The 284,240-nt window shown below is 36.1% G+C and overlaps 13 protein-coding genes, 2 long non-coding RNA genes and 1 pseudogene across 21 annotated transcripts; 9 read left to right on the forward strand and 7 right to left on the reverse strand.

Annotated features, from left to right (window-relative positions):
• Nucleotides 1-21,174: 21,174 nt before the first annotated feature.
• Nucleotides 21,175-36,294, reverse strand: LOC129922245 (uncharacterized). Its single transcript, XR_008774182.1, has 3 exons — nucleotides 36,254-36,294; nucleotides 25,024-25,209; nucleotides 21,175-21,665 (listed from the first exon to the last, which is right to left on the reverse strand). It is a non-coding gene; the product is annotated as an uncharacterized LOC129922245 (long non-coding RNA).
• A 3,097-nt stretch (nucleotides 36,295-39,391) lies between these two features.
• Nucleotides 39,392-75,942, forward strand: LOC106066119 (uncharacterized). The gene is made up of 9 exons (XM_056007347.1): nucleotides 39,392-39,484; nucleotides 40,171-40,280; nucleotides 42,783-42,952; nucleotides 49,028-49,243; nucleotides 50,031-50,063; nucleotides 52,724-52,973; nucleotides 56,245-56,427; nucleotides 68,524-68,620; nucleotides 71,497-75,942. Exons 2-9 carry the CDS (start codon nucleotides 40,217-40,219, stop codon nucleotides 71,924-71,926), a joined length of 1,443 nt encoding a protein of 480 aa, XP_055863322.1. The 5' UTR covers nucleotides 39,392-39,484; nucleotides 40,171-40,216; the 3' UTR covers nucleotides 71,927-75,942.
• Nucleotides 75,943-78,525: 2,583 nt separating this feature from the next.
• On the forward strand, nucleotides 78,526-92,162 carry LOC106062440 (uncharacterized). Of its 3 annotated transcripts, XM_056008734.1 has the most exons (4): nucleotides 78,759-79,172; nucleotides 80,423-81,875; nucleotides 82,980-87,751; nucleotides 89,965-92,162. In XM_056008734.1, the coding sequence occupies exons 3-4, from the start codon at nucleotides 87,746-87,748 to the stop codon at nucleotides 91,219-91,221; spliced, it is 1,263 nt and encodes a 420-aa protein (XP_055864709.1). In that variant the 5' UTR covers nucleotides 78,759-79,172; nucleotides 80,423-81,875; nucleotides 82,980-87,745; the 3' UTR covers nucleotides 91,222-92,162. The 3 variants fall into 3 exon arrangements, with proteins under 3 accessions (XP_055864707.1, XP_055864708.1, XP_055864709.1); XM_056008732.1 differs by lacking the exons at nucleotides 78,759-79,172; nucleotides 89,965-92,162 and adding an exon at nucleotides 78,526-78,706 and having other exon boundaries at nucleotides 82,980-86,882; XM_056008733.1 differs by lacking the exon at nucleotides 89,965-92,162 and having other exon boundaries at nucleotides 78,754-79,172; nucleotides 82,980-86,882.
• A 1,158-nt stretch (nucleotides 92,163-93,320) lies between these two features.
• LOC129922457 (uncharacterized) lies at nucleotides 93,321-97,575 on the forward strand. The gene is made up of 3 exons (XM_056008576.1): nucleotides 93,321-93,685; nucleotides 93,929-93,975; nucleotides 95,725-97,575. The coding sequence occupies exons 2-3, from the start codon at nucleotides 93,952-93,954 to the stop codon at nucleotides 97,318-97,320; spliced, it is 1,620 nt and encodes a 539-aa protein (XP_055864551.1). The 5' UTR covers nucleotides 93,321-93,685; nucleotides 93,929-93,951; the 3' UTR covers nucleotides 97,321-97,575.
• A 3,851-nt stretch (nucleotides 97,576-101,426) lies between these two features.
• LOC106062439 (uncharacterized) lies at nucleotides 101,427-108,343 on the forward strand. Of its 2 annotated transcripts, XR_008774445.1 has the most exons (4): nucleotides 101,427-101,441; nucleotides 102,087-102,307; nucleotides 104,784-104,940; nucleotides 107,114-108,343. It is a non-coding gene; the product is annotated as an uncharacterized LOC106062439 (long non-coding RNA). The 2 variants fall into 2 exon arrangements; XR_008774444.1 differs by lacking the exon at nucleotides 101,427-101,441 and having other exon boundaries at nucleotides 101,975-102,307.
• A 6,931-nt stretch (nucleotides 108,344-115,274) lies between these two features.
• On the forward strand, nucleotides 115,275-117,517 carry LOC129922563 (uncharacterized). The gene is made up of 2 exons (XM_056009207.1): nucleotides 115,275-115,688; nucleotides 115,997-117,517. Exons 1-2 carry the CDS (start codon nucleotides 115,275-115,277, stop codon nucleotides 117,515-117,517), a joined length of 1,935 nt encoding a protein of 644 aa, XP_055865182.1.
• A 356-nt stretch (nucleotides 117,518-117,873) lies between these two features.
• LOC106062441 (uncharacterized) lies at nucleotides 117,874-132,275 on the reverse strand. The gene is made up of 4 exons (XM_056009063.1): nucleotides 132,110-132,275; nucleotides 128,732-129,118; nucleotides 125,344-128,403; nucleotides 117,874-120,549 (listed from the first exon to the last, which is right to left on the reverse strand). Exons 1-3 carry the CDS (start codon nucleotides 132,168-132,170, stop codon nucleotides 127,853-127,855), a joined length of 999 nt encoding a protein of 332 aa, XP_055865038.1. The 5' UTR covers nucleotides 132,171-132,275; the 3' UTR covers nucleotides 117,874-120,549; nucleotides 125,344-127,852.
• A 2,965-nt stretch (nucleotides 132,276-135,240) lies between these two features.
• Nucleotides 135,241-146,081, reverse strand: LOC106061041 (fibrinogen-like protein A). 3 transcript variants are annotated; one of them, XM_056008481.1, is made up of 5 exons: nucleotides 145,795-146,081; nucleotides 144,225-144,304; nucleotides 143,033-143,090; nucleotides 141,411-141,752; nucleotides 135,241-136,775 (listed from the first exon to the last, which is right to left on the reverse strand). In XM_056008481.1, the coding sequence occupies exons 1-5, from the start codon at nucleotides 145,853-145,855 to the stop codon at nucleotides 136,165-136,167; spliced, it is 1,152 nt and encodes a 383-aa protein (XP_055864456.1). In that variant the 5' UTR covers nucleotides 145,856-146,081; the 3' UTR covers nucleotides 135,241-136,164. The 3 variants fall into 3 exon arrangements, with proteins under 3 accessions (XP_055864456.1, XP_055864458.1, XP_055864457.1); XM_056008483.1 differs by having other exon boundaries at nucleotides 145,784-146,079; XM_056008482.1 differs by lacking the exon at nucleotides 145,795-146,081 and adding an exon at nucleotides 145,349-145,728.
• A 5,813-nt stretch (nucleotides 146,082-151,894) lies between these two features.
• LOC129922446 (uncharacterized) lies at nucleotides 151,895-155,218 on the reverse strand. Its single transcript, XM_056008488.1, has 3 exons — nucleotides 155,046-155,218; nucleotides 152,562-152,948; nucleotides 151,895-152,384 (listed from the first exon to the last, which is right to left on the reverse strand). The coding sequence occupies exons 1-3, from the start codon at nucleotides 155,104-155,106 to the stop codon at nucleotides 151,954-151,956; spliced, it is 879 nt and encodes a 292-aa protein (XP_055864463.1). The 5' UTR covers nucleotides 155,107-155,218; the 3' UTR covers nucleotides 151,895-151,953.
• Nucleotides 155,219-159,051: 3,833 nt separating this feature from the next.
• On the reverse strand, nucleotides 159,052-182,405 carry LOC106062443 (C-type lectin domain family 4 member K-like). Its single transcript, XM_056008487.1, has 7 exons — nucleotides 182,279-182,405; nucleotides 176,862-176,941; nucleotides 176,678-176,735; nucleotides 173,604-173,945; nucleotides 167,364-167,489; nucleotides 163,571-163,750; nucleotides 159,052-159,498 (listed from the first exon to the last, which is right to left on the reverse strand). The coding sequence occupies exons 1-7, from the start codon at nucleotides 182,337-182,339 to the stop codon at nucleotides 159,383-159,385; spliced, it is 963 nt and encodes a 320-aa protein (XP_055864462.1). The 5' UTR covers nucleotides 182,340-182,405; the 3' UTR covers nucleotides 159,052-159,382.
• Nucleotides 182,406-188,864: 6,459 nt separating this feature from the next.
• Nucleotides 188,865-196,449, forward strand: LOC129922445 (fibrinogen-like protein A). Its single transcript, XM_056008479.1, has 5 exons — nucleotides 188,865-189,204; nucleotides 191,557-191,636; nucleotides 192,775-192,832; nucleotides 194,032-194,373; nucleotides 195,504-196,449. The coding sequence occupies exons 1-5, from the start codon at nucleotides 189,144-189,146 to the stop codon at nucleotides 196,130-196,132; spliced, it is 1,170 nt and encodes a 389-aa protein (XP_055864454.1). The 5' UTR covers nucleotides 188,865-189,143; the 3' UTR covers nucleotides 196,133-196,449.
• A 5,008-nt stretch (nucleotides 196,450-201,457) lies between these two features.
• LOC106076531 (ficolin-1-like) lies at nucleotides 201,458-202,172 on the forward strand. Its single transcript, XM_056008489.1, has one exon. The coding sequence runs from the start codon at nucleotides 201,469-201,471 to the stop codon at nucleotides 201,922-201,924; it is 456 nt and encodes a 151-aa protein (XP_055864464.1). The 5' UTR covers nucleotides 201,458-201,468; the 3' UTR covers nucleotides 201,925-202,172.
• A 1,588-nt stretch (nucleotides 202,173-203,760) lies between these two features.
• On the reverse strand, nucleotides 203,761-218,459 carry LOC106058741 (angiopoietin-1-like). The gene is made up of 6 exons (XM_056008477.1): nucleotides 218,319-218,459; nucleotides 214,228-214,686; nucleotides 211,380-211,459; nucleotides 208,570-208,627; nucleotides 206,237-206,644; nucleotides 203,761-204,591 (listed from the first exon to the last, which is right to left on the reverse strand). Exons 1-6 carry the CDS (start codon nucleotides 218,446-218,448, stop codon nucleotides 203,933-203,935), a joined length of 1,794 nt encoding a protein of 597 aa, XP_055864452.1. The 5' UTR covers nucleotides 218,449-218,459; the 3' UTR covers nucleotides 203,761-203,932.
• Nucleotides 218,460-221,813: 3,354 nt separating this feature from the next.
• On the reverse strand, nucleotides 221,814-231,282 carry LOC106061038 (angiopoietin-4-like; annotated as a pseudogene).
• Nucleotides 231,283-255,403: 24,121 nt separating this feature from the next.
• Nucleotides 255,404-260,991, forward strand: LOC106059455 (fibrinogen-like protein A). Its single transcript, XM_056008480.1, has 5 exons — nucleotides 255,404-255,567; nucleotides 256,578-256,657; nucleotides 257,850-257,907; nucleotides 259,107-259,409; nucleotides 260,208-260,991. The coding sequence occupies exons 1-5, from the start codon at nucleotides 255,507-255,509 to the stop codon at nucleotides 260,861-260,863; spliced, it is 1,158 nt and encodes a 385-aa protein (XP_055864455.1). The 5' UTR covers nucleotides 255,404-255,506; the 3' UTR covers nucleotides 260,864-260,991.
• A 3,999-nt stretch (nucleotides 260,992-264,990) lies between these two features.
• LOC106077580 (uncharacterized) lies at nucleotides 264,991-280,656 on the forward strand. 2 transcript variants are annotated; one of them, XM_056008485.1, is made up of 7 exons: nucleotides 264,991-265,321; nucleotides 266,536-266,615; nucleotides 267,435-267,498; nucleotides 270,015-270,425; nucleotides 271,694-271,846; nucleotides 273,368-273,547; nucleotides 279,936-280,656. In XM_056008485.1, the coding sequence occupies exons 1-7, from the start codon at nucleotides 265,261-265,263 to the stop codon at nucleotides 280,049-280,051; spliced, it is 1,065 nt and encodes a 354-aa protein (XP_055864460.1). In that variant the 5' UTR covers nucleotides 264,991-265,260; the 3' UTR covers nucleotides 280,052-280,656. The 2 variants fall into 2 exon arrangements, with proteins under 2 accessions (XP_055864460.1, XP_055864461.1); XM_056008486.1 differs by lacking the exon at nucleotides 273,368-273,547.
• The last annotated feature ends 3,584 nt before the right edge of the window (nucleotides 280,657-284,240 follow it).

Raw genomic sequence — 284,240 nt, forward strand, 5'->3', positions numbered from 1 at the left:
AACTTGGTGTGTCATGTCTTGGTGTGTCATAACTTGGTGTGTCATAAATTGGTGTGTCATGTCTTGGTGTCACGCCTTGTTGTGTCATGTCCTGGTGTGTCATGAGTTGGTGTGTCATGACTTGGTGTGCCACGTCTCTGGTATGTCAGGTCTTGGTGTGTCACGACTAATTGTGTCGCAAGACAAGTCTTAGTGTGTCATGTTTGGGTGTCATGTAAAAGTGTGTTGTTTTTGTGTGTGTCATGTCTAACTGTGTCAAGTCTAAGTATTTCATGTCTAACTGTGTCATGTCTTTTGTGTGTCAATACTGATACAATTCCAAGTGTGTAATGATGCTTCTGTTTTTCATGTCTAGGTGTGTCACATCTGTATGTATCATATCTAAGTGTGTCATATTTGTGCCATGTCTATGTGTAGCAAGCATTCAAGCTAATGATAGATCCCTTGAGGAGCTGGCTAAAAAAAAAGGGGGGGGGAAGGGGCGACGAGTGGCGTACGATGCGGGGGACCAGGCCAAGGAAGGACAATGGGATAACAACATTCTTGGTGTCCTATTAAGGTGTCGGGGCGACCCGCATTCCAGGGATGACTGTCAATTTATATTCATAAGGCATTTTTGTGTATTATAAACAACAGGGTTACGAATATTGATATGTAACAGGACAAGCAAATGTTTACTTAACCATGATACACGTTTTTGTTGTTAGTTAACTGTGAACTGAATCTCAAACAAAATCCCATATGCAACATACATCTCACGGAAACATGTTCTTGTCAGTGTTTATGTGGAGTTGTATATGTGTTGCAATACACAAAAGAAAATAGAATCTAAATAGATTACAGGCGGACAGTGATTATGTAGGCGCTGAATGTGGCAAAATATGTAGGTCGAAGCATGGGGCTGCATTGACACGTGAAGTACTGTACTCCTCATAACTCTTCAGACTCGTAGTCAAACCTTATATAAGTGTTGATTATTGTGTATTCTTTACAACCTTGTATACACACAACATGGGGGGTTTGAAACAACCGTTTTATACTTTCGAGATGTGAATTCTGGGATAGCAGTTAGAATGAATAGTATATTCCGAGGCTATTCGTCTAATGAAATTTACTGCATACCTAAAACTACGTAACACATACAAGCAAAATAAAAGATTTAAAAAAAAAAAAGAAAAGAAAAATCTTTCCAAAAAAAAAATAAAAATATAAAAAATAACGAAAGGCTTGCCCTAAAGAAAAAGCCCAATAAATCACTATTAAAGATGCCAATAATGTGGTTATACGCTCCCTTTTCCCATACAAAGCAAAATTAATTAATGAATCGACTATGAATAATTATGCGAAATATCAACTTGATCCATGAATGAGAAGTTGGAGAAACAAAAAGTCCACAAAACGTAATAAAGGAAATAACTCCTCATACACAACTACATCTGTCAATAAGTAGCATTTATTTCCTTTGTTTCGATACCGAACAAAATAATTAATACGGAACAACACATAACTGTGTGAAGTTTCAAAGTATGGGTGTGGGAAAAAATTGTACGAGACAGCTGTAAACTTCCACAGAGGGAATAGGCTGAACTAAAATTAGTAGGTAATCGAAAAAAACCTAGATTTCAATGTTAAATAGGTTAAAAAAAAACAATATTGAAATTAGGGTTATCTGGTGAAACAAACCCTCCTTGAATATAAACAAAACATGGATTAGTACAGCTGTTAGATACACTATTACACCTCTTTCAATGAAGACTTACATTTTCATGCATTATACAAATCACAAAGATGCAAGTCAGATAAGAGAGTGTCTCTTATGCAAAATATAGGATGACCCCCCCCCCTCCCTTTTCGATTCCTAGAAATTTCATTCCCCTATTCCACGCGCGAGTTTGGGTCCAAGTCACGTGACCTTGTGGTATCAGTAGCCAGGAGTCAACCTCTGTATGATTAGTACCTGTCAAGGGGAGGTAATTCAAGGGGAGGCAAACTGTATGCGTGGAAACCACTGGGTTGTTTCGTTCAGCGGGGATAACTCAATAGTTGGATGACCTGAGTTGATTGATTTAACAATTCTATTTATGCCAGGTGAGTGGAAAAAAATTTGAAGAATTAAAAATTTTTAATCCTTTATCTAATAGGTCATCGCTTATTAAGTAACAAAAGAGATGCATCGATAACTTAATCTTTTATGTTAATCAAACATTTAAAATGTACAAATTCATTGGTAGGCATATTGTATTCCAATACAATCCGGTTCCACACTCTAATGGCTCTTGTGCAATAATTTTTATATGACTTGGCATATTGAATACACAGTGTAATTTCACCTTTGTGACTTTATTCGCATTTTTTTTTAAAGCTATGATTAAGTGTTTTATGGATTATTGCATCCTTACTTTTTAGTGTAGTTTCTTCGAAGTAAAACGCACTTTTCCAATGGTCTTACTCAGTGGCGTCACTAGGGGGGTGCGGTCCGCACCGGGTGACACCCGTTAAGGGGGTGACACCCAAAGAAAAAAAATGCACTTTGGGAATAACTGTGAATTAAAAAAAATAAACGACATTGGATAACTATTGGAACATGTTATTCAAAATTAATCAGTAGATCTATAGAAGCCAAGATGAAGGAGATGTTACAAAGTGTCAGTCGAATGATATACTTGAATATTTTAGGAGATTTTTCTTCTTGGCGTGTGCCAATTTCACATGATTTACGAAGGGCATTATGCAGAGCAAAAGGAAAAGTACGCTAGTTGTCAAAAGAATGGTTCTTATGGGAACAATTTAGTTTCTTAATAGCAAAAAAAAAAAAAAAAATTAACAACATCAATATTCTTTTGTTGTGGACTATTTTCAACTAATTGTATAGAAATTTGTGACTTAATTTCTCGAAATTGGTATGGGTCCCAGACTTGCTGATCTCCGTCTCGACAGGTCTGGGAAACCCAAAATTCTAGACCTGTATGGCGACATTTATGCACTACGCAAGACGGCAGGGTTTCTGTCCAGGGCTTTTGCAAGAGAGGATTTGAGCCTCTCAAGCCCTCACTCAAATGGAGTTTGATGATGATGATGATTTGACTTAATTTTACGTGTGGCTGTAACAAAGTTCGAAATTGGAATATTAAAAGAGGTATGAAGATTTGATCTGGATTGGAAAATTGTAAAACAAGGGCATCCAGATAGAAATACAATTGATAAGGAAGTCGTTGCTAAAAGTGATGTAAAAAATATTACACGGGCTGTTTCTGAGTATTTGATTAGGTTTTGTTTTTGTGTGTGTTTGATAATGTGTACTTTCACCATTAAGTAAAGGGAAAAGCTTCTTCCGTGTACTGTGATATCACGTTGTCAGTCGGCTTAACAATACAATAGTATCGGCAACACTGTTATTACGTACGTTTTGTATTGGTGGCGTCATGGCTTATATCTAGAGATAGTTTGTAGTTCTTAGCTTCTTCTTCCTCGTTCTCATTTTTATGTTGGGGTGTTCAGATGACTAGACCAGTATATGAGATGAACTGCTGGAGCGTTCTTATGACTAGACCAATATAGGAGATGAACTGTAAACTGCTGGAGTGTTCAGATGACTAGACCAATATATGAGATAAACAGCTGGAGTGTTCAGATGACTAGACCAATATATGGGATGAACTGCTGGAGCGTTTAAATGACTAGACCAATATATGAGATGAACTGCTGGAGCGTTCAGATGACTAGACCAATATATGAGATGAACTGCTGGAGTGTTCAGATGACTAGACCAATATATGAGATGAACTGTTGGAGTGTTCAGATGACTAGACCAATATATGAAATGAACTGTTGGAGTGTTCAGATGACTAGACCAATATATGAAATGAACTGTTGGAGTGTTCAGATGACTAGACCAATATATGAAATGAACTGCTGGAGCGTTCATATGACTAGACCAATATAGGAGATGAACTGCTGGAGCGTTCAGATGACTAGATAAGTATATGAGATGAACTGTTGGAGTGTTCAGATGACTAGACCAATATAGGAGATGAACTGCGCACTGGTTTTCAAATCTCCATATAGTTTTCTTTTTATTAGCGGCCCCCGTAAGGGGAAAAAGCCGCTATTAGGTTTGTGCAAAATGTCCGTCTGTCCGTCTGTCCGTCTGTCCGTCTGTCCGTCTGTCACACTCAGATCTCGAAAACTAGAAGAGATATGAAAAATATTATTTCATCATTAAATCCGGCTTGAAAAGTTTAGGTGCAACGGCTACTTTTGGTTTTCTAAAAGCAAACCGTTTAATTTATAAAATTAATTATGCAAGCGATTTTTTCATAAAAATACACCAATTCTAAAACAATTACGTAAATGTAAGGGAGGCAATGTTACAATATGCTAACAAAGATGGACAATTTTTGTGTATTTTCAGTATCACTAAGTCAAATATATTTTTGAAATGTACAGGAAATGCTTACAACAAATACAAATAATAGTTAAAGACGTTTTTTCTGGTCAACTAGCTGCTAAAATTAAAAGAAAACATTTCTGTTTGTTTATAAAGGCTAATAATGCACTTTGTATGTAAATATCACGCACATTTTTTTAAATGGACTTTTTATGCAGCGATTTTCGTGCAGTAGCGTAACGTCGCAACATGACCAGGTGCTAAACCAATTCCTTAAACTTTTTTTAAAAATCAGATTTTATTTATTTTTTGTTTAGTGCCCCCATCCGAATAAAAGAAGCTTATTTTTATGCGTTTTGTCTGTTGGTCGGTCTGTCCGTCACGATTAGATTTAAAAAACTAGAACTCTAAAAGCTATTGAAAATCTGATTTACCCTTTAATGTTCCTCCCATAACATCTCAATAGTTTTAAGTATCTAAAATTGATTGTTCCGGATTTTTTTGTGCAAAACTAATCAACGCCAACAAATGTTTGTTTGCTCTTCTAACTTATATTACATTCAATTTCCATGCTTAAACGTTGCAAAAACACATTATCAATAATATGTTGTTCCGTTTTTTATGTAAATAGCATATTAATGCTAAATCATAATCTCTATACTGACTTATATTTCATTAAGTGTAAAAATGTTCCGGATATTGTTTTATAAAACATGAATTATGCCTAATGATTGTTTGAAATCGCATAAGGCTTTTAAAAAAGTAATTTACTAGAATTGATTACTGAAAATTACTTTTTAGACATTTAATTTTCTTGTAAAACATAACATAGAAGTTTTGTAATCGATAAAGAAAGTTCCGGATTTTGTTTCTTACAAATCGTCGCCAGAAATTTTCGAATTTATTTAAAAATCTACTAACGCCAAATAAATGTTTGAACTCCCTCTTCTAATTAATAAACAAATAATCTTCTCATTTACGAAATAATGTTTTTACGGATTTTTATGAAAAATATTTTAACTCACTACTCTCTTACAGTACATTTAACTTTCTACCTAAAACATTAAAAAATCTAATTATCGTTAATATTATGTTCCGATTTTTAAGGAAAACAGAATCCAAACACCAAAGTAAGGTATGAAAATCTCTCCACGTGGCTGTAGTACATCTAATTTTTATACGAGACCATCCAAAAAATTTAATTAACGGTATTACATTTATCTGAAATGCTCTTTTTCTTTTACTATTTATACAAACATCCTGAACAATCTATTATATAAACTTTTTAATTGTGTTCATACCTAAAAATTATTGCGATGTTTTCAAACGTAAAATAAAGGTTAATCAATTTTTAATAACTTTTTAGTTGTTTTTTTTATATCAAGATAACGGACAGACCGACTGACAGACAAAACGCAAAAACAATGTGGCTTTGATCCTTTTTAAATAATATCTATTAGAACTCAGTGCACCAATGTCTATGAACCCTCGTTAAATATCTCGTGTAAATAAAGACATTTTTTTTATGGTACCGGTACTAGCCTATTGTGAGGTAATGGAATTTTTTTTCTTTGACGTCATATGAATGGACTCTTTAAATGTAATGTTAAAAGAACGCACTCGGTGCACCAATGTCTATTAACCCTCGAAAAAATTGCTTGTATTAATGAAAACATATTTTAGTCTAACTAAGCCGTGTGACGTAGTGTTTTTTTTTCCTTTGACGTCACATGGAATGAATTCTTTAAATGAAATGCTAAAAGAACGCACTCGGTGCACCAATGTCTATGAACACTCGAGAAATGGCTCGTGTTGATAAAGGTGATTTTTAGTCTAGCTAGGCCTTGTGACGTAGTGTTTTTTTTCCTTTGACGTCATATGGAATGAATTCTTTAAATGAAATGCTAAAAGAACGCACTCGGTGCACCAATGTCTATGAACACTCGATAAAAGGCTCGTAATGATGAAGGCGATTTTTATTCTAGCTAGGCCGTGTGACGTAGTGTTTTTTTTTCCTTTGACGTCATATGGAATGAATTCTTTAAATGAAATGCTTAAAGAACGCACTCGGTGCACCAAAGTCTATGAACACTCGGATAAATGGCTCGTATCGATGAAGGCGATTTTTAGTCTAGCTAGGCCGTGTGACGTAGTGTTTTTTTTTCCTCTGACGTTATATGGAATTAATTCTTCAAATGAAATGAAAAAAGAACTCGGTATAGTAATGTTTATTAAGCCTCGTTATGTGACTCGCGTTTAAAAAAGGAATGATATCTTGATTTAGATCTAATCTAGATTTTTTAAACTAGATCTAGATTTTTATTACAGTAGGCCTATATCTAGATCTGGATTTATATTCTAATTAAAATTATTTTAGAGTCTAGATCTAGAATTTCTAGATCTAGTTTAGACTAAAATAGACTAGATTAAGATGTAGAATTTCAATTTCTAAACTTAAAGTGTAAAAAAAAAAGTGTAGATTTTCATTTCCAAACGTTTTGATCAATATTGTAATGTTTTAATATACTAAAACTAATCTACTATTTTTTTTATTAAATTTAAATTTACGGCAAATGAATCTTTGAAACATTATTACTTTTGACCATCGGATGGCTGCCTGGTCGTGCGGTTTGCGCGCTGGACTGTCGTTCAGATTTATGGATGGCCCAGGGTTCAAACCCTGCCCGCTCCCATCCCCCGTCGTCCTGCGGGAGGTTTGGACTAGGAAGTAATTATCTTCAACTCTGAAGGAACATCCGAAACGTGTAAAACATTTTACATCAAAATTAAATCACCTCTTGAATATTATTTGCGAATATGCAGATCCGACAGGGATCCGACTTCGACGGGGGCCGCCTCTGAGTTTGTGTAACACAAACTCTCTTTGTAATCTTGTTCTTTCTTAATTTCTGATATGCTTTCTAAAAATTTTGAAACCAACCTGAGTGAACCATATCTTGGGGTTGATTTTGAGTTTGTGCACCTGGCTGCATGCGGCCACGGAACGAGACAGCTGGAAGTCACTCACAAAGACCGCGGGATACACATTTGAGACCAAAAGAAAATCCGCCGCCGAGGACTGACGTAGACGGCGAAAAGAAAATCTTAATCGACCACTGGCGGACAATGGTTATGCTTGCCCTGGATGTGGCAAAATATGTTGGAAATATATCTGCCAATGTTTCGACATATATATGGTATACACTACGATAAATTACAATCACATATGTAAAAGCATAATCAAACTCGTCGTTCGTAAAATGTTTATGTAAATAATTGTTTAGTCGTCGGAGGGGCGATAGCTGAGTGGTCAAGCGCTTAAATTCCGAACCAAGAGGATACCAATTTGAATCTCGGTGAAGACTGGGATTTTAAATTTTGGAATCTGTAGTTCACCCAGTTATAATCAAGAACCTGACGTTAGTTGGAGAAAAGTAAAGGAGGTTGGTAGTTGTGCTGGCCACAGAAACATGATCTTTACATTCTCTGCCCTATTGATCGTAAGGTCCAAAAAGGGTAACTTTACTTTTCAGTAGTCATCGCATCAGCGTAATAAATACAATTTAGTAACATGTTAACTATTTGTTTCGTCATGTGGAAGAGCTACTCGTGGACCTCCATTGTCGTGCGCTCAAGTTTTTTTTTCATAAACATAAGTTGTTTTTCTCCAAACAACATAAAAGAGGAAGTGCGTGTTAGTCTGCAAACCTTTTTAAAATGTACGTGTTTCTGTAAAAGTAACGTAATGTGTCAGTACGTCTGACCCTCAAGGGCAACAAACGAGTTTGTGTGCGTAACACCAACTCATTTTATTATTATCTTTGTTGTTGTTGCAATTGTAATTAAGCCTAGTAAACCACAACAAGGCCATACACAATTAAATACAGCCTTCACTGGCAATTATCTCAGACCAGACTAATTAAGGACATGTAAGGGAGATAATTTCATGATAGTAGATACAAAATCTTACTGATAAACATTATCAATCCAAATGCAGATGTTGGATGCAATAGCATGAATTGGAGGGGCGATCAAATAGATATCCCGTTACTTACGGCTGATGGGACTGTGGCTTCAGACCAGTGGCTTAGCTAGGGATTTGGGGGCCTCAAGGCTTGACAGATGGTGGATGCAATAGCATGAATTGGAGGGGCGATCAAATAGATATCCCGTTACTTACGGCTAATGGGGCTGTGGCTTCAGACCAGTGGCTTAGCTAGGGATTTGGGGGCCTCAAGGCTTGACAGATGGTGGATGCAATAGCATGAATTGGAGGGGCGATCAAATAGATATCCCGTTACTTACGGCTGATGGGGCTGTAGCTTCAGACCAGTGGCGTAGTTAGGGATTTGGGGGCCTCGAGGCTTGATCTCTTTGGGGGCCCCTGCATTTTGACATTAGACATTATAGCATAAGATAATGGCGTAATATTTGATGTAAAAAAACATTTACGGACACTCAATTGTTTGCTCGGGCGTCTCCCCTTCCCCCCATCCCGACTACACCACTGCTCCAGACAGCCAATACAACTTACATTTGTAATTTCAATACTTGATTTGATTCGACTGCTTGATGTCTTGACTTGATTACTTGACTTAATTCCTTGACAACTTCATTACTTGACTTGATTCAAATCATGAATAAAGCTTAATTTTTTTTTCCACAAAGCTTAATTTAGTTACATCAAATCACTCCGTCTGTCTGTCTTGCACAAATAATGTTCACGTTACAACTGTCACTTCCCATTCTCGATTCAAGTTGATACTTTGCACAAAATAAGAGACCCTTTCAAAAGCTATTATTCACATTTTCTAATAACACATGATATATTAAAAAAATATTATCAATTAATTAGCTAATTAGTGAAAATTTATATTTTTTTTGGTATAAAAATGGTAATAAATCTTACAGTATTGAGACCGATGGCAACAAATGTGCAGTTCTTCTCCTTATACAAGCTTTGTTGTGTTAAAAACGTATTTGCAAAAAAATAGTTTTGCTTGTTTTATTTAAAGATGATATATATAACTACCGATTTCAACATTTTGTAAAATGTTTTTCATGCTTCTGATGTTATTTGAGAGTTGAAGATAATTTACTTCTTAGTCCGAAGATAATTTACTTCTTAGTCCGAACCTCCCGCAGGACGACGGGGGATGTCAGCGAGCAGGGTATGAACCCGGGACTACGATAAGTCCGACAAAAGTCCAGCGCGCATACCGCACGACCAGGCAGCCACAATATGAGAAGACAACTGAGCTAACAATTGATTGCACAAATGATTGAAAACTACATTTCAGCACACTTTCCTCGTATTGGTCTCCTTGTCACCGCAACTCTTGGTATGCGTAATTCATTTTGTCGGAGAACATGTCCCGCAAGCCTCATGCGAGGCTCTGTCATAAGTGTCCGACTCCCACTTCCCTGTTCGGCATAGGATTTCCTTCTTAGAGACCCGATCTCTACAACTGACTCTATAACATATAAATATGTAAATCAGGATATCAATAAACGACACGACTTCCGGGTCACACACGGGAGAATGTTAGCAAGATATATCTGCCTTATTTGTCTATTCTAGACAGATCTATGTTTATTCACTAGATAACAAACCAGAAAAAAAAATTGACAATGAGGATAGGATTTGAATTCACACGTGGAAATCCCAATCTGTTTCTTCTAGACTAAAATCTAGGTTTATTTTAAAAGTCACTACACTACAGAAAGCTTTTGCAGAAGTTTGCTTTGAACAGTGTAGACCTAGACCCATCTGACTGATCGCTATCCTGAGTGGAGAATTCGTCCTTAGATTTACATACGAAAAGTATCATTTATTAGAGACTAGAGTGCACGGCGGGAATGTATGATAACCACAAGATATTTTTCCTAAGGTTTCCAATGGCGAAATGGTATCTTTGAATATTTATCTGACCAGTTGTTGATGTCATTTAAATTTTAAATGCAAGAAACACAAAATGTGTGAAATAGTATTTCTTAAATGATAAAATTCTGAGAATTATCTGAGAATTATATCCAACATATATAATTAAATGTAAAGTGTACGTATGTATGGGTGTAGGTCCCGAATAAAAATCAAAACCGTTAGACCAATTTTGATAAAACTTGGAATAAATGTTCCTTAGGTCGTGGCGGAGACCGTAGTGTAGGCCTATGTTTAATGTCCCACCCACGACCAGATGGCCCTAAGTAATATATATATATATATATATATATATATATATATATATATATATATATATATATATATATATAACAACCCTAAATTTATCTCTATTGATGAACGAAACTTTTTTTACTAATCGGGTAAACCCATTTTCACACTCTACTTTTATTTTCGTGGCAAAATTAAAAAAAAACAACTTAAAGGGAACATTCTACAGTAAATAAGTGATGCATAAACTAAGGCCCGAAGGCCGCGGATCATATCCGGTTAGTAAATATAAAGAAGAATGTAAGTTGTATGTTAGTCTTTCATAGAAATTAAAACCGTTTGATCAATGAACTTGGCGTGAACGTTCCTTAGATAATAGCGGTGATCTTAGGATATGTAAAGTTGCCCTACCACAAGAGAGTTTATTAGATTTAGTTCAATCAGTCATCTAGACATAGATTTTACACTACGGTCGACAACCTGCATTTTGCAAAATAAAAACAGAACAAAAAACCCCGAGCAAAGCCGGATGAGAATAGAGTACAGTCAGTTATCACAGAGCTCATTACTGCAACAACACAATTTAGCTCCAATCCAATTTATCTCATAAAGTGGCAAGGCTCAAACCCTAGACCTCCAAATCAGTATTAGTGAGCCAAGCCACTACACTCACGATACTTAGGCTGGCTAGTGCCCAGCTTTCTTGTAATGTATCCCCGCAATGACGTCACGGAGTACAGAGACACCCTATTATTACACTCACGTGATTCCATTACGGGACAACGGACAGGTTTTGTAATAACAGCCTTCTCCGTAACACAGCGGACTATCATTAAAACGTTAAACTCGTAGTCTAGTGACATCGTTGAGAAAACTATTTACGTAACAGACCTTGCGATGCAATGGGAAGAACTAATATGGGAAGTCTGTTGAACAAAGTTGATTATCCTACTCTTCATCAATCTTTTCAAATAATTTATAACAGGACAAGCCCCCCCCCCCTTGAAGCTAATCTATAACCGGACAAGCCCCCCCCCCCCTTGAAGCTAATCTATAACCGGACAAGCCCCCCTCCCCCCAATGAAGCTAATTTATAACAGGACAAGCCCCTCTTGAAGCTAATCTATAACAAGGCAAGCCCCTCCCCCCAATGAAGCTAATTTATAACAGGACACGCCCCCCATGAAGCTAATTTATAACAGGACAAGCCCCTCTTGAAGCTAATCTATAACAAGGCAAGCCCCTCCCCCCTAATGAAGCTAATTTATAACAGGACACGCCCCCCATGAAGCTAATTTATAACAGGAAAGGCCCCTCTTGAAGCTAATCTATAACAAGGCAAGCCCCTCCCCCCCCAATGAAGCTAATTTATAACAGGACACGCCCCCCATGAAGCTAATTTATAACAGGACAAGCCCCTCTTGAAGCTAATCTATAACAAGGCAAGCCCCTCCCCCCCCAATGAAGCTAATTTATAACAGGACACGCCCCCCATAAAGCTAATTTATAACAGGACAAGCCCCTCTTGAAGCTAATCTATTTCATTGTTGATTTCGGGTGTCCAGAAAATTATAATGAACATCATAAGACTTAATTTTGTGAAAAAAAGGTTTTCGATGGAAATGTGATGTACAAACTGCGGCCTGCGGCCCTATTTCCGGCCGTGACGCGGTGCTATCTGGTCCCTCGAAACTATCTTTCCGAAACGCAAAATAATGCCGCAGATTCTATTGGGCTTGATGATGCGGTTAGGGTTAGGGTTAAAATTTTCCTGCCCTTAGAGCAAAAAATATGGTACAACTTGAAGTACTATTTCAGCAGCCCGAAGCGCAATTGTAACAGCAACTTAGCCAAAGCTATATATTTATTTTTTATTTTTGTCACCCATGGATCTAAATCTAAATACGCACTCTATAACCCGTTGTATCTTAAATGCAGCGACTGTCCTCGATTTTAAGTTGAGCATAAAACTGCCAGCTTTATAACGTTACCCCTCCTTCAGAGCGTTTTTCTACCCTCAAAATCTATGTCCTTTATTTTGTCTATTTTATCTTTCAATCGAAAGGCCGGAAAACTCATATTATGGAGTATGCACAAACATTTCTTAGGCCCATCAGGCAGTTGTAGCCTTTCATCTCCCTGCATTATAATTCCCACCACCCCCACCCCACAGATATACACCTTAAAAAATAGAGAAAACTTAGAAATTGTTGTGGAAGGGGGGATAACAAGATCGATATTTAAGACTTGGGATTAAAAAATAACCCTTATTACTTCCCCTGTTATTAATTGCGTTCTGAGTTAGTTTCGAATATAAAAGTGGCTTTTTAATAAAATAAAATTCGTTCCAGTAGTTCTGTCAAGTAGTTTACCACGTCTTGATGAATCCAGTGTGATAGGATGTTCAAGCTTCGAATCTGTCTATTAACACGACCGACAAGGACGCACACGCCTGCACAAACACAACAAATCACACACACACACACATTCACGCACACACGCGCACACACAGACAGACACACACACACACCTGAGAAGACAACATTCTTTCTGCTGACATGTCAGTCCGCCCTGTCACTCTTGTAGTTCACACTCCAGGTTTCTGTTAATTGTTTGAGTGACAAGACGTTTAGGTGCAAATTGCGATCCACTTCGAGCTATGGACTGAAAAGGGGAGGGTGCTCGTTTTTAAACAAATGTCATTCACCTAGTTTGTGTTTATTATTTATATTACTTATCTCATTATACCTAATATTCTATATTCGCTGACCAGCTTTCCAATAAACAATAAAAGTTTGTGATAGTGTTGCCAATGGTTAACCAGGGGGTGTCATGTGTCTCGGAGTCTACCTGACATTAGATTCTGAAAAGAAGAGGCGGTCGGTGGTTGTGCTGGCTACATGACACCCTCGTCAACCGTAGGACAAAGAAACGGATGATCTTTACATCATCTGCCCTATAGATCACCAGGTCTGAAAGGGGAACTTCACCTTTTTTTTTTTTTACTATGCGGACGGGAATGTCTCTTCAGAATAGGGCTCCGTAGTCACGTGAACAGGTGACCTACGTGTACGAGACGAACCATAGTCATACTACGTCTGAAGAAGCCAACGTTGTTTTCAGATTAAAAATAGTCCTTTTGTGTGAGTGTTTGTGCACCTAGTTGTGTGCGTGTGAGTTTCCCTGTGTGATTGTGAGTGTGTGTGACAGTGTGTCAGTGCGTATCACCAAATAAGTCTCTCTTTTACCGTCATATATAAAAATGTGTTTGTCCCTGTGTGAGTGTATGTCCTTATATGCTTATGTGTATGTCAATGTTTGAGCTTATATGTGTGTTCCTGTGTAAGTGTGTGCGAATAGAAAGTGTGTAGGTGTAAAAACGCGAAGCTAGCAGTAGAAGAGAAATAAGTATTCCCACCCTTTCATCCACAATACATGAACTCACTTGTACCACATTAATTGCCTTTGTTAGAAGAAACTGGAAAATAAGCTTCAGGCATCAGGAACTCTAAAAATTATCTCCCTTTGCCTTCTTGAATTCAATTCAATAGAATCCTAATACCAACAAAGAGTTATAAAGATTGAATAATGCTATAAAAATAAGCTAGCTCTAGCAAAACTACAAACAGTACAATGTCTTCTGAATGGTCGACATAACAGAGGCGCCCCACGCAGAAGCTCTAAAGACAAGCTTAGATGCCAACTTGTTTTAGCTGACATAGAAGAGTTACTTTAGCATATGTGTAAGATGTAAAGGTCTGATAAATTTCAAATATCTAAACAAATGTCACGCAATAAAAGTATGCGAGGGTTTTAAAAAAAAAGTTATCTTTATTTTCAACTTGTTTTAAAACCTTGATGATCTCTTAAAATTAGTTTGTTCGATATACAAAATTGGAACGTTCCGCTTAATCATGCTTTTTATAAGGAGGCGTGGTGGCTGAGCCGTAAAGCGCTTGGCTTCCTAACCGGGGGTCCCGCGTGCGAATCCTGGTGAAGACTAGGTCCACCCAGCTCTAATGGATACTTTACATTAGTTGGAAAAAGTGAAAGCGGTTGGTCATTGTGCTCAGTGGCGCATATCTTGCAAGCTTGTCCACAGCTCCGAGAGCTGCGGGATAGTTTGACTGCAGAGTCACTTGACCTGTATGGGAGCTTAAAGGCACTACGCCTAATAGCAGAGTTTCTTGCCAAGGCTCTACGGGAGGACTAATCCTTCCAGTCTTGCTACTAAATCTCATCTCAGGTCATTGTGCTGGCCACGTGAAACCCTCATTAACCGTGGGCCACAGAAACAAGTCTGAAAGGGGGGGTGGGGACAATACGTTTCACTAGTTTAAAGCAAAGCAAATCATTGGTAAAAGGAAAATGTGATTTAGACTAAAAAGGTGAAAGTGTTTTTTTTTTTTAAATCACGTTTTTTAGGCAAAAATCTGACGATTATAATCGGATTTACCCTATAGGCAACGCAAGCTATAGGCCTACTAAGGTTCCAAGTAATATTTATCACTAATATTTTATATATGGACCATAGACTTATATCTATATACTACTAGACTGGAAACCGGAAATAAATTCTTATCCGCGACTGATCGATCGTGAACATTTTGTAGACAGTTGGATCAAGGCGTTGTTTTGTCAAGTAGTTCAAAGAAGTCAAGTTGTTTTCTTTCCAACCCTAACCTATGTAACATATAATTTTATTTTTTAGATCTAGATCTAGTAATTGATTATCAAAATACACAAAAAAATCACAATTTAGTGTTCCATTCAGTCTTTTGATAAAGAAGATGATGTATCTGAAAATTCCAAAATAATAATTATGAGACGAGAGTACTCTTATTTTTGATGTTCATTTACTAGATCTAGATCTAAAAATTAAATTGTATATTACATAGGTTAGGGTTGAAAAAAATACCTTTACTTCTTTTAACTACGTTACAAGACAACGCCTTGATCCAACTTTCTACAAAATTTTCACTACATTTTTTGTAGTGTTAAAAAGTCTCCATGTCCAGTCTAGATATAGTATGTATAAGTCGATGATCTGGACTTACAAGGAGCTCATAATTGGGCCCTATACCCCAAAAAGCTTAGGGCCTTCTCAAATCTAAATTTGACTTTGCTTAGAAGCTGGAAAACAAAATATGTAATTTAGAGAAAGTTATAACAACCTTCGTTTAACGAGCAGTCTTTTTTAAAAACATTTTGAGGAAAGGGGGGGGGGAGTAAAGAAATGGGTTTGGAAAAGGAAATGGGGGTGAGGGCGTGTAAAGGGAGAGAAAAAGTCCCCACTTGCTTCATGTTTGAAGTTGTGGCGACCGTCACCTAAGCGGCGTGTTGGTGTTGGGATTAGCGGTCGCCGCCCATAATTTACCAGAAGTGAAACTGTTGGTTCGCTTGCTGGTTTTCGTGGAATGTCTGACCTTTACATCCAGAGGTCAGTAATTGACGCTGGTCTTAATTGGTACAAATTATTTTCTTACACTTGAACGTGTTAATTTGTAGTGGACAGCTGACAGAAACAGTAGTTACAATGAGTTAGGTGATGGATGGTTGATAAGGATGTTAACACGCGGGGATGCTATAAATGTTAACTCTTTCTCTCTTAATTGACGCTACCATCGTTGATTTGAACCCATAGACCCCTACTCTAGACTAAACATGGAGATTTTTTTAAACTACAAAAATTGTCGTGAAAAGTTTTTAGAAAGTTTGATCGAGGCGTTGTTTTGTAAAGTAGTTAAAAGAAGTAAAGTTGTTTTTTTTTCAACCCTAACCTATATAACATAAAACTTAATTTTTAGGTCTATATCTAGTAATTGAACATTAAAAATGAGAGTACTCTTGTCTAGGTAATCAATCTATTTCAATGTACATAAGATGATTTAAATCAACTTGAATTATTTTGATCTAACATTTTTGAAATATTATCTCCATGGAAACAAACAGGAAACGGCTTTGTTTAATATATTTTCTTGAATATCCGAGAAATGATTTTGCATTATTTCTAAACTTTGAAAACTAAAGATCATTACTTTTCTAAGACAAAAAAGATTGATGGGGGCGACTTCCCTTAGAGCCTGAAAAAAGAGTTTACGTACACAAAAATCTATATAGATCTATATATATACATAGGTCTGTGAATCGATCAGTCGCAGATAAGAATTTATTTCCGGTTTCCAGTTTAGATATAATATATGTCTATGATTTGAACTCATTAAGTTAAAATAAGGTTAGATTTTATAAACGTTACTTTGTCTTGTATAAAAAGAGCCTACATTCCCCTTCAAGTCTATTCCAAATAAAACATTTTCTGATAACTAAAGAAAACGTTATTGAAGCTTAATAAAAAAAAAAGGGTAGTGAAATACTACTGAGAAAAATGAAGAATTCTGTCAAAGCGTGGAAAATAATTACAGAGGTAAAGAGTTAATTTGAATCAATGCGTGTAGTAGATCTAGTGGAGATTTTCACGAACAACTAAACAAGGTCTATAACTGTAAATTGAACCTAAAAATGTACAATAATAACAGCTTGAAAAAATAGTGCACAAAAATTATCATTTAACTTCCTCAAAATACAGATCAACCCCGCCTTTATTTTTGTTCATCGTATGATAGTCTCTAAGATACAATTGGGCGTAACAAGGGTCGCATCACGTGGGCAGGGTCTGCTTGGCCGCTCAAAAAGATTTTTTTTTGGGTGGGGGATGGAATCTTGTGTTGTTGTTGTTGTTTTTTTTGCATCATCTTGCATTTGAAATAGTCGTTAGAGAGGAACATAGGGCTCTTTGAAACTCTAGGCCGGCAAAATAAGAATCTAGAGCTCCATACCTGCCTGAACTGTTCGTTCTGTTTGGAAGAGATCAAAGTTGGTGTCTATGTGTCACACCACTACTTCCAGTGATTCTGAAGCTCCGGGTGTACGTACTCGAAACGTGGCCGAAGGCCGTGCACACAGAGGACCCCGGCATTTTCCTTCTCTTTAGCACACTAACCGTGCTGGACTTGCCATTTCTGACACGGTCCTTTGATGAACGGAGTGTGGATGGAGGGCATTGTCATGGGAGCTCTCTTAACAACCCCCTCCTAAATGTCTCGCCTTCATAAGGCACTCCTACGGGAATCTTTTTTTTTGCAAGTACGTTTTCTCCTATGACCGCTTTCACCCGGGCGCCAGTTGAGGCAAGGTATTGTCGCCCAGATCCTCCTCCGACTGACTTAAAATTGTTGGAATATTTGTGTTTCGTGCTCTTGTTAGTCACATCCCTGACTTTCTCTCATTAAAGATATTGTACGTAGCGCTGCCATAATGTATGTGTATGTAATATCCATGCATTATTATCGTGTTTTTTAAAATCGAAACAATGAATTGTCAAGTTCAAAATCCATGTAAATCATCCAGATCAAATGAGGTTCTTCAGAAAATGAAAGAGACAAGGAATTAAAAGATTTTATGTTCTTCAAAGCTCAAATACCAAAGTATTTAAGACGGTGCAAGAACAAAATTTGCGTCTACTAAGCAAGAGAGATGGGCTTACTAAGCCATACGAAATAGCGTGCAATTTCTTTAGGTAAAACTTTATTTATGTGTCTTATATGTGTAAGCTAAATAAATAGTATTTAAGTTTATTGAACTTTCGTTTAATTTATTAATTTTATTTATATAGCTATGCGAATAAACATGAACTTGGTCAAAGTTATATACATGGCTGCCTGATTGTGTCCTCTTGGTGATCCTAGACTTGAAACTTATACCCCAGAGCTGACTTGTGTACCATCAGAACACTCGGTTAAGTCAATAAATACTCTAGGTCTACAGGCTGAATAGACAAAAGAAAACTGACATTTCGTGATGATAAGTTTCAAACATTCTCCTTGTAAAAGAAGCCTATTTGAATCCTCAGTTGACAAGTGACCATGCAGATAGCGAGTCATCCACTACATTTTGTTGTTAGATCAAAGAGGGAAACAAAGGACTCATATGACTAGAGTCTTCAGTCAACAAGTGGTAGCAGAAAGAGAGAGAGAGAGTAACACGAATTATTGAGAACACCAATATATTACATTTTATGCTGGCAGTGAATCCCAATCCAACGAATCCAAGATTCATATAACACCGGATTTTCCCGAAAACAAATTCTCGGTAGTTTGAAATAATATTGTTGACCATAGTGCAGCGGTTCTCAACCTTTACAGCTCGGCGACCCCTCTTTACAATCCCACACTCTGCCGCAACCCCCTCCCCCCCCCCCCGCTCAGACACACAGCAATAGAAGAATAGACAAAACTATTCATTTTTTCGATGGTCTCTGCCGACCCCTGGCAAATCGTCAATCGACCCCCAAGGGGGGTCGCGACCCACAGGTTGAGAACCCCTGCCATAGTGTGTCCCTAACGCTAGATAGGTTACTTGTTATCTGATTCGAGTTACAAGGATATTTGGGTGCATTTTATTTTTCTAAGATGTTTTCGCTAACATTTCGCTGAATAAAGAACACAAAATCAACCAAGCGTTACATCTCACTGTTTATGAGATATTTAGCCACCAATGAGCGGGTACATGAGATTTTAAAGATTGCTTTCATCGTAAAGTGTAACGATTGGAGTAAAAAAACAAAACAAAACAAAAAAAAAAACCCAGAAAAAAACAAAACAAATCAGCAGTCAGACTTAAAACAGATGCTACGAACAGTCTATTTTTAAATCGTCGAATGTTTGAAAAGTTGCGAGCGCCCTAACTAAGCCAAAAAAGGGGCGGACCCCCGTCGTGGATTAGACGTCGGGAAAGAAACGCGGCGCGTGCTGAAGAAATACAGGTCGGAGGTTTACAAACACACACACATACAAACACAGATCACAGACACATACAAACATTTTTTTATTTCACAAACTTTTGGCTAGCTCATTAGAGTCATTTGGTGCAAATCGGTATTGTTGTTTTCCTCAATTCTAAACAATTGTTCATTGTTCACAGGAAATAATTTCGTTTTTATTCATCTATTATGTTACTCATTTTAGTGCATTTACTTAGGAAATAATATTTTAAACAGTTGCATATTTTTTGGCGATTCTAGGACACGTTTTCTAAATTGTTTTTTACGATAGCAGCTTTTGAAATGATTAAAAATGCTGTAAATGAAATGTAATACTAGTTATATATCTGGATGTAAATTATTTTTTTTACGGATTAATTAATCGGCGAAGTAAGGGCTATTGATATGCTTGACTAACTTCCATCTATGTTGATAGATAGCTTTGTTAGTCTACTTAAATAAAACCCATTTTATGAGAAGATAACCCGTGCTGATACTTGGTGTCTAGCAGCACTTCTATTTCAATAGTTGTGTGTATTAGTTGACAGTGCTTGGTGGCTGAGCGGTTAAGCGCTTGGCTTTCGAACCTGGGGGTCCTGGGTTCGAATCTCGGGGAAGACTGGGTTTTTGAATTTCGGCATTTTTAGGGTACCCCCGAGTCCAAGTTGTGTTGGCCACGTGACATCCTGCTCGTTAACTGTTAACCAAAGAAACAGATAGCCCTGGAGATCGTAAGGTCCGAAAGGGGAACTATTAGTTATTACTTGTTAGTTGTTATTTGGTGTTAATGCTCTACGTATTATTATTTAAACACTAGGAGACTTATAAAATATAATAGATATTTACTTCTTCGCATTGATTGGTTGCCTGGTAACCATTGATCTACCTGTGTTCTATATGACATGTTATTATGATGACGTGGTATACTTCTTACTTGGATTACAAATACATTCTGAGATTTTTCTTTTTTTCAGATCGTGGAGAGTGTTTTGTTTGAAGCCAATAATATGTGAGTACAAAGTGGACATCTTAAAGTGAGTGCGTTTATTAGTTTGAGATTCGCTGGAAGTGACTCTTATATTCAGTGATAATACCGCAGTGATGAAAACCTTATAAAAAAAAGAATTCAAGGTTATATTTATGACCTAGCCCAAACAAAGGCAACCCAAAAACCTTGAGACATCACCTAGTTTTTGTTCAATTTGTGCTTAATATTCGAAGCCGGATCTTTATTTTGAAAACAACTACCTGCTTATCAACAAATTAGTGAAAACTAACAGCAATACCTAAGTTTAAGGTAAGCTTCCATTTTTAATACTCTCGTTATTTAAAACAACAACAGCAACATATGTTCAGTTTTGTACCAGGCTGTTACAAAGTTATTTTTACAAAACTTATGTCAAGTCTGTCTCTCTGTCTGGTAAAAGGTTTGTATTGGTTATTTCTCCCACACCTATTCTCAGATCACGTTGACACTGTAACAATTATTTATCGTACCTGGCAAAACATGAAACAATGAAAAAAAAACAACAACCAAATTTGTTAATCAATTATTTAAAATTAATTAGTATGTTTGATATCGAATAAGGGAAACAGCTTCTACATTATAGAGAAATATAGTTGTATGGGTGGAGCTCTTCCCCTTAGATATTTGTTGTACATTTTAATTCTATTCTATGTTCGCCTTTTTTCTGACGACGGATGTTTGTAAAACAATGGATTCTATGCTCTCTTAATAATTACTAAAATGTATATATCTCGATGCTAGAGTGGTTTCCCTTCTGACCTTATTATACTTATTAATGTATTTAATTTGCAAGATTTATATCTTCTTTTCTATATAAAATAAAATTAATCAATTACCTCTAAATAATGAACTAGTTTTTTAAATATTTCTTTTTATTCATTCATGTATTGTCTTTGGCAATGAATAATTTTGCAAAGTTTCAACTTGATCGGAGAATGGGAAGTGGAAGAAATTATAGTATACTGCGACGCCATGTTCTTTTTGGTCTTCCTCTACGTCTTGTGCCCTTGGGATTCTACTCTAGAACCTGTGTACCTCTGTTGTATACATCTTTTCTAAGGTATAACCAATCCATCCCAACTTTCTCTCTAAGATCTGCACCTATATATTGTTCTGTCCACTCATCTCCCACAGTTTGGTGTTTTCTAGTTTGTCATACCAAGTGTATTGTATTTAAAAATTAGGAATTATTAAAAGTTATAAAAGTTGTTTTTTCTGAAATTTCACCATGTCTCTGAAACACCAAAAAGTGACAATAAATCTGAAATAAATAAAAAAAAAGATTAACAAGTTAAACGCATGAGAACAAAACTGACTAAATAATACTAATACTAATATTAAAGCCAAAGAATAAGAGAAATACATCTTTGAAAATCACATATGAGACTATATCATACTAGATTACTAGAACAATACATAACAAAATGTATAGACTAAAGGTTAAGCTCCTATTATCCAAGGTCTTAATTATGCATGCAGCTTTTATTTGTAACTTGATTTAAATAACATTTTCTAGAAAAGACTTATAATACACTTACGAGAATATTTTAATATAATCATATGTCCATGGCGACACCAACATCCTGTTACAACAAAAGGTATATCAGTGATACATTCTCTCCCCTTATCCCCATATTAGTCGCAGCCTTGAGATAGTATATAGAATGAGGAAATTAAAAAAGACAAAGAATGATACTATTACGGATGTAAATAGTGACGTTGCTTACAATCTAAGACCTGGATGTAGTCTAGCGAAACCTTGTCAACACGTTCATTCATGAACTTATTTTTTTTTTTAAAACGTCGACTTGAATCTTTCATGACAAATTAGTTGTTTTTTTTTCCCCAAGGGAAACAACCAAAGTAATATTTGTATTATTTGTGTGCAAATGAAAGCGGCTATAGTGTTTTACGGAAACATCAATTGTAATAATAATATTAATGTTCCTTAGTAAAACAAAATGGTTGGAAATTAATTGTCCTAGAGTTAACGTTTGAAAAACAGGATAGTATGTTATGTATGTATCTTTCTCCTCGTCAAGGTGCAGTGGTATTATTTGTCTTTACTTTCGGTTTTGCATATAACTTATCATTGTCAGCCGAAGTGTTTATCTGGATCCATCTGGAGTACTTCTTGACCCAGTATCACAGTCGCCGGGCCAATATCCTACACTAATGTTATTCAAGGTTCAACTTCTGACACCTAAGTATGCTTCTTACATTCTGAAGTTCTTAGAGATGAAGATAATTACGACCTAGTCCTAACCATTCCCTGTAGGACTGCGGGGATGATTACGGGCAGGATTCGAACTGGCGACCATAGTGAGGTCAGCCTGAGGCGCAAACCACGTGACCCGGACACAGTGGCTTAGCTATTGATTTGGGGGCCCTCTTTAGGGGCCCCTGCATTTTGATATTCGACAACATGGCTTGAGATAATGGCTTAGTATGTAATGTAAAACAACAAATTTCGGAACTCATTTCGGGGACCCCTCGTGTGGGGGGCCCGGTTTTTTTTTTTTTCAAATCTGGACACCCACCCCCCCCCACGACGAAATCTACGCGACTGCCCGGACAACATCCTGTTCAGATTCGTTGGGCGAATTGGATGAGAACAAGCCATACTAATTATGATACTACTAATACTATCAATATAGTTTAATATACCAATTCAATCTGATACTTTATCGGAATCAAATCAGCCGGTTGGTATACTCCAGGCCTCAGTGTGGCGCCCCGTAGAAATGTCTGTAACGGAATACGGATGGGCAAACTGGGATAGAACACTGCCTCCATTGGGATTCCACAGCATGCTTTAGGCAATTTACATTGCATTTTGTTGAGGATGTAAAAAGGTTCTAACCAGTGCCATCCGCCACGTCGTTCCCCACTATGGTCGTATGAGTGGTGCTGGCTCTCCCACGACTAGTGGAGGTACATTATAGGAACACAAAGGAACCCCCTAGTGTGCTCGGCTTCCGGTTTTGCATGAGAGGAGGAACTCATGACATTGGCTGAAGGAATCATGTCTCATAAAAACGGATGTGATTAAATGACCATCTAGTAGATGGGAGACCTCCGGACAGAGCGGTCAGTTAAGAGTCTTGTTCTCTGGATTAAATCCTTCCCGTTGGTCAAAGGGTCATATATGATCATATACACTCGACGAGGATCAAAACACCGGGCGTAACCAGAAGGCAAAGGCTAGTACTTGTAAGACGTTTAGATCCAAGACGTGCTTCAAGTAAAAGCGAATACACAATAAAAAATATTTCTGACCTAAGAGGTAATACCTGGCAGTGCATATATTTCTAGCAGCCCTTCCGGTCTTGGGGGCATGTTAATGTCAGGCACGTGTGTCATGTGACGTATCGCCTCAGAAGAGGGTCCAATGGAATCAAGCTTTTGTGGATTCAGCATTATGGTAGACGTTTAGAAGAGATCCAGAGATCACCGAGACTATTGGGTGGGATATAGCCTGCGGGCCGAGGGTAAGGTCCTTTACTATCACCTGTCTGTTGAACCGTTGGGGCATCGTACATGACCTGTTGACTGTCTTTTGCCTTGGGTAGAATATCTTTCAAAGTCAGGCGCTTTCTCTTTGCCTCTTTTTATTTTCCTAATACTGTTCCCTGAAGGAAGGTATTTGCGAGCCCTGAAGACCTTGTTATATGGCCATAAAGCTTTAGTCGACGTTTTTAGACGGTATTAGCAGGTCATCGTGTGGCCCAAATCCTGTTTCTAATGTCTTCCTTAGTGATGCGGTTTTTGTATGTGATACCTTGAATCTTTCTGTAACATCTCAATTCTATTGGTAGGATACTCCTTTGTACAAATGTTTTACATATTTTGGATGTTCTTTCAGCGTTGAAGATAGTTTACTTCCTAGTCCAAACCTCCCGCAGGACGACGGGGGATGGGAGCGGGCAGGGTTTGAACCCGGGACCATCGATAAATCCAAATGACAGTCCAGCGCGCAAACCGCACGACCAGGCAGCCATCTAGTTCTGCAGTCAGCGTCCTACATTCGCAAGCATATAAGAATGAGGCCATGACCAAAGAGCGCATCTGTCTAAAGGTAAGGGTATCACTGATTTATAAAGTTAAAGGTTTTCAATGGTTCTGTAACTCAAGAACAACCTGCAAATCCTTTTTTTTTTTTTACTTTCACAAACTATCTCCAGTTACCCCAGAGAGTTGGGTGAACATAACGCCTCAAACCTCCGAGAAGATATTCAGTTTTCTGATAAGACTCAAACCCTAGGCTTCTCTCACAGCCGTCAACCAATCTTCTTCCTCGACCACGACATTCTGTCTCTCAAAAACACTTATAGCGCTAACTACAGAAATGTTGTTTTCGAATGCTCGCTGTCCACAGTGTAACACCAAAGTCCGCCTTCAGGAAAGGTCACTTAGTCTTAGAGCGGCTCGCCCTCACCTCAACCACTTGGTGACATTCAAATCACCCCCCTTCTCACCCATCGCTGCCCCAAAATAGCCCAACCCTGGACACATATTTACCCTTTCGTTCGCCTGGGGATCACTTGTATTTTGTTTCTTGCGCTCCGTTAAAAAACTACTTTGTCACGCGGTAGCCAGTTCATGATCAACAAGTTTACCTTTGTGACCAATTGTTAAGAGCGCCAGGGGCAGCCAACTCTGTTAACTTTGTCCAGTAACGTCCCCTTTATGTACATAACAGAGAAAACTATTGAAACTTTAAAGTTTCTTTCAATGTGTTGATTAAGCGATTATCTGCGCTTGTATTTAATGAGCCATTGACGTCATGTTTATAGTCACCAATCCTGTAAAAAATATGGAAAAAATGTTTACTTATTGTTATTTTTAAATCGCACAGGGCTAGATCTCACTGGTTCTATAGTTCTAGCACTCCAGATTTCTTCTCTTGTACAAAGCTCATGTGCTACACTTTTAAAGAAAAAAAATATTAGCACAATAAAAAAAAAAAGAAGGGAAATAGTCCACATTTATAGCACATATATCAATACTGTAAGATTTATTTCCTTTTTTTCTCGATATCAAACACATTTAGCGAATAACCACTTATTACATAATTTGTTGACTTTTTAAATATTAATTTTTTATTTGTTTGTATAAACACAAAAATTCTGCAAAGTTTCAACTTGATCCGAGGATGAAAAGAGGGAGAAAAGAAAGTGTTATGTGTGTACCACTTAGATACACAGAGTGAGCTAATATAAGCTTTGTATAAATATTTGATCAAAGGGACTTTTTGTGAACAGTATTTCATTTCTTATACATTAGAGACGTTACTTCATAAAAGAAGATTACGTTCTAAGCGTACCCATAGGGAGATTTAATTATTATTATTATTATTGTTATTATTATTATATACGCCTCCTTTAAGACCCCAAACGAAAGCTAATGCTGAATAAAGGCTCAGGTGACGCTAATGTGATAGGCCCTCAGCAGACATTTATTTATTACAAAGCTTATATCAACTCATTCTGTCTGTCTGTCTGTCTGTCTATCTGTCCGTCTTGTCTGGTAAAAAGATTGTACACCTGATTTCTCCCAAATCCATATTCGGATCTAGCTGAGATTTTGCAGAAATATTTATCTTACCTGACAACACAAGGATCAATAAAAAATTCACCAATTACTTAATAAACTATAGGCAATAAATTATTTTGTTTGTTATCTCGAACAAGGGAAAAAATAGTACTTGACTGAGGTGGTGAAATAAGCTAAATTTGTACCCTTTATAGGTCATCGTCTGAATCTTAGTGAACACAGACCTGAAAAATAGGACGAGACTATAAAAACAATAGATAACTATACAATCTTCCATGTTTGTAAACTCTCCACTAGTAGAATAGTTACCGTGTTGGCTTGAGAAGCCTGACAAGGCTTGAGTCATGATTTCGAAATCAGGTCGTTCCCCTTTTTATTTTTTATAAATGCTTCTTTTTTTAATTTTTAGTCTAGATCTATTACGTATTTAATTATATGACTGATCCAAACTAATTGATATCAGTATGCATAGTATAAGCTTTGCTTTCTAAAAAGAATTTTTAATGTTATGTTTTGTTGTTATAAGCTTCGGATTTTCTTTAATAAATGAACTTAAAGGTTATAGATACTGTGACCTCATTCTAGAAAAAAAAAGGGTCAGGTCATAAGAAAGACACAGAGAAAGCACGTGTTCATTATAATTAACCAATCAGAGAAAGCGGTCAGGAAAACTGTCGCGAACAAAAAAAAAAGATATAAATTGGGAGAAAGTGAGGCAGTTGTGGCCCTTGAGTTTTTTAGATTCAAGTTAAGGAAAGACAGTTCAGTTGTATCCTCGTCACAATTACTTCCTAGTCTAAACCTGATACAGAAGCGATGGGGGATGGATGCGGGCAGGAGTCGAACTAAAGACAATCGCGACAGCCCTAAATGCATACCACCTAGACCAATCGGTATAGAAGTCCTGAAAACTGAACTGTGACGTGGCAACGAGCTATTGGTCTAAACTGCCCAGAGGCTGCTACGTTGCAGGTCAGTGTTCAGGCTGCCTGGTCGTGCGGTTTGCGCGCTGGACTGTCGTTTGGATTTATTGATGGTCCCAGGTTCAAACCCTGCCCGCACCCATCCCCCATCGTCCTGCGGGAGGTTTGGACTAGGAAGTAAACTATCTTCAACTCTGAAGGAACATCCGAAACATGTAAAACAAACAAACAAACAAACAAACAAACAAACGATTGGTCTCGATACCACACGACCTTCTAACTCATCTGTGTCAAAATATAATGGCCGAGGTTGGGCCTTTGTGGTCATTTGGTCTCTTTCTCCCCACCCTTTATATACATTTTAAAAGTTATAATGGAAAAAAACAAATAAATTGTATTGTTTGTTTCGTCTCTGGAAACAAGTCTCTGGAAACAAGTCTCTGGAAACAAGTCTCTGGAAACAAGTCTTTCTTGTGAAGTCTAGAATTTACTTTCGTATAGAAAAAAGATGCATAGCCCCTGGCAATGTAGGTTGAGCATTCTTGCAAAAGGGTATCAAAACTTGGCTGTGTTCTTATCTAACTTGTGATTAATGCTCTGTTTTGCTAATGTCTTTAAAATTATACATTTCTTCATACACCCCCCGTCAAACTTTTCAGTCATTTCATTTTTCAGTCATTTCATTTTTCAGTCATTTCATTCATCCGTCAGCCCATCACACTGACAGCTACATTCAAGAAACGCGTTGCCTGCACATTTTATGGGCTCTGAATGCCATTAAGTGACACGACATGGTTGCCGCTAACAACCAGCTGGATGTCATTTTTTAGCTGTACCGTGATCTGACTGGGCTTCACCCTTTTATTCTCTTTGCCATCGGCGGAGGAAAATAAAAAAAAATAAGTGGAGTGGAGTAACGCGCACAACAAACAAACAAACAACTACAAAAACAATTAAAATACTAGCAAGGTAAATTCCAAAGAAAAGCAGATATAAGTGAGATTATTGTGAGATAATCCTAACATTTCATCTTGAAGACTAGCTGATTGAAAGGCCAGCATAATTACAATAGATACCGACTATCATCATCATCACTCCTTTGAGTTCCTCATGGAACACAGGGCCTCGACAAAAACACGCCACTCTCCACGGTCTCTTGCTAGTTTTTTTGATGGTTTCCCAGCTCTTTCCAGTCATCTCGGCTTCTTCAAGTACACTGCGTCGCCATGTTCTTTTTGGTCTTCCTCTGCGTCTTGTTCCCTGGGGGTTCCACTTTAAGGCCTGCCTAGCTCTGTTGCTGGTATCTTTACTAAGGGTGTGACCTATCCATCTCCACTTCCTCTCTAAGATCTACACCTCTATATTTTTCTGTCCACTAATCTCCCACAGTTTGGTATTTTCTACTTTGTCATACCAGTGTATTTTTAGGATATTTCTCAGGCATCTGTTGATGAAGGTCTGTATTTTTTTTGTTGTCGCTTCAGTTTTTCTCCATGTTTCAGAACCATACAGTAACAGCCTTGACGTTAGAGTTAAAGATTCTTAGTTTAGTCTTGTTTGAGATGTGAGGAGATTTCCAGTTTGGTTTTAGCTGTGTAAATGTCTGACGGGCTAGATTTATACGGCGTTTAATGTCTTCATCTGTTCCACCTGATATACTGACTACACTCCCAAGGTATATACAATTTTCTACTTGGTCTAAGGTCTGAGAATCCAGATATCGACTATAATGATTCAATATCTTGCAGTGGAGAGCCAATCATTCTGGTATAAATTAAACTAAGCGTCATATACATATATATATATATATATATATATATAAGGGAACTGTGACTTTCCCCTTAATATAGCTAAAACAATGAACTTCAAGCACAAGGAATAGTTGTACCTTGATGCAAGCACAGCCACGTCTAAGACATTCTTTAAAAACTTTTTTTTTTAATTGATAAAATGTATTCAATACAAAATGGCAACAATCTGAAATGTATCTTCATCTCCACCGTTATCCGTGCTTCAAGTCTTTTTCCGCCTAAATGTATCACACCTGAGTAAGCACCAACAGGGCAGTGCTTCTGCATCCAAATCTTTGCACCGTGTACTTATGGACTGTCTTTTCTTCCTCTTTACTTAGGGGCTTCAGGCGAGGGCCTTTTTTTGTGTGTCATATTGGATGAATATTTCTGAAGATTCTTATATTACGCTGGTCAGACAATACCATAACTAAGGAACTGTAACAAAGTAGGACTGATACTGTCTTACCAAGACCAATCGTTGAAAAAACCAAAACACACAACTGCAACGTCACAGCCTGTGGGCTGTTTAAACCAATAGCTCGTTACCACGTTATACAGACCTCTGACGTGACTATGAGCTTTAGGTCTAAACTGCCCACAGGTTGTGACGTTGTAGGTCAGCGTTGAGGCCTTTTAAAACGAATGGTCTTGGTCTTACTAGGCCTTGCTTATTTTCTCTTTACAGTAAAGTAGGCCTATATATAAGTAAATATGAGTCGTTTTAATGTCACACGTATTGCTATGTATGCTTCTAAAATGTACTTTTCACATGCAAGATTAATGATGTCTTATGGCTGTGTATAACGAAATGTAAAAACCAAACAAATATCTCGGCTACAATGTAAGTAAAACATTATTAATCACATAATTTAGAAAGCTTTCTTTACTCACAATCTCACTGTTGTACACACGCAGTTTCTCACCTAGGTACCATCTACAATCGCAACTATTTTAGATGCCATGATCGTACCTCATGGGTAGGAGTCCTTAATGTAGGAGGCAAGTCAAGCCAAGCATAGAATAGAACCCTGACAGACTACATATTTGTTATTAAATTTTTTATTTTGAAATTATATGCATGATCTTACCTCATGACGAGGATCCCTCAATGTAGATCTCAGGCTACAGGGCAAAGAGAATAGCCAAAAGAAAATAAGAGTAGCCAAAAATGCAGACAAGACTGAATTTATTTTCTAACCTACCCATTTTAATGCTTAGGCATTAGGCATAAAAAAAGTAACCTTTCAGAAAAAATAAATGAATTAACGGTTGTATATATAGCGAGTACTCTAATGCGACTTGGCAGTGAGATCTTCCATAAGCTTTTAGTTTTATAATATCAGACAGACGGACAGTGGACAAACGGACTACACTAACAAAAATTAGGGCATTTCCTCAAAGGAGTCGCTGTAAATAATTAAAGAGAAACCAATCAATCAAGGGACTTCATTCAAGATATGTGTTTCGTTTGTTGCTTGTTTATTGGTCTAATTGTGCTAAGTCATTAATGGACTTTTAAGAAACCTATTAGTCAGCACTGATAAACGGAGGAAAAAATGAAAAGCAAAAATTACCCTTTCTAAAAATAGAAATAATATCTCTCCCCCCCCCCCACTTTGCTATTTCTGCAGCCTTATGAAGTGTTGTTTTCGTTGAATATTTACACTTACCATCACCCCTCCCTAAACTGATGTCCATTATGCCCTCTAGTGTAGCCCATAAAACCACAGCGCCCTCCCTTCCCCCCACGCCCAACATCGCGCCCGCCAATTATGAGGTTTCCGGCTATTACTTACCCAGTTTGTCCTGACCTGGACCCCCCTTATTGACGTCAGCGTTGCTAGGCGACACATAAAAAGTGACATATTTCTAAATCCTGAGTTTCTTTAATTAAAACAGCATATCCTCTTCTTGGTAAGTGTAATATTTTTTCAATGTCATCTCCTGGAGAGTTGCGGCGGTTGACTTCATAGGTGAGGGACAAGGGAGGATCAAAACGACAGAATTTGGACTGAATTCTATACACAGGTATAGACGGGCCGCCCTTAGGCACTTGCAAGCAAAGAAGCCGCCTAGGGCCTCCAGTTACCTAACGCCGGCCCTGGTATAGATTCTAAAAATTGAAATTTTTGAAAACAAACGTAGATCCTTTATTACTCTGGTTCGAGCCTTGGTCGGCGCAGCCCCTTATTTTCGTCGCATTTAATTCACTACTTTCTCTCATTTAAAAACGTGGTCCCTGGTGCTGCTGTTTATTTATGTTTAATATATGTATGTATCATCATTTGTTTCAGCACCTAGCTTCACTTCTATATTTATTACTCAGCACAGATTTTGTGTTCATATTTCCTTTTCGCGGGTTGGATTTAAACCCCCCAGGAACACTTTGAGTTTGTAAGTGCTACCATCGCTTTGGTTCTTTACAACCTTTAGACCAAACCACAGGGTCGGGTCTTGAAGGGAAGGTGTGTGTGTGTGTGGTCAAGGACTTTTGGCGAAGAAGTACTTAAGTTGTGAATTAACGCCCGAAAATTCCATGTGAAACTATTACAGTATAGTATAGTATACGGACTATTATAGTTGTTTTATAGTTGGTAAGTTTTCATCCCCCCCTCTTTTTCAGACCTTGCGATGTAAAGATCATCTGTTTCTGTGGCCCACATTTAACGAGGATGTCATCTAGCCAGCACAACGACCAATTTTTACTTTTTCCAAACTAATGTAACGAGAGGCGCCCCAAAGATCATCATTATCTTTCATTTTGCGTTCCTCATGGAACAAAGGGCCACAGTAAAACACGCCACTCTCCACGGTCTCTTGTTAGATTTTTATGGTTTCCCAGCTCTTCCAGGTCCTCTCGGCTTCTTTAAGTACACTGTGTCGCCATGTTTTTTTGGTCTTCCTCTGCGTTCCTGGGGGTTCCACTCTAAGGCCTGCCTAGCTCTGTTGCTGGTATCTTTTCTAAGGGTGTGACCAACCCATCTCCATTTCCTCTCTAAGATCTGCACCTCTATATTTCTCTGTTCACCCATCTCCCACAGTTTGGTGTTTTCTAGTTTGTCATACTAGTGTCTTTTTAGAATATTTCTCAGGCATCTGTTGATGATGGTCCGTACCTTTTTGTTGAAGCTTCAATTGTTCTCCATGTTTCAGAACCATACAGTAGGACAGCCTTGACATTAGAGTTAAAGATTCTTATTTTTGTCTTGTTTGAGATGTGGGGAGATTCCCAGGTTGGTTTTAGCTGTGTAAATGTCTGACGTGCTAGATTTATACGTTTGATACCTTCATCTGTTCCACCTGATATACTGACTACACTCCCAAGGTATATAAAATTATCTACTTGTTCTATTGTCTGAGAATCCAGTACTATGTCTCCAATTTGTTTATTGTTTATTTTAAGTATTTTAGTTTTTTTTGGTGGTTTATTTTGAGGCCTACTCTTTTTCCTACTTCGCTTAAAGCTGTGACCTTTTATTGCATATCCTGTAGTTTGTGTGATAATAAAGCTATGTCATCTTCCTATTCTGGATCATACAGATTTTGTGTGAAAGTCCATTGGATTCCTTTACCTGAATTAGAGTAAGCTTTTTTTGTGACCTAATACAATACTAGAAGGAACAGGAGTGGTGAAAGAGGACATCCATGTTTGACTCCTGTTTTGACTGGAAATTTCTCTGTCAGTTTACCCTTGTGGGTTACTTGGCAGGTGATACCATCATAAAGTTTTTTTTATTATTGTTATTACTTTATTTGGGATCCCGTAAAGTCTCATTACTGTACAAGTATATTTTCTAAAGAAACTATCAAGGACCTTTTCAAATGTCGCATAAAGAGGAGATTGCCATTCGACGCATTGTTCTATAATTATTCTGAATCCAGCCTGTTCTTCCTTTATGTGTTCGTCACATGCTCCCTTTATTCTGTTAAGCAAGATTCTGCTGAGGATCTTGCTGGTACTTACAACACAGTGACGCCATTTCTTATCTCAATAATGTCAAAGTTATTTCTCCTATTCGATAACAAACAAAATAATTAATTGAAGAACTGTTTCCTTTTATTGCCGATAGTATTTATAATAACTGTCATCAGCTGCTTTATATAGGATGTATTAGAGTTTTATTCCAGGTGAGTTGCTTTGTGCCTAAAGGAGGCGCGACAACCGTTTCCATCCCCTCCATCCCACAAATGGCTACAGAAGCGATTAGACCAGATCTAGACCAGATCGCAATGATTATTACTTGGCATGAAAGGCATCCTACACAAACTCAAATAAATGAAGAAGAACAATTGCGTTTTCCTTTTCAAATTTATTTTTAAAGTACCTCTATTCAAGTCAGAACTTCATGGAACCTGGCGGTCGGAGGGTGGAATCTGGACGCAGATCTCAAAAATGGCTCTAACGATTTTCTTAGAAATTTAAATGTTGATGGATATCGCTGACAAAAGAATTACTACCTAGTTGGCCACACGAGGATGACTCTGGTTTAACCGTTATAAGTTTTCAAGTAAAAAAAGAAATACATTTAAATTTAGCAAGAGAATAGATCTAGGTCTAGATCCAACATCTGTTTTGAAAGTACTATTGCGTACTTTAAAGAACTATCGCGTTCGGGAATTAGCGAATGTAATGCATTATTGATACAAGAGTTTAATAATTTTAGGAAAATTGTTCGCATCGTCTTCTAAGCCTTAATACCTATTATTGGAATATTACAAAGTGTAGTATATTTATAAATTCGTTTAACCAAGGCTCTTTCTTCTCATGTGGGGGCAAGAGGGGGGTGGGGAAACAATGTTCCATTTTCTTTTAATCTAGCATTCATTAGTTATTAAGAGAAAAACAATCTTTTTACTTTTCTTTGAGATCCTACAAGTGATGAACAAACTCCGGACCGCGGGCAACATTCGGTCATCTATCCTCGGAAAGTTCAACCCACTGTGTAAAATAAAGCCAACGAGGCTCCTCAGTTCAGTTAATCAGTATTGAAGAGTTTTGAAGGGGGCTGCGGCCGTGAATAGCGTGTTGGAAAATAATGTGGTCCACAGGCTACAAATGGTTGGCCGCCACTGCTTTAAGCAACTAAACAAACAAACAAACGACCTATGTTATGTAGGTCAGGATAGGTAAAGGTGGCGGACCATTCCATTTCCGGTTATCACGTACATAAAAAAGGGACAGCGGAGGCAACGAAAAAAAAAAAAGCACAACAAACTATGGCACTGGCCCACCTCATGAATGCAGACAAGACACCTGACGGCTCGCGCAAGGTCGGGGGGACAATCTTTTGTTAATTAACACTTTCGCTAAAAATACTATCATCCTCATTCATTAGTCGAAGCTAGATCTGAAACCTGTACGCTAGCTCGCTTCTATAGCCAGGTGTACTTTAAGTGAATCAGGTTTAATAGATGCACTGAGTCGCCTTGGTATACAGTATTGTCTGCCATCATATATGACATATATAGACATATATTTTAAATGAAAGACATGTTATAAAACTTATTGAGACGTCTTCTTAGATATATAAAAGGATACTATATATTTTAGTAAGTACAACACATATTATATATATATATATATATATATATATATATATATATATATATATATATATATATATATATATATATATATATATATATATATATATATATATATATATATATATATATATATATATATATATATATATATATATATATATTAATTTTTCTAATGTCTTTATAGTGAAACCTGTCCTGTAAGGCTTATGGCTGGTTTCGACCTGTTGGCTAGATTTCAGAATTCACTGAACTGAATCATTAATTTTTGTACGAAAGAAATTTGCTGGCTACCTGGTCGTATGGTGTGTACTCACGAAGTGTACTCACGATTGTCCAGAGTTCGAACTCTGCTCCTAGCTATTTCCACTGCCGTCCTTCAATTGGGGGGTCTGGGCTAGAATGGAATAATTATCCTTTTTGAGAAACACTTGAACGAATAAACTATTACTTGTTTGCATTGTAGATCTCACCTAGACCTAGGGAATTGACATTTTTTATTTAGAATTATTTTCTGCTTTTAAATTATTTTTTTTTTGCGTACAAATAGCCTCGTTTCCAAAAAGTAACTTATTTACGAATTTTATTACCAATGAAATTACTACATATCAATATCTTATATCATTGTTTTATAAACACAAATTCATGTTTTAGTGAGCTCTAAAAATGTAGGCGTATTCTTCCTCTTTTTCTCTTTTTTTCTTTCACTTTTTTTTTTTTTAATATATCACTTTCTGTATTATTTTTACTACAAAGCTTATATCAACTCACTCTGTCTGTCTGGTAAAAAGTGTATACCCGTTATTTCTTCCACACCCGATTTTGGATGAAACTAAAACTTTTGTTCAATTACTCGATGACATAGACAAGGCATGAATCAATTAGAAAATTAATAAATTCGACAATTAATTACTAGTAATTCATTATTTTGAATTTTTTTAATTATTTATTCATTATATTCATTAATAAGAACATAAAACTAAAATGTTATTTAACCTTGGTTAGGCCAATAATAGAATATGCATCCTCCGTTTGGGACCCCTCAACTCAAGAAAACATTAAGTAACTGGAACACACACAAAATAGAGCAGTGAGATTCATAACAAACGAATATTCACATTTGACTAGAGTAACACCTTTAGTAAAATCACTAAATTTAGAAAGCCTTCAGGACAGAAGACTCAAAAGTAAAGTAGCAATAATACATAAAACACTGAACCATAATCTTCAAATACAAAAACAAAATTTAATAAAAAAACTCTGACAGTCACAAAGATAAGGGCACATTCCTCGTTCCATACGTTCCATACTAGGACAAATTTGTACAAATACTCCTGCTTCCCTAGTGCTAGTAGAGCATGGAATGGGTTGCCTGAGCTAGCCAGGAAAACCATCGACTTGGCAGAATTTAAGTCATTGGTTAATATGCATGACTAAATGCATGACGCGTAGGACGTAATCATCTTCTTTCCCTTAGATAAGCTTTGTTTGTTTTTTAAGGATTTTTTATATTTCGCTTGTTTTATATATAAATATGTATGGCCTCCATTAGTTGCGAAGCAACTATGGGTTATCTCATGTAAATAAGTGGAATGCCTGGGCATTAGCTTTTGTCAGAACGATGTCGCTGATGTAGCTAGTGCCGATACAGTTTGCCGTCAGCGGCGTCAAGGCTCTGCCAGGGTGTAGCACTGTTTGATGCTAACTGCTTACCTGTGGCCGGCTCCTGATTTTTCCTCAGTGTTGACTCACGAAGCCTTTCCCATGTTTGGGTGTAGCTGCAAAGCCGATACTCCTATTTTTTAGGATGAGATCAAGGCCATAATGGAATCAGATTTAGAAAGCACCTTTTTCAACGAGATTGACAGGCAAGTGAACAAATGCTGAGACAAACATAACAATAGTGAAATCTCCTTATCGTGGAGCATCACAAATATATAATTAAATGCTTTATAATTGTGTCCTCAGCACGTGCAAAGTCTTAATACATTTACTGTTTAATACTTTTTAAAAAAATACACTTACATTTTTACATTTATAGTCCAGAAGTTAGCCTTAGCCTGTCTTTGTTTGTTTCAGAGTAAAAGATTTGATTATCATTTAGCCTGTGCAGTAGTTGGCCTTAGCCTGTCTTGTTTGATCACGCTAGAACTAATTCATACAAGTGCTCCTTCTTTCCTAGTGTCGTTAGAGAATGGAATGGGTTGCCTGAATCAGCCAGGAAAACCAACAACTTAGCAGAGTTTTACTCATTAATTAACATGCATGACTAGATTGACTCATGAAATGCCCAGGACGTAATTATCTTCTTTTTTTTTGAAGTAACGTCTGTAATTTATAAGATAAGAAGAAAAAAAAAAGGTTTAAATATCCGAAGGCAGCAATAGGTACGAACCATTGACATCAGCATTTGCATGATAAAAAAAAACGTGAGACTATGTTTAAACTCCTTCTGCACAATACTTACTATTAGCTCACGCTTTCTTCATACTTTAAACTCTTAAGGTGAAGAGTGGTCAGAAACATGAGTCCAAACCTCAAGTGAAAAATGTATTAATTTATTTCACACATAGCAGTATAGCTGGCTAGCTAAATAGATATAGTGTCGAGCTAATGTCGTAGGTTCGATCCTCACACTGGTAAATTTTCGTCTTTTCAATGATAATAAAATATGAGTGTTTGGTTTACTAGATTATTTAAATATAAAGCAATGATTTATTGTTATTATTTTTAATTTTACAATACTCGTTGGAGTTCTAATAGATATTCATAAGCAGTATGTGGCCATTTTTAGCGTTAATAAATAAAAGTGTTTTTTTTTTTAATATTATTATTATTATTATTAAATGGGTAACCTAAATTAATTGCTATGTTTTTTAATTTTATTGTTTAATTGGTCACCTAAATTAATTGTTCCGCAAAAAAAAAAAACAACAACATAGCTACAGTTTCACAAACATTAATTAAAACTGTTTACGTAAAAAAATAGATGTCAGTGAAATATTTCCCTTATGCGGTGGTATTTACTGTGGCAAAGGTATTTCATTTGGTTCTCAAACTTCTACAACACTGGTTCTCATCCTTTTTTTTTTTAGCATGGGAGACTAATAAACTTCGACTCTTTTGTCACGGACCATGTCGTAACAACAAAATGTCCAATCAAATTTCTTCTTTTTCGTTCTCATCTGTTCATAGGAGTTGTCTTATGTCTGAGTAGAACCGCACATTGGTTGCTAGATCTGGCAGCTCTCCATAGAGTTTTTTTATTTTCTATTAGGACAGTGGTTCTCAACCTTTTAAGCTCGGCGACCCCTTTTTACAATCCCCCACTCTACCGCGCCCCCCCCATCACACATACACATACAGCAATAGAAGAATAGACAAAAACAATCCATAATTTTGATGGTCTTAGGCGACCCCTGGCAAATTCTCAATCGACCCCCAGGTCGAGAACCCCTGTATTCGGGGGAGGCCAGCATCTTGATCGGGCCTCTCGATAAAGTATGCAGCTTTGATGGACATGGCATTCTCTGGTGATGCTCCACAAGATCTTATCTCACTAGTCCTTATTTTAGTTTCGGAATAATGTGTTGTCTCATTCTTGTTTCACCTTTCTCTTCTTCTTCGTTCTAATTTCTCATGTCGTAGGGTTCAAATCAGTAATCCTATATCTGAGTTGAACCGCGCAGTGGTTTCCAGGCAGTTCTCCGTATAGTTTTGGTTCCATAGGAAGGTTTTGGGGCCAGAGTCTTGTTCGGGCCTCTTAATATAGAATTCAGCTTTTTTCCCTTTGCTGCTGCTTTATGCGTTTTGAGCGGAATGTGCCAAGTACAGCCCGCAAGACATTGGTTGGGTAGAGCTGCTTTACCTCATGTTTTTTATTATCTTAAAGATATATGATACTTTATTGCACAATTGAGAACTGTTAAAATACAATTTCTAAGCACAAAGTAGTTTTCTAAATTAATTTAGTTGGCAACGGTGATGCCAAAATTGATCTTTAAATAGGATACCTTTTTTTTTCTTTTTTGTTTATCTTCAGTTTGTCTATTTCCAATCTCTCTAAAACCATTACAACATTTTCCCCTTTGAATTCTTTCGAATACCCTATTAGTACTATGATATTGAAGTCCTTCAAAGAGCGGGCCAACAATTCTTCCACACAATCCTGATGCAGTCCCAGCTGCGATGGGCAGGCCGCATCTGCAGAATGGAATACCGCCGCATCCCTAAACGACTCCTGTATGGCCTATTAAGGGATGGAAAGCGCTCACATGGTGGACAAAGAAAACGCCTCGGGGATACCCTCAAAACTTCTCTAAAAGCCTTCAGCATTGACCCAGCCATCTGGGAGACAGAAGAACATGACAGAGCATCATGGCGTCGCGCTGTGAAAATTGGTGCACACATTTTAGAGGAAATGAGGAAAGCGCTGGCAGAAGAAAAGCGTCAGAGAAAAAAAAAGCAAGGCCAGCTGGAATAACCTGCCCAGTGTGCAGCCGAACATTCCGGACTCACATATGTCTCACCATCCACATGAGGAGGCACATATCGCCAGTGAAAGCCCTCAGCCCCCTGGATGACAAAAGTGGTCATCATCGAACCACTATAGGCGAACTATGTATATACAGTGTACATATAGTACTGTGAACGATTGAATCGCCAAAGGTTTTTATTGTATTTAATAAAAGAGAAGATATATCTATGAGTCTACTGAATACGACTTTTGTACTGTTAACTGTCTTGACAGACATGCAAATAAAGGGAATAAAAATAAATGTCTCTATGTCTGTAGTGTATTTACTTTTGTCACTGCACACTTCCTGGATTAATTATCCGCGTGGACGTAATGTAAGTAATTAGGTCAAATCCTGGTGCAAAACAAAGTTCATTGACTAACTTAAAGATGTTGGTCATTACGCTTTGCCCCTGGTGTTAAATATGCATATCGTGAAAAGCGAGGTTCTTTGATAGTAGTTGGTCAAACAGAAACTCCATGGCGTCATCACTTCCTGTTTAGATAGGCTTCGATACACGATGATACAGGATTCTATATACTGTCACTGACTAAATGTACCCTTACGGCAGGAAGTTCTATATGGGGAAAATCCGTTACTTAATCCCACCACCCAATTTTTTTTTATCTTATAAATTACATACTTCAATTCATCAACATGCATTTGTAGAAAATCGTTGACAACTGAAAAATCTGAAATCGCTCTTCTGGTCTATATTACATTTAGATCTAGTTTTCTTGCCAAAAGGTTTACAAATATCGATCATAGGTTTTTAGTTTGTTTTCAAGTGAAAAACAACCACAACGCCAAAATGAATCTGTGAACTTTTAGTAATTTAGACACTCAAAAGGTTTGAATTTCCGGTGGAGGCGGCCTCTGAGTTTGAGTAGTAACACAAACTCCTTTTTAAATTTGTTAAGTTAAAAATAAGTATAGAGAGTTATCTATTTCTAAGTATTTCTTCTTTGGTTTTTGTGCCAAATGATTTCTTGAACAACTCTTTTTGTAACCTTGTCCTGCCATATCCTATTTTTCTTCTATCGAATTCACTTCTTCGGAAATTCCCTTTGATTTTAATTTTAATTAATTTCCTTAAAAAAAAGCTAATGGGCGTGTAATATAAGTTGTTAGTTTATCTATCTTAGGTGGCTCCAGCAGTTTGAATCTTTGAATGTATAACACGAGATGGAAATCCTTACGAGATATCCTCACCCCACACGTTCAAAGAGAAAAGACTAGCCCAGAGCGCACAGAGCAAGAAGCTCGAAGACGGGCTTTAAAAAGTCATACTAACAGTGAATCAATAGTTTAATGTAAAAAAAAAAAGATTATGTTTGTATGTTAATAATGTTGATTCCAAATATTATTGTTATCTGTGTTATTATTTTGTCACTAGACAGTTGATATTTTATTAACATTTATTCATTCTGCAGATTGATTTTCTCATTACGAGAATCTTCATCGACAAGCCGCACCGCCATGATTCATTATTTGACGTCATCAGTTCTTGTGTTGATACAAATTACAACAATTGGATGTCATGGTAAGAGGGTGTTAAAAACAAATAATATCACAGATGGAAAAGCGTTCCGAGGTAAACAAAATGTTGCCCATATTAGTGAGAAAATGAACTGTCCGTCCAGAGATAACATCTCTTCACAAAGCTTATATCAACTCACTTCGTCCGTCCGTCCGTCTGTCTGTCTGGTACAAATTTTGTACGTTTTTTCTCCCGCTTCCCATTCGTGGATCAAGTTCAAATGTTGCACAACTATTTATTGTCCCTAATAAAACATGAATCAATCAACAAATTAACCAATTATAGAAATAATTAATGGTGATTAATAAATTTTGTTATATTTAGAAAAGATAAATAAATATTACAGTATTAAGAGAAATGATTCTGCATGTTTTGTCCTTTTCCTCATGAAAGTTTTTTTTAAAATTATTTTTTATATTTTGTTTGTGCCTAAAGGAATCCATACTAAATTAAGAATAAACAAAAGAAAGTGCATGAAATATTTTGTTATTTTTACAAAGCTTATATCAACTGACTCTCTCTGTCTGTCAGGTAAAATGTTTGTAAATGTTATTTCTCCGACACCCAATCTCGGATCAAGCTGAAACTTTGCACAATTATTTCTTTTAACTGACAACAGAAGAATCAATAAAAAAAAATTAAGAATTAGTTAATTAACTATTAGTAATTAATTATTTTCTTAGGTATCTCGAATAAGGGAAAGAAGCTTTACTTGACGGGAGTGGTGGTATAAGCTGAGTTTAAGGTCGCCGCTCCAAATTGTATTAAACATTATACACATATACAATCTTTTCTATTCATAGCGTGTTGAGAAAGAGGATGAAATAACGCTAAACAAAAAACAATGGACCTCATTCACCAATCTTAAACAAACTACATTTAGCCACATAATTTAAAACAACAATTAAAAGGTAGTTTTTCATATTCTCGCGTGAACTACAGAGCTGCGCAATTGTCATGGATCATTAAACTAAAGGAATTTTTTTAACGGGAATTTTTTTTCTTGAGGTTTTGAATTAGAGATTGACTCTTTACAAAACAATTAGATCAGTTAGATACTCATTATAAGACATCAGTTAGATAAGGTTCACATCTAACTTCACATTCACTTTCACCTATCCCTTGGTCTGCTGGACCGTTGGGGCACCACACATGATCTGTCAACCTTCTTTCTTCATTCTTCTCTGTAATTAGCCGTTGATAGAATTTCATTCTGATGTTCTTTCTGAAAATATTGAAACCTGCCTTTTTACCTACCTGGGTGGACCACTTCGTGGGCCGATTTTGAGTTTGTGTTTCCACACAAACTATCTTTGTAACCTTGTTTAAATATTTCTTGTTCTCTATCCTTCTGTTTCTGTCTTTCTCTATTAGGGTTTTTCTCTCTGTCTTTCTGTCTGCTTTCCTTTCTGTCTTTCTGTCTGCTATTTCATCTGTCTTTATGTCTGCTTTCCTGTCTGTCTTTCTGTCTGCTTTTCCATCTGTCTTTATGTCTGCTTTCCTGTCTGTCTTGCTGTTTGTCTTTCTCTGTCACTATGGGCGATCATGGGTTCCCATTTTTTGTATCTGCGTGTGTCTCTCTATCTCAGTCTCTTTCACTCTTCTTTTCCCTCCCTCTGTCTCTTTGTTTCTCTTTTTCTTTCTAATTGTATCTTAATATCTCTATCACTTCTCTGTCGGTATCTTTTTTAAAATATTATCTTCTTTGCTTCAGTCCTTATTTCAATCGAGTGACGACACACAAAACAACAACAACAACAACATATCATCCTGACTCTACGCCTTTCATTTCTTCAGTATGAATGAAATTGTACACTAACTGACATTCAAGTGGATTATAGGTAGATTAACACTTCAGAGACACCAACCAAGTGACCATTAAAATACACATAAAAGAAAAAAAGAAATAACACATTTTCAACTGTCGTTTGAAACCTTCTGAAAGATAACTCCATTCAAGACCAGACCCGGATATAAAAAGCATTCGATTTGGCCTCGAAATTCTGTAGTTGGGGGGTCTGATTCAGTGATTACACTAAACGTGTAGTAAAGTTCCCCTCTCAGACCTTGCGTTCTGTAGGGCAGATGATGTTAATGTCATCTGTTTCTATGGCCGAGGTTTAAGAGGGTCTTATTTGTCCAGATCACTGACCAACAGCCTTTACTTTTACAAATTACAAACTTCATTATATAACTGATCCAAGCTAATTGACACAAGTAGGCTTACTATAAGCTTTTTAAAAAAACGTATTTTTTAAAAATATATTATCTAGATCTAGTTTGTTACTTAATTCTAATGTTAACAAATCTATGAAATGAAAGAAAAAAATGTCGTCTTCTTTATACGTTTTTTTCGGACAGCCTAAATATCACGTGATACTGTAGATACTCTTTTTCAATGCATAAATTTGAGACAGTAGTTACCTACTTAAACTTTTAAATAATGTTTCTAAAAAAAAATATTTAATGATTGCAAAATTGTATTTGTTAATATTTATTTTCTAGTGCATCAGTTTCCGGTTCATATCGGTGCCGAAGGTCACATAGTTCAAGGCCGGATCTCAGCAGACTCTCCGCCAGGTAGTTTAGTTCCGTCTAATGTGATCGTGGAAGGAGAGAATGACGCAGACACCAGGATACACCTCAGAGTGGAGATTAGAGACAGCACATACACGGTAATGTCTTTGTCTTGCTTCATTTAGAGACAGCACATACACGGTAATGTCTTTGTCTCGCTTCATTTAGAGACAGCACATACACGGTAATGTCTTTGTCTTGCTTCATTTAGAGACAGCACATACACGGTAATGTCTTTGTCTTGCTTCATTTAGAGACAGCACATACACGGTAATGTCTTTGTCTGGCTTCATTTAGAGACAGCACATACACGGTAATGTCTTTGTCCTGCTTCATCTAAAGCAGTGGTCTTCAATCTTTTTTGGCCCATTGCCACCTCATTCTACACCGCCCTTTGGCTCCCAGCAACCCCCATTTTCTCCTTGGGGGGGGGGTGGAAGTTATCTCCCCTAAATCAAGACCATTGCTCTCAAGCAAATGCGTGTGTTCTGTAACATGCTGTATTATCATTGTCTTTTTTTTCACCTGTTCGTCTGACATCCTGTTAGTCAACATGTCTTACTGTGAAGCTGTCGCTTGGTCAGTCAACATGTCTTACTGTGAAGCTGTCTCTTGGTCAGTCAACATGTCTTACTGTGAAGCTGTCTCTTGGTCAGTCAACATGTCTTACTGTGAAGCCGTCTCTTGGTCAGTCAACATGTCTTACTGTGAAGCTGTCTCTTGGTCAGTCAACATGTCTTACTGTGAAGCTGTCTCTTGGTTAGTCAACATGTCTTACTGTGAACTGTCTCTTGGTTAGTCAACATGTCTCACTGTGAAGCTGTCTCTTGGTTAGTCAACATGTCTGTCGTGAATTTGCTTATTTGGATTGTCACCCCTTAGTGTTTGTTACACTTGTTAACCTGTGTACTGACCGTATTTCGTAGTCCGTGTTGTGAACTCTACTATGTGTGTAGTTGTTTGTCATTCAGTGAAATAAAGCTTTGAATGTAACATGGTATTGTTATTATTAAGTACAACAATTTATTTCACTGAATCTGTCTAAACATGGATAGACTACTTCGGCCTGAAAGGTTCGATGTGGAACCTACCGCACCTCAAGCACAAGAAAAGTGGCTGCACTGGTACGAAACATTTAAAAACTTTCTGTCTGTAGTTACTATAGAAAATGTAGATAACAAGAAACTACTAATTAACTACATTTCGCCATCGGTGTACCAGATGATTAGTGACAAGGAAACATATGAGGAAGCGATCCAGTCACTAAACAACATCTACGTGCAACCCAATAACGAGGTCTTCGCAAGGCACAAGTTAGCCACGTGCAGACAAGAACAGGGTCAAAGCGTTGACGCCTTTCTTCAAAAACTCCGCAGTCTATCCAAGGATTGCAATTTCAAAGCCGTGACAGCTGAGCAACATCGTGACGAGTCCATACGCGATGCATTCATCACAGGGATTGCCTCCAACAGCATTAGAAAACGTCTCCTTGAGAAAACAGATTTAAAGTTAAAGGATGCATTTGAGGAAGCCAGAGTACTTGAACACGCCTATCAACATTCGTTATTGTACGAGTCACAGTCAGAAACCACTAGTGGGGCTACTACAAATGCTGTAAGAGAACACCCTGCTGATCCTGTCGCTCCCCAGTTGCCTGATCTACGAGCCTCGATTAATTCGACTCAAACAAAACAAGAGGTAAGCGCTATATCTATCAAGTGTTACTTCTGTGGCAGAGGAAGACATCCTCGTAATGAGTGCCCCGCACGTGAAGCCACATGTAATCAGTGTGGCAAGAAGGGACATTTTCAGAGATCTTGCAAATCAAGAAAATCTACAGCATTTGCCCTCGCTACATTGCACTCTTTAGGACTAGGCAAATCAACCTCCTTGATTCTTCTCAATGGGGTGCCACTTAAAGCCTTGATAGACACTGGAAGCTGTGAGAGTTACGTGTCAGCTCGAGTTGCCAGGAATCACAAATGGCCGATAAAAACCTCCGTGGACAGAATATTTATGGCTTCTACTCGCCTGTCTCGAGTTACTGAAGGCCATATCTTTGCTACCATTCAACTCAAAGATGAAAAATATGAAAATATTAAACTGTCACTCTTAGATGGATTGTGTTCAGATGTTATTCTAGGTTTGGATTTCATAAGCCTACACGAGAATCTACAGATTCCCTTTAGTGGGAAGAGACCACCTCTGTGCGTAAGTACCCTTAGACCAGCCAAAGTAGAGGCGCCTAGTCTTTTTGGTAACTTATCTCCAAACTGCACCCCAGTGGCAACTAAGTCACGCAGACACTCACTACTGGACTCTAAGTTTATTAATGCTGAGATTCAGAGACTACTCAAAGAAGAAGTAATAGAACCCTCAAAGTCCCCCTGGCGGGCACAGGTTCTAATAACATCCAATGAGAGGCACAAAAGACGTATGGTTATTGACTATAGCCAGACGATCAACAGATATACGCTGCTAGACGCCTATCCCATGCCAAGAATGGATGAATTGGCGGAGAAGATATCACAGTTTTCTGTCTTCAGCACTCTGGACCTCAAAAATGCTTATCATCAGATCCCGATTAAAGAAGAAGAAAGGCCATATACAGCTTTCGAGGCTGGGGGTAGACTTTACCAGTTTCGAAGAATTCCATTTGGAGTTACAAATGGAGTGGCTTGTTTCCAGCGAACCATAGATAAAATAATCGAAGATGAGCAACTAGAAAATACATTCGCTTATGTGGACAATGTGACCATCTGTGGACATGATAATGAATCTCATGATAGAAACCTGCAGAGATTCTTCAAAGTAGCTCAGAAGTATGGCATTACCTTCAACGAAGCTAAAAGTGAGATAGGAACACATAGCGTCAGACTGCTGGGATACGAAATATCTAAAGGTCAGCTCAAGCCTGACCCTGAAAGATTCACAGCCTTGCGGGAATTAAATGCTCCGTCGAACCTGCGAGAACAGAAACGAATAGTGGGCCTGCTGGCTTATTATTCTCTATGGATTCCTAACTTCTCAGACAAAATCAGCCTCTTAGCTAGAAATAAACGATTTCCTGTCCCTGAGGAAGTCAAACAAGCATTCCAGAACCTAAAGGACGAGCTCGAGGAATCCGCCGTGTACACCATTGATTACACTCGCCCGCTAACAGTGGAGACAGATGCGTCTGACATAGCTATAGCAGCTACACTTAATCAAGATGGCCGGCCTGTGGCTTTCTTTTCCCGGACACTATCGCAAAGCGAAAGAAGGCACTCATCAGTGGAAAAAGAAGCGTATGCAATAGTAGAATCTTTGAGGAAATGGAAACACTTTCTTATTGGAAGACCATTTACCCTTGTCACAGACCAGCGATCCGTGTCGTTTATGTATTGTAGACAAAATAAAGGCAAGATCAAGAATGAGAAGATCCAAAGGTGGAGGTTAGAGCTATCCTGCTTTCACTATGACGTCGTTTACAGACCAGGTACACAGAACACTGCTGCTGACACTTTCAGCAGAAATCGCTACTTATCCGCAATGTCACGTAACGACCTAAAATTACTCCACAATAGTTTGTGTCACCCTGGTGTAACAAGAATGCTACATTTTGTGAGATCAAAAAATCTACCTTTTTCCACCGATGACGTCAGAACAGTGATCGACCAGTGCCAGTCATGTGCTGAACTTAAACCTCGATTCTTCAGGCCGCCAATAGGACAATTAATCAAAGCCACTCAGCCATTCGAAAGAATAAGCATGGACTTTAAGGGACCTCTCCCTTCCAACTCACGCAATAAATATCTGCTTACCATGATCGACGAATTCTCTAGGTTTCCTTTTGCCTTTGCATGCCCAGATATGTCATCTGCTACTGTTATTAAATGCCTAAATGAGTTGTTCGCCTTATTCGGGCTACCTTCCTATGTCCATACCGACAGAGGTACTTCCTTTATGTCTGCTGAAGTACAGAAGTACCTTAACGAAAGAGGAGTTGCTACGAGCAGGACCACGGCTTACAATCCTAGAGGAAATGGTCAAATAGAGAAACTGAACAGTACCCTTTGGAAAGCTATAACCTTAGCTTTACACTCCCAGGACTTGAGTACGTCTCAGTGGGAACTAGTATTGCAAGACGCGTTGCACTCAATTCGGTCACTTCTGTGTACGGCGACGAATAAAACTCCACATGAGAGACTCTTTGGATACTATCGCAGAAGTACTTCTGGAACCTCCCTACCAACGTGGTTAACATCTCCTGGCCCCGTGTTGTTAAAAAGAAATAATAGATCCTCTAAGTATGACCCTTTAACAGAGGAGGTAGAGCTGGTGAACAGCAACCCTCAATACGCTCTTATCAAAACATCTACGGGCCGAGAAGAAACAGTTTCTTTAAGATTGTTGGCGCCCAAAGAAAAAGACTGTTTCACAGAGAATGTGAGACCCCCTGTGCTGAGAGACGGTTCCCCCAGGAATGCGACACCCTCACTTCAAAGCGAAACAGAAAGCAACACAGAGAACTCTTCTCTGAACCCTCCTGTTAACCGAACAACCAAACCACCCCTTTCGGGGGAAGTGGACCCGGTTGAAGCCCCTACCATCGAGTCACCAAGTAATGTTGTTAGTACTGATACTGATTGTACTGATACTGCCGATCCAAACTGCCGATACAACCTAAGAGAACGAAAATCAAGACCCAACTACAGGGTTTAACAGACTGATGTGTTCGATAAACAGTTGCTGTATAATAGACTAATGTGTTTGATAAACAGTTTGCTATTAACCAGTATTGCAGATGTGTTTAGATGCTTATGTTTTATTAATCATTGTATTTGCTTTGACTACTTAATGTTGTGTTATATGTATAAAATTTAAACGTGGGGTGAATGTCGTGAATTTGCTTATTTGGATTGTCACCCCTTAGTGTTTGTTACACTTGTTAACCTGTGTACTGACCGTATTTCGTAGTCCGTGTTGTGAACTCTACTATGTGTGTAGTTGTTTGTCATTCAGTGAAATAAAGCTTTGAATGTAACATGGTATTGTTATTATTAAGTACAACATTGTTATTATTAAGTACAACAATGTCTTACCGTGAAGCTGTTTCTTTAGTCAACATGTCTTACTGTGAAGCTGTCTCTTGGTTAGTCAACATGTCTCACTGTGAAGCTGTCTCTTGGTTAGTCAACATGTCCTACCGTGAAGCTGTTTCTTTAGTCAACATGTCTTACTGTGAAGCTGTCTCTTGGTCAGTCAACATCTTACTGTGAAGCTGTCTCTTCGTTAGTCAACATGTCTTACTGTGAAGCTGTCTCTTTAGTCAACATGTCTTACTGTGAAGCTGTCTCTTGGTTATTCAACATGTCTTACTTTGAAGCTGAATTTTCGTTCAGCCAATCTGCAGCTGTCTGTCCGTCTAGCAGTCTTTCTGTCCATCCAGATGTTTCACTGACATTTCTCACTCACCCTCGCTTTCTATCCATCTTTCCCTCTATCTGTCTCACACTTTTTTCTCTCTTCCTCTTTCCTCATTTCTCTCTCCGCCTCTCTGTCTCTCTCTGTCTCTCAGGATGGCTGCCTAGTCGTTTGGTATGCACGCTGAACTGTCGTTCGGTAGTCTCGATGGTTTTTGGTTCATACCCTGTTAGCTGCCATTCCCGTCGTCCTGCGGGAGGTTTGGAATAGTATGTTCATTATCTTCTATCTATCTATCTATCTATCTATCTATCTATCTATCTATCTATCTATCTATCTATCTATCTATCTATCTATCTATCTATCTATCTATCTATCTATCTATCTATCTATCTATCTATCTATCTATCTATCTATCTATCTATCTATCTATCTATCTATCTATCTATCTATCTATCTATCCATCTATCTACCCATCCATTTATCTATCTATCTATCTATCTATCTATCTATCTATCTATCTATCTATCTATCTATCTATCTATCTATCTATCTATCTATCTATCTATCTATCTATCTATCTATCTATCTATATCAACCAATTAATCAATGGATTTTACGTCTCGAGAGACGATCTTTTCCCTTTGCAACTTCTTGTATGACTACAGAGGCCGATCCTTAATACACATCTGATATCCCCCCTCTCTCTATCTATCTATCGATCTATCTATCTATCTAATCTACGATCTCTTTCTAATTTACAACAGAGACCCCATGTGTACCATCCTGACATTAAGATCAACACAAGTGACCCTGCCAACCCCCAGTTCCAGCATCCTGTCATTCAGTTCGTCAACGGCACTCTGCCGTACGGCATGGAGTTTGTCGTCATCCACACGAAAGCCTTTTACGTCAATGAAGACAGATACATCTGCGTCAACGACCTGTCCAACCTAGGGGGAGAGAGTAGAATTCATTTTGATGTGAGTGATCTCCTCTTGTTTAATTAGTATGCATGTAACTCTATTTACTCTCTTCAGAGATGAATATTAATATATGAATAGTTCATTATTGCTATTTCTTAAAAAAATTATCGTTCACCACTGTATTTCTTCATTACCAAATTAAAATGATTGCATAACGTTTTCTTTTAAACATTACTAGTCTAGGACAAATTTGTACAAACTCTCCTTTTTCCCTAGTGCTATTAGAGCAAGGAATGGGTTGCCTGAGCTAGCCAGGATAACCATTGGCATAATTAAAGTCATTGGTTAACATGCATGACTAGATGCATGACGCGTAGGATGTAATCATCTTCTTTATTGAAGTAACGTATTATATAAGATAAGAACTGTCGATAATGATGCTAAGACATCTGAAAATTTAATCACGATGGCTAACTTGTCGTGTAAGTATGCACATTGAAAATTCGTCTCGACGGTCTCGGGTTCAACCATGCCCTTCACCATCCCCCCCCACCGTTCTGCGAAGGTTTGGACTACGATGTAATAATGCCTAATTCTGAAGGAGCATTAAAAAAACATGTCCAATTAAACGAAACGAAGCAAGTCATCAATGAAATATTCTGAACAGTTTATATAACGCGGTTTAGATCTGTCTTTTTATTGGATTTCTATCTTCGGATTCCAAGACATTTTCTTATATGTTTATGATTATTATTAGCATATATTGTTGTTGCTTGTTTGATATGTGATGATTCTCTATCAGATTGTTTACTTTTGAATTATTTACAAATGGCGCTCCTTTCAGGTAACAAACCAAACGACAAGAGTTTTATTTGAAGTAAGATGGACACTACTAAAATATGATTTTAAAGCTCACCTAACGCACTGCGCTAAAAGCGAGGAGAATTGTCGCACTAACGCGCACCCACATTGCTTGCCTTTTTTTTTTTTTACTACAGCTTCCGCTAACAGGAACAAGAAAAAAGATTTTTATATTGCCATCATGTTTGTTTCGGTGTATATGTGTGTGTGTGTGTGTGTTTGAGAGAGAGATAGAGATAAAGAGAAAAAGAGAGAAGGAGAGAGAAAGAGTGAGAGCGAGAGAGAGAGAGAGAGAAAGAGAGCAAGAGAAATAGAGAGAGAGAGAAAGAGAGAATGAGAGAGAAAGAGAGTGAAAGAGAGAGTGAAGGAGAGAGAGAGAAAGAGAGTGAAAGAGAGAGAGAAAGAGAGCAAGAGAAATAGAGAGAGAGAAAGAGAATGAGAGTGAAAGAGAGAGAGAGAATGAGAGTGAAAGAGAGAGTGAAAGAGAGAGAGAAAGAGAGTGAAAGAGAGAGTGAGAAAGAGAGAATGAGAGAGAAAGAGAGAATGAGAGAGAAAGAGAGAATGAGAGAGAAAGAGAGTGAAAGAGAGAGAAAGAGAGTGAAAGAGAGAGAGAGATAAAGAGAGAAAGAGAAAGAGAGAGAGAGAAACTAGATATTAAAGAAGAGAAACAAAGAGGGAGAAAATAAATGGATTAGATAAAGAGTGATAGAGAGTCAAATACTATAAGACTGAAAGAGAATCTAGAAAAAGAATAGAAAAAAAAATGAATAGAAAAAGAATAGAAAGTAAAAGATGTACAGAAAGAGATACAGTGAAAGCTTGGGGTAAAAAAAGTGAACGATCATAAAAAGAGAGAAAAAAAAAGAGAAAAACTTGAGAGAGAAAGAAAGAAAATAACAAATTGAGAAAAGAACACACAAAAAAAAGTGCGGAAGTGTTTTGTAAGCAAAATTTTTTTTACTGCTCTATTAATTACTGTAACATTGCACTTCGCATAATTTACTAAAATTAACTCAACTCCTCTTTTTTCTTCTGGTTATTTTCGGAAGTAGCATTACGCCGTTTGCGTCATACGCGTCTCACCTGTCTTGTCGTACCGCTAAGACATACCTGTCTCACTTCTGCTACAGAATGTTTATCACATTCGTCTGTCACTTTTCACTTGTCACAACCTGTGACAACTTCAGTCGCACCCCACCCCCTTCTCATTCCTTATCCCACACCAAAGTTACACTTTCCCTTGTCACATAGTATCGGGGGGGGGGGGAGGAGTTTAATTTTACAATATATCTGCCCTTAGTAACTATTATAATCTTTTGCCATTCTCGGATCAACTTGATATATGTCACAATTACTCGTCACGGCCTTAAGCACAGGCAAACTAGGCAGCTGCCTAGGGCCTCCTATTGTTTTTTAGAGGAAAATAAAGGCTCAATTGAATTAAATCCCAAGTATGTGAGGACTCTCTCTCTCATGCCTACTGGCCTAGCTCTAAGTCTCTACTATACTCAAGATGCCATACAGAACTCAACGGGTATCGTATTATATGAATTGATTTTAGTTGTTGATTTAGATCTAGATACTGGAAGGCTTTTTAATTCACTGAATAATTGTATTTTTCAGTTGTTTTATTTATTTTTAAAATTTCATTTGGGGGGGGGGGGGAGGCACCGAATTCTTATAGCCTAGGTGCTTCAATTACCTAAGACCGGCCCTGCATTCATAATCGATGACAATACTCGAATCAAAAAAAAAAATCACCAATTAGTTTATCAATTAGTCGTAATTAATCTTGTTTTATATGGAAAAAATTGAGATGAACCTTCCAGAAAAAGCAGAGATTTAGAGGCTTCCTTGAAATTAGCTTTGTTTTTTAAAAAATGATCTTTATGTTTTGCTTGTTTTAAAATATTACTTTCAACTGAAGCTCTTATGTACCAACATTTTTAAATAGCACAAAGTAAACTATATCTATTTCCTTTCTTGATATTCAATCAAGAAATGAATTCACAATGATGATACATGATACTTGCAATAGATTTGTACATTTAATTCTAATGATAGTATAACCTACACACTTTTTAAAAATACACCTTAACATGAAGCTGGTTCGGCACCGACAGATCTTATTAACATCTCACATTTTTTAATGAAAAGTTAGCAAAGTAAAGGATAAAGTAATTCAAATCATTCGCTCACCTTAAAAGATACATACATTTATGTATACAATTAGCTAAGAAAACTAAATAATTTATTGCCATCGGAACAAAGATCATAATGTAACATATATAATCTTAATTATTGACCATATGTAAATTATATTGAGATGTATAGAATATCTTCTTACACTTATAAATATGTGTTACCGATATGATCTACAGTCTACACTTATAATGTTCTTTAAACGTGATTTTTTTTTAAAACATCTACATTAAAAATATGAAAGAAAGCTTATTTCTTAATGTGTTTCTCTTCATGAAGTCCTAATAGCTACTTAAGACTTTAATGTTGCTACTTAGATAGTGTTTCATAATCTTATTTGACTTATCCAAAACATTTGACTTATTAGACCTATCTGACATATCCAACTTATTTGACTTATCCAAGTTATTTGACTTTTCAGGCTTTTTGAATTATCTGATGACCTTTCTGACTTATCTGACTTATCTCTATCAGGTCATACTCAAAGATAAGCTGGCCGAAACACACTACGTCAGCAACCAGCTTCCGTTTGTGGTGGAAATCGAGTACCCGGTGAGGGAGTCACACCCCAAGGCAGCCCTCTTCGCCGGGGTGCTTGTTCTCATTATCTTAGCCGTCTCCCTGCTCATCCCATTTGTAGTCCGCTCCAAGAGGCGTTGGAAGGCCGGAAAGCCCATCTGCGCCTGCGGGTCTGCCGAGGAAGGATGTGATAACGACAGTAGTGGTAAGTCTCCTTTCACTGTTAGTCTGACATTTGGTAATTGGGTACAACCTAACCGTGTAGTCTGACAACTTCAACTGAATTACCTTTAAATTGTAAAACTCTGAAATGGCGATATTGCTAAAATTGCGAACATGAAACTTTCAGAGAAGGAGTTAAACAAGCAAATTGAAAACGCTAAGTTACCAAGGGGGATACATTGGGAGGCAAATTGAAAACGCTAAGTTACCAAGGGGGATAAATTGGAAGGCAAATTGAAAACGCTAAGTTACCAAGGGGGATAAATTGGGAGGCAAATTGAAAACGCTAAGTTACCAAGGGGGATAAATTGGGAGGCAAATTGAAAACGCTAAGTTACCAAGGGGATAAATTGGGAGGCAAATTGAAAACGCTAAGTTACCAAGGGGGATAAATTGGGAGATGGCTGAAAAAGAATTGACTAATGTTTAGCGAGGCCTGAATAGGTATTGCACAAAATAATAGAATAACTAACTAGTAGACATAACCTCTCTAAAAAAATATAAGCATAGCGTTTCAGTAAATACTCAAAATGTCCGAAGTGTTCCCTTTAGGAAAAGGTTAGAACCACTGACTTAGAGGAAGACTAAAGTAAACACGAATAACAGTCAGGTGTGGAGAGGCAAAAGGTTAGGCCAAGTTACACAAAGTTATCCATTTATTTAGTTCATCTATTCAAAGTTTATATCTCACGCATAATCCGTAAGCAATAAACTGAGATAATGCATACGTCACATTCACATTACAAGATAATGGCCTATCTGGTGCGAACCACGGACGTCTCGTTAAAGCAGGCAAAGCTCAACCTCAGTTCGTATATCATTTAAGTGACAGATGAATGTCTAATTATGTTTAAAATTCTAATTGATTAAAATTGATAAAGTTCATTTAAGCATGCATGACTTTACAAAGAAGTGAAGTACTTATCCTCATTAACCGCATACTTCTGTGTGAAAAGCCTTGCTCTAAATACTGTGCAGTACTGCATCTAGTGCTAGAGTGTTTACAAGACTAAAACATTTCTATGTTCAATTTTTTCATTGTGTTCCTCGAGTTTTTTTGTGGCTTTTGTTATGCTTCGTATGTTCCATGTGAATACTTGCGTTTCGCATGTTCCTTGTCTTACGTAAGTTCCGCGTGTTCCATGATATATAAATGTTCCTTAAGTTCCACGTGTTCCATGTGTTTCATATGTTCTCTGTGTTTCATTAGTTCCATGAATTACAGGTGTTCCTTGTGTACCTGTGTTCCATAAGCTTCACCTGTAACTTGTCTATCACATGTTACTTTGTGTTCCTTAGTTTCATGTGTTCCACGTGTTCCTTGAGTGTTCCGTAAGTTCTGCTTGTTATTTAAGTATCCCATAACCCACATGTTCCTCGTATTTCTTGTCTTTCATGTGTTCCTTGTGTCTCACGTGTAACTTAGTTGTCTTGTACGTGTTCCTTAAGTTCTATTTGTTTTTTTACGTTTCACGTAGTTCCACATGTTCCTTATCTTTCTTGTGTTCCATACGTACCACGCTCTTTATTCGTTCTTGCTCTCCATAAGTTCCACGTGTTCCTTGAGTTTCTAAAATGTTCCCTGTGCTCAGAATATTCAAAGTGTATAATAAGTTCTATGTATTGCCCTTGTTCCTTGTCTGCCATATGTCTTATGCTTTCCATTTGTTCCATTTGTTCCATGTGTTCCTTGTGTGCCTTGTGTTCTATACGTTTTACGTCTTCATGTTCTTTGCACATCGCGTGTTTCATTTTTTTCGACCAATAAAATCATCATATATTATCTGTTCTTGTCTTATCTTACAATGTTTTAGAAACACTACCCACATGCGCGTTAACATTCTGTCTTTTATTGTGGCAAAGAGTCATTGGCATTGTTGTGTCTACATGTGTCGTTTCCCCCAACAGAAAGTAGACAGTTTAGCTTGCAACTAGGGACCCCCACGCCCTAGGTATCAATGCCTTGCCTGTTTCATTGTAGAAGTGAAAACAGACTTATGAAAAGTATTTAGAATTGTCTGTACTCTAAATGGAACACAAAAGTCTATTATTAATAAGAATCACTCGCTAACCTCATTGGGAATGATACAACAACATAAAGTACATATTTAACCATTTGGGGTCACATTTATTATGCATAAACTTTAACTATTCTATGTGTACTAACTTAACATGATTAACAGTTTTATATAACCAAGAGACGCTGTATGCAATGGGTTAAATAGTAACCAATACTCTCAAAAGTTGTGAGAGGCATTAACAGTTCTAAATCGCAGTGTTGCCAAAGTACCCACAACTATAACTCATAGAATTTAGAGATATATTTAGGCGTACGTTCCCTGAGCTGGTCAAGTCTCATATTTAGAATTCATCATCCTATGCAGTGATGGATTTCCGGCTAGTGTAGTCTCATATAGACCAATGAATCCGGTCATTATCTGCAATTCCGAGACCAATGTTAGCTATAATGGCACGATACGCGAGATACACGTAGCGCCTTATCTCTATCATTCGCTGTTATCAAGAGTTAACGTAACATCTTTTCATGTGCCCTCTTCCCTTTTTTCTACACGGTATAGCGGCCAGTAGAGGCTGGATGGCTGAGCGGTACAGCGCTTCTCTTCTGTACTAGAGAATCGTGGGGTTTGAATCTCTGTGAAGACTGGGATTTTTTTTTAAATTCTGGATTGTTAGGGCGCACCCAAGTCCACCCAGCTTTAAGGAGAATCTGGCATCAGTTGTGGAGAAGTAAAATTAAGTAAAGTTAACAGTGGGCCACAGAAACAGATGACCTTTACACTATCTACCCTATTGACGGCATGGCCTGAATGGGGAACGTCCCTTTTTATAGCGACCTGTAGGATACTCTTTGAAAGACTAGTTAATCTTGTATCGTGTTTAATTGTTCCTAACTTTATGCAGAGGTGTAGCTGGGGTGGGGGATGGAGGGGAGAATTTGAAAATCATCCCGGGCCCCCCTCAAGTCCAAATGAGTGTTATTTTGACATTAAATATATAAAATATTACGCAAAATGCAAGGCCCCCCAACAAGGAGGTCAAGCCCCCCCCCCGGGCCCCCAAATTTTCTAGCTACGCCACTGGCTATATGACTTTAAAAAAAAAAGATGATCGTTTTGCTTAGGAATAATTAAATTTGGCAACACTGCGAACTTACAACTATAACTTAAGAAACTGCATCGTGTTGTTTTAAATTGCACACTAATTGACTTACTAACTTAAAAACACACGACTAGCTGAACAGCCCATGAAGACCGAGCACCACAGTGAACACAGCCAACAGGAGCCCATCGCCCAGAAGAGGTTCCTCGAAAAGCTGGAGGCCCCCCACCCCGCACATCCGACTCCCATGTCGGACATGGAGACGTTGCGCCAGGGCCTGAACAACGTCACGCTGATCCATCCAAAGAAGCAAAGAGGTACAGAGAGGCCTACTTGAGCTCACTCTACGCTCCTGCGCCCTTCTTTATCAGGAACGCACGGGAGCGGAGCGGGCGGTCATGTGTTCGGCCTCAGTACCGACGCCATGGCGCAGAGCATGTTAAGACTCGAACCTATACTATAGTAACGTAGATTGTACATTCTTTGGCTCTACCATCTGCGCAAGTAGCTGCTGCAGCACGCATTTCACAGCTGTTTCTGCACTATCTTATATGCTTGCTTTCGAATATGTAGCCTAACACTTCTAAACCATATATATATATATATATACCATTATATATACAACTTGATACATATCTATGTCATTGCAATATATATTTTTATGTACACATATAGCGCACAGCTGCTTTTATTCTTAGCATATTTTATTATTTGTTTTATAATCAGTTAACATTTTTCGTAAATTAGGGCCTACAGAGCGAGTAAACCCATTAGTGCTTTAATGATGACTGAATTAATCTGTTCCAAATAAATGTTTTATGATTATAAATTCTTTAGGGAAGATTGAGTTAAATGACGATGGCCAATAGTCTAGCCTAAAAGCATGGTATAAAATTGTTTTGATTTCATCTTTGCTAATTTTATGTAATATTTCGGCTTTAAAGTCGTGCCTGTATTTACTGAGTAGAGGGAAGAAGTTCTAAAACACTATGGGCATTACATCGGATGCGTAGCTAGCAATCTGCTGGTGGTGCGGGCCGCACAGTTTTTTATAGCCTTTTCTGAAATATTAGGGGTCAGACACAGGGACACTTGTAGGAAGTAATCATCTTCTCGTTTGAAGTAACGTCTGGATGCAACAATAATATCAAGTGTACTTAGTGTAACCTTCTATAATATAATACTATTAGTATTATACTAACAATCTCATAAATAATCATATTGTACATATATAATGTGGTGTTGATGGTCTATTTTGTTGATGAGTATATATATGTTACTGGTGCATGCGAGTCCATATGACACAACAACAGAATGAATCAAGAATATACTTAATAACGCAGGCTGATAACTTCAACAGTTTAATAAACAATAAAAAGGGCACAGTCCTCTGTCGTCGCTAGCCTAGCGTCGTCCTCTTAGGCGTCTTGTCCGTTATTCTTCTTGTTCATTATCCTACTCTGTTCTTACTCGTCACATTACTTAGGAAAAACCCGATTCACATCAACTTCTACGCATCTTGTGTCATTACATATTTCCTCCCCCCTTTATCAAAAAAAAATTTTGTCAATTTTTTTTTTTTTTCAGTCTAAAACACTATCCCTACTGTCATGTCTGTACAATATATATGGCCAAAATTTTGGGGAAAGACAAAACAAACATATATCTTGATCTTGATGGACATCATCATGTTTCCCATCTTCATCAGTTCCCTGGTGAAATTGTCCATGTTCCTATGTCACAAAGTTCACACTGTAGTTGAATGTTGACACCAAGAAAACAATACAGTTCCAATACAGTTATTAGTAAGAAAATATCTGGTATGCGGTGTTCTAATCATCACTCATTGACGATAAAATAGTATAGTACAGTGTAATAGTTTCACCAACCAATAGTACTAAGTCCATCAAGACATGTATACAGTCCCCATACGACGATGCCTTTGTCGATTCCACAGACATAAAACAGTTTTTCAGAGTAAATACACATGTATATAGTCCACATACGAAGATGCCTTTGCTGACTCCATAGGCATAAAACAGAGTTTTTCAGAGTAAATACTGTTATTGGCTATATGTACGTTGGTGGTTGCCTCATATCACACCAAACCCCTCCTGTCAGACAAAATGTAATATTTGTGTCAAAACAACTTTCCAAATTATTCTACCTAACTTTTTTTTGTTGGGTACCAATAAGTATATTTTCTCTCCACTTACCATTTCCAAACTGACCTAGCCTTTTACTAATGGATGATAATGATTATATAAAAAAATAATGACTGTAGATGATCATACTTACTTTAATTTACACCTTTGACTTCAATTATTGAAATTTTATAATTATCTCCCTTGATTTAATAAAATTCCCAATTTATATTTTACTGAGTTATCTTCCTTTAAAGGAAATAAAATATATATAGTCCATATATAAACAACTTATTCATACCCATTGACTAGAACATATACATATATATACATGCATAAACAAATCAAAATGAATAATCATTATTTACAACAGTTTATCTCACTGTAACTCTTGACAACATGTCAGCTACAATATTAATTTCTCCCCTAATAGCCTCCAATTGAAAATTATATTCTTGTAAAATTAGAAACCACCTGTATAATCTACCATTTTTAATACTTTTTTCTTGCATAAACTTAAGAGGCCTGTGATCAGATAACAATATGAATTTGTTTCCCAGTAAATAGCTTTCCAACTTAGTTACAACCCAACAGCTAAAGCCTCCTTCTCTATGACACTGTATCTCTTCTCAGTATCAGATAATTTCCTACTTACATAAATTATTGGGTGTAATTTATCATACTGTTGCATCAAACAACCTCCTATAGCACTACCAGAAGCATCAGTAGTGACATAGAATATTTTAGAAACATCCGATAATCTCAATATCAAATTTGTAGAAAAAATATGCTTAACTTTCTCTATAGCTTCTACACACTTTCTATTACAAGTCACTTTTCTAGGCTGTCCTTTCTTTAATAACTGGTTTAATGGATCAACTATCTCTGCTAAATTTGGTATGTATTTTCTATAATAGTTTATCATCCCTAGTATTGATTTAATCTGTTTTTGTGTTGTTGGTATTTCTATTTCTAATATCTTCTTTACATTATCTTCAATGGGACTGATAGTATTATTTTTAACTCTATGTCCTAAAAATGTGATTTCTTCTAAGCCTATCTCTACCTTTTCTGCTTGAACTGTTAGACCATTTTGTTTAATTAACTCAAAAATCTCCCTAATTCCTTTTAAATGTTCTTTCCAATCCTCATGAAAAATGCATATATCATCTAAGTAACAAATTACATTTTTTCTATGACCTATAACCGACATCATCATCCTATTAAAGGTAGCTGGAGCATTTATAAGCCCAAAGCTCATAAAGTTCCATTGGAATATTCCATAAGGAGTGATAAATGCAGTATAAGGTTTAGCTCTATTGGTTAAAGGAATTTGCCAATATCCTTTTGTCAGATCCAATTTTGTAAATACTTTAGCATTGGACAATTTGTGTAATATGTCATCAATGTTAGGCATAGGGTAAGGATCAAATTCAGTTATTTTATTTAACTGTCTATAATCTATGCATAACCTTATATCCCCATTCTTTTTCTTTGCTATAACTATTGGTGAAGCATAAGCTGAATTGGATGGTTCTATTATTCCTAGTTTTAATAAGTTGTCTATTTCATCTTTAACTTTTCCCTGTAAGTGTAATGGAATCCTATAAGGCTTCATGAAAATAGGTTTGTCACTATTTAACTTTATGTCATGCTTTATGATATTTGTTTTTCCTGGCAAACTGGAAAAAATTTCTTTAAAATCACTGATTACATTTATTATGTCTTTTGTTTTTTCTGGAGATAAATTTTCTAAATTCAGTTTTTCCCATGTTTGGTTATCTTTAGTTTCTAGTATAGGAATATTTTTAATATCATTTTCATTAGTTTCCTCATTGATTAAAACAATTAAACATTCATCTACTTGATTTTCATTTTCCACAGTTTCTGTATCTAACTTTTGAGTTTGATTTTCATTGTTTACTTCTGTATCCAAATTTTGAAATTGATTTTCATTTCTCTCATTGTATAACTTCAAATTATTTATATGATATGTTTTTATTTTTCCATTCATATTAACCTTATAGTTTACTTCACTTGTTTTATTTGTAACAACAAATGGACCCTTCCACTGTTTTCCTAATTTGTTTTTTAAGTCAATTACCAAAAGTAATACCTTGTCTCCTACCTCCAATGTTCTTAATTTTCTTTTTTCATTTAAGTTCTCATGTACTGTTTCTTTATATTTCATGTTATTCTCAAAAGCTTCCGCCCATATTTGTTTTAAATCTAATGCTGTTTCATTGTCATTTTCCTTTTCTATTTTATTTAAGATCAAACTTTCTTTAAAAATTTGTATTTCATCCCTAGGTTTCCTTCCATGTACTAACTCATATGGTGAAAATTGAGTTGCCTCATGAATATTATTTCTAATAGAAAATAGAACAAAATTAATATATTGATCCCAGTTTTTCTGATTATTTTCTACAATTTTAGCTAAGGATCTTTTTATAACACCGTTTAGGCGTTCACAAAGCCCGTTGGCTTCCGGGTGGAATGGCGATGATTTAATGTGTTCTATACCATATTTTAATATCCATCTTTTAAATAACTCAGATGTAAACATAGAAGCATTGTCTGATAGTAATGTTTTTGGTATCCCATGTCTGACTATGAACTTTTGATCTAAAGCATTAATAATATTTTCTGTGTCTATATTGGATAATACCACTGCTTCAGGATATCTACTGAACATGTCTACTATTGTCAATATGTACTTATTATTATGTTCTGTTTTAGTTAAAGGTCCTATGATGTCTATTGCTATTTTTTGAAATGGTTTATTTGGTTCATCCATTGACTGTAATGGAGCTTTACCTAATTTACCCTTAAGTCCCCTTCTTTGACACATATCACATGATCTTATGTATTTTGATATGGTTCCTTTCATTTTAGGCCAAAATACTTGAGTTGCTAAATTTCTAAAACATTTCTTTATACCCCTATGTCCACTTAAATTACTGTCATGTGACAAAATCATGACATCCTTCCAATACTTTTGTGGTAAGACTAATTGTTTTATTTCTCTATCATTTATTTTTGTTTTCCTAAATAGTATTCCTTCTTCTATGACATATTTCTCCATTGGGTTATTATTTCTCCTGTCACTAATTCTGTCATATGTTTTCCCAATGATGTTATCTTGTTTTTGTTCTTGAGCCAATTTGTTTATTCCTTTCAATTCTTCTGTTTTCATTTCTTCAGTTCCATCTTTCTGTTTTTCTGCTTGCGTTTCGTCTTGTTTTTGACCTTGTATTTCAACCTCTTTCTCTTTATCTTCTTCACCATTAACTATTTCATCATTCATATCAATAAGTTCCTGAGTTTCTTGTTTTGGCTTGTTCTTAGATCTGGTTATTACCATATTACTAATGTAATTTTCTGTTTCAGTATTCCTATTCTGCTGTAACCTTTCATATTTCTTTTCCCATGCTTCAATTTCCTGTCTTGAACATTCCTTCAAACCTGTTAAGTTTCCAATTAACATATCATGTCTCATGTTAGGCATGGCTACTCCCTCACAATGGCCAGTGTAAAAAGGTGTCTCAATAAACACTTTAAATACTTTAAATTCCTTTATACTGCCATCTGCCAACTCCACTTTCCTTGTATATCCCCTATAATATTGCGCCTCAATGAGATCAGCCCGAACCACGAGTGTGTTACAGCCACTATCTCGGATTGCCTTTATTGGAACATTGTTAATAAAAGCTGGGTAGAAAGCAAAATTGTTTTTATTTTCCCTAACAAAAAACACTCTGTCAGAATCTCTATTTTTATATTCCCTGCTTTTACTCCTATTGTGTGTGTTATTATTGTAATTGTTGTTGTAATTGCTGTACCTATTCCTACTGTCTGCTCTGTAATTATTTCTACTATCTGTCCTATTGTAATTATGTGTACTACTTGATCTATTATAATTATTCCTACTGTTTGACCTGTTTTGTGTTCCCCTGCATCTTATAGCCATATGTCCTTTTTTCCCACATCTATAACATGTAACCTCCCTGTTGTTTGACCTATCTCTACTATTGCTATATCTAAAATGTTGGCTATCCCTACTTCTATTTCTACTTCTTTCATTGTTTTCCTGTGTATATCCCACTAGATCAATATTCTTTTTATCTTTACATGAAAAAAGGTTGTTGGGATAGGCATTTTTATATGTTCTTATTATCTCAGTAACATCATCCAAAATTTTGGGATTCCTTTCTTTGATAAATGATTGTAATTGCGGGTCACACTTAGCTACAAAATTATCAAGTAATATAAAATTTTTTAATCCCTCAAAGGTACTGTCAATCTTCTCAAATCCCAGCCATTTATTAAAATAGTCTTTTTCCAAATTTATAGTGGTTTGTGGTTCTATCTGATTGGAAGGTGTGTTTTCAAAATATTTTTTTCTGAATGTGCTGGCATTGTGTCCATATGCATTCAGCAATTCCTTTTTTAAAATTTGGTAGCTATTTTGTACAGTATGATTATGGTTTTGACAAATTGTAAGAGCTTGCCCTTGTACAAAGTCTAACAAAATTTGAGACCACTCTTCCTCCCTTATATTGCAATTAACCATTTTAATTTCATATCTCTTTAGGTAGTCTGAAATGCAATCTCTAGCCTCCTGAAAGGGTTGTAGTTTTTTCCTCAACCAATGGTTGTTATCACTTGAAATATTAGTGTTGTTTGTGTGATTATTACAATTATTGGTTTCAATGTGATTGTCTGGGGCATTGGTAGTATTAGTATTAGATCTATCATTAGTATTAGTGCTATTAACTTTTTGTTTATTTTGTTCAGCTTCAATTCTCAATTTCTCAAGATCATATTGTAATTTCCTATCTGCTTCTTCTTTTATTAATTGTGCTTCCCTATCCTTTTCTTTCTCTCTACGCTCTGTTTCTTCTCTTCTTTCTTTATCTATTCTATCTCTCTCTATTGTCACCATTTGCTGCACATAGCTAGTTAGGTCCTTCCCTTTAAGTTCTAGCTGTTTAGCCTCAGTAATAATTTGCTGGCGAAAAGTCTCCATATAATCAAAGTTTGGAGCTGTTGCCATTATGCTTATTTTATTTTAAACAATGTCTCAATATAGTTTTGATATGGCCTCCCTATTGGCCTAAATATCACAATTTAGTTTTCACAAAAACTCACTTTCAAATACTTCTTGTAATATATATATATTTAAATACCTTTGCTCAATGTTATATTAACAAATATTACCTCAGTGGACTTACTCACAGCCACAATACTTGAATACAACTCAAAATTTTATATCACCTTAATTCAGTGAACTTACTTTAGGCCACATAAACAAATATCATATATACTTTTATCAATACCTCAATACTTAATTCAATGGACTTACTTCTTGCCAATAAATACCCCTAGGACTATTCTAGTCACTAGTCTAGATTCAATACAACTTCAATACAACTTCAAATAGATAAATCAATATTATACCTCCAACAGTAAATCACAATCCAGTGATACTGACAAAAAATTTTATTCTGACCAATTAGACTGTGTTTAAACACATCTATAAAATAATGTCAACCGATTAATCGGGACAAAAGATCTATATATAAATAATTACTCCTTAGACTCAGTTGTCCTCAGGATAAAATAGATCTAAAGCTCTCATAGGTATAACAATTTAGTTAATACCTGGAAACAATCTAGAATTTATAATCTAGATTAAACGTGGCTTACCTTATCTACTTAAGATAAAATTACTAATATATAATAAGAATAGTGTAAAATAAACGTAATAAGACACAAAAAAAATAAATCTATTCTAATGAGATGAGACTTTTTAGAGGAAGTATACACTGAAAGAGACAAATAAAGATAACTTCACTTGACTTCTAAAAAAAATAAAATGTACGTGGATACGAACAAAACAAGACAATCTAAACAATCATCGAGACTTTATTAAATGGAGCAGGTCCACTTTCTAATGTGTCCTATAATGACGCCCTTATCAGGCAACCTGCTCTTAACAAAGATCTACTGTCCCTAATAGACTTAATTTAATAATAATGGAGAGAAAAAATAAACTTATCTTTAGTTAGATCCCCTTTGTTCAGTCCACGGAGCTACAACGGTCAGTTCCACACAAGTTCCCCACTGTCTTAGTCTTAGGCAAGGCAAGGTGTGCTCCCACAAAGGCTATTCGACAGGCAGTACTGAGTTAGGCCAATCTCTCCTGGTGCTGCCACAGTATGGTACGAATCTCAGATAAAGTCCTCTGGTCAGGTTCCAAGGTTCCGGTTCCACTTGATGATCTGTTGGTGCTGGCTTCTGTCTTCAGGTCAGGAACATAAGTCAATACTGAGACAAGCTGGTGGTGCTGTCTCAAGAGAGGTAAAAAAAATGACTAAGTCCAACTCTCTCTTTTGATGAATATAAATGAGTCAACTTTACAAGTTGATTAGATGGTCACGCAGTGTGGTAGTAGGGTATACCATCACTCGTGTGTAGATTAGATTGCAAGCTCAGCAACACTGCAACAGTCAATTAATAGCTTGAAAAACAAACCTGACAAGGTGACTCGATCCAACGGTCAGCTTGTAGATACTAGATATGTAGACTCCGATGACTTCCCGTACTCACAATAAACAAATAAACCTGACAAAATGAGGTATCTTCACTCTTGAGGTATAGCCTATAGATAGAGGTATACTGACGACGGACTGCCCTAAATCACTTCAACGGACGAAATAGTTCTGGATTCAGACACAATAGATATAGATCTAGTCAATATAGATCCAAGTTCAATCTAAAAATATCCAACATGGCTGACAAAGCTAGACGCTGGTAACGGTTTCGAATTTTCTCTAATAGAAAGTCTAGATCCACTGGAACAAAGATGCCAAAATCCAGCTGCAGTCCAGATAATTAGCACAGACGTAGGGTAGATCTAGTAGAAATAAACGAATGTTAATCCAGTACTTCTCCAGTGTACTTCGCCAAGTGTAGAATTGTAGATAGATATATCCAGAACACGAAGTTAACTAGATTGTAGATCAAAATGACGCCCTGGCCGTCGTGGGTCGCCACATCTGTTGATGGTCTATTTTGTTGATGAGTATATATATGTTACTGGTGCATGCGAGTCCATATGACACAACAACAGAATGAATCAAGAATATACTTAATAACGCAGGCTGATAACTTCAACAATTTAATAAACAATAAAAAGGGCACAGTCCTCTGTCGTCGCTAGCCTAGCGTCGTCCTCTTAGGCGTCTTGTCCGTTATTCTTCTTGTTCATCAACCTACTCTGTTCTTACTAGTCACATTACTTAGGAAAAACCCGATTCACATCAACTTCTACGCATCTTGTGTCATTACAGTGGTATAATATATCCTAATAATTACTAATGTATTGGCATGTAGAATTCATCTTTCATATAGTCTTTACATATTTAATGTAGAATGTTACGTATAGGTGTGGCTTGTATTGTTTCGCATGTAAATTAATAATGTATGATTGACATTGAGCATTATTTTTTTTTTAAATTCTTACATTCCGCCCCTTTTTGGACACAGTGGAAAAAAGGAAATGTGCATATTTTGAAAGTGGATTATATTTGAAGCAAGCCGGTTCCATAGAAATGAAAACTATTTTCCATACTTTTTAAATGTTTTTTTTTTTAATAGGTGGTGGGTATAGAAATTTAGCTTTTTTTAAAAGATAAGATAAGATAAGATAATTTTTATTAATCCAATCAAATGGAAATTCAGTTTGACAACAATTGACAACCTCAGCGTAACTACGGTACAATAACATTATAGATGCCAACATTCACACACGAAACGCATACAGACTCACAACCAGCGCTTTATAAATTTGACTTCTATGTACTTCTCGGTGACGACAGATGATCTTGTAACACTCTGTCCGACAGTGGGATAAAGGAGTTTTTAAATTTTTCAGTTTTAGTCCAAATGGAAAGGAGACGAACACTTCGTTCAGATCTTATGTAACGGTGGTTTAATGGGTGCAGGTTGTCTTTAAGAATCGTGAGTGTTTTGGAAAGTTAACAAAGTTTATATCAACTCACTGTCTGGTTACAAATGTTCCACGTTCCATTCTTAGCTGAAGTTGAAACTTTAAACACGGGTCAATAAAAAAGTAAACCAATTAGACGCGTGTGATAATTCCATTTCGTATGCACTCACTGTAAAAAAGCTCAGCACTTTAAGGGTTAATTAATTAGTGGTAATTAAGTGGGGTTTTTTTAGAAATGGGAGATAAATCTGAACTATCTGACAGTAACTGTGCAGTACTTTCCCTTATATAAGCTTTCCGATTTTTAAAAGTATTTTTTTAATATTTTGATTTTTCAAATGCTTCCTCATTCCCCAAAAATTTTACACTAGTATAAGAATATCTCTACTCGCCTGTAATCTTAAAACTACTAACTGGCCTATATATTCTGCGTTTGTATGTGTATATATGAATGATTGAGTTTGTCATTATGTGTATAACAATGTGTATAATAAACATCATACATTTTCCTTAAAGATGAAGTCTAGACTATTAGGCTACCTACTATTACTAAACTATTCTATTTTACAGACACAATATTTACTATACTTGAGCATGCAGAAATCTATTATCATTTCTTCTGGATGGGTGTCAGAACAAAATCATATACACATTTAAAAAGTCATAAACATCACACATTTTCCTTAAAGATGAAGTCTAGACTATAACCTACTATTACTAAACTATTCTGCTTTACAGACACAATATTTACTATATACTTGAGCATGCAGAAATCTATTATCATTTCTTCTGGACTGGTGTCAGAACAAAATCATATACACATTTAAAAAGTCATTATATATGTATATATATAGATATGGAATGTAAACTATGTAGCTACAGCATTCATTTACTCTAAACTTACAAGATTAGTTAATTAGAATAATTAATGATTGGATATATTTTTTTTTCTTTTTTTCCCCATTCAAGCATACTGATTGTCATATTTCTTTGTTTTTCTACCACTTTTTGATCTGTCCATAAGTAAGTCTATTGTCCATATGTAGGTCTAATGTCCATAAGTAGTGTCCATTTGTAGGTCTGCTGTCCATAAGTAGTGTCCATAAGTAGGTCTGCTGTCCATAAGTAGTGTCCATAAGTAAGTCTGCTGTCCATATGTAGGTCTAATGTCCATAAGTAGTGTCCATTTGTAGGTCTGCTGTCCATAAGTAGTGTCCATAAGTAGGTCTGCAGTCCATAAGTAGTGTCCATAAGTAAGTCTGCTGTCCATATGTAGGTCTAATGTCCGTAAGTAGTGTCCATAAGTAGTGTCCATAAGTAGGTCTGCTGTCCATAAGTAGTGTACATAATTAGGTCTGCTGTCCATAAGTAGATCTAATGTCCATAAGTAGTGTCCAAAAATAGGTCTGCTGTCCATAAGTAGTGTCCATAAGTAGGTCTAATGTCCATAAGTAGTATCCTTAAGTAGGTCTCCTGTCCATAAGTAGGTCTAATGTCCATAGGTAGTGTCAATAAGTAGGTCTGCTGTCCATAAGTAGGTCTGCTGTTCATATGTAGGTCTAATGTCCATAAGTAGGTCTGCTGTCCATAAGTAGGTCTGCTGTCCATAAGTAGGTCTGCTGTCCATATGTAGGTCTGCTGTCCATAAGTAGGTCTGCTGTTCATATGTAGGTCTAATGTCCATAAGTAGGTCTGCTGTCCATATGTAGGTCTAATGTCCATAAGTAGGTCTGCTGTCCATAAGTAGGTCTACTGTCCATAAGTAGGTCTGCTGTCCATAAGTAGGTCTACTGTCCATAAGTAAGTCTATCGCCTGAAACTGTAGACCTACACCAAATTTAGAAATCATTGCTATTTATAGTATTCGATAATTAATTAGACATGCTAACTTTACACGCTAAATAGCTTTAGTGCCGTATTTCTGCTTCTATAACCATACAATGCTTTATAAAACACACGCTTGACATATATATATATATATATATATCTTGATATGCAATCTTAGTTTAAAAATGAAGAGAAACAAATTAAATTATAACTTAAATAGAATGGGATCATATTATTGAATGTAAAAATAGTATAGACAAAGTAGTTTGATATCCTTTTACTAAAATTTCTAACAGTAATAGTCTAGGAACAAATAACATCAATCAAACTATTTTTCTATAACAATGGCAATATAAAGTTGTATTAACAGAGGACACATGTGTTGATACAAATGGTTGTGACATTGAGTTATTTTGTTAACATTGCAGGCATTATGCCAGAACCAAGAACCCAGCGCATGATGTCCATTGGAGGAAAAGAGAACCTGGCTATGATCTTGGATAATGGGAGGATACTAGGTCACAGGTCAGTAATCAAGTCCAGTGCAGCCAGGGCAGGCCCTAACAATTGCGGGGCCCTATGCGAAACGGATTGCGCGGGGCCCAGTCTGGGTAGAGACAACGACAATAAGTGAAAATTAAGATTTTGTATTAAAAAATAAATTCGTGTTTGCAATTTATCCAATCTTTACTAAGTACAAGATAACGATGAAATTAACTTTACGAGCCTTGCGTGTAGCAAAGTCATACGGCGTATCATTAAAATTCAGTATTCTACATAGATCACGTTCAGCCTAATTGTTCAATCTATTTTCGTGAATTCGGACCTCAAGTAATTCCTTGTTAGACTGAGGCGCGAGAACCTTCTTTCACCAGATGCCACAACTACGGATATTGTTAAAAATATTCTGAGTGCAACAAAGTAGTTTGGGAAAGCAGTCTACCTTTCATTAGTGGACAGATAAGCTAATATTTCTACCGGGGTTTTGTTGGTATTTGGTAGAATATGCCTTAAAGATGCCATTTCATCTGCCCACATATATATGCTGACCGGTCTGTTGATGACGTCAATGATTGCTCGAAGATCTCTGTGACATTTCATAAATCATCACGCTGAAAGGCTCTTCTGATAACAAGAAACTCTTATAGATTGTGGTTTAGTCTAAAAGGATTGAACTGCTGTATCCACAATTATATTGAAGCAATTTATAAGCTATAAAGGTTTAGTTTAATAATTTACACCTATAACTAGCGCGGGGCCTATGAAAGTGCGGGCCTACTGCGGCCGCATAGGTTGCAGTGGGCTAATGCCGGCCCTGAGTGCAGCTTTCATACTTTTCTAGTCCCCATGTAGAAGGGAAGTTAATTTAAATGTAGTCCTTTGTTGTATTTTGTACAATACCACTATTTAATTCTTACCTCCGTGGAAACTTCTAAATGGGTCAGCTTAAAAACTTTGACTCTGATCACTGCCGATTTTCCTAAAAAAATTGACAGTTGATGTATATCAGGGGTTCTCAACCTGTGGGTCGCGACCCCCATGGGGGTCGATTGACGATTTGCCAGGGGTCGCCAAAGACCATTGAAAAAATGGATTGTTTTTGTCTACCTTTCAATTGCTGTGTGTGTATGCGAGGGGGGGGGGGGGTCGCGGTAGACTGGAGGATTGTAAAAAGGGGTCGCCGAGAACAAAAGGTTGAAAACCGCTGATGTATATCGTTGGTAATATAATTAGTAGCTAATTAGCTAATTTTTAACCCTTAAGACGCGTGTGGTAGTTTAGCCTCTGAGAATTATCATCCTATGCACTCATGGTAAAAAAGATCAGCACTTTAAGGGTTAAGAAATACACTTAAATTTGGCTAGAGAACTACAAAATATTTATCTTGAACGGATTATATGTTTTCGGGGTATTTCCGTAGTCATTCAAGAGTTGAAGTAATTACATATCCAGGAACATTGTGCGCATCGTCTTCTACGTCTAGATTTAAAGGTCAATGAAATGTTAGAAAGTCCAGTAGATCTTTACATTCGCTTAACCAGGATTCTTTCTAGGGGGAAAGCGGGAGAAGGGTGGGGGGGGGGGGGGAAACGGGGCGTGTTCAAAATGTTCCATTTTCTAATTTTAACATTCATTAGTTATTAAGAGCGAAATAATCGCTTTATAAATTGTGAGATACATCGCCAGTTACCTTATAAAGAAAAGAAAATTCTTGTCTTTACTTCTTTCTCGTTCTTAAAATAAGTCAGAGGGTTCAGGCATAAAATCCCTTAGATCTACTTCTTAGATGAACTGCGCAGTGGTTTCCAGACCATGCAGCTGTCATTACAGTTAGCCCACTGTAGTGATGCGCTGGGGCCAGTATCTCGCTTGGACCTCATGAACAAGCTTTGAGGAACGACCTTGTCATCTCTCTCTCTGCTGACACTCAAGGGCATGTTTCGCTAGATCCAATTTTCCTCTACCGTAACAGCTTCTTGTGTGCTCTGAGTTGTATGAGTTGATCTAGTGGTCGGCAACAGCTTAGTTTAAAGTGATGGTTAGAATGGCGGCTCGAGGAGACTTTAAGTCATGATCTTTTTTTTTTAACTCTTTACCTCCGTAATTATTTTCCACGTTCTGACAGAATGTTCTTTTTTCACATTTGTATGTTATGATCAAACTTCAATAACATCTTTATTTAATCAGTAAACGTTTCTTTTGGTATAGATTTATAGGAGAATGCATGCTCTTTTTATAAAACACAAAATTAAAGTTTATGAAATAAAAAAAAATTAATTGAATTTAATGGGGTCAAATCAACGATGGTAACGTTAATGTGGAGGGAAAAAGTTAAAAAACGATGACTGTAAAATTCACCCAGAAACCCTTTCTCTCTCTCTTTCCTCCCCATTTTCCCAACTGGTCCAGACAAGTGATAGGATCATAGCACATCAAAAAGCTAAAAGCATGAAATAGCGCTAAACAAAAACAATTGGTCAAAATATTTCTAAGGACACAGATTTATTCTTGTAGGTCTAAAATAGTCTAAGCGTGGTCGAGAGGCCAAGTGCGCTTGAACTTGGCTTGTCTTGGCTACCTAGAAGGGGGCTCGAGTTTCGACACCCGACTCGGGCAGAGTTGCGTTTACTGAGCGCCTAAAGGCGGCATGGAAAACTAACTCCTAGATAAACCCCCCCCCCCCCACTTGTTTTACAAATGAGATTGGACCAAAGCGCTCTGAGCATGCTCTAAGCATGAAAGTAGCGCTATATAAAAGCTATAATAATATAATAATAATAAATCAATTACAAACTTAATTACATGATTAATCTAAACTAATTAATACAATTACATCATATAAGCTTTTTTTTTTAATGAAGATATTTTTTTTTTAAATGTTGTTCTTGTTATATTAACAGACCTAGCGTAGACCAGAGTATGACCATACAGAATCGAATGCTGAGGTCGACATCAAGCATGCTGTTCCAGCCACACTGGATGGACCCCCACTACAACGACGTCTACGACCGCCCAGACTTCCAGCGGGTCCTCGCTGCCCAGATGAGACCACCCGGGTCCCCGCAGGACAGCGACGCCCCTAGCACGGCCAACAGCACCACTTACCTGTACCCGCCTAAATTCAACCAGACCCCTGCGTCCAGGACAATGAGCGGTGAGTCCCAAAACGCCAAGCCCGCCGTCTCCCCGCTGTCAGCCAATGGCGTGGTGAGGTCAGCCAACGGCGACGTACACGCAACGAAGACGGCGACAAACGAAGGCGACGCCGCTGGAGACGAGGCTTCAGGGGGTACACCCGAGTCAAACATTATCAGCGATGAAAAATTATGATCCCTAAATAGAGTTATCCTTTCTTAATTTTAAGAAAAAAACATTATTTAAGTGAGATTTTTAAATCAAACATTTGATGCGGTCAATGCGACTGCCTTTACATTTTGATACATTATGTGATAACAGGAAAAAACAAATGTCATTACATTCCCGACATTTATCAGAGAAAAAAAATCGCGCTATATTATACATTCCTTACTTGCATTGGCCATACATTGGCTATACTTTCCAACATGTATTAGTGGCAAGGTGGTGAAGTAGCTCGGTGGCGAATCGGCAAAGTGGTGAAAAGGGCTATCGTGGGGAAGGAAGGGAAGTTACTCTTACTCTTCCACCCACAAAAATATGTGTGAAATCTTAATTGACAAGAACTGAGCACATCAAAAATGAGATTGTGAGAGTACATAGATAGATAGATAGATAGATAGATAAAAAGTTAGATGGATAGATAGATATTTAGTTAGATAGATAGATAGATAGATAGATAGACAGATAGATAGATAGATAGATAGATAAAAAGTTAGATGGATAGATAGATATTTAGTTAGATAGATAGATAGATAGATACTGATAGATAGATAGATAGATAGATAGATAGATAGATACTGATAGATAGATAGATAGATAGTTAGATAGATAGATAGATACTGATAGATAGATAGATAGATAGATAGATAGATAGATAGATAGATAGATAGATAGATAGATAGATAGATAGATAGATAGATAGTTAGATAGATAGTTAGATAGATAGATACTGATAGATAGATAGATAGATACTGATAGATATATATTTAGTTAGATAGATAGATAGATAGATACTGATAGATAGATATTTAGTTAGATAGATAGATAGATAGATAGATAGATAGATAGATAGATAGATAGATAGATAGATAGATAGATAGATAGATAGATAGATAGATAGATAGATAGTTAGACAGATAGATAGATAGATAGGTACAGATAGATAGATAGATACAGATAGATAGATAGATAGATACAGATAGATAGATAGATAGATAGATAGATACAGATAGATAGATAGATAGATAGATAGTTAGATAGATAGATATAGATAGATAGATAAAAATCGATTATTTGAGAAGAGAAAGAGAATGCAAAATTGGTACAAAGAGAAATAGAGGAAGAGAGACAGGGAAGAGAAAGAGTACAATAAAGAAGACGAATGTAGAAATGAGAATCGAATGGAGGAAGAACATTTTGTTTCAACTGTATCCACTTCCTCTGGACCTTACAACGACGTCTGTCTAAACAAGACTACTCTTGACGTCGTTGCTGTGTGTTTGATGATGTGTACATTGTTAGCAGACACATGCTTCCTTTTTTTCTATGCTGTGTGTGTTTGTAATTTGTTTATTTGGATGATAAAACATCAAGATATATTCCTGATTTTTTTCTTTCTTTTTGTAACCAACAAAGATGCTTGTAAAAATCTAACGTAATCTCATTCAGCAATACATTAGGCCATATTAACAATTAAAAAACTTCTTTTTTTCACCCTATTTTTTCATGCATTTTTTTTAGCAAATAACCAATGTCAGTATATAAGATAAGATAAGAAATAAATGTTAACATGATAAACTTTGTACTAACTTATTTAGAGAAATTCTTTTCAAGTGACACCATCATTCTATGGTTCCTGCTCAAGCACATTGAAATTAGCACCAATAAGCATTGTCCTGTCCTAAAAAAAATAGTAACCATTTAATTATTTGTGATGCTGTATTATCTCAAAAGTAAAAATTCTTTCTGCTAATCAGGGGCGGACTGGGTGTCAAAATTGGCCCGGACATTTCTAAAGCATCCGGCCCATAAATTGTATATTATATGATGGGCATACATTTCTAATCTACTGTGCTCAAAATCATTATGTTAAGTTTGATAATGTATCGATAATTGTATACATCCACACAGTGAACACTATATCTTTATAAGGAATATAGGCAGTAGCCTAGCTATGGTGGGGGATGAGGGGGCCCCCTAATGAATGTCTTTACATTAAATATTACGCAAAATGCAGGGGCCCCAAAGAGGTCAATCCCCCGGGCCCCCAAATGATGGAAAATTCTTAGCTACGCCCCTGAATACAGGCCTTATGTTGCTTTTTAATCACAAAGTGTGTAGGACCTAAAGGGATGGCGCCTGCTAGCAGCACTGTCAACGGATGTAGGCTATTGCATTATTTCGAAAAATATGTGAGATTCAATTAGTAGCGTCTGTAAAAGATTTTTTTAACATACTTCGCTCCGAGGGCCTTCATTAAAAGGAAGACTAAAAAATATTTAACAATTTAATACGTGCCATGGTGGCAGTGGCATTCATGCTGCCCTTATCTTATAAAATACAGACGTGATGTCAAAAAAAAAAATAAAGATGATTTTTTTGGTCCTTCCGGCCCATTAGGATATCGGCCCACCGGGCATTAGCCCGAATGCCTATATAGCCAGTCCACCCCTGCTGCTAATAACAACAGAATGTTGGTGTGAATGAAACGAGATGATATGACTAAATACCTGTAGAGGCGGTAAGACTGATAACATTACCTCGAAGATTTGTGATTCCTAACATATAAAATACCTAATAAAACATTTAAATATAATTATATATATATATTGCAGTATTCGGATAAAAATAACGACAGGGTACAACTTCCTTGTAGTAATGGTTGACTCATGACAACCCAAACATGGATCTCTGTCTTGTAATGAAACAGATAACTCAAAGCTGGCCGTTTTGGCGCCGCCGTTTTGGCGCCGCCGTTTTGGCGCCAATGTCGTTTTGGTGCCGCCGTTTTGGCGCGAGGGTCGTTTTGGCGCCGCCGTTTTGGCGCAAGGGACGTTTTGGCACCCTGGTCACATTCACGGCTCGTTGACTTGCAAAAACGACCTGAATCGACATAAAAATTCCCTTTCAGAAAATCCCATCTTATGTCACTGATACTGTTTATATAGTAATCAGAAATATGTAAATTATTCTTTATATTCTCCTCATTGTTAAAGTCAGTCATTAGTAAAGGCTTTGGAAGTCTGGTATATGAAATTTTCTAATCCTTGGCTATCTACAGTATATATCTGAACATTAAAAATAAAAATAAACTTTATAAAATCCTAAAAGCTGCTGGTAAAATCATTTGAAAAAAAAAACCCATCTGGGCAGCTGTTTGAGACAAACATTTATAAAAAAAAACTAAAAAAATTATAGAAATAAAAAAAAACACTCTTTGGGTCAGAATTCTGTGATTTTACCATCCCAAAAGAGATATAAGACACCGATAGCAAAGAATAACAGACACAAAACCTCTCTTATTTCCCCGGCAATCAAATCATTAAATAGAAACTATCTGATATAAACTTTTCGCATATAAATTATGAGTGAGTCTGGCATGAATGTATATTTTGGTTTTCTATAATTATAATGCTTTGTTTGGTGTAATGCACAAATTGTAAGACAAATTTCTTTATGGATAATAAAGATTATTATTATTATTATTATTATTATTAGAGAGAAAGAGAGAAAGATAATATTGTTCTCTGCCATCATGTTTTATTACGTTGGATGTAAACGGCGCACTATTATCTATTATTGGTATTGACGTCAAATGATAACTATCAAAAGGTATAACCCGCGTGAAAGTGACGCAGCAATAATTTACACTAAACATATTTTAATGTATATAGTTAGTGTAATATAACTGTAATAGAGACAGATGGTGTAGATGTTTGTATTTTTTAAAGTAGAATTATCTTCTGCACTATGTATTTTTAACACTGTTTACTGATTATAAAGAATGATAACACTATATGGCAGTTTTTCATAAATCATTTGTATCTGTTATTATTATATATCATTTATAAAGGACATATTCTTGGAAATATTGTCTCCCGAAAGGACCTCATTCACCAAAACGAAGGGTCACGTGATAATATTGATAAAAGAACGGGAAAAAACTGTCACGTGATAACCATTGTTGATTAAAATTAGATCGTAATCTAAGGGACTGACAATGTATCAAGTGACAAAACAAAATATTAAAAAAAATAAACTTTTAAAATAATATTTTGTAAGATACTGTTTTGTGTAACTTATAAAATTAATTTAAACTAAATTTTTATGTGCCTTAAATTGTATTACTTTTGCCCTATTTACCTTTCTATTTTATAATAAATGTAAATTTCTATTATATATTTATGAAATGTGTACATATTGCACAAAGTATACAAAAATTACTTTTCAAAGAAAATTAACAGTTGACTGATTAAAAAATTAAAAATCATTTTTTTCTTATTTCATGTTCAAGTTATATATTTAATTATAAACATAACGTACACTTAACAGAGGTCCAACAAAGTAATAAAAATGATATAAACAATATATAAAATATACAAAGACTTTAAAAAAGAGGGTGTGGTGTCTCAAACACGAAAATCCTAGGCGGAACTGGGAGTCGAACACTTAGTGAGGTTGTGACAGAGCATCGCATGAGGTTTGCGGGACATGTTCTCCGACAAAATGAATTACGCATACCAAGAGTTGCGATGACATGGAGGCCAATACGAGGAACGCGCAAACAGGGACGTCCTCGTATTACCTGGCGACACACCTTCATGGAGGACCTCAGAACAGTGGACACCAGGTGGGAGGAGGCTTCAGACATTTCCAATGACATATGGAGAAAGCTTGCCGCCCAAGTCTAAGTAAGTCTAAGTGGTGGCTGAGTGATAAAGCGCTTGGCTTCTGATCCGAGGGGTAGTATGTTCGAATCCCGTATAAGGCGCCTTTAACTCCATTAAACCCTAATCGTTACCCTACATTACTCAGGGAGAAGAAATGGCTGTTCTTCGTTGTGCTAGCCACATGACACCCTCGTTACCCTTGAGCCACAAAAACAGATGACCTTAACAAAATATGCCCCATAGATCGCATGTTCTGAAAAAGGCAAAAAAAAAAAAAAACCTCCAATTAAAAGACGCAAAGTTTATATCTATAATAATAAAAACACTACATTTTTTTTAGAAAGTAGCGCTACAAATGTAGGCATACAGTATTTAAAAATATTAATGGGGAAAAAAAAAAAGCAAGCAAAAAACCGCTAACGGAAGGAATACAAAATATGGTGTCTGTATTGACGTCACAGATGTCAGACAACCACTACGGAAAAGCATAAATTTGTCAGCGTGACAATTAGTCATGTCAGTCAAAGGCATCACTGCGTAGGAATGAGCCTAAGAAAGAAAAAGGGCAAGAGAAAAAAAATCTGTGTTTGTGTGTTATAAAAAAAAAAGTTCGAATGTATTAATATAACAATTTCCATATTCAGTCGAGTTAAAATGAAAGAACAAGGGGGAAGCAATGGACATTTGAAAATTCCCCAAATTCTCTTTGTTTATAGTTGTTATTGCCCCTTTTGTAACACTTTAGTCTAGAACTGTGGTCCTCAACGGGGGCGCTTGCCGGGGGGCGATTCGTGAAATAGGGGGGCACTTGGAGCCAAAGGCTCCAAGAGCACGGAAAACCAACTCCTAGATACCCCCTCCCCCCACTGGTCCACAAATGAGATTGGACCAAAGCGCTCTGAGCATGCTATAAGCATGAAAGTAGCGCTATATAAAAACCATGATTTATTTTAATTTATTTATTTATTAATCCAGATCTATCCAATATTCATCTTGTAAGCTCTTTTTAAATATTTTAGCCCACAATTTCATTCCTATTTGAATCTAATTATAAAAATAAAATACAAACCCATGCCGAAAATACGCTAATCTTTAAACAGTTTTGTGAAGCAAATGATGAGCATCATGTTAAACTCTTATTGTAAACTGAGGTTCGCTAGATTTCGAAAGGAAGTTGTATTGCTCATAGTGTAAAGCTCTTAAATACATTTTTTTTTTGAGAAACAGAAAATTGCATCGGCTGGTGATGAATTAAAGCAGGCTAAATTGATTTGTTTTACATGGTAGGCAACTAACGCAAATGAATGAAATCAACCTCCGACTGAAAGGAACGTAATTGACTGTCATTGATGAAATCATTTTCACTTTTATTAAGATAATACATCTATTTAAAAGAGTTTTACAATTCCACATAAGTTGTTTGTTGACAGATGAATTACTGCCTAAGGACATCGATGTCTATGCAATTCACCTAACAATGTTACATAAAGATATAGCGATTCGATTCCACAATGTAAATAAATTACAAATTTAAATATTAGTGACAATTTGTAAACATCTGTTACTGGTGTTCATTATTTCTCTGAAATACTCATTTACGTCTGAGCTCTCTGGTAAGCAGAGTAAGATTATTTTTGACGTTTAGGTTTTACTTTCATTGATGAATGGCACATTCAATATATTTACCTTTTTTCAAGCTGTTAAAGACTTCTTTTCTGTGCATATTTATCGAATCCAGAGTATAACTTAATATCGTTAAAAACAATGTTAGTCAATTGGTCTAAACAAATTTGGACTATAATCGTTCAAAAGGTAAAGTAACCCTTGCAATCTTACAGAGTTAATATTTAGCAGTTGCCTAGTTGTCTGAACACCACCTGTTCAACTAGCACTATTAAATCTGTCAATCATTCAAGGTGTTACACGCTGTCTAAAAAGCGCGAATATACTAAGACTCTAACAAAAAACCTTGGAAAGCATTTAAAGAGGTCCTGTAGTAATGACCGTGGATAAATCGATATCCTGCCTTCTTCAACACGTTCTCTGTAGTTCTCCAATAGAAACGTACATGGTTCTAAATCGAGTAAGCCAAAACTGTATTACTCTATTCTTCTTTTCAATACTTTTGGAAGTAAAACAGCCAAATTTAAAGACACTACATTCCAAGAAACGAAGCCTTTAGTTTCACTTTCAGATAGTCCCCTGTTTTGGTTTCTTACTTTGCCGTGCAATGATTTACATTTTTGCTGTGGTTATCATTGGTCATATGGACAATGTCATCTTCTAATATGTTTATGTTTATTCGACATTTTTGGAATAGTAACTTTAGTGTTTAATAACACTACACGGATTGGGTGCTTAGAAACAGGTTTTAGATGGATTCCTAAGACTACAGTATAAAGCGTGTACAGAACGATAAGTTCTGTGGTTATATTTTAAAGATAATAACATATGCATATTCTTATACACTAGGCCTATATTACTCGCGGATCGGCTGTTCCAGAATGATTACTTTTCCAGTTAAATATCTCAAAGTGGTTAAAAAACAGGTAGGCCTTAAATCTTTATTTAAAGCAATTTACATTAAAAATGTTATGACTTCATAGTAAAACTAGACTCCAAATTTCAACTTTGTGACATGAATACAGAAAAAGGGATCTTAGTTTTTGCTCTATGCTTCACACGCTTCACATTAGCTATTATCACACTTGGTATTGACTCTTTTGTTGAAATACAGTATGTTGTATGTTTTTAACCCCATATATATACATATATATATGTGTGTGTGGAGGAGTGGCGATAATAATTAAAATATATCTTATCTTATATAATACAGACGTTACTTCAAAAAAGAAGATGATTACGTCCGACGCGTCATGCATTCAGTCATGCATATTAACCAATGACTTAAATTCTGCCAAGTCACTGGTTTTCCTGGCTAGCTCAGGCAACCCTTTCCATGCTCTAATAGCACTAGGGAAGAAGGAGTATTTGTACAAATTTGTCCTAGCATATGGAACGAGGAGTGTGCCTTTATCGTTGTGTCTTTCAGAGTATTTTTATTAAATTTTGTTTTTGTATTTAAAGATTATGGTTCAGTGTTCTATGTATAATTGCTACTTTACTTTTGAGTCTTCTGTCCTGAAGGCTTTCTAAATTTAGTGATTTTACTAAAGGTGTTACTCTAGTCAAATGTCTTTCAGAGTATTTTTATTACATTTTGTTACTAGAATTCTCTGGCTAAATGTCATAGAGTACATCCCTGATAATAGAGTCGAGAATCATGTCTGTAGAGTATGGCTTTAATACACTGAATGACTACACAACACACATTTCGTGAACACATTCTTACAGACGAGTTACAAGCACATGTAAACATAAGAACGATAACCGGTACAGAGTATAATTTTCCATAACATTCCCGATAAGAAAAAACAACAACAACATAAAGGGGTCCCCAGAGAGATAGAGAGAAGGAATTCTAGAAAAGAGGAAAGAAAAAAAGAGCGGACATTTTCATGTCATTGTACTGATACAAGAATTCACGGTCTAAAAGAAAGGTATGTTGAGGGGGGAGGATGCGTTAAAATATGTCCAGGTTGACGGAAGTTCAAAGAGCGGAGTGTTCTATCAATAATCAACAATAAACATGGGAACAAATACATGGGCGAAGCTGGTGTGTAATGCTAATTTTCTAATAATCTAATAACATTTTTCTGAAAGTTTTAATGTTTTTTTTTTATTTTGAACAATGCATGTAGTATAATACTTTTTTTTTAAAACCTTACTATTATTTTAGACGGAAGGAATTTCACTGACCAGAATTTGCTGGATCCTTATCTTGGCATTATGTGTCTGGATGCCAACCAGCAACGATTATTTCAGTGAGAGACGGATTGACTCGGAACCTTTTTTCAATGTTCTGAACCCAGAGGGAACAATTGATTTATTCGTCTCTACCAGTGTTATTGACAACAGCAACAGAAATCCAATGGTGTGTACTAGTGTTTCGGAACAACATCTTGCCCAAGAGATAAGTAGAATCGGTTGCACGTTCACAGATAACCTGGTCGACACAGCACTTCCTGAGAAGTGCGCAATAGCGCTCGATGAATCAGGACTATTCGGTTCTGTGGTTTGCAACGCAATTCATAAAACAGCTAAACAAACTGGCTCAGTTCTTTGTACCAGTGTATATAGTCAACACAGTCTTGTTGTATTTGTTGAGTGCACTAAGATTGGGATGACCTTACAACACATCGGACTCACATTTTGTGAAAGTGTCTACGACGAGGCGGGTCAGAAAATGATTGCGGTTTGTACTAGTATTGCGAAAGTTTTCAGACTTGCTAATTCTTTTATTTGCATCACTGTATTTGACCACGATCTCCAGAAAAGTTACAAACTTTGCAGACTTGTGGGAGATAGCATACAAGAAGCTAAGTCTGTGACTTGTGCAGTAGTCAGTAAAATTAACGTAAACGGCATTGGAATAGTGTGTCAATTAATCTTGCAATTAAAGGCCAAAGTTCAAGAATTGTCCTGTTTCATCTTATACGACCCAGTTCATAATACTGGTTCATTACACTGCTCTGATTTCACACCAGGGTTTATTCCAACGGATTTGCTAAACTGTATCATCTTAGAAGAAAATATACACAAAACCGGTTCTATAGTTTGCATTAACACGTATTTGTCGAGTAAAGGTGTAGGAACCTCCGTATGCTTACACGCCTTTCACCAGGATTCTATAACCGGTTCACAAGTCTGTACAGAAATTATCAACATAATAAAGCAATCAGAGGCAATCGAGTGTAAGCGCCAAGGGAGAGGCTTTCAAGAATCTGTGTCTTGCAAAACTCTTTATGACCTAAAAGACGCGCCTGAAAAAATGGAATGTAATTTTCTTCTCAGCATTAAAAGTCTGAAAGGTTCAGTGTCATGTGAAATGCAGAAGAGAGAATTGGAGAAACCCGTTGAACATGCTAAAGCTGATGAAAGTCCAAAACCTGAAGATAATGTTATAGCAATATACAGAGAAGAAGAAGAACAGACAGGTTTTTTTGGACTTTTTAGCTTCATAGGCTCGATAATCGAAAAAGGTTTCTCTTCCTTCGTCAAGGACCAATTATATGACCTAGTACGAAATCGTCTTGGTATGTCTGATAAAGTAATACAGTGCATTCATTCAGTCTGGAAGGTAGTTTCCACTTTCAATGTGTTCGCGTTATACGAACTTGTTGAGAAATGTGGTAAGTAAATACTAAATACTATTTGTATCGTTCATTAGAGTAAAAATTTACTTCGAGAATTTTGCTTGAGAAATGTAAAAGAAGAAATTCCATTTCTCGAAGATAGAAAGCTCTTTGAGAGAAGGAATTTCATAAGTCACATGAGCACGAAACCGTTATTCCTGACCCAAATAGCCTCTTGACGTTTTCTTTTTTCACATAGCTCAGCTTTTGTCTGTCTGGCACACATTTCGAACAAGTTATTTCTTCCACTTCACATTCTCCGATCAAGCTATAGCTTTACACAATCATTCATTGCTCCAAACAAAACATGCGTTTGCTACAATATCAACCAATTAGTTAAATAAATTGTTGCTATTAGTTTTGTTTGATATCGAAAAGGTGGAGATATCTTACATAATTGTGATATAATAATTATAGCTTTTAAATAGCTCTATTTTGATGCTTGTAGCATGCTCAGATGGTTATGGTCCAATTTCGTTTGTGAACCTGTGGAAGGGGGGGTGGATATCTGGGAGGAGGTTTTCCGTGCTGCCTTTAAGCGCTCAGTAAATACAATCTGCTCGAGTCGGGTGTTGAACCTCGAGCCACCTTCAATGGGTAGCCATGCCAAGCACATAACATTACAGCGTTGCTGTAAAGGGCAATAATTATATACAAAGAAAAAAATAATAGCTGAGAAGTCGCATATAAACTGGTGATGTGTCACAACACATTTCGTTTAAATTTCCCAAACTTTTACTTCGCTCACAATGGTGAACTAGTCCAAGGATATATATTGTTTATTTTGCGATGGGATTTTTTTTTCATACTCATAGAAATGCAATAGAACCTCTCCCCTTTTTTAGAACTCTTTATAATGTAATGATGTAGAGTTAAAACTCTACACCATATTCCTATATCATAGTGATTATTACTTTTCTTTTTTTTTCTTTGATTTACACTTTACAATAAAGTCCTTCTCTTTTAAAATTTATTTTACATTGGCAAGTAATAAATACGATTTTTAAAGAATATAATTTAAGCATAAAGTAGAGATTTAGATTTTATAATTTATATTACTTGTTTTAAATTATAATTCATTTTTTTTTGTTTCTATTGCAGTGCTCAACTTATCGCACAACCTTTTAACATAGCTACATACCCGGCAGTAGCTCGTTGAATACTATATGTGTATTTCAAGTTCCATCAAGATGGGTGCAATATAAATAATAACGCTTCTGCTTGACGGAATACATTTTACTACTTTACTGGAAGTTTAGGCTTTCTAAGATTAGGGCATTGATGCCTAATCATTTTCTGACTTGTGTCTTGTATAATTTCATGCTATATAATAATTAGGATAATAGAATCGAAAGGTTGTTATTGCCGACACTGGTAATGGACTTAAGCACTTTGGTTAGGGGTTAGGGTTAAGCACTTCACTACTTCTTTAAAAGGCTTCCAATGTCATGACCTCAATAAGCCTCTGACAACCATCAAAACTCTCGTGTGACTCAGATATTGGACCATGTTGAATAGCCATAATTAACAGGAGAAGGTGTCAAAGGCGAGTAACTTGAGACCAAACCAGTAAGTTTTGGGCAGAAGGGGCTCGATAGCGTTGCCTGGCCACTCACATAAAAGAAGGAGAACTCTAAATTGAAGCCTCAGCGGCTTCGGGAGCTAACCCTTATAAACATTCATGAGCCGGAGCCAGGCAGCTTGCAGCACAATGAGTTACATCCTTGCGGAGCCGTTTCATTGTCAAAAAAGCTTAGCCGAAGGCTCTTCAAGATCTAGGCTTGTAAGCCTGCCTGAACAAACGTTCTGTCTGGAAGAGATCCAAGTTAATGCCTATGTAAAGCATTGCTATTTCCGATATATCTGGCACTCCGGGCTCATAGACTAGAATGCATGGCCGAAGGCCGAGTACACCGGGAACGTCCACCAGTATCCTATGGTGTACCAAGTTAACCGTGCAGGACTCGCCATTAGTGTAACGGTCCCTTGAGGAACGGCGCATGGATTATCGACAGGGACGTGGAAGCTCTCTTTAAGCTATGCTCCGTCAAATGGGAAAGCTCTCGCATTCCCTTGGACACTCCCACAGGCGTTTTTGTTTTGCTATTCATTTAGCCTAATCAGTTCCTCAAAGGATCGTTTCCATCCGAGTGCCACCTTAAGGCAGAATAGCGTACTCGGGCCTAGCAGAGCCTGCGCAGCCGCTGTTCCCAAACTGTATCGGCACTTGCCGTTGCTATGGATAGAATCTCTTTCAATAGATAGATCTGCTGCCAGAGCTGGGGGACTGCAGGGTGGGCGACACCATTCCAACGATACCTAATGCCCAGAAACTCATTTTCATGTTATCATCCATAATCGTTTTGCGACTGAAGCAGGCCATACTACATTGTTAGTGTTTTGCATAACAGTGAAGGCGCCGTGGCTGAGTGATAATGCACTTGGCTTCGTAAGCGGAGTGCTCCGGGTTCGATTCCTGGTAAAAACTGATATTTTTAATTTCGGGTTTTTTGGGGCGTCTTTGAGTCCACCCAACTGTAATGGGTAGCGGTTGGCCGTTATGCCGGACACGTGATACCCTATAAACCGTGGACCACAGAAACAGATGGCCTTTTCATCATCCGCCCTATATATCACAAGGTCTAAAAGGAGTACTTTGCTTTATTTTTCCCCGTGGGTTATGCGTCACCGTTGTTATGTATAATTTGCTAACTCTTTTAACGCATTTTTTAATGTGACTAGACTATAGATCAAGATGAAAACAATGATATACTGAACAATCAAGTAAGAAAATGTACCATAACTTGAGTCCCTCATATAAAACCAATGCATTGATCAATGAAGTAACAACATTTGTCTCAGAAACAAAAATTAGTCATGTAAAAGTGCTTTGTCTTAAGAAATTTAAACAAATTTAGTAAATTTGATTGAAGCTGGTCTACAGCTTACACTTTCTTTAAGAAAGAACATAGTCGATAAACAACAAAGTAAAAAAACAAAAAAACAAACTCATTTTCAGCTAACATTTCAAATGCAGTAGCTTGTGTTTGTTCATGGATGTACAAGGTGTTGTTTTTAATGAGGAAATGTGATTTGTCCTCATTACTTGAGAGAGAGAGAGAGAGAGAGAGAGAGAGAGAGAGGGACAGAGAGAGAGAGAGAGAGAGAGAAAGAGAGAGATAAATTATGTCATGAAAAAAAATACTGCTTCGATAGTTCAATCATGGAACTGGTTCAATTAAAGACCTTTATTTTTAACGTTGAAAGGATCATCCTTCAATGACGTCTGTACATTAGGCGTTAGAAGAACTAGAACCTATGTATTTTTTCTAAGACAGGAAAACAATTTTCGTTTTTTTTTTCAAATTAAGAAGAAAATTATATCAGCCCACTGTGTCTGTCTGTCTGTCTGTCTGTCCTGTTAAACGTTTTTATTTCTCCGACACCCAAACTCGGATCAAGCTAACGTTCTGCTCAATTATTTCTTTTACCTGACAAAAGAAGAATTAACCCATTTGTTATTTAAATATCGTTAATTAATTAGTTTGTTTGGTATAGAACAAAGGAAAGAAATTGTACTTGACTAATGTGGCAGTATAACTTTAATTAGTCCCCTTTATTCTCTGTAGAGGAAGTGCGGTGCCTTATTGGTTAAGCGCTAGGCTTTCAAACCGAGGGTCCCGGGTCGAATCCCAAGTCCACCAAGCTTTATTGGATACCTGACATTAGTTAGGGAAACGTAAAGCCGGTCGGTCGTTGTGCTGACCATACGACGCCCTCGTTAACTATAGGCCACAGAAACAGATGACCTTTACATCGTCAGCCTTATCGACAAAATGGTCTAAAAGGGAAACGTTACTTTATTTTGTACTCTGCAGAGAGAAAGCTTCAAAGTTTGAGACTAACAATAGATAATTATAAAACCTTCTATTTTCATAAGTACATCTCTGGCACAGTGGTTAGTGTGTTGGCTTGAGTAGGATTGAGTCCTTGAGTTGGAATTCAGGTCGTTAACTTTTTTGATCTTTTTTTTTGGCTTTTAAAAAAATGACCACAGTAGCATTCACGCAGATACCCCCTTCTTTCACCCCGACCTAGTCATCAACTGATCCAGACAAGTGATGGAATCATAGCTAAAAGCTTGAAATTACGTTAAACAAAAAAACAAATCAAAATTTGAATGTTTTTTTTTTTGTTCTTGTTCATATTAAATAGACAGAGGACGCCAGGAAAAGAGTGTAACAAAAGTGACCATAGTAAAAATGTAAACTTATAAAAAGAATTCACTAAAGCAGACTTTATGGAATATCATAACTGAATGTGCCCATAGAGAAGCCTAATTAACTATCACCCCAGCTTATTGGCTTTTACGCGTATATGGGTTTTCCGGTAATTCAGCCACAGTATTCAATATTATTGAAGAAATTCGACTGTTTTTTTTTTGTAAAAGTAAAAAGAGTCGCAGTGTTTGGCACTCGGTCAATCTACACAACATAGGCTTCTTTAAATATATTTTACAAATGATTATTTTATAGTATGAAATATCACAGCATAAATAGAGCACAGTAGTTATTTGAATGGCGATATAGTGAAACAGGCTAGCCCTTACAAGTCATCAACACTCAGTGTTACTATATACTAGGTTATTTAATATGAAGTTCCAATTTAGTTATGCTAAATCTGATGACCAATTTTATGCCGTAGATTCTTATTTACAAGACCTTGCGATCTACGTGGCATACGGTAGTGTGGATTGTACATCGTGGCACCTAGGGAAAAAGGACTATTTGTAAAAATGTGTCCTAGTGTATGGGGCAAGGAATGTACCTTACCTTTGTATCTTTCTGAATATTTTATTAGGTTTTGTTGTTTTTTTATTTGAAGATTATTGTTCAATGTTTTATGTATAATTGCTACTTTACTTTTAAGTCTTCTATCCTAAAGGCTTTCTAAATTTAGTGATTTTACTAAAGGTGTTACTCTAATAAAATGTGAATAATTGTTTGTTATGAATCTCACTGCTCTATTTTGTGTCTGTTCCAGTTTCTTAATGTTTTCTTGAGTTGAGGAGTCTTAAACAGAGGATGCATATTCTATTTTTGGCCTAACCAAGGTTAAATAACATTTTAGTTTTATTTTCTTATCTAATTTACAAAAATATCGTTTATTAAACCCTAATGCTTGGCTAAGATTTTTAATAGTTTCATCAATATGGAGATTCCATGACATTTTTTTTTATTTACTATAATGATAATGATAAGGCTTGTCGTCGAGTCCGAAGATTAGTGAGGAATGTAGTATTTTCCATGACTGCACAGTCCCTGCTGTGACCTACATATTTTGCCATATCCAAGGCATTTAATATAACACCAAGGTATTTTGCATTTTTAGTCTGTGTTACTGAATTTCCATGAATATGATAAGTGATATTTCTTTCTTTTAGTTTTCTCGTTACACTTAATAACTGACATTTTGTCAGGGTGGAAAGACATGTTTTAATTTGATTACCATTTCTGTAATTTATCTAATTCTAAAAATTTAGAAATGAACTAACTTTCTTTCTTTGTTCAAAGTTTCAATTTTATCCGAGAAATAAAAAATGGAAGAAAAAACATGTACAATAATTGTGTGACAGACAGACAGACAGACAGACAGACAAGAGTGAGTTGATATAAGCTGTGTAAGAATAGGCTTATTTAAAAAAAAAAATCTAGAATCAGAATATCTAGCTTGGCAACAGTTAAACACATGTGAGATTAAAACTTCCTGGACGTGATCAATTCTGGTATCCTTGTTTCGCTTCAGTGTCTTTGGTATTTACACTTAATCTAACACGCTGCAAGAAGTGAATTTCTACCTGCTTTAATATGAAGGTAATCTATTCACTAGTTATTTCACAATACTTCATAATTACATTCCTGTCTATGTGTATGTATATACTGGAAAAGGGGGGGGGGTTCTAACCTTTCTAATAAAAACATCAAGATAAAAAACCAATTACAAACCATTACTTTTCCTTTGTAGCACAGTGGGCAACTTGTTAACACAAGAGGCTCTAAATTACTAAGTAAACGCAGACCTGTGAAATTGTGTTTTATAAGCGCTTTAATCTTGTTGTAAACAACGTTACTACTATGTTACCACTTTACAGTCAAAGCGCTTTACATTCAAACCAGTTTACATTCAAGCCACCTTACATCCACTTCGACCGTGGCACACACCAAAAGACAGTTTACTGATCTTAAAGACGATATTTTCATATTAACAGTCTTTTGGCCGTGTCTCAAGAAGTAGGTCAAGGATGAAAATGTTGTATGTCAAGTTCAGAGCTAATATTGATATTTTTTATACATAGATGTCACATAGTTTTATATATATATTACAACTTTTAAAATGTACAATCAGGGGCGTAGCTAGGGATTTGCCATCGCTTTGGGGCCGAGAGGATTGACCTCTTTGGGGGCCCCTGCATTTTGCGTAATACTTATTTTTCAATGCAAAAAAAGAATCATTTGTGGCCCCCCCCCCATGAAGTGTGAACCCGGGGGGAGAATTTCATATTTCCCCCTCCTTTCCCCACCTTAGCTACGCCGCTGTGTACAATATTTATTTTAAATGTAAATTTTTAAGATATCTCGTAGCTTTGTGGCAGAGGCGTAGCGAGCGTAACTGACGCACGTTTAACAGTTTAGCTTGAATCGATTTTTTTTTAAAATTCAGTCTTAAATCTATTGCAAGAAATATTAATCTGCCTAACGTATTTGATTTAATCAACTCTTTCTATAAATAGAAATGTTCAAAATGTTTAACCTCAAGATGGTAGGCCTACATATGTCGAACAACTTACCACCTTCAATTAAATCTGTAGCCCAGTTTGACCCATTGCAATCAAATCTTTTTTTTTTTTAATCTCTTCGAAACGCTAATAACTGTCTTAAACATTCTTTAAGGAATTTGAAAAATCAACAAATAAGTGACATCAAAACATAAAAATACTTAAAAAGAAAAACACATTTACAGCCACATATCACAATACTGTAAGATTTTTTTCTAATTTAAAAAAAAAACAAAGTCTCCACGTCTGTGCAAAAGAGCCAGAACCATAAACGTTTTCATTCAAATCCCGTAGCAGCATAACTGAACATTGCGTCTTTTAACACCTTCCATCAATTTAATAAAGTCCGTGGTGTCAAAATAATTATGTATAGCAGTGATGCCCAAAATACGGCCCGCGGGCCATATCCGGCCCGCGACGTGGTCCAATCCGGCCGCCAATAAGTCTGCACAAAGCGTAGAACCCCCCCCCCCCTCCTTTTTTTTTTTCCAAAGAAAAATTACGCTAAGGCCCTCACATTTTCTCTGATGGATTGGTCAATGACCTTTAAAATTTGTGCGTTTATGAAATGGACTCTGAATGTAGAATCTAAGAATCTAACAGGAATCTAACAGGAAGGGTGTACTCATTATACTTTTTTTTTTGTGTGGATATTAAGCCAACATATTTTATTTATAAAACGAATCTGACGACTTTCTTGGTTTGAGTCGGGAATAAAAGATTGTTAAATTTTTTAAAGCCTAGATGGTGGGGATTGATGAGGATATTTACCAAATAGCGACAGACAAATGAGTCGGTTGTAAAGCTGGCTACAACGCTGTTCATTGATCTATTTGAAGTATAGAAATGAAGCCATTTTCTGACAACTTTAAATATCTCATTAATTAGTGTATTAGATCCACGGATTTATAGTAAAATAATTTCAGGTCAATGTCAATTCTTTTTTGTACCTTTTCGTTCATGTGGCCCGTGATATGAGTGTCGGAAATTAAAATGGCCCGCAAGTCGAATTAGGTTGGGCATCACTGCTGAATGTATAGCATTAAAACGATTCTAAATTTCAAAGACCGTAAAACAAAACAACCTACCAGAGTTGATTCTTTCGAACATGAAATCGCCCTGGTTAGGCTGTGTAATTTTATTTTGTTCATTGTTCCTATTTTACTTTCATTGATGAATGGTCCTTTTGTATATCGTTACCTATTTTTGTGTCTACTTGTTTAAGACTGTCTTTTTATTTACATTTTTAAGGTCAATGAATATGGCATGAAATCGACATTATGGATGCTCGTATCCACCATCAGTTTATGTTTAGCTGAGAATTCTAGAGATGCCAGCAACAGAGGTAGCAACACTTCAGCTGTATGCACGAAGCAATTTTACGAGGCCTTATCAGAAACTATCTTAGTGTGTACTAGCGTCCATAACATAAGTGGAACGCATAATGTGGTGTGTGCCAGCCTTCGACCCAAACCAGCTAGTAAAATTGGTTGCTACGTAACAAGCAAAGCCATTCTTAAGGCTTCATCGGTTGATTGCAGCCCTGAGAGTGCTCTGCGCAAAGCATTGGTTTGCACCAGTCTCCACCAGTCAAAGGATGACTCTGGATCCGTGGTTTGTTCTATCGTGGATAACTATCAAAGTCAATCCATTTTGGTCAACTGTTTTAGTGTCGGTGGTGCTGTAGGTCAGCTCGGGACAAACTTTTGTACTACTGTCTACAAAGAAAATGGTCAGTCAGGATTTACAATCTGTGCACACATTAAACATTTTGAAGGAGTGACTAGAACATCGGTCTGTGCTAACATATTTAATCATGTTAAAATAAATAATAGGGACTTGTGTTATTTAGTAGATCATCGCGTACAATCAATTAAGTCAATCAGTTGTTCGTTTTCCAACGGCGGTGCTTTGATTATGACTTGTCCAATCATAGCTGAGCTGGAAGCCCAGAATACATCCTCAGTTTGCATTGTGATCTATACTACTATTAGTGGTAGCTATCGCATACGCTCAATACAATGTACGAAACTTCCGAACACTCTCAGACAAACGGGTTCTGCAATTTGCAATTTGTATAACCAATATTCAGAGCAAATCAGTTTCGTAGTTTGCATTAGCGTCTACTTACTGGACTCACAAGACTCAGCTATGTGTATCACTTTCTTAAAGCTACGTGATCCAGAAAAGGCTTTTACTGTTTGCAGTCAGTTAAGTTATCGAGCTCTACAGACTGATTCGTTAGTGTGCAATAGCAACAGCCCAGTAGATCTTGTACCTTGCACCAGCCTGCATGGCTTAGAAGACGGACGTGGCTACGTCGTTTGTAATATTTTATTGCGCGTAAAGGTGTCGACTGCTTCCTTTGTTTGCAGCTCAAACCTCGAAGAAGAGAGACTCAATCATTCCGAGGATGAGATACAACCAGAAGATGAGTTACTTTCAGAAGATGAGATTAAAACTAAAACATCAAATAAGTCTCCAACGTTATATCAGGACGAGCTTTAGTCTCTAGATTCTAAGATAGACTCTGGTGTAGACAGGGCCGGTCCTAACAATAGCGGGGCCCTATGCTAAATTGATTGCGCGGGGCCTAGTCTGAGTGGGAATAAGGATAATAAGTGAAAATTAAGATTTTGTATTCAAAAAAAAAATTCGACTTTACTAAGTACAAAATTGCGATCAAATTAACTTTACTTTACAAACTTGCAACCTATGGCATATTTATATGCCAGTGACTATAAAAGTAAATAAAGTATTGTAGCTTTCGATTAAGGTGAGAATTCGCCCGATTATTACATTTTATTACATGAAAGCTGACAATGCCTTTTTTCTTTTATCGCGCGTAGGATTGGCGTTTACCGCAATGAATGACTCCCACTAATGACAATTTTGTCTATTTTTCAGGAGATTTTTATGAGTTTTCAAGAGATTTTAATAAATTCAGGAGATTTCCAGGAATTCTTCGTATATATTTTGCAATTTAATAATTACACCTAGAATTAGCGCGGGGCCTATGAAAGCGTGGGGCCCACTGCGACCGCATAGGTTGCGGTGGCCTAAGACCGGCCCTGGGTGTAGACTCATGGAATGGATTCTCAGGAGTGTAGGTAGACCCAGTTATAGGTGTCGCAGACAAAAATATAGCCACGATAGTGTCACTAAGGCAAGTTAGTCTAAAGAAGAGAGTGTAGATGGAGATAGAGATGCAGATTAGATATAGATGAAAATAAGCTAGAGAGAGAGAGAGAGAGTCAGAAAGTCCCCCTGGCACTTCACCATCAGAAGTCAAAGAGAGGCTTCTGAACGGCTACCACCAGAAGTCAGAAAGAGGATCCTTCTGCTCCATTACGACCTTCGCATTTATTCTTTGCATTCAAATTAGTCTATTGATTTTTTTTTTAAATTAACTCTTTTATTTCAATTATATATATATATATATATATATATATATATATATATATATATATATATATATATATATATATATATATATATATATATATATATATATATATATATATATATAACTTAATTTGTCTACGTGTAAATACTTTAAATATTGTTTCTTACTAATAAACATAAACGGAAGCAGTTTGAGTCTGTTGCAAATAACATATGCTTTGATACACATCTGTTTTCTTTGTGTTCTATAATTGTAGAAATTCAATTTGTTAAAAACCTTCTTTGGCTAAATATATGCAAGAAAAACGAAACCAAAAAAAAAAAAAAATCCTTCTTAAAAAAATCTTGAATTAAGTGTGATTATGTCAATTACTCTGGATCCACCATGTAATTAAATCTGTAATAGATCTAGACTAACAATAATTAGTCTGTGCGATTAGAAATTTTTTACCAGTTGTTTTCATGCTATTAGCTTTCTCAACACGCTATGATCCTATCTCTTGTCTGGACCAGTTGGGGGAAGTGGTGGGGAGAGAAGGGGAAGTAGATGGGTGAATGGAGTGGCGTAGCTAGGCTGGGGGGAGGAGGGGGGAGAATTTGAAAATCCTCCTGGGCCACCACTCGAGGGGGTCCCCAAAGGAGTGTTTTTTAACTTAAAAATTTACTTTTAGCTACGCCCCAGAGTGAATGTCACCTTGATCGCATTTTTAAATGCTTAAAAAACGTTGTACGACTTCAATTCTAAGTCAAGGGATAAATCCTTCTCTAGGGGAACTAATTCAACTTAAAACACCACTTCTATCAAGCACGATTTCTTGATTTATCAGGTGAAAGAAATAATTGAAAATAACTTGATCCCAGATTACGTGTGGAAAGAAATAGCGTGTGCAAACTTTTTATTAGACCAGGGGTTCTCAACCTGTGGGTCACGACCCCCTTGGGGGTCGATTGACGATTTGCCAGGGGTCGCCTAAGACCATTGAAAAATGGATTGTTATTCTCTATTCTTCAATTGCTGTGTGTGTATGGAGGGGGGGGGGTCGCGGCTAAGTGGGGGATTGTAAAAAGAGGTCGCCGAGCATAAAAGGTTGAGAACCGCTGTATTAGACAGACGGAAATAAGCTTTGCAATATAAATGAGCTCCTATGTACTTCTTACGATAATAAATCTTTATAAAAGGTAATATATCCAGGTATTCTTATTACCCAACGGCTGCCTAGATATCTGACTGGAGAACTAACAATCTCAAAATCTGTCAATCATTCAACGTGTTACACATAAAAAAAAATTGCAAAAATACCAAGAATAATGACAACAAAGGAAAGCTGTTGGTTAGGTCACATAAGGCCAGCCATCTGAGGATTAATCAATAGTGTTTATTGAATAGAAACTTACTCATATTTCAATCAAGAAAGCCAAGATTGTAGTGCTCTATTGATCCTTCACAGTTACATTTCGAAAGTAGCCAAATTCTAAGAAATAACATACAAGAACTAAAGCCAATACTTTTTACTCTCAAATCCTCTACTGTTTAGCCTTTATCCATAGCTGTGCAATGGAGTAACAAGTAAGTTTGAGTTGTCATTGAATATTCGGACCATATTTATGCATATATTTCCTTATAATATACTCATGTGAAATAAATTTTTCTTCTGTTTAATATGTGATTATATGATTAGAAAAAGGTTTAAAATGTTCTTATTGATTTCCTAAAAAGTAGGTATAGAGAACCACTGAAAACAAAATATTTTAAAGATAGTAATATATGAATATGATATGAATATTAACGATAGTGTAACGACTTTTCCAGAATGATTTCATTTCAATTAAAGTATGACAAAGTGTGTAAAAAAACAGGTAAGACGTAGTCGTTCTTTAAAGTAATTTACAATAAAATTTTAGTTTTGATACTACTTTCTAAAACTAGTCTACAAATGGTCGAGTTTGTGACATAAATACAGTGCCGTAGTTATTGTAAAAAAAATTCCCATTTCAGACCTTGCGATCTCTAGGGTAGGCGATGTAAAGGTTATTCGTTTCTGTTGACCCAATGTTAATGAGGGAGTCATGTGACCAGCACGAAGACCAATCGACTTTACTTTTCCTCCACTAATGTTAGGTTGAAAATCCCAGTCTTTACCAGGATTCGATCCCGGGATCTGTAGGTACGGAAATCAATTTTGTACTGTCTAGAATCAATAATGATTATATGTACTGCTGACGCATTTATGTTGGGATTAATTAAGGTATACGGGCACGACCTGGCCTAAATTGTGCCGATGTGCCACAAAAACTCAAACTCATTAAGGTATACAGGTTAAGAAGCACTGTGTATTTGATTCATATTGTTATAACCCTATTGGCGGCGCGATAAGGTTAACTATAGGTTCAGGTCAGCGGGGCCATGGACAAGGGACAGTACTGCGATTACATGCAAATATGACCATTGTTATGGTCATGTAATCGAACGCTGGGTGTATAAGAAAGCGGCAGTTCCAGACCGGAGAGCGTTGAGACCTGGACTGTTAGTCTGGCCATGAAGTCGGTCCTGATTGAGTCCTGAAGTGTTATGTACGAGTCCAAGAAGAGATAGAGACAGTAGAGTTGTGTACGGTGATGTACAATGTAACAGTTTAGTTGTTGATGTGTTGCCAATAGTCAAGGATTGGCTGTTATCTACTTATTCACTCATTTTTAAAGTACCAGATTATTTAGAGCTCTTGTTGTCAGGTTCTTGATGTGTTAGATGTGCTGTGTTGTGTTTAGCAGTGTTTACAGAAGGCCTGATTAGGAGAGAATGTAACAATATGATGCAAGCGGAAAAATTGAGTTTCACTTATAATTTTGAGTGTAACCAGATAATTTGTTCATTCAACATGTGGCATTGGCTATATGCTTTGTATCATCTTTATGAGGTATTGTTTCTCATGCTAACTGTAGTCAACATTTGCTCTGTTTTTATCAATTTATTATATCGAATATCGACTCACTCTGTCTGTCTGTTTGGGTGTCTGACTGTTTGTCTGTCTGTCTGCCCAAACATTTGTACACGTTATTTCTCCGACAACAAATCTCGATCAAGCTGAAATTTCGCACAATTATTTCTTTTACTTGACAACAATCAATAACAAAAATTAGTTAATTCATATTGGTAATAAATTACGTTGTTCGGTATCTTAAACAAGGGGAAGAAATAGTACTTGACTGTATTGGTGGTATAACTAGTCCCGTTTATATATAGAAAGAAAGGATAGCTATACAATCCTCCATTCTGATAGGCTCGTCGCTAGCAAGGTGGCTACCGCGTTAGCTTGAGAACGCTATATCCAACAGGTTCCCCTTTAAAATTTTTTTTTTATTAACGCATTTTGAAATTGTTAGTTTAAATCTATTACAAATCTATTTATAAAACTATTATATCCTTTCTGGTATTAGTACGCTTATATAAGCTTTGTTTTTAAAAATGTTTTTCTTGTTATTTTCTTGGTTTTCATAAAGTTTGCATTATTTTCTAAAATGCTGCACAAGGTGTTAGTTAATGAAACAATATATTAAATCCAATATAAAATATATTGTATTATCTGTTTTACTATATTATTATTTTAGACGGAGGGAAACTCCCTGTCAAGAATTTGCAGGATTCTTATCTCAGCATTATGTGCAGGGATATCAACGAGTAACGATTATTTCAGTGAGAGAAGAATAGACTCGGATCCTTTTTTCAACGTGCTGAACCCAGAGGGAACGGTCAATTTGTTCGTCTCTACCAGTGTAGTTGACAACAGCAACAAAACTCCAATGGTGTGCACTCGTATCTCGGAACAACATCGTACTCAAAAGTTAAGTAGAATCGGTTGCACGTTCACAGATAGCCTGGTCGGCCCAGCACTTCCTGAGAAGTGCGCAATAGCGTACGATGAATCAGGACTTTTCGGTTCTGTGGTCTGCTACGCACTTCATCAACAAGCTCAACAAACAGGTTCAGTTCTTTGCAGCAGTGTGTATAGTCAACACAGTCTTGTTGTCCTTGTAGATTGCGTTAACGTCGGGATGACTTTAGAACAAGTCGGACCCACATTTTGTGAACGTGTCTACGACCTGGCAGGTCAGAAAATGATTGCGGTTTGTACTACTGTTGTGGAAGTTTTCAGGATTGCTAGTTCTTATATCTGCGTGACTGTATTCGACCACGATCTTCAGAAATGCTACAAACTTTGCAAACTTGAGAGATATAATGTACAAGAAGCGAAGTCTTTGACTTGCACAGTGGCCAGTAGAATTAATGGAAAAGGTATTGGAATAGTATGTCAATTAATTTCGAAATTAGAGGCCAAAGTTGACGAATTGTCCTGTTTCATCTCATACGATCTAGTTCATAATACCGGCTATTTACACTGCACTGACGTCACGCCAGGGCTTGTTTCAACGGGTTTTCTCAACTGTACCATCTTAGAAGAAAAAATACTTAAAACCGCTTTCACAATTTGCATTAACGCTTACTCTTTGGGTAAAAGCTTAGGTACCTCCGTATGCTTACACGCTTTTAACCAGGACTCAGGAACCAGTTCAAATTTCTGTACAGAAATCATCAATGTAATAAAACAATTAGTGGCGATAGATTGTAAACGCCAACATAGCGGCTTTCAAAAATCTGTGACTTGCAAAACACTTTATGTCGTCAAAGACGCATCTGAAAAAATGGAATGTAATAGTTTTTTCAGCATTAACAGTTTAAAAGGTTGGGTGTCATGCGAACTGCAGAAGAAAGAGATCAAGAAACCTGTTGAACCTGATAAGCCTCCGAAACCTGAACAGAAGATTGTAGCCGTACACAGAAAACAAGAAAAACAGGAGGAAGGTTTTTTTAGCTCAATATTTTCCTACTTCAAAAACAAATTATATGACCTTGCAATAAATCGTTTTGGTATGTCGGAGAAAGTTATACAGTGCATTCATGCAGTCTGGAATCTAGTTTCCACCCTCAATGTGTTCGCTTTATATGATCTCGTGGAAAAATGCTATAAGTTCATACTGAGTAATTTTTACAAAGCTTCTATCAACTCACTCTGTCAGTCTGTCTGTCAAAAAGTTTGTACACATTACTTCTCCCACACCCAATCTCGGATCAATCTGAAACTTGTGCACAATCATCTCTTTTTCCTGACAAAACTAGAACCAATTGAAAAAAATATAATTAATTAGTTAATAAACTATTATTAATAAATTATTTTGTTTAGTATCTCAAAAAAGGAACAGAAATTGTAATTGACTCAAGCTGAATTAGTTCCCTGTAAAGGTCGACGCTCTAAATTGAGACAAACTATATATAACCATACAATTTTCTCTAGTCATAAGTACCGTTTAGTTTAGTATATTGTTTGAACATAAAGTAGGTTTGATTACAAATTTTTGTGTGTGTTTATTTTTTCAATTTTAAATTCATATTTTTTCTCTCTATTGCAGTGTTAAATTTGTTGAACCCCCGTTTGACATAGAAGATGTGCTTATCCGGAACTAACACAATGTTGTTAAAGTGAATGTGTTCTATATGTGTATTACGATTGCCATTAAGAGGTCTGCAATGCACCTAGTCACGCCTCTGCTTGCCACAATAAAAACATTCAAGTATAGCAAGTTTAAACCTTGTGGCAGAGGTACTCAAGTTTGTTTAACCTGGTGTCATAAAACATTGTGACACTCGTGTCACCCCCCCCCCTTTCCCAAACACTGAAAATGTATCCAAGTTTTACAAGCTTTTACATGGACAGTGGGCAGAAGTTTTGAGGGGGTCCGGATATCATCTCACTACGGGTTGAATCTTGCCCGCGGGCCGTAGATTGTTCCCAACTACTTCGGAAACAAACAAAAAATACTGTTTTAGTATGGCAGAATGTGAGTAGGTTGAGACGTTATTTAGAAAATGGTTGAGCTTTCAAAAACTAAAGTGTTGGGCATAAACTATTAAAATAGTTCCTGCGTAGTGACTTTTCTGATATCTTTTGTGTAGGACCAAGCAATCCCCTAGCAGGGCCGGCCTTAGATGATTGGAGGCCCATGGGAAAGTGAAATTGGTGGCCCCGAATGAAATAGAAAAATAAAATAAAAACAGTGAAAAAATAAAATTACGCAACTTTTTTTTAAAACTAGTTTTTGCATTGGGAACCAGTTTCACTATTTGTTCTCTGAAAATGAAACCTATTCGAGGCACCCACTAATCGGATGCCCTAGGCGGCTGCCTACTTTGCCTATGCCAGATATCCCATTCTTTCTTACCCCCCCCCCCACCCCCCATTTTCCTAACTAGCCCAGACAAGTGATTGTATCATAGCGTATTGAGAAAGCTAAAAGCATGAAATAGCACTAAACAAAAACAATCAGTAAAAATATTATTAATCGCGCAGATTTATTGCTGCGGGTCTAGATCTATTAAAAATTTCATTAAATGACTGATCTAAACTAATTGATACAACTACACTTTACTTTTGTTGTTTTTTTTAAAGTATGTTTTAGTTTTTTTTTTTTTTCTTGTTAAGTTTTATTAATTTTGAGGTTGGTCTTTTTTTTTTTCAAACAAGATCCATTTTGTGTGCTTGTGTTGACGAGCGTGTATGTGTGTGTGTGAGTGTGTGTGTGTTTCTTTGCAAAGCCTTGCCATTTTTGTGTCAGTGTTGCCGGAGAGCTTGTAGAAATAGGTTACTGCTCATTTGATTCTAGATGCTTCGTGTTTCTATTTAGAGGACCTAATATATCAAGGGAGGTAATTCACAAAAAAGTTTTAATCTATATTACTTTTTCAGTTTTATATTAAATTTGAGAAATCATAAATAACGCGGATCCAAGCTTATTCGGGTGGTCCATGTCGCTTAGGCATTGTCTGTTTCCATTGTTGGTTTTTTTATTCAGACGCAAGTGTTCAAAATAGTGCGTCTAGAAGGGAGCTCCCAGAAGTCTTGAGTTTGTTTGTTGTCATGTTTATTGTGTACACGTCACTTCCTAGTTTCGATGACGCGTTCTCTGGGAAATGATAGCTTGTTGTTCAAGTTCTGACGTTATTTTTTTCCCTGCTAAGGAGTTAGTTCACATATAGTCCTAACTAGACTCGCTAGGGTAGGAGGCGCGACATTGTTAGACTTTTTGGATTAGCGACATCGCTAGATCTCTGATGTTTGTTTTACTGGGGGCTACGTTCTGGTTTAAGTGTTAAGCCGTGTTAAGCTTAAGGACTTTGTACCAAGTTTTGGGCTTTGACTAGGTTTTGGACTTTGTACCTGGTTTTGGACTTTGTACCAGGTTTTGGGCTTTGTATCAGGTTTTGGGCTTTGTAGTAGGTATTGGGCTTTGTAGTAGGTTTTGGGCTTTGTACCAGGTTTTGAGCTTTGTACCAGGATTTGAGCTTTGTACCAGGTTTTGGGCTTTGTACCAGGTTTTGTGGTACGCCAGACATTGAGCCGTGATAAAATCATCTCTCCGCTGTGTTGGTTCAGACCTTGGTTAAAGCAGAGCCATGGTTCTGATGGAATGGTTATTGGTACTCCTGGTCAGTTGGCCGTACTTAGTCTGAGCGAGGTGTGTGAACTATTTCTGTTATACGGCTTGATACTTTAACGGTTATAATTGTTATGATATATTAATTATCATCCATCTATCCAATATGTTAAATTAAATATTCTTTTGGTATAAAAGTGTTGACCATTTATTCAACGATTTTTCTGTTGACTGTTCACATTTAAAGTTGTGTTGTTGCTGTTGTTTAGTCACTGCATCAACCTGCGGAGGTGGGAAACTAGTGGTTTCCAAATCATCCTCCAGTAAAACTTGTTAAACCCACCTTGACTGTCCGTACATTTTTTTTTTCGATTGTTTAAAACTTCTGTTAATTCAATTTGAAATATTATAATATTTGTTGTTTTAAAGAGAGATTCTGACAGTGTACACTTTCCCCGCTATATTTGGATACTGAGTTAATAAACCCAGTATTTAGAAAGCAGACTTGTATGCACCACGCAACTATGGCAATACCCAGTCCACATGTAATATCTATTTACGTATTTTTCGATCGAGTCTGTAATGCCTGTAAACTTATACTTTAGTGTCTTGAAATTTTACCCGTTACTCCCCCCCTCTTTTTTGTTTGTTTCATCATTCAAACAGGAGGTTCAAGGGAGACAAGGACAGATTCTGGTTATTACTAGTTTATGTTCTGTACAATAATTTCCAAAACATCCATACACTTTTAATGGTGTTATGTTGGTATAAGACAGCGATGCCCTAATTACGGCCCACGGGCCACATCCGGCCCCGCGACGTGGTTCTATCCGGCCCGCCAAAATGTCAGAACAAAATATACAGCCGCACTCCAACTTTTCATAAAAAAAAGGTTAAAAAATGCATCTTTTTCTACTTAAGGGGCCCTCACTATTAACCTTTAACACTTGTGTATTTCTGAAATGGGACTCTGAATGTTGAATCTACCTGGAAAAGAGAACCGCGGAACACGATAATAATCCGACATACTTATTTCGTAAAGAAAGTGTGGTTGTTAAAAAACAACAACCTATGTATATAACGGCCTTACAAAACAAAGCCTTTGGAGGATTGATGAGAATATTTACCAATAAAAAAAAAAGTAAATGAGTTGGTGGTAAAACTAGCTACAATATTTCTCACATTTTAATTAGAGAAATGAAACCACTTTCCGACGCGTAAAAAAAAAAAAGATAAAACTTCAAATGTCTCATTAATTAATGTAAGTTTCTAATCAATTAGTTTCAGGCCGATTTCATTTCGTTTTTGAACCATTTCGATCATATGGCCCGCGACACGTGTGTTGGAAATGAAAATTGCCCGCGGGTCGAATTAGGTTGGGCATCACTGGTATAAGATAAACATGTTTAGCCAAGCCTACCAAGGCTGAAGAAGGGGGGAGGAATAAAGGTCGAGGTACATGAAACCAGTAATTGAAGCGTACACTCCTCATGCATGCTACCTTGACCTTGCCTATTGTCCTAAAAGCAGAAATGAAAGACATCACATCTGTCTATATTTCTATAATGAAAATGGAACATGGTCATTGACTGCACAAGTCACAAGTGTCAAACATCCCAGTAGTGAAAAATCGGAGAAAAATTTGCCAGCTATACTTTCATCACATACACCGTAATGCTATCATTTCTTTTACGATACTCTGACACTAGAAATAACATTTTGGTACGTGGCCGGTGTGTACACATTATTTCTCCCACACCCATTCTCGGTTCAAGTTGAAACTTTACACAATTATTCATTGGATAAGATAAGACATGACTCATTAAAAAACGTAACCAGTTAGTCAATAAATTACTGGTAATTAATTATTTTATTGGATACCAACATGGAAAGTAATCCTGCAGATATGGCTAAATTTGTTGGGTTTCGTCCCCTTAAATAACTTGATCGCTATTTCTCTCTCATGCATTCTCCGATCAACTTGATACTTTAAACAATTATTTATTGTAGCTGACAAAACATAAATCAATACTAAAAAACAGGAATCAATAAAAACAATAAACCAATTAGTTAATGAACTATTGGTAATTAATTATTTTAATGTATACATTGAATTAGTCCCCTTTATACTCTATAGAGAGAAAGCTTTAAAGTTTGAAACTAATAATAGATAACTATAAAACCTTCCATTTTGATAAGCAATTCATTGGCACACTAATGAGTGCGTTAGCTTGGGGAGGTTTGACCCCTCGAGTTCGAACTCAGGTCGTTCAACCTTTTGTTTTTAAAAGCGATCACAGCAACATTCACTCAGAACCCACCATTCCCCCCTCCAACCCCTTTTTCAACTGGTTAAGACAAGCGAAAGGATCATAAAATAAAAATGAGAAAACTAAAAGCATGAAAAAACATTTAATGACATGACTGATCCTAACTAATTTAAACAATTACGCTTAAGCTTTTTTTTAAATGGATGTTATCAGGAATCCACTAAACCAGCTTTTATGAAACGTCATAACTGAATGTACCCGTTAGAGAAGCCTACTTATTGATCATCCCATTATATCAGTCCCTTACGTGTTAATGGGTTTTCCCATAATTCAGTCACCGTTTTCAGTAGTATTAAAGAAATTCGGTGTATTTTTTTGTGAAATTAAAAATCAGAAGCAGTGTTTTGTTTGGCGTTCGGTCATTCTACAAAAAGGTAGGCTTGCTTTAATATATTTTCCTAGTAATTCTTTTATAATATGACATATCATTGCACAAATAGAGCTTAACTGTTTTTGAAAGATCAAGGTTTAAAGATATAGTAAAACAGGCTAACACCTAACATGGCAACACCACTTAGTGTTGTTATAGATTAGGTTATGTAAAATGACGTTCTGATTTAGTTATGCTAAATCTGATGACCATATTTATACCGTAGATTTTTTATTACAAAAGTTCCCCGTTCAAACCTTTTGATGTGTATAGTACATTAAGTAATTGGTCATGTGTCCATGTGGCCTGCACCAACTTCTTTACTTCTCCTCAACGAATATCAGGTACCCAAAAATAGCTGGAAAGGGGGACTCATAGGCACCCTAATGATCCCGAAATAAAAACAAAAATTACACTCTTTACCTTGATTAGAACCCGCGGAGCTTTACTTCGTTAGCAAACTGCCTTGCCATTCACCCACCGCGCCTTAGAATTTTTTTTTAAAGTGAAGAATTGCTAGAGATCATGTTTACGAAATGATGCAATTAAATTCTTGAAATAGAGATCCTATAAAGAGTTGCACACTATTAAGATGCCATTCAGCTTAACTTCAATGAAAGATTCAAACAGGAAGATTGGAAACGAAGATTAAAACCTATTGACTGGCCTTGCCTATTGTCTTCCCTTGTATTTTATACCCTCCAATAGGCAGGAATAAGCCAGGATGTCCCACTGATACAATCTCGTGCTTACTTTAACTACAATAAACAAATACATATATGTGACCCTGTCGGACAAAGTAAAAAATAAGGACGTTTGGGCTACGAGGCCTTCACCAGAAACAAACAAACAAACGAACAAACAAAAATACAAACGATTAACTCAAAATAGGCGTATCGGCCCTATGCTGTCTATTGAGGGAGAAAAAAAAAACGTTACAAAGACAGTTTGTGTGGAAACACAAACTCAAAATCGGCCCCCGAAGCGGTCCACTCAGGCAGTTAAAAGGCAGGTTTTAATATTTTCAGAAAGAATGTCAAAATGAAATTCTATCAAAGGCAAATGACAGTAAAATTTAGAAAAAAGGTTGACAGATATTGTGTGGTAACGGTCCAGCTGACCAAGGGATAGGCGAAAGTGAATGTAAAGGTAAATGTGAACCTGGCCCTAACTGATGTCTGATAATGATTACCTAATTGATGTAATTGTTTTGTAAAGGGTCGATCTCTTATTGAAATCCTAAAGAATATTGGACGTCCTGAGGACTACAGCGTACCACGTACCAATTGTTGCTCTAAATTATGTTCCTTTTATATGGTTTCTAAATAGATTTTTTCTCTTTAAAAAAAGGTATTTTTTTTTTGTAAATGTAGTAGTTAGTATGACAAAACTTACATAACTTATTATTACAATTGTAAAATTATTTTTTTTTGACAAAGAATCTAAAACTAATTGCATAATTGTGTTAAAATATGGTAAATAGTTATCTCCCTTACTAAATAGCCTCCCGTGTTTGTTACTAATAGTGAATAGTTTTAAAATGGTGTATTTTTATGAAAAAAACTGCATGCATATTTGATTTTAAAAAGTAGACGTAGACCTAGGTCTAATTTAGTTTTAAGACGATTTAAACATTATAACGGTTAAACCAGAGTATTCATTGAGTGGCCTTTTAAGTAGTTCTCTTTTTCCTAATATGTACACTAGCTTTCAAAGTTCTAGTAAAATACTCGTCAACTCAGTTTCTAACGTTTTAATTTTTCAACCCTTAAAGACAATGCATGTTAAAAAGGTCTACTCGAGTACCACTTAGTTTAAAGTACTGCTAATGGTACAAGTAACACAGCTAGAAAACCATGTGATTAAGAGCGTTAATTAATTAACTATCTTTCAGTTTTGAAATGTTTTACCTTTCCAAGAAAAACTATCTTTGGAAATTTTTTTTTTTCAAAATACTCGTGCATGGTTGGAACAATTGGAAACGAGACTTCTGTAATGGAGATGTCAAAGAATATGCGATTTGATTTTTTTTGTAATGCTGTCTGTTCCACTAAATATACAAGGGCCAAAAATGCGTAGGCCTATTGCTAAGGGAGAGGCGCTTCATTTAAAAGTAGTGTGTGTATTGTGTGTGTGTTAGGAGGTCGGCTTTATAATGCTGACAGATGAGAAGGCTACACCTGATGAGCCTAAGAATAATTTTTTGCGAACTCTGTATTAGGGGTTTTTAACCGTACCGCAGCACTGGTATCTGCAATGTATTTGAGTGTCTGTTTGTGTATATGGGTTTGTAAAGAGATAAATAGAGAGATAGATAGACAGAAAGACAGCCAGCCAGTCCGATATCTATTTATCTATCTATCTATCTATCTATCTATCTATCTATCTATCTATCTATCTATCTATCTATCTTTATAGTTTATACATTTATAAATGCGTTTTAGAGCCGATATTTGCTTCATCTCCTCCGTTGTTTTCAGTGAGGCGTCATAAAGATAATGGCTTATTTAGGACTTCTGTGCACTGGAACTGTCGCGGTTAACTGCAATTGGCGTGAGTTAGCGGCCGCAGCTTTGATAGCGGGAATGGTGAATGCGACAGTGATTGGCACTGTAGTTTTTGGATACATCGCCATTAGTAAGTTTATCTTTATGTTTTCTAAGTATGTAGTCTAATTACTATCGTTGTTATTGTGTATTACATTTATCTTCATCATCATAAGTTAATATTAATTATCTCTACCGTGAGGGTAACATATTTTAGCGCATACACATTAACGCAAAATTATGAATTTAGAGTACTAAAACACTCTTTACTCAGAATACCTAGTAAATCGAATTTGCCCTAGCGGCACTTGTGACTTTGTCTCAGATTAAAAGCAGACTTTGTATTTGATAGAATTAGAGCGAAGCAGGACGTTTTGGCGCGGCCGTTTTGACGCGGCCGTTCGGTCGCAGCTGTTTGGTCGCGAAGGTCGTTTTGGCGCAGCCGTTTGGGCGCAAGGAACGTTTTGGCGCGAACAGTTTTGTTCATATTACTTAAGTTCATTGTATTATTTCTTTATCAAAGAATGAGACATATCTATGTTTCGTGTGAGTGTTTTTGTTGAGACGTATTTATCTTGAGATATTTTTGTCCGCTATTTTCGGTAAGTTTGTTAATTATTATTAAATGTGCCCAGACCAGAGGGGGCGGCATAGGTGTCACAGGTAATGACCAGTCAGAAGGAGATGATCGCCAGACGCATGACGCAAATGACCGGTGCTCGGTGCTGGTCTTGTCTTCATTTGTTTGACTTGACTTGTGTCAAGGGGAGATGTGTCACCCAAATCACCCCTACCCCATTTCTCAAAATATATCTTTTCAAAGTATCTTAGCTAGTTCTGATATTAAACTGATGTCAATTCGTTTTTTTTTAATTTCTTCGAAATCGAAGAATGCCATCCAATGCGCTTAGGGAAGGGGGAGCATGTCATTACTATTCAGGAATCTCACTTATTATTTATTCATGAAATAAGCAAAACATTTATGAAAAAAAATTCGCTGGATGGTGTTAGAATTCTTACTATACATTCTTCTTCTTCTTGAAACTGTCAGGTAGAGTTGAGCCTTCTGCTCTTGGAACTCTAGGCCAGCAAAAGTGAACAAGAGCTCTCTTTCACCGGCCTGAATGAGAACAGTATACACTGTTGTGTCTGGCGGGTGGGTCAGACATGTAGCAAGAGGCCGCGTACATTAAGACCCCCGCCATTTTCCTTTTCTATACCAGGCTGACCGTGCGGGACACGCCATTTATGTAACGGCCCCTTGAGGAACAGCGCCTGGATTGTGACAAGGTTGTGGGAGCTTTTTTACAACTCCGCGCAGTGCAATGAGGATGCTCTCGTACCCCCTTAGGCACCCCCACAGGAGTCTTGTTTTGCTACCCTTTAGCCTTATCGTTTCCTCCTACGATCGTTTCCACCCGGGCGCCACTATGAGGCAGGGTAGCATGCCCGGGTTACTATACATACAATACTATACTAGAATTAAAAATAAACATTGTGATAAAAGCTACGCGTTATAAAATTATCGTCAAGTTATATATCGCGCCAAAACACCCCCTGCGCTAAAACGCCTCGCGCCTAAACGGCTGCGTCAAAAAGGCTGCGCCAAAACGTCACGTACCGAAATAGAGATAGCCCCAAGGTACTTGGAGACTGGAAAAGATTGTACAGAACTGATCTATCTATCTATCTATCTATCTATCTATCTATCTATCTATCTATCTATCTATCTATCTATCTATCTATCTATCTATCTATCTATCTATCTAACTAATTATCTATCTATCTATCTATCTATCTATCTATCTATCTATCTATCTATCTATCTATCTATCTATCTATCTATCTATCTATCTATCTAACTAATTAATTATCTATCTATCTATCTATCTATCTATCTATCTATCTATCTATCTATCTATCTATCTATCTATCTATCTATCTATCTATCTATCTATCTAACTATCTATCTATCTATCTATCTATCTATTTATTTATCTATCTATCTATCTAATTATCTATCATCCATCCATCCATTCATCTACTTATCAATCAATTAATCAATGTCTGAATATTATTGGTCTTTTTTTTCTCTATAAAATAAGAACAAGACAAAAAGAACGTTTGTATAATGGCTGTTAAGGAAATGTTCTATTTTAAAAAATAAATATATAACATATCAAGACTTGCTTTTCTTCATCAAGCTATTTTCAGACTTCTCTGTTTAAATATTTTGTCTTAAAGTGTGTGCTTTTTCTTTTCAGAAGTGTGTGTCATTGTCGTTGGAGCCATAGCCGGGGCAAACAAATAATCAAGAAATTGTTAAGGGGCAGTTCATAAATGTATATACAATTTATGTCATCTACACATCTGGTATCATGGAATAGAGACAATAAAATGATGAGGCACATCTCATGAGTATTTAGAAGAGAAAAAAAAAGTGTTTAGCCCAATAGAGAAAGGTCATTTATAATATTAATACTTAATACTTAATAAAATTAATGTTCAGAGTTGTAACTGTGTAAGGCACTAAATTCTTTCTATTACATAAAAAACAGATAATGCATTATGAGAGAGAGAGAGAGAGAGAGAGAGAGAAAGAGAGAGAGAAGTGAAAGATATATATGGCTATGAAAATATTTTATATAATCTTATCTTTGATATTATTAGTTTTAGTTTTAACTTTCATTTTTTTTTTATAAATGTTATTTTATAAAAGTTAAATAACTGTTTTTTTTTTTTTTGTTATTTAGAAATTTCTAATAAGAATATGCTTACGGGATTTCAAGTAATAAGGTGCTTAAGTTGTAGATGTAGACTGCTTATTCAATCTAACCTGTATTGAAAATCGTATTTATAGTATATATCAACATAATAATAATATAATAAATAAAGGTATTAGACTGTAAATTGTAAACCACCTTTTTCAGTTACTTTACATCTGATTTTGAGACTATATGCCTTGATTTCATTTATGGGATGATATTTGTTTTTACATGAACGTATGAATATATATAGTTTTGTACATTTAATACGTTAATTCGTAGAGCTATATATATAGACTGGACCAAATTATACATTATTCAAGCACAAAGCTTTTTATTATACATCAATTACCAGCAGTATAAAAATAGCCATAGCCTTTAATGATATAAGTGCATTAATTGATACACTTTTTTCTGTATTGTGAATCAAAGTGTTGCTGTTATGGCAGGCCATTATGATCATTTTTGTTTAAAATTTTATTTTTCTAAGTTTAGCTTATTTGGACGTTCTGATGAAAACAAGTCTAAAAAACAAATTGTATTAATTTAAAGCGATGAAACATCGGCCATCGATCTAAATGTAGATCGAGTGCAAAAATATAATTTCAAAATTGAAGATCATATTTTTTGTACGCATTAAAATGTGTTTTTCAGCAAACGAGAACTCTTCCTGTTGTCCAGTCTATTTATTTCTTTGCCTATAAATAAAACATTTTATAAAATGTAAAATATATTTTCAGTTTGTTTTTTACGCCAAAAGTAAGAATTGCATGTTTAGAGGCGCATGCTTGTTTGCTATCGAAGGATAGAAAGGAATGTTATATGAAGTTTTGTGATTGTAGAAAGGTGCTTTTGTATCTTTATATAAAGGGGATAGAGGGGTTAAGATTAGTCAAGAAGGGGCCATAACTTTTGTTTTTTTAATGGGCCACAACTGATGGTTAAAAAAATGTGAGAGGGCGTTGATAAGAAATCAATCGTTATGACGTTTGGTCTCGGCTGGTGATCAGTTTTGTAAATCTAGAACTGTTGAATGACCAACGACAAAGCAGTATTTTATTCTAACTAGCTGGCCCGCGGAGTAGCATACGCAGCTATTTAGTGACGGGTGAACACGTTCGGAAAGACACAGTTGCCTGGAGAGCGAGGAAGGCGTGGGTGCGGGTGGGAGGGAGTGGGAGGAGGGTTAGAGAGTCCGCATGCGTGCGTAGTGTGTGCATGGTTGGGCGACGTAGAGAATTATATATAGAGATAGTCAACAACTGTGACGGGCCAATAAAGAATGTGAAAGAGGGTAGGAACAGAGTAAAGAGCGGCGTTTTATTGTAAATAAGAAAAATTGCATTTTTGTGTATGCAAACAAAAAGTTCACATTTCAGACCTTGTGTTCTACAGGGCAGATGACGTAAAGGTTATCTGTTTCTGTGTCACACGGTTATCAAGGGTGTCATGTGGCCAGCACAACGACCAACCGCCTTTACTTTTCCAACTATTGTCAGAGCTGGGTGGACTCAGAGGCGTCTTAAAGATCACGAAAGTAATGATCCCAGTCTTCACCAGTCCGCAGGTGGTCGATTTAGGTGAAGCAAAATATGTAGGTCACAGCTAAGGCTGCGGATCCATGGGGAATACTTCTCTAGTTGTACTCGGTTTTGCCCTTATAACTTACGTTTTGCGGGCCTTTTATGTCTTCCTATCACTTTCTCTGTCTGCTTCTTCATTTCTGTCCTGGTACTGTTCCCGGTAGGAAAGTTCTTTGTAAACCGTGTGAGCCTTGTGATATGGCCATTCTCAAGTGCGCTGGAATGCTTTTCTTGTACTTCCTCTTGTGAAATACATGGCTGTTCTAACTGTTCTTTCTGTTTCACTGTGTTTGTTGTTTCCCTGTTGTAACTGTTACGTATGTCTACAAGTGTTCTTAATCATGGTCGATAGTTCGGTATGCGCGTCACTGCTGAAGTTTCTTGGTTTTGGGGCTTCGCTTGATCACTGCTTCTATGTTACAGGGTGCAATGTCTGGGGTTCCATATTGAGCCAGACTTTGAATCGTGATTGAGCCAGGTGTTGGGCAGGCTTAGCCTGAACTTGATTAGAGCCTGTGTGGCATTGAAGTTCCTGGGTCGTGCTTGACGGAATTAAGTGTGTGGGTAAGGTGTGCTTTACATATTTATAGTTATTATTATATAAATTGCCAAATATCATTTGTAAAGTAACATTATGCATCTTAATATTAATCATCCATTCATATTTCGTTATTAAATGTTAGATTGTTGAACGGTCGCTGACCATTTATTTAAGGTTCAAAGCTAATATGTTTAAATTGTACTTAGTCTGCCGAGGTGGGTAATCCAGTTAATTTAAATCATCCCCCAACTAAACCTGTACAACCCAGCTTGACAACAACCTAGTTTTACTTCGTTGTTTTTTTTTTGACAACGTTCAACGGGTCAACGTGGGCCACATTACCATTTTGATCCTCTTTGGAATCTCATCATTTGTGATGTGGTCTTTGAAAGTGATATCGAGTATTCTACTAAAGCAGTGATGCTCGGCCTAATTCGGCTCGCGAGCCATTTTAATTTCCAGCACTCGTGTCGCGTGCCATATCAATAATAAGGTACTAAAATGAAGTGAAATTGACCTGAAACTATTTGACTAGAAATTTAGTACCAGGTTACCGAGCCTCGCTGGGATGAATAATTTGTTAATTAAGGATACATATCGGAAGTCATTTTGGGAATATTTTTTGTAATTACGAAAAGTCCTTCTACATGCTAGACAAACCATAACTCACGTCGTGTCGTTTTACAATGCATCTTTTGCGTAAAACTATTGGGTTATTATTGACTTGGAAGAAAGTCTTTGCAGTGTAAATTCTAAAATGGTTATGTTTTAACATTTAATATTGCAATTAGTATATTCATTATGGCTTTAGTTCGAAGCATCAAGTGATGCAAAATCTCTACGTTATAGGGTAAAACGTGCAGCTTGTAACAAAGTAAAATAGCGCATTTTTTTCCTAAGAGACTTAAAAATATCGAGTTAGTATTCCAAAAGAAGCGTTATTGTGTTACGCCGACCACATTTCAGCTTACTAAAAAAAGTGCCCAGCCCAGCGTGACTGTCGGACTATAAGAGGTTCTTACCATTTCGCAAGAATATCGCTGTTATAGTGCGGTCTTGTCACCGTATGTCCATGATGGTGTGCATATATATTTGGTGAAGGCGTTCAAGGAGTCTTAGTTGCTTTCTACAAATTACTAACGTCTCAGATCCACAAAGAGGAGTTGAGAGAACTACTGCTTGGTAGACACTGATTTTTATAGACAGGCGGAGCTATTTATTTCGCCACACTCTCGCTTGGAGGCGTCCAAAAGCACGACTATCACATATCAACCTCCCTTTAAAGCAATGCGTCATTTGATACTATGCTTTCCAGTTATGTGAAGTTATCTACCACGTTCAGTGATGTCTATGCGCGGTGCTCTTTGGGTTGAGTCGGTTTTATTGGATGAATTCTGGAACATGACTTCTGGAAAATGAATTCCTTAAACTACCATAACAGACTAAGACTAAGAATGCTTTATTGATCCTTACGGAAATTTGTTGATACAACAGACAACATAAAGAGTTCATTCAGCGACTACACACGGGTATCTTGGTGCTTTTCATGTTTCCTGATCAATGAGTGGCGGTGATAGAGTCTGACCGAATGAGGTACGAACGAGTTTTTTGTACCGCTCCGTTCTTGTTTTGATTGACAGCAGTCGCCCACTTCGCGACGACCTGGCGTAGTTCTGATGGAGCGGGTGGCCGTTGTCTTCCAAGATTTTTTCAATTTTTCTTAGGCACGTTTGTTCAAAAAGCTCCTTTAAATGTGGTAATGTTGTGAGTGTAATTTTTGATGCTTTTTTTATGATGTTTTCAAGACGTTGCAATAGATTAGATCAGGCGTTGCCTCATAACCCCCGTGCTAATTCTAGGTGTAAACCATTTTAACTTATAATAGGGTTCCCGTGGTCTGCTTGTTTTTAAGGAGCTCCTGGAAATCTCCTGAAACCCATACAAATGTCCTTAAAATAGAAAAAAATTGTCATTTTGGGGCGTCAATCAATAAGGTAAACGCGAATCCTACGCGTGATAAAAAACAGCACCGTCAGCTTTCATTTAATGAAAATGTAATGCAAAGACGAATTTATTTTCTAATATAAAATCTTTATTTTCACTTATTATCCTTATCCGTACCCTGATTGGGCCGCGCGCAATCCATTTCACATAGATAGTGTAAACAATTTATAAAGCCATTAATATACAATAACTAATCCTACATCAACAAATTCCACTTCATTATTTTTCTTCTATAGTTTCATAACAGTTCAATCCATAATAAGATGGTGCCTATTGATTCATTAAAACGTGTTCTTGTTTGCGAAGAAATGTCTTAGTAAACTGCTGTGAGCCTAGTGACGTAAGCGGTGTTAATTTTTTTTTCCCTTTGACGTCATGGAAAATTTTTTATTCATAAAACATTCTAGCCAAAATAAATTTTTCGATAATGAGACATTTTCAAACTGATATAACGGTCGATCTCGAGTTTCCCTGATGTGGCCAACGATTTGATTTTTTTTTCTCACTAATATGCACATACCTTGAAATTTTAAAGAAAATCGTTACAGCCGTTTTCGAAATAAAATTTATATATAAACATACATACATACATACATACATACATACATACATACATACATACATACTTACATACATACATACATACATACATACATACATACATGCATACATACATACATACATACATACATACATACATACATACATACATACTTACATACATACATACATACATACATGCATACATACATACATACATACATACATACATACATACATACATACATACATACATACAAACATACATACATACATACATGCATAGCATACATATATACATACATACATACATACATACATACATACATACATACATACATACATACATACATACAAGAATTGCTCGCTTAAGAGTATAGGATAGAAACGTACATTAATGAATGGAATATTGGAAATTTAATATTTTCCTAACGCGTCGGAATATGGCCTCATTTCTCTGCTTAAAATGTGAGCAACATTGTAGCTACCCTTACCACCGACTCATTTTCTTGACGTCTCGAAACTCCTCCAATCTCTAGGCTTTGTTTTACAATATTTTATTAGCGGCCCAAAACAAGAATGCGCCACATTTCGTTCATAATGCCATTTATATGTTGATGTTTTTTTAAAAATAAATATGTTGGCTTATTATCATGTTCCACGAAACAAAATAAAATAAAAAAAAGATCCGTGGTGGATACTACATTCAGAGTCCCATTTCGTAAAAGCACAAATGTTAAAGGTCATAATACTAATTCATCAGAGAAAAAGTGAGGGGCCTTAACCTTTCGATGGGCCTGATAGAACCACGTCGCGGGCCGGATCTGGCCAGCGGCCTGTATTTTGAGCATCACTGTACTAAAGCATCTCAATTCCATTGCTGTGATCATTCTCTTTAGTTATGCAGTTTGCTTCCAAGATTCGCAATCATGCAAGAACGTGCCGGTAACCAAAAAGCACATTTTTTTTTTAAATTTCTAGATCTAGTAAGAAACCTTACTATAATAGTACTTTTTTAAATATGTGGTTTATTCAGATTATACTTTAACTTACAATAAGACAAGACAAACAGGTTAACGCATCCACGTCAAGACCATATAGTACGGTTGAGCAGTCAAGGTTATTGAGAAATTGTATATAGTTCAGGATTATTTACACTGTTCACTGTAATATACCCGCTGGAGTTCATCAATTATTAAGTCATAGTCGCAAATATAGGAGTATAAGCGAGTGGTCAAAACAAGATCAATTTTTTTACCATTATATAGCAAGTGGATTTCCCGAATGTCTGAATCAGAGTACGGAAAGTCAGGGACAGGAAAATTGATCAAGCTACCCATTATCTTGTGTTGTGCGATAGGTAGCAATATGTAACATTATTTGATATGATCAAAAAATAATAATAATAAATAATACATAACAACAACACTACCTTGTTCTATATGCGCGTCCTATTCCTTTTTTTTTCATATTTGGTCTATTTATTTTTCTATTTACAGAATTAAATATAACAATGACAAAGTGGAATTCCGTAGTTTTTATTTCACTTTGCTTGAGTTGCCTGCTAGTCCAGTCAGATGCGGGTTTGCTTAAGTCAGCTGCGGCTTGGGTTGTTGACGTCTGCTCTATAAGGAAATTTGGTAAGTACTTCCAAAATAAAAATAAACTTTATAGAATCCTAAATGCTGCTGGCAAAATCATTGTCAAAAAACAAACCCCATTTGGACATCTATAAAAAATCTAACAAGATCCTCGAAATAAAGAATCACCGTTTGTGTCAGGATTTTGTGATTTTACCTTTACAAAAGAGATACAAGACACCGATAGCAAAGACAAACAGACACAAAGACTCTTTTGTTCCCCTGGCAATCAAATCATTAAATAAGAACAATCTGGTATAAACTTTGTCACATGTAAATTAGGAGTGAGTCTGGTGTGAATGTACACTTTGGTTTCTTATAGTTATAATGTTTTTTGTTTGGTGTAATGCACAAATTGTAAGACAAATTTCCTTACGGATAATAAAGAGAATGAGAAATATAAGTTCACCTTGAATACAGATTATATGTGTTTCTGTGTATTTAAATTAACACTACCAATGTATGTTTATGGTTTACTCTTACAGGTTTCAACACTTTGGCGGAGCATCTATTTGAGGTCTGCTCGAAGAAATTTAAATAAATATCAAGAAATGTTATGTTCCACCACTTTTGTACACAAAGGAGAACAACATTCTGGATAAAAAAAAAGTTAAAATGAATAAAAAATGAAAAATAAAAAAGCTTTCAAACTTTAGTAAAAAAACAAAAAAACAACAACAACAACAAAAAAACTATACTCAAAAGATATCATGTTGTGTGTCTTTTTTATGTGATAATAAATTAGATTCAATAAGTTAACGCATTATGAGCCATTATGTTTTAATTAATGTTCCTTCATTAGAAGTTCTGTTCTGTGTTTTAGAGTGGAAAGCAGAAAACTATATTTACATATATCATTTTTTTAAATAATATAAAACTATTCTCATTGTAGTCTGTTTTAGTGTTACAGACTACATTTGTTTAAAAAAAGAAACTTTTGATAGAACTCTGAAACAATCTCAGTCGACAAAAAGAGATATTATATTGATTAGCAGAGTGTTGGTGTGCGTTACTTAAACAGTTGAACTAAAAATATGTAGATCATTGTTAGATCGTCGTAATGTTCTGCAATAATCCTTACTTTTCAGACGGAAAAACATCTATCTCCTTTTCATTAAATATATTCAGCAGTACATAGAAGATGATAACCTTTCTTTACTTGGTTAAAAAGGCTGCGAAATATCTGAACTGCCACCCTTTGATTATATACAACCTTTTTAAAACGCTGTTCTCGGCCTAAGTCAAAGATAATAATTAATTAATAAATGTATTTGAAAATAAATGCTGAGAAAAATTCTGTTATAATATAGTTTATAAAAAAAAAAGGAGGCTAGCCACTTTCTCCTGCTACTATGCTCCAGTCTCTCCTGCTACTGTGCTACAGTCTCTTCTGCTACTGTGCTATAGTCTCTTCTGCTACTGTGCTACAGTCTCTCCTGCTACTGTGCTATAGTCTCTTCTGCTACTGTGCTACAGTCTCTCCTGCTACTGTGCTACAGTCTCTCCTGCTACTGTGCTACAGTCTCTCCTGCTACTGTGCTATAGTCTCTTCTGCTACTGTGCTACAGTCTCTCCTGCTACTGTGCTACAGTCTCTTCTGCTACTGTGCTATAGTCTCTCCTGCTACTGTGCCACAGTCTCTTCTGCTACTGTGCTACAGTCTCTCCTGCTACTGTGCTACAGTCTCTCCTGCTACTGTGCTACAGTCTCTCCTGCTACTGTGCTACAGTCTCTTCTGCTACTGTGCTACAGTCTCTCCTGCTACTGTGCTATAGTCTCTCCTGCTACTGTGCTATAGTCTCTTCTGCTACTGTGCTACAGTCTCTTCTGCTACTGTGCTATAGTCTCTCCTGCTACTGTGCTACAGTCTCTCCTGCTACTGTGCTACAGTCTCTCCTGCTACTGTGCTATAGTCTCTCCTGCTACTGTGCTACATTCTCTTCTGCTACTGTGCTACAGTCTCTCCTGCTACTGTGCTATAGTCTCTCCTGCTACTGTGCTATAGTCTCTTCTGCTACTGTGCTATAGTCTCTCCTGCTACTGTGCTACAGTCTCTTCTGCTACTGTGCTACAGTCTCTCCTGCTACTGTGCTACAGTCTCTCCTGCTACTGTGCTACAGTCTCTCCTGCTACTGTGCTACAGTCTCTCCTGCTACTGTGCTATAGTCTCTCCTGCTACTGTGCTACAGTCTCTTCTGCTACTGTGCTACAGTCTCTCCTGCTACTGTGCTACAGTCTCTCCTGCTACTGTGCTATAGTCTCTCCTGCTACTGTGCTACAGTCTCTCCTGCTACTGTGCTATAGTCTCTCCTGCTACTGTGCTATAGTCTCTTCTGCTACTGTGCTACAGTCTCTTCTGCTACTGTGCTATAGTCTCTTCTGCTGCTGTGCTACAGTCTCTCCTGCTACTGTGCTACAGTCTCTTCTGCTACTGTGCTATAGTCTCTTCTGCTGCTGTGCTACAGTCTCTTCTGCTACTGTGCTACAGTCTCTCCTGTTATTGTGCTACAGTCTCTTCTGCTACTGTGTCACAGCCTCTCCTGCTACTGTGCTACAGCCTCTTCTGCTACTGTGCTATAGTCTCTTCTGCTGCTCTGCTACAGTCTCTTCTGCTACTGAGCTACAGTCTCTCCTGCTACAGTGCTACAGTCTCTCCTGCTACTGTGTCACAGCCTCTCCTGCTACTGTGCTACAGCCTCTTCTGCTACTGTGCTATAGTCTCTTCTGCTGCTGTGCTACAGTCTCTCCTGTTACTGTGCTACAGCCTCTCCTGCTACTATGCTCCAGTCTCTCCTGCTACTGTGTCACAGCCTCTCCTGCTACTGTGCTACAGTCTCTTCTGCTGCTCTGCTACAGTCTCTTCTGCTACTGTGCTACAGCCTCTCCTGCTACTATGCTCCAGTCTCTCCTGCTACTGTGCTCCAGTCTCTCCTGCTACTGTGCTACAGTCTCTCCTGCTACTATGCTCCAGTCTTTCCTGCTACTGTGCTACAGCCTCTCCTGCTACTGTGCTACAGTCTCTCCTGCTACTGTGCTACAGCCTGTCCTGCTACTGTGCTACAGTCTCTCCTGCTACTGTGTCACAGCCTCTCCTGCTACTGTGTCACAGCCTCTCCTGCTACTGTGCTACAGCCTCTTCTGCTACTGTGCTATAGTCTCTTCTGCTGCTCTGCTACAGTCTCTTCTGCTACTGTGCTACAGTCTCTTCTGCTGCTCTGCTACAGTCTCTTCTGCTACTGTGCTACAGCCTCTCCTGCTACTATGCTCCAGTCTCTCCTGCTACTGTGCTCCAGTCTCTCCTGCTACTGTGCTACATTCTCTCCTGCTACTATGCTCCAGTCTCTCCTGCTACTGTGCTACAGCCTCTCCTGCTACTGTGCTACAGTCTCTCCTGCTACTGTGCTACAGCCTGTCCTGCTACTGTGCTACAGTCTCTCCTGCTACTGTGCTACAGTCTGTCCAGGTATTGTGCTACAACCACTCCAGCTACTATGCTACAACCTCTCCTTCTACAGTATCTCCTGCTACTGTGCTACAGCCTCTCCTGCTACTGTGTTACAGCCTCTCCTGCTACTGTGCTACAGAGACAAGATAAACTCTAAAATAATGCAAGGCTACAAAACTTACATTTGCAAATTGATCGACAAAATTTAATGTTCAAGAGCTAAAGATCATTCTACAGTCTGCTGTGGATGGAAGACAAAGACGCGAGATATTCTCACCCCCCGCCCCCAATCCTCCCTATTTTTTTTTTGTTTTATAACACCGGACTACACTACCAGTCCGGGTGAAAACGGTTATAAGTAGAAACGATTAGGCTAATTGCAAAAATAAGACTCCTGTTAAAGTACCTGAGTACTATTGTTACGTCTTCATATTGGATGAGACTCTTTAGACATGAAAACGACAAATCACAGTTTACAAATACTTTAATCTTTATTAATACTGAAAACACTTTCTTGTTCATATTCCTCCATTTTGGTTCCACTCTCCTTTCAACACGCATTCGCACCATTTCACATGTACACTAAGATGCGCACGTAACAACTATGTTCATTGCACGTGTCAGGTATAATTAGCGCGGGCACGTTGCCCTGCCTCATCGTGGCGCCCGCGTGGAAACGGCCATTTGAGGAATTGGCTAGGCTAAATGGGTAGCAACACAAGACTACCGTGGGGATGCCCACGGGTAGACGAGAGTCCACCCATTGCACGGGCGGGGTTGTAATAAAGTCCCCACAAACACGTCACCAATCCATGCGCTGTTCCTCAAAGGGACCGTTACATAAATGGCGGACCCCGCACAGTTAGCTTGGTACATTGAAGGAAAATGGCAGAAGTCCCCGGTGCATTCTCGGCCTTCGGCCGTGTCTCTAGTCCACGTGTCGGGGGCCGAACGCATCGGTCAACAGCAATGCCTCACATAGGCATTGTCTAGGGTCTCTCCCAAACAGAACTGTGTGTTCACACAGGGTTTTTTTTTTTTTACTGTTTGGCGTCCAAACAGGTTTTTTTTCAAACTTAGAGCTCGAAGAGCCTTCGGCTCAGCTCTTAGACATCAACAAGGTATAATTAGTGAAAGTGTTGCAACAACAGTTTTCACTAGGTTCCTCAATGGCAAGCCCCGCACTATTAGTGTGGTATAAAAAAAAAAGTTCCCCCTTTCAGACCTTGTGGTCTATAGGGCAGATGATGTAAAGGTCATCTGTTTTTGTGGCCTACGGTTAACAAGGGTGTCATGTGGCCAGCACAACGACCAACCGCCTTTACCGCCCTAACTAATGTAAGGTACCCATTAGAGCTGGGTGGACTCAGAGGCGCCCGAAGACGAAATTAAAAATCCCAGTCTTCACCAGGTTTCGAACCCCGGTCCCAGGTTGGGAAGTCAAGCGCTTTACCGCTCAGCCACCGCGCCTTAGTGTGGAAAAGTGATGGGGTCCTCGGTGTACACGCCCTTTGGCCTAGTCCTTCTGAGTTTCGAATTGAAGTTTAGATTAGATACATAGACATCAGCTTGGACCACTCAAAAACAGAAAAATTGTTCAGTCATATCGGCAGGACTTAGATTTGCTTTTTCTTTTGATGGCGTAGAGTTTCGAGATCCTCAGCTACTCTTTCTCTACAATTTTGCAAATTCTGGTTACAAACACGGAGATGCAACATATCAAGGAGGAGGATTAAACGTTTTTTTTTGCTCCATTTTTTTGAACCAAATACAATTATATGATGCAATAGAGATTAGTCAATTAAGTTAATGACCTTAACCTTATAAATAAAGTTAAAGAGGTTAACTTGTACACAATAAACTATACTTCTAAAGCTTCCATTATAATACTATATTTTTGGGCCCCGGAAGATTGTCTGACATACGGTAATTAACGGAATTTATTTAAAATTACAATGAGAGGTTAAAAAAAAATCATTCTTAATAACTAAATTCTCCGAAACCTTATCTTTTAAAATACATATATGGATATAATCAGCGTATTTATCCACGACAAATGCGAATGTATATTGTATAATAAATGATATCCTATTCTCTCCACTTACTCTCCAGTTAGAATAACTATATCAGGTTCTTGTATTTCTTGTGAAAATCCGTGTCGGAGATGGGAAATAACCAAAGATAACCTATTCGCTCTAAGCTTTACTTAGCTGCCTCCCTTGTTAAAATAATTTATTATACCTATCCTTAACGTGTAGGTCTGACACGAATTGTCATATGAACTATTGCACTGTATTATAATCTATAGACGCGAAGACAAAGTGTTATTATTATTATGGACGGACACACAGACCACATAAAACTAATAGTGGCCATTACCTTTTCGGGGTTTGCTAAAAAACACTAAATCTATCTTCTATTTCCAAGCTAATTGTAATATTTTTTTTATTAAAGCAATTTTATTTTTAAATACAAGAATCCTTATTTTTTATACATTATATTAGAATGCGGCCTTTTGGAAATTGCGGAGTTCAGGTCGCAAATCTCTGAAAACCGTGTCTAGGAGGTAAAAGGAACATATCTAAAAATCTCAAGCGAATCTGTACGACAGTTTAAGAGACCTCTTGATCAATAGATTAGTCAGTGGTAACGTATGAATATAATATAAATTAAAATTAGAGATCTAACAGTCATAAAATGAAACAATATTTAAACAAAATCTAACCAACAACAAAAACACGTCCTTACTTTCTGGCGTCTCTCGTCAGTCTCCCATCTACTATCATTTGAATTTCGCCAAACCCTTTTGTGTTTTCATCATTCTGCACTTCCTCGGCGAAAAACCAATCGCCTAACCTCTCTTTACCGTCACCTAGGAAACACACACACTTCGTAACAACAATCAAAACACAACTATGGTTTAAATATTACATTCTCTGTTCAGCTGGGGGCCGCCTCTGAGTTAAGGTGATAACACAAACACTCTTTGTATTCTTGTATTTTTTGTTGTTAAGATCGACGTTTCAAGCTAAAACTGAGCAGTAGTGTTTGACGAAAGGAACAATTCAATAGCTAGATCCGGTTCTTTCTTAGAGGATGTCTTAGAAGCGTCACTCTCTGTGCAACGGCCACAGATATAAGCACTTTGAAATCCGACAATGAATATGTTGTCCTCTTGACCTCTGTATATAGATAAGTGAAAAAAAATTAATATATTCATATTAAAAATTACATTAAAATCTAAAAATGATAGGATCTATCTATCTATCTATCTATCTATCTATCTATCTATCTATCTATCTATCTATCTATCTATCTATCTGTCTGTCTGTCTGTCTGCCTATCTATCTATCTATCTATCTATCTATCTATCTATCTATTAATGTATCTATCTATCTGTCTGTCTGTCTATCTATCTATCCATCCATCCATCCATCCATCTATTTATCTATCTATCTATCTATCTATCTATCTATCTATCTATCTATCTATCTATCTATCTATCTATCTATCTATCTATCTATCTGTCTGTCTGTCTGTCTGTCTGTCTATCTATCTATCTATCTATCTTTCTATCTATCTATCTATCTATCTATCTATCTATCTATCTATCTATCTATCTATCTATCTATCTATCTATCTATCTATCTATCTATTTATCTATCTATCTATCTATCTATCTATCTATCTATCTATCTATCTATCTATCTATTTATTTTTTATCTATCTATCTATCTATCTATCTATCTATCTATCTATCTATCTATCTATCTATCTATCTATCTATCTATCTATCTATCTATCTTAGTGGCGTAGCTAGATTATATGATGCCTGGTGCGGTACCTCATCTTGATGCCCCTCCCCCCCCAAAAAAAAAAAAAAAAAAAAAGCTAACTAAATAATAACATTGCACAACCTTACTTTTTTGTTTAAAATAATATATATTCATAAATCAAATATTGTTAATTCAAAAAAATCACTTTTACATAAACATACTACAAGTGAATTTTACGCGCTTTCTTGCTGGCAAAAGTATTGTTGTAAACTTGTTCCCCCCCCCCCCACCCCCGACTGACCAATTTTTCCTACATGAGAAGGTTTTAAATTTTGTTTATGTTTGGAGGTGAAACTGGCCTGAGCGAGTGTGTTGATGTGTAAAGTAACTGGAGTTATGATCGCGGATTTTTCAACGGAGGTTTGTTTTTCTTAAATCGGTTTTTGTGAATAGTTGTGTGTACATTTGATTAGGAGAACTGTGAAATTATTTCTATTACTTGGATTATTGACTGTTCGTAGCGGATTGTGCTTCTGCAACCAGAAGGATATTGGCTACCTGACAATCGGTGAGTTTACTTTCTTTAGCCTACTCCCAAGTCGTAACAATATCAATAATTTTATCGAAATCAATTTATTCCACCAGGTCTTGTTCTATGGCAAAATTAGTGAGTCGTAAATTTGTCATCGTTGATCGCAAGTAATCAGTTTAAGTTTGGAAAAACTTCTCTCGCATGTAGCGACGCTTACCGCAATAGTAAAAAATGTAAATATGGGAATCATGATGACGAAATTCGGGACTGAATCATCTAGCTGATATTTTTTTTATAAATTTCAAGAGCTCAACAAGTCCTTGTTTTGGAAGTTCGGAGGCTTCTGATGAAACTGTGACAAACCGTTGAAGCCTCTTTCGCTCCAGCAGAAATTCGTTTTTATCAATGTCGCTAGGAGTGCCATCGAGATTGATTTCAACCTGAGGATTTAATAGCTGGGAAGGCGACAAAAATTCATATCTATCTGCTACACCAGTGATGCCCAACCTAATTCAATCTGCGGGCCATTTTAATTTCTAACACTAGTGTCGCGGGCCACATGATGGAAAAGATACAACCTTACATTGAATTATTGGGATATTTGAATTTTCTCTTCACACTTTAAAAAAATGGCTGAAATTCTGTTTTTTTTATTTTTTATATATATATATATATATATATAAACAGCCACACTTTCTTTATAAAATCAAACAGGTATCATGTTCTACAAAAATAAAAGTAAAGATCCGTTCACTTTTCTTAGTAGATTCTATATAGTCTTATTTCATGAAGACACAAATGTTAAAAGAAAAAAGTGAGGGCTCTAATGTAGGTAAAGATAGATTTTAAACATTTTTTTTGGGGGGTGGGGGAGAGGGCGATTTTCTTTATTTTGTGCCGATATTTCGTCGGGCCGGGTGGAAGCACGTAGCGGACCGGAACTGGCCCGCGGGCCGTATTTTGGGCATCACTGTGCTACACCATGAAGTTGCTCTAATCGGGTGATTATTTCTTGAACAATCCTGTCCAAGGTAGAATAAATTTCACTTTGTAGCTCTTCTTTTTGTGTAAGTACAGAGTCGTCACTTTTCTCACCAGGCATCTTTTTCTTATGGCCGATACGTTTTTGAGGTTCTGTACTGATTCTCAGATCTGAGCACACGCTTTCGGCAAAGGTAATGCTGGCTTCAGCGATGTCCTCTTGATTACTACTTTAAAAAGTCTCTAATGTTTTTAGTTTGAGTGAGCAGTCTCGAATAGACAATCCTTGTTTTTGAAGGTAGACTTGCGCATCATTAATTTCAGTTAACACAGGAGCCCAAAATCCAAGATAGGTGAGAAAATTAAAAGAATGAAGAGCAACCAATAATCCACCTGCTTCAGATCTAGTCGATGAATTTTCATCTCTGCTAGTTAATGTCTCCAGAGTTTCTATAATTTTAGAAAATTTATCCCTAACCATCTTGACGGCTTCTCCTCTGGCGCTCCAGCGGGTCTCAACTAAACGTTTAAGGCTAGTTCCGCTTATTTTGATGAGGATATCCCAGCGGTGTGTTGAAGTTGAGAAAAAGGCGTGTAAAAGGTCCAGTGTACCAAAAAATGTTACCGATTTGACTTCAGCTTCAGCAGCTCGAATTCCTGCTAAATTAAGAGAATGGTTTGAGCAGGCAATGAGTAGTGCTTTGGGATTGACTTCCAGAATACGTTTTTAGACACCGTAGTTTTGACCTTTCATGACCGCAGCATTATCATAGCCTTGACCATTATGTCTAAGCCATCCGAACGCAGTTTCTCTAGAATCATCTCAGCGATTCTAGCAGCATGCTTGTCCTTTGTGTCGATGAAGTCAATAAAAGACTCACGAACCTGCACCCCGTCATTATCCATGACAACGTACCGTAAAATTTGGGAAGTTTGATCCAGCTTTGAGATGTCAGGTGTACTGTCAAAAATAATAGAGAAATATTTGGCTTGTTTTACTTGCTGTATGATTTGTTTTTTAACGTGATCCCCCAATATTGTAATAAATTCATTTAGTATTTGTGGAGACATGTATGTATTCGGTCTGGAACAAAGCTTAGTTCGAAGCACATGCTCCCTCAAGAGTGGATCGTACTTTGATAGTAATTTTACTAACTCCAAGAAATTGCCTTGATTTTGCCCTTCTAACACTTCTTCAGCTCGCTCGCGATGCCCACGTAGTGCCAGATTTTGCTTTGAGAGAAAACGATGACCAAGATTATCTTCAGGTAGTCTCTCCAGATTTTCGTCTCTTGTATAGGCCTAATCAAATCTTGGACCTTGTTGTCAATACCGTTCCCTATTCTCAGGCGAACTTCCCTCCACGCAAGCGATGACTAAATGTGAGCTCTACTAGTCTCATGTTTTTCTATTTTTAGTTAGTTTAAAAAAAACTCGTAGAAAACGAAGGTTAGCTTATTGAAAAATATTGACATTACAATAGAATTATTTCCAAAATTAAACTATAAAGAATCATAAAGAAATGAATAAACTAAGACAATTGTTTAGAGCTAGAGTTTAGTAATATATTTGTAAACTCTATATCTAGATTAAACCAGTGGACTAAACAATGAAGTAAAAAAAAAGATTGACCTATCTTCTTCTTCTTCTTTATATTACAGAGCATTGATCAGTGTAGTAACAACATGTACCGTGTGTCCGAAATAAATCTAGTAAATCAGATTAAAAACTGTTCTATAGCTTACATTGTATGGAAGAAATAGTCAAGGCGATGAAACAAAATAGCGACATGACTAGTTTATAAATCGTTAGTTCATGTTTAAAATACAGTTTATGTTTGTTCGTGTCCATACAATTAGTCGTTTTAACTGAAACGCTCAGGGAAATAGGAAATTAATACACAGTGGGGGAAGTTTGGTGCCCCTCTCCACTTGGTGCCCTGTGCGGCCCGCACCACCCGCACATTGGTAGCTACGCCACATTCTATCTATCTATCTATCTATCTATCTATCTATCTATCTATCTATCTATCTATCTATCTATCTGTCTGTCTGTCTGTCTATCTGTCTGTCTGTCTGTCTGTCTGTCTGTCTGTCTATCTATCTATCTCTCTATCTATCTATCTATCTATCTATCTATCTATCTATCTATCTATCTATCTATCTATCTATCTATCTATCTATCTATCTTTCTATCTATCTATCTATCTGTCTGCCTGTCTTTCTTCTGTCTGTCTGTATTTATTTACTAGAATGGACGTATTTATCGCAATTAGTACAAGTTAGATACTAGCTTTCTTTATGCAATGTACTCAACGCCAATGGACCTCATTCACCAATCGTAAACAAAACAACATTCAGCCACGTGATTCTCTATCTCTTCTATACAAATTACGATCTAATTTTAATAAACAGTGGCTATCACGTGACAGTTTTTTTTCTTTGTTTTATCAATATTATCACGTGACTAAATGTTGTTTGTTTAAGATTGGTCAATGAGGTCCATTGCGCACGGCAACATAAGAAAATGGTCTTAGCTAGTATTCCCAACTTAAATGGGTTTATCACAATGGACGCCTTGAAATCAAACCCAAATTAAAAAATAAAATAAATTAAAACCATATTTTTTTTTTACAATTAACTATATTATGTTGTAAGTCCTAAGAAGCATATACTAATGGCACTTACTACGATTCCCAAGAGTGAAGTGTTTCAACATTAACTATTCAAACCAAGTTGCGACCTTCATATTTTTCCACAACTGATTCTGATAAATTCGTAGTCCGCTGGGGGCAGGTCTATTTAAACAGCAATCGTATCTTCAATTGTAGTACAGGAGAGCAAGCGCCCTATGTTAAATATGCTGCCATCGGCGCGGAACTTGATGTAGATGCCATGACACAAGCTTCGCCTCATTTTATTTAGCATTGCTCCAAAGAATACCGCAAAGTTTTTCTTTAAATAATTTTTATAATAAGATAAGATAGGATAACTGCGACTAATTTATGCCAGAGAATAAACATTGAAGGACCCAGAGCAGTGGTTCTTAACCTTTTAAGTTCGGTGACCCCTTTTTACAATCCCACACTCTGCCGTGACCCCCCCCCCCCTCAGACACACAGCAATAGAAGAATAGACAAAACTATTCATTTTTTCGATGGTCTCTGGCGACCCCTGGCAAATCGTCAATCGACCCCCAAGGGGGTCGCGACCCACAGGTTGAGATGCCCTGACCTAGAGAATTACATAAAATCTGTCGCCGTATTTGATTATCCTTTTGTTTGTTGAAAAGGGGATGGGGGTTGTAGAATAAAAATCCCATTCTCTTTATTTCCTATTTATTACCAATGATAGTATAGAAGTTACCCACCCTTTTTCCTTATTGGAACATTTCGACCATTCGGAATATTTATCGGAACACTTTGCTTATTTTTTTAGAGAGATTTATTCACGTGGTGACCTACTAGCTAATTATTCCAGTGTAGTTCGTGGAACAACTATTCAGGCCACGCGGGTTCCTCGGAACACATTTTTAGTAAAACACTGGTTAGCTCTATAAGAATGTAATATATAACATATATAAAACATATCTACTAATATATAGGGAAACATAAACAAATAAAAGAACTTGTATTAGTGCATATAATGAGCACTCAAATTACCTGAAAATAGAACTGCATCAATGGAATGATTCGAAAAAAAGTTCTTCGGTAAAGTTAAGAAATGCACGGTGAAGACCGATGAACTGCATTACAATATTATTATTATAGCTTTTATATAGCGCTACTTTCATGCTTGTAGCATGCTCAGAGCGCTTTTGGTCCAATCTTATTTGTGGACCAGTGGGAGGAAAGGGGTATCTAGGAGTTGGATTTCCGTGCTGCCTTAAGGCCCGAGTCGGGTGTCGAACCTCGAGCCCCCTTCTAGGTAGCCAAGCCAAGCCAAGTTCAAGCGCCTCCCGACCACGCTTCCCACCATATTAGTTAATGTGAGTGTGGGTCTGTCGTGTTTTGTTAAAAAAGGCTCACGATAAAATCTCACACATATTAGTTTGACTTGTTAGCTTAGTTATGATAGAGCGTCACACTCATAGCGCGAATGTCGTGGGTTCTATAGTCTCATTACTCGTTTTCATTTTCTAATGACAAACAGAAGTGGGATATTTACTTAATATATTATTTTAGCGTGGATTGATTACGAATAACACTTGTCACAGAGCTCATATCAACTCACTCTATCGGGTACAAAGTTTGTACACGTCATTTTTTTCACTCCCTTTCTTGAAAAAAAACTTTGCACAATTATTTATTAGCATAGACAAGATACGACATGAATCCAGGGGCGTAGCTAGGAAATTTCCATTATTTGGGGGACCAGGGGGGGCTTGATCTCTTTAGGGCCCCCAGCATTTTGGTTAATATTTAATATTTTATATAAAAAAGACTCATTTGAGGGCCCCAATCAAGTAAGGGCCCGGGGGGATTTTCAAGTTCTTCCCCCTCCTCTCCCCCCCCACCCTAGCTACGCCACTGCATGAATCAATAAACAAAAATTATTAAATTAGTCAATTAATTATTTAAAATTATTTTTTTGTGTGTTTTACCAACAATGGAAATTAATTCTTTAGTATTCACAGATAGGACTAAATATGTAGGGTTTGGTCCCTTAGATAGTTATACTCGTTATCCCCACACACACTCATTCTCAGATCAAGTTGAACTTTGTATTATTATTTATTGTATTTAACAAAACATGAATCAGTTAAAAATTAACCACTTAGTCAATGAAGTAAAAAAAAAAAATTAAAATTGATATTTCAGACTTTGCTATCAATAGGATAAATGAAGGAAAGTTTATCAGCTTCTGTGGCCCAACGTTAACGAGGGTGTCATGTGGTCGGCACAACGACCAACCGCCATTCCTTTTCCGCAACTATTGTCATGTAATTAATTAATAGCTTTTATAAGGCGAGACTTTCATGCTTTTAGAATGCTCAAAGCACTATGGTTCAATCTAATTTGTGGATCAGTGGTGGGAGGGTGTATCTGGGAGGTTTTCCATGCTGCCTTTAGGCGCTCAGTAAACACAACTCTGCCCGTGTCGGGTGTTGAACCTCGAGCCCCCCTTCATAGGTAGCCAAGCCAAACCACGTTCAACCGTACTTAGCCTCTCGGCCACGCTTCCCATTTATTGATAATTAACTATTGGTTTGATATCGAATAAGGAAAATCGTTTGTACATGATTGATAGATATAGTTGTAAATGTAGAGTTATTTCCCTTAGATGAGCTTTGTTTCCATGTAAAACAAAAGGGTATTATATTGCGCTTACTTTTATCATTGAATAATGTATCTTTTGTACTTTTATTCATGTGCTGAGTTTTATTAAGCTTTATTGTTGGAAAATACTTCGCAAGCTTCTTTTCCAAAAATATGAATCCTTCTCCACCTACAAGACACTTGTACACTTGTGCGTCAGACTGGGTAGGGTTCACTTTGATCAAGGCTGCAAACATACTTCCTGAAGAGATGTGTACATCTTTATGTTCCACAGTTTGTTTTACATTCATTGTCTTTGTATCCATTGTAAGTAGTAGATCGAATTCTTTCTGTGTGACATTATAACGGTATAGGGATATAGTACTGTACACACGTTCCAAGACTGTGTTTATTGTTAAAGAACAATTGACCACAAGTTGAGGGGTGAATCCGAAATTAATGATGCTTGGCTTGACATCCATAACAAGGTCTAAAAAGAAAATTTTATTGATAAAATATTGATTAAACGAAAAAACAAAAAAAAAGTTAATATAAACATATTTAACAAAATGAGTTTGTGTTTTCACACCAACTCGTACTTCGCCGTAGTGGGTTTCTCATATACTAACTTTATTTTATGTAAATGCATTCACCAGCTTTAGTTCTAAAAAGAAAATGTATTTTAAAATATTTACTAAACAACAATACAAAAAAAAAATAAGTTGATATAGACAATTTAACAAAATGAGTTTTTGTTTTCATATAAACTCCTAGTTCGGTCAAGTGGGTCTCTCATATGCTATATTTATTTTAAATACCTGCATTTCCTAGATTTGTTTTATTAAGCTTTATCATTGCATTGTATTTTACGACCTTTTTTTCCGAAATAATAAATGTTTCTCCAACAACAAGACACTTGTACACTTGTGCGTCAGACTGAGTAGGAATCTTTTTGATCAAAGCTGCAAAGAATTTCCCCGAAGAGATGTGTACATCTTCAAGTTCTACGAATTTACTAGTATTGAAGTTTTTTGTCTCCATTGCGAGAAGAAGATCATATCCTTTATTTGTATTATTATAACGGTATAGAGATAAAGAACTGTAGACATGTCCTTCAGCGTCATGGTTTTTCATAGAACAGTTGATCACTAGTTGTGCTGTTTCTCCAGGAATTATGACGCCTGGCTCTACAACTAAGACAAGTTCTGAAAATAAAAAAATATAAAAACTTTTATTAATAAACAACAAACAAAAATAAAGTAAAATATTTATAAGATAACAAGAGAGTTCATGTTAGCATACAAACTCGTAGGTGGCCGCAGTGGATATGTCACGAAAATGATGATAGAAGGTTCCATTACAATAGAGCATTAGGTTTTTATGTCATTCATGACATGTTATAGAAGTAGTCGTTAATAGAAAGAACTAACCTAAAGTCATTGGAGATCTTCATTGGTGAATATTGGAAATAATTACAAAACGGGAATATCTTCTTCAATACAAATAATAATTATAACCTTGGCTTGGAAATTAAGCGTTTATGGAAATTATCTAAAATAACAATATACCCCATTGTCATATCAACCGAGGGAATAATAACAACTGACCTCACAGATACCTTCAAGGCCCTTGTCATTCCTAGGAACATTCTCGTTGCCTGTCAGAGGGCGGTACTTCTGCAGACCTGCCACATCACCAGAAAATTCCTCGGTGGAAACTGTTAAAGGGACTACGATGAATTTTTGTTTCCCTTTAACGAAACTCGATCCTGGCTTCGCCAGAGAATGAATACTCGCTCTTTTATAATAATAATAATAATAATAAAGGCAATGTATTCGATTTCGAAGATTAAGGATGAGTAAAGTGTTTCACATGACAACGCAAACCCAGTTGCGACCTGCATATTTTTTTCCGCAGGTGATCTATTAAGTTTTGTTTTTTGAGCCTGTCTCTGTGACGATTTCTGTTTATTTATTACTGTGTGTTTCTTATGATATTAGTAATGGTTAAAACAGAGTCATCACGCCGGAGATTATATAAATGACTTGATAACACACTAAACAAACATCTGTGTATTCTTGTAACTTCTTCAATTAGCTTCTTCAAATTACACATATAAGTACATTCTCAATTCAATAACAACTTGACTTAAATATCTTCATAAAATGAAACTTTCTAATACTACAACTTTAACTGATCTAACAAATCAATACTGCAACCTGAAGATACAGCAACAAATTCAACTAGAATAACTTCAACTAATGGACCCACAAAAGATTAAACTCATTCTAACACAAGACCGTTAACCTCTATCTCTGATTGAATGACTATAATTAACGTGTTTACTCTGGTCATCTCATCTTTGACCTAACCCGGGCTTCTAGAAACTGGTAGAATTAGGTCACAGTATCGACTCGTGGCAGTCTTCACCATACAAATAGTACATTTAAAACAAGATTGCTGCGTTTAAATCCGTTGTAAGTTTATGACTGAATCAATGCATTCAAAAAGACTTTTACAATTATTTTTCAGATTGAAACAATGGTTGTTACAAATTTTGGACGAAATTTAAATTAGGACATATTAAGAAAATAAATTCACAAAAGTAGAAATTATTTTAAAGTTTACATCACCGTATGAATATATACATCTCTGTATCAATAAACTGAACTATTATATGAAATAAATCCACCTATAATTACATTACAGTACAAAGTAGATAAATCGCAAAACAGCCAAAAAGTTAATCATAGTGTGCATTGTTAACATGTTCTCTCTCTCTATAATAATAATAATAATAATGATAATAATAATAATAATAATAATAATACCGACAAAACGGTAGATTTCAATCGCCCGGATCTGCTGTTCATCGATAAAAAAGAAAAAACCGCTACCATTATCGATATCGCCGTACCACTGTCTCATAATTTAAGAAAAACTGAGATAGAAAAACAAAGAAAATATGGGAACCTAGGCTTGGAGATTAAGCGTCTTAGAAATTGTCCAAAATAACAATATACCCCATTGTTATATCAACCGAGTGGACAATAACAACTGACCTCACAGACACCTTCAAGGCCCTTAACATTCCTAGGAACATCTTCGTTGCCTGTCAGAGGGCGGTACTGCTGCAGACCTGCCACATCACCAGAAAATTCCTCAGTGAAAACTGTTAAAGGGACTACGATGAATGTTGTTTCTCTTTAGCGAAACTCGACCCTGGCAGCGCCAGAGAATGACTACTCGTTCATTTCTAACATAATAATAGTCTATAAGCTGTGGTATTTTCCCTTTGCAACTTCTTGTGTGACTAAAGAGGCCAATCCTTGATACACAGCTGAGGTCAAAGCTTGGGCATATGTAATCACCAGGCGCCGTTGCATTTGCACCCTTCATTCTGCTTCTGTTGTGTATGGCATCTGCAATGCGGGACCTTTCCTTTATGCTCGCTCTATTCAGTGCCACTTTTCCCCAGCTGCTAGTGTCAATTTTGAAGAGCTTCATGTTAAGTTTCTATAACATCCGTATAGTATAAAAGTCTATAATATTCACATGTTAAACTACCAATTCGTTTGTTAACATTAACACATATGTCCGATTACTGAGTTTTCTCCCTTAGCATCCCATCCGACACTGTGCCGTTTATCCATCTTGTACGCTATATAATAATGAGATTTAATTTAAGATGCAATGGTATTGTTTTTTTTTAAATGTAAAATGTTTTACATGATTCGGATGTTCATTCAGAGATCAACAGAATCGACATCCTTATCTTATCTTATCTTATCTAATATAATACAGACGTTACTTCCTACGCGTCATGCCTATTAACCAATGACTTATATTCTCTAAAGAGGCGCGGTGGCCGAGAGGTAATGCGCTTGGCTTCTAAACCTGGGGTCCCGGGTTCGAATCCCGGTGAAGACTGGGATTTTTATTTTCTGGATCGTTGGGCGCCTCTGAGTCAACGCAACTCTAATGGGTACCTGTTGGTCGTTGTGCTGGCCACATGACACCCTCGTTAACCGTAGGCCATAGAAACAGATGACCTTTACATCATCTGCCCTATAGACCACACAGTCTGAAAGGGGGAACTTTTCTTATATTCTCTAAGTCTATAGTTTTCCTTTATCTTTGTGTCTTTCTGGAGTAATAAAGTAATAAATGAAACAGCAAACGAACATTGATCTTACCTGAAGTTCTCAATGAAACAGATAACAAACATGAAGCGAACACTACAAGTAAAGCTTTCATTGCCAACTTGACTCTAAGTAAGTAAGATAAACCATTTTTAGTGTAGAGATTTTATGAAGGGAATTTAACTACACTTAACCCATAAAATGCTGAGCTGTTTCTACAATGAGCTTATACAAAATGGAATCAAACACTTAGAATTACATGTATGATTTTTTTAAGAGGCCAATAAATGTAAGTGCTATTCGGTTGGGGTAAGTGGCAGATGCCAATGGACTTTGACCTCAGTTTTTATTTTCACACGCCCTTAGTTGAAATTTTTAATTCTGGCTTTATTAGAAAAAAGGTGTCAAATCACTAAAACATTGATCCTTTTCTTTGTTTAATGAGGTATAGATGCTGACAACAACGTTTCTCGCTAGTATTACTATATTATATTTAACAAGTCACGATCAGAAGCCATTATCTTCAAGCACTGAGATTACAATTATGTATAAAAAAAAAAAATTCCTAGGTATCACATTTAAAGACCGCATCACAAACCAAGACTTTAGACCAGAGTAACACCTTTAGTAAAATCACTAAATTTAGAAAGCCTTCAGGACAGAAGACTCAAAAGTAAAGTAGCAATTATACATAAAAAAAAACACTGAACCATAATCTTCAAATACAAAAACAAAATTTAATAAAATACTCTGAAAGACACAAAGATAAAGGCACATTCCTCGTCCCATATGCTAGGACAAATTTGTACAAATACTCCTTCTTTCCTAGTGCTATTAGAGCATGGAATGGGTTGCCTGAGCTAGCCAGGATAACCAGTGACTTGGCAGAATTCAAGTCATTGGTTAATATGCATGATTGAATGCATGACGCGTAGGACGTAATCATCTTCTTTTTTGAAGTAACGTCTGTATTATATAAGATAGGATAAGTGTTACTGCAGCGATTGGACTCCACGATGTGACCTGCTAGCTATCGTTAAAAAAAACGCAAATTAAAAATCTATGGCCATATTACAAGGTCTTCGGGGCTTTCAAAGACCTTCCTCCAGGGAACAGTACCTGGAAAAAGAAGAAGAGGCAGACAGAGAAAGCGATGGGAAGACACCATAAAAGAATGGACGGGCCTACCATTGAAAGAGGTTGTATCCAAGGCAAAAGACAGAGAGGAATGGAGAAAGATTGTCGACAAATCTTGCTTGGTGCCTCAACGGTCCAACAGACTAAGGGATAGGTAAAGGTAAACATGATTTTTTTGTTAAATATCACGCACACAATACTGTTTGTTTAATGCGCCGTTTTGGGCCTGTCTAATTGATATGAATCAAGCTTTCTACATTCCAATATATGTTTACATGTCCCCTTCCTCATATAGCATTAAACAACTTGAACAAGCTTTTCCTATTAGGCTCATTTCAGCTCACTCTGTCTGTCTGTGTTGTAAAAAGTTTTTTTTTTCTCATTTCCCATTCTTGAATTAAGTTGAAATTTTGCATAATTAATTATAATCAATAGCAGTTCATAAATTAATAAAAAAGTAACATTATAGTTAATCAATTAGTACTAATTAAAATTTGTTTTATATTGCAGAAAAAGCGATTTTTTAGATAAATGACAGCAATTACCGGTTCTTTCCCTGAGATAAGATTTGATTTTTTTTTAAAAAGTATCATTTTTTTCTATTCTTTGTTCCGACGAGAAAGTCAAGTGACATGAGATGAGACAGAGGCACAAATGTTTAGGTTCAGAGTTTGTAATGAAGTCGTAGTGTGAAGTATAGAAGCTGAAATGTTTATTAAATAGACTGTATAGTATAGAGGTTTTAATGTACATCAGATAGGCTGTATACTATAGAGGTTTTAATGTACATCAGATAGGCTGTAAAGTATAGAGGTTTTAATGTACATCAGATAGTCTGTAAAGTATAGAGGTTTTAATGTACATAAGATAGGCTGTAAAGTATAGAGGTTTTAATGTACATCAGATAGGCTGTAAAGTATAGAGGTTTTAATGTACATCAGATAGGCTGTAAAGTATAGAGTTTTTAATGTACATCAGATAGGCTGTAAAGTATAGAGTTTTTAATGTACATCAGATAGGCTGTAAAGTATAGAGGTTTTAATGTACGTCAGATAGGCTGTAAAGTATAGAGGTTCTAATGTACGTCAGATAGGCTGTAAAGTATAGAGGTTTTAATGTACGTCAGATAGGCTGTAAAGTATAGAGGTTCTAATGTACGTCAGATAGGCTGTAAAGTATAGAGGTTTTAATGTACGTCAGATAGGCTGTAAAGTATAGAGGTTTTAATGTACATCAGATAGGCTATAAAGTATAGAGATTTTAATGTACGTCAAATAGGCTGTAAAGTATAGAGGTTTTAATGTACGTCAGATAGGCTGTAAAGTATAGAGGTTTTAATGTACGTCAGATATGCTGTAAAGTATAGAGTTTCTAATGTACGTCAGATAGGCTGTAAAGTATAGAGGTTTTAATGTACGTCAGATAGGCTGTAAAGTATAGAGGTTCTAATGTACGTCAGATAGGCTGTAAAGTATAGAGGTTTTAATGTACGTCAGATAGGCTGTAAAATATAGAGGTTTTAATGTACATCAGATACGCTGTAAAGTATAGAGGTTTTAATGTACGTCCGATAGGCTGTAAAGTATAGAGGTTCTAATGTACATCAGATAGGCTGTAAAGTATAGAGGTTTTAATGTACATCAGATAGGCTGTAAAGTATAGAGGTTCTAATGTACGTCAGATAGGCTGTAAAGTATAGAGGTTTTAATGTACATCAGATAGGCTGTAAAGTATAGAGGTTTTAATGTACGTCAGATAGGCTGTAAAGTATAGAGGTTTTAATGTACATCAGATAGGCTGTAAAGTATAGCGGTTTTAATGTATAGATATTGGATTGTAAAGTATAGATGCTTTTATAAAAAAAAAATAAAGTAAAGAAGATGTAATGCATATAGCAATTTGGATATGTGGTAAAGTAAAGAGTTAGATGTATTAATGTAAAGATGTAGGACTATGTGCATTATTTAAAATAGAAATGCCTTAGTGTAGAGTATAAAGACTGTAAAGACTGTCATGATTATCGATAAAAATGCTAAAAAAAGCCAAAGTTACTTTGAAATCAAACTATTTCTTTTATTAATTTTGCATCCTTATATATATATAGAAAGTAAAGCTTTAAAAAAAAATCAAACAATGCATAAATGTAAAAGAGAATTATGTACAATTAGAATCATTGTCTGGTGGCATTTATGTATACAGTGTTGTTTATTGTCTAAATACAGTTAGAAAAATTATATGTCCCGAATTTAACAGAAACAATTACTTTTATTGAAAAAAATTCACCGAAATCCATAAACATTTTTACAAAGCTTATATCAACTCACTCTTTAGGTCTCTCTGGTAAAAAAAATTGTACACGTTTTTTCTCCGAAACCCAATCTAGAATCAAGCTGAAATTTCTCACAATTATTTCTTTTACCTAACAACACAAGAATCAACAAAAAAAAAAACAACACCAAACAACCAAAATTTAAATTAACTATTGGTAATAAATTACTTTGTTTGGTATCTCAAACAATGGAATGAAATAGTACTTGACTGAAGTGGTGACATAACCTTAATTAGACCTCTTTATATTAGACACAAACATGAAACAGAAATAATAGATAACTATACAATGGTCCATCTTCTGAGACTCTACGCTAGCAGAGTGGTTACCGCGTTGGCTTGAGAAGCCTAAGATGGCTTTAGCCCACAAGATCGAATTCAAGTAGTTCTCTTTAATTATTTATATTATAAATGCTTTTTTATTGATAGTCTAGATTAAAAATTGAATTACATGACTGATCCATACTAATTGATACAAGAACACTTAATATAAGCCTTGTTTTTTTTTTAAACTATTTTTAAAATGATGTTGTCCCTCATTTCGTGCTGCGCTACTGTCATTGTCTTAGAGGAACCGTCTTATGTAATGCCACTAAATTGTAGGATCTATAATGAATAATATATTATAAATCAAAATGCAAGTGTCATTCCCTTTCTCTTATTTTCATCTCGGTGAAGGAGACACTCTTCGAATCTCTGGTTACACCATGCCAGAATACTGACATGAAATATGGTTTACTTCCCCATTGACCGTTTAGATTGGTATAAGAACACCAGTCGTACCACCAGGCACCTGAACTCTCTACTGCACAGTTTCCAGTGCTCCTGTCGTTATCTCTATCAAAAGTGCTAAAGAACATGTTGTTTTGACGGGACAAATCATCAGAAACATTTCCTGTGAAGTTTCCAATCTGCAGTTTATAATTGTCAGTCTCACTCAATACTTTAAAGTCTTTGTATTCAGCAAAATATTTTTTTTTATTGATTTCTAAATCAATTCTTAAATCATATTGTCCAGTAGAAGTTAACTTAAAAATATTTTCATTCCCCAGATAAAATTCACCAATGTTGTAATCTCCAAAACCGTCACGATACTCCTTCCAGCCTCTATAGAAATCTACTTTTCCGTTGATTCTTCTCTGAAAGATGATCCATCCACCGCCGTCTGTCTTGGTGTCACACATGACCTCTAACCCGGAAGCTAATATCACAAATACTCTGGCCTTGATGCTTCTAACGTTGGAACAGGATTGACCTACAAGAATATGATGTAAAGAATACGAAGAAACAAACATTTATTTTTTTAAGAAAAACAAAAATAAGAATATGTAACTGTAGCTGTCGCAGGGAGGGAGGGATCGAATCCCGTTTATCAGACAAGAACGCGATAGTTTTGGTGATAATAACAGTCTGTTCCGATTTAGCAAATTAAATTGTATAGATTTTTTTATATAACTTATTTTAGAATTTCGTTCGATAAATGGGCAGATCCGTTTAACCTGCGGTTCGATTAACCGGATTCGAGTGTATTTTAGAATGTATGCCAACTTAATGAAAAATATTACGGACATTTACATTTCTAAGGTATAAGAATGTGTCAGCATTATCGTGACTTTCTATTATGGAGATTGAGGGTAAATACTTCTTAATAAATTAAATAGTATGCATAGAATAAAATGCATCATTAAATGAAAATCTCTGTATTGAAAGGCGCAACATTTAGTATCTTATCTTATCTTATATAATACAGACGATACTTCAAAAAAGAAGATGATTACGTCCTACGCGTCATGCATTCAGTCATGCATATTAACCAATGAATAAAATTCTGCCAAGTCACTGGTTTTCCTGGCTAGCTCAGGCAACCCATTCCATGCTCTAATAGCACTAGAGAAGAAGGAGTATTTGTACAAATTTGTCCTAGCATATGGAACGAGGAACATGTCTTTATCTTTGTTTCTTTCAGAGTATTTATTAAATTTTATTTTTGTATTTGAAGATTATGGTTCAGTGTTTTATGTATAATTGCTTCTTTACTTTGAGTCTTCTGTCCTGAAGGCTTTTTAAATTTAGTGATTTTACTAAAGATGTTACTCTAGTTAAAGGTAAATATTCGTTTGTTATGAATCTCACTGCTCTATTTTGTGTCTGTTCCAGTTTCTTAATGTTTTCTTGAGTTGAGGGGTCCCAAACAGAGGATTCATATTCTATTACTGGCCTAACCAAGGTTAAATAACATTTAGTTTTATGTTCTAATTTGATTGATAGAAATTTCTTTAATAAACCCTAATGCTTTGTTTGATTTTTTGATAGTTTCATAAATATGGGGATTCCATGACAGTTTTCCATTTATTATAACACCTAGGTATTTTTTCGTTTTTAGTCTGTGGTCCACTTAGTAAGGTAAAAAGGAACGTTTCAATATTTTCAGCACGAATTTCAGTTGGGATGGTCTGCTAATTATTAACAACTACAACCATGACTCAGCCAATGCAAAAAGAAAAGATGTGTACATAGTGAAGTAAAAAATGAATACTAGTCTGCACCTGCATTCGAACCCAGGACCCCATTACGGAAGCCATGCGCTTTCCAAATTTACGTAATAACAAATGTGATTCGTACAGTGAAGTCTGCCCAGCATTTTACAATTAATATTGAATAGTTGTAAAAATGGTAGTTTTTTAAACTTGCATATTTATTTAAAAAAACCAGCGTTTCGTTTTCCGAAAAATGAAAAAGTAGCCGTTACATCAGATCTTTGAAAAATATTAAATATTGACATATTGGATTTTTAATATATTTTATAGTTTTTTGGTATCTATACGTAACTCAACTGACTGACGGACGGTCAGACTGACCAGACCACTTTAAGCTAAAAGCGACTATTCCACGTTTGAGGCGGCTAAAAAGCTATATCCTTCCATGTCATATTGGATTTTTATATTTTTTGGTATCTTTACGTAACAGATCTGACGTACGGACGGTCAGACAGACAGACCACATAAAACTAAAAGCAACTATTCCGCTTTTGGGGGCCCGTTAAAAAACTACACCCTTCATCCACTACAACATAATGTGAATATCTTCGGTTGTCTTTCTTGTAATTATGACAGATGTCAAGCAGTGAGTCATTGGATCTCCGTATCACTGAATCAATTTCCAAGCCACATTAATATGATGACACTTAAACACAATGATACTCTTTAAGTATAGGACAATTGACTAAATCATCACTAACTCTTGAGTTGGACGAAATATTAAACTTGTTACTTAGAATCAATTTAAAAAACTTTTTGTAAAAGGCGTGAGAAAACCTGAGGCTTTAATCTAATAGACATTCATTTTTAATTGTAAACAGAATGTACAACCAATCTGTTCAGGGAATAAAAGTAATAGAGTTACATTCGTGAAACTAAATATTATCTTGAACAATTTTCCAAACCTCTTTAGGTCTTCTTACTTACTTAGACTTAAATCCACCAGCACCGTTTGCGCATTGGGAGGCAAGCTTTGTCCACAAAGATCTGTCAAAGTCTGAAGCCTCTTCCAACTTGGTGTCCATTGCTCTGAGGTTCTTCATGAAACTGTGGCGCCAAGGTATACGAGAACGACCGTGTCTTCGCTTTCCATGTATCGGCCTCCATGTCATTGCAAACTCTATCAGGGGACATGTCCCGCAAACCTCATGCAACGCTCGTTCACAACATGATTAAGTGGTCGACTCCCTGCTCGGCATAGGATTTCCTTTTTTGAGACGCGATCTCTATAATTGACTCTTAAAATCCGTCTAAGCAATTTTTGTTTAGCAACATTTAGTTACACTACTGAAAGAAGGTATGCTTGATTACAGATTTAGACTACTGAAAGAAGGTATTTTTGATTACAGATTTACACTACTGAAAGAAGGTATGCTTGATTACAGATTTACACTACTGAAAAAATGTATGCTTGATTACAGATTTACACTACTGAAAGAAGGTATGCTTGATTACAGATTTACACTACTGAAAAAATGTATGCTTGATTACAGATTTACACTACTGAAAGAAGGTATGCTTGATTACAGATTTACACTACTGAAAAAATGTATGCTTGATTACAGATTTACACTACTGAAAGAAGGTATGCTTGATTACAGATTTACACTACTGAAAGAAGGTATGCTTGATTACAGATTTACACTACTGAAAGAAGGTATGCTTGATTACAGATTTACACTACTGAATGAAGGTATGCTTGATTACAGATTTACACTACTGAAAGAAGGTATGCTTGATTATAGATTTACACTACTGAAAGAATGTATGCTTGATTACAGATTTACACTACTGAAAGAATGTATGCTTGATTACAGATTTACACTACTGAAAGAATGTATGCTTGATTACAGATTTACACTACTGAAAGAATGTATGCTTGATTACAGATTTACACTACTGAAAAAAGGTATGCTTGATTACAGATTGACACCACTGAAAGAAGGTATGCTTGATTACAGATTTACACTGCTGAAAGAGGGTATGCTTGATTACAAATTTACACTACTGAATGTATGCTTGATTACAGATTTTCACTACTGAAAGAATGAATGCTTGATAACAGATTATCAAAATAAGGTAGTCACTTTTCTCAAAACGCTAGCTCCCATATGCCTAGATTTATAAGAGTCATAGACTCAAATCTTATGACAAAAAAAAAAAAAAGAGAAGCCTTCGGCTCCTAAATTTAGAATTGTTAGCTTGAACTATTAAGGCTAGGAATGTGGGTTGGGTTTGGGTGGGAGTATAATCGATCACGTGGTCCCGGGTTGTGATACTGGACCAAATAACTATACTCGTCTGAACACTCTTGTTCTAGAAAGTGGGACGGGGAGGTTTTTAAGTTTGGTACCTGGTCGCTACAACTTGATAGCGTCGGTTTGGGGTCAGTGGTCTGCGTCCTCGCGTATGTTTCACCGTATTTTATTCCCTTTCTTCTCTTAAAAACATTGGTACCTTAGTGCTGCTGTTGTTATAATCTACCTCTGTGGCCTTTGACGTCTCCGGAGAGCAGGGCCGGTCCTACAGATTGCGAAGCCCTATGCGAAACGGATTGCGCGGGGCCTAATTTGGGTTGTGATAAGGATTTAAGAATTAAAAATTCTTAAATTAAGATTTTGTATTAGAAAATAAATTCGTCTTTGCATTTTATTTATAGTTTGCTAAGGACAAAATCAGTGTCATATTAACTTTACGAGCCATCTACAGAAAATAGTAGTTTTCCAACAAAAAGCCGATAAACATTCAGATCTGCCTTTTAGATTTAAAATCGACTAGCAAAATATCGCTTTTGATGTTTTTTTTTTCTAAGAGATCGAGATAGATTTAGTTTTGTATGCCAGTGACTATTAATGTATATTAAGTATTTGAACTTCTTCTTTTGGTTAAAATTAGGCTTATTATTACATTTTTATTTAATGAAAGCTGACAATGACTTTTTTTTTAATTGCGAGTAGGATTGGCGTTTTCCATATTGAATGAAATCCTGAAATAACAATTTTCAGAAGATTTTAATAATTTCATGAGATTTTCATGACTTTTCTTATAATTTTTAATTTTAGGAGAATTCCTGAAAATGTTTTATTAATAAGTTAAATGGTTTAATTTAATAATTTACATCTAGAATTCGCATCGCGAGGGGCCTATGAAAGTGCGGGGCCCACTGCGGCCGCATAGGTTGCAGTGGCCTAAGCCCGGCTCTGCCGGGGAGAAATCCTTCTCTTTGCAACTTCTTATGGAACTAAAGAGCCATATTCCTTGATACATAAATGCGGTCACAAATTTTCGTAAAACTGCACACATGAATAAAATGACACATATACGTGAATAATCTGCAGTACACACAGTAATACCTTTATCAACCTTCTGTTGTAACATCTTCACTTTTGTCTTTTCATCTTCCACATTTTCCAACACGTCGATGACAACATCCACTAAATCATCGAAACTTGTTTTCTTCACCTCAATAGAAAGAGCGGCTTCCAACTTCTCCACAATTCCTACATAGTTTATAGTATGAGCCACGCAGGTGTATTTCCCCGTCTGTAAAGGTGTTGGATGCGTCCATGTGATTTGAAGGTAAGATTCTCTTGACCCTTGATTCGAGAGATATCCTTGAACTTTATTTAAACTGACGTCTGGACTGGCGTCATATTGTTGAATTTTTGAAACGGTGGCCAGACTTCCAATGGTCTCTGAAACGTAATGTTTTATTTACTTCGTAACATTTTTATATAATGTGATATATATATATATATATATATATATATATATATATATATATATATATATATATATATATATATATATATATATATATATATATATATATATATATATAAAGAAAGAGAGAGATAGAAAGAGAGAGATCTGATGTCCTTACCGGCGACGTACTGTTGGTCTGCCCATAGTTACCGCTAAGAAAGAAAATGCTTACTTTTATAAATAAAAAGCTTTCGTTGGAGAAAAATTTTTTGTTTACATTTAATAAACAGGAATTTAATTAATTCAATAGATTATAACGCAATTGTTTTCAAAAACTCTTTTCAAGCAAAATACTTAATGCGTGATCGTCAATGAGATACTAAAGCAGTGATGACAAAACTACGGCCTGCGGGCTAACTCCGGCCCCAGAAAGTTTGAATTGGTCCCGCCCAATGTATTAAAATAAAAACAAAAGATACAAATTTTCGCTAGCCATGTAAGAATTAAAGTTTTCAATTTCTGATGAAACATTGGAGTAATATTGCGACTTTTAATTTCTCCGCTTCAATCAAAGTTGTATTAGGTTTCATAAGTATTCTAAACTAAATGTTTTAAGTTTTTTAGGCTCCACTGACTTTAACTCTAAAGTATAATGGGTACCTGACATTAGTTGGGAAAAAGTAACGGCAGTTGGTAGTTGTGTTGAGCAAATGACACCCTTGTCAACTGTTGACCCAAAAAAAAAAACAAAAAAAAACAAACAAAAAAAAAAAAAAACATAGACGACTACATCTCTACATTTCCTTTATGAAAAAATGTGACCCGCCAAAATTGTTCCTTCAATTTTTTGTCGCGCTCCTCGTATATCCGACTTCCTTACAACAAAAGGATCACAATGTTTTTTCGAGGGACGTTACGTTCATCCGTTGACGTGCTCTGAGTAAACATGTCCGCTACAAGTCATCTTTGAAGTCATATCCGCTACAAGTCATTACTTTGAACACACTTAGGATATTACGAGGATCAGGCCAAGTACAAGCGTACATACTCAGATGCCTTGAATGTTTTTCACTCTTTTATAATAATCCGTCTCATCCCTTCTTACATGTGCACTTCTAAATAGAAGTAATGCGTTACCTGAAGAATGAACCTCTGCTAGAAAACGCCTGGAGCCGGGGCTCTGTCATGTACCTCGCTGACCACTAAGTTTCTAAGGGACGACACGTTTAGGACAGTTTTAGAAACACTGTATTTAAATTGTCAACTTTACCGTGAATTATATTCATAAATGTAACTGTAACACTTCTGTTTCTTTCACTGTAAAATGTCTGAGGATAAATTTAAAACAACAACAACACGTTATCAACTATTGAATAAAACAATATTATGTTTTAAAGAAGAGTTTTGTATTTCACAAACTTATATGTGGCCCCAACAGGCCCACTCATGGTAAACCTAATAGAAAGTAGATATTGCGATCAAATATTGCACAGATGATGAAAAGGCCTCTTGTTTATGTTACCCACGGTTAACAATGGTGTCATGTGGTCAGCGACCGACCGACTTTACCATTAGAGCTGGATGGACTTCTAAAGGACCTGCAATAAAAAATCCTAGTCCTCTTTAGTATTCGAACCCGCGACCGCTTGGTTTGGAAGCCAAGCCCTTCACCACTCAGCCACTGCGTCTCCTACTCATAGTAAGCTTGATAAAAGGAAGAACTAGCACATTCAAGTGGGCAAAACTTTGAGTGGACACGCTTATCGAAAACGGCTCTAACGGATTTCCTAGAAATTTCACTGTTGATATAGATATAGATCTTTGAGGGAAAGAATTGCTAGCTCGTTTGCCACTCTGGGAAACTCTGGTTGTACCATTATAATTATGCGCACCGTTTTCTAAATATAGATCTAAAGACCAATCATTATATTATACATTTACTTAATCAGCATTTTTTCTCGAAGATGGTGGGAGAGGGGGAATGGGGCTGGGTAAACAATGTTCCACTTTTAAAAAATCTAACATTCATTAGGTAATAATCGCTTTATAAGTTTTACAGAGGAGGAATTGTCTTTAAATATAATTATAAATATCTTTCTTGTTATAATATAATATTTCATGTTATCCAAACAGTAAAAATTTTACTTAATAATTCAAATCTATAGTAAAACATTGAGTGATTGCGGCTAAAAAAAAATGACTCATTTCAGTCCTCCGTTACTGTGGCCGCAGTTTGACGTGGAGGATGAAGCTGCTTCCAACTCTTCACCATTGTGATGACAGTTTTAATCGTACACCACATGACCAGGCAGTCACCCTTGTATTTATATTCGTTTCTTCTTAACCAGAAATAAAGAAACTCTTCAACCATCAAACCCTGTTCCTGAAAACTGTTTATTCAATCAACCTAATAAGCATTATATTATTGATAATTTTCTTTGCAATTAAAAACGATATTATACCTGTGCAGAACATCTTATCACTAGCGGCTGAATGAGTTCCTTAATTACATCAGAGTTGGCAATAAAATTAAGTCTTGGTTCTAAAAATTAAAAAAAAAGCAAATATTTTACAATTTATTTTATACATTTACAATCATTTCCAAACAGTTTTTATATTGGTGTAAATGCTACTCTATTTTACAAAAACCCTGAAATGACTCACTCATCACTGATGATAATAAGCTTTTATTACTTACCTCGCGCCTAGAAAAACTAAGTATCTTCTTCTATCAAAATGGCCAAGCTTAGTTCTCACAATAAAGGCTTTTATAAGCAGTTTCGTCTCTATACGTTTTTATAAGGAAGACATACTTCTTTTTTAATAGCTAAAAAATTCTACTTTTTTTCGCTCCATTTTTATTCCTACATATTTCTGCTTTTTTTTTTAAAACGTATACACCGTCAGAGGGAAGAAAAAATGGTAACTCTTTCTCTCCGTAATTATTTCCACGTTCTGATGGAATTATTCATTTTGCTTATTTGTTTCACTACCTTATTATGATTAAACTTCAGTAAATTTTGTATGCTCTCAGGAAATGTTATATTAGGTATATAATTATAGAAAAATGCATGCTCTTTTTATATAACACAAGTTAAAGTTTAGAAAACTAAAAATTAATTAAATTTACTGGGGTCAAATCAACGTTGATATCGTCAGTTATGAGAGAAAGAGTTAATAAAAGCAAACTGATTTTGTTTTCGAGGTCGCTTATTATCTGTATGAGATCTTTGTAATTTATCTTATTACAGTAATTTTCTGTTAAATAATAAATTCAGTAATTTGTAACAAATCAATGTGTAACTCAAGATGTGTTGTAAATCTATAACTAAAAGATCAAAAAAATTCTTACCAAAGTCAACATTAGGGCCTATGAATTTATATTATTATTAAAAAAAAATGATTTTTTTATGATGCTGCTCTTAAGAAAGGGGGTATTTTATTTTTGTCTAAAAATGTTGTAATTTCACCCTGTTATTTCTTAATATAGGTAAACACTTTGAATAACTCTCATCTTATCACCTGAAAACATAATAACTAAGCACAAGTGCTTATAATTGAATATAATAACTGTCATTTTCTGTACCTTGACATTCGTCGTAGAGGTGCTGTGACATTTCGTGTAATTTTTGCGGTCAGCAGCTGCTCTTAGCAGCGTATCAAGAGAGAGGCATTGTCCAGCCAAATTTGCTTTGCACGACCATTTCTTCATGCCTCTTCCACTGGACTTTGAAGAATGGCTTCAGGCAGTGAGTCATGTCTTACAAGCTCAGCTTTCGTCTCTTCACAGTAGAGTGTGGGGCTCTGCTGTGCGATCCAGACTGTTGACATGTGCAAGTACAAACTCATTTGCTTTCTTTTCTTGGTATCTGATCCCCTGCATTTTTTCTGTAGAATTTACTCTAAAAAAAGCTTGAATTCTTTTTTTCAGCCTCAGCGTTCAAGTGTCCAACTTTTACAACCATATAGGAAAACAGAGGCAAATTTATGAACTAAATAATATTTAGAAGCTAAAACATACCTAACGCTTACCTGATGCAGCCAATGACACACAAAAAGCGCAAACAGCAAGACAGACAAAAGACAAAGTCATTTTTAAAAAAATAGTGCAAGGAAAGGAAATTAACTTCTTATAAGAAAGACTCCAGCGTGGAAAATATATACATATTTGACTCTCCAGAAAGAAATGAATGATTTTTTTTTTTATTTCCTGCTTTTTGTTGTACTAGAGCCAGTGTGGTAATATCTAATGATTCATATTAGTAGGCTGCATGTTTTACCGAAGTTCCATACTAGTTACACTAGAGTTAATGGGAAGCAATCAGAAACCCACAATTTTTTTTTTTAGTTACAACGTTGGCATCAATTTATTGCCTAACTTTTATTTCCAATTATCTCCCTCCCACCACTACGGCTAAGACTGCTCTATTGATCATTATCGGAAATTTCTTGTTACTAGTCGACACACGGCGTAGCATGCGCCGTTATTTTGCAGGGCCGGCCTAAGGAAATGCAACCTATGCGACCGCAGTGGGCCATCGCACTTTCATAGGACCCGCACATTCATAGGACCCACACTAAGTCTAGGTGTATAAATTATTAAATTAAGCCTTCGTATAACTTGTAACAGATTTCCAGCGGCCTCCTGTGGAATTACCAGGAGCTCCTGGACATCTCCTGAAATTGCAAAATATACGAAAAAGTCATGGAAATATCAGGAATCTATATTTTGATAATTTTACTACGCCCCTGACTCCTCCCGACTCTATTTACTTGACATTTGTTGGGAGGAGTAAAGGCGGTTGCACGTTGTGCTGGTCACATGACACTCTTAATTAACCGTCATCCATAGCAAAAGATGACTTTTACATCATGTGCCCTGTAGTATGAATCTTATCTAATTTATCTTATCTTAACTTTTCTGGCTGATTCAAGCAATCCGTTCCATGCTTTAAACTAGATACACCACAACCAATACACACAATTATTGAAATCATGGAAGGCTGAGTGGAAAATAAAATTTGTCTGACTACCAAGAGTCGTCGTTCAAATCCCGACTCAAGCTGGGTTGTGTTTGCATAGCGCGTAATGACAAACTCCCTCACGGACCCCTCACGGATCCATAATAGATATTAGACCAGAGCACAATAAGTTTGCTTAAAGCAAGACATTGTGCTATACAAATAATAATTTAAAAAAAAAAACAAACACACACTTAGCACGCTATTGTAGTAAGTATAAGTTTCATAAAAAAGCAAAATATTAAAAAATCCTTTAAAAAAAAACAATGCCAAACCAAAGCGGAAGAACTCCGCCCTTAAAACTATATCTATCGATAGTTTAAAAATATTTAATTACCAATAATCAATTATATAATTAAGTATTTTGTTATTGATTCATGTTTTATTAGGGACAATAAATATCTGTTAAAGTATTAACTTGGTCAGAGAAAATAAAAGTGTTAACAATTATGTAAGGGGACTAAACCCAACAAATTTATCAATATCTGTGAATACTGAAATATTAGTTTCCCTTGTTGGTATTAACGACAATAGCAAATTACTAGCACTTAATTGTCGAATTCGTTACATTTTTTTTTATTGATTCATGTCTTGTGTATGCCAATAAATAATTGTGCAAAGTTTCAACTTGTTCTGAGAATGTGAACAGTATAAACAACGTATACACTTTTTAGCAGACCACACATAAAGTCTTAGAAAGAAATGGTTTAGAGTTTAGAGCTTAGCAGTCATGTCATCGCAACTTTAATTTGAATAACTGAAGTAAACACTGTGGAAAAAAAAAAAGAAATTTGATAAAAACAGTTATCAATAAAAATAATTAGGTACAGAAACGTTTTTACCAGAGGCGTAGCTTGGGATTTGGGGGGGGGGGCCTGTCCTGTTTAGATTTCTCTGCCTTTTCATATTCGACATCATAACATGAGGTAATGGCGTGAAATTTAATGTGAAACAAATTTCGGACACTCCTTCCCCCTCCCCTTTTTCATGTGGATCCGGATGAATTTTCAAATTTGAAACCCCCTCCTCCACTTTAGCTACGCCGCTGCTTATTACATGTAAATGAATGGCCCAGCGTTTATATAAAAAAGGGCTTTAATTTGAGGTGCTGCGTCTGAGTGGCAAAAAGTTAAGCTTTTGAGGGTTCCGAAGCTGGAATCAGAAAAAAAAATATTTTAATTTTCGTTTTAGTCGCACCTGAATCCACCAAATTATAAACATAGATTTACTACATTAATTAGTCGATATATTCTAGTCGCGCACGGTTGTGCAGCTCTAACAACGATACAGGCTCTTATGTTTTAAAACTTCTTTTAAGAAGTATATTAAAACGATAACACAAAGTACTGCCTATCATGTGACGACGCCTATAAGCAAACGACAACAATAGGGTTATAAATAAAAAAATTAGGGACAAAACCAGGTTTGTAAGGTAGATACACTAGAACCCTTCTGTTGTACGCAATTTCACAAGTACTATAGAATGTCTTTTGCACCACTGACATATATATTGCAATAATTATATATCGGACTATGTCTTTCCTTATACAATGTGCTACCCAATGGTAAACGCTCGGCCAAATTGGAGAACGCATTTTCCACAATGGTCGCCCCTGAATCTATGTCAAATGCTGTTACTAAAAATATAATGAAATAATAATACATAATCTTACACTAATCCTAACCTACATAATATAAAAAGGATTAATAAAACTGAGTTACCTGTAAATAAAGCTGCAGCAATTGACTGATTGGAAAACGAAATAGGTATTCGATGGAGCTCTATAGCTATAAAAAAAAAGCACGATGAGTAGCCGATGTACTAGGAAGGACCATAGTAGTTACTGGGAGCGTGTGTGCAGTGTTTGGACAAAGAGATGTTTCACTGTTATCATTAACCAATTACTTTTGTAAAAGTGGGACTTAAACACAAATTGACTTGTGTTATTTATTACTTAAATTGATTTTGTTTTATTTATTAATTCTTGTGCATAAAACAATTAACACATATTTAGGTTTGGACCTCATTATCGTGAACAAACACCCCATAAGTCACCTGCATTTTTCATCCTTTCCTATACAACCTAAGACCCAATTCCCCGGGCATGCTACCCTGCCTCATAGTGGCGCCAAGGTGGAAACGATCGTAGGAGGAAACAATTAGGCTAAAGGGTAGCAAAACAAGACTCCCGTGGGAGTGTCCAAGGGGGTGCGAGAGCATCCTCATTGCACTGCGCGGAGTTGTAAAAAAGCTCCCACAACCTTGTCACAATCCAGGCGCTGTTCCTCAAGGGGCCGTTACATAATAAATGGCGTGTCCCGCACGGTTAGCCTGGTATAGATAAGGAAAATGGCGGGGTTCTTAGTAGATCTATACGCGGCCCTTTGCCGCGAGTCTGACCCACCCGCCAGACAAAACAGCGTACACTGTTTACATACAGGCCGGTGAGAGGGAGCTCTAGTTCACTTTTGCTGGCCTAGAGTTCCAAGAGCCGAAGGCTCAACTCTACCTGACAGTTTAAGAAGAAGAGGAAGACCTAATTCAAATCAAATATTATTATCACGTGACCGTATCTTTTGGTGTTTTATATATGGTACATAGCCGATTGGTTTTGTTGAATGAGTTTCATTGCTTTAAGAGGAAGAAGTCTCTTGTGACCCAAAGTTTTTTTTTGGTGAGCAACTGATAAACAAAGTTCAACCCCCCCCCCCCGAAATGAAATCCCCCCCCCCTTGGGGGGAATCGGAATTTGGTGAATGATTTTTTGCTTTGATTTTTTTTATTTTAGGTGAGATTTTAATACTAAACCATCAATTGCCTCAGCAAAACCAATGCAGTTTTGAGTTTAAAACCCCTTACCAGGGGGTTTTGAGTTTAAAACCCCCTACCAGGGGTGTTCGAGTTTAAAAACCCCTACCAGGGTAGCGCTCCCCCAGACCCTCTTGCTAGTATTGGCGGGGAATCTACAATTTTTCCACTAACTCATGGAAGAACCTATTCTAGGTCACAATAAACGTCTTCCGAAAGAATGAAGGGTCAGAATGCAATAAAGATCATGTACACACACACACATAAATACATATAAAAAAAAAATTCGCGGGGGGGTCGGGGGGGGGGGGGGAAATCCCCCCCAACCCCCCCCCCCACGAAAAAAAATCCTGGCTACGCCCATGATGATAAATACATGTTATGCCCATGTGTTTGTGTTTCAGATGCCATGAGATCTAGATGGAATGAATTAGGAAACAGAGTTGTCGTATAATTTTCATCCGTTTCATACAGAAATGTACAATGGATCTCATTCACCAATCGTAAACAAACAACATTCAGCCACGTGGTGCTCTATCTCTTCTATATCATTTACGATCCAATGTTTAATTCATGATGGTTGTCACGTGACAGTTTTTTTTTTCGTTGTTTTTTCAATAAGATCACGTGACTAAATGTTGTTTGTTTACGATTGGTGAATGAGGTCCATTCAAAACAACAACAAAAAAAAACTTAAAAAAAAACATAAAAAAAACATTAAAAAAAATATTTAGAAAAAAAAAAGATAAACAAAGATGAATTCATTTGTTTGGATCATTCCAACCTTTTGGTTCAATGCGCCAAATTTTTTCACTTACGATTAAGATGTACCATTTTAATTTTTACAAGTTTCAGTCCTTGAAAGATGTCATTTGTAATTGTTTTTATTTGTACCTTTGTGTATAATAGATACTGGGATTTAAAAAAACAAACAAACATTTTATTTATTTCGTCTGTCCTTTTAATTTTTTTTTTATTTATTATAGACTAATAGACTAATTCTAAATTGTGAGCAATTTTAAATTAAAAAAAATAAAAACATTCAGACAATATATTTTTCAATTTGCACCATTTTAGCTGAATCCGTATATTAAGAGTAAAATTTTGCGACCTCAGTTTGTCTTTGATCATTTTCATGAATGAAAGTGCTCGCATCAGTACATGACTGATTTTGTCCGTCACCTCAGCGTGGCGCCTCCGTGGAAACGTCCGCCAAGGAGTCGGATAGGCTAAGTACGGTAGCACACATAGCTCTCAGTGGGCTACCACAGATACGGTCGAGAGATTGTACATTGCACGTGGGAGGGATGTAACAAAGGCTCGCTAACCTGTCCAACCCCCCATCGATTCATTCCCTAACGGGGGCCATACGCGCTGTGATGGACATTATAGGCATGAGAAGGGCCCCAACGCAGCTCGGGCTCCGGCCTCGCACAGGAGAGGGAACTCGTGCTTGGCTCAAGCTGGCCGTGTCCTGCCACACACTGGGTGTGAATACATGATCACTTCGGATAAGGCGGGACTTCGGACAGAGGGATTGGTGAAGAGCCGATGCCTCATCCTGGCCATGGATAAAAGCCTTTCCTGGGTCAAGAGGTCCATAATAGGGAACGGGACGTTCTCGGACCTTAAGGACATCTGAATCATGACTGAAACAAGCAGTCTTAGGGCCGATAAGGTCTTTTTTTTTGAAAATGAATTTTTTTTTTCTAAAAACGAAAAGTTTAAATAGGTAGTATAAAAAAATGACTAAGACTAACGTACTTGCAATGGCGATCCAATGACAACAAAATCTATTCTTTGTTGTTGTTTTTTGGTGTGATTACGTTTTATAAACATTTCGGTCAATTTGGGCGTCTTAATAGCCAGTGAATTACATTTCTGTAAAACTTTTTTTTTTCTAATAAAAATTTTTTAAATTTATTTTGCGAACAGGCATGATCTTTTTTTATGTTTTAGATATGAGATCAAAGCAGCTATATTATACACTATTAAACGTCTTAGAGTTATTGCAGAGTATCAACCCAAAGTAAACTACTATTTATAATAATAAACATTACATATTTAGTTACCGGCAATCGGATTTGCTGTTATATTAGAGAATAATTATTTAATTTAGTTATTATTTCCTCATCTGTTTCGAACAATATTTTGTAAAAAAATGGCCACTATTGACTAAAACCACATATTTGTATGGCTTCTGTAGTAAGTTGATAAGTTGATAAGAGCTTAGTGTTAATAATGCGAATGCCGTGGGTTCGAATCCTTTTTCTGGCGATAAAAAAAAGACACATAAATATGAAGTGTTAGTTAACTATATTATATGAGCATAATCTAGACTTGATTTATTTTTGTATATTACTAGTTTATCTCATAAAAGTTTATAACTAATATTTCTTTCGTACCTTTATTCCTGTGTTGTGTTTTATTTAGTATTATTGCTGGGTGGTGTTTCGCAACCTTCTTCTCTAAAATAATAAATCCTTCGCCACCCACAATGCACTTGTACACTTGTGCGTCAAGATCTGTAGGATTCTCTTTGATCAAAGAGGCAAACAAATTACCTGAAGAGATGTGTACATCTTTATGTTCCACGGTTTGTTTTACATTCATTGTCTTTGTATCCATTGTAAGTAGTAGATCGAATTCTTTTTGTGTGACATTAAAACGGTATAGGGATATAGAGCTGTACACACGTTCCAAGACAGTGTTTATTGTTATAGAGCAATTGACTACAAGTTGTGATGTGAATCCGAAAATGACCACTTGTGGTTCGACATTCATCACAAGTTCTAGAAAAATAAATAATTACAATGTTATTAATTTAATAGTAACACAAAAACCAAACAAACTTGTGCGTCAGCAAAAACCAAAAAACTAGGTGCCGTTTTAACAAAAAATGAGTTGTGTTTTAGCACAAACTCGTCGTTCACCCAAGTGGGTATATCATATATTATTCTACTTTTTACCTTCAAACTCTTGCTTTATTGGAGTAAGCTTTATTATTGGATTGTTTTTAACGAGCTTTTTCTCTAAAATAATAAATCCTTCTCCGACCACAACACACTTATACACTTGTGCGTCAGACTCGGTAGGATTCTCTTTGATCAAAGTTGAAAACATATTTCCTGAAGAGATGTGTACATCTTTATGCTTCACAATATGTGTAACATTTAGTGTCTTTGTGTCCATTAAAAGAAGAAGATCATATTCTTTTTTTGTATCATTATAACGGTATAGTGATAGTGAAAAGTAGTCAAGTTCTGCATGTTCATTGTTTGTTAATGAACAGTTGACCACTAGTTGTGGTGTTAGACCAGGAATTAAGACGTCAGGCTTAAGATCGAAGACAAGTTCTGGAAATATAAACAGTTAATTAATGTACTAATTCAAATATAAAAAACAAAAAAAAAATGTAAAATGTGCAAGATAACAAAAAAACCTTTGTGTTTTCACACAAACTCGCAAGCGGCCGCAGTGGGTCTATCGTATGGTAAGCAATAAAAGTAAAGATGACAGATAAAAAAGCACATTGGTTTCTCAAGAAATGAATGTCTGTAGTGGCTTATTATCACAGTAATTGTTATTATAAAGTACTAGCCGAGCGTCACGGGAAAATAACTTCATTTGTCGATATTTGATTTTTTAAAAATCACCAGATATAATTGGTTTTTAAGAATAATTTACAATACAACTTTTCAATTGATTACCTCCAATGTTTAACACTGGATTTTTTGTGGACCCCGTAAGGGGAAAAGCCGCTGTTAGGTATTTACGAAATGTCAGTCTGTCCGTCTGTCTCACTCAGATTTAAAAAAAACTAGAAGATAAATGACAAATATTATTTCACCATGCAATGTGGCTTGCAAAGTTTAGGTGCAACGGCTACTTTTTGTTTTCTAAAAGCAAACTGTTTAGGTTATACAATTAATTATGAAAGAAATTTTTTTTTCAGAAAAAAATACAGCAATTCTAAAACCAGTGGCGTAGCTAGGGTGGGGGATGAGGGGGGGGGGGAATTTGAATATCCGAAATTGGTTTCTAAATAAATTAAATATTACGTCACTGACATGTTAATTACCCTGTTGCATGTATTCCACACAGATTATTAACACAATCCGTGGGGGTAGCTCTCAATTTCAAGGAGTAAATTCCATAGCGCTGACTAGTGCCGAGTTACTCTCTGGAAGTTGCTTGGTATATAGGGTAGTTTATTTCATCATCCTAATTATATAACAAGAAACCTGATAAGAGCACTGAAAACAAAGAAGACCATGAACGTGTCGAAGAAAAGTGTCACTATTTAGATGATTCAAACGAAGATACAGCAGTCGAAGGAGTGAAAATGTCTCTTGATGAGAGAAGTAGTGCTCAAGAGAATCCAGGGGAATATCTTATACCACAGTCAGAGAAAACATCTGAATTAAGTGATGAAGAGTCAAGTGATGGTCTTCCAAAATCACTTTCACCAGATGTTGAAGAAAAAGTATTTAAGTACAAAGACTTCGGATAGATCCAGCCTGGAATTTTTATTTGAGGAACTGCGAGCAAAGATTGTGTTAAAAGGTAGCTTATTTGTCCAAAACAAAGATGTACTGTATTTGTTTCCAAATAGAGTTTACCCAAAATAAATCACGAAGTGTGACATCACGGTTCAATAGAAAGCTTGCAACAGGAAAAACTTGCAACCGATCTTGACTCCTCTTCTCTCCACACTTGGGATGTCTATTTTGTTTTGCGTGTGTACTGTTTTCTAAGGCATCAGAAAAGACATCTAGAGAAGACTGCAAACCTGGAGTTGATTTCACCAAATGAAAGAAACTTCAGAGGCTGCAAGGACATGAACAAGGAGTCCACCACAAACAAGCTCTTTGGCAGAGAAAATTAGAACAAGAAAAGCTTAAGGCAGAACCAGATGAACTGTCACATGTTTCATGCGCAAATTTTCAAAAATTTGCAGTATTGGAGAAATATTCTGGAGAGTGTAGCAGCAGCTATTAAGTGGCTGCCTGGTCGTGCTGTTTGCGCGCTGGGCTGTCGTTCGGATTTATCGACGATCGAGGGTTCAAACCCTGCCCGCTCCCATCCCCCGTCGTCCTGCGGGAGGTTTGTACTAGGAAGTAATCTTCAACTCTAAAGGAGCATCCGAAACATGTAAAACATTTTACAAACATTTTTTACTTAGCAAAAAGAAACTCAAGCTTACGTGGTCACAACAAAAAATGAATTCACCCAATCAAATCCTAGGAACTTCCTAGCATCTTTGTAATTTCTTGCAGATTGCAAGATTACAATATGAAAGGGGGGGGGGGAGTGGAAGGTAGGAGAAATTTGGATTCCGAGTATTTCTTTTTCTAGATATACACGTTTACTTAACGTAACACATATCAGCCTAAACATGAATGAAGAAATGGAGAAAAAAAAAGGAATACGCGTCTCTTAACAAGTCTTACCTGAAATAATAAATAACACAGCAACAGAATCTAGAACAATGATTGCAAGTAACGCTTTCATTGTTAACTTAACTGAAATTAAGGGAGAGAAACCAATTATCGTGCATGTCGTGTGTACTAACTAAATCTCGATTAAACCACTTAAAAGAAGATGCTTCCGTTTTTTTTAAGAGGTAAACATGCTTAGCTTCATCTGGTCGAACGAAATGACAGAGGCATATTAAGTTTCATTGCACTATTTTTTTTTTGTACATTTTTTTGTGTTTTTTTTTTATAAGTGGGAAGCGTGGTCGAGAGGCTTGGCTGCCTAGAAGGGGGCTCGAGGTTCGACACCCGACTCGGGCAGAGTTGTGTTTACTGAGCGGCACGGAAAATCAAGTTATCAAAATCAAATCCTAGTTACCCCCTCCCCCAAATGAGATTGGACCAAAAGCGCTCTGAGCATGCTATAAGCATGAAAGTAGCGATATATAAATTCCATAAATTCTTAATTTCGGAATTACTAAAAGTTACACAGCATCACTAAAACATATCCCGGATATTTCAGCTTGGCCCAACCATGTGGGACACCACGAGGAAAATGTCATGGAAAGATAACTCTTTTATTTCTACAAGTCCGACGAGAGTTACCCCACGTAACCTTCACGGTGACAAGAGAGCGAGGCTCAGAAAAAAAAAGAAAGGGGGGAGGCGTATGCTAAGCAAAAAAGCTTTCCGGAAAAACATCCTGTCTCTTCTCATATATATAAATACTAGTTTGATATTAGCCGCGGCCTGCGCGCCTTAATTTGTGTATTACTAATCTAGTAAATTGGATAAATATCTATGTCAAACCTAGCTAACGTCATCGAAATTTGGTTAGTAATTTTCTAGTGAGTCTGTCAATGTCATGTAGGTCGGTGTCAGTCCATTTGATCACACCGAACGTGTAAAGGAGCACTGGGACGGCCCTGCTGTTTATTGCAGTGATGAGATTACTGCCAGGCAGTTTGGTGTTGAGGATTTTATTAACTCTTTGCTTATATTTACCAAGAAAGTCCTCTTTTAATTTCTTATGGTTTATCTTGGCATTCTGGTTTATTCCAAGATATTTATAAAGAGAGGCAGAGTTCAACTCCTCGATTCCTTCAAATGCAATGTTGGTGTTGGCTGCCTTGACCTTTTTAATGCTTATGATGCCACACTTATCCAAGCCAAAATACATAGATATGGTCACTAAAGCATTTTACCGTTTTGATTAAGGTGTGTAATTTTTGCTCGGTTTCTGCATATAGCTTTAGATCATCCATGTATAATAGTGGAACACACATTTTGTACATTTAGTGTCAGCCCTAAAACCGTTTGTAGAGTCCTGGAGTAATGTAGATAGAGGGTTAATCGCTAGGCAGAATCAGAGTGGAGATAGTGAGTCAACCTGGTATATACCTCTTCTTATATGCACAGAACCTAGTTTATCACGATTAAGGTGCAGATTATTATTATTATTATTATGGGGGCAAAAGCTACACATGATTTAACTCTTTCTCTCCCAACTGACGATACCAGCGTTGATTCCACCAGAATGTGGTAATTAATTACGGAGAGAAAGAGTTAACAAAACGTATATCTTTTTTGTTATATTTTTCGTTACGTCGATGTAATAAAACGGGACATCAAAACAGTAAACATTGATACTGACCATTGGGAAGACATAGCCCTAGACCTCACTAGTTGGAGACGGTGACCAAGAAAGCTATAGACAGGGGGAAAACATGGGCCTCAGCTCTGAAAGAAAAGCGTGCCATACAAAAAAAACAACAAAAAAAGGCCGGCTCCTCTACCACCAAAGCGAAAGTCACCTTAACCTGCCATGTATGTGGATTGGAGTGTCTCTCTAAATTAGTGCTCTACAGATACATAAAAAAAAGCGCTCGAGATGAACCATAGGGGTTCCAAAGAAAGAAGGGATAGTGCGTCAAACGATCAACGTTTAGCATTATTTATTAGTATAATATGTTTCCCTAATTCATAACCTAGAGAGAGTCGAGCGATGTGACCGTAGCAAAAGTTTTCTTCCAGAGACCTGGAATTGGTTATTCGCATTTACCTAGTTTAATGACCCAATATTTCCCATTAACTAGGTGACTACCTCTAATTTGTGTTGCAGAATCACGATGACTCGTGGAATCACCTGGCTAACCCTTACGATAGCGATCGCGGAGGAGAACCCAAGCAAGGGGATTTATGATCATTCAATTTAGTATCGTTAACCTTGAAAAGTCAGCTAACAATTTATATATCGCCCTTGAGAAAGGTTTTGACGGATGCACCAGAGCCAGACAACTTTAGTTCTTACTCGCGCTGGTGCTGGTCGCCCACTTTTACGTTATACGGATGTATGCAAACGCGACATGAAGCTCTTCAAAATCGACACTGGCATCTGGGAAGAGGTGGCGCTGGACAGATCCACATGGAGAGAGAGCATAAAGGAAGGGTCACAGATTGTTGATGTTATACACAACAGAAGCTGAAAAAATCGTGAAAATGCAACGGCGCATGGTGATTATATATGCCCAAACTGCGATCGCAGCTGTGTATCAAGGATTGGCCTCTTTAGTCACACAAGAAGTTGCAAAGGGAAAAGATCGTCTCTTGAGTCGTAAAATGCCACAGAGTGCTGTGAACACGGTACTTTGGAAGCTCACTGAAGCCTAGAATTCCTTTTATTCGTTCTTCTATCCATTGACATTTCTAGCGTGTCAATAAGAGTGCAATGATATGGACGGCGAAAATATGACACTGACCAGACACTGACTTAACGCTTAACGCGTTGCATACATATATAATATCAAACAGTATTTATGCTGGCTTTATTTGGGCAGAAGAAAAACATTACCTCGTGCATCGGAAGTGAGAGATCGCTGGAAGCTTTTAATGATTATTGTCAGGGGTTCTATTTACATATATGCTACTTGTCTCTTGTTCTTGTTGTGTTTCTTAACTTGGTTCCTGTGGCTCACTAGCGGGTTTCTTGAATATTAAATAATACTTGCTTGGTACTTTCTTGGTTACTCAATTATAATTCAATACTTGCTTAACTCAAATACGAACACTTAATATACATCAACTCTAACTCCTTTTATTCATGAATATCGATAATACTTTAATACCTAATAAAGCACACAATCATATCACTCTTATGAAATAGTAATACACAAAACACCAGTCCATCAACTTATAAATATATAAATGCATAAATACCAGTCCAGGAAGTAAACGTCCAACCTTCCTGGACCGGGAGGAAGACCTTACTGGGGATATAACAATCATACCAAAATATCAAACTAACATTCATTCTCGCCATACCTCTCCCTGACAATTATCTTTATTCGAGGGATGTTAGTAATTTGTAGCTCATATCATCTGATAATCGTTTTTACAAATCCGAACTCTGATATTTACCTTCATTTCTTACCTAACGGCTCACATATGGAGGGTACTATCTGAGGCTCGTCTAGGACTTGTGTAACAAGTTAACTCAAATGGTAATTATGTTCTATAATAAAAATAATACCACTATCCCATATTATAAAGGAAAACCGAAATGGAAAAACAAAGAAAATATGAGAACCTAACCTTGGTGATTAATTAAGTGATTATGGAAGTTGTCTAAAGTAAAAGTATATCCAGTTATTTTATCAACTCTGGGGGTTATGGCAACTGACTTCACAGACACTTTCAAGGCCTTTAACATTCCTAAAATTCTGGTTGTCTGTCAGAGGGTGGCAACGCTAAAGACATTCCAAAACATGAAAATTTCTCAGTAGACTTAAACGGACTACAATTTTTTTTCTCTTTATAACAAAGCTCAACCGTAGCAGTACCAAAGAATGAATATTGGTCAAAACGTTATAATATTAATAATAATAATAATAATAATAATAAATAATAATAATAGCATTGATAATTATTATTGTTTTAATAATAATAATAATTTTATTATACTTTATGATATTTACTTTACAATTGTATTTTACTCATAAACTTTACATTATAAGAGCAAGCGATTAATATGATAGCTCGAATAGCACACAAAATATATTTCTGTATTCCTCAAACATTACATGTAAAGTAGATACTAGAAAGATGCATTTGATTTAGTAATTAAATTCATAAGAGAAAAAATAGTTATTCTGTGCTGTTGTTGCGATCGTGTCTTGTATCTTCTCCGTGATAGCTAAAAATCAAAATCGTGATTTTTTTTGGTAAACATCTTTTTGAATTTCTGTAATTACGTTCCAGTCTTGTAACTTTAAAATATATAACCGCAAAATAAATGAAATAGGCCTTAGAATTATTTAGAGTGGATGTTCACACATGTAGTAGTTTAATGATTCACAATCATTGTCGTTCACTATGTGTCTTGTGGGATAATAAGCCGCACAGTCCTCGTTGTTGATATTGTTGGGTTCACCTGTATTTAGAAATCAAATATAGATATCAAATTTAGAGATCAATTATAGAATAGCATTGTTACACCATATTGATAAAAAAATAATAATTGTAAATCAAAATAAAAGAAAATGCAAGAAGTCTTTAAATATTTTCTTTTTAAGTTCATATTTAATTACAATTTTTTTTTGCTAAATCGACCAATTCAATTGTTGACATTTCGACATATTTTCATACATGGAGAAAAAAATAAACAATATTTTCTTTTTAGTGTGTCCGGAGTATAAAATATAAATAGCAATTTTTCTTTTTTAAAACTAAGCGATAAATTTAATGCGCTTAATAGCAACAAGGAATCAAATTTTCCTAGCTCTTCCAGTTCTGGCACAAAATAAACTCGTAATGGAGGAAGCATTAGACTCTCACTTATAGTAGTGATAGTGGCGCAGCTCAAAATTTATTTAAAAAAAAACAACAACAAATGAGCAACTTACTAGCGGTAATAATTAAGCAGAGTTCAAAAGAATTACTCCGCACCTTGCGGTTTGACGAGCCAGTCACCTCGCAAGTAATATTCACTCTCATGTATATTCTGCCAGCCACAACACTGGCCCACCACACGTATCAGATTTCGAAATGGCAGTAACTAAAGGTACAGCACTAGCCCCCAACAAGATCCCCTATAAACATAAATAATACACGCTCTCTTACACTAACATTTAGCACAAGGAACGCCAATACCAAAACCATTAAACTATGAAACAGATTAATTTCAAAAAATTCTCTCTTACCCCCCCCCCCCCAAAAAAAAAAGAGGAGAAAACCTAACTCTAATAACAAATCAAATAATAAAGAGCAAGAAGTTAGAACGTCTCACTCCAGAGTCTCTTCTGACAACAAGAACAAAGAGAAATGTATTCGCACCAACACAATTAACTCTTTCTCTCCGTAATTATTTACCACATTCTGGTGGAATCAGCGCTGGTATCGTCAGTTAGGAGAGAAAGAGTCAAGTGCAATGCTATTCCCAATGCTGCGTTTTACACGACGCGAAATTTAAGACACCGTCCCTCGTCTTGAGACTTAACGTTGACAGTCGTAAAAACGAAATGGATGGGCAACGGCAGAGACAAAAATTTCAGCCTGTAAAGTACCATTATCTTATCTTATCTTATATAATACAGACGTTACTTCAAAAAAAGAAGATGATTACGTCCTACGCGTCATGCATTTAGTCATGCATATTAACCAATGACTTAAATTCTGCTAAGTCACTGGTTTTCCTGGCTAGCTCAGGCAACCCATTCCATGCTCTAATAGCGCTAGGGAAGAAGGAGTACTTGTACAAATTTGTCCTAGCATATGGGACGAGGAATGTGCCTTTATCTTTGTGTCTTTCTTTTTTTTTTTGACCTTTTACCTTTACATATCCCTTAGTCTGTTGGACCATTGGGGTACCATGCAGGATTTGTTGTCCGTTTTTTTCCATACCTCTCTGTCTTTTTGCCTTGGAACAGAGGCCAAAAATAAAAAGTACCGTAAAAATTGGAAATATTTGTCTCACCCACTTCGTAGATTATAACAGGCGTCATAGGTTCAACTCCTTGCTTTCACGTGTGGCTCAGATATTGAGTCCGGCGGAACTGTTCTCACTAACAGGAGATGGGGCAAAGGCGAGTAACTGGCGCCTTAACCAGTTAGCTTCGGGGCAGGAGGAGCTCGTTAGCCATGGCTGGCTACCCACCTAAGAGAAGGAAAACTCTGAATTCAAACCTCTGTTGCCTTGCAGCTATACCCAATCATGGGAAAGGCTTCGGGGGTACACCCTGAAGAAAAATAAGGAGCAGGCGACCCTAAGTCAGTTTGAAGTACCCAGTGCTACACTCTGGCAGAACCTGCGATGCCACTGACCCCAAACTGTATCGGCACTGCCATTCCTTTGGATACATCAGCTGCGTGGAGAGGGGGGGAACTGATGTGTGGGCGACATCGTTCCGACCACAGCTAATGCCAAGGCATTCATCTCATTTCCATGAAATGATCCAAAGTCGCTTCGCGACTGAAGGAGGCCATAGAATAGGTAATGGAACCTGCCTTTTCTGGGCTAGCATTGGTACACTTCGGGCTCACTCGAGAAGACGTCCATAGGGAAAACGTCAGAATAAGCCAAGACTACGCAAAATTACTATTAGTGTAAAAAAAAATGTTTATTAATTATTTATTACGGATTTGTCATAGATAAAATAGTGAATATATTGTTGTTATGCTCTTCCGCGCTGTGTATTATGCGGCTAAGTCAAACGGAGGTAACTCTCAAATAACGAAATCCATTAACACAGGGGAAAGGCCGAGAAGATAAGTTAGTCGACGATGATAGATAATGTCGAAAAAAGTTTAATAAGTGAACCGTCGAATGTCGTCACGCTAAATCTCTACATTCATACTAAGCTGCCTCTCTGTGACGATCACACTTGCCGGGGATTATATTATCAAACTTGACAATTCAATGAAATGAAGAAAGAAACATCTCTCTGTTTTTTCTTAAAACTTCTTTAATAATACTTCTTCAACTTTCATATCAAATTAACTTCTCGATTCAATAACAACTTGACTTAATACTTCATAAATAAAACTTAAAGATACATAAAACTTCACTTAGTATAACTTCAACTTCAACTAATAAAACTTTAACTAATGGACCCGCTAATATCACAAAACGTATAACCATTACTAATCGAGGACTGAGCGAGGACCCCGTCTAACTGACTTTCCCTTAATTTATACCTTTCTTAATCGTACATTCCAGAATCATGGAAACTTCTTCCCTAATTATTTTAGTAACTTTGACCTTCTAGAAGCTGACGTGTGCTATTTTTTCCTTAACCTCTTTCTTTGGTTGGATATCTAAAATTAACTTGTTTACGCTGGACACTTGCACTGGTTTGACCTCGAGCTTCTAGAAACTGGTCGAAATAGGTCACAGACTCGACTCGTGACACTCTCTCTAAAGCCGTCACAAGTAGTGTTTTTACGTTTCGCTATTCTTCCTAAGTCAAACACGTCCCTATTTACGAAACAAAAAACTAATTGTGCCATAACATTGTGCCTTATGTTATTCAGGGGAATTGTGTCGAACATGGAGAGTGAAAGAATGAATTGGAAACTGTAGTTATAAATGACCGGCCAGCCATGTTGCAAGACAGTTAACACTCGGCCATGTAGCAGTAAGACGTCGAGTTGAAAAAGTCAGATATTTATCAAATAATTGTCGCTTTTTCCGTTTGTCTCCTTTTCCTGTTACGATCCCCTGTAGCAAGGTCTTTGCAAGTCCTGAGGTCGTAGTGACAGGGCGATATAGTTTCTGGCTGTGGTCATCAGGGTCATCGTTGTGACCGACTCTTATTTTGATCTTGTTTCATTTTTGTTTTCATTTTTGGTGCTGTTTCTTCTCTCTCTTTTTTCTTTTTCTTATCCCTCCTCATCTTTCTCTTTTTCTCTATTACCTCTGTCTTTCAAACTATTTATCTGTCTTCTCTATTTCTTCATCTCTGTTTTTTGTCTTATTTATCTTAAGTAAAAAAAAAGTATAGTTCCCCTTTCAGACCTTGTGGTCTATAGGGCAGATGATGCAAAGATTATCTGTGTCTGAGTCCCTCGGTTTACGAGGGTGTCATGTGGCAAGCACAACGACCAACCGCCTTTACTTTTCACTAACCTTAGGTACCTTAGAGCTGGGTTGACTCAGACACACCCGAAGATCCTGATGTTAAAAATGCCAGTCTTCACCAGGATTCGAACCCCAGACACCGGTTCGGTAGCCAAGCGCTTTACCGCTCAGCCACCGCGCCTCCATTTATCTTGGCCAATGCAATTTATATACTCAAAAAAAAAATTCAAAAATATTTAACATTAAATAGTTTGCACAAGAATAAAATGAAAGATAAAAGTGATAAGTTAAAGATACTTATAAGATAGAACTAAGACTAAGATTAAGGCTGCTTTATTGATCCATATGGAAATTTGTTGAGATTATTAAGACTCTTTTCTCATATAAAGACAACACAACAGAAAAATACACATAAATAAAAGGTAACCTGTTGCAAAGATTTTCTCTTGGCAATAAATGTTGCAGATCGAATTATCGTCCTCCCATCTGAAAGTATTCTCTGACTCTCTGTCATTCAGACCGATCCACAAATATCTGCCAGGGTCATTTCTTAAAAATAGTTGAAACTTTTCATGAGTCTTTAGTGTTAATAAATGTCCCCCTTTTTCTGAAAAACGAAACAAAACAATGTTACAAAGACAGTTTGTGTGGAAACACAAACTCAAAATCGGCCCCCAAAATGGTCCACCTAGGTAGGTAAAAAGGCAGGTTTCAATATTTTCAGAAAGAACATCAGAATGAAATTCTATCAGACAAATGACAGAGAAAAATGGAGAAAGAAGGTTTACAGATCTTGAGTGGTGCACCAACGGTGGTAAGACCAAAGGAAAGGTGAAAGTTAATGTGAAGTTACATAAACCTGGCCTAACTGAGGTCTTATAATCAATATCTAATTTATCTAATTGTTTTGTAAAGGGTCAATCTCTTATTTAAATCCTCAAGAAAAAAACATTTCCGTAAAAAAAAAAATCCTTTGGTTGCGTGTTCTATAGCCACTATGCGGCCTAAAGTTCACGTGATAATATGAAAAACAACTTATTAATTGTTGTTTTAAATTATGCCCAACTTATATGCATACTAAAAATAATTTTTCTCTTTAAAAAAGGAAACATTTTTGTGTGTGTTAACGTAGTAGTTAGTATGACATAACTTACTAAACTTAGCAATACAAATGTAAAAAAAAAATATATATTAAAAAATCTAAAACCGTTTGCATAATTGTGTTAAAAATATGATATAACGCCTTCTTCACCCTTTAAAAGCCTTCCGTGTCTGTTACTATTAAGAGTGATAAGTTGTAAAAGTGGTGTATTTTTGTGAAAAAAAACTGCTTGCATAAGTGATTTTTAAAAATTAAAATTTTCGCTTTCAGGAAAGAAAATTGTAGCCGATGCATTAGAACTCTGAAATATCGAAAATATCACGATGTCCGGTTTTCCTTTTCTCTTCTAGTTTCTGAGATCTAAACGGGACAGAGGGATAGACGGACAGACGACGGACGGACAGATAGGCCAACAAAACTAATGCTCTTTCTCTATCCTATCGGGGGCCGCTAAATAAGTTGAAACAAATACTAAGTTATTATGTAACTATTTCATTTGTACACGATAGAAAATTTAAAAAAAAAAAAATAAAACAATTAGAAAAACATATAGAGCAAAATTATGTACCTTTTATATTCATTTGGCATCTAATAATCTATTAAATCCTGAATTTTATTGTCTTTTGTAAAATAGGTAGATAATTAAAATAAGAAAGAAATTAAATTATTTCATATTTTTTTCATTTCATTTCAAATCTATTCGTACTTTAAGATAAAATAATATAGTATACTAAACATTTGTCGTTGGAGAGAAAAAGAAAAGACCCACCCATAAGCTTAAGTGCTAATGTGCAAAATTTAGCAGAAAAAATATACATATTTGTACTCCATATTTAAACTTGGGATTTTAGACCACTTGCCAATTTTTAAATACGAAAAAAATTTTTAAGCTTATAGTAAAATCATCCTTTACGGACAACTCGCGACTGGCTTAAGAAAAACTGGTCGCCCCCACCACCGTTACATAGATGTAATAAAACGGTACCTCAAATAAGTGAACATCAATACTGACTATTGGAAAGACAAAGCTTTGGACCGCACCAATGGAGAGAGACAGTGACCAAGAAAGCTATGGACAGCGAAAAATGGCAAGCTCCTTTACCATTGAAGCGAAAGCCACCTTAACCTGCGATATTTGTGGACGATATCCACATGAAAAAGTGTGCGAGATGAACAATAGTCGTTCTACGACTGAAGGAGGCCAACGAAACGAAGTAATTCATTTAGTACCCTGAATACGACTGTCTCTTTGCTACGGCATTTCCTATATGCAGATTGAAATTTTTCCGAGAGACTACCGTTTAAGATGAGAAAGAATTAGCACAGACACAATGCACTCCAGAAGCTTTGACAGGAAGGGAAGATTTGATACCGTGGGAAAGTTTTTGAGACATTTCGGCTCAAGATTGAATTTCCTTAATAAGGGCCTGACAAGTGCATGCTTAAATTGCTGTGGTACAATGCATAAAGTCAGTGACGAGCTCACAACATGGGCGTAGCCAGGATTTTTTTCGGGGTGGGGGTTTTAGGGAAGGATTTTTTCTTCCCCCCCCCGGGCCATATATATATATGTGTGTGTGTATGTGTGCGTGTGTATCTGTGTTAACAATTAATATTTATTACATTCTTTTGACAGGAGGCGCGGTGGCTGAGCGGTAAAGCGCTTGTGGGCACAAGCTCATCTAAACATTCAAGGTGCAAGGAAGTTGGTATGGGATTAAGGTCACATGGCTTATTTGGCATCTTTAAAATAAGACTCATGAAATAATCCTCAGAGACACACTAAAACTCGCAAAAAGGAGAATTTTGAAAGATTGGAGGGTGGTCTAGCTGTGATAAAAGGGATGACATGCCAATTCTTTTCTGCTCTATCTTGCCAATAGAGTTGAGATACTGTGATAGATGACATCTTACGTTCGTTAGTTTCTCCGCCTAACATTTCAGCAGTGATCCTAAATAGCTCTTTGGAAGAAAAACAGTTTTCGATTTTTAGTCGAATATGACGAGCTTTTGCTTGGTTATTCAGAAACTTTTTAAAAAGAATTTCTCAATTTGTTTGTGTCAAAATGCAAGTTCACGTCGCCTAGGATAAATAGATCTTTTATAACCATGTGTTGTTAAGGAGGTATTGACATTCTTCGATGAATTCTTTTGTTGTCAATTTATTTCCCTTGATTGGAGGTAGGCTGTACAAGAAGATGAAGTTTAGTGGGAGAGGCCAAACTCGCACATCTCATGTCGTACTGTTACTGTCTTGGCTAGACTATTTTTGTACAATATAGCTAACCCCCCATCGATATCCTGTTTTGCAATATAGACTTTTAAAAGTAAAGCCTGGTGGAGTTAGCTCAATGGTTTTTAAGTCATTACCAACTTCTTTATAGCTATCATCAGTGATGGTGTTTGCAAGTTCAATAGCTTTGCTACTTTATGACTGGGCGTTTAGGTGCATTATTTTAAGCAGACTGGATGTTGGAGTAACATCTATGTCTGTCATATCATAAATTAAATGTTTTCAGTGGGGAGGGCTGACCTCTGTGGTACGAGGAGTAATAGGGGTGGTTAACAAAACAGCTTTGATGGGTACAGCTGACCTATGTCGTAGAAAAAATAACAGGGCTGGAGTGGTTATCAACACTGTTAAGGGTCCTGGGAACTGGGTGACATGTATCTGTTGAGTTAGATTGCGGTAGGTTATACCATAGGCAAATAATAGGTTTGTGTAAAGTTTCAGCTTAATTCGAGAATGGGTCATAGGAGACAAAATGCTTATATTATTTGACCAGAAACAGACTGAGTAAGCTTAAAAAAAGAATCAAAATAAAAATAAATAAATAATAAGACTACATAAGAGAGAATAAGCACAATCACTGTTATATTTCTACACCTTGTAATACTTTGTTGTTCATTATAAACATTAATTAATAATCACTAATTGAGAAACTATTTGTTAGTTTTTGTTTTATTCAATGTAACGTTTTTGACAATGAACAATTTTGAGAAATTTCAACTTGATTTGAGAATGGGAAGTGAGAGAAAAAAAATATGTTAAAGAATCAGACCGACGGAATGAGTGTAACATAGATTTGTACAAATATGAGAAGAAAAGAACTACAACCTTTACAATCATCTCTAGCGTCAATGTAATTCTTTTCAACTTTGGATACCCAGACACATGCATAAAGTGATCCGTGCATGATCAGATTGTAGCCAACTTTACAGGACAAATCTGGTATTGTTATAACTGAAAAATCAAAATAATCATTTATGTTCAACTTAAAATAAAAAAGTATCTATCTATCTATCTATCTATCTATCTATCTATCTATCTATCTATCTATCTATCTATCTATCTATCTATCTATCTATCTATCTATCTTTTTATCTATCTATATATATGGCTCCTTTTGTCTCGAAAGGCAATGGATGCGCCCAAGTGAGTCACTGGTTTTGGCTTAATCTTGAGACGGGGCAGAATCTGGTGTGGCTAATCAAGCCAATTCTAGAACGGCAGACTTTGCCACAATTCGTACATTTGTATGCCTCTGATTTAGGGCTAGCAGACAGGGCAGCTTTCTTTTTTTACCTCTTGATTAAAGCCGCTTCAATTCTTTTGTTCTCAGCAAGGGTTGTCCCAGCACGCACAGTCTGTCTCCATGCACTCCGGTCTTTGGCTATGTTTTCCCACATACTTTCACTGATGCCTGAGGCTCTCATGTCTCGCTTGCAGACATCTCTATATGTTAGTCTTGGGCGGCCCTTGGGTCTGACTCCTTCCACAAGCTCAGCATATAAGATATCTTTCGGGATTCTACCATCTGGCATGCGGGTGACATGTCCGAGCCAGCGTAATCTCCTTTGTGTCAGGAGAGCATACATGCTGTTCATATTGGCCAGTCTCAAAACTTCCTGATTGGAGACATGGTCCCTCCAAGAGATGCCCATTATGCGTCTCAGGCAGCGCAAGTGGAAACTATTCAATCTGTGCTCTTGGTACATGTATGTTGACCAGCTTTCACTGCCATAAAGGAGAGTGCTCACAACACAGGCGTTGTAGACTAGGATTTTGGTCGCTGTGGTCAATTTACCATTTTCCCAGACGCGCTTGGAGAGTTTTGCCAATGCTGTGGTAGCTTTTCCTATCCTTTTTGTCAGCTCGATGTCTAAGTCTAGGTTACTGACAATTGTTGAACCCAAGTAGGTAAATTCCTGCACCACTGAAATTGAAAGAATTGAAAGACTCCAACATTGTTACAATTTATAAAAATAAAGGCGACCGCTCTGATTGTAACAATTACAGAGGCATCTCACTGCTTAGCATAGTCGGAAAGGCTTTTGCTAGAGTGTTACTAAAGCGATTACAGATCCTGGCAGATCGTGTTTATCTAGAGTCGCAGTGTGGCTTTAGGGCAGGAAGATCTACAACAGATATGATTTTCTCTCTGCGGCAGCTACAGGAGAAGAGCAGAGAACAAAAGCATCCCCTCTTCATAGCTTTTATTGATTTGACCAAGGCCTTTGACCTTGTTAGCAGAAGCGGTCTGTTTGCTGTACTAGAGAGAATCGGCTGTCCAAATAAGTTAAGAAAACTAGTGTCAGCTTTTCACGAAAATATGCAGGGCACCGTTCAGTTTGAAAGTTCTTCCTCCAGGCCATTCTCCATTAAGAGCGGTGTAAAACAAGGATGTGTACTGGCCCCTACACTTTTTGGCATCTTCTTCTCAGTCGTACTATCCAGTGCTTTTAAATCCCTGGAAGACGGAATATACATCCATAGCAGATCCGATGGAAGGCTCTTTAACCTGGCACGTCTTAAAGCCAAAACGAAAAGGCGTCGTATCTTGATAAGGGAGCTGCTGTTTGCCGATGACGCGGCACTCGTATCTCACTCACAAGGAGGTCTACAGAAGCTAGTGAACGCCTTAGCAGCTGCTTGTCAAGAGTTTAGCCTTACTATAAGTCTCTCCAAGACCGAAATCCTGGCACAAGACGTTGCAGAAATACCTATAATACAAATTGGGTAGCCAACTTTACAAGACAAATCTGGTATTGTTATAACTGAAAAATCAAAATAATCATTTATGTTAAACTTAGAATGAAAAGTATCTATCTATCTATCTATCTATCTATCTATCTATCTATCTATCTATCTATCTATCTATCTATCTATCTATCTATCTATCTATCTATCTTTTTATCTATCTATCTATTTATATATCTATCTATCTATTTATCTCTCTCTCTCTCTCTCTCTATATATATATATATAAATAAATATATATATATATATATATATATATATATATATATATATATATCTTTCTGTCTATTTATCTTTGTGTCTATTTATCTATCTATCTAATTATCTATCTGTCTGGTTGTCTGTATTATCTATAGTTCTCTAAAAGAAGATAATGTAAAGAATGAAAGAAAATTGTATACAAAATATACACTTTTCTTCAAAGGCGTAGACGGGAGGGGGTTGACCCCCCCCCCAAATGACCCCCCCCCCAACAGATGATTTTGACGATAAATAAAATCCCTTTTCGATATAACATCTAAAGTAAAATAGTCAACTTATTCCAATATCGTAGTCAAGAGAAGTTACACATGTCTACCAGTGGCTGGGCTCCATTAATAACGTGCAAAATGTGCCGAAATTGAAAAGCACTAAATTTGGCTCTCCAAAGATGGCTACGACGGATTTTAGGAGTCAGTTATGGAGATCGAATCTAAATGAAGGAAATCATATGCCGAAGTGGGAGTCGACCCCTTAGTAAGGTTGTGACAGAGCGTCGCATGAGGTTTGCGGGATATGTTCTCCGACAAAATAAATTACGCATAATAAGAGTTGCGATGACATCCTAGTACAACTTGGCGCCACTCATTCATGGAGGTCCTCAGAGCAGGTGGAAAGAGGCATCAGACATTGTCAGTGACAGATTTTTGTTTAAACAGCTTGCCGCGCAATGCACAGAACGGCGCGGGAGGGTCTAAGTCAGTAAGAATAGCACATTAGGTTTTTGAAATAAAACATTTTAATAGTAAAATAATGCACTGTAGGTACCTCAGAATTTGAATTTAGTTGGCGTTGAATACCAGAAATAGTGCTTGGCGGCGGGGCGGAGCCCCGTGCTATGGGAGCTCACAGCGCCCCATCAGACCCCTTGCTGGCAAGGGCGAGGAGTCTACAATTGTTTCCACTAACTCCAGGAAGAACCGACTCAAGGTAACAATAAACGTCTTCGAAAAGAATGATGGGTCAGAATGTAATAGAAATTAATTATGTACACACACACACACACACATCCATCCATACAAACATATATATATATATATATATATATATATATATATATATATATATATATATATATATATATACATTTTCGGGGGGGGGGGGGTGTGAGGGGGGAACAGAAAAAAATCCCCCCCCCCAAAAAAAAAACCACCCCGAAAAAAAATCCTGGCTACTCCCATGCTTTTCTTTAGTAATTTGTATCTTGTATATTAAAAATAGTACGGGTTAATAAGAATTTTTCGAACGGTCGTCCTGTTGTGACATTTTGTTCAAATATGGTGACTAATATTATTTGAGTCATTGGATCTACGTCATGATTGACATATCCGTATAACCGTTCAAATAATTCTAAACCACATTAATGTGTTTGTAAACATTTTGAACCAAAATTAAAACACAAAAAAAACAACAACAATATAGTTAGATGGTTTGTTTGTGTTTAAAGGCAGATATCGAGTAAGTAACATTTAGTATTGATGCTGTAGAATGATAACATAACGGCAGGGTCCTTCATAATTTATGGTAATAAGTCAGGTTGGGGATAGTTGATCAGAGATGCTTCAGGAACGCAAAGGAGTATAGACCTATATTAGTAGAGATTTAGTTTGGTTTAAATATCAACTCATTTTGTTTGTATTAGATCTAAACCTCAGGATGAATCTTTGTATATTATTAATAAAATTTATATTGAGTTTTTTTTTGTTCAGAAAAGAAATTCAAGAAATTTCAAGATCTACCATTAAAACTATAACAGACCTACAACCTTTTAGTTGCACAACAGACACACCAACAACGATTAAACCTTTAATAGGTTCACATTAGCTACATTAGCTATAATCGACCTAAATTGCATGAGAAAAATTGATCCTCTAAATACTAATACTAACATTTCAAAACCTTCAAGTATTTTTTTAAATTTATTTAGAAACTTCAGCATTTAAATTTTTAGCGGCCCCCGAAAGGGGAAAAGACTCTATTAATTTTGTGTGGCCTGTCTGTCTGTCTGTCTGACTATCCGTCCGTCCGTCCCGTTTAGATCTCGTAAACTAGAAGAGAAAATGGAAATCGGACATCATGATATTTTAGATCATTCAAAGCTCTGATGTAACGACTACTTTTTTCTTTTCTGAAAGCGAAAAATCTAATTTTTTAAATCACTTATATAAGCAGTTTTTTTTTTAAATACACCACTTTTAAAACCATTATTAATCTTGTAAACTGCATTTAATTATACTTTGTTTTTGGTTAACCCAATGAGTAACTGTTTATCCTTGAGGATTCGAATAAGAGATTGAGCCTTTACAAAACAATTAAATCAATCATAAGACATAATTTAGGCCAGGTTCACATCTAACTTTATATTCACTTTCACCTATCATTTGATCTGCTGACCGCTTGGGCAGTACACAAGATCTGTCAACCTTCTTTCTCCATTCTTATCAGTCATTTGTCTTTGATATAATTTCATTCGGATATTCTTTCTGAAAATATGGAAGCCTGCCTGGGTGGACCACTTCGGGGGCCGATTTTGAGTTTGTGTTTATACACAAACTGTCTTTGTAACCTTGTTAGTTTTAGTTTTTAACTTCTCTTATATCATTTTCATTGCCAGGAAATGTACATTCACTTTGGGATATTATCTCAATGGTCCTGCTTGGAACCCTCTCCGACACTATACTTCGCAGTGCTGCGGGATATTTGGGGATGTAAAGAATTATGGAAAGCAAAACAATATTGTAAAATATTTGACAATACAAATATATAACATTTACAATACAAATATATAACATTTACAATACAAATATATAACATTTACAATACAAATATATAACATTTACAATACAAATATATAACATTTACAATACAAATTACTAATGATGTGTTAAAATTACTCTTTATTAGTTATGTGTCCATGGATTTAGTTGTGGCTAAACGGTACATTGACACCTTTCAGCGTATGTCGTACTAATAAAGTCTTCCAAAGCTCAATCAACGTATCTATTACAAAAAAATTACTTAATCAACAGGCCCAAACAAGACTATGGCCCTATAACCGTACTATAGGAGAACTGACTGATTTGGTAATGACTGCGCTGTTCATCTTAGATATAGGATTACTAACTAACATGAACCCTCCAAAATAAAAAAATGAGAACGAAGAAGAAGAATATGCTAAAAGTTATTTTGTTTTTAGCTACAAAAATAAAGTATAAATGCAATAAGAATATGTTGTAATTTGTAAATATAAAACAATTTGCAATTTTATATCGTCATTTGGATAAAAACACACCAGGTCTGCTGTTTTTAAAAGCATAACATGTGATTGTGCAAATGTCTTAAAGGTTGGCTTCTCTAGTCACATGATATTTTACTGAAGGAAAAATAAATTACTCTCGAGACTTGCATAAAACATACAAACACACTAACTCTCTCTCTCTCTCTCTCTCTCTCTCTCTCTCTCTCTATTATATATATATATAAGTAGAAAACATAAACATGTGCTATGTATATATTTTAGTATTGCATTAATCTATTAATGCTACGTTGCTCAATTGATCATTGATGCAACCATGTATATATTTGTACACCTTATTTTATTTCCTTTATCTCGGTTGATCGCCTTGATGATTTTACTATCGCACTAATACTGCGCTTAGAAAGGAGATATGAGTTATCTCCCCTGTATTGAATTATCTCCCCTTTACACATTTTACCCTAATGAGAGTTGCGCCGCTTGAACGGACACACCATTCAAGCGCGCTCCATTGTTCTCGACCCACGGTCATATGTAAACAATCATCTGGGTCGCTGACCACCGCCCAATTCAACCCCCCCCCCCCTTTTCTTTCTCTATCCACCTGTGTTGTTCATTTGAGATTATTATTTCCCCTTCTATGTACATTTTATGTTATTATTTCCCCTTTTATGTACATTTTGATATTGCTACTATCATCCATCTATTTTCCAAATCCCATTTGATATATATATATATATAATATATATATATATATATATATATATATATATATATATATATATATGTATATATATTGTTACCTTTATCAAGCTTCTCTTGTAGTACCCTTATTTTCGTCTTCTCAACATCCAAATTTTTCAGAACGTCGACGACAACATCCACCAAATCATCGAAACTGGTTTTCGTCACACTAACTGTTAGAGTGGCCTCCAAGTTTTCCACAACTCCTGCGTAGTTTCTGGTACGTGCTACGCAGGTGTATTTCCCCGTCTGTAGAGAAGTTGGATTTGTCCATGTTATTTGGAGATAAGATTCTTTTGATCCTTGATCTGAAAGATATCCTCGAACTTTATTCAAACTTGTGTCTGAACTGGGGTCATATTTGTTATTTTTAGACACGGTGGCAAGACTTCCGGTTGTTTCTGGAAGAAAAGATCAAATTGCTTCTGTATATCACAAGGCGTTTAGGAAACGTATTCAAACGTAACAGCTTTTAACAACAAAAGAAGATCTTGGCTAATTTTACTGATCGACCATAATCTTCTATGATATGTTATTACTTGTTGTCAAGGTAACGTGTCATCCAGGTCACTTGGACAGCCTTTTTAAAGATCACCGAAAACCACACGCACAACACTTATTTAAATGAAATGTTTAAACAAAATTGTCACAGGAAAGTCGGAAAACCACCCGCTCCATAAAGTTCCCTTTTCAGACCTTGTGGACAGATGATGAAAAAATAATCTGTTTTTATGGCCCACGGTTAACGAGAATGTCATATGACCAGCACAACGACCAACCGCCATTACTTTTCCCAAATTAATATTAGCTACCCATTAGAGCTGAGTGGACTCAGAGGTCCCGAAATCATAAATCCCAGTCTTCATCAGGATTCAAACATGGGACCCCCGGTTCCGAAGCCAAGCTCTTTACCACTCAGCCACTACGCCTCGTCATTATGTCGTAGCGCTATAAGCGACTTTTGTCCAAACTAGAACCGAACACTACAAAAACTGGTTTGTCCCTCACTCTGTTAGAATATATCCACCCTACTCGCTGGCTAGAGAATGTGAACAAATCAAAACGCCCGTTGTTTTAGTCCCTCAATGAACTTCTTTTTTGTTATGTCCTTTTTTTTTTAAATATTTTTTTTTATATTTTATGTGAAATATTGTTGTTATTTTAAATAGAAAAAAAAAGATCCCTTGACATCGCAACACATTTGAATAGTAACCAGTAGGTTATTTAAATAGTGCAGTGTTACTCTTAGTATATGAAAGCAACTTCAACAAACCTAAATATAGTCAAGAATTTTTCACGCCCGATAAAAAAAAGTTTTATCTATAACTAGCCGATCCGCGGCGTAGCATACGCTCTAGTTAGTGACAGGAGAACATTTACTGAAAGACAGTTGTACAAATATTGCGGGTTTAGGCAAACGACTGTGTGCGCATGCCTAGAGAGCGAGGAAGGTGCGTGTGCGGGCGGGAGGGGGCAGAGTCGGCGTGCGTGTGTGGTGTCCCGCATGGTTGGGTGATGTAGAGAATTATATATACAGATATAGATTTGTAACATTTACTTTTATATTTATTATTAGAAAGTTCTCCATATTTTTTAAAGTAACTTTAAATCGCTTAAGTCATTCATATACTTTAGTCTCTTTAATAAATAATTGTTTGCATAAGGTTCACATGTATAACAAAGAAAGTGACTACATTTGTTTCCATGGCTGACTGTTAATGAGGTGTCCCGTGGCCAGCACATTGACCCACTGCAATTACTTCCTTAAAGTAATTCAGGTACTCACTAGAGATGTCTGGACTTAGATTCATAAGTGATATCTCATTCTACAGGATTGAAATCCAAGACCTCTTGGTTCAGAAACTAAGCACATTATCACTCAATCACTACACATCTGATTAGCTGAAAGCGCTAAAGAAATATTTCTACTAACAGCTCGTAATTTTCTTCAAGATTTCTTTTTTAGGTTGCTAAATTTGGCTGTCCAATGTATGAAACCACTCATCCATGCCCCAAATAGATCTTAGAAGACTTTATGCGTTATAGTATTGTTATAACCCTATTTGCGACGCGATAGGGTTAACCGTGTGTGATCAGCTGACATATGTGACACAGCCCGGTAATACAGTTTAGCGTGCTATATCGAAGGGCAAGGGACAGTACTGGTATGAACTTAGCACGCAAATATGACTAGTGTTACGGTCATCTGATCATAAACCTGCATGGACGAGAGACACAGTATGTAAGAAAGGGAGTTCAAGACAGAACAGCGAGGAGACCGGGACTGTAGTCGGCCATGACGTCGGTCCTGGTAGAGTCCTTGTTCAACGTACGAGTCCATGAAGAGACAGTAGAGTTTAGTGATATATAGTGTTACGTTGTAGTAGTTTATTGTGTCATATTGGCTGTTTGATTTGACCCTTATTAAAGTACTAGATTATTTGGAGCTCTTGTTGTCAGGTTCTTGTGTTCATGTCTTGTGTGTTTAGCTGTGTTTACAGAACGCCGGATAAGGAGAGAGAGAATCGTAACAGTATTTTAGATTAACAGCGGGAAAAAAAAGTGACACTGGATAGATACACATGGAGAGCGAGCAAAAAAAAATAAAAATAAGAAGGGGTCTATGATTGCAGATACCTTACACAACAGCAGTAGAAAGAAGGGTGAGAAGTGCAACCCCAGCTGTGTATCAAGGTTTGGCCTTTTTAGCCACTCATGAAGTTGCTAAGGGAAAATGTTTTCTCTCTTAACATAAAATACCAAAGAATAGTTTTAAAAGAAAGATTCACTCCCTAAAAGTATTTCACTTACGAGATCTCTACTATTCTGTGTTTTAAAAAGGACTAATTATTTCCATTTAAATAACATATTGTGTTAAGAAGCGTTAGTATCAGTTCGTTCAATTGCTTCTTAATTTGACTTGATGTGACCTGCGCTCTTCTTAATAGAAGAAGTAATGTGCTGCAGAAGCCAAGAGAATGAACCTCTGAACCTGTGTAACACTTGCAGCTCTGTACCCCACTGCCCCCTTAACTGGCTAAGTTCGGAGGGGGGGGGGGGAGCTACCGAATTTTATTGTTTCGATGGGAGCGACGAAACAATGTTTGAGAAACACTGCATGAAATAATCTTACCATGAAGTATGTTCATAAATGTAACTGCAATACTTCCATTTCCTTCACTGTTTGGTGTCTGTCAATGTAGAAAATACAATTTTTATTTAATAATTTTAGGAAAGAAAATTAAAAAGCTTCACCAAGATTCGAACCTAGGACTCAAGGTTAGGAGGCCGAGTGCTTAACTACTAAAACATTTTACCTGAATGGAACATCTCATAACTAGCGGCTGGATTAGTTCTTTTATTACTTCAGAATTTGCAATGAAATTTAGTCTTGAGTCTAAAAGTAAAAAAAAAAGCAAATTTGAAAAAATCCTTTAAAAAAAAAAAGCTTATCTATAAAAGAAGAACAACGACCTTAAAACTATATCTACCAATAATGTACATGATTTTTCATTACTTGGATATTTAACAAGGTTGAAAAGACAGTTTGTGTGGAAACACAAACTTAAAATCGGCCCCTAAAGTGGTCTACCTAGAGTCTTCACCAGGATTCGAACACGGAACTTCCGGTTCCATGTGTTTTACCTCTCAGTGCTTTACCTCTCAGTGCTTTACCTCTCAGTGCTTTACCTTATATTCTTTTAAAATAATAATTAACCTTATCCATATATTGAAAATTAATAACATGTTACATGTGAAAAAAAAAAAGATTTATTCTTTTTTTACAAAATTAGATAAATTGGAAACACGAAAATAAAATCCTTGACCTACTTAATAATAATAATAATAATAATAATAATAATAATAATAATAATAATTTTATTTATAAAGCGCTGTTAACAAACAAAATGTAGGCTCAAGGCGCTGTAATAACATTACAAACAAATACTCTAAAGCTAAGATGACAATTAATCTAAAAAAAGTTTTAAACAGATAGGTCTTAATGTTCCTCTTAAAAGTGGTGTAGCATGTTGTCTTTCTGAGATCATTGGGGAGTGAGTTCAAAACCTTTGGTCCGTGAACTGAAAAAGCCCGCAGACCGTAGCTTTTGAGGGAGAAACGTGGCACTACTAAAAGGGCACTCTGGGGGACATATGGAGTAATCAGTTCGCTAAGGTACAAGGGCATCTCGTTGTTTTATATACACTGATGACAAAGTGTGGCGACCTTGTAATCGATTCTCGCTTTCACGGGAAGCCAATGGAGCGTGCGCAAGAGCGTAGTAGCAGAATCTTGTCTAGTTTTTTAAGGACTATTCGAGCGGCGTTGTTCTGTATACGTTGCAGCTTAGCTATTTTGTCATCAGGTATACCTGCTAGCACGGCGTTGCAGTAGTCAAGGCGGGAGAGTATGAATGCCACAGCTAGCATTTTTGTTGACTCCGTTGTTAAAATGGTCGGATCTGGCCGAATCTGCGCAGCTGCAGATAAAGACCTTCGCAGAGCTGACTTAAGTGTGGGTCGAAAGATAGTGTTGAGTCGAAGAAAACTCCAAGATTCCGCACTACATGGACAAAAGGAACATGGCAGTTCGTGATAAAGAGAGAATCTGTGCTTTCAACTTTTGAGACATTGTTCCTAGTGCCAATCTTAATTATATCTGTCTTGTCTTCGTTCATCTTGAGTTTATTTTCAACCATCCAATCGCTCACCCTTGCAACAGTACCACTGATTTTCTCTGCCAGATGCGACACTTCTGAGGGTACTGATGAATTGTATAACTGTGAGTCATCGGCAAAGAAATGGTATAAGATGCCGGTTGGCCGTATGACACCGCTGAGTGGATATGTGTACATAGTGAACAGTACTGGGCCTAGAACATTTAGCAGGAGTCGTCCTAACGTGGCTTGGATCCTACCTGACGGAACGCACCCAAAGTGTCGTTGTTAGCGGGACGGAATCAACAAGCTTACTAGGCCCTGCTCAAGATTTAAAATTTTACCAAATCTTCACTTTGCATTCAATGTGACAATATTCAGCGACATTGGAGAAAGATGAAACATTTGACTGCAGCATACACTATTGTTTATTATGTCTCTCATATGGAAAAGTCGCTTCATAAAATAAAAGACCACAAACTTCCTATTTCAAAGAGACGTATTTTTGGTAATGGGACGTCTGCATAAGTAAATCAAACAAACACACGGAAATGACAAGTATCATGAAAAACACTCAAACTTCCTGTTATAAAGTGGCGAAATACAAATTTATATTTATATTTCAATTTGTAATTTTCACTGTACATTAAGCTACTACGAAGCATTTCTGTATTGGAAGCATACAGATTTGATTTACCCCCTAAAAAAAATAAGAAATTTATTTATTTTTTTTTGGCTTGCTTTGACTCGCAAAAATTAGATATTTTTTTAATTCAAAATACTGGCATCGCATAATTTAATTCCATCTTTACATCACTAGATTAAAAAAAAATTAAATACGATAAAAATGTAGGATTCATTTTGGTTAAACCCATCAATAAAAACGTATTGAAAGCAAAAACTATTTTCTTTCTTTAAAAAAAAAAATTATATTTCTTATCCTATAACGCTCTAGGATTGCCTTAGGGCCGAGTCCATTTCAGGCAGGGCAGGCCTTACACATTAATAAGATCATTCTATCAACATTTATTACAAAACATGCATAGAAAGCAACTCAAACGCAATAGAGCCTGTGGGATAATTAAATGGACGTCTATCGTTATACTCGAACTATGTTAACCCATTAAGTCCTATATCTTTAAAAGTCTGTGACAAGAGCTATGACTGATGCTACGTGTAAATTGCGTATCCCTGCCAGGCACAGGCCAAATTTGGATCAAACAGTGAAATCTGATACAAGGCTTGTGTGATGCAGACGAGAACTATGGGGGGACATTGGCAGTTGTGCTTGTCATCTGTTTGCCAAGCGTCTTGGACACAAGCCTTTGGAAATACGGATACAGCACATATATTCATCTACTTGAATCTCTCACAAACCGATCAATTGTTCAGACTGACAGCAAGAGACAAGATATCAGGGCCCTTGAGTTCCAAGTATCTTCGACTTAACCTTTAAGGCAATTATAAAGTGGATGATATAGACAATATGTCTTTCATTCAAATTAGCTTATTCTACAATTTTTCTAGTAGGCGCAAAAAAAACAACAACGTGTTGTTTTGTTGAACAGGAAGTTTTTTATTATTTATTTTAAACTCTTGGTATGCAAGTGTTACAAGTGGTTAAATGTCAAGGCTTGTCAAGTGTATAAAAAGAGAATCGATGTTTCTACAAAGATTTTACAAACTCACTCTGTCTGTTTGTCTGAATGGTTTGTCTGTTTGCCTAAATATTTTTTTTCTTTTACCTGACAACACAAGAATGAATAAAAAAAAATAACCAATTAGTGAATAAACTATTAGTAATTAATTATTTTGTTTGGTATCTTGAAAAAGGGAAAGAAATCGTACTTGACTGATGTGGTGGTAAAACTTGAATTAGTCCACTTAAGCCCAAAGTGAACACTTTTTTCTGCATTCAAAAACATGAAAATATTCACCTAGATACCCCCTTCTTCCCTCCTCTTTCACAACTGGTCCATCCAAGTGATAGGATCATAGCGCACTGAGAAAGCTAAAAGCTAAACAAAAACAATTGGTAAAGATATTTCTATCGCACAAATGTATTATGCCTAGGTCGTATGCAAATTTAAATAGTGACTGATCCACACTAATTGATATACTTACACTTATTTTGAGATTTGTTTATTTTTAAAGTATTTTTTAAAAATTGTTTATCTTGTTTCATGAGCTCATTTCAAGCTTTCAATGAAAACATTTCTAGGGTCCTACTGTTACAACAGACTAAATAATTCGCCCATCGTAATTGGATGAAGAAGACTTTTGCCATCCTGGCTGGAGGGAGGCTTAATCAACATTTATTACTGACACATTCGAAACTAAAATGATGCCATTTTTTTCCACAATAGTAGTCGAAAAGGACAACTTTAAAAAAATTACAAACTACATCACTAAAATGAAAAGTACTTATCAACACATAAAATCAACATATGCATAAAAATTATAAATAGACATATAATATAACCAATAAGATCAGTATATATGACTTTAGAAATAATATTTTTAACTAGCACTCATAAAAGAAAGATAACATTGAGATAGAAAATATAAGTAAGCTTACATCGTACAAACGAAACATAACAGAAAACAAACTTCTAAAACATACATTTACTTTAATTGATTCCCTTTCGCATACTTCCAAGGCCAGACATAAGCCACTGCAACATATGCTGTCGCAGAGGGCCCCGCACTTTCATAGGCCCCGCGCTAATTCAGGTGTAATTAATTACATTAAAACATTGCAATTTATATAATAGCAGATTTTTCCGCGGCTTCCTGATTTTCCATGCAATTGCAAATTATCTCAAAAAGTCCTGAAAATCTGAAAACTCATAGAAATCTCTCGAAAAATAGACAAAAATGTCATTTTGGGGGTGCTATTAAAAAAAAAACCGGCATTGTCAGCTTTCATTTAATGAAAATTTATAGTAAAGACGAATGTATTTTCTAATCCAAAATCTTAATTTAGACATTATACTTATCCCTACCCAGACGGGCACTGCGTTATCCATTTCGCATAGGGCCCCGCTATAGCTAGGACCGGCCCTGCATACTTTTCATGGGAATACGAGCAGTCTGATTTGTCATTATCTCATCTTATAATACAGACGTTACTTCAAAAAAAAAAAAAAGAAGATGGCTACAGGGATAGTATTGTAACATATCAAACTTTTGGCGGGATAGTTCATTTGTCCCAGCACAATGTGAAGAGGTTTGCTAATCTTTCTGTGAGAGCAGCGCTACCCCAATTAAAAACTTCTGCTGGAAGACCGTCCCAGCCATGCGATTTGTATCTTTTAAGCTTCCCTATAGCCGTTTCAACCTCAGCAAGACTTAAAGATTGGTCGAGTTCCATTTTCACTGTTTCTTGTGGGATTTCAAGAATATCTCTCTATATGTACATTTTATAGTTGTAGAGATTTTACTTCAAATTTTGTGTTCATTTTCTATGTATATACAAAACAATATAATAATTAATTAGTCGAAAAAATGTTTAATTCACCTATATGTGCATATATTTATATCTTGTCATTTACTAAAAACTATAAATATATGGAATACTACAATATTTTGCGCTATTAGAGCATGGAATGGGTTGCTTGAGCCAGCCAGGAAAACTAGTGACTTGGCAGAATTTAAGTCATTGGTCAATAAGCGTGACTAGATGAATGACTGGAAGAACGTAATCCTCTTCTTTTTGGAAGTAACGTCTGTATTATATAAGATAAGATAAGATATATAGGTAGATAAAATTACTTTAAAAAAAAGCTACAGGTATAACAATAGTGTAGAGGGCGTGTTAAAATCTGTAAAGAATGACAATCAACGACGATAACATTAAATTAAGCTTTGGGTTAATAAAAAGTGGTTGGTAATAGTATGTTTGAGATCCTCTTGTCAGCAGTTTTAGAATACATACATAAACCTTTTAAAACGCTTGGCACTAAAACAAAATGTTGCAAGTTCTAAAATAAAAGCTTAAAACACAACGAGACGAGAGTCTTTGAAATACGTATCCAAAACAATGCAATTGGAATCTTAAATGTATCACACACTTACCTGACGTAATTAATGACACGCATAAAGCATACACTGCAAAACAAACATATACAGAAGTCATTTTCAAAAACTTTAAGACTAGAAGATTTACTTCTTATAGTATATAGCCTACTGCTATAGTTTTATCTCACGCATGTATATTGAAATACAACTTAGAACTTCAAGATTTTTTTCCGGTCTGTTTTTGATAGTTTTCATAATATACTAAAAGCGGAACAAGTCGTAACTTGTCCGTTAAATCTTTGAAGTGAGTTTTAATTTATGTGATTTGTTTTTATTCGATTGTGTTTTTTACAAGGCCTCTATTCAAGTCACTCCTTTATGGAGGGTGGGGACGCTTATTTCAAAAACGCCTTAACGATTACCCCCCCCCCCCAAAAAAAAAAAAAAAAAGTAAAATTAACAGTTAAAGAATATAGTTTAGGAAATAATTATTTTTTTGTAAAAAAAATTGATGCCGGTACTTAGTGATTAGGTGCCGGTACTCAGTAGTTGATTGCCTAACCTTTAACTACTTAAAATAATAATCCCTTATACGTTATATTATACGTTATACGTTAGAGGGAAACTCCGATAGTTTGACAATTTTTGATATAACATGTGTTTTTATTTACAGATAATGAATATATGATTCTTTTTTTTTCTATGCAATAATAACATAGTAATTGATGTTTTTCGGACTTAATTTTCCTGCGCATCCAAAACAGACTTTCACCGGGTTTCTATGTGACGTCACAAATGTGTTTTAATCTATTGACTTATTGTATAACAGGAGACCACACAGCAAAGTTTACATTCTCGTAAAAGAAATATATCTTCGTCTATGCAGTTAGATCTAGGATCTTGTAAGCACAGAAAAAAATGCGTATTAAAAGTAGATTTACATGCTTGACTAACCACGACAGTCTGTATTGTCTCGCCAGACCACTCAACACACAACAAACACTATCGCTTGGCTGTCTTGTCATGACCGACTACACGTAGTCTTGACTAGCCTTACACTGACCAGTTTGTTCGAATCAGTCAGACACACGATCTATTTACTTCTTGGGACAGAGAAAGGCTTAGATGAAAATGTTACTTTTTTTCTCGAGTTGATTATCCAAATTCTTTTAGATCTATCTATACATGTGTATATATATCATGGGCGTAGCCAGGATTTTTTTTCGGGTGGTGGTGGTGGGGGGGGGGGGTTGGGGGGGATTTTTTTCTCCACCCCCCCGGCTCCCCTCCCCCTCCCCGAATTTGTAAAAAATATATTTATATGTATGTTTGTTTGTATGGATGTGTGTGTGTGTGTACTTAATAAATCTCTATTACATTCTGACCTTTCATTTTTTTGGAAGACGTTTATTGTGCCCTAGAATAGGTTATTCCTGGAGTTAGTAAAAAAATTGTAGACTCCTCGCCCTTGCCAGCAAGGGGTCTGTCGGAACGCTGAGAACTCTCCCAGCGCGGGGCGGAGCCCCGCCGCCAAGCACTATTTCTGGTATTGAAAGCCAACTAAATGCATATTCTGAGGTACCTACAGTGCATTATCCTGCTATTAAAAAGTTTTATTTTAAAAACCTAAAATGCTATTCTTACTGACTTAGACCCTCCCGCGCCGTTCGGAGCATTTGCTTTCAAGCTGTTTCTACAAAAATCTGTCACTGACAATGTCTTAAGCCTCTTCCAACCTGCTCTGAGGACCTCCATGAAAGTGTGGAGCCAAGTTATACTAGGATGTCATCGCAACTCTTATTATGCGTAATTCATTTTGTCGGAGAACATGTCCTGCAAACCTCATGCGACGCTCTGTCAGAAACCTACTAAGGGGTGGACTCCCATTTCGTCATAGGATTTCCTCGACTTAGGCCCGATCTATATAACTGACTCCTAAAATCCTTCTTAGCCATCTCTGTAGAGCCACATTTCAATTTCATTGCACTTTATTAATGGAGTCCAGCCACTGGTAGATATGTGTAACTTTTCTTGACTACGATCTTGGAATTAGGTGACTATTTTGCTTTACATGTTATATCAAAAAGGGAAGTTTTATCGTCAAAATCATCTGTTGGGGGGTTTTAAACTAAAATATATCTGGATTTGTCTTTTTTAAAAATTCGAAACCACATTTAGCAACGGTCATATAATGTGGTGACTGTTTGCTTTAGAAATAATATTGAAGAGAGAGGCTTTCAATTTTAAAACGCTCTGTAAGGTGTTTTTAAACTCGAAACTATCTTGAGGGGTTTTAAACTTTTTAAAAGCCATCTGGAAGAGAGGGGTTGAAACTCAAAACTCCCCATTGGCTTGGCTACGCTCAAAGAATTTTAGTGTGTCATTTGTTGTTTCTTTTTTATATTGAAGATGTATTTTTTAGCATCAAACCCTCTGAAGGGAAATTTAAACTCAAAACACCCAATAGGCTTGGCTACGCTCATAGCATTTTGATTGCGAAATTTTTTTACTTTTTTTTTATTTTGAAGATTTATTTTTTAGCTTCAAACCCCGCTGGAGGGGGTTTAAACTAAAAAACCCTTTGGCTATGCTCATACAATTTTGAGTGTGTAATTTGCTTTTTTATATTGATGAGGGGCTTATCGTAAATTTTGGAGAGGGGTTTAAAATCGAAATCTTCCTTAGATTTGCTCTTGCTATTTTGGGATTGTCGTTTTGCATTTTTTTTTGTTTTATAGAAGAGGGGGTTTTAAATGCAAAACCCCCTGGTAGCGGGTTTTAAACTCAAAACCCCTTGGTAGTGGGATTCAAACTAAAAATTCCTGGGTAGGGGGTTTCAAACTCAAAACCCCTGGTAGGGGGTTTTAAACTTAAAACCCTCTGGTAGGGGTATTTAAACTCAAAACCTCCAGGTAGGGGGTTTTAAACTCAAAACCCCTGGTAGTAGGTTTTAAACTCAAAACCCCCTAGTATGGGTTTTCAAACTCAAAACCCCTCAAAACCCCCTAGTAGGGCGTTTCCATTTCAAAATCCCCTGGTAGGGGGTTTTAAACTCAAAAGTGATGGTTTAGTATTAAAATTTCACCTAAAATAAACAAAATTAAAGCAAAAGATCAGTCACTAAACTCCGACCCCCCATTTCGGGGTGGGGGGTTGGGGTTCAACCCCCCCCCCCGGCTACGCCCATGATATATATATAGACAAACATAATGTCCTCACACCATACCGACATTGCTTTAGGAAATATAGATCATGTGAAACACAACTAATAGGACTAATTGATGATTTTTCAAAAGGTTTAGATAATTGGTTTAGACAATAGTGAACAAATAGATGCTATCTTACTAGATTTTTCCAAGACTTTTGACAAAGTTCACCACCATAGTTTGCTTAAAAAATTAAAATATTTCGGCATAAATGGTCCACTGCATCAGTGGATTAAAGATTCTCTGATAGGGAGAGAACAAACTGTAATAATAAATGGCTCTAAATCAACACCAATAACAGTAAACTCAGGTGTACCTCAAGGAACAGTCTTGGGTCCACTACTATTTTTAATTTACATAAATGATTTACCAAATTGCATTACTTCAGGAACAAAAGTCAGATTATTTGCAGACGATTGCATAATATATAGAACAACAAAAACAACACAAGACAGATATTTTACAAAGAGAATTAGATGAATTACAGAAATGGGAATCAAATTTGTGCATGTCTTTCCACCCAGAAAAATGTCAGTTGTTAAGAGTAACAAAAAAACTAAAACAAATTAATTCCACTTATCTTATTCATGGCAAACCAGTAACACAGACTAAAAACACAAAATACCTAGGTGTTATAATAAATGAAAAACTGTCATCGAATCCACATACTGATGAATCTATAAAAAAAATCAAACAAAGCATTAGGATTTATTAAAAGAAATTTCTATAAATCAAATAAGAACATAAAACTAAAATTAATAGAATATGCATCCTCCTTTTGGGACCCCTCAACTCAAAAAACATTAAGAAACTGGAACAGACACAAAATAGAGCAGTGAGATTCATAACAAACGAATATTCACATTTGATTAGAGTAACACCTTTAGTAAAATTACTAAATTTAAAAAGCCTTCGGGACAGAAGACTCAAAAGTAAAGTAGCAATCATACATAAAACACTGAACCATAATCTTCAAATACAAAAACAAAATTTAATAAAATACTCTGAAAGACACAAAGATAAAGGCACATTCCTCGTCCCATATGCTAGGACAAATTTGTACAAATACTCCTTCTTCCCTAGTGCTATTAGAGCATGGAATGGGTTGCCTGAGCTAGCCAGGAAAACCAGTGACTTGGCAGAGTTTAAGTCATTGGTTAATATGCATGACTAAATGCATGACGCGTAGGACGTAATCATCTTCTTTTTTTGAAGTAACGTCTGTGTTATATAAGATAAGATAAGATATACAGACAACGCAACAGAAACATACACAGAAATAGTACAGACACAACATAAAGAGATCATTCAGCGATTACACACAGGCATCTTGGTCCTTTTCATGTTTTCTGATCAAGGAGTGGCGGTGATATAGTCTGACCGAGTGAGGTATGAACGAGTTTTTGTACCGATCTCTTTTCGTCTTTATTGACAGAAGTCGCCACTTCGCGACGACTTGGCGTAGTTCTGGTGAAAATGCGGGTGGCTGTTGTCTTCCAAGATTTTTCCGATTTTTCTTAGACATTTCAGTTCCTTAAGGCAAATGAGAAGTATAGTATATCTCAAGGAAGAAATTTTTATGTAACTTGAAGGACATTGACTGTGACTTTGTTACCAATATTTCTTAGGAAGAATGGAAGACAGATTTCATGTTTTTTAATCATTTCTATTGCAATTGTTTGCTTACAGATTAATGCAAATGAATGTTAAATTTTTTCAAACAAGGCTTTCCCATTTCTACAAGCAAGAAAATTAAACGTTTTGTTGTCATTTTCATTTGCTGAAAGGTGAAACTATTTCTAGTGAAATGATTAAAATACAACACTTATTAAGATTTCTTAATTGTGCAATTTATAAAAACAAAGTTCAAGTCAGTACTTGCACGGGAGTCTTATTGGTGCCAGAAACTGTATTTCCACACTTGAAAAACTTTGCTGCTGTTCAGACTATTCTACACCCAACACTTTTTTTTCTCTGACCAAATTAACACTTTAAACAGATATTTATTGTCCAAATAAAACATGAATCAATAACAAAATACTCAATTAGTTAATACTTTAAACAGATATCTATTGTCCCTAATAAATCATGTATCAATAACAAAATACTCAATTAGTAAATACTTTAAACAGATATCTATTGCCCCTAATAAATCATAAATCAATAGCAAAATACTCAATTAGTTAATACTTTAAACAGATATCTATTGTCCCTAATAAAACATGAATCAATAGCAAAATACTCAATTAGTTAATACTTTAAACAGATATCTATTGTCCCTAATATAACATGAATCAATAACAAAATACTCAATTAGTTAATACTTTAAACAGATATCTATTGTCCCTAATAAAACATGAATCAATAACAAAATACTTAATTAGTTAATACTTTAAACAGATATTTATTGTACCTAATAAAACATGAATCAATAGCAAAATACTCAATTAGTTAATTGATTGTTGGTAATTAGATATTTTGTAGATTATTAATAGATATAGTTTAAGGGCGGAGTTCCGCTTAAGATGGCCATTGTTGTTTTTTTTAAAGGATTTTTTAATATTTTGCTTTTTTATGAAACGTATACTTGCTACACTAGCGTGCTAAGCGTGTTTTTTTTTTAAATTATTATTTGTATAGCACAATGTCTTGCTTTAAGCAAACTTATTGTGCTCTGGTCTAATATCTATTATGGATCCGTGAGGGGTCCGTGAGGGAGTTTGTCATTACGCGCTTTGCAAACACAACCCAGCTTGAGTCGGGATTCGAACGACGGCTCTTAGTAGTGAGACAAATTTTATTTTCCACTCAGCCTTACGTGATTTCAATAATTGTGTGTATTGGTTATGGTGTATCTAGTTTAAAGCATGGAACGGATTTCTTGAATCAGCCAGAAAAGTTAAGATAAGATAAATTAGATAAGATTCATACTACAGGGCACATGATGTAAAAGTCATCTTTTGCTATGGATGACGGGTAATTAAGAGTGTCATTTGACCAGCACAACGTGCAACCTCCTTTACTCCTCCCAACTAATGTCAAGTAAATAGAGTCGGGAGGAGTCAGGGGCGTAGTAAAATTACCGAAATGTAGATTCCTGACATTTCCATGACTTTTTAGTATATTTTGCAATTTCAGGAGATTTCCAGGAGCTCTCGGTAATTCCACAGGAGGCCGCTGGAAATCTGTTATAAGTTATACGATGGTTTCATTTAATAATTTATACACCTAGACTTAGCGTGGGTCCTATGAATGTGCGGGTCCTATGAAAGTGCGATGGCCCACTGCGGTCGCATAGGTTGCATTTCCTTAGGCCGGCCCTGCAAAATAACGGCGCATGCTACGCCGTGGGTCGACTAGTAACAAGAAATTTCCAATAATGATCAATAGAGCAGTCTTAGCCGTAGTTGTGAACGGTAGATAATTGGAAAAAAGCTAGGCAATAAATTTATGCCAACATTGTAACTAAAAAAATTTTTGGGTTTCTGATTGCTTCCCACTAACTCAAGTGTAACTAGTATGGAACTTCGGTAAAACATGCAGCCTACTAATATGAATCATTAGATACTACCACACTGGCTCTAGTACAACAAAAAGCAGGAAATAAAAAAAAAATCATTCATTTCTTTCTGGAGAGTCAAATATGTATATATTTTCCACGCTGGAGTCTTTCTTATAAGAAGTTAATTTCCTTTCCTTGCACTAGTTTTTAAAAAATGACTTTGTCTTTTGTCTGTCTTGCTGTTTGCGCTTTTTGTGTGTCATTGGCTGCATCAGGTAAGTCTTTTGGTATGTTTTAGCTTCTAAATATTATTTTGTTCATAAATTTGTCTCTGTTTTCCTATATGGTTGTAAAAGTTGGACACTCAAACGCTGAGGCTGAAAAAAAAAGAATTCAAGCTTTTGTTAAAGTAAATTCTACATAAAAAATGCAGGGAATCAGATACCAAGAAAAGAAAGCAAATGAGTTTGTACTTGCTTATGTCAACAGTCTGGCTCTCATGGTCACTTCACTGCTCTCTACTGTGAAGAGACGAAAGCTGAGCCCAAGGATTCCTAGGATGTACTAAGCTAGACAACTGAAGTCAAAAGCTAAAAAGCTGAGGTTTCCTAAAAAAAAAAAAAAAAAAAAAAAAAAGAAAGCTGAGCTTGTAAGACATGACTCACTGCCTGAAGCCTGAGGTCCAGTGGAAAAGGCATGAAGAAATGGTCGTGCAAAGCAAATTTGGCTGGACTATGCCTCTCTCTTGATACGCTGCTAAGAGCAGCTGTTGACCACAAAAGTTACTCGAAAAGTCACAGTACCTGTACGACGAATGTCAAGGTACAGAAAATGACAGTTATTATATTCATTTATAACACTAGTGCTTAGTTATTATTGAGCTATGTTTTAAGGTTATCAAATGAGAGTTATTCTAAATTAAGAAACAACATGGTCAAATTACAACATTTATGAACAAAAATAAAATACCCCATTCCTTGAAAACAGCATCAGAAAAAAACATTTTTTTAAATAGAGACATAAATTCATAGGCCCTAATCAGGGTCGGACTGGGTATCAAAATCGGCCCGGGCATTACCATATAAACCGGCCCACAAATGAATGGCATGTCATATCATGAGCGTAGCCAGAAATGTTTTTCGGTGGAGTGGATTTTTTTCTACCCCCCCTCTGCAATATGATGTAATTAATCTTGATTACATTCTGACCTTTCATTCTTTCTGGCGTTTTTTTCTTAGCCTAAAATATGTTATTCTTTTAATTAATAGGAAGACAGTGCACACCACCAAGGATAGTTAAGGAGTCTGGGGGAGCGCTGTGAGCTCACCCAGCTTCGCCCCGGATCCAAGCATTATTTCCGTTATTTTAAGCTTTAAAAAATGCATATTCTGATCTCTCTACAGAGCAAGTAGCTTGCTACTCTTCCGCTAAAAAAAATATAAAAAATAAAAAAAAAATCTGCTATTCACTGCACTTAATTATTGGAGTCCAGCGATTTGTAAAAAATAGTTTTGCTTAAGTTTTTGTTTACGAAGGGGAGGATAACCACAAAACCCTTTTTTGCTACGCTTAGGAAATTCGGTGACTTGTTTAATTTGTAGCAAAATGAGGTGTAATAAATAAATTAAAAAAAAGAAAACGTGTTCGGACATCTGTGTCTTGCTGAGGTCACTTTTTTAAAAAATTTGTCTGAACTGAAAAAAAACAATTTCTTTGGTCGCGACCAGACCGGCCCATTTGGTACCTGCCCACCGGGCATTTGCCTGTTTGCCCATATAGCCAGTCCGCCCCAGGCCCTAGTGTTGACTTTGATAAGAATTTGTTTGATCTTTTAGTTATAGATTTACAACACATCTTGAGTTACACATTGTTTTGTTATAAATTTCTGAATTTATTACTTAACAGAACATTTTCGCAATAAGATAATACTTCAAATGCTAAAGACTTCATACAGATATTAAGTGATCTCGAAAACAATATCAATTTGCTTTTATTAACTCTTTCTCTCATAACTGACGATATCAACGTTGATTTGACCCCAGTAAATTTAATTAATTTTCAGTTTTCTAAACTTTAATTTGTGTTATATAAAAAGAGCATGCATTTTTCTATAATTATATACCTAATATAACATTTCCTGAGAGCATACAAAATTTACTGAAGTTTAATCATAATAAGGTAGTGAAACAAATAAGCAAAATGAATAATTCCTTCAGAACGTGGAAATAATTACGGAGAGAAAGAGTTAACATTTTTTCTTCACTATGACGGTGTATGCGTTTAAAAAAAAGAAGAAATATGTAGGAATAAAAATTGGAGCGAAAAAGAAGTAGAATTTTTCGCTATTAAAAAAGAAATATGTCTGCCTTAAAAAAAAACGTATAGAGAGGAAACTGCTTATAAAAGCCTTTATTTGGAGAACTAAGCTAGGCCACTTCGATAGAGAAGGATACTTAGTTTTTCAAGGCGCGAGGTAAGTAATAAAAGATTGTTATCAGTGATTAGTGAGACATTCAGGGTTTTTGTAAAATAGATTACCATTTACACCAATATATAAACTGTTAGGAAATGATTGTAAATGTATAAAATAAATTGTAAAATATTTGCTTGTTTTTTTTAATTTTTAGAACCAAGACTTAATTTTATTGCCAACTCTGATGTAATTAAGGAACTCATCCAGCCGCTAGTGATAAGATGTTCTGCACAGGTATAATATCGTTTTTAATTGCAATGAAAATTATCAATAATATAATGCCTATTAGGTTGGTTGAATAAACAGTTTTCAGGAACAGAGTTTGACGGTTGAAGAGTTTCTTTATTTCTGGTTAAGAAGAAACGAATATAAATACAAGGATGACTGCCTGGTCATGTGGTGTACGAGTAAAACTGTCATCACAATGGTGAAGAGTTGGAAGCAGTTTCATCCTCCACGTCAAACTGCGGCCACAGAAACGGAGGACTGAAATGAGTCCTTTTTTTTAGCCGCAATCACCCAATGTTTTACTATAGAATTGAATTATTAAGTAAAATTTTTACAGTTTGGATAACATTAAATATTTTATTATAACAAGAAAGATATTTATAATTATATTTAAAGACAATTCCTCCTATGTAAAACTTATAAAGCGATTATTACCTAATGAATGTTAGATTTTTGAAAAGTGGAACATTGTTTACCCAGCCCCATTCCCCCTCTCCCACCATCTTCGAGAAAAAATGCTGATTAAGCAAATGTATAATATAATGATTGGTCTTTAGATCTATATTTAGAAAACGGTGCGCAAAATTATAATGGTCAAATCAGATTTTTCCCAGAGTGGCAAACGAGCTAGCAATTCTTTACCTCAAAGATCTATATCAACAGTGAAATTTCTAGGAAAATCGTTAGAGCCGTTTTCGATAAGCGTGTCCACTCAAAGTTTTGCCCACTTTAATGTGCTAGTTCTTCCTTTTATCACGCTTACTATGAGTAGGAGGCGCGGTGGCTGAGTGGCGAAGGACTTGGCTTCCAAAACAAATTGGTCGCGGGTTCGAATGCTAATTAGGACTAGGATTTTTTATTTCAAGATTTTTTTTTTAATTTTAGAAGTCCATCCAGCTCTAATGGTAAAGTCGGTTGGTCGCTTACCACATGACACCATTGTTAACCGTGGGTCACATAAACAAGTGGCCTTTTTATCATCTGTGCAATATCTGGTCGCTATACCTACTTTCTATTAGGTTGACCATGAGTGGGCCTGTTGGGGCCACATATAAGTTTGTGAAATACAAAACTCTTCTTTGAAACATAAGCTTGTTTTATTCAATAGTTGATAACGTGTTGTTGTTTTTTAATTTATCCTCAGACATTTTACGTTGAAAGAAACAGAAGTGTTACAGTTACATTTATGAATATAATTCATGGTAAAGTTGACAATTTAAATACAGTGTTAATAAAACTGTTTTTGAAGGCGCCCCCCAAAAAAAAACAAAAAAAAAAAAAAAAACGTGTCGTCCCTTACATACTTAGTGGTCAGCGATTTACATGACAGAGCACCGCTCCAGGCGTTTTCTAGCAGAGGTTCATTCTCCAGGTAACGCATTACTTCTTTTTAGAAGAGCACAGGTAAGAAGGGATGGGACGGATGTATATAAAAGAGTGAAAAACATTAAATGCATCTGAGTAAATGTACGCTTGTACTAGGCCTGATCCTCGTACTTGTGTTCAAAGAAATGATTTGGAGCGGATATGACTGCAAAGATGACTTGTAGCGGATATGACTTCAAAGATGACTTGTAGCGGATATGACTTTAAAGATGACTTGTAGCGGATATGACTTCAAAGAAATGACTTGTAGCAGATATGACTTCAAAGAAATGACTTGTAGCGGATATGACTTCAAAGAAATGACTTGAAACGGATATGTCTTCAAATATGACTGTAAGCGGATATGACTTCAAAGATGACTTGAAGCAGATATGACTTCAAAGAAATGACTTGTAGCGGATATGACTTCAAAGAAATAACTTGTTGAGGATATAACTTCAAAGAAATGACTTGAAACGGATATGACTTCAAAGATGACTTGTAGCGAAAATGACTCAAAGAAATGACTTGTAGCGGATATGACTTCAAAGAAATGACTTGTAGCGGATATGACTTCAAAGAAATGACTTAAAGCGGATATGTCTTCAATAAAATGACTTGAAGCGGGTATGTCTTCAAAGATGTCTTGAGGCGGATATGACTTCAAAGATGACTTGTAGCGGAAATGACTTCAAAGAAATGACTTAAAGCGGATATGATTTCAAAGAAATGACTTGTTGCGGATATGACTTCAAAGATGACTTGTAGCGGATATGACCTCAACGATGACTTGTAGCGGATATGTTCTGTTTACTCAAAGCACGTCAACCTATGAACGTGACGTCCTATGAAAAAAACTTGTGGTCCTTTTGTTGTAAGGGAATCAGATATACTCTAGTCCAGTGATGGGCAGACTTTTTGACTTTTATATATATATATATATATATATATATATATATATATATATATATATATATATAAATATAAATCACATTATATAAAAATGGTACTAAGTAAGTAAAACATTACGTTTCAGAGACCATTGGAAGTCTGGCCACAGTTTCAAAAATTCAACAATATGACGCTAGTCCAGACGTCACTTTAAATAAAGTTCAAGGATATCTCTCGGATCAAGAGTCAAGGGAATCTTATCTTCAAATCACATGGACGCATCCAACACTTTTACAGACGGGGAAATACACCTGCGTAGCTCATACTATAAACTATGTAGGAATTGTGGAAAAGTTGGAAGCCGCTCTTTCTATTGAGGTGAAGAAAACAAGTTTCGATGATTTGGTGGATGTTGTCATCGACGTGATGAAAAATTTAGAAGATGAAAAGACAAAAGTGAAGATGTTACAACAGAAGGTTGATAAAGGTATTACTGTATGTACTTGAGATTATTCACGTATATGTGTCATTTTATTCATGTGTGCAGTTTTACGAAAAATTGTGACCGCATTTGTGTTTCAAGGACTATGGCTCCTTAGTTCCACAAGAAGTTGCAAAGAGAAGGGTTTATCTCTGGAGACGTTAAAGTCCACTGAGGTAGATTATAACAATAGCAGCACTAAGGTACCAAGGTTTTTAAGAGAAGAAAGTTCGTTGAAGAGACATACATATTAACAATTTAATAATAATAAGATTTTAAAAAATCAATAAATCTCCGTATCCTTTGGTACCATGTCATCAGTCGGCCTGACAAAAGTATCGGTAAGACCTTCACTATGTTCACATCTTTTCTTTTTTGCCTTGGCTGAGTCAGGGTTGTAGTTGTTGATAATTAGCAGTCCCTAGCAGCTGAAATTCGTGCTAAAAATATTGAAACCTGCCTTTTTACCTTTCTAAGTGGACAACTTTGGGGGCTGATTCAGAGTCTGAGTCTCCACACAAAGTACCTTTGTAATCTTGTCATCCTTAAGTAAATTTAAAGTTATCTACATTATCTCCTTTAACATGCATGCATTTCTCACAGCGATGCTTCGAAAATCGTATCCGACAGGTCCAGGCCGTAGGCCTATAATAACGACTTTTATATACTAAATGTTGCGCTTTAAAAACTAAGTTTTTCATTTAATGATTGATTCTATTCTATGGATAGTAGTTAAATTACTAAAACGTATTTACCCTCATTCTCCATAATACAAAGTCACGATAATGCTGACACATTCTTATACCTTAGAAATGTAAGTATGCGTAATATTTTTAAGTTGGCATACCTTCTACAGTACACTCAGATCCGGTACATCGGACCGCAGATTAAACAGACCTGCCGCTTATTCGGACGAAATTCTTAAAAAGTACCATAACAAATCTATTATGTAATCGATGTGGTTAACTCGACAGAGCCAATTATTATGACGAAAACTATCGCTTTCTTGTGTGATAAACGGGATTCGATCTCCCTCCCTTCCGCCGACAGTTACTGTAGATACATATTCTTATTTTTGTTTTTCTTAAAAAAATAATTTTTTCTAACTTCGTTTTCTTTACATCCTTTTCTTGTAGGTCAATCCTGTTCCAACGTTAGAAGCATTAAGGCCAGAGTATTTGTGATATTAGCTTCCGGGTTAGAGGTCATGTGTGACACCAAGACAGACGGTGGTGGATGGATCATCTTTCAGAGAAGAATCAACGGAAAAGTAGATTTCTATAGAGGCTGGGAGGAGTATCGTGACGGCTTTGGAGATTACAACATTGGTGAATTTTATCTGGGCAACGAAAATATTTTTAAGTTAACATCTACTGGACAATATGATTTAAGAATAGATTTAGAATTTAACAACACAAAATATTTTGCTCAGTACAAAGACTTTAAAATATTGAATGAGACTGAGAAATATAAACTGAAGATAGGAAACTATTCAGGAAATGCTGATGATAGTTTATCACATCATAACAACATGTTCTTTACTACTATTGATAGAGATAACGATGTATACCGTGACATAAACTGTGCAGACTATAGTTCAGGTGCCTGGTGGTATAGAGATTGTCATCGTTCTAATCTAAATGGTAAATGGGGAAGTACATTAAGTAGCAAGGGAATGAACTGGTATCAATTAACTGAATGGTCTAACAGTGTTTCTTTTAGTGAGATGAAAATAAGAGAAAGAGAGAAAAACTATTTTCATTAAGAGAAAAATAATATAAACAAAAAAGTAATTAGAAATTTGAAAATATTAACAGTGTTTTGAAAGAGATATGTTTCAAGTGCTATTTCTTTACTGTTAAAAATCAACATTTTTTTATCCTCTTTAACGATAGAAAGACATGTCTCTATGTATTACAGATAATGGCAAAAAGGTAAAACAATTTCAATGTATGATAATAAATTGTAGCCTGTTTTTCTACTAACTAAAGTCTATAATTAAAAAATGATTTGTAAATTAAACATTTTAAGAATGTTGTCTAAATGATAACTTATGCATTTCTGCTGGCATTTAAAATTTTACAAAACATATATATATAATTTTTTTTATGTACATTTGACAGATATTATTACATTTTACTGGCAGTAAATTATAAATACTATTATAAAAATAACTATTATTTATGTATATAATTAGATATAAATAACCATAATATTAAACTATATAATATGCCCATGGAAATTATTGCATTCCTAATAATCTGTAAAACTAAGACAAGCCTTATTATTATTAACCCTAAGCCAAATCAAATACAATGAATTTATTATAGAAATATCAATTACATATTATTATCAATTATATACAAACTACCAAGCTTATTACAATGAAGGTGCAGGGGTGATACAAGTACAATATCACTGAGGATTATTATTATTATTTATAACTATTACAATGGTACTGAATTGATTATTATTTTTTTATATCGAATAAAATTCATTGTAAGTTGAAGTTTATATTGTGTGATCTTTTTTTTGTGTGTGTGTGAATGTAGGACTGATAAAGTTAGAGACACAATTACATAAACAAGATAGACTAATTAAAAAAGCATCGTTAATTACTCGAACACATCTATCATCTTTTGAAATGCTTTTTCATGAAATATGCCTTTCCAAATCACTCACGATTCTTAAAGATAACATGCACCAATAAAACCACTAATAGATCAGATCTGAACGAAGTATTCATCTCCTTTCCAGTAGGACGAAAACAGAAAGATTTAAAAACTCCTTCATCCCGCTTTCGGTCAGAGTGTTACAAAGTCATTTGTCGTCATCGAGAAATACATTGAAGGGTAATTCATAAAGCTCTTGTTCTGTATATGCATGTGATCCGTGTGTGAATGTTGTTCGTATTTGAATCTATATTGTTATTGTACAGTAGTTACGCTGAAGTTGTCAATTATAAAACTCAAACTGAAAACGAAACGAATCTGTGAGATGAAACGAAAATGCATGAAACACTAAATAGTTTTTACCTTTGCTCACACGAAATAAAAGACACAACAATTTAGATAACTCTGTCTGAACTTTAACTAATTCTAAAAAATTGAGCTATCTCCCTTTGGCTATATTTAGCAGATCATAATTATGATTTTGTAAAAGGCGTGGCAATATCTTTAAAAGAAATACATAGAAAATTCTATTTAAAAAAAAAACTTAAATTAAGAGCAATGATACCAATTAGTTTTGATCAGTCATACTATAGTTTCTATTGACGGCTGAGATAAAAATAAATTTGTCCAATTAAAAACATTTTTACCAATTATTTAGTTTAGTCTTTATTCATTCATCACTGGTCGCCATCGTGGGCAGAACTACTTGTTCACAACAAAAGACGCAACAATGACTAAGGGCTATATCTTATTTATATTAAGTATTAACATCCTTCCCTTTCTCTCGACGAAACATGTTCACTTGAAACATTCCCAGAGAAACAAATGTCAGAAACATCATTCTTTTAACACGAACAGAGGTACATTATAGACAATAACCTATTCATCAATTGGGAGTGTGAAAAAAGGAAATGTTTAATACACTATATCAGGGGTGGGCTAATTACGACCCGCGGGCCATATGCGGCCCGCCGAAAAGTTTTATGCAGCCCGCGGAAACCTAAAGAAATCAGTGTTCCCAGACATTACACATATAAATATATATATATAATACATATATTAAAAACAAATAATTGTAAATATCTAGAGAAATTATTGAGACTTTTATAATGAAGAGGCTAAAGAAACATTGTCTCTAAACGTCCTTCTAAAACGTTTTTAGTAAACGAAGATTATTTTATATGGCAATATTTCAAAAAATTGAGTCAAAGACACAAGCTCTGGCCAGAATACTAAGGAGAACTATGTTGAAAGTGTTGGCTTGTACAAGATGGCAAGGGGAACAACTGATGGAACCCGTGGTTTGACTGAGGAAATAAAATAAAGCAAAAAATTCCGACCATAAAGGCATAACGGTAAAGGAAAGTTTACACAGAGCAGCATTTAATATTTAATATGGTATTAAAATACATAAAGTAATTGTTCTCATTTAAGCATAGGGCTGGCTTTAGGCATAGACAAACTATATAGCTGCTTAGGGCCTACGATTGTTGGGGCCTCGCGGAGGATATTTGTTGGGATATTTTAGAGAAGAAATAGTGAGACATGTCTTAATGTTATTGTTGAAGTACACTAGGGTTTTAATAAATTACATAATTTCATTTTTTTATAATTATTATTATTTTTCTATTTTATTTTGGGCCACCAAATTCACTTCGTCTATGGCCTCCAATTGACTAAGGTTGGCCCAGATTGGCGATTTCGAAAAGTACTTGACTATTTGGAAACAAAACATTCCGATGTTTGCACAACAGTTGTAGGTTATCCACTGGCCAGTGTCAGCTTTAGGATTTATTTGGGTTGTTAACTAGCTGTATACTATGAAGGTCCCGGGGTTCAACCTGACAAGAACATCACTCACACACAGTCGTACATACAGTAACCAACTAGGCGAATAGTTTAAATAACAACAAAAATAAATGAATTAAATTGTATGAAACATATATGTGTATGTACAATGAGGAGGATAAATAGACAATATATATATATATATATATAATAGGTATATATAAAGAGATTATTCAATAATTAATTTAAGCACCTTTGCTACTGCTATCGACTTGTCACCCTGGTTTCATAGTCCACCAGACTCTGACTGACTGGCGTCACAAAACTGCCAACCTCGGTAATAGTAAAGTTAGACCTCAGATAATCGCCAATTTGACAATGACACTGAAAAACTGTAATATATATTTCTGAGACGGCAAGCGACGCCCACAACTCCAACACTGGCACCCTATAAACGAAATAAACACAATATTCTCAACTTCTACACTAAAAATAGAAAGAGTGTCAACCTCATACAACATACAATAATAGATATCACAAACGAATAACTCACCCTAAACTGGGTCCCAAAAATTCAACTGAATAATAAGTCCGAGAAACTGGTACAGACAATTAACGTTTTTATGGGCCAACACACCGTCCGTTACAACCAAACTCAGAGGGTGAACTGCCTCATGACAAAGAATGACCGATAGATGTCACCGGACTTTGTGACGTTGCAAAACATTTCAAAACAAAAAAATACAAGACACTCTCGCCCCGTACACATACTATGAGTAGAGGAAAAAAAAAACAGAGGAGAAAGAAAAAGACACGTGTCTATACTACGCGACAGCCAGGTGCGTAACTAAGAATTTTACATCATTTGGGGGCCCGGTAGGTTTTACCTCTGTCGGGACCCTGCATTTAGCGTAATATTTAATTTAATTAATATTTAATGTAATTAATTTAATGTAAAAACATAGTTTGGGGGCTCCCTTCAAGTGGGAGCCCAGGGGGATTTTCAAATTCTCCCCCTCCTTCCCATCCTAGCTATGCCACTGCCACTGGCCAAGCATTAAAAGAATATGGAATCTCAATGAAGAAATTATGTTCCTAGAAAGGACATAGACTGTAACGTTGTTTAAATATTGCTAATGATGAGTTAAAGCGTCTTTAAAAGACAGACTTCATGTTTATCATCGGAAGCCTTTGCAATGTGTTGTTTGCGCATGAAATGTATGTGCATCTCGAATCTTTTCAAACAAAGCTATTCCATTTCTTGAAACCAGCATGTGAAATCAGGTTTTTTCATATTTATTATCTAAAAGGTGAAACTATTTCTAGTGAAATAATTGAAAAGTACAGACTTATTTGGATTCATTGATTGCGGATTTTGAAAACAATTTTTAAGACCTCAAGAATTGTAACCGCTTTTCAATACTGTCAGTTGATCATTTAATGCAGAAGCTGATTAATCTCCAGAGGACATACTTCCAAGCAACTTATGACCTGAAAGAGAAATTCAAGTCAGTTCTTTCGAGGAAGTTTCATAGGTGCCATAAGCTGTATATCCGCACTTAAAAAACACTTTGCTGGAAATCTTTCACATTTTTTGGAACCATATTTATCTTTGAACAAGCTTTTTTGAGAAAGGTAAACATTTTCTTTTATTTTCCAAAAATTGACTTAAGTTGTTTTTTTTTAAAACTTATTTAAAACATGTTGAGTCACAAACTAATTAGCCGATTCACAAATTCACCGATTCTTAAAATGGTGAGCGTGTCCATTAGGGATGCACAAAGTGTTGAGTATCGAGAAGGATGTGGACGGACGAGCCATTTGGGCTATTGTCAGGTGGGCCGGTAGGATGCCACTAAACTAGAATTAAATTTTAAAATATTTTTTAATGTTCTTTTATAAAAGGAACAATCAGAGCGTTTTGATTCACAGAATCTTGTTAGTGCTACTGATCTTACGCCAATGAAGTGAAATTATCAATCTGTGTCCCCGCAAGCACAAGATATTCAACAACCGTTGTTAAATCTCATGCTGACAGCGTCTATTAATGAAAAGGCACAAAGTCATTTATTTCAGGAAATCAAGCCACATCATCCCAATTTAATAATTTAAAAATGTCATTCACCTGGATTAGTCAATGGAGAATTAACGTCAATTTTAAGGCATTGTCTCGTTCTAAATTTCTTTAGTAATATCGATGTTTGTGTAAGGAGTTTTAAAAAAAAAATTATTTTCCACTTTAAATCAAATTTAATAACCTATTGATTAAAAATAGGTTTATGATATACATTACAATATTTTAGTTAAAATATTAAGTGATTAATTTTTTTTATTGTTTTTTTTTGGAAGATTATACACACCACTCAAATTTAATAGCAGTTCTCCTTTGGGGGACGCTAGAAAAATTTTAATTGTTTTTTTTTCTGTGCCTCTTTCTGTGCAGATTGTACATAAGACTTTAGCTGTATCATATAATTCTCTTTCTATAAATTTAATATTGAATGATTTTTTAAAATAAAAAGTGTATGTTGCATTTTGATTGCTTTAAATAGGTCCACCAATATCTTGTCGTCAAATCAACAGTACGCACAACCGCGTAATTGTAAAGTTACTTTCCGGGTAAAAGGTTATGTGTGACACCATGAAAGAAGGCGGTGGATGGATCATCTTTCAGAGAAGAATCAACGGAAAAGTAGATTTCTATAGAGGCTGGAAGGAGTATCGTGACGGCTTTGGAGATTACAACACTGGGGAATTTAATCTGGGGAATGAAAATATTTTTAATTTAACTTCTACAGGACAATATGATTTAAGAATTGATTTAGAATTTGAAAACACAAAATATTTTAAAGTTTTGGGTGAGACTGAGAAATATAGACTACAGATTGGAAAGTATTCAGGAAATGCTTCTGATGGATTAGATATTCATAACAACAAGTTCTTTAGTACTTTTGATAGAGACAATGACGAGAACAGGAGTGTAAACTGTGCCGAGAAAAGTTCAGGTGCCTGGTGGTACAAAGGTTGTCATCGTTCTAATCTAAACGGTAAATGGGGAAGTACATTGTCTTCATTGCTATTGATGCAGTCAAAATGACTCTGCTTCAACATTCTAATTGTTTCTTCTATTGTATTGTCCACCTCAGGTCAGTAGATTTGTTTCGTCACATCTCTGTCTTTTTGTTTCTCTGTGTGTGCCTCTCTGTTTCTCGTTCTCTCTCTCTCTCTCTCTGTATCTTTTTGTCTCTCTCAGTCTTTTTGTTTCTCTGTGTGTGCCTCTCTTTCTCTTTCTCTCTCTCTCTCTCTCTGTGTATCTTTTTGTCTCTCTCTGTCTTTTTTGCCCCTTTCTGTCGTTGTCTTACTTTGTCTCTCTCTCTCTCTCTCTCTCTCTCTCTCTTAGTCTCTTTCTCTTTGCCTTTTAATTGTTTTCTTTTTCTCTTTATTTCTTTCGTACACTATTTGTCGCTCTCTCTCTCTGTAAGCCAATGTAATACTACCAAATTTAAAACTGGAACATCTGCCTGACATATGCGCTAAGGACTGTTGTCTAGATGGTTCTAGGTTCGAAACCTTCCCGCTGCCATCTTACTCTGTCTGTTTAGTGAAAGATTTGGGTTATGATGTATTCATCTACAAGCCTGAAGCCACACGCAAAATATCATTTCAAAACTTATTTAAAACCTTTAATCTTTTTTAAACAAAAATGCCATCTGTCTTTTAAAAGTAAATCATTTAGTGATTTAACTCAATTCAATTCAATATATATATATATATATATATATATATATATATATATATATATATATATATATATATATATATATATATATAGTGGAGCGCTCCATAGTGACGGAAAGGGCTTTGATTTTGTTTATTTTAGGTGAGATTTTAATAATAAACCAATTACTTGCCCAAGCACAGCCTAGGGGGTTATGGGTATGTAGAAGTATGTAGAAGGACATAGCCCAAGACTGGACCAAGACTGGACCGCATGGAGACAGATTGTACCTGCTGGTACGAACTTTGCCGAGAGCAAAAGAAACGAAGCTGCATCAGAGAAAAAAGAAGAAAGCTGTCCTCTCAGCTAGCCCTAGAACAGATGTACATACATGCAAAACTGTGGGAAACTCTGCCGCTCCAGAATTGGCTTGATCAGTCACTCCATATTCTGCTCCGTCTCAAGACGAGATCATCTGGGCGCATCCATTGTCTTCCGAGACAGAAGGAGCCATATAATAATTAACCTTCCGAATATGACTATCCATTTCTTAACTATTTGAATCTACTTGAATCTCTATCATTGTTGAAATGTGCATGAAACCTCTACTAGCAAAAAAGTCTGGTCAAAGAAGGTTGTGTCGTAAAAGATGATCTTTTTTATCTTGAAAATATATTCTGAGAAGATACAAATAGTGCCAGATGAAAGATAAAATCCACAGTGAAATGACGGCATGAGTTAGTTTAAAGCTTTCAGCCCAATCAAAACAAAACTTTTTTCACAGTACAAAGTTTGATTCAGTGTTAAGACCTACAGTGCTTACGACTCTGCCGGAAGTTCTCGGGAAAACAACTTCAAATATCCTAAACATTACTTGAGAGATTAATTCTATATGTTTCTAACGGCGTCTGCTCTATTTCATTTCTTTTTTGCATTTATGGTTTTATGTGGCCTCGACAACAACAACAACAGCAAAAGCAACGTTTCTCTTTCAGACCTAGTTATCTATGGGCCAACGAAATTCATAATCCCAGTCTTCCTGGAAATTCGAACCCAGGACCCCACTCAGCCACGTCTCCAACTGGTCTCAACAAGAGTATAAGAAAATTATTTTTCCCGAAAGTTAACCATAACTTAATAGAAATTCTAACCCATCCTTTTGTATAACGAGCAAAACAAAAATACATACAACAAAAAATAAATCAAATTTTAAGATTTTAAATAACTCTTTTACATCTTTTTATATTTTTTTAAAATCGACAAACTGCTTCTTATGTTGACAGAACAAATAAGTGAAAGAAAAAATAGAACTTGACTTTTGTATTCATTAAGTTATCGTAATAACCTCTACGTCGTTTAGGTCTTATTTAAAGAAAAAAAAAAGCTGTTAGTATTTTTCTCTTATTTTCATCTCGGAGAAGTAAGCGCTCTTTTTATATCCTGTTAAACCATACCAGTTTATGCCCTGGTTAAATCTGTCACTTCGCCATACACCATTGAGATTAGAACCATGGCCAGCGCCAAACCACCAGCCTCCAGGTCCTGGGTATTTAAATAAACAATTTGGTATATTATTCTTGTTGTCTTTATAAGTACTGAAATTCAAGTTATCATGCCAGGACAAACTGTCAGTTGCATTTCCTAGATAGCCTGAAATCTTCAATTTATATTTGTTGGATTCGTTCATTATTTGAAACTTGGAATATAGTGCATAATAGAAAGAATAGTTTATTTCCAAATCAACTCTTAATTCATAATTTCCACTAGAAGTTAACTTGTAAATATTTTCATTCCCCAGATAGAATTCACCAATGTTGTAGTCTCCAAATCCGTCACGATATTCCTGCCAATCTCTATTAAAATCTACCATTCCTTTGATTCGTCTTTGAATAATAATCCATCCACCGCCGTCTGTCATTGTGTCACACATGACCTTCAGCCCGGAAGCGAGGTTTAAGACCAAGCGTCGCTTTGTGCTATTGACATTACAAGGCCTGTCTGGTAAAATACTATCTGAAGTATTCATTTCTTTGTAATCTTTTTCTCCTGAAAAGAGAGAAAGAAAGTATAAATAACTACATGTATATGGTAACAGAATTATAAAACTCATTACAAAACACACAGTATGTATGGGCATGTCGCCTCTGGCTCCAGAAAAAAACTGGTCGACCCAACTTTCGTCACGTGGATGTGATAAAACGTGATTTATAATCAATGAACATTGATACTGACCATTTTGAAGAAATAGCCCTATACCGCACTAGTTGGAGAAAGAGAGACGGTGACCAAGAAAGCTATGGACAGCGAGAAAATATGAGCCTCGACTCTTGACGAAAATCGCGCCACACGGAGAATGTCCAGCTCCTCTACCACCAAAGCGAAAGCCACCTTGACCTGCAATATCTGTGTCTCTCCAAAAACAGGGCTCCACAGTCATATGAAAAAGTGTTCAAGATGAAGCATAGTCGTTTTACGACAGAAGGAGGCCAATAAATAATACAGGCACACTACTAACTGTTTCGCAAGACACTGCCGACTAATAGAACTTGACAACTCAGAGCTCCAAAGTAACGTAAAAGTTAAATGTCCAATAAAAATCACAGCCAATACTGTACATTTTGCAACACGTTCAAATGACTGAACCATTAACAACAGTGCCGTCTTATCACCACTGAAGCACACTGTGTATTGTCCTCTCCGCCTCATCCGGAACTTGCATTGAGTTTAACTGTTCAGGGCTGACGGTCAAACACTCGTTGTGCTATCAATTTCAAGAAGCCATCTCATACTCGCGAGGTGTCTGGTCAAATATCTGCATCATTTGAAATTTATCAAGCAAGGATGTCTAGTTTGTAAGTCTATCAGTTTCAGTTGTAGCTCTGCCTGGGCCATCGACACATTGGCCGCAGATGGATTTTAGAAACGACGAATATTGTTCAATCTGAACACTATCATCATCACATGGTTCGTAGATTTTGTTGGTGAATAATTCAACGAGACCACAAAGACTCTGTTCCATTTGACCTCTAGAAACTATTGCTGTCAACCATAGTTTTGGCACCATCAGAAGTTACTCCCACTAATTTCTCCAAGGGTGTAATCTAACTATTGCGTCTTAAACTAAGAATGTTGCCTTATTTGTTTGATTTCCTAAAGCTCTTTAATGTTATGTTCTTTAAACAGAGCCACTCTCTCTTTATAAAACAAATATGTTGGCTTACTATGGATACCAATCGATTTACTCTACGTAGGGAATAATAATTTTTTAAATTTATTTTTTGGACAATGGATTTTCTACACTTTGTGTCGACGTTTTGGCGGGCCGGATGGAACCACGTCGTGGGCCGGACGTGGCCCGCGGGCCGTATTTCGGGCACCACTGTTGTAAAGTATTTCAGGACAATTTTTTTAAACGCTTTGTGGAATGAGGGGCTAAGTGATAAAATGCATTAGGGTACCGATCAAAGAAACTCGTGTTCGAGTTCCGACTTGAAGTTAGTTGCGCTTGACGAGCAACTTAAAGACATGAATAAAGACTTATTCCTAGATACTACCTTCCCTCATAGGTCCACAAAAGAGATTGAACCAAAAAATGCATGAAAGATGCTCTTTAAAATAATTAAACGTAGTGTAAGATTTTGTAGACAATAATTGTGTTTCATTTATTAGTTCTATCAAGATAATACAATACCGTTGACAAGAATGTCTTTAAAAGGACTTAAATTTTGTTGACGAGTATCAAAGTCTTCTTGAATGTTCTTTATCTTTTGTTTATTCTCTTGTATTTTTTCCTTATCCTCATCAGCCTGTTTCATCAACTTCTGTATTACTTTCACCAAATCATCAAAAGTTGCAGTTGCTACAGTAACTATTAACATCTCATTCAATTTCTTAGATTTTCCTTTAGAATCAATGATATGAGCTCCGCAGAAATATTTTCCAGACTCTGAGGATTTCAGATTTCTCCATGTGACTTGGATGTATGAGGCTTTTAACTCGTTCTCTGATAGTTCACCTTTGACATTCTTAGAATTATTTTCTTGGATAGTTGTAACAACAGGTTGACCTTTGTTTATAGTCGCAACAACGCCATTCGTCTCTGTAAAAAAAATATAAAAAATATAACTAAATAAGCGTTTAACTATTAATTTATCAGTTATTGAGAGATATTCACGTTAAACAAAACCAGATAAATGACACTTAATTGAACTCCAAAAATTGCTAAATAAAAATTTCAAAAAGAAGAACATAGCAGTTTGGTTCTGTATTTTTAAAACGTACACAATGTTCTATCAGCCTTTAAGAGAATAGCTTATCATTACCTGCTTTGTTTTGTACACCAAAATGGTTGCTATTTATAGATCTTCTGGCATGTATAAAAACCTGTGACATTGTAGATTTATATTGACATAATTTTATTCTCTAAGCCTTTCAGACAAGTACAATTTTATTTGATAGTTTTTCTACTGAAAACTTAACATATTTTTTTTTCACTTTAATTCTATTAAAGTTCCCCTTTCTGACCTTTCGATTTACAGGGCACATGATGTAAAGGTCATCTATTTCTGTGGCCCACAGTTAACAATATTGTCATGTGGCCAGCGCAATCACCAACCGGCTTTACTTTTCCCCAACTAACGTTAAGTGCTCATTAGAGCTGGGTGGACCCAAAGCGCCCTTAGATTCCAAAATATAAAATCCCAATCTTCAACATGAGTCGGACCCAAGACCCCCGGTTCGGAAGCGCTTTACCATTTAGCCACTCTCTATGTCTCGGTCTGTTTAAACCGGTTTGTTCTCCTATTTCTCATTTTCGGATCAAATGAAACTTTTGCAATTATTCATTAAACCAGACAAGGCGCGAATCAATAAAAAGAAACTAAACAATTATTTAGATTATTTTATTTGAGTTCGTAAGAAGAGCAATAAATACTAAATGAAAGATGTGGATATATATGGATTTAGTCCCCTTTATTACATCATGCCACGTTTTTCGTCTTCTTCTATATCATTAAACGAATCAATCAACAAATTATCCAGTTAGTTACTCTTTCAGTACCAATTCATATATTTTATTTTATATACTTTGCAAGATATTACCCGAAGCCTGGTGGCCTTACTTCGTGTATTGGATTTATATCTATGTCAAACTTAGCTAACGTTCCTTTTCAAGTTTCCACTATTCGCCACATCAAATATAAAATACTATGGAAACGGATTTACCCGATTTGTTAAAAGCGAATAGAGATAACTTTAGCAATAAAAAAAAGAAAATAGCTTGACAAGAATGGAATATAAAGTACAATTTAAACGGGTTTACCCGATTTTTTACTTGAATGGGGTTATAAAGTACGTCAAGACATCTAAATTCGCAGATACAAGGAACAAATGTATGCAAAAATGCTTTTGAAACACTAATTTGAAGGATCATTTTATTAAATAATGAAATCAGTAGACTGTATAGTGCACTTTAATCTGTCGAAGTGAGAAGTTCAATTTCTAAAATTAGATCTATATGCTTTCGATCTTGTCTCTGTAAACATGGCCTAGCCCTAGATCCTTGACATATTACCACACACTTTCTTAGAGGTTTTTTTTTTGAGGGTCTTAAGTTTGTTTTAGGGCTACCATATATACACTACGGTTCCAGATAATACCCAAAGAACATATATGCCAATTCTTATCAAGATTTGTCAAACGGTTGTGATTTCTTTGCGGGTCATACATTCAAACATGCATACGCCTTACTTTCTGCTTTATGATATAGATAAAAGGAGTTAAAACGAGTTTTTATCCCTTAAGATAAGCTTTGATTTCTATATAGAATTTTTTTTTTTTTTGGTCCAAACAACATTTCTCTTCGTATTATATACGTTACAGACGTTATTTAGAAGTTGGCCTCAACGGGAGAGGTGAGTGTGGAGAAGACAAACTTTATACTGTAACAAATTTGAGCTTGAACAACAAAGACATGGAATTTGTGTGTTGGTTAGAAAACTAATAATTGATAAATTATTATATTACCGTGAAGAATGTACATAAACTGAACTGTAACATTTTGGTTCTCATCATATTGAAAGCCCTGTAAAAAGTATATCATTTGACGGTTGAGGAAAATAAATTTAGCGGAAAATTCAGGAAGAATAAATTATAAAATTTTATAGCATATACCGTTTTAAAACGTATAATAGTCACTGTGTAAATATCATTTAAATGGCTTTTTTATGTACACCATAGACCAGTATTTTGCTTTTTTTTCCAGCACTAATTTCCATGCCAACTGCTCTAGCTGCTACACATAGTTCGTAAGTAAGGTCCTGTACCTGGTCTGCATTTTTTTTTTTCAATTTTGTCTATAGGCCTATTATCTGGAAACCTGAGATTGTATAAAATATCTAAAAATATATCTTAATTCATAAAATACATGATTTTATTTTCAAATGTTTAAAATGCCCCCCCCCCCCAAAAAAAAAAAAAAAAAAAAAAACAACCACCAACAACAACAACAACACATGGAGTGGTATTTATTAAACTACCATCAACTAAATATTAATTATATATTTATGATAATTAAAAAAAATATAACTAAAATAGTTTAAAGCAGTGGTGCTCAAAGTACGGCCCGCGGGCCAGATCCGGCTCGCGACGTGGTTCTATCCGGCCCTCTGAAACGTCAGCACAAATTGTAGACAAATGTTAGGGCTCTCACTTTTCTCTGATAGGTTTGTAACATGATCTTTATCATTTTTCGTTTACGAAATAGGACTCTAAATGTAGAATTGACCAGGAAAACAGAACGGATCTTTGCTATTGAAACATGATAATATGCCAACATATTTGATTTGTAAATAAAATGTGGCTGTTTTAAAAAACAACCACATGTATAACAGTATTATGAACAAATATGACGGCACTCTTGGTATGAGCCGCAAATAAAAGATTGTTTAACTTCTTGTAGAGATTGGAGGATTGATCGGGAAAGTTATGAAAAAGAGACAAGAAAACGAGTTGGTGGTAAAACTAGCTACAATGTGGCTCACATTTGAAGTAGAGAAATGAAGCCACTTTCCGAGGCGTAAAAATAGAAAAACTTCCAATGTCTAATCATTAATGTAAGTTTCTAATCAAATAGTTTCAAGTCAATTTTATTTCGTTTTTGTACCTTATCGGACATGTGGCCCGCAACACTAGTGTCGGAAATATAAATGGCCCGCAGGATGAATAAGGTTGGGCATCACTGGTTTAAAGCATATTTCCTTTCAATGATTTTACAAGTTAAAGTCGTTAACCATCTTTATCTATAGATTAACCGTATTAAAATATCTAATTCAGCGGTGGGCAAATTACGAACGCGGGCAACATGCGGCCCGCCGCATGTTTTATGCGGCCCGCGGACACCCAAAGAAATCATTTGTGTCCACACATTACACATATAAAAATGCAAATATATTAAAAATAAATAATTGAAAATATCGATAGAAATTATTGAAACTTTTGATTCTTATCACTTATAATGGAGAGGCTTAAGAAACACTTTCTCTAAACATCATTCTAAAAAGTTCAAAGCAAATGAAGATTATTTTAAACGGCAATATTTCGAAAAATTCAGTCAAAGACACAAGCTCAGGCCAGTATTTATTCAATGCTATGAAGAACTGTGTTAAAAGTGATGGGTTGGCTTGTACAAGATGGCAAGGGCAACAACTGATGGAGATCGTGCTTTGACTGAGAAGAACTGGCTTTGTAATAAAATATTTTAAAAAAGAGCAATATCCCAACCATAAACTCATTACGGGAAAGTTTGCACAAGTCTGCATTGAATACCATTTAAATAACAGAAATAACCTTATTGTATTCATATTAACGGCATTATTGGGAGACTCGCACAAGATATGTATTTTAATATTATAGAGAAAAATAGCTTGTTGTGACAATTATTGTCCTCACTGTTATCGTTGAAGTAGATTAGGCTTTTAATAAGCTGCACAATTTTAGTTGTTTTTTTCACTGTTAATTTATATTTTTTTATATTTTATTTGGGGCCACCAAATTCACTTCACCTAGGGCCTCCAGTTCTATAAGGCCGGCCTTGACTAGCAGTTCCGAAAAGTACTTGAAGATTTGGAAACAAAACATTCCAATGTTCGGTAACACAGTAGTATCCGCTGGCCTAGCATTAGAAGAATATGGAATATCAAGAAAAAATTGCTAGGATCCTTGACTATGACTTTGTTACTAATATTTGTAATGAAGAGTTGAAGAAAGACATGTTTATCTTCGGGGACAATGCAGTTTGTTGTTTGCACCTGAAATGGATGTGCATCTTAAATCTTTTCAAACAAAGCTGTTCAATGTCATGAGGGCAGCAAGTGAAATCAGGCTTCATTAATTTCATTATTTGAAAGATGAAACGATTTCTAGTGAAAGGGTTGAAAAGTACAAAACTTATTTGGATTCCTTGATTGTGGAATTTGAAAGCAAATTTTAAGACGTCAGCAACTTGCGACCAGTTTTCAATATCCTCATCTCACCATTTAGGCTAATGCAGAAGCTGACTCAGCTCCAGAGGACATATCTCCTAGCAAATTATGACCTGAAAGAGAAATTCCTGTCAGTTTTTTCGCGGGAGTTCATGGTGACAGAAGCTGTATATTCGCTACAAAAAACTTTGCTACTTGCGACCAGTTTTCAATATCGTCATCTCACCATTTAGGCTAATGCTGAAGCGGACCCCCAGTGCCCAAATTTTTTTAAATGGGGCCCTCGGCAGAAAAAGGTTGCCCACCACTGATCTAATTCAATAGAGCGCTATTAAAATAAATAGTACACTGTACCTGAAGCGAACATGTTAACGTTAGAGGCTCAATAAGTTCCTTGATAATTTCAGAACTTCCAACAAAATGAAGCCTAAGTCCTAGACAAGAAATAACAATCAATATATATATGTATATATCTCTCTATATATATATATACAGTGGCGTAGCTAGCCATGTGCGGGTGGTGCGGGCCCCACGGGACATCAAGTGATGAGGGGTATCAAACTGAACACTAAAATTCGCAGTAAAAACTGCACACATTGTACATACATGAATTACTGTATTTGATTTTAAAATATATTGTGCCACTCTGTTACTTGATTTATAAGTCTGGCTGACGCTCATAGTGTTATCTCAAACGGAGAAATTGTCTTGAATGGATAAAATGGTTGACAGCAGTGATCCAAGGGTCATAAAGGTAAAAATCTGATAATGAAAAGAATCTTGGATATCATTTATTTTCTTTCAAAGCAGAATCTGACCCTCAATGGGCACCACGAACGAGTTGAAGAAGAATAGTAAAGACAAAATCTCTTAAGTAGGCGGATTGCTTGTTGCTATGCAGGCTTATTTTTCTCACCATTTTAGATTCTTGGCCCCTGAAAAAATTGAAATAAACGGCGGGTAAGTCTACCTTCAAAAATACTGATCGTCAATTCGAGACTGCGCACTTAAACGGAAAACATTAAAACATCGATACCTGAAGCCTTTATTACCTTTAGCGAAAGCTGGTCTATGATCTGAGGGTTAGTGCAGAACATGAAAGATGTATTGGCTACAATAAAAAGAAGCCAATCGAAAAAGGTGAAGATTTTGTATAAACACATAAGACAGAGCTACGGATTGAGATTTATTCTTCCTTGGACGGGATATTATAATTATATATAGTTCAAGAAATGATCACCCAATATGATCATATCATAATGTGGTAAGTAAATATAAATTTTGTCGCTATCCCAACTATTGAATCCTCAGATTGAAATCAATCTCGATGGTGCTCATAGCAACATTGACAAAACCAAATTTCGCTTGTAGCGAAAGAGATGTCAACAGTTTGGCGCAATTACTTCAGAAGTCTCCCTTTGAACTTCTCAAACAAGAACCTGTTTGAAATATTGATTTAAAAAATAAATAAATAAAAAGATATCCCCAACTTGCTGCCCCGCCTCGTCGTTGCGCCCGGCTGGAAACGGTCGTGAGAGGGATGATTAGGCCGAATGGGTGGCGAAACAAGGCTCAATGCACTGTGCGGGGATGAAAAATAGCTCCCACAGCTATATGTCAACGTCCAAGCGCCGTCCCTCAAAGGGCGATTAAATAAATGGCGTGTCCCGCAAGGTTAGCCTGGTAAATTAAAGGAACATGGCGGGATTCCCAGTAGTGCGGCCGCGTCTCTAGTCCGGAGTGTCCAAGTCCACTGGAAGAAAAGGCAAAATCAAACTCTAAGTTTAACCCCGAGTCTCATCCCCCGTCGGACAGGGTGGCAGAAATGAGGAACTTGCTACCACTTCAGGCTGGTGAAAAGGGAGCTTTTGTTCGCTTTTGCTGGCCTTAGAGTTCCAAGTTCGACGCACAAATCTACTAGACAATTTCAGAAAAAAAAATATATCAGCTAGAATGCCACAAGATGATTCATTTCTGAATATTTTCTAAATATTCGTGTTGACTCTTGAATGTCACATTCTGCTTTGAGAGAAAAAGAATCATGCCCAAGGTTCTCTTCAGGTAGCATTATCAGATTGTTACATATTTCTGACAATTGCGGTAAGTGTGGCTATATGCGAACAAAGTTTTTCAGACTTAATTAAGTTCACCAAGAATTAATACCAATCAGTGATGTTTTTCACTAACTAGGCAATTGGTGGAAAACAGATTTTGATAAAAGTATTGATAGTTCTGCGACAAGAAAGCCTGAAATATTTATTTATAGTATATTTTGTGAACGTATAATAACGTATTTTGTGTTGTTTTATATCCGATTAGGAGGGGGGGGATCATGAGGAGATGCCGCAATAGGCATCAAACACTCTAGCTACGCCACTGTATATATATATATAAAACTAAAAAGGGAGGCAGCTCAACGATATAGATGTTTATTTACACGGAGACATCCCAAATACATTGAACAACAGCTTTTCTGTGTTACACATGCATAAAACTTGTAGTTCATAGTTCCAACAGAATTCACACAAGGAAAACTGCTAGCTTTAAATTAGGATATATTGAAGACGTTTTCGTATCTTTTGAAGCTATATTTTAATTTTCTAATTTAAAAAAAAATTTATGAGCATATTTATAAAGCCCCTATTTCTTTGTTGCAGTTCATTGTGGTAAATTCAAAGAAAATAATAAGGAGGCTGCTCTAGTCTAGATGTTAGAACCCAGGAGGGTCCTTGAAGCCGTGTCTCACAACCTCAGGACAGAGGGGACGGTGAAGAACCAATCACATTCCTCAAGTAAAAAAAAAAAGTAAAGTTCCCCTTTCAGACCTTGTGATTTATACAGCAGATGATCTGATTCTGTGGCCTACGGTTAACGAGGGTGTCGTGTGACCAGCACAACGACCAACCGCCTTTACTTTTCCAAAACTAATGTCAGGTACCCGCTAGAGCTGGGTGAACTCAGAGGCGCCCAAAGATCCCGAAATAAAAATCCCAGTCTAGACCGGGATTTGAACCCGGAACCCCAGGTTCAGAAGCCAAACGCTTTACCGCTCAGCCACCGCGCCTCCTAATCACATTCCTAATCCCTGGGTAAGTTATTTCCCCCTACATCAAGAGTAATAAAAGGGCAAGCCTACTGTACTGTAGACCAACAATGACAGGTTTGCCTATATTTGTCATAAAGAAAAAAAAAAGGTGCCAACTTTGATGAAGCTCATCTTTCATGAAAGGACATTTATCGTTTTTTTCTTCATTCTTCAAACGGAGTATCTCCTCAATCAACGCGGTCGTGTTTGTTCTGTATTCTACTTCTTGCTTAGCTACTAAGGACATAGAGGTTCCATTAGCATTGTCTCCCTCAACCTTACACCTATACACTCTGGCATCAGACTGAGTAGGACTTTGTAGAGATAGAGTTACATACAGATTTCCAAAACTAATCTGAGAACGTGGAAACTGTACAAGCTGTTTCAGATTTAAAGTTTTGGCTTCTAGAGCAAGAAGGGCCTCAAATTCTTTGAGTTTCTCGTTATAGCGAGAAAGTGTTAGAGATTTGATGACATCAAGTGTTGGAACTTGATTTCTGGTTACAGAACAGTTGACCACAATGTGTTGCGTCACTTCCGGTGTTATGACATTTGGTTGGACATCGATAACAAGCTCTGAAAGAAAATAAAATAACAATTATAAAACGATACACGCGCTTATTTTTAAATAGTTATAATTACAAAATGTGGAACTTATTTTCACGTGTTTTCAAAGTCCACTCATAAATGGTGTGTCCAGCACCAACATATGCAAATGCTTACTGCAACTTTGAATGTTAACCTAGTTTAATGCCTAATGACTTAAGATTGCTGAATGTTGAAAACTGTAATATTTTACCGCCCCTAATTACCTTTAAGTGGGTAGTCTTAGTGGCTGAGTAGTAAAGCTTGGATTCCAAACTGTCCCGAGTTCGAATCCCGGTAAGACGGGGATTTTTAATTTTAAGATGCTTCCAATATTAATGTTTACCTGACATTGTTTGGGAAAGTAAAGGCGGTTGGTCGTTATGCTGGCCACACGACATCCTCCACAGAAACAGATGATCTTTACATCATCTGCCCTATAGATCACAAGGCCTTTCTTTTACTAATCAATTCATTTACACAAAAAAAATAATAATATTGTTTTATATAGAAAAAGGGAGTTAAACCCTGCAGTATTAAGATATATGATAGTGATTTCCGTTTTTTCTAATTAAATAAACTTTTTTAGTTTTTGAAAGCTATTTTTATATTTTGCTTTTAATTCTTTTATGATTTGTACGAGTGTTGTTTTTTTTTCGAACCGAGAAACTGACCATCGATATCACGATACTAATGCTAGCACAGTCAACGGGTTCTTGTGGGGGTGGGGACGGGGCGGTGTAGAGTGTATTAACTCTTTCTCTCCTAACTGACGATACCAGCGTTGATTCCACCAGAATGTGGTAAATAATTACGGAGAGAAAAATTTAAAAGTATGGGGAATTTATTTTTTTTTTTGGGGAGAAGAAGAAGAAGAAGAAGAAGAAGAAGAAGAAGAAGAGAGAGAGAGAGAGAGAGAGAGAGAGAGAGAGAGAGAGAAAGATTTGTTTTTCAGAAAGAGGACTTTGTTTTCTGGAAACTAGATGTTACCATTTTCCCCGTAGATTGATCATATGGGCTTCCTACCTTTTCTAGGTATGTTGAATCTTTTTGGTTAAATTTGAAAACAGTAACTACATTCACGGGTTTGTTTGGATCCAGTTGGCAAGTTAAAGTAGCAAGCGAATAATAATTATTATTATTAAAAGTGGATTTTTATTCAAAAGTATAAGGGCCCCCACAAGAATCCAGCCCCGGGACATTCTCGTACTTATATCTGGGCTAGTATTAGTAGTACGTTTGTCGGGAAATCCGAGTACTGTCCACAGCCATTCTAAGTCCTCTTTTCTGAAAAGAAAAATCTCTCTCTCTCTCTCTCTCTCTCTCTCTCTCTCCCTTCTTCTGATTGTGTAATAGAGTTTTTTTAGATCATCGAGAAGTTCGTACTAAATGTCTCGTTACTTTGTTGAAGTTACTTTATTCGCCGTGCCTGTGCGTACAGTCACAAAAAAGGACTGCCTAAAGCTATTGCCTATAGAGAATTAGTTCTATGATAATTATCTTTCTATATAAATAATACGCGGTTCATTAAAAGGTTAATTTCTTAATGTGTTTACTATGAATTAGTCTAACTTATTTAGACCATTGTGAAAGTCCAACATGCCTTCTTAAGTCAATACTATTCTATATCAGTAGGGGTTCGTTTTATTTTGTCATTTGGGAAGCGTGGTCAAGGGGCTAAGTGCGCTTGAACTTGGCTTGTCTTGGCTACCTAGAAGAGGGCTCGAGGTTCGACACCCGACTCGGGCAGTGTTGCGTTTACTGAGCGCCTAAAGGCAGCACGGAAAACCAACTCCTAGATACCCCCTTCCCCCGACTGGTCCACAAATGAGATTGGACCAAAGCGCTCTAAGCGTGCTATAAGCATGAAAGTAGCGCTATATAAAAGCTATGATAATAATAATAATTTAAGATTCTATATCCTTTTTTATACTATCAAAGTTTTAGCTTCTAAACTAAGCAGGAATTTCAAATTTAGTTATATATGTTACAAGGATGAAGCAGCAACAAATATAAATTCCTTTTTATACGTTTTTTATTAGCTGCAGTGTTAAAAACACGAACCTCCTATTAGACATTAGATTTCATTCGATATACATCTGGTGGGAAGCGTGGTCGAGAGGCCAAATGCTCTTGAACTTGGCTTGGCTACTCCTAGATACCCCCTCTCCCCCACTGGTCCACAAATGAGATTGGACCAAAAGCGCTCTGAGCATGCTATAAGCATGAAAGTAGCGCTATATAAAAGCTATAATAATAATAATAATAATAATAATAATAGGTCACTGCTCGGCAACCTTTTGAGTCGGAAGATCCAAAAATTACAATTGACAAAATTTCAACGTTTTAAAAGAGCCACATTTTTTCCCTTCCAAACAATAAACTAATCTATTCATTCATTAGAAAAATATCTATTTATCTCATTATAAGTAGTATTTTTCACAACAAATTATATTAAATATACATATATTTATTTATATGGTAATATTAGATAATTACTTACTATTTAAGTATAAAATTTAACAATTAAACATTTACAGACATTACAAACTTTTACTTCAATAATAAACAATTGAGCAATCAAACTCAACGGGAGTGATGGCTTTGTATGGTCTTAGAAAGTTCGGAAACATGTGGCTTATAACTTGTTTTTAGTTCCAATCTTGACTCAAATTTTCAATTGTTAGCTGGCTTCTTACTTTTCTTTTAATTATATTCATGCAAGAGAACGCTTGCTCGCACGAATATGCCGATCCGACGATAGTCAGCTTTCCAAATGCCAACTTTTTCACCTGACTGTAGCAATATAAGTGACTCATCTCGCGGAATTCTTTTAAAGCTGTCCACTTTTGTTGCGTTACATACGTTTCTGGACCATCAATTCTTCTAACCTGAGCTTTAACTTCACTCCACAAAACTTTACTTTTAAATCGATCAATTGCATGTCTAGAGATCCAGTATCAATTTCAAATGGATCAATGTGGGTTTCCTTTATATTTGTGTTGAGAGGATTTTTTTTTTATAAATGCTACAATCGTTTTGTTTGTTTTGAATTGCATGAAACTAAGGAGCCGCAGATTAACCTCCAAAGAGCCGCATGTGGCTCGGAAGAGGCAGCTTGCCGACCCCTGATCTAGGTGATAAATCAAGATCTAAGAATGTTCATATCGCGCTAATTACACAAACTCAGTTGAGCTGAACGATCTGATTAAGTTTTATAAGAATTAATGAAATTGATTTGTTATTGTTTAAATTGTTTCCCTATTACTTGATTATTATATAGTTACATTTACATACTTGTCGTACAGTTATCGTAAATCTATGAAAGAAGGTGATAACTGTGTATGTCGGTTTATTCAGAAAGATGTTAACTAAAAAAGAAACTCAAAAATGAATGCACAGTACAATGTTTAGTAACTTGAAGTTTAGTGTCAATAAACACATTGGTTCAGAAATATATACATTTTTTTTTACTTCAAGACTTTTAAATTAATTTCTGAAATATTTTGGAAAAAAACACACACACACACACATATTCATTCATTTTTTATTGAACATTTATATTAAAGAAAGTCAATATGAAAAATATTAAATATTTTTTATAATAAAATAAAATAACTGACCTGCAGTGGAAAAAGAAAAGAAAAGCAGATATAGAGCGAAATGTAGAAGTAGAGTCATTTTGACAGTATTGACATGAAACGCAGAGAATTGTTGAATATATTGGCAAAGACAAAAGATAAGGGCAAACATTACATAGCATGATACTTTCTTATCGTGTTTAGTTACGACAACAACTGTCGTCAACATGCTTTGTAATCTAACAAGAGTGAAACTAATGACGACTGTGCCTAACACTTATCAAACATATATAAGATTCTGTAATGCAATGGGCTAGGTAGAGTAATAGATATACGGAGACTAAACAAGGATAGCACGGCTGTGAGATAAAAGGCTACACTATTAACTGAGCTGATTTCTGAGGTCACGACAACTCGTTCGCTGACATTTCGTTCACCGACAAATCGTTCACGACTTTTCATTCACCCGACATTTCGTTCACCGATAATTCATTCACACGACTATTCTTTCAACCGACCGATATGTTGCTCACAGGCAACTTCTTCACCGACATCTTGTTCACCTACAGTTGGTTCACGACAAATCGTTCACACGACAAATCGTTCACCGACAAATTGTTCACAGACAAATCGTTCACCGGATAGTAACATATTGTTAATATTATAGATTCTCGCCGCGTGTTTCATTCACTTACATTAAATCTTTTGTAGCCATTAGAATATAACTTGCAATGTTTTGAAATGACATAAAACGAGCTTTAAAATGTGTCATTTACTTGACCTTCTTGAGTCATAGAGCGTCTAAAGTTCATCTCATAGGCATTGTTTGAAAGCCTCGGCATTAATAATGTCTGAGAAAGTAGACAAAGTAACGCTTCCTTTCGCTCACAGCAGCTCATCTCATAGGCATTGTTTGAAAGCCTCGGCATTAATGATGTCTGAGAAAGTAGACAAAGTAACACTTCCTCCCGCTCAAAGCAGCTACCCCAAAGACACGTCAGATAACTGACATAATTAGGCTTCAGCGAATAAGAAAAAGACGTTAAGACCTCGTGTTTGTATTAAATCAAAAATTAAAGTTTTTTTTTTTTAATTTATAGAATTTTATCGGTAATTTTATCAAAATATAATAAACTACAAGTATAATATACAAAATATAAAAAAATCGTAATTGAAATAAAATTGAAAATATAAAAACAAATAATAAGTTTTAAAGTCAAGCTTAAACTGCCGCATACAATACCTATTTTGTATTCACTCGTGATATGTCCAAACTTGCGTGTAGGCTTTCAATCATCGAGGCTCAAGACATCGAATTCGAATTTAAACAGTTACTTTTAAAAAATTTCTTTTGAAAAGCAGTATGGGAATCTTCTTCCAGGTACTCCCTGCTCTGCTTCCCCCTTTCCCAGTCACCCCCCCCCCAAAAAAAAAAAACAACAACAAACAAACAAACAAACAACAAAACAACATCTATCAACGAAAGTGATAGGACCATAGTGCACTGAGCACGCTAAAAGTATAAAAAAATTGCACTAAATAAAAAAAAAAACCGTAATACAAATATTTCCTATTATACTGTTTTACTATTCTTTGTCTAATTAATAATTAATGACATGAGTGATTCAAGATAATTACTGTAATTCCACTAAAAACTAGCTTTGTTTTGTTTTTAAAACTATTTGTGTATAGTTAACTTGAATCTTTTTCTTGTCACGTGGCCAAAATAAAGACATGATTTTTTTTTGTTGATGGTCTGTTAAAGGACACACAAAGTAGGTCAAATGAATCTGCGAGAAAGAGAAAAAGAAAGAGAAAGGGAGAAAGAGAGAGAGAAAGAGAGAAAAAAAGAGTGAGAGAGAGAGAAAAAAAGGGAATAAGAGATAGAGAGAGAGAAAAGGAGAAAGAGAAAGAGAGAGAGAAAAAAAGAGAGATAGAAAGAGAAAAAGAGGGAATAAGAGAAAGAGAGTGTGAGAGAGAGAAAGAGAGAATAAGAGAAAGAGGGAGAGAGAGAGAAAGAGGGAATAAGAGAAAGAGATAGAGAGAGAAAGAGAGAGAGAAAAAAGAGGGAATAAGAGAAAGAGATAGAGAGAGAAAGAGAGAGGGAATACGAGAAAGAGAGAGAGAGAGTGAGAGAGAGAGAAAGGGAGAAAGAGAGACAGAAAGAGAGAGTAAGAGAGAGAAAAAAAGAGGGAATAAGAGAAAGAGATAGAGAGAAAGAGAGAGAGAATAAAAGACGGAATAAGAGAAAGAGAGCGAGAGAGAAAAGGAGAAAGAGAGACAGAAAGAGAGAGAGAAAAAGAGGGAATAAGAGAAAGAGAGAGAGAAAAAAAAAGGGAATAAGAGAAAGAGAGAGAGAGAGAAAAGGAGAAAGAGAGACGGAAAGAGAGAGAGAAAAAGAGGGAATAAGAGAAAGAGAGATAGAGAGAAAAAAAAAGAGGGAATAAGAGAAAGAGAGAGAAAAAAAAGAGGGAATAAGAGAAAGAGAGACACAGGCAGAGCCATGTACAGAGAAATGACTACGCCTAACAAACTGGACAGTATTAACTTCCTCCCCCGCAAAGAACAATCTACAATCTTCCAACTAAGAACAGGACACACACCACTATTAAATTACCACCTGAACAAAATAAACTCCACACAACTCCCCCTTTGCAGACATTGCGCCCACTCCTTTGAAACCGTAAACCATATCATCTTTGAATGCCCCTCCGTAATCCACCTTAGGCAGACCCTACTTCCACTACAGCCCAACATAACCAACACACTGTACGGCAGTGCTGAACAACTGAAGAAAACAGCACACTTTTTTTCCTTGGCACAGTCTGCAAAAGAGCTCACAGCTCAGCAGCAATAAAGCTGGCTAGAAGAAGAAGAAGAAGAAGAGAAAGAGAGAGAGAAAGAAAGGGAGAATGAGAGAGAGAAAGAGAGAGTGAGAGAGAAAAAAGAGAAAATAAGAGAAAGATAGAGAGAGATAAAAAAGGCACTTAGCGAGAGTGAGAGAAAGGGAGAAAGAGAGAGAGAATGAGAGAGAGAGAGAAAAGAGAGAGAGAGAGAGAAAGGTATTTTAAACGTGTAAGAAAGCTTATGATGTTTTGTCGTCAATTCTGTGTATCACTGTTTGCAGTTTATCTTCTTGTGTCATTGGATTCATTGTATCTATATATATTGTTAATTAACTACCAGTTATTTAGAAAATATTTTAAACTCTCCAATTTTTCAAAAGTTTATCTGGGACCCTTTTTTCACTTCTAACCAACTTAAATAAAGTGTATTTGTAACTAGTGAAAACAAAAATTACTCAAAAATAATTAGATATTTGGTTTGTTTTTAAAAAGCTTGCACTTTCAGCTCATCTTGCACGCATAGCATACTGGAGTCTATTTGTATGTAAAGATGGGTTAAAAAGAATTTTTATACATGAGTCTGTAACATGTTTTGTATTATTTTTCATTTATCAAAGCAATTATAATGTTAAAAATAAAAATAAAAAAAAAGGAAAATGAAAATACAATGTAAAACAACACCATATTTGAATATTAATCTTTTATTATGGTAAAAAACACTAACAGCATTGTAATATCAGAATATTGTTCCTACTGTTTACTAATATACACGTTGTGTGAAGGTTAAGTTCCTAAGTTTCAAAAGGAAATGTTCGATAAATTAAATAATCTATAACGAGTAGATTTTTGTAAACATATTTTCCCTTTGCAACTAATTGCATTGGTCGTTTTATTCTGTTTCTCTTATTTTCATCTCACTGAAAGAAACACTTTTTTCCCATTCAGTTACATCCCTCCAGTTCAATCCTCGGTCAAATAATGAACTTTCCCATTGACCATTTAGATTAGAGCGATGACAACTTCTATACCACCAGGCACCTGAATTAAGTTCTGCACAGTTTGAGACAATGTGTACATCGTTATCTCTATCAAAAGTACTAAAGAACATGTTGTTATGATATTCTAATCCATTAGAAGCATTTCCTGAATACTTTCCAATCTGTAGTTTATATTTCTCAGTCTCACCCAAAACTTTAAAGTCTTTGTACTGCGCAAAATATTTTGTGTTGTTAAATTCTAAATCTATTCTTAAATCAAATTGTCTTCTAGAAGTTAATTGAAATATATTTTCATTGCCCAGATAAAATTCACCTATATTGTAATCTCCAAAGCCGTCACGATACTCCTTCCAGCCTCTATAGAAATCTACTTTTCCGTTGATTCTTCTCTGAAAGATGATCCATCCACCGCCGTCTGTCTTGGTGTCACACATGACCTGTAATCCAGAAACCAACGTGACTATCACGCGGTTTTTCGTGCTGCTGATGTCACGACAAGAGTTGGGTTTAGAAAAACCAAACCGGCGTTTTAGGACTTCATCTTTGTCTTCTGTTATATATGTATATATATAATATAATTAGATAAAAATATACTTCATAGATAATGAAAATTAGACATATATAAAAGATAATTCAGTAATTTGTTCAAACATTATATTTAGAGTCGTCTGCATTGAAACAGGTACTTTTACAAAGTTGTAACCAAATCATTAATACTTCAGATAGATTAAAAAGGTAACCTTTGGTATTTGCATTCATAATTTTTAAATTCAGTTGAGATCAACACTTTTTGGCTTAGTGGCCACCTAAACGTTCAAATCGCGTATCGCAAGGTCACGTCAAAAAAAAAAGAAGTTCAAAGGAAAAGCAATTTTGCGACCTTTATAGACCTTTACAGACCTTTATAGACCTTTATAGAGTCTGAGCCACACTGGTACAAGTGCACATCAATTAAGATGTTTTTTTTTGTTTTTAGCGGTCCCCGAAAGGGAAAAGACGCTTTTTGTTTTGTGTAATGTCTGTCCATCAGGGGCGGACTAGCTATATTGGCAAATGGGCAAATGTCCGGTGGGCCTGTATCAAATGGGCCGGTCTAGTCGCGACCAAAGAAAAAATCTTTTTTTTTTCAATGCAGACAACTTTAGAAAGGTTACAAAGACAGTTGGTGTGTTTGTTACTATTTATAATGAATAGTTGTATAAATGGTGTATTTTTATGAAAAAAATTGCTGCATAAGTGATTGAAAAATTAGATTTTTCGCTATAAGAAAAGAAAAAAGTAGCCGTTGTATAAAAACTTTGAATGGTCTAAAATATTACAATGTCGGATTTCCAATATCGCTTCTAGTTTACGAGATCTAAACGGGACGGACGGAATGACGGACAACAGGGGCGAACTGGGTATCAAAATCAGCCCGGGCATTACCATATAAACCGGCCCACAAATTAATCGCATGTCATATCATGGGCGTAGCCACGATTTTTTCGGTGGGGGGATTTTTTTTTACCCCTCTCTGTAAATTATATGTATTTCATTAGTCTTCATTACATTCTAACCTTTAATTCTTTGGGGCGTTTTTTTTAAAGCCTAAAATACGTTCTTCTCTTAATTAGTGGAAAGACAGTACATACAGTAGAATAAGACTGCAAAGGTACAGTTAATACGCGTGACCCCTAGGGGTCATGCGACTAAAGTGAGCCTGTTTTTGAATCTGCGTGGGTAAAAAACCCGAGGTGTGAAATATCAAATGTTGACCACAGGTCTCTTAGTAAAAAAAACAAAAACTACATACATGTATAGCATATTAATTAGAAATGGGGATTCCAAAATCTCGAAGGTGTGTTTATTGAAATTATAACTTTTGTTTAAAATAAATTTAAACAAAAATGTTTTGGTTCAGGTAAATGAGATTTATAACGTATATTTATGTTCCGTTCAATGTGTTTAGGTAGTTGTCGCAAATGTCCACGTGCACAATATCGAGTCGGTTTCTTGTGTTTGTGACGAGGTTCATTACGACATTGATTCCATGTTTTTACTAAAACAAGAAGACGGGGGAAGCAGTCGTAAACTTCTGTACAATAACCTATAAGGCAGGACGTAGAACCGGAATGTGATTTTGCAACTAGAATTTTAAGTATCTATGTAAAAGTTTCTCGTTTGTGAGTTTTTAAAATAATGTTTTCTTGTATCAGAATGGATTCATCTGTGATTGGGATCTGACTTTGTCCACGTGCAAAAGGTTTAATATCCAATCTAAAAAATCATTAGAAGAATATCTTCAAATCTTTGCTTTTGGACGTCAAGGTATAATTCGTTATATACTATATATTTACAAAATGCCACTCACAGATTGATCGTAAAATTTCGTATACAGGTTTCCTTTAGGTCCTAGAACATTTTTTGACAAAATTGAGACCGTGTGACCGCAATTCGTGGAAAACCGCAAGCTTTCTAATTAATCCTTTGTATTTTATTTTTGATTTTCACCAAAATGCCGAAGTTTACATATCGAGCTTTTAAAAAAATGTAGAACTTCCTGTATATTTTTTTCCCCTAAGTGAACTTTCTAAACTCCTTCACGTCGTTTCCACTTTCACTAATTAAAAAAAAAACCAATTATGAAATTATGATATATCTAGAGTCTTTTTCGTTTTTTTTCGAGAGGGAAAAGAGATAGATAGATAGATAGATAGATAGATAGAGAGAGAGAGAGAGAGAGAGATATAAATTCAAATAAACTATTACAAGAACTAAAGCCCAATTGAAATTTCTATTTACATAAAAATACAAAAATAAATCTAGAAAGTGAAACGAGAGTATGACATTCCATTTGGCCTATCGGTTAATTCCTTTTTTTTTCTATAGGCCTCAAACTTGATGGTACAAAGAAATGTATGTGGTGATAATTACGGTACATTGCTTGAGGGCGCGATGGCTGAGCGGTAAATCGCTTGGCTTCCGTACTGAAGGTCCCGGGTTCGAATCCTGGTGAAGACTGGGATTTTTATTTCGGGATTTTCGAGTCCACACAGCTCTAATGGGTACCTGACATTAGTTGGGGAAAAGTAAAGACGGTTGGTCGTTCTTCTGGCCACATGAGACCCACATTACCCGTAGGCCACAGAAACATATGACCTTTACATCATCTGCCCTATAGACCAAAAGGTCTGAAAGGGGAAGTTTACTTTTTGCTTGCATTACGATTAAAAGTTCCGTGCATTATTAAAGGTTGAAAAAAAAAAGTAAAAAATAACGGTCGAATATATATATATATACTTCTAATAATAAGGTTTGTTTTTGAGTCCGAAGATTAATGAGGAATGCTAGTAGACATAAAAAGTAGTGATGGGCAAGTTGATTTTTTTTTTTACTTTCTGATCGGATAAACTGACTTTTTTGGGAAAAAAAATATTTTAATTGTATACAATTTTCATCTTTCTGGGGACACGCCACGGTCGTCTTGCGGATCTTTGGAGTTCCAATGATCACAGATTGAGAACCACTGTTCAAGAAGCTTGTTAGGACTTTATAACTCCAGGCATGCTACATTTCCTCGCCCGAATGAAAACGGTTGTTATCGAAAACTGAAATCGGAGTTGTCAAGTTATTTTCATTGATTCGATCTGCGTGTCTACAAGTAGATTAAGCCATGCGAAAAAATATATAACAATATTTTTTCCCAATATTAAAAGCAATACAAAAAGATTCGATTCACGTTAGTTATGATTTTGATTTTTTTTTACTCAAACTGAAAGAAAGAATGTAACGTGAATTATATAGTATCGATATAAAGATGTCAAAGAAACCTATTTCATAATCTTAAATTCATATACATAATAAATAGGATTATGTATTTTATATTATTAAAATATTTAAAAAAAAGGTAACTGTACCTTTGTCAATATTTTTCTTCATGTCATTTAACTCAGTTGAAAGATTGGCTAACTGTGCTTCCAGATCTACTTTTAACTCTGTCATAGTTTGTTGACTGGCATTCAAATCTTTATTAATACTCAAGAGTTGTAGTCTGTTCGAATTGAAGTCACCTGTAATAAGGTCTATCTTTTGCGCGTTAGTATTTAGATCAGCTTTAATGCTGCTTATATTTTGCCTATTTATATTTATCTCATCTTTAATGTTTTTTAAATTCTGTCCATTAGAATTTAAATCATCTGTGATGCTGTTCATATGTTGCGTGTTAGTATTCAAGTCATCTCTAATGCTACTTATATTTTGTTTCTGACTATTCAGCTCATCTTTAATTTTGTTCATATTTTGTATGTACCTATCAATGTCATCTTTAACGCTTATGATATTTCGTTGTTTCGTTTCCAAGTCATCAATTCTTTTGATTATATTCTTTTCGTTTTCCTTGCCTTCATCTTTTTGTGCTAACAACTTTTGTAGTACTTTGACCAAATCCTCAAAGGTTGGACCTGTGACTGTAATTGTTAACATTTCATTCAATCTCTCAGATGTTCCTTTAGAATCAGTGACATGAGCTCCGCAGAAATATTTTCCAGACTCTGAGGATTTCAAATGGCTCCATGTGACTTCAATGTACGAGTCTTTCAACTCGTTGTCAAACAGTTCAGCTTTAGCATTTTTGAAATTATTTTCACGTATCGTTGTCAAAACGGGTTGATTTTTACTCATAGTAGCAACTACACCTTTTGTCTCTGTAAAAACAAAATTTGTATAAGTATTATTACTATTATTATTATAGCTTTTATATAGCGCTACTTTCGTGCTTATAGCATGCTCAGAGCGCTTTTGGTCCAATCTCTTTTGTGGACCAGTTGGGGGGGGGGGAGGAGGGGGCATTTTCCGTGCTGCCTTTGGGCGCTCAGTAAACCTCTAGACCCTTCTAGGTAGTCAAGCCAAGCCAAGTTCCAGCGCACTTAGCCTCTCGACCACGTTTCCCACATATAATAGATGTTAACATACTACTAGTCGTGCATATGATATTTATTTTTACATTTGTACAGATACGAATGCCCCATGTAAAGCTATAACTTTTGAACAATATTTACATACTTCATCCAATGTTTTTGGTTAAGCATATATCTTTTGATGTATAGAATATCTAAAAATAAAGAAGAAAAAGAAAAACTTCATTGAGTCAACTAAGTAATCAATTTTGTGTTTTTGTTTTTTTCTTTGTTGGTGACGTAATAAGCCCTAAATTGTCCCGATATACCAAAAACCTAAAATATCAAATATCCTAATTATCGATACCTTGTACTTGCCATGAACACTGTTGATCTAAAACAAGAGTTGTCAGCTTTATTCTATTTAGAGATTCAAAAACAAATAAAGTGTTGTTTTTCTAGCTGTTTCTTTTCCTTTGAATGTAGTGGACCTAAGACTGTTCCTTGAGGTACACCTGAGTTTACTGCTATTGGTGTTGATTTAGAGCCATTTATTATTACAGTTTGTTCTCTCATTATCGGAATATCTGTAATCCACTGATGCCATGGACCATCAATGCCAAAATATTTTAATTTTTGATGCAAAATATGGTGGTGAAATTTGTCAAAATCCTTGGAAAAATCTAGTAAGTTGTCTTCTATTTGTTCACTATCATCTAAACCTTTTGAAAAATCATCAATTAGTCCTATGAGTTGTGTTTCACATGATCTATATTTCCTAAAGCCGTGTTGGTATGGGGTAAGGACATTATGTTTGTCTAAGTGGTTTATGATGTTGCTACATATTATCTGCCTTAGTTTCTTTAAATTTTCTATATAGGTTTTCCTTCTGTTTACAAAGCTTCTTTAATATATTAATCCTGCATTTATTTATTCTGCTCCTTATGCATTTACTTCGTATATGATTTTCTATAATGTTTTTAAGAAAGTTTTTAATGAAATTCCGGAGGTGATCGACTGGTTGGTTAATGTCTTTTTGTAATAAGAATGTTTGTTGAAAGTTTAATGCAGCTTGTTGTAGTTGTGTTAAGTAGCATTTATACCAGAGTAAGATTTTTCTTTTCGGTTTTGTATTGGCTATTTCTTTTATCTGACTGTGTATATTAATAATATCATGGTCTAATAGACTCGGGAAAATATCATAATTTACCACTAATCCAGGTCTATTGGTTATGAAGAGATCTTATGTGTTGTTTAATCTAGTTGTTTTTTTAATGATTTGATCTAAACTTAGATTGTGTAAACTTTCTATGAAAAGCTCATTTATGTCCTTAAGGTTTTGGTGTTTATCTATGGTTAGTGTTTTAAAATTTATATCAGGTAGTTTGAAATCACCCATAATAAAAAAAAATGAATTTTATTTTTTTTTCTCTAAGTGTTGCATTTCTATGTGAGAACCATCAGAAGTACTCGCTAAGACAATTCTCTCCATTTGCAACTTCTCATGAGACTAAAGATGCCAATTTGTGATACAGATCTACTGGCATAAGTTAGGCATCTGTAATCGCTAGTCGATGTACACTTGCACTCTTCTTTCTACTTCTGGTGTGTACGCCACCTGCAATCTAGGACCTTTCCTTTATGCTTCTTCTCCATCTGGAACTATTCGTGGCCTCTTTTCTCCAACTGTTGGGGTGTCAATATTGCAGAGCTTCATGTCGCATTAGCATAAACCGTAAAAAAAGAGAAAAAAAAAACACTAAAATATAAGAGAATAAACATAACAGGAAAAAAAAGCATTACCGTGAAGTATGTACAAAAATTGAACTGTGAAATTGTGCACTGAGTCCAGTTTTGAAACCTGCAACATAAAAACATTCTTTCTTTAAATGAGAATCAAAATGTCTGCTGCCTCGTGGTTATATTTATACAGGACAGCCGCTGATACTAATTCCTAACATGTATCGGCGTCAACCGATTCTTTGAACATTTCTAATGACTTAGTTTAACACAGTTAAGTTTTAAATACCAAATGTTTCTAAGTTTACCTGAAAAAAACATTTCAGAGTCAGGGGATCTAGTAGTTCTGTAACAATTCGGGAACTTGCTACAAAATGAAGTCTTGATCCTGATCAGAAAAAAAAGAAAAGACATTCTTCAGGGTTCTATCTCTCTCTCTCTCTCTCTCTCTCTCTCTCTTTCTCTATCTATCTATCTATCTCTCTATCTCTCTATCTATCCATCCATCCATCCATCCATCCATCCATCCATTCATCCTTCCATCTATCTATCTATCTATCTATCTATCTATCTATCTATCTATCTATCTATCTATCTATCTATCTATCTATCTCTCTCTCTATCTATCCATCCATCCATCCATCCATCCATCTCTCTTTCTATCTATCTATCTATCTATCTATCTATCTATCTATCTATCTATCTATCTATCTATCTATCTATCTATCTATCTATCTATCAGAATAAGTAATCCATTACTGCCCACTTACTTTGGTAGTAGCCTGTAATGTCTTCTTTCTTTGGGAAACATTTATCCTTATTTTCGTCCTCCTTTAATCGTCGAATCTCTTCAACCAATGCAGTCGAGTTGATTGTATAATGTACTTCTGTTTTTACTACACTTGAACTGTTGGTTCCCTGGGGAGTATCTCCTTCAGCTTTACATCTGTAGACTCTTGCATCAAACTTACTTGGATTGTGTAGTGTTAAAGTTAAATAAAAATCACCGACATTGATCTGAGAACGTTGAAGTTAAACAAGTTGGGTGAGATTGAGTGTTTTAGCTTCTAAGGAAAGAAGAACTTCGAATTCTTTGAGACTTTCTTGATAGCGAGAAAGAGTTAGAGATTTGATCACTTGAAGATGTTGAGCTTGGTTGTTAGTTATAGAACAGTTGATCACAAGTTTTGGTGTCAGCTCTAAAGAAATAGCATGAGGCTGGATGTCAATTGTAAGCTCTGAAAAAGAAAGTTTATTTTTTATAAAACAATATAAATGTAGCATAAAGGAAGAAGCACTAATATTACAATGATGAGACTTTCATCTCATTCTAAAGCGTACGTGGGGGCACGGTGGTTGAGTGGTTAAGCGCTTGGTGTCTAAACCTGATTAGAATCTTGGTAAAGACTAAGATTATGAATTTCGAGATTTTTTAAGGCGCCACTAAGTCCATCCAATTATAATGGGTACCTGACTTTTGTTGGGGAAAGTAAAGGTGGTTAGTAGTTGTGCTGGCCACATGACACCCTGCTCGTTAACCGTTGGCCAAAGAAACAGATGACCTTAACATCATCGCAAGGTGTGAAAGGGAAACTTTACTTTTAGGTGGCGAGGCGGTTGAGCTATAATGTGCTTGACTTTCGAACCTTGGGTTCTGAGTTCAAATCCTGGTGAAGAGTGGAATTTTTAATTTCGAGTTCTTTGGCTACCTCTGAGTCCATCCAGCTCTAAAGGGTACCTGATTATTTGGAGTAAAGTAAAGGCGGACGTCGTGGTGCTGGTCACGTGACCTACACGCGAATCTTACGTCATTTAAAAATTCAAACTTTTGTACGATCTTTTTTATTGGTAGCAATGTCTGCACGGGAACGTACGTCCTTTTGTTTAATCGACAATTAAACCTTTAGACCCGTGTCGTAGTCTAGCCTCTAAACACTTGAATAGTAGTTCCATTTTATATGCTCTCTTGTAAAAAAAAAAAAGCTCAGCTCTTTAAGGGTTAAGCAATATTGTCATTAAGACTAAACTGAATGAAGATTTAATTTATAAATAATATTTTTAGAAAATTGGTTCGAATCCTTGTGAAGAGACTACTTCGGGATCTTTAGGGTCTCTGAGTCCAACCAGCTCTAATGGGGTACCTGATATTAGTTGGGAAAAAGTAAAGGCGGCAGATCATCCTGCTGACCTCATAAATCTCATAAATAAACTTATGACCTTTACATCATCTGCCGAAAAGAACACTAGGTCTGAAAAATTAATTAAAATAACTCGGACCTTTAAGATAATTTAGCTACATAAATATTCTAAATTTTTATTCGTATTAAATGTATATAAATGTATAAGAAAGCTATGTTAAATAAAACCTGAAATTAAGTTAACATTTCCTACCAGAACTAGTAACTGACAATAACAACGCACAGAGCAAAAGACGAAGACTCTCCATTTCACTTTTGTACACATTTAGAAGTTGGAAAACATGTATATAAGGGAAGCTATCTTATTGCAAACATTTATAAAAGGGAAGCTATTTAATGAGAAGCATTTATATTAGGGAAGCTATTTATCTAATTAGAAGCGGAGACTATAGTCTAGGACACTAGGACACACTCAAAAGTGTATCCGAATACTTGTCAGTGCTTACATTTAGTGTCAATGATAGCATGGAAAAAGTAGTGCCAATGTATTGGGCGTAGCCTCGGCCTACAGCCAGTAAATGTGGAGATACCAACTTTAATTAGGAATTTTAATTTTGTCTGTACAGATTGGTTAATATAATTATCTTAGTTTATTGAACAGCCGTTATCGTAACTATTTGATACTTGCAGTATGATCTACCTTCTAACACAATAGGATTTATAGAAAAAACTAACCGGATATGACCCGCGGGCTTTATTATGTGTATCGCTAATCTAGTGTCACGTTCCCTTAAATAGCTAATATAAAATACGGTGAAAATGGGTTTACCCGATTAGTTTAAAAGTTCATAAATAAATTAAGTTTTTTTTAGCTGTCCCCGAAAGGGGAATAGAGGGAAATAGACGCTATCAGTTTTGCGTCGTCTGTCTGTCCGTTCGTCCGCCTTCCCATTAACATCTCGTAAACTTTAAATGATATTGAAAATCCGACATCTTGATATTTTAGACTATTCGAAGTTCTAATGCAGCGGCAACCTTTTTTTTTCTTTTCGGAAAGCGAAAATTGTAATTTAAAAAATCAACTTTGCAAGCAGTTTTTTTTTTAAATAAAAGTATTCCATTTTTTTTACTACTATTAACTATTGATGGTAACAAACACGGGAGGTTATTTAGTACGGTCTCCTCCGTGATGTAGGAGCATTCATGCCAATTTTTTTTTCATGTTTTGTCAAACGGTTTTGATTTCCATTCGGAATATTCATTACATATATACATATTCCTTACATCGTAATTTATATATTAGATTCTACAGATACAATCAACAGTACGAAACGTTTGGCGCAGGCCGTTACACCATAATGATTAGTCAAATAATATGTATATATATATTTTTTTTTAAATCTCAGAGAAGACCACACCCACATCTGATCCACTCACATCGTCCTAGTTCTCCTCTTTGCTATACGAGTTATTTCCCCAATCAGCGATCCAGTTTGACTTGCGTCAAGCATTGTACCAAGGGGGGGGTTCGATGTGTCACGATTTTATTTGTAGAGCTTTGTCTGGTCTCCACATACACGGATTCCGAGCTGCTTTTAAAGCAGCGGTTCTCAACCTTTTAAGCCAGGCGACCCCTTTTTACAATCCCCCACTCTGCCGCGACCCCCCCCCCCCCCCACACACACACATACTGCAATAGAAGAGTAGACAATACTAACCCATATTTTCGTTGGTCTTAGGAGACCCCTGGGAAATGGTAAATCGATCCCCAAGGGGGTCGTGACCGACAGGTTGAGAACCCCTGCTTTAAAGTGATCACAACCTACTAGTAGGATATACTGAAGCAACACGGCCCTTATAATAAATCCTTGAGTTTAATGGCTTTTAGTAAATAAAATAAGTAGACCTACTAACGAAAACTTGACTGACATAAAACAGCATAGTATATAATAGTGAAAATTCAGATGAGCCAGAACCCATTATAGAATAACAATAATATTTCAAAGCTAAGTGACAATGTCAAGCTTGAACCCATAATTGATAATCATGAACAATGACAAAATTACAATTTAGAGTGAAAAATGATTAGCGAACCACGATATGTAGCTTCACATCCTTATATAGCAAATTAAATCATTCTATCTGGATCCTTAACGTCACAAAGGGCCTGCCTTAAGCATAGGCAAACTAGGCAGACTAATAGGGATTCACACAAGACCACCACAATAATAAAGAGAGTGAAACATGTCCTCCTATTATTGTTGGAAACCTGAAGTACACTAGGTTTCTAATAAATTACATAATTTTATTTTTTTTTTAAATTCTGTATTTTTTTTTTATTTCATTTGAGGCCATCTAATTCACTTCGCTTAGGGCCTTCATTTATTTAAAGCCGGCACTGCGTCATAGATTGTATATTCTCTAAGTTTCTACTTCGAACCCACTTCATGTTCATACATTCTCCATCGTCTTCCACAAAAATCTGCATGCCTCAATTGGACACAATAATACTGACTACTACTGGTCAGTTGGTATTGTGTGCTGTTAAGTGTGACACTATACACACTTGTAAACAGCCCGCTCTATCTCCTCTGGTGTACGCACTCAAGTGTGAGAGGAGGTATCGATGTTTTTCTATCACCATTTAATTTTTTTTTTCGATAATGTTACCCTTTTCCCCCAAATGTGGCAACAAAAAGGCCTCGCCAAAGCAGTAGCGCCAATGCGGCTGCGCCAAAACGGTTGCGATAAAAAGCGCAGCTTTACAGTTTTAATACTCTACAACGAGACAACAAATGTCATTCACGATGAAAATGGGAAGAAGCGAGTCGAGCTTCATAAAGTGGCCTCTTAATAGTGTCGCCACTGTAGTGCTTTATGTCTGCTTTTTTTTTAATCCGTAGATCTTGTTGTGGTAATTCTATGGGAAGCGAAACCAGGAAGAGTTTGAGAACTGAGGTCAAAGGTCGTAACAAGTCCGGTATATCATATTTATTTTCTTGTTAATACTCAGTCGTTAGATTGTATCTCCATACAGGTTATACAACCAGAGGCGTAGTGAGCAGAACGGGCGCAGGGGGCAAGAAACTTTATTGGTGCCCCCTCGCCATCATTTTCCATCAACATCAAATAGAAATATAGGCTTATAAATAAAAAAAAAAATTATTTAATAATGTAATACAAATAACCTTAGAATGTAGAACCGAAATAAAATATCTACGATATTTTTTTTCCACGCCTCTCTGCTTGTGGCCCCCCCCCCCCCAAGGATCTTTTTTCTTTCAATACAAAAAAAGATTGTTCACTCACGATACTAATTCAACTAATACCACCACATCTTTCAAGTACGATTTCTTTCCCTTGTTCAAAATACCAAAAGCAAAATAATTATTTATCAATAGTTACTGAACTCATTGTTAATTGTTTTTATATTGATTCTCGAGTTGTCACGTAAAAGAAATAATTGTTCAAAATGACAGGTTAATCTGAGATTGGGTGTGGGAGAAATAACATGTACACATTTTTACCAGATAGACAGACAAATAGACAGACAAAGTGCAAGAATAAAATAAACTGTATAAAATTCTGAATGCTGCTAGTCAGACCACAGTCAACATACAAACCGCACTTGGACACCTATTTGAGAAAAACATTGCTAAGAAAGACTTACATGTTGTAAGTATTTTTACCATCACAAAGAAGATGTCAGATACAGATCACAAAAACATAGAAGGAAATGAAAATTTTAGCTTCTTTGACAATTAAATTGTTGAACAAAAGGTAACTTCCTTTTCTGTAAATTTCATAAGTAATGTTAAAGATAAACTTTAGTATGAAAGTACATTTTGTGTGCTATCGTACGAATTCTTCGACTGATATATAATGCTATTTGTGATGCACAACTGTAAAACAAATTTCCTCCCGGATAATAAAGATTATTATTATTATTATTATGTTAGAGACGAACGAGTATTCATTCTCTGGCACTTCCGGGTAGAGTTTCGTTAAAGAGAAACAAAATTCATTGTAGTCCCTTTATCCGTGTCTACTGAGGAGTTTTCTGGTGATGTGACAGGTCTGCAGCAGAACCGCCCTCTGAAAAGCAACGCGAATAATCTTAGGAATTTTACGGGCCTTGAAGGTATCAGTGAGGCCAGTGGTCATTATCCCCTTGGTTGATATAACAATCGTTTCTCTCTCTCTCTCTCTCTCTCTCTCTATATATATATATATATATATATATATATATTATATATAATTCTCTTCTTGGCCCAACCATGAAAAAGTTAAAGAAAGATAACTCTTTTATTTTTGCAAGTCGGACTAGAGTAACCCCTCATAACTTTCGAGGTGACAGAGAGCGAGGATAATAAAAAAAAATGATGGTGTGGGGCGTATGCTACGCCGTGGGTCGGCTCGTTATTATTATTTTAAGAAAATGCAAAACAATATGGATGCTTTAAAAAAAAAAAACTTGCCTTATACAAAACATATCAACACCAATGGCTGAATCAGTTTATTGATTTTTGCTTGCATTGTTACCTTTAAAAGATACTCTTGGTAAAATATGAATCTGTTTGACTTTGGCGCTATTCAGTTCTCAAGAAAGTACATGGTTTTCTAAATATTTATGTATCGATAACACAGAAGCTACTGGAGTGTAAGCGTGACGAATGTTACAGAATGGAACTCTATTCTTCACATATTTATCTCTTTAATCCGGGGTCGGCAGCACGGGTCTCGGAGCGCTAAAATGTTTGAACAGAAGTCAGTGCACCTTAAAATGTAGAAAGCGAGAGCAGTAGTTCTTGAAGACTGTCCTGCACCGAATAAGGATTTTATTTTTGCGAAAAAATTTTAAGGCGGAGACCTAATGCATGATGAAATACTTAATGCATGATGAAATACTTAATGCAAGATGAAATACTTAATGCATGATGAAATACTTAATGCATGATGAAATACTTAATGCAAGATGAAATACTTAATGCATGATGAAATACTTAATGCAAGATGAAATACTTAATGCATGATGAAATACTTAATGCATGATGAAATACTTAATGCATGATGAAATACTTAATGCAAGATGAAATACTTAATGCAGTCTGAAATACTTAATGCAGTCTGAAATACTTAATGCATGCTGAAATACTTAATGCAAGATGAAATACTTAATGCAGTCTGAAATACTTAATGCAGTCTGAAATACTTAATGCATGCTGAAATACTTAATGCATGATGAAATACTTAATGCAGTCTGAAATACTTAATGCAGTCTGAAATACTTAATGCATGCTGAAATACTTAATGCAAGATGAAATACTTAATGCAAGATGAAATACTTAATGCCTGATGAAATTCCGTATTGAAGAGATAAGTGTTTATTGAAAGTAAGGTGTAATGTGTTGTAATGAATTGACAAGCGCATACAATGGATGTCGCAGTTAACTTTGAGGTGGAGGCTATTTGATAGCATTATTATAATATAAGAAGGTACTTGTTTAAATATATAGCGCGCCGCTTTCTTATAGGTTCTATGTCATAGCTTTCTATGACGTCATTTAGCAATTTGAATTATTTGTATGGTGTTGTTTTTTTTTTTTAAATCTCCTTGCTACGTCATTATTTCTTATGACGTCAATTGACATTTTTGGTTTTGTTTACCATTCGCCATATTGGGCTTGAGGAACAACTGATAAGCAGTGTTTATGAGTTCTGATGAAATCTTGGGTTTACGCAACTGTACAGCCTTAGCCGTATAGCCTTGGACCTATTCTTGAACCCCTATTGGGTGAGAGTCGTCTTTTGCATTTCAATGATATTTTTCATGATAATTCGTTTCGTATATTTTAGTCTTAGATTAGACATTATAATTTTCTTGTTTATCTTCTATAGGGATTCAGTTTATGCATTACTTATTATTACAGCTGGAGTTCACGCACAAAGGCCGTAGGATACACATTTGAGAACAGACGCAGACGGCGAAAATAAAATCTAATTTGACTGACGGCGGACAATGGTTATGCTTGGTGTGGTTGTGGCAAAATATGTAGGTCAGAACTGGGGCTGAGCAGCCACGGAAAATACTGCATTCCTCATTAATGTTCGGACTCGAAAACATGAATTACCTGTGTGGTGGTCTAGAGTAGGTCTGGTTATTATTGAGTTTATTTGTAAAGTGTTGGTATCATATTGCTGGTTTGGGATGGCCTTTGTGAAGAATGTCTTCTGAAGTTGGTGTCAGTTTTGAGCGTAATTGATAGTATTGTTCCATGACAAATTACGTTTAAGATTCACATCAGAATTTAAGGTGCTTATATGTTTGTTTCTATCAATTAGCCTAATGGTATTATTTTATTTTCAGAGCTGAAGTCTAGATTCTAGATCTTTTCATTAATTACTGTTAATGCAATTTTTAATTGGCACCTTTATTTGAATATATATTATTACTTAATAATATTCTTCATCATTCATTTCAAAATTAAAGTTCTTTTTCAGACATTGAAATCTATAGAGCAGATGACGATAAGGTCATATGTTTTTTTATTATTGGCCAACGGCTAATGAGCAGGGTGTCATGTGGCCAGCACAACGACCTCTACTAAAGTCATGTATCCTTTAGAGTCGGGTGCACTGAGGGGCGCCCAAGAAATCCAGAAATTCTAAATCAAGGAATCAAGACATAGCGACAAAGAAAAAAAGAACTTCTCTAAGATTCAAACCCAGAACCCCAAGTTTGGAAACCAAGCGCTTAACCACTCAGCCCCATCATTGTCTTCAACTTAAAGTATAAAATGTATTATTTGTATTTTAAATCATCATGCATATAGTTTGTTAGTTTATGTGCAACTGTATTTGCATGGAGTATCTGTCAGGCTGAACCTGGACTATACTATTAGTAAAGAGCATACGTTAATATTTACTTCACACGACAGAGAAACGTTATAATATATTTAAAGGAATGAAAGTTTTTATAATACAAAATTAATAATACTTGAACAAACATATGTTTTAATATATTACAAATGTAGTGTACGATCAAAACAAATCAATTCTTGTGACCATTTCTGTTTTCTTAAGTACCAGAATGTTACGATTTTATATTTCTGTTTGTTTCATTAGATAACTTATATTTTTTATCTCTATAATGGCACAGAATCACTTGCCTGTGAAATATAAAATGATTAAAAACACTGAGGAAACTTTTGTGTTCTTTTTTTGTTCTTTCCTTAATAAACGTCTTCAAACTCATCAATTCAAACAATGCATTGATAAAATTAATTTAGCATCAACTTGACATCAAATTTTTGTTCATTCACTGAAATAATAAAGACACAAAATACTGTTTCTTAGTTACACTATAGTTGTATTGATACACATTTACACTGATACAACTTAGTACTGATACTGTGATGCAGCTTTATACTTATACAACCTTGTGGTGATACAACTGAAATTTCTAGATTTAACTTGACTAAACAACTCGTAGAGCCACAACTGTTTAAGGACCCGTTCCTACGCAATGACTCCGACTTACTCTCTTTCCCTCATGTATCCCTTTTTAAACCGTCTTTTCCAGAATCATACATACTTCTATTTTAGATATTTTTTATTAGCTTTATTACCTTCTAAAATATTTATTAATATTTGTTTCGAAAGCCAATAATTGATAATTATTCAGAATTGGATATAGTTTCTAATTATAGTGAAAACTTGATTAACATAATTTTGAAAAAAAAATCGTTTTATCCAACTTGCACTAAATTCAACATATAAAATTCGTCAACTTATACTCTGATTTATTTATCAGACGTAAATACTATGTCATTCTTCATTTATTTAGATATTTTCAAAGAACTGCATTCGACATACACCTGATATATACCTATAGATCAGCGGTTCTCAACCTTTAAGTCCGGCGACCCCTTTTTACAATCCCCCACTCTGGCGCGACCCCCCCCCCCCTCGCACACACATACAGCAATAGAAGGATTGACAAAAACTATCCATGTTTTCGTTGGTCTTAGGCGACCCCTGACAAATCGTCATTCGACCCCCAAGGTGGTCGCGATCCACAGGTTGAGAACCCCTGCTTTAGATCATCAAAGTTTTAAGTTCTTTAGAATTGTCTCAGCTCATAAACTTATTTCATGAATAATAACAGAGCCTTGCACTGCGATGGAGCGAATGGCTTGATTAGGTCTTGGGTTGTTCATGTTGATTAAAGTCTGGCCGTTGATGTAGCACTCAATGTAGCCTGACCGCACGAAGAAATGCATTCGGAATACTTTGCTCAGCACGAACGGGTAGCCGTTGTTGTTTAGGAAGGACGTCGACCACGTCCCGTTGTCGTACGATTTTGTCGTCACGAATTTATCAGTCTGGCATTGGGCGTCAGTGCAGTTGTAGAATTTACTGCAGTCGTTGTTACAGCCTGCCCGGAAGTGATAGTTGATGTAGGTGAAGTCATCGTTTCCTAGGTCCAGTTGGACAGAGTCGAACTTTAGGAAAGTCATTTTCACGAAAATCTGAAATTAAAAAAAAATATTATTAAAACTATTTTTTTTTCTGCCTAAATTAATGATCTCGCTCACTCCCTCACTTTCTCTCTCTCTATCTCTTTTTTTCACTCTCTCTTTCTCTCTTACTTTCTCTTTTTCACTCTCTCTTTCTCTCATTCTCTTTTCACTCTCTCTTTCTCTCTCACTTTCTTTTTTTCACTCTCTTTCTCTCATTCTCTATCTCTCTCTCTCTCTTTCTCTCTCACTTTCTCTTTTTCTCTCTCTCTGTCTCTCTTTCTTTTCTCTCTTTCACTTTTTCACGCTCTCTTTCTCTCTCTCTGTCTCTCTCTTTTTCTCTCTTTCATTTTTTCACTCTCTCTTTCTCCCTCTCTGTCTCTTTCTCTCTTTCACTTTTTCACTCTCTTTCTCTCTCTCTCTCTCTTGTACACATAATCTGTTTATAATCACATTCTCTATATACCTTCTTACTAATTATAAATCATACGACAATTTTTAATGCACAAGAAGTGCTGGCTGAGTGGTCAAGTGCTTGGCTTCCGAACAGAGGTCTCAGGTTCAAAACGTGTTAAACACTTGGATTTGGAATTTCAGGATTTTAAGGACACCCCGAAGCCTACTGATATTTATTGGAAACATGAGATTAGCTGGGAAACGTAATGCTGTTGGTCTTTGTGCTGGCCATCTGACACCCTCGGCAACGTAAGTAATAAAGATAGATAGCCTATACATCATTTGTCTTATAGCTTGAGCTAGCCAGGAAAACCAGTGACTTGGCAGAGTTTAAGTCATTGGTTAACATGCATGACTAAATGCATGATGCGTAGGACGTAATCATCTTCTTTTTTTGAAGTAACGTCTGTGTTATATAAGATAAGATAAGATGTTCGCAAGGTCCGAAAGGGGAACTTCACTTACTTCCATGCCTAAAATAAATATGGTATTCGATAATATTTTTTATGCTTGCATCATATTGGACTCTCAGATTCTACTATAAACATAAGTTAAACATCATTATGGTCGTTGTGCTGGCCACATGATACCCTAGTTAACCGTAGGCCACAGAAACAGATGAACTTGACATCATCTGCCCTATAGACTACAAGGTCTGAAATGGGAACTTTAAACATCATTATAATTTATGAATACATGAGAGTTAAAGATGTAGTAAAAAAAAAAGAACATTATTTTTGTTACGATGCGCTATTTAACTGATATGGTGGACTGTGCATCTATTTTAGTTAGGTGAATGTATTTCAAAGGCATTTTTTTTGTTTGGCTAGTTTATGGGAGGACAGAATAATAGAGGTGCCCCTCCCGCAACACTTGAAGGCCATCTCAGGCGCCAACTTGGCGTAAATGGCATAGAGTGGAACACCTGAGAGCAAAATGGCTTCGGAAAAACATCACTGAAAATCTCTCAAAAAAGGCCGCAAATTGCACAGTTTAGATCAGTGATTCCCAAAGTGGTCTATATAGACCCCCAGGGGTCTACGAAAACTTCCAAGGGGTCTACGAAAGTAAAAAAATACATTGGGGGTCTATGAGATGCCCACGGGGGTCTACGATAATAGATTTCATGCAGTTCGAGTTACTTAATTTTCACATTCCATTAATGTAATTATTTCATACACTAATATATGATTTGTACCTTCGTTACAGCTTTAAATATTTAGCCTGCTATTCAAACGAAAAATTGTTGTAATCAATGCCAATACTTATTTAAATAGCTTAATTTTGTCTACATGTAACTAATATTTAAAAAAAAAAAGAAATGTAGACAGTACAGCATTAATTATTTAAAATTGGGATTCCTTCCTTCCTTGTTAAACAAGCAGTTGCCTAAGTGACTTTTTTCTGACGATATGAACCAGGTTCGTTGGAAGATCATCTCAGACAATGCTACCCTGACAAAAATAAAGATTTTAAAAACTTTCGAACACTCAAAGTTCAAAATAGACCCACAAAATCTTTGTTCAACATCATATAGGGAAGATGATGGTTTGTAAGCGTCTTAAAGATTTTTTTACTTATAGCAAAATACGGAAAACAGCAAAGGTCAAACATTGATACTACCAGCCGTTTTACACAAACCTACATCTGTTATTATTAAAAGAATTTCTTTAAGCAACAATACAGTTCAAGGACGCTTCGGTGGCATGAGTGACAAAAGTTTCTTATGTAAATCTTTGCAAAAGACATAAATACAGTTTGGTCTGACAAGGTGTAGCGCTGTGTGCTACAAACTATCTAATGGTCACCATCTCATCTCATCTATGCCTGTGGTCCCTTCTGGGCATAGGTCACCAACCAGCTTCCTCCAGGCATCTCGGTTCTGGGCGAATCTCTCCAACTGTCGCCAAGTCTTGCTCATCTGCTTCCAGATAGCGGAGACCTGGAGAACCACCATCACCACCATGAACAAAATCCAGGTATTCATCAATACCTGCCTGAGGAAAATTCTTATGCTCCTCTGGCCAGACAAGATCTTGAATGAGGAACAGTGGCAAAGAACAAAACAGCAGCCCATTGAAGTAGACATCCTTCAGAGACGCTGGAGATGGCTAGGTCACAGCCTTCGCCAGCCTGCATCCAGCATAACATGGCAAGCCCTAGCCTGGAACCCCCAAGGAAAGAGAGGGAGGGGACGGCCCAGGAATACATGGCGCTAATGGTGCCGTCTCCTTATATTTCCTTAGGGTTGGCCCACGAGACCTTTCCCTTGTTTGGGTATAGTATCAAGGCAGCAGAGGTTTGAATTCAGTTTTCCTTCTGCTAGGTGAGCAGCAAGCCAAGGTTAATGAGTCCTTCCTGCTCGAAGCTTACTGGTTTAGGCTCCAGTTACTCGCCTTCTCCTGTTAATGACAACAGTTCCACAGATTCAATATTTTTACCACACGTGAAAGATCAAGAAATACACGAGAAACTGCTCTTTGCGAAACCTTTTACAATGATACTTAAGGCATATTAATTAATTAATTAATATTTAATGTTGGAAAGACTACTTCATAGAAAGACAAATTCGTATATAAAACATAATATTCATAGTTTTGTAGTTTTAAAATGTTTTTCACTCTTCAACTCACTACAGTTAGAAATTTGTTTAAAACAAATGTTGATGAATTTACAAAAATGTGAAGTTAAGCAAGTTACAAGTTGAGCAGGGGGTCTACCGAAAACCAGAAAACATGGCAAGGGGTCTACGAGACAAAAAAGTTTGGGAACCACTGGTTTAGATCAAAAGGAAAGTTATTGCACTAAGCCAGGCGTAGAATGTTAAAAATCTACAACAGCCACCAGCAGACATTGGTTTGCAAAAATGTGTAAATAGTAATCTAAATCCGCTTATCTTTTCTTGAATAACTGCACCTCTCTTTAATATACGAACTTGAAGACCGTCTGCGCCCGTTTTATTATTTTCAGTTTAAGCACCACATTTGTAAAAACGATAAATTAAACAAATTCAAGAAAGCTAAATTAAAATTCACTTTTCATACAACTTACCAGAAAATATAACACATACTCTAATACCGCAAATACAATATTCAAAACAATCAGCCGTGTAGTTAATTTTTTTATAGATCTAGATCTAGATTAACAATTATAAATCTGTGTGATTAACTGTGATTAGAATCATTTTGACATTGTTTTGTTCAATGCACTATGATCTTATCAATTGTGTGGACCATTTGGGGAAAAAAAAAGGAGGTGGGGAGAAAGAAGGGGGTATTTTTGTGAATGTTACCCTGACTGTTTCATTTTTAAATCTATTATAAAAAACAACAACAATAAAGTGAAAGACATGAATTCGAACTTGAGAGTGCTAGCATCCTAAAGCCTCCTCAAACCAACACAATAACCACTTGTACCAGTGGATGGTTAGAAAAATTGAAGGTTTCATTGTTATCTATTGTTTTGTTATCTTCAAATTTTAAAGCGTTAACCCATAGAATATAAAGGGGATTAACTCAACTTATACCACCACACCAGTTAAGTTCAATGTCTATGCATTGTTTCATATCAAAAAAAAAAATTACCAATAGTTAATTACATAAGTGGAATTTGAAAAAAAAGTATTCTTGTGTTGTCAAGTAGAAATAATTGCGTATAATTTCAGCCTGATTAGAGATTGGATGAAGGAGAAACAACGTGTACAAACTTTTAACCAGACAGACAGACCGACAGACTGAGTTGATATAAGCTTTGTCATAAGTCCATGAGTGAAAGTGTAATAATTCATCCTTAACAAAACGGAACAGCTTAGATAATTCGATATCTCAATGATAAAAGTGCATAACAACTATCATAAATATCAGATCGTATTAACATTTCCTTCATATACCGGATACACCCAAAAAGCTAGTTGTTTAGAGTTTTCCGCCATGTATGAAAATCTCAAATATAGTTTATAGTATTTTCCTGTTAATAAAGTACACAAAGTCAAGAAGCTTTTAATTGCAATAGCTTGAGGCAATGATAACATAAACATTCTCTGTGTTACATAATGTTTGGGGTATATTCCGAATAAGACAATAACAGTTTGGTCCAATGTATCACTCTTACAGATTCAATACTGTTTATTAGTCTTATTATGCTCTGTAAGAGGTCGGTGTGGAGAGCATAAAACTAATTAGCATTTAACAGCTGCGACCGCATTCCGCATACCAAAGGCGAACTTTTTTGGCGACCTAAAGGACGGCGTAAGCGCTGTAAAGATCAACTCCTCCTTACTGACATGGAGGAAAGTAGCTGGCAGCAGATGGCCTTTGAAAGAGGCAGTTGAAAAGCTCTAACTAAGGCTGCGGGACACATTTGAGACCCAAAAGTAAATCCCTAATTAAAGACAATCGCAGAAGACGGAAAGAAAACTTAAAAGAGCCAGCCGGCGGACAACGATTTTGTCAGCACTAGATATGAAAAAAATGTGCAGGTTGCAACTGGGTTTGCGCAGTCATGTGAAACACTGCACTCATCCTTAATATTCGGATTTAGCAAAATCTAATTGAAATCCTTCATCACACGTTAGAACAGTTGTCAAGACTTTCTTCTCTAATATAGGTATGTGTACTTCAATGCTTATTACAAAATGTACCCAAGTCCTGGACAATACCGTAAGGACACATATAACGACAGAATAAAGATTCAGAATGCCAATTCACGGATATATATAACATGTTTATTACATACGCTGTAATATACTACAGGCTCAGTTCAGACAATTGAAATATCCAGTATCAATTAAAATATAACAGTTCAATATCCCAAAGACTGAATAATGACTATACAGAAAATAATTAGAGTCTACACTTCAACTCTATCTATAACCAAAAGTCCAACTGTCCTGGACTAGGAACAAAACTACACTGCTTTAATATGAGTTACATTCCATTCAAAAAAAAAACATCTCACAAAAATAAAACAATCCAAAACAAAAACAGTTTTGAAGTCAACAACCTGAATTGCCCCCCTTCTCCTCTACAGTTAACAGGAGGCCCAGGCTAACCAGAACTCATTCTGAACCTGAAGCTAATTACAAAGCAGAAACTCAACTTACCACATCTCCTGGATTGAGCCCATAAGGTATTGAATACATTTGATTTGAAGTAACATTAGTAACAGGGTTATAACTTAAGTCTGAATAAAGCAATCTCCTCTTCAAATAGACCCCAGTCCACGTGGATTGGAACCCAATTCCATTGATGTTCTGGGAGATACACTGGAAGCAGGATGTCCTGGTGGGATCACAGACCACTGCTGCACAGTTGATGGTATTCAGACAGTTGAGAACCAGTGTCGACATGGGTGGCGAAGACCGTCCAGTAGAATACTCACAGCCTCTTAAGACTACATCATTGACGAGAACCATGCTGGCTGAGCAGTTAGTGTCGACTGTACAGCTGTTATCAGCGACCAATGCTCTTATTATCAGACACACGAAACAAACTGTAAGCATCATAGCTAAAGTACTTATAAGTATTTGACGTTTTCTACAACTAAGAAAAGGAAAAGGCTAGGCAGCTGCTATAGCATGAAAAAAGAAAGCAGACTCAAGAATTTACAATTTATATCTGTCAGTGACAAAGTGGACGAATAATATTAAACTATCATCCGCTTCAGATCACTGAAGCATGGCGACAAACGCTCTATAGAAGTAGAGAGACTCAATTGTAAGTTGTCCGATGGTAGTGTGACTTGTTTAGGTTTAACGAAAGTAAAAAAAAAAAAAAATGTAAACATAAAGACAACATAAAGACTTTAAAACTCAGAGCTAAAAATTGTCTGACGTGTGAATTTTGTATTTCGATGACAACAAACTTACGTAACTTAAAGATCAAGCATCGATTTCTTAGTTATGGATAAGAACAAAGGTTCCCAGTCTTTGATCAATTTCTGTCTATACTATGGCTGCCTGGTCGTGCGGTATGCGTGCTGCCCTGACGATTGGTCGTCTCGGTGGTCCCGGGTTCATACCCTGCCCACTGCCTATCCCCGTGGTTCTGCCGGTTGTTTGAACTTTGAAGTAGATTTCCTTCCACTTTGAAGGAACATTCGAAACACATTTGTTAAATCTTTAAATCGTACAGTCTATGTCTTTATTACCTGAATACATTTCTACACTACGTGGACAGGGGACAGAGCGGTGAAGGGTTTGATTTTTATACAGGGGGGTATTCATTTCGGATTCAGGTGAAGACTAAGCATTTGAAATTTGGGATTTTAAGGACGCCCCTTTACTTTAATATGTACCCGACATTCGTTGAGGAAGTAAATCTTGTAAGTTGTCGCTATAGTCAAATAGCAAACTTCGTTAATTAAGCCTCTGTCGTAGAAACATATGACTTTGAGGTCATCTGCAGGACCGGTCTTAAGGATAGGCAAACCTGGCAGCCGTGTAGTCAAACAACAAACTTCGTTTAGTGTCTGTCGTAGAAACAGATGACTTTGAGGCCATCTGCAGGACCGGCCTTGAGCATAAGCAAACCTGGCATCCGCTTAGGGCCTCCAATTGATGGTTGGAGAAAAAAATTGCGAAAGATGGATCGAATCTCCAACATAGAACTCTATGGCTCTATGTTTACTAGCCTATATTTAAGTCTCTACTATAATTCAAGGTTTATAGACTACACTATAGACTACACATGTTAGAAGACCATTTTTGGTCCGTGTAGTGAAAATGTCGAATCATGAATTGTCCATAAGGCACATTCGTGCTACGGGCGCTATATAAATTAAAATTATTTATTCATTTGGATATAGATGCACGAAGGTTTTTATTTCATTGTTTTTTTTTTACAGTCTTAATTTTCTCCTTTTCTCTATCATTTTGCCTAGGGCCTCTAATTATTTAAGGCCTGCCCTGCCATCTGCCTCCTTGGGTCACAACGCCTGAATGTTATACGTTTTATTTTATAGAGCTGCAATGCTTAAATAATAATTTTTGTTGAATTATGCGTAAGTTATTAATATTTCATTATTACGGTAAGGCTAGTTGGATATTCCGATTTAATGGTAATGATATTTTGTGTTTTCTATATCCACTAAATAATTTAACTGAAGTGCTAATTTTATTATCATATTAATTTTTTTTTCAATTTCTCAGGGTAATGTTTTAGAAGTAATTTTTTATTTCAAATATTTTATTTTAAACTATTAATGTAAAGTAAAATAAAATATATTCACAATTATGTTTTACTACTTCAAAATACTATCTGCTTTAGTCAACTTGTAACTTCACTGATACAACTAGGGTAGGTCTACATTATTACCTGTTAACCAGGACTTAAGAAAAATACATTAATAAATTAAAATCTATTTATATTCATAGACCTAAAAACTTTTTTTTTCCATAATTCTTACTCTTGGATAACCGAAATATTTACTTCCAAAAACCAACAGAGGCATTTCATCCGTCAATCACAAACTGTTTTCTATATTACAAGTCATAGGTAAGTATTTAACGTATTGCTAATTCGCGTATACATTTAGTTTAAACTACACATTTTGTGTCAAAATTGAAAACATAACATTTTTCTTGTTCGCTTCATTTAGCCGCCCACACTTTGACTTACTAGCTGAGCGTGACCCATATCAATTCATTATGTTTTTTTCGGAGCTTGTGTACGCTGTAATGAGTCTATAGTTGGACGCGTAGAAATTAAGACTAATGGGGGATTTCCTAAGTGACGTGAAGGCATATTACAAAACTTAAGAAATAGTCTAGAGACAGAATAACAACAGAAAAGAGAATCACTTCAGTATTGATTAAGACAAGAGTGCATTTAGGGGTAGATACGTTGGACCTCACGATGACCTGATAACTATTGTAAAAAAAAAGTAAGCTTAACTAAATGGCCATATTACAAGGTCTTGAAAAGACCTTCCTTCAGGGAACAGTACCAGGAAAAAGAAGAAGAGGCTGACATAGAAATCGATGGGAAGATAAAAAAATAAGGGCCTGCCATTGAAAGAGGTGCTATCCAAGGCAGGGATGTCAGGGGGAGTTATGGCGGGAATGGATGTTAGTTTGATAATTTGGTGTGATAGTTATATCCTTTGTATATGTATTCCCAGGTTGTGAATGTGAACAGTCTTGCACGTGTTATGAACTGAATGGTTAAGTCTTCGTTGAATGCGCGAGAGAGTGTGTTAAGTTAGTGAGGTTTGGACGTTGCTTCCTGGACTGGTGTCTATGTATTTATATATTTCATAAAGTTGATGGACTAGTGATTGTTATTTATTTTAGAGTTGATGTCATTTATTGAATATTAAAGTTATTCATTGTTATTATCGGGAGTTAAAGTTTATCTAGTAATAAGTAATTCTAATTGAGTGGATATCTGGAGTTAAAGTGTATCAAGTAATTATTGTTCGTATTTGTGAAACCCCTAGTGAGCCAACTAACAACCCAAGTTAAAACAATAATGTGAACCCTGACAAGGGATTATATGAGAAAGACGGTCGACAGATCGTGCTTGGTGCCCCAACGGTCCAACAGACTAAGGGATAGGTGAAGGCGAAGGTTACGTTGGACGCTGCCCTTCTTTTTTTTTTTGGAATAAATATTTTGTATCTTTTTTTTTTTAATAATTCGTTTTCGTTGAATCAGTCTGTTACGTATTGTTACCTCGCCATCTCGTTGCATCGATCTGGCTGTAAATAAACAACCAGCAACATTTAACAACACTTACAAAAGTGTGAGACACATTGTTTTATATGTGCACATATCTTGCCCTACTAAGTCTCAGTACAATTGTTAATTGCTATGCTCCTATTGTCTATTTATGTATGAGATGTTCACTAAACCAGTTCTAGGACATGCCTTTGTTGGACCGTTATACAAGAGCTTCTAGAAGCTGTTTTCTATTTAGCTGCTGATCGCTAAAAACACACTAGAGAAACCGTCTGTACAACACTGTCACAATGGATCCCATTTATTATCTAGTACTCCAGTGTTGTCTTCGAGTAAGCTGAAAGAATTTGTTTTTTTTCTTTGTTCAGTGTATTCAACTGTGATCTACTTATTGAGTGACATGGGACTCTGCTTTTTAAGTAGTTATCTTTTAGAGGAGGGGGGGGGGTGAACGTTTAAATTCTTTATGCCGTTCGAATCTTTTTTTTTGTTTAAATAGATCTTTTATTGGATCTTGATATGAATTATATTGAATTTATAAGTCAAACTTGTTATGGAACAAAATTCACTCATACTACATGACCACATGTTGACTGTACTCTTGATTTTGTCTGGTGTAAGATACACTTGTATTTGGCTTATTGCATTTTAGCGCCCTTCGTAAAATAACAAGATGGAAAGACGGAAAGAAAACAAGATTACAAAGAGCGTTTGTGTAATAATAGAAACTCACAGTAGCCCCCAACGGGTACGCCCGTGAATAAGAAATAAGCAAGAAGTTTACTTTGTTAGCTAATACAAGCTTTACACTGTGACCTAAATAAAAACAATTTTCTTTCTTTCTTTCTATATACTCCCTTACATTTGTTTAATTTTTAAAATTAATGTTTTTTTCGAAATGAAAAATAATAAAAAAAGAATTGTATAATTAATATTTAAAAAAAATACTTTGTTAGGTATATAACTAAGTTGTAGCACAAACAAAATGTGTGGCGTTTAAATAAAATTCACATACATTTAGCCTAAGTAAACATCATCAATTCAAGAGATAAAAAAGGAAAACAAAATAAATATATAAAGTCAGACATAAAGCACTGCATTTAATTTTAGAAATTCTTTTTGAAGTAACGTCTGTAGAATATCTGCGTTATACAAATAATAAACTAGTCTTCAAGAGGGAAGACATATAATTAAAGTGTCTGTAAATCAAAAGGATGCACTTTAACTTGGTCTGGAACTCAGCAGGGTGTACTTTTTGTCAAAGCTTATATCAACTCAATCTGTCTTGATGTTAAAAATTGAGTTCATGTTTTTTTTCTCCCACACATATTCTCAAATCTAGCGGAACCTTTGCACTTTTATTTGTTGGCATAGACAAGACACGAATCATTTTAAAAAAGTATTTAATTTGATAATTAATTACTGGAAATGCATTAGTTTCAAATCAACTCTGTCTGTCTGGTAAAAGGTGTACAAATTATTTCTCTCACACCTATTCTCAAGTCTAGCTGAACCCTCGCAAAATTATTCATAAACATAGACGAGATATAAATCAATTTAATAAATGTAACCAATCGGACAATCTAATGCTGGAAATATGTTTTATTTTCTAAAAAAAAGTATAGAAAGCGACTTTTTGTCTTTTTTATACCTACATCAATAAAGAATTATACAAGTAAAACAAATACATATAAAACTAATTATTATAAAACTCAATCTGAAAAAAATACAATCAAGATAATGAAGGGATAAAGCAATTGGCTGCCAAATCAAAGATAATAAGTTTAAAGTCTAAGTTATACTGAAATTAATACTAAGCAACTGAACTATTTTAGCACTATAAATGTTATGTGAAGAGAACTTTTACCAGCTTAGAAAATTTTTTAAAAACATAAATTAAAAAAAAAAACGGAACAATTTTTTGTGACGTTAACACTACATAATTTTTAACTTGCATGCAAATAAGAAGAAAAACAAATAATACAAAAAAAAAAGTAGATTACTTGCTTTTCTGGAGTTTCATAGCTTTCATATAAAATGCAAACATCAAAATAAACAATAAAGTAAAGTGTGTGCAGCTAAAATGTAGCATTTTAAAATACTACTTGCTGTATGGAAGAACTTTTGTATACATGTTTGCTGTAGTTTAATATTTTGTATGTTTCTATAAGATGTCAAAAAAGAAAAAAAAGAAACCAACTAGTTCACATGGGAAAAAAAATAAGACTAAAGAAAGGCCAACAATACTACTCGACACTGATTAACAAGTTAAAAGTTTTCAGACTTTTTGTTGCCTCCAAATTATTCAACTCACTGTACAGCCTCCTGCTTGAAGAAACACGCACGCACGCTTTGCGTTGTAATAGAAAAAAAAAATATAGCGTTTATATAGCGCTACTTTCCTGCTTTGGTCCAATCTCAGTTGTGAACCGGTTGGGGGGGGGGGGGGAGTGGGTATCTAAGAGAAGGATTTTCCGTACTGCTTTTAGGCGCTCATTAAATTATGCCCGAGTCGGCTGTCGAACCTCGAGCCACCTTCATAGGTAGCCAAGTCAAGCCAAGTTCTTGCGAACTTAGCCCTTCGACCACACTTCCCTCAAACGTTTAAGTATTGACCTAAAAATGATTGTGGTCAAGTCCTGTGTGCTCACTTGCTCAGGATTGGGGGCAGTAACGTTGGGGTTTGCGAAAGTGTTCCCGCACTACAAAAAAGGAGAAAGCACCTAAGGCTGAATCACAGTGGCCTGTCCCTCCCCCTCCTCCCCATTTTCATTTCCCCTCCCCCGCTCTGCTCCAGTCTATTGCTGTCTTAACTGGTCACGAAAGGAAATCAAATGAATCTCTTTCCCCGCGACATCAGCGCATACTAACTAAAACTTTGGGTCAGATGGCGGTCAGTGTGATGATGCATGATGATGTCTGACAATGTTTGACTTTTTAAACAGTAGCTATAGCGTCCAGAGTGACAATGTGTGACTTTTTAAAAAGTAGCTATAGCGTCCAGAGTGACGATGTGTGACTTTTTAAAACAGTAGCTATAGCGTCCAGAGTGACGATGTTTGACTTTTTAAAACAGTAGCTATAGCGTCCAGAGTGACGATGTGTGACTTTTTAAAACAGTAGCTATAGCGTCCAGAGTGACGATGTGTGACTTTTTAAAACAGTAGCTATAGCGTCCAGAGTGACGATGTGTGACTTTTTAAAACAGTAGCTATAGCGTCCAGAGTGACGATGTGTGACTTTTTAAAACAGTAGCTATAGCGTCCAGAGTGACGATGTGTGACTTTTTAAAACAGTAGCTATAGCGTCCAGAGTGACGATGTGTGACTTTTTAAAACAGTAGCTATAGCGTCCAGAGTGACGATGTGTGACTTTTTAAAACAGTAGCTATAGCGTCCAGAGTGACGATGTGTGACTTTTTAAAACAGTAGCTATAGCGTCCAGAGTGACGATGGTCCTTTTTCCATTGAAAATATGATTTTTAAAACAGAGGAGGGAACCGACTGGGTGCCTGTTGTTCAAGGGCGGACTAGTTGTCAAAATCGACCCAGGCATTACGATACTATCCGGCCCACCAATTGATTGTCCTACAAAGTACATCTATTGTTACTCTCTCTGTGGCATTTTACGTCCTGAGAGACGATCTTTTCCTTTGCGACTTCTTGTGTGGCTAAAGAAGCCAATCCTTGATGCACAGCTGTGGCCACAGGTTAGTAATATGTAATCACCAGGCGCCTTGCCACTTCCACCATTCTTTCTACTCCTGTTGTGTATGACATCTCCAACCCCCGACCCTTCCTTTATGCTAGCTCTCCATGTGGATCTATCCAGTGCCACTTTTTTCTCAGCTGTTATTGTCAATTTTGAAGAGCTTTATTGTTACATGCCCTAAATATAATGAATGTTCTGATAATGCATTGAACAATGAACGCAGGCATGCGTGTAATCAAATAGGCCTAAATTTAATCAATGATGTTTACTGCTTTACATTTCATGTAACAGCCATTGGAGCAGTTATTACAAGACAAATATCTTTGATCTAAACTTCATCTCTCACAAGAGTTATTGTCCTTTTCATTGTCATATTATTCGTTTACCACACTTCTAATCCAAATGCACTATCTCTAGTCATCAATTCATTACATTCATTGTGAATGACAACTTGAATAAGTCAAAGTCAAATTTCTTTATTGGCTTAGACACTACTATTCAGAGGTGGACTGGATAATTCCGGGCCTGGCAATTCTATACAATCCAGTCTATAAATTGTATATCATATGACGGACATCGGAGGCGTGGTGGCTGAGTGGTAAAGCGCTTGACTTCCGAACCGCGGTCCGGGGCTCGAATCCTGGTTCCTAATCCTCCGATTTTTAATTTCGGGATCTTCGAGCGCCTCTGAGTCCACCCAGCTCTAATGGGTACCTGATATTAGTTGGGGAAAAGTAAAGGCGGTTGGTCGTTGTGCTGGCCACATGACACCCTCGTTAACCGTAGGCCACAGAATTAGATGACCTTTACATCATGTGCTCTATAGACCACAAGGTCTGAAAGGGGGAACTTACTATGACGGACATCAGATTTTATATATATATATATATATATATATATATATATATATATACCAGATAAAATAAATATAGATGACTCAGTAAGCTATAAGCATGAAAGTAGCAATACATGAAAGCTATATTTATTGTTTTTTATATTATTATTATTCATAGAGCAAACACTATATGTTTATAAAAAATATAGGCCTTATGCATTGTTATTTTCAATCAACAAGTATGTAGTGCTAGTAGCACCGTCTACGGATGTAGGCTATTACATTATTTCGGAAAATGTGTTAGATTAAATTAGCATTACAGTGTCGAGTGTAAAAGATTTTTAAAAAAAACGACGCTCGGAGGGTCTCTTTTACATAAAAATATTGCAAATACCTTTGGCAATTTAATATGTTGTATAAGAGGCCCATTAAGTGGCCCTAACGCCCTTTTGGAATTTGCCCGAATACCCATATAATAAGACCGCCCCTGCTATTGTTTTGTAATCAAATGTTGACGTGAGTAACTTTTTATAAGTCATTCGAAGTGAAAGGCGCCCGTGTTTATCGATCTTCTGGAGAAATGCAAGGGTTCTGCATGTTCTTGGATATGAGCTAGTGTGTCTATGTTATCTAACGTGGCTAGCTCGCCAGAGGAAAGGACGTTGAAGATGTTCCTTGGTGCAGTTGATAAGAAAACATCTTGTATATTATAGACGTTACTTCCAAAAAGAAGATAATTAAGTCCTACGCAGTTCATGGGTCAATCTATTTTATCTAGTCATGCATATTAATCAATGACTTAAACTCTGCTAAGTCGTTGGTTTTCCTGGCTGATTCAGGCAAACCATTCCATTCTCTAATGCAGGGGTTCTCAACCTTGTCGGTCGCGACACCCTTGGGGGTCGATTGACGATTTGCCAGGGGTCGCCTGATACCATCGAAAATATGGATTGTTCTAGTACTATATGTGTGTGTGTGTGTGTTTGTGTCGCGGAAGAGTGGGGGTCGTAAAAAGGTGTCGCCGAGCATAAAAGGTTGAGAACCGCTGCTCTAATGCCACTGGGTAAGAAAAGGCACTGGTACGAATTGGTTCTCTAGTATGCAGAATAAGATATGTGTCTCTTTCCTTGTGTCTTTCTGAGTATTTTATTACATCTATCATTAACCGCTTGTAACAACTGGCAATGAAATCTGTCAATTTACTGCATCACTAAGCTGAGAATTCCAGCAATTTTTTAAAATATCTTTGACTTCTTATCCTCGCTCGGTTGAATAATTTCTTAAAAAAAAACAACATTTTGGAAATCTAGAATGACGATCTCTTTATTTCACAATGCCATTTTTCTGTTCCTTTTTTTTTTAACAGCCACACTTTCATTATAAAACAAATATGTTAGTTTATAATCATGTTCCTTTAGGCGCGGTGGCTGAGCGGTAAAGCGCTTGGCTTCCGAACCGGGGTCTTGGATTAGAATCCTTGTGAAGACTGGCATTTTAATTTCGGGATCCTTCGGGTGCCTCTAAGTCCACCCAGCTCTAATGGATACCTGACATTAGTTGGGGAAAAGTAAAGGCGGTTGGTCGTTATGCTGGCCACATGCCACCCTCGTTAACCCTAGGCCACAGAAACATACGACCCTTACATCATCTGCTCTATAGACCACAAGGTCTGAAAGGGGAAAACGTTTTCACTTTTTATTATCATATTCCACAAAATGTTCGTTCACTTTTCCTGGTAGATTCTACATTCGGTCATAAACACACAAATGGTAAAGGTCATGGTACCAATCCATTAGAGAATAATGAGAGCATTAACCTAGTTAAAGATACATGTTTCAAACTTTTTTATTTTTGGAGGATAGATTTTTTACACTTAATGCGTAACGGAACCACGTCGCGACCGGATTTGTCCCGCGGGCCGTAATTTTGGCATCGCTTAGGTAGAGAATTTCCCTCGTTTTCAGGACCTTGACTTTTTTTTTTCTTCTATTCTCACACCAGAAGTTATATTCTAAATATTTGCTTCTTTATGTTCTAAGAAATGGTGTGCATTTTTTTTTTTTATCTCTATAATCTCTATAATCATAATAAACCTTGGGAAAAAATGCCAGATGTACTACAGCTTTCTTGGAATATGACTTAACATAAGTTCCAAGAATCTGGCGCTACGAAGAATGATTCCAAGTATCCGTTTTCGTCTTAGCCTAATGGAGCCAGCATGGAGCCAGCATGGAGCCAGCATGTGTGTGTCTATGGAACAAAAACGTAGAGTGTATGATTTCCCCTCTCGTAGTCTACGATGCTTATAAAAAGCGCTTCTTTCACAATGTAACACGGAACGCTCCTGATTGGTCAGTTAAAATTAATTCTCTTTTTACGAGGTCATGTCTTCGTATAAAAGTCTAAATTCTTTTCCTTGGTGTGTTTTGTATTAAAATGGCGTCGCTACCACTTCGACTTGTTCTCTTGGTTTCCATGGCGACGTTGATACGTTCAAGTAAGTTTTATGTTAATTTTAGAGTTTCGTCTGGTTTTTAAATGTTTATTTAATACGAATACACCGATAAAAGGCGCGTGAAACTAATTGGTATTTTATACACTATTCTATAATCTGTCTCTTTGTCAGTGCCGGTCCTAACAATTGCGGGGCCTATGCGAAACTGATTGCGCGAGGCCTAGTCTGGGTGAGAATAAGGGTAATAATTGAAATGATTTTGTATTCGAAAAAAATTAAATTCGACTTTGAATTGTATTTATTCCTTTCCAAGAACAAAATTGCGATCAATTTAACTTTAGTTTACGAACCTTGCACCTATGGCATATTTTTATGCCAGTGACTATAAAAGTAAATAAAAAATTGTAGCTTCCGATTAAGGTGACAATTCGCCTAATTATTACATTTTAATACATTAAAGCTGACAATGCCTTTTTTCTTTTATTGCTCGTAGCATTGGCGTTTTCCGCAATAAATAACACCCGCAAATGACAATTTTGACTATTTTTCAGGAGATTTGTATGAGTTTTCAGGAGATTTTAATAAACTCAGGAGATTTCCATGACTTTTTCGTATATATTCTGCAACTTAATAATTACACCTAGAATTAGCGCGAGGCCTATGAAAACCCAGGGCCCACTGCGACCGCATAGGTTGCAATGGCCTAAGACCGGCCCTGCAGTCTTTTTTCCGCGAAGTTGTCATTTTATACACTTTTCTATAATCTGTCTGTCTCTTTGTTCTGCGAAGTTGTCATTGCCGACAGTGGTAATGGATATAAGCATTCCTGGCCACTCCACTACTTATGAAATGCTAGCAAGTGGCATATGTAATATGTAATAGACATATACTTTAGATATTATTTATTATTATTATTAATATGTTCCAATAATCTGCAAACAATCGGGATTTTAAAATTGTCCGTTATTTAATTTTCGTTTTTTCCTTTTCTCTTATATAAAACCTAGCTTTAAATAATCTTTACTTGATATAGCAATGATTTTATATTGCAGGTTCATGGCTAAATTTTACAGGGAATTCAGAAACAATCAGAGAACTGATCCAGCCCCTAAAATTAACATGCACTTTTCAGGTTTACAGCTTTTCATTTTTATATAATAATTTACAATATTATCTGGCATAGCCTCTGGGTACCTGGTATTAGTTGGGCAAAAAGTCAAGGCGGTTGGTCTTTATGTAAGAAAGCCAAATGTTCTCCTAGACTACATTTTTTAAAGAGCGATTAGCTTTGTACAATTTATCATTTTAGTTTCATTCCATTTATAACACACACACACACACACACACACATATATATATATATATATATATATATATATATATATATATATATATATATATATATATTATATATATATATATGGTACGCCGTCAATATTGCTCGGACAAAATAGCGCAAACAAAATAGCGCAGAAAAAATATATTTCAGTCATTTTGAAAGAAATACTTTAGATATCGTAAAATTTGAATAGAGCCAATATTTTTTTGTTATAATGTTATCATAATTTTTCAGTCATTTTGCAGGAAACACTTCGGATATCTTAAAACATAAATATTCAAACAGTAAGCAAAAATAAGCTAAAATGAATCATTTCAAAATATGTCATTTTTTTTACATTCCAAAAGTGTATACTTTAAAAACAAGAGAAAGATACTTGTCAGATTTATACACACACACACACACAAACTTTAACACAAAGTTAAATTGTAGGAAATGTCACGTAGAAATTCCATCACTGCTCGAACATTTCAAAATACTTTTTTTTAAGCAAGTCATGTATTTTAAACACTGGTGAAAAAGGGAATGATATAAAATGTAAAGTACTCTTGTTCTCTGCAAATATGGCATACTTTCAGATCTATTAATATTGAAAAAGAGGCGTCAACAAAAATTCTTCCAAGGACATTAAGTTACTAATAATCCGGTACTTTTATACACATCATATATAAATCCGCGCTATTTTGTTATGCGCAATTATGTCGGGAAATTTCGCGCTATTTTGTCGGCGGAGTTTTGTCTGCGCTAATTTTACAGTATTGGCTCAGGTTTATTCGACTATTAAAGTGTTACGTTAATTTGGAGCCCTGGGTTGTCAAGTTCCTTAAGTTGGTATTGTGTGGTGCAGTTAGCAAAGAGCGTGGGTAAAGAGATTCGTTACAATATATATATATATATGTAAACAACTTTAGAAGAAATAACTTTTATGTTAATAAATGTATGCGTTGCAACATTGATGGCATAAATATATATATATATATTTCAGATTTCAAAAAATGATTCAGAGAATGACTCACAAGTTCTGTTCATGTCCATTTATCATGGTAAGTTTATATGAAGTACTTTTCTAGCGTTTCCAAGCAACACCAAACAACATACGTTTCTCCAATCTTAGCTAGATAACTGCGTTTATCTAGGAGTGGTACGATGAGGAGCCCCGATGCAAAGAATTTTCCTGCTTTCTGACGCATGAGAAATTCCTTCTCATGCGTCAGCGACACACTATTTCTCCTAACAAGAAGAGAGCAGGTCAAAGAATTAAAGTAATAATGAGTGGGACGAGAAGATATTGAAATGTACGAGACCTTAAAGGCAGTAGAGCATAAACGATTGTCATAGGAGTGATTGTCGTAATGAAATTAAGGATGTCTTGTAGCATACCTATTTTGTTTACCCAAATACATTTAAAAAACACATTTGATTTTACTCGAAAGAAATTTAACAGTTCCGACGAACAAACAAACAAACAAAAAACGAAATAAACAACATAATCTCAACGACGAAGACGGATTAAATCGTCTTATTTAAAAAAAAAAAAAAACTTTTTAAAATTATTTTTTTGATTCCTCCTCTTGAGCCATCTGATCAAAGACGGAATGTACAAGATTATCTCAAAAAAATAAAATTCAATTAAATTAACGCTTTTATATAGTGCTACTTTCATGCTTATAGCATACTCAGAGCGCTATGTTCTATTCTCATTAGTGAACCATTGGGATGTGGTATATTGGAGAAAGTTTTCTGTGCTTCTTTTAGGCACACAGAAAACACAACCCTTCTCATAAAGGTAACCCGTCAAATTAGCGTGCTATTTTGTCGGCGCTATTTTGTCGGCGCTATTTTGACGGCGCTACTTTGTCGGCGTTATTTTGTCGGCGCTATTTTGTCCGCGCTATTTTGACGGGTCACCGCTCATAAGTAGTAAAGCCAAGCCAAGTTCAAGTGTACTTAGCCTCTCGACCACGCTTCCGACATAACGTTATGTAATTAATCATTTTAAATTTAAAAAACGGTGGTTATAAAACCATTTTTTCTTTAAATTCATGTATAGAAAAGATGTTTTATTATTTAAAAAAAAATATCTACCTTGTCGCTGCTCACACCATTGGCGACACACTATATCCATGAAAGTTTGACGTACGTAAATTAAGAATCCAATCAAGATTTGTAATGAGCTTTAAAATAACGAACCAAGAATAATAATAAATAAATTAAAATATATTTTATTTATTTTTTTAAACAGAGACAAAGCGAGTGATCGCCAGTATTTCTAAATATCAACCTGTGGCTACAAGTCTGTACCCCAGTGTAACTAAAGTTCAAGGACAAATCTACCACAGCAATGAATCTAAAGACTCTTATCTTCAGGTTACCTGGACGCATCCGAAACTATCAGAGTCTGGGAAGTACTTCTGTCTAGCACATGCCTGGAATTCTACAAGCCAAAATAGTGTGTTTGATGCTGACATTACAGTTAATGTCACAAAATCAAGTACAAATGACCTCGCTGTAGCTCTGAGTTATCTACAAGATCGTTTAGATAAAGGTAATTGAAAGAGTATTAACTCGATAAATGTTACAAATAGTTTTTCGCTATTACACATATATATATATATATATATATTATTATTATTATAGCTTTTATATAGCGCTACTTTCATGCTTATAGCATGCTCAGAGCGCTTTTTGGTCCAATCTCATTTGTGTACCAGAGGGGGAAAGGGGGTATCTAGGAGATGGCTTTCCGTGCTGCCTTGAGGCACCCAGTAAACACAACTCGGGTCAGGTGTCGAACCTCGAGCCCCCTTCTAGGTAGCCAAACCAAGCCAAGTTCAAGCGCACTTGGCCTCTCGACCACGCTTCCCACTGTATATATATATATATATATATATATTTCTATCAATGCTTTTATATTGACACATTCCCATCGCGTGGTCTTGTCAGTGGTATAGGCTACCAAAACTTCCCTTCATGCGTCTCGGTTCTAGGACAGTCTTTCCAATTGCTTTAACGTCTCGCACATGGCTTGACATCTGCATCTAAATCTCGGCTCCATGTTTTACATGTTTCGGATGTTCCTTCAGAGTTGAAGATAGTTTACTTCCTAGTCCAAACCTCCCGCAGGACGATGGGGGATGGGAGCGGGCAGGGTTTGAACCCTCGACCGTCGAAAAATCCGAACGACAGTCCAGCGCGCAAACCGCACGACCAGGCAGCCATCCATGTTTTGCTAGACTGTTCCCTCGTCCTCTTTCATGGGTGGTTCCAGGTGAAGGCTTGTTTAACATGAGCCCTGATATTTGTCTTTTATCATTTATTATTCTATTTCGCATATATTTTACAGATGGTGTGGATAGCATTCAAATATCAAGAGCCAGTCCCACGCTACCAGAGTCTTGTCGTGACGTCATCAGTTCCGAAGACCGCTTGGTGGTGACTCTAGCGTCAGGGTTAAAGGTCATGTGTGACACCAAGACAGACGGCGGTGGATGGATCATCTTTCAGAGGAGAATCAACGGGAATATAGATTTCTATAGAGGCTGGAAGGAGTATCGTGACGGCTTCGGAAGTTTCTCAATTGGAGAATTTTATCTGGGGAATGAAAATATTTTTAAGTTAACGTCTAGTAAGAAATATGATTTAAGAATTGATTTAGAGTTTAACAACACCAAGTACTTCGCCTTGTACACGCGCTTTGAAATATTAGGTGAACAAGATTATTATACGTTACAGATAGGAGGCTATTCTGGCAATGCTGGAGATAGTTTAACAACTTCTCATAATGACAAGTTCTTCTCCACTTATGATAAAGACAATGACCTGTACACGTCAGGCAGTTGTGCTGTAGATTACAAAGGAGCCTGGTGGTACAGATCTTGTTATGATTCAAACCTAAATGGTAAATGGGGAAGTGATAGGATTAACTGGAGTAAATTGACTGGAATTACTAAGAGTGTTACGTTTACTGAAATGAAAATTAGAGAAATAGAGCTAGACTAAAGTTAGAGAAATAGAACTAGATTAAATGGATAAACCCAGGCTTACGAAAAATTCCTCTGTTTTCTTTTCCTTAAATAAGATAAAAATTTCATCATGAATTGTAACATTAAGAGAAACGTGAAAAAATTTTCAGGATTTCTTTCATTTCTTTTACTGTCTATTGTCATTTTATTTAAATAAAGCATTCTGTGAGTGTAAATCATAAGGTATCTTTTTAAATCTATCATGTGATTAATTTAAACAAGATTATATAGAGAGTTTGTGTTATCACGCAAACTCAGAGGCGTCCCCATCGGATCACAATATTGAATCGTTGTATGTCCAAGGAATATCCAAGACATTATTTTGTTTTGATTGTCCAAAGTAATAATATTTCAATAATTAATGAAGAGTTGTATTTTTTAAAGTGCTTCTTCAAAGTTGAAGATTATACACTTTCTAGTTCAATCCTCCCGCTGGACGACGAGGGGTGCCAGCGCGTTAACCGCACGACCAGGCATTGCTGTTAATTTAATAACAAGCTAATAGCCTATTATTGATAAAGACATTGTTATACTATAGACTACCGTATATATATATGCTGTACTGGCAAGTTAGTCCAGTGGTACTTTGTGGTCCCAAATTATATTATCTAGGCTACTACTGAGACAGACAAGTAATAATTCTGAGATTTCAGTTGCAACAAAAAAAAAGAGTTTATTTACAAACAAAAACAAACAAACATGAAAAGTGTATGTGTAAATAAAGGTTCACAAAAGAAAATGAAATAATGAAACAAAAATCAAATTAGTAAGACAGGTTCAGGTCTACATAATTAAAAAACCATCACAGAGGCACAATAATGTCTTATGCCGAAAAACCAAAAAGATGGTTTACAATAATATCATACATGCATTAACAATGAAATGACACGATCCATGAGACACATTACTGTCTCGTATCAAAACAAAAGATGTCATTACAAAAAATAACATACAGCATTGAAGAACAGTTTCAATTCCTTGCTGTTAATGTTAAATAATTGCAGATTTTTTATAGCGCTTGTGACAGGTGGGGAAATGTGACGTGTGTTTGGCGCGTTTTATGTCTAGGGGATGATTATTTTTAAGGCTATCACACACCAACCTATCATCATATGAATCGGAAGCAGACACGCAACGAGACAAGCAATGAAAGATAGATACAAAAGTTAAAAATGAAGAATATTTATTTACATAAATATACATATAAGAATAAAAAGGGGGAGGGTTTGCATCTATCTCTAAATAATACTAGATTTAATCATCGCTCTTGCACTTAATAAGAGAGTATGTCACTTGTCCTTTGACTTAGCTGGTTGTCCTGTTGATGTCGCAGCTGGCTGTGTCCTGGCTTGAGGTTCTGCAGATGGAGGTGGCGCTCTAGCGGATAGAGGGACGCCGGAGATATAGTTCTTGTGGAGTCTCAATCACAAGTTCTAATATCTGTAGTGGGCACAGTAGGGCGGGTGGCCGGCTACCGTGGGCACAAGGTTACTGCGGGCAGAGCTGATCTACCGTGGGCAGCGTGTACATGGGTTGTTTATTAGTGTAGTAGCTGCTAGTTCCAGTACTTGCCTTTCTGATCTATAGCTGTCTAAGAGATCGCCAGCTGCAATTGACTTTCCCAGTCTTTCTACCATGGTTACAATTAGTATGTAAGCTCCTCCATTTGAAATGGATTTTTGGGATTATCCGTCTGTGTAAACCATGACTCATTTGTTGTTGGGGAAATGTTTTTTTTTTTAGAAAAGAGTTTACTAATTCCTTGAGCTCTGTTTGCTTGTTTTTAGATTTCTTTGTTTCCATTCCTTCACACTCTCTCTCGGTGAAAACAAGAAAATAAAAATAGAAATCGTTTTAAGAAAACCAAGCTTATACGTGTATAGTTGTATTAATTAATTTGGATCAGTCATTTAATTAAATTTGTAATAGATGTAGACTAACAATATTACATTTGTGCGATATTTTACCAATTGTTTTCGTTTAGCACAATGTCATGATTACAAATGCTAGTGGTCTCTGTAATACTGTATGATTGTAAAAGTAGGACACTGAAGTTATGCAAAACATTCTGGGTATCAGATACCAGGAAAAAAGAAGACATTGAGTCAGTACTTTTACAAGTCATCACTCTGGCTAGCAAAATGAAGTATAAACTCAAAACTGTGTTTTGCTGGTTTGGTCATATTGTAAGACATGACTCACTATCGAGTCATTCTTCAAGATACACTGGAGGAAGCACGAAGAAGTCGTCCAAAGGCTGGACAAACATCAACGAATGGACTGGACTTCTCTCTTGACACTCTGCTAAGAACAACAGCTGACCGGGAAAAGTTTAGGAATTAATTTACGCGAACTTTCACATAAACCCTACAAGTGGCTAAGAAAAACCATTCGATTCAAAAAGATTGGATTAGAGCGCAAAAATCACACTATTAGACTGTGCCAAGGAAAAATAGTGTGCTGTTCTCTTCAGTTGTTCAGCACTGCCGTACAGGGTGTTGGTTATGTTCAGCACTGCCGTACAGGGTGTTGGTTATGTTGGGCTGTGGTGGTAGTAGGGCCTTCCTAGCGTGGAAGGGGCATTTATAAAGGTTTCGTATGGGTAAGCGCATTGTCAACAAAGGGTGAGTTGTGTGGAATTTATTTTGTTAAGATATTTAACAGTGGTGTGTGTGTCCTGTTCTTAACTGGAAGATTGTAGATTGCTCTTTGTGGGGGGAGGAAGTTAATACTGTTTGGCATAGTTATTTCTTTGCATAAAGCATAAGGAGATAAAAAACAAGTTCTAGCAATCTTGACAATTAAAATTATATATAAACTTTTTTTTATATTGTAAGAAAGACTAGAACAACTTGCTCGATTTTTTATCTTTTTACAAAGCTTATATAAACTCACTCATTTTGTCTGTCTTGCTATCTGGTACAAAGTTCGAACATGTTTTTTCTGTCATTTCCCATTCTCGGATCAAGTTAAGACGTTGCACAATTATTCATTGAGCTTGATGAGACGTGAATCGAGAAAAACAATTAACCAATTAGTTAATTAATTCTTGGTGATTCATTATTTTGTTTGATAACGAAATAAGGGGAATAAATTCTACTTAATGAGAGATTTGGATGTACATATGGATTTAATCCCCCTTTTTGACACGCTTTTCTCCCACGTCCCATTCTTGTGTCAAGGTTAAAAGTTGCATAATTATTCATAGTCGATGATAATACACGAATCAATCCAAAAAATTTACCAAAATTAATCAATTAGTAGTAATTAATTTGTTTTGCTTTTTAATATAGAAAGAGAACTAAACCCTATCATATTCAGATAAACGGCAGTAATTAGCGGATATTTCCCTTAGGTAACCTTTGTTTTGTTATATAATCTTTTTTTTTTCAATTGTTTTTTGTTTCTACTTTTGTAACCTACTGTTTATGCCTAGAGGGTAAATAGTTATTTAAATATCTGAATATAATTTAACCCTTAAAGTGCTGAGCTGTTTTACAAAGAGTGCATACAAAATGGAATTACAATTCTGATGTTTAGAGGCTAATCTACCAGATGCGTTTTAAGGGTTAAGAGTGCTGAGTATAGGTGAGTAGAACTAAAAAGAAACAAAGTGTGAGAGGATTGTAAACGGGGGGGGGGGAGGGGTGGCGGTAAATAAGAAAGGTACAGAGAAAAAGAAAGAAGGATGCACTTAGTAAGACTGAGAATGATAAGGAAGAGAAAGAGATAGAATGGGGCGGGGAGTGGGTACAAGAGAAAGAGAGAGAAAGAAAGAAAAAAAGAAATGAAAAAGAAAAGTTGTGCTACATATAGAAAACTAAAACATAACAGAAGTGAGAATAATTGTGAGAATAATTGTGAGAATAATTGTGAGAATAGTTGTGAGAATAATTGTTCCACATTAAGTCTAAGACCCGCCCCCCCCCCCTCCGACTTTTAAACTGAAACTGGATAATCTCATAAATCTTTTTTTTTTTATTTACATTCATATCTTCCCCGTGTGCTGCCCAGATCCTAGATAAGTTTCTTGACCTCTTCTCGTCAGGGTAAAGAGTACCCGTGAGAACTCTCTTCTGCTGTCTGTTCCAGGAACGGCCATTGCATAGAAATTGTGCGAAGTTAAGTGTTTTTTATTGTCTTAAATACAGGGAACGTAAAGTAGCAATGTATTCTAGTAGATATAAAACCAGAGAGAAAGTGAACAGTCATATCTTTTTACCTCTGCACTGAAAACAAATACAAACATAGTTGTTAACTTTTACTTTTCTGATTAGCAAGTTAAGGAAAATAATTCACCATCTTTAAAAACACTCATTTCTTTTTAATTACCGCATTCATTTTTCTCCGTTTTCTTTAAAGTGTTGTATTGAAATGACTCCTTTTCTTCAGTGCCTTGCTTTCTGTGCTTTTATTGTACCAGTAATAACTTTAGGTAATGTATACAACTGTGTTAGTTTTCTTTTTTTTTATTACAATACCTCTATTCAAGTCACTCCTTGATGGAGGGCGGCCGCTAATCGATTTTCCTATGAATTTAACAGTTGGTGTATATCGCTGAGAAATTAATTACTAGCTCTATAATGTTTCAAATTAAAAAATAAATGAATGTAAATTTGGCTAGAGATTTACAAATCTATATAGGTCTAGAGTCAACATAGCCTAGCCGTATTAACGTAATTATGCGATAACAGTAAATTTAAAGTTTCTTCTAGTTTATTAACTCTTTCTCTCCGTAATTATTTACCACATTCTGGTGGAATGAACGTTAGTATCGTCAGTTAGGAGAGAAGAGTTAATGTTTATAAGCGTTGCTGATATGTCTACGTAAATCTAAAATAGATTGAATCTACATTCTAGCTCTAGAAGTAGGCCTAGGTCTAGACTAGAAGAGTTCTAAATAAGAACTTTAGGCCTAGTGTTAGACCAAGATGTCTATGTAATAAACATAACAACAATAAATAATCTCCTATATATTTCGTCCCCTCTGGCCGATTCAGAAAATGATACAACTTCAATGTAATCAAGCAGCTGACTGTGTCACGTTTTCAACACTCGAATAAGTTCAAATTTTTTTTTTAAATTATTTTTTTAAATTATTGTATTACATAGTACCAATGTGGGTATTGTCTTTAAAAAAATATATTTTAAAAATGTTTTTCCTGTGTATCGTATATTCTAAGTTTGGTTCTCATATGTTTCAATTTTCCTATCTTCTTAATGCTGCATTTATATCAGGGGTTCTCAACCTGTGGTTAGCGACCCCCTTGTGGGTCGATTGACGATTAGATAGGGGTCGCCTAAGACCATCAAAAATAAGAATTGTTATTGTCTATTCTTCTATTGCTGTATGTGTGTGTATGGGGGGGGGGTCGCCGAGCTTAAAAGGTTGAGAACCGCTGATTTGGATACTCTGTCGGCCTTGACAAGCATAGGAAAAAGAATTACATGATCTAAACAAACATTTGGTGTTACAGTCAAACAATCCATAACCGTATTAATTAATTCAATTAAACCTTTTAGCTTGAACAAAGCCTAACATTGTACTCCGTAATTTTTCTCAATAACGAAATTGTGTAATGTTTACTCATATTTAATTTGCGATGTTCTCATATGTTTAATCTTATGCAATATTTTTAAATTTTAAAGGTCCGATGCTGAGTTTTACTGGGAACCCTGAAACAATAATAGAACATATTGAGCCTTTGACTTTGACATGTTCGTTTAAGGTAAGTTTTTCTTAAATCAAACCATCTTTCTTTGTAACCTAAAAAAAAACCTAATATGAACTGATGTAGCTCTAGTTTGAAAATATTTTTAAAATACCAACCAGGAAGCATAGTATTAAATTACGCCTCGCTTTCAAAGGAAATTGATAACCGTTTGACCAGAGTTAGTAGTGCTTTTATGTCTACCTTGCGGTGGTTCTCCCAATCCTGCTACATGGATCTGAGACACGGGTATTACACAGAAAGCTAATAAGACTACTTAAACGCTTTCATCAACGATGCTTGCGCTCTACCTTGGACAGACGTTGGCAAGACAAACAAACAGCGATGTCTTTGCGAACGCCGGTATGGACAGTAGAGAGGGACTTCTTATGGTACGACAGTTACACTAGGCAGGGCAAGTATCCCGTATGGGGCACGAACGGGTGAGCAAAAAGGTGGTCGACGTAACAAAGGTGCTTAACGAAAACGCTTCAAAGACCAGCTTAGGAGCCAATTTGCCTTAGCTGACATAGAAGAGAGCACCTGGTTGCATGCGGCTTCAGAACGAGACAGCTGGAGGTGACTCACAAAGACCGCAGGATACACATTTGAGGCCAAAACAAAATTCGAAGACAAGACTTATTATATATATATATGCCCTTAAGCCTCTCTAAAGTATCTGTCATTCATTTTTAAATGGGGTTTATGTTTAATGCTTCATGACTACAGTTAATGACTACAGTTAATGACTACAGTTTCTTTCGTTTTATCAAGATGAGGACCTAAAGTATTTGTATAAGATTATGTCTAGAAATTTTATAAGTACTTTTTCTTTAGGTCAGTGACAACAAGGTGTACGAAGACATTGGACTAGAGGCTCGTTTCTTGTACATATTACATGGTAAGTCACAATTATAATTCATTGTACACATATTGCTTATATTTATATTGAAATTGCAATATAAACTGATCAAAGAATCATAACAATTAAGGCAGCGATGCCCAATCTTATTTGACCCTAGGGCCTATTTAATTTCCAACAATCGAGTAACTGGCCATAACGCCTAAAAATGAGATATAACACTAATTTTTTTTCTAAGAAACTCATTTATCTTAAGTATTAACTTGCTTTAACTGACATAGGAGAGGGCATCTAATGACATGTGGATTTAATACGAGACAGTCACGGGAAATACTGCATTTCCCATTAATCTTCGGATTTGAAGACAATCCTTAATATCATGATTTTTTGCTTTGATTTTGTTTATTTTAAACCATTACTTGCCCCAGCAAAGCCAAAAGGGGGGGGGGGGGTTTGAGTTAAAAATCCTCTTCATTGGGGTTTTGCAATTACAAAATTGAAAAAATACTAAATGTGGCTCAACAAAGATATAGTTATAGAAATCGGGCCTCAATCAAGGAAATCCTATGCCGAACTGGGAGTCAATCACTTAGAGAGGATATATGAAAAAGCGTCGCAGTAGTTTTGAGTGACATGTTCTCTGACGAAATTAATTATGCATACTAAGAGTTGCAATGGCATGGAGGCCATTATGAGTTAAGCGGAAATAGAAAAATCCTAGTATAACATGGATTCAAACTATCATGGAGGACCTCAGAGCAGCTTGCTGCCCAATGCTCCGAAAGGTGCGTGAGGATTTTAGTCTTAAGTAAGTAAGAATGGCAGATTAGGTTTTTGAACTAAAATTATTTTCCAATAACAGGATAGTGCACTGTAGATACCTCAGCATATGCATTTAAAAAAAAAAAACGGAAATGGTGCCTGGCAGCAGAGCTCCGCCCCGAACCCCACTGGGGGAGCTCGCAGCGCTCCTCCAGAACCTCTTGCTGCTAAGGACGTGGTGTTTACAGTTTTTTCACTCACTACAGGAAAAACCTATTTTAGGTTACATTGAATGCCTTTCGAAGGAATGAAGGCTCAGAATGTAGTAAAGATTAACTCTCCAATCCCCCCCCCCGACACACACACACACACAAATATATATATATATATATATATATATATATATATATATATATATATATATATATATTGTTTTTAGGTTAAGTACATTAACTCTTATGACTAAAAAATAATATGTATTTATTGGAGTATTCTCCCTTGAGTTGTTATGTGTTTATGATTGAGGATGATTAGGCGGCTGCCAGCAATTCATGCCTCTTATATAAAACTACTTATCGTTATTTGATAACTAAAGGCGTTTGTGAATCTGATTTTTCAGATATTAACACACACACATATATATATATATATATGCACACATATATATACCGGGGAGGGTAGAGAAAAAAATACCCCCCCGACGAAAAAAGATCATGGCTACGCCTATGCTTATTATTATTATTTACATTAATATATGTAATGTTTAATGTTTCTATGCTTATTCTCAATCATTTCCCACTCTCGAATTAAACTGTACGTTCGCGCAATTATTCACTTTTACCTGACAATACATTAATCAATTAAAAAAACAAAAAAACTAGTTAATTAGTTAACTAATTATTTGAAATTATTTTGTTCTATATCAAAAAAAGAGGGAATAACTGCTTCTTAATGAGAGATGTGGATGTATATATGGATTTTTTGCCTCTTATTATGTTTTTTGACGCGTTCATTCTTTCCCTTTCTATTCTCAAATCAATTTAAAATTTTGACATAACTTTTCAAAATCGAGGTCATACACGAATCAATTTGAAAATAACCAGTCAGTGAATCGGTTAGTAGTAATTCATTAGTTCTGCTTTATAGGGTCTAAAGGGAGCTAAACACTGCCTTTTTTTATATAAGGCAGTAATTAGCTGTCCTGACCATTAGATAAGCTTTGTTTTAAAAATAGTATTTTTTTTTGTGCTTATTGTGTTCGTTTTGTGTTCTTTGAATAATTACGAAATTATTTGAATTTTAGATTTAGAGAATAAGAGAATTGATGACACACATGCTTTCGAGAATACAAAGTGAGAAAGAAAGACCCGTTTCCCGTTGCAGTTTTTGTATAAAACTATTGGCTTATTATTGGCGTGGAAGAAAGTTGTTGCAGTTTAACTTCTATAATGGCTAGGTGTATTTGATCAGTCATACCTTGATTTAAGTATCATTGTTTAATTTGTGTTTCTACATACCCTCACTGTTACATTCACCTGTCAATGTTTCCTGTTAGCCTTATAAAATAGAGACGTTCCTTCAAATAAGAAGATAACGTCCTGCACGTCTAGCATCTATTGCTAAATAATTGTTATTATCAGAAGTAGTAGTTGAAAAATATAGTTGTAAGTTTTTTTTTTAGTCTATACAAAAGGCTTTCATATAACAATTTATTGATATCAGATTGCTGTTAACAGTCTTTTTGATAGTTGTATATATTTTGATTGTTTATAAATCTGCTCTTCATTAAACAGAAACGAAAAGAACCATTGCAAGCATTTCTAAAGGTCAACCTGTGGCTAAAGTCCAATACCCTGGTTCTACTAAAGTTCAAGGACAAATCTACGACAGCAAGGATTTAAAAGAGTCTTTTCTTCAAGTAACGTGGAAAAATCCGAAACTCTCGGAGTCTGGGAAATATTTCTGTCTTGCGCATGCCAGTAATTCTACGGGCCAAGACGTTGTGATAGATGCTAGCATAACCATTAATGTGAGCAGATCAACAATGGAGGACTTGGCTTCAGCTGTGAGTCGTCTAAGAGATCGTGCTGATCAAAATGAAGAGAGAGAAACACAAAACAGGAAGCGAATAATGCGCTTGGAAGAAGACTTCAATGTTCGGGTTGCCAATTTGTCCCTTTTGTTAAACATGCAGTTTGAAACAGGTATTATCTTATTTTAATGTTATTCTTTTATTGTGATAACTTCCGAAAAGGCGTCAGAGAGCATCTGCAGCTATAAAACACGTTTGGTATAGAGTTTGTCCATATTTTAACTGGAAAAAATTGTTTTCATCTCTATACAGATCAAGCTTTTCAAAGCTCCTCTCAGGTTGTTTCCTTCACAAAAAATCTAATTTCTAAAATGTTGAAAAAAGAGAGAGATAGAAGATGTATTTTTTGTGGTCTGTAAGTTATATTTTGCTAAGCTTGCTCAATATCTTATTATTAGAAAATTAATATATTATGCAAATAATGCGCGTACAAATGTTTAGTTGGACAAGCTATCTAGCCAAACATCGTTTTTCAAAAGGACTTTTCATAATGCTCACCACCATCAAAATTAGTGTGGTACATTGAAGGAATGTGGTGGTTGTACCCCGGTATGTTTGACCTTCGGTCTTGCATTTAGTCATGAATAAGCCATTAAGAACAGGGTGTGATCTATTTACATTTACTTGGACCTCTTCCAGACAGAGCAATTGTTCTTCCTCGACTAGAGTTGGCAAGTCTTTGACTCAGCTGTCTCCACAACGAACACTTTGAGCTAGAACCTAATAACTGTGAAACCACAGGATACTGCCATTGTGTGTTATTTTCATTAGTGATCTTTTTTTAGAATTATTTCTTATGGAATAATGTTGAGTTACAATGTTAAAATATCTAACGTATTCACAAGTAAGAACGACCAGATTCTAATTTTAAAAAAAAAGATCAAATACTAATTTAAAAAACAGTGTAGAATATGTAGGTGGTCCTAATGTCATTAATAATATATGTTTGCTTTTTATTACACAGCATATATCCACTCTGTCTGGTAAAAAGTGTGTACACATTATTTCAAACTAACCCATTCTCGGATTAAGCTGAAACTTCTCGCAATTATTTATTAATATAGACATGTCAAGAATCTATAAAAAATAGTAACTGGTTAGTTAATTGCGTACTGCTAATTTATTATGTTCTTTTAATAGCAACAAGGGACATTCACAGATATGGTTAATTTCAGTGTGTTGTGTTTAGACAATTATTTATTGTACCAAAGAAATCAAGAATTAAAAACAAAACTATTAAATTAGTCAATGAATTGTTAATAATAAATTACTTCGTTTAATATCGAATAAAATAACTCTTAGATATTGTTTTAAGGACGCAGTTCTTCCCCTTAAGATAAGTTTTTTTTTGGTAAGATTTTACTTGTTTTTAAATTTCAGCAACTGAAATTGAGGAAAGTACTGTAACCCCTGAACCTCTCAATGCTCCTTGTAAACCAGGCTTTAAGAAAGTCAAAGACGGACCACTCTTTGCTTGTCTTTGGACATCGACATTTCCTTTGCCACATGATGGTGCCCGGGAAGATTGCAAAGGTCCAAATTTGTCTCTATATCTACATCTCTTTTTACAGCCAAGGATCAATTTGACAAACTAACTCACTGACTGACTAAATATTTCATACGGTCAATATAGGCCTACCAGCAACTATAATCTAAAACTCTGATGCCTTTAAGCTAATTAAACCCTAATAAGATTTAGTTCCAGTCTACGAATAAATAACTAAATCAATATTGGACGACAGAAGATGAACCCGGGACCATTGAGACGACCAACACTCATACCGCTTGACAAGGCAGCCATTCCTCCATCTCCGCTTAGGAGCAATAAAAATATTATATCGAGTTGAAACAATGGATGTATGTTTTTTTGGTGTAGGCGTCAGGGTTAATACATTATTTTTACTTATAATTGTATGTTACTTATAAAATATTTCTTAAGTAAAATGTTCCCTGAATTAGTTTTACCTCTACCCCCCCCCACCCCAATAGTTTATTTAACTCTTTCTCTCCTAACTGACGATACCAACGTTGATTCCATCATAATGTGGTAAATAATTACGGAGAGAAAGAGTTAAGTTAAGCCAAAACTAGTACCAAGTCATAATCAAGTGCAGGAAATAATAAGGGACAGCAACAATGTTGAAATAACTAATTAAGATCTAGAATGTGTGTGTGTGATCAGCTCTTAGTGTCCCCAGACTCTATCGAGAACATACCGCTATTGTTTTCTCCATTTCAGACCTTGCTTAATTGTATAAGAACGCACTAGCTGTAAAAGGCAAAATAAAAAAAAAGAGGTTCCTCTTAATAAATAATCAAAGAGTTTCTATTACCAAATTGCAAATGGCGCCAATATTCCAGGTCTGAGTGACCCCACCTTATCGACCAACAGGGGAACGACATAATATAAAAGATCGGTTAAAAATATCAATAACAAGTTTTAATCATATAGATATTTGAGTCTGTTAACAAACTGTGATTTTTACATATAGATTGGACCGCCCCCCCCCACTCAAAAGTGTATGGGGGCATTGATGCCTTCGCCCCCTCCCAACCCCACCAAATCGGCCAAGCATACTAGAAAAGGGGGGTCGCCGACATATTCCAAAAAATAGGTTGAACTATAAATAATTATATATATTATTAACCTAAGTAACAAATTCGTGGGGATTGGTCGAGTGGGGGGATCCACCAGTAGGTCCGTGCCAGGTATTATTGACCGTTTAGTAGTTTCTCTTTATAATTAAATTTAAAGCAGACAGATGGGATTTATATGGTATGGGTTGCCTGAATCAGACAGAAAAACTAACGACTAAACAAAGTTTACGTCACTGATTAGCATGCAGGGACACGCTTAGGACATAATCATCTTATTTTAAGTAGGGTCTGTGATTTATAAGATATGATAAGATATATTTAACATTTAGATGTAGCATTTATATAATGTCTGTTAAACAAAGGCATGTATGAAAGCTACGACTCGGGTTGTTTTTTTTGTATTCTAACTTCCTGATACGTTGCTAGTATTCATTAAAACTAATATCAACATTCCAGCTCAAGGAGCTCATCTGTTAACTTTGAAGACTTATGAACAACTAAAACTACTAGTAAACAATAACCCAGCCAAACCCATATGGATTGGTTTAAACGACCAAGAGACGGAGGGAGCATTTGTTTGGGAAGACGATGACTCAGTCTGCGACTATTCCTGCAGACAGATGATCTTTGTGAAAGGTATACTTATATTAAATAATTTTCTAATTTTTCTTCTGTCACAAGTATTTACTTACAGAAATCAGTAGGCTGAATTTTGCAATGTTAAGCAAATAAAAAAAAAAACAACTTTTTTAGATTGGTGTGAGATTGCTGAATGATAACGCGCTTGTCACGGATAAATGTGTGTATGTATGTATAATCTATTTTTACACTCTGCGCGAATGACCGGAAGTGTGTTTTGTTGTCAGAGAGTGGTCAGACAGAGTCCAGCTTGTGTGTGATATGCAGTAAAAGATTATTAAAGGTTCTGTGTTTGATCTAGTGGTTGAAGTGTGTTATTTCGTTAACTAGAACTGAACCAGGGACACGTATCGAGACCAAAGGTAGTTTCTACAGACTTATAAGTAGATAGAGTTATATAATAGGAAAGCTGTGACAGCGCTTAACTTAGAATTTGTTTAACCTGGAGTATATTAACGTGTCCTGGGTTTAATTGATTCCAATTGGTACCAGACATAACGTAGCTGAAGTAAAAGAAGTTTGTCATTGCGATGTAAAATAAATTCTTCATTTACAGTCCGCTCTATGAACTTTATAGGAACTTTACATCACCTGCCTTTATAGATCGCAAGGTATGAAAAGAGTACTGAAGATGTGATTTTTTTTTAAAGAGTAAAACTGGTTTTTTTTTATAATAATGTCTCTTTCTCTTAAGCGTAAAACATATAATTATAATAAACAAGATTAATTATAATCTAATAGTTCGTCCATCGTGGTTCGATGATGACCACTTTGTCATCCAGGGGGCTGAGGGCTTTGTGTTTTGGGGGGGGGGGGGGGATAACAAGTGACTTGCGCTGGAAATTGGATTAAAGTGGGAAGGATTCGCGCAACACGTCGACCTCACTCTCTCGCCCTACAGCCCATCCTTTTCCGGAAGCAAGATTTGGTCAAGACGTCCGGAGAAGTTTGGGTGCAGTGGATGACCACAGACTTTCTGTGTGTCTTGTCCTGCTCTTGAGTACTCCACAGCACTGTGCTGGTACTTGCCATTCTGTCCGATTAGTCTAGTTTTGTGACGTTACGCACAGGCCGCCAAGTCCAGACTTCACATGCTAGGTTTGACAGAACCTCAGTGTACTGAGTGCCATGGACACGTCAGATACCCTCTAACTGGTTTAGCCGGCCAGTCAAAGCCGTTTCCGGGGTGTGGCCGCTGCGCATGCTACAGCTTCTGGGTACCGAGTGGGGACCAAGAGTGAGTCAAGCTACCCTCAAAAAGAGGGTACAACTGCCTGTCCACTAGAGGTGCTACCCCTCCTAGATACCACATACACCCCAATAAATAAACAAGATTACAAACACAAACTCAGAGGCGGCCCCCATCAAAATCACCAATTGATCAATGGGCCAGGAATATTTAAGCCATAGTCTTGTTATGATCGTTTAAATAATTAAAATTGTAAAAAAATAAAATAATTTGGCTTTTTTCTTCACATAAAAGCAAACAGGAAAACACTTCGTCTTTACTGATCACCTAAAAACAGAATGGAAACCTCCCAGACAATGTCGGTGGCACCTGGTGTGGTAGCTCAGGGTGTCATCCCTTCCTCATTAACTTTCTTCAAATATGTTCCAATAAACACTATTGCTAGTTAGTTCTTTTTGTTGAACAAATACAGTGAGCTGATTACCTAATATTCTTTATTTTTTTACTCACATGTAAAATGGGTGTCAATTCTATTATAAAATCCCTCTGTTTATGACATTGATTCAAACGTTATTTCAAATTTTACAAGGATATTAAATTATAATTAGAAACAGACTTAACATTACCTGAACAGAAATGGTATAACGCTGTGCTTTGTCATTTAAACTTAAACTACCAATAAGAAGTGTCTAGGCATATTTGGGCATATATTTAGAGAATTTAATATAATTACCTTTCCCGATGTGTCTGCTTTAGCCATGATATATTTTTTCAACTTGGTTTCTAATCCCCAAAATGGTTTCACCCGGTGCTACCGCACTCCTCTCACCCCACTAGTGACGCTACTGCTCCCAGATACGTAACTTCTCCCCAACAATATTGATTAATATATTGGAGATAACCGGCTAGGAAATTAAAAAAAAAAAACTAGCCCGCACAAATAACGGTTTCCCTTGCGAACAGCATAGTGCAGTGAGGCCCAACCCAATTCGACTTACGGCCATTTTAATTTCTAGCACTAGCGTCGCGGGCCACATCAAGAAAAAGTACAAAAATGAAATAAAACTGACTCAAAACTATTTTATTAGAAACACGTAGGGATCTAGTATTTACATTAATTAATTGAATATTAAAGTTTATCTTCTTTTTTTACGCGTCAGAAAATGGCTTTATTTCTTTACTTTAAATGTGAGCAACATTGTAGCCAGCGTTACCACCGACTCATTTTCTGGTCTCTTTTTGGTAAATATTTTCATGGATTCTCCAATCTCTAAGCATAGTTTAACAATCTTTTCTTCGTGGCTGAAACCAAGAATACCGCCATATTTCTTTTATAATTCTGTTTTTTGTGTTGTTTTTCGACTATCTACATTTTCTTTATAAAACGAACATATTGGCCTATCATTATGTTCCACAAAAAGATAAAGTTCCGTTCACTTTTCCTGGTCCTACATTCCGCGGGCACGTTGCCCTGCCTCATCGTGGCGCCCGCGTGGAAATGGCCATTAGAGGAAGTGGCTAGGCTAAATGGGTAGCAACACAAGACTCCCGTGGGGATGCCCACGGGTAGACGAGAGTCCACCCATTGTACGGGCGGGGTTGTAAAAAAGTCCCCACGAACACGTCCCACATCCATGCGCTGTTCCTCAAAGGGACCGTTACATCAATGGCGGTTCCCGCACAGCTAGCTTGGTACAACGAAGGAAAATGGCGGAGGCTCCCGGTGCCCTCGGCCTTCGGCCATGTGCAGCCAAGCATGCGTCGGGGCCAAAGGCATTGGAAACAGCAATGTTTTACATAGGCATTGACTCGGGTCTCTCTCAAACAGAACTGTGTTTTCACAGTTTTTTTTTTTTTTACTGTTTGGCGTCCAAACAGGTTTTTTTTCAAACTTAGAGCTCGAAGAGCCTTCGGCTCAGCTCTTGGACATCAACAAGGTCCTACATTCTGAGTCCCATGTCTCAAAAGTACAAATGTTAAAGGTCATGGTACCAATCTATCAGATAAAAAATGAAGCCCCTATCAAATGTAAAGATATGTTATTTAACTTATTGTTCTTTTGGTTGGAGGATTTTCTACACTTGTTGCCGACGTTTCTGCGGGCCAGATGAAACCACGTCGCGGGCCGGATCTGGCCCGCGGGCCGAGTTTTTGGCATCACTGCCATAGTGCAATATTTTTTATTTAAATGTTATTACTTTCAACGATCAAAATATTCCTGCTCCATTAGTGAATAGGAGGGGCCGCTTCTGAGGTTGGGTGATTTTGTTTTATTGTATTATTTTTTTTTAATAATGGCTGCATGCTAGAGGTACATTTCTCCAAATATATAACATGTTGAAATTATATAACAGTAACTGTGCTATAACGTATAGAGTTAAATTGTAGGAAAAAATATTTTAAATATTCAAGTCACTTCTTCATGGAACCTGAATCCATGAGCCTTGATCCAGGAACCTGGACAGCTGATCTCGAAATGGCTCGAAAGATAGTCCTAGAAATTTAGCAATTGGTGTTGTTAGGCGCTTCCGCGGTGTCTGATGCAAACAAACCAAATGGAGGTAACACCCAACGAAATGTAGAATCCACTAACACCGACAATAGGCCGAACAATCAATAGAAGTTATTCGACGCTGATACTGAATATCGAACAAGTTTACAAACAAAGAAGGGACCCGTCGAATGTCATGTACTTTTAGCTGTTTATAAAACGCTACTTATTCTACGTTGTTATGAAAGTAGTCTGTTTACGTGCTGGCTCTAAACCCTAATCCTTCTCATTGTCACGAAGAAAAAAACTTCCCCTATTTTGGAAACAAATAATTAATTCATAATCGTGCCATAACAATGTATTAATTCGACTTAGGGTCCTCTCGCGCCGTTCGGCGCAATTGGGGGGCAAGCTGTCTCCACAAAGATCTGTCATTGGCAATGTCTGAAGCCTCCTCCCACCTGGTGTCCACTGTTCTGAGGTCCTCCATGAAAGTGTGGCACCAAGTTATAGGAGGACGTCCGTGTTTGCGCTTTCCTCGTATTGGCTTCCATGTTATCGCAACTCTTGGTGTGCGTAAATCATTTTAGACTTCAATATAACAATGTATATCGCTGAGAAAATTATTTTTAGCTCTTAGCCACATGGGTAAAACTCTAGTTTGACCGCTATAATTTTCAGAAAAAAACATTAAATTTGGCTTTCATAGACTTAAAAAACAAACAGGGCGTAATTAGCCTTAGTGCAACAAAGTAATACTTACGATAACAGAGATAGATTGTAAGTTGCTTCCATTTATGAAAGAATATTTAAAACTTTACTAACATTTTTTACGTAAATCTAACATAGGCTAGATGTAGAAGGGCAAAATTGATAAATACAAATATCTGGGCATTCTGTGGCATTTTACGTCTCGAGAGACGATCTTTTCCCTTTGCAACTTCTTGTGTGACTAAAGAGGCCAATCCTTGATACACAGCTGCGATCGCAGGTTGGGCATATATAATCACCAGGCGCCGTTGCATTTTCACCCTTCTTTCTGCTTCTGTTGTGTATGCCATCTGCAATCTGTGACCCTTCCTTTATGCTCTCTCTCCATGTGGATCTGTCCAGTGCCACCTCTTCCCAGTTGCCAGTGTCAATTTTGAAGAGCTTCATGTCGCGTTTGCATACATCCGTATAACGTAAAAGTGGGTGACCAGCGGCTCTCCTGCCTTCTATTAGATCGCCATACAAGATGTCCTGTAGAAGTCGACCTACTGGCATTCTACGAACGTGGCCAAGCCAGCCAAGGCGTCTGCTGCTGATAACAGAGCGGATGTCCTGGCATCCTGCTCTTTGTAACACTTCCTCATTGGTTATCTTATCTTGCCACCTTATTTTGAGGATCCGCCTTAGGCATCGGAGGTGGAAGACATTCAGCTTTTTTTTCCTGCCATGAGTAGGTTGACCATGTTTCACTTCCGTACAGCAAGGTGCTCAACACACAAGTCCGGTAGACTAGGGCTTTAGTACTGCTAGTCAGCAATATGTTGTCCCAGACTCTTTTCTGCAACCGTGACATGGTGGCCATTGCCTTGGCTATCCTGTTGTTTATGTCTTTATCCAGTAGAGTGTTGTTGGATATGATGGAGCCAAGGTAACAAAAGTGATCAACAATTTCTATATCTGGGCATATAACGGTGTTAAAACCTCAAGTTCCATACATACCCGGTTTTTTATTATATTTTAAATTGTGTAATAGAGGTATTCTCTTTTTAAAAAATATTTTAATATGTTGTTCTTGTTTATTATGTGTTCTTAAATTTCACATATTTTTACTTTTTTTTCTCTTCTAAATTATCGTCGTGATGTTTAACATTTGCAATATGCGCTATAGTTACTTACTGACTTACTTACTTACTGACTTACTTACTTACTGACTTACTTACTTACTGACTTAATCCTTGTGCACTCCCAGGGGAGAATAGGGCCGCGACCACCGAACTCGGTTCTGAGCAGCTTTCTTCATCTGCTCCCATGTCATTCCAGTACTCTCAGCATCACTGATGACTGACCTCTTCCAGGTTTGCTTGGGTCTGCCCCACTTTCCCCTTTCCTTGTGGGTTCCATTCAAGTGCCTGCCTTGCAACATTGGTAGCTGGTTTTCGCAGGGTGTGTGCTATCCAGCTCCATTTTCGCACTATACACTCTAATAACTGATTCAGTTAACACTTATAAATTTTTTTTTCTTTGAACCAATCGCGGTTTGGTTAATTTATGTCCTGTCTTTTAGATATAGCGTATCTCCTTGTAAAAAGAATACATAGCCTACTTCCACCAGAATGAAAAATGAGTCAGTACAACTTAATGACAATGAGCAAGCAACTTCTGTATCTGTGAATTTGTTTAAATATTTTGATAGACGCACCTAGTGATAGTCCACATTTGTGAATTTACATGAGATTGTGTACTGACCATATTCCGTGTCAATATCTTTATTGTGTAGTTATTTTGGTCATTCGGTTTTTAGGTGTTAAAACTTTTTTTTGTTTTATTAAAAAACGACAATATGTTAACATAAAACTTCAGTATAGAAAATGAATATACTTATTATTATAAATTCACTATAGGAATAACATGCAATATATAACAGTATACAAGTATATTAGTTATCAAGGTTTCAAACTTTGTTAATATAAATTTCTTTCCTTTTTACCCTACAGGAGAACCTAATAATGCCAACAATGAAGACTGCGTGGAATATTCTCCCGAGAAACATGGGCTCAATGACGTTCTCTGCTCAGATACAAAATATGTCATCTGTGAACAGCCTTTCTAATTTATATTAAACGAGTCGACCCGCGGCCTAGCATACGCCTCACACCTCATTTATTTTTCGGAGTCTCACTCTCTGTCACCGCCAAGTTTTTGTATTGGCTGAAAACATTATTAGACAGAAATACTTTTGAAATATGACTATTCTTAAAATATGTAACTATTGGTTTTAAGGAAAAAAATTATGCAGTTTAAAAAGCATACATATTTTTTCAAGGTTCCTTAAGTTTGATGTTTTTGAAAGTGCAGGGGACATGTTGATAAATCCTAAACTTAGTTCAATTAAACTAGTGGAGACTTACAATAGAATTAGGCAAGGTCACCATTGTTTAATTACATTGTGGTGTAGAAATCGTCCCTCCTGATCTGAAACATTCATTGTCTATTGATGGAATAAAGTTATTATTATTATAGGCTATACATTAATGAAAACATTTTTAGATATGCATTTTATATGTATTTTTTAAAAAGTATTTTAACATAGTGTTCATTGTAATAAAAAAAAGAATACAGGACTTAAAATAAACTGTTAAACTCATTGACATAAAGTGTTTTTTTTGTAATTATGAAAATGAAAAATGTTAATAAAAATAAATAAATTGAACATCGTTTCATGAGCAAGCTGTACTTTGTTAAACTTGAGTACGAAAACCGGAAATGAAGATAAACAAAGCACTACAGGAAAAAAAAAGACTTAATCTAGCTGTATTGAACATTCGAAACGAATGATTTTAAATATATAGTAAACAGACTGTATATTGTAATGACTTGATTGTTAGACGCTTAGAAGTTAGGATTTATCAGGTATTTCCTAGTGACGCGACAACACAATAAAAACCTAGAACAGAATAACATTAACGGTCGAGATAGATCTTTTGTAGAAATGATTAGGAAAAGAAGTACATTTCCGTGGTAGACAGCGTGGACTGTGGCCTTTCTTATTGTATATTTAAGAATTGTGTTCTTTAAAACAGGTTTTATTATTTTATATATGTTAAACTAGTTTTCGTTTAAGTAATAACAATACTTAGAACTAGCAACAACAAATAGCATCATAGCTGTATACATATTCGTTTAGTTCATAATGGGGTGCTTTACGATGCCCAAACCACTAGCGGATCCAGAACTTTGAAGTGGGGGGGGCGATTTTTTTTCAAACCCTAACCCTAACGCCCAGTAAACCCTAACCCTATGCATAAACGTGCGTACACACACACACACACACACACATATACATACATATATATATATATATGTTTATATATATATATATATATATATTAGAATTATAAAAAAGCAGCATTTCTAAACCTTCAGCGAAAAACAAAACAACAGGGGCAGCGCTATAAGGTTCTCTTGTGGGGTTCTTGCTTTTTTCACTGCAGAAACGCATTCTCCTGACAAGTATAGCTCTTATTTATCAAAGGATTTCGGGGCGAAGCCCCAACATCAAAAGCGTTTTCTTGCATTCTTCACTGCAGAAACGCATTCTCCTGACAAGTACAGCTCATCATTCATTAATGAAGTTCGGGGCGAAGCCCCGACGCCAAAAGCGTTTTCTTGCTTTTTTCACTGCAGAAACGCATTCTCCTGACAAGTACAGCTCTTTATTCATCAATGGATTTCGGGGCGAAGCCCCGACGCCAAAAGCGTTTTCTTGCATTCTTCACTGCAGAAACGCATTCTCCTGACAAGTACAGCTCTTTATTCATCAATGGATTTCGGGGCGAAGCCCCGACGCCAAAAGCGTTTTCTTGCTTTTTTCACTGCAGAAATGCATTCTCCTGACAAGTACAGCTCTTTATTCATCAATGGATTTCGGGGCGAAGCCCCGACGCCAAAAGCGTTTTCTTCTTTTTTCACTGCAGAAACGTATTCTCCTGACATCTACAGCTCATTATTCATCAATGGAGTTCGAAGCTCATTATTCATACTATTAAAAAAGGACCTTTTAAATAATGTTGTACTTGAAAATTATTTTAATATGAATTTATAGGCCCTTAATACATTGCAAATAAAACCGATTTGTTCCTTGAAAAGATACCCCACATATTTAGATTTATGCTTTGGGGATCGCCGCCGAAAAAAAAAATATTCAATAAATAGTATTCAATATGATTGAGTTATAAATTGTGAATTATAGTCCCAAATTTATTTAACTAGAAAAATATCAGATTGAGTAAAGGTTGGTAAAAGGCGACTATGAAAACATTATTTGAGTTTATAACTCATCTCAATCATGGCTCTAATACTGAAAAATTTCGTTTGAATTCTAACTTTTCCAATGCAAAGTCTTACTTAAAATAATTATGATAAATTCATGTGAAATTACATAAACTCTGGAAATGGGAGGAGCGGTAGAGTGAAAACGATTAATCCTCGCTCCTTTAATAATTTCTGCTAAAGATTGCATTTGGCATTAAAGAATAGGGGTTGGGCGACTCAATATAAGAATTTAATTTATAGTGTATATAAATTATGATGGGGGAAATGCGATTCCCTCCTGGTACAACCCTTTTTCATTTAAATTTACTAATGATACTATTTGAGATTAGATTGTGGTATGACATAATATACAATGGGTCACATATCAATAAGTAGTTTATATTATATAGATATTCAACTAATTTTGTTCACAAACTATGATTCTCCACAAAAATAGGACCGCCCCCCCCCCAGCATTCAGAGGGCTAGAGTGGGGAGGGCAGTACATGCAATCGCCTCCCCCCCCACCCCACCGAATCGGCCAAAATACCAGAAAGGGAGCGACATAATATAAAATGTATATATTAATTCAACTAATTTTGTTCACAAACTATGATTTCTCCATAAAAACGGACCGCCCCCCCCCCACCACTCAAAGGGTTAAGGTGGGAAGGGCAGAAGAGGTATCCGTCTCCCCCCCCCCCACACACCAATCGGCAAACAGGGAACGACATAATATAAAGATCGGTTAAAAAATCAATAACAAGTCTACACAATATAGATATTACATTGATTCTATTAGCAAGCTGTGATTTCTACAAATTAATTGGACCGCCCCCCCCCACTCGAAAGTGTATGGGGGGGCGGGATTGATACCATCGCCCCCTCCCGACCCCACCAATCGGCGAACATACTAGAGGGGGGGGCGAAATAATCTAAAAATAGGTTGAAATATAAATAATTTGTATTTATTTTTAACATAAGTAATAAATTCCTATACAAATTGTGTGAATTCTATAATAAAATTCGCCCGCCCCCCCCTCCGGGGGGGGGGAGAGTCGGCCGAGTGGGGGGGGCGATCGCCCCTACCGCCCCCCCCCTGGATCCGCCAGTGGCCCAAACTGTAAATCATTAAAGGTGTTCAAGTAATACTTTATGTATAGAGCAATGAGTACTGATCCTTTGATTCTCTAGGATTCTCTTCGGAAAACACGTGTTTTATTTGACAGAGACTCTGACTGTGGCCTTTGTTTTTAAGCTATATCGTCAGTTCCACATGCAGCCGTCGCCTGCCCGATCGTACGTTCAACGAGCCGTTAACTCAAGGTGACCTTCATCAGGACAGTGATCATCTCAACGCCTGGTCTACTCAACGCTTATATTATCAACGCCTGATCTTCGTATGCTGAATCGACCTGAAGCCAGAGGAACCGTTCATTCATAACGGGGGAGAGTTTGTCAGTGAACCTGTTGGACATATTTTTCTTTCTCGTGAAAGCAGTCGTGAGAGCCACATATTCCTATCAAGTTAGATCATCAGTTTTGAGAAGGACAGTTTGTCCGCTGTCAGAAGTATTGTGAGTACTACAAGTTTGTTAGCTAACTGAACCGTTCTGTCTTACCCTTTGAGAAATCCTTGTGGAGCAGTTTGCTCATTGAACCGGTTGCCCCTTATATAACGGTCACTGCATTTGACCTTTGGAAGGTTAGTGAAGTCTGATTCGTTGTTGCTGAACATTAGTCTATTTATTGTGAGTCGGTCTAGGTCTAGACTACTCTAGACCATATCTAGACTTTTTCATGCTGAGTTTGTGGAAATAGCTACATCCACTTATATACTGTGTAACCGTTAATCGCATAATGGGACGTCGTCGGTGGTGACTTTGGTCTCACCTAGTCTACATTGGACATTACGGACATTTTGGTCTAGAACCGTCGTCGTACTACCAGATTAGCAGCAGAAGCAGTGAACTATTTTAGAGAATCGT

Source organism: Biomphalaria glabrata, chromosome 13 (genome assembly GCF_947242115.1).
Source record: "Biomphalaria glabrata chromosome 13, xgBioGlab47.1, whole genome shotgun sequence".
In the NCBI taxonomy this organism is placed as follows: Eukaryota; Metazoa; Mollusca; class Gastropoda; family Planorbidae; genus Biomphalaria; species Biomphalaria glabrata.

Bases quoted from the DNA above. Each gene is read 5' to 3' on its own strand.
- LOC106077580 (XM_056008485.1), top strand. From the start codon at position 265,261: ATGACTCCTTTTCTTCAGTGCCTTGCTTTCTGTGCTTTTATTGTACCA. The intron at 271,847-273,367 runs GTCCAAATTTGT...TCAACATTCCAG, and splicing joins TGCCCGGGAAGATTGCAAAG to CTCAAGGAGCTCATCTGTTA. The intron at 273,548-279,935 runs GTATACTTATAT...TTTACCCTACAG, and splicing joins ACAGATGATCTTTGTGAAAG to GAGAACCTAATAATGCCAAC.
- LOC106062441 (XM_056009063.1), bottom strand. From the start codon at position 132,170: ATGAAAGCTTTACTTGTAGTGTTCGCTTCATGTTTGTTATCTGTTTCA. The intron at 129,119-132,109 runs GTAAGATCAATG...TTTTATTTTCAG, and splicing joins TGTTTCATTGAGAACTTCAG to AACTTGTCTTAGTTGTAGAG. The intron at 128,404-128,731 runs GTATTTAAAATA...TTTTCTTTTTAG, and splicing joins AACAAATCTAGGAAATGCAG to ACCTTGTTATGGATGTCAAG.
- LOC106062440 (XM_056008732.1), top strand. From the start codon at position 78,623: ATGACCGTGGATAAATCGATATCCTGCCTTCTTCAACACGTTCTCTGT. The intron at 78,707-80,422 runs GTAAGCCAAAAC...CTATTATTTTAG, and splicing joins CGTACATGGTTCTAAATCGA to ACGGAAGGAATTTCACTGAC. The intron at 81,876-82,979 runs GTAAGTAAATAC...TTTCTATTGCAG, and splicing joins CGAACTTGTTGAGAAATGTG to TGCTCAACTTATCGCACAAC.
- LOC106062443 (XM_056008487.1), bottom strand. From the start codon at position 182,339: ATGACTTCTGTATATGTTTGTTTTGCAGTGTATGCTTTATGCGTGTCA. The intron at 163,751-167,363 runs GTTGTAGTTCTT...TTCGTTTTTCAG, and splicing joins CGCTAGAGATGATTGTAAAG to AAAAAGGGGGACATTTATTA. The intron at 159,499-163,570 runs GTTACCTTTTAT...TTCTAAATACAG, and splicing joins AGAGAAAATCTTTGCAACAG to GTGAACCCAACAATATCAAC.
- LOC106066119 (XM_056007347.1), top strand. From the start codon at position 40,217: ATGATTCATTATTTGACGTCATCAGTTCTTGTGTTGATACAAATTACA. The intron at 49,244-50,030 runs GTGAGTGATCTC...CGCTCCTTTCAG, and splicing joins AGAGTAGAATTCATTTTGAT to GTAACAAACCAAACGACAAG. The intron at 50,064-52,723 runs GTAAGATGGACA...TATCTCTATCAG, and splicing joins CGACAAGAGTTTTATTTGAA to GTCATACTCAAAGATAAGCT.
- LOC106061041 (XM_056008481.1), bottom strand. From the start codon at position 145,855: ATGACTTTGTCTTTTGTCTGTCTTGCTGTTTGCGCTTTTTGTGTGTCA. The intron at 143,091-144,224 runs GTATAATATCGT...ATTTATCCTCAG, and splicing joins TGATAAGATGTTCTGCACAG to ACATTTTACAGTGAAAGAAA. The intron at 141,753-143,032 runs GTAAAGTTGACA...ATTACGTTTCAG, and splicing joins ATTTATGAATATAATTCACG to AGACCATTGGAAGTCTGGCC.
- LOC129922457 (XM_056008576.1), top strand. From the start codon at position 93,952: ATGACAAAGTGTGTAAAAAAACAG. The intron at 93,976-95,724 runs GTAAGACGTAGT...TTATTATTTTAG, and splicing joins CAAAGTGTGTAAAAAAACAG to ACGGAGGGAAACTCCCTGTC.
- LOC129922563 (XM_056009207.1), top strand. From the start codon at position 115,275: ATGCTCCAGTCTCTCCTGCTACTGTGCTACAGTCTCTTCTGCTACTGT. The intron at 115,689-115,996 runs GTGCTATAGTCT...ACTGTGCTACAG, and splicing joins CTACAGTCTCTCCTGCTACT to TCTCTCCTGCTACTGTGCTA.
- LOC106076531 (XM_056008489.1), top strand. From the start codon at position 201,469: ATGAAAGAAGGCGGTGGATGGATCATCTTTCAGAGAAGAATCAACGGA.
- LOC106059455 (XM_056008480.1), top strand. From the start codon at position 255,507: ATGGCGTCGCTACCACTTCGACTTGTTCTCTTGGTTTCCATGGCGACG. The intron at 257,908-259,106 runs GTAAGTTTATAT...TTTTTTAAACAG, and splicing joins GTTCATGTCCATTTATCATG to AGACAAAGCGAGTGATCGCC. The intron at 259,410-260,207 runs GTAATTGAAAGA...TATATTTTACAG, and splicing joins ACAAGATCGTTTAGATAAAG to ATGGTGTGGATAGCATTCAA.
- LOC106058741 (XM_056008477.1), bottom strand. From the start codon at position 218,448: ATGTTTGCCCTTATCTTTTGTCTTTGCCAATATATTCAACAATTCTCT. The intron at 214,687-218,318 runs GTCAGTTATTTT...ATTTTCTTTCAG, and splicing joins CTTTTCTTTTTCCACTGCAG to AGCTTGTTATCGATGTCCAA. The intron at 204,592-206,236 runs GTATTGTATTAT...CTCTCTTTTCAG, and splicing joins TAAAGACATTCTTGTCAACG to GAGAAAAAGATTACAAAGAA.
- LOC129922445 (XM_056008479.1), top strand. From the start codon at position 189,144: ATGACTTTGTCTTTTGTCTGTCTTGCTGTTTGCGCTTTTTGTGTGTCA. The intron at 192,833-194,031 runs GTAAAGTTGACA...ATTACGTTTCAG, and splicing joins ATTTATGAATATAATTCATG to AGACCATTGGAAGTCTGGCC. The intron at 194,374-195,503 runs GTATTACTGTAT...CTTTTCTTGTAG, and splicing joins ACAACAGAAGGTTGATAAAG to GTCAATCCTGTTCCAACGTT.
- LOC129922446 (XM_056008488.1), bottom strand. From the start codon at position 155,106: ATGAAAGCGTTACTTGCAATCATTGTTCTAGATTCTGTTGCTGTGTTA. The intron at 152,949-155,045 runs GTAAGACTTGTT...TTATATTTCCAG, and splicing joins TGTGTTATTTATTATTTCAG to AACTTGTCTTCGATCTTAAG. The intron at 152,385-152,561 runs GTAAAAAGTAGA...TTATTTTTCTAG, and splicing joins AATAAAGCAAGAGTTTGAAG to AACTTGTGATGAATGTCGAA.